Source organism: Anastrepha ludens, chromosome 3 (assembly GCF_028408465.1).
Source record: "Anastrepha ludens isolate Willacy chromosome 3, idAnaLude1.1, whole genome shotgun sequence".
NCBI lineage: Eukaryota > Metazoa > Arthropoda > Insecta > Diptera > Tephritidae > Anastrepha > Anastrepha ludens.
Genome location: NC_071499.1, coordinates 62,943,227 through 63,231,584, shown reverse-complemented (window position 1 = coordinate 63,231,584; position 288,358 = coordinate 62,943,227). Strand labels below are relative to the sequence as shown.

At 35.0% G+C, this 288,358-nt stretch overlaps 1 protein-coding gene across 6 annotated transcripts; it reads left to right on the top strand.

The window, feature by feature from the left end:
- The first annotated feature begins 49,316 nt into the window (after positions 1-49,316).
- Positions 49,317-273,999, top strand: LOC128858087 (neurobeachin-like). Of its 6 annotated transcripts, none has more exons than XM_054094042.1 (29): positions 49,317-49,416; positions 92,821-92,947; positions 112,594-112,790; positions 129,792-129,913; positions 130,481-130,607; positions 134,545-134,664; positions 134,767-134,913; positions 136,919-137,393; positions 137,577-137,671; positions 146,439-146,579; positions 149,420-149,559; positions 157,440-157,653; positions 176,576-176,798; positions 177,708-177,850; positions 177,946-178,136; positions 179,065-179,255; positions 182,311-184,854; positions 190,541-190,911; positions 193,740-194,054; positions 194,743-194,850; positions 198,133-198,280; positions 201,120-202,370; positions 227,019-227,128; positions 257,574-260,484; positions 260,570-260,740; positions 260,847-261,110; positions 261,296-261,492; positions 263,561-263,712; positions 269,218-273,999. In XM_054094042.1, exons 1-29 carry the CDS (start codon positions 49,333-49,335, stop codon positions 269,306-269,308), a joined length of 11,370 nt encoding a protein of 3,789 aa, XP_053950017.1. In that variant the 5' UTR covers positions 49,317-49,332; the 3' UTR covers positions 269,309-273,999. The 6 variants fall into 6 exon arrangements, with proteins under 6 accessions (XP_053950017.1, XP_053950016.1, XP_053950015.1 ...); XM_054094041.1 differs by having other exon boundaries at positions 176,546-176,798; positions 201,129-202,370; XM_054094040.1 differs by having other exon boundaries at positions 176,546-176,798.
- Positions 274,000-288,358: the final 14,359 nt, after the last annotated feature.

Below are 288,358 nucleotides of genomic sequence, written 5' to 3'. Positions count from 1 at the left end.
TAGCAGTATATTCCGTTCACGCTGAGTTGGAGTGTATTAAAAGCTGGCACATTAAGTGTTTGCAAGTGGCAGCTGTGACATTAATCAACGCTTTACGTCTTTTGTTGAGTCATCTCATCCGCAACTGTAGAAATGTGCCGCAGTAATTTGTCTTCGCCACTGTTGTGGCAGGAAAATTGGCACGAATTCTAATAGGCTGACTATTTGGGTGTATGAATAAGTATTGATTGAAATATGCGAAAGCTTAATCAATACTGAAAACCATCCGTCTTAATCAAAACGGGAGTGAATCTCTGTGATTTCATATTTAATTTGAACACGAAGGGAACCTACAAAGTTCGCTGAGAGGTAGAGAGACACCTTTTATTTAAATCGGTAAATGATCTTTTAAGATATCGCTGAATATGAGAAAGAAAATAGCAGCTATGGTAAAAATTTAGTTTAGTGATGTAATTAAATTCCTCGCAAACCGAGAATTCCAAGATCACTTTGGAATAGTTGTGTTTTATTTGTGGGTACTATTTCACAGAAAAAAACAGTGACCTAGAAGTGACATGGCCAACTCAACCCAGGTACAAAGTCGATTAAAAATGATAAGGTGACGTCTTAAGATATTGAAAGAGTCGAAAAACTTGGTCTTGAAACGAAGATGCTTAATATGGTAGAGGAAGACTTTTAAAAGGCTGCCTTCGAGAGCCTTGATGATCAAAATTCATGCATGAAATTGTATCACTCCATAATAGGTTAGTTATTATTTTAACGGAAAAGTTCCAGACTTTTATTTGAGCAAAATACAAAAAGAAAATCGAAGAACTCAAAATTTGAAAAAAAAATGAAAATAAAAATTTAAAAAACTTTCTGAATTTTGTTTTTATTTTTTATCGTAAAGTATGGAAAATATAATGCAGAAGGAATTTAGTTTCCACAAAACTATTTGTTTTTTAATAACGTGAGTTTTGGTGTCCACAGAAAGTTTGCTACTATATCAAAGGAAAATTATCAGACTTTTCTTTGAGCAAAATTCAAAAAAAATTAAAGAATATGAAATTTGAAATAAATTAAAATACAAATTTAAAAAAATTTTTTTTTGCGTAAAAAGAAAAATTGGGATTTTATTTTTATTTTGAATCAAACAGGGCGAGAAAAATACTATAGACGAAATTTTGTCTCTACAAAAGCAATTTTTTTATTAACGGAATTCCCTACATTTTAGACATGAAATTTTATCTTTCCATAGAAAGTTAGCTACTATTTCAAAAGAAAAGCTTAAGGCTTTTGTGTGAGCAATATTAATAAAAATTTCAAAAAAGTCGAAATCTGAACAAAATTTTAAAATAGGAGGGGAAAAAATATTTACCCAACATTTTTTTTTTTATTTTTTTGCTTTATTTCTTTCTGCGGAAGTAAGAAGAGAAAAATGCTGTACCTGGAATTTTGTGTCTCCATAAAGAGATAATAACTATTTTAAAGGAATAAAACCAGGTATTTATTTGAATAAAATTAAGAAAAACATTAACATTTCGAAATTAAGAAATCACATAATAATAATAATATTGTAATTACTTAAAATTTTAAAATTTTGTTGCTTTAATTTTTATCGGAAAAAATTACAAAAATTCTATAGATGAAGTTTCATCGATCCGTAAAAAGTTTGCTATAATTTTAAGGGGGCGGGTACCTGTAAACGACCATATTTTCCTTGATTTGCATTAAAATTATTTAAAATGAAGAAGTCAATATATTTTTTTTTAAATTGGCATACCTACAGTTTATTTATACATTAAAATAATATAATTTTTTTTTTATTTTAATCATTTAAAATGGCGGATGTACACTCAATTCTTCCAGGAGAGTCGCAGCGGGGCTTCCCAATCGGCGGGCATTTTAGCATTGGCGTCATTGGAAAAAAAAACGCGGAATAAAATGCTTAAAAAAAGATATTTGGGGCGAATTTTCCTACTATTTTTACTTCGAAAAAATTATTTTTTCGAAAAAATTTCGAAAACTTGTAACTTCATAAAAAAGATGTGTGCAAAATTTCAGGGAGATTGGTCAATAACTTTTCGAGTTATCGTTTACGCCACTTCGAAAACTATAGTTTTGAGAAAAACGCGTCTAAATTTTGAATACAACGTAACTATACCTCTCCCAGCGTTCGAACGCAAAGAATAGAGTCGTCACGGTTACCGATCTATAATATAAGAAATACTTAAATTTACGTTCTAAAATTTTTTGACACATTCATAAAGGATTTTATTATCATTTTATAAAAAACAAATATTTTCTTTTTGCAAAATTTTACAGGTATCTGTCCCCTTAAAGAAAAAGTTGCAGCCTTTTATTTGAGCAAAATTAAAAGAAAATTTAAAAAAAATTATAACAAGAATTGGAAAAAAAAGTTTGAGCGCTGTTTTTAACGTAACTTTTAAGTATAAAAGAAATCGTATGCATAAAAAATTATATAGGTACAATTTTACAGAAAAAACTCAGTTTTTAATAAAAACAAAGAAAAATCAATATTGCCGAAGGTTGAAAAAAATTTAAAAAGATTAACAAATCTAAACTTTTATTGAAAACGAGTAAAATCAATATTGTCGAAAAGTGAAAAAAAAAATTGTTTGGACATTTTTTTAATCGGGAAGAATGGAAAAACCATATACATGCATAGAATTTTGTCCCCATAAAAAGTTGCGCACATTTCAAAGGAAAAATTCCAAGCTTTCATTTTAGCATACTTAACAAAAAACAAAAAAACAAATGACGAAATGTTAAAAGAATTTGTAAATAAAATTAAAAAAAAAAATTCGTCTATCAAAAACTTGTTTTGAATTTGTATCAGCGAAAATCATATAAAAAACATTTATTAATGTACACATATACTAATATTATATTTTTTTCTTACGTTTGGAACATCAACAACGTACACTCGAACGTACAGAACGACAGCACATCAGCATTTTGCCTAGTTTGTTTTTATTTTTATTTTATTTTTCTTCTTTTTTGTTTTTTTTTTATTATTTTTCTATTAAAGTACAGCTCATTATCTAACAAAAACCATACAACTAAATTTTCAAATTTTGTAGAAAAATTCCATCAAATTTTTATCTCAATTCCACGGTGTTTAAATAGAGTTTCTGAAACTATTTTTAGTATGCAGTTTCACAGCATATTAAATTTTAGCATCAGAAAGTTTCGTTTTAAGTTTTATCTTAAATCGACGTTTATTTAACCTAAAGTTTAAAGAGAAAAATTTTTGCACAAAAGACCTAAACATTTTAAACTATTCTATCCTGGCAATCACTCAATATTTACTCCTACCCCCTTTTATGTGGTGGCTTATCTTTTCCAAATTTTATCAAAATCGAATTATTGGAGTTTTCCGGCGTGTACACTTCAAGTCTTTTGCCACATATATAAGAATACATATCTGTACTTATAAAATGTAACAAAAGGTTCAGGATTGGCCTGTACAATAAGGCAAATTAGTGTACCTTCGCTTTTGAGCTGCATCTCTAGGCCAGTGACCTGAATCAGCTAACAAATATTTCGGATATATCGAAAGGCGCAGAGTTCTTACTCCAGCATATTTCAAGTAGAGAGGTGTATGTTATTAGGCATTGCGCCGAAAAATACTCTAATTAAGTGTCATTCAAGTGTCAACCAAAGCTCTACATCTTTTCATGTAAAATCCTCGCTGCTGCTGCTGGAGTGCATAGATGGGCTATACTTCCTTCTAATTATATTGACTTGCCCTGTATATGAAGCCATAAATTTAACAGAACTGCATAGCTTTAATGTCACATATCGTTTGATAAAAAAAATAATTAATATTTCAACTTATTGCTGTGTCTAAAAGGATCGCAAAACAAAACATTTGATAATTCTTATTTAAAAGTTAGCCACAAGTAAAAGCTGTGTTATTTGTGTTTTCCCTTTCCTGCTAGATTAAATATACATGTGTATGTATGTACATATGCAGTTTCTTTCGTTGATATAAAAATATATTTTTCCTTTATTCTCCTTGCCAAAGAACCGAAATGCTAGCAGCTGCGCTTGGCCATACCAAATGCAAAGCTAATCCTTGCATATTGCTTTCAACTAAATACCTTGCACTTTGAACATTTGTACGCATGTGTGTGTGTGTATGCATGTAACGATTTTTTCCTTTTGCGAGTATTTTTAAATTTTATATAACCATTTGAGCCATGTGTTGATGTAGTTGCTTGTATTTATTTGAATTGCGCTTTTGCATTCGAAATGTGCAATAATTGATGCCACTACTGCAACTCACTTTCCTTCCGTTCTTGCTGGTGAGTTTGCTTGCATACGTGCATGTATATATGTATGCATATTTGAGCTCTTGTCTCGCATATCCTGGAAATATATATTTGTACGTGTTTATATATATAGTTGATAGATACGTATGTGTATGTACATGTAAGTCGCAGTGCTCCATATGGGCAGCTGCCCTCCCCTATGCTTTTTTCTGCTGTTGTATGGTGGGGGAATACTTCCCAGCAGAGAAATTCATTGCAACTTTTTCAACAGGCTATGTATTTCAAAATAATTACAATAATTGTGCTTTAGAAAAAGTCAAATCCATTTCAGCGAAAGTAAATTTCTGTTTTGTTCAAAAAAAAAAAAAAAAAGGTTATAAACACCCTCTAGAATTTATTTTTAAATATATTTGACTGTCTTTTGAGAATATTTAGAATTTTCTGAATTACTTGTAACTAATTTGGAAAGCAATTTACTAAATATTCAGGTGTATATTTTACGTTTTCCGGAAGAAAAATATTTATTTCTAAAATTTCATTCTAAAATCCCTTTACCAGTCTGGAAAATATTTGAAATACACTTTTCTACTGTGAAGTACATAAATGTTCTGTGACTTTAGTCGCAGGCTATAGCCCCAGTACAATAGACAGGTGACTCAGAAAGTCCTAGGAACTCCACGCCATGCAGTTTACAAACTCTTTGTATTTACTGGTCATTGCTCTATCGGCCCACATGCGAAAAATCTAGGTTTACCATTTAATCCCCATTGCAGAAGCTGTGGGCACCTTTCAGTTGACCATCCATCCACCTTCTCCATTACATCATCAGATCTGGCTGGCGGAAGATATCTGCCTGTTGTACTTTGTAGTACTTTAAGCATTTCACCTACTTACCTACCTAGTCAAGTTAATGTTGTCCTCTCTAAAGTACATAAATGGTTTCTAAGGTATTATTTGAAAAAATGTACTGCCAGCTGGTCCGCTTCCAGTGAATTTAGAACTATTTCGAATTGAAGTTCCTTCTCTTTTCCTTATTTTCGAGGATCTTGGAAATGTCAGTTGCGCCTCATTGCCTAATTAAAAGAACAAATAATAATGATAATTGTCGAAATTGCACAAACATTTAAAAGAATTAAAAAAAAATGCTTCGAAATTCGGTGCTTTAATGTTTCATCCGAAATAATGAAAAAAAAAAAAATCCTTGTACGTATTGAATTGTGGGTGCATAAAATGTTTCCTATTATTGCTATAAAATGAAATATACTTTAAAGGAAAGATTTCAAGCCGTAATTTGAGCATAATTATAGAAAAAAAAAAATCATCAAAAATGCCGAAATGATAAAAAAAAATTTAGAAAATGTATTAACAAAAAAAATTTATACAAGTGTTCTTTTTATATTTTTATTGGAAAATACGGTCCGCTACCAATGAATTTAGGACCACGGTGAATTGGAGTTGCTTCTCTTTTCCTTATAAGAAACTATTGAACTTTACACGACATTGTTCTAGGAAGTTTCTGTTGTGCTTTTAATAAAAGATTCGAAATTCGAACCAAATTCGATAGCTGAGACTCATTATGTTCTACAATCATTTTCTCTAGATTCGAACCAATTTTAAGCTTTATTTTATATGCTATATTATAGCGTAGGGAGGAAGATGTGTTTCGCTCAGGTAAGATTAGGTTATTCTGGCTGGCAGAATCCGCGCAGAGACCAGTTTGGTTCATAGCGACACCAGATCAGTGTCCTATTTTAGTGAAAATATGCATGACTTAAGCTGCGGGTACTATTCTTAAATTTAAGGAACCGCTCAAGCTCCAGTTCAGAGATACATTCAAGTCTTTCAAAACTGAGAGTAGCAAGTTAGCATAGTCTAGAGTCTATAGAGAGTCGGACAGTAGCATAGAAAATGCTCCACGGTTTGTCTTGTATCCGGCTCATTACATTTTCTGCCGTTCAGGGGATCTAGAATCCTTGGCACAGGAAAAAACATTTTCTTTAGTTGAATGGTTTTTTTTATAAGATGAAGAAGGTTGAGAAAGTGTTCTCAAGATTAGATTAATTTGTTTTAGCATCAATACTTTTGTTGGCGTCTTTAGCTTTTGGAAATAATTTCCGTTACATTATATGTTCGAGCTTTAATCATTTGTATTTATTTTTATAAGACGGTAATTTATTAAATTCAAATAGCTAGTAAATATAAATTAATTTTTTTTTTTATTAAATTTCCGTAAAAGCCGCAAGTTGTACCTCTTCCAAGGTAGATTTCGTTACTCTCGCCAGGAATAATGAAAAGGTTGTCAGTTGCCGAATTCTTTCTACTTTTGAACCCGAATTTTACTCGCCAGCCTATTAGTTCTTTCTGCAGGGTTTATTTTGAGTGCACATGCATTTGTTCTCGTATGCATATGTGCACATTAGGGTGGGCCAATTTGTATGGAATAATTTTTTTCGACAACTTTCCTTGCAGGAGCGGATTCTTCATAAAACTCTAAGAAAAAAAGTCTATTGGGGCATAGCTTTGTAGTCCATTTCTGGCTCCCCAAATTTTGGAAAAGGCTATTTCTAATTAATAAGAAAATAGAGAGCGAGTTATGGCAATCAAAATAGAAAGTGGAAAAAAATACAGCCCCAGTTGCACGTAAAAGCGTTCTAAAGCCAAATAAATGTAAATACGTAGTTAACTGTGAACAAAATTAATTATTAGAAAAAATGTCTTGAAAATAAATTTTTGAAATATTGTAAAATTTAATTGTTTTTAATTTGCAACTTGGTTTTAATATAATATTTAAAAAAAAAAATTACATACATCCACTTTTCCTATTGCAATAATTTGCTTTATAGCGCCATCGTGGGGCTCTCTAAATTAAAAATAGAAATAAGAATTAATTCTTCGTGCCGAAATATCCAATAAAAACTTTGTATAAAAAGCAAAAGTATTCACTTTATTGGGAGTTTTTTAGTTACAGATCTAGCGATAGATCTATATCGATAACTATTGTTAATCCATTTAGAATGTCATCATAAAAAGTTTAGCGACAGAACAACACTTCCAGATTTTAGAATTTTACTAAAGAAAAATTAATCCATTCGCGAAGTTCATTGAGTGAAGTGTAGAAGAAGGCGCCGAAATAGCAATTCCTCGTCGTTCTCAATATGTGAGACTTTGTTCTTCATCTACGGGGAAAATTTTACATAAGAAACTTGGCTTGCCTACATATAAAATACAGCTCGTACAAGAAACGAAGCCAAATGACCATCGCTCGCATTGCATGTTTACTGATAAGGCTCATTCGGATTTATTATTCAAATTTATTTAGAAAAGTAGTTAAAAATTCGACTAATCGAATGGACCATGTAACCCACAGCCGCGGCGGACATGTGCCGGGTATCATTAAAAAAATACAATACATGGCTGAAATGCTATGTAATTATCTACCAGATTGAAATAAGAATTTCATTCCAACAATATTTCGGTTTTGTATGCTCAATTTGAGTTCTCAAACTCTTAAAAGAATACCCGATATTTATGTTAGTATTAACCCTCACTTTAACTTCGTATCAACTAAAGATCGCTTCTTTTAAAATTTGGGGACTTTTTTCTTAGAATTGTATGCAGTAGCCGAATCTGTTAAAAGCTATATAATAAAATAATAAAAAATTTATCCACCCTAGTACATATATATGTAAGCATGCAGGCAGTTGGTCCTTGATTGCTCTGAGTCTATTTGCAGCTTGTATGCTCATTTGTTTGCTTATTCGTTTGTGTACGTTTGTGCAGTGATTTATTTATTCGTTGAGTTTTTCGGTATTTTTTCTTTTAAACTAGGCGTATGTGTGCATGTGTGTGTGTTTTTTAACTTGCTTTTGTTCTCGACTGACCAATTCTATTTTATTTTCTTTTATTTTTTTTATTTGACTTATCCGTTCAGTAATTTATTTACCAATCGCCCTGGAGTAGTTGTTTATCGACTGACGGGAAATGCTTACTTTTTCAAAGTATTAAAATACAGAAAGGATTTGAGAAAAAAAGTAATAATAAAATATTCAAATGCTGTGCAATATCAACAAATTCTTAGCAAAATTCTTCATATTTTCAAAAAATTTAAATAAAGAAAGTAAATACAGGTTTTTTACTTGGATAATTGCTTTGAAAAGTTAGTTATTTGCTTGCCTCAGAAGTGCCTAAATTATTTTAATATGCACCTACTAAAATTTTTAATTAGAATAAATGAATTTTCAATTATCAAAAATAGTCCATTTTCGGTTCTATCATGGCGATCCATCTATCGTATAGAATTCCTTACAACTCGGTTATGAAAAAATGCGTCCCCCTTCTTCAATGAGTAATGTTTGTTTTTTTATATTGAAATCCTTGCTGTGAAACATTGAATACAATTTCATTCACTACAGCCAGCTGGAGAAGGCTGTACGGAAGCTCATTTTATCCACCCAATTTTATAGTATATTTTTGCGACTTTCGGTATTTATCTCTCCGCTAACAACTTCGATTTCATGTTTTAGCTCTTGAGTCGTCTCTGGATAGTTGGCCTAACACTTATTAATTGTTTTTTTATTAATTTATTGCCATACAAAAATAGTGTAATGGAGTCAAATTACTGCTTCCATTTGTTGATATATTAATTTTACATTTTTGATATTCAATACGGATTTTAATATTTACTTACTTTGTTTAAGTCAAAAGCGATCCATTGTACAAATTTCTGAAACATCGTGGGTTTAAGTTTAACTGGTAAAATAAAATAGTTTTTTGGTTTTAATTTGCACATAAGCAAAATATTGCCGGCCGCCCAGATGCATTTTTTAAGGGGGGCCAGCCTTAGTGTTATATTTTAAATGCCTTAAAAAGTTTTGTTTTAGTTAAAACAAAAAACTATTTTTTATTATTTTTAAATGCTATCAAGATTATTTATATTTGTTGAATATATAATAAATAAATAAATAATTGCCTGCCGAGGGGCGACCGCTATTAGAAAAAGGTTTTTATTAATTTTGCTTTCCCCGTGATTCGAACCAACGATCTCTCTGTGAATTCCGAATGGTATTGTTGGTTTGGTGAATATATATTTTTTAAATTTTTCGGAATTTGATACAAGTTTTTTTTAAATCAATAGAAATTTCCCACTTTTGTATGTTATCTATATTTTTACTATAATTTTTCTTAGAGTACCCTGAGAAGTACTCGAAATTTTTCATTCAAACGAACTGTGCTGTTATTTATGGAAATCCTTTTTCTTTGGCTTGGCATTTCTTTGCACTTTCATCAAGGAGTATGTCTGTTACGCGAATGACCTTCTCCGACTACGAGGACTCGATAGCGTCGAAAACACCAACACTGCTATATTGTAATGAGTGCAGTAGGCAGTATTTTCAGGAATTTTTTTTTACAATACAAAAATTAGAAACCATTTTTTAGGCTTTTTCTTTAACTTCTTTTACATACAAAAATGAAAAAAAAAATGTTTTTGTAATTTGATTTGAATAATTTTAAAAATGGCGCTGAAGTTGACCCTCCTGAAAAATTGGACCTGGACGGTGTTCTCCATTTTGGCGCTTCTATTTATCTGAAACACAAAAACCAAACCAATTATTAACCCGTATAATTGTAGCAAAAAAAGAAAAACAATTGACAAAATGGCGCGGTTTTGAATTTAACACTCTAAAAATCGGGTTTGTTTTCAGTTTTTTAATAAAAAAAGTACGAAATAATTGAAATAATAATATGATTCTAGTGCGGGTGATAGCCATTGATGTTGTAAACAACATATTAAAATTTCAGACGATTCGGTTGAATAGTGTGTTTTTTTTTTTTTTTGACAACACCAGGCCGAAAAAAGCCGTTTCGAGATCAATGAGTTTAAAGTTTGAGGTACAGGAGCGCGTGGACCGCTCTCTACCTAGTTAATGGGCTGTACAAGCTTTAATATTGAAAATTTCACACTATGTTCTTAAGATACTACACTTTGGAAATATCAAAAAAACAAAAAATCGATTTTTTGAAATTTCTAGACCACCGGGTCCGCTTAAGAAAGTTGTGCTCGAGCACCGTAGTTTGGAAATTTGGGGAGAATGGAACGGATAGTGGTATTTCCCTCAGATCGATGCAGTGCTTTGTACAGAATGGTTCGGTATGAGGCGAGTTGAAGCGCTCATTCCGCGAAAGTGCTGATTTAAAAAAAAAAACAAAGCATCAAAGTTCTGTTGCTTAAGAACTGCTTTCTGTTGACAAAAATGCCTAATATACGACCTTGTAGTTCAGACTTTGTTGCTCCATATACGAGTACTCTAAAGATATTATATACCTCTTTTGTGCTTTCTTAGATAGACTACGAGGTTTTTTTGGATACCATATTATGCATGTCGTATGAGTTGGCTTGAACATGCCCAGCAAGTTTTTGTTAGTTATACTGTGCATTCCTTTCATTTCACTAATCCAATTCCATCCTATAACCTCATATCTTTATCCTCCATCACTTGATGGTGGAAGGTGTATTGTCTCTCTCACTTCTATTTTCCATTTGATAAGGGACGCGTTACTCGAAAAAATTTATTTCCCTATTCCTCAGCGAAGCTTACGAAATTATGATATTTTCTGGTTAGGGATGGTTACTAGGTGGAGTCCAAAATAAAGAAGACGGAGGTAAAATAGAAACGAAAGGAGCTTTGTTCTGATAACTTCGAGTTTATTTATTCAAAGTAGTCTCCTCTGGCATGGATACACTGTTTTGCGCGTTGTAAAAGCTTTTCGAAAGAGTGATTCAGGTCAATTACCGGAATGCCTTCAGGATGTCAGTATAAGCCTTTTGGATGGCCTTTAGAGACGCCAGAAGTTTATCTTTCATGGCCAAACGCAATTTTCCGAGTAGGTAGAAGTCACAGGGAGTCACATGAAGCGAATACGGCGAGTGATTGATTGCATTATCATAGATGGTGCATTATCATACAATAAGCGCCAGCTTCCTCCTTCGGGGCTAGAAACGCCAAGATAAAAAATCGCATTGACGGTTTGGTCTATTGGCACGAACTCCTTGTGAGCAATGCCCTTGGAATCGTATATATAATTATAATTAAAAATGAAATAAAAAATATGTATCCAAAATTCAACAACAAAAAAAATTAAGAAACAAATATTCATCCAAACTTTAGAGTTGTATGCCCATCATTCCTGAAAAGAGCAACAGAAGCTGACTTGAATTAGTGCGGAATAATTTTTTGAATATTACAAAACAAGGAGATGTCTTGACGTGTGTATTCTACACATCCAAACTCTTATATTCAGTTGCGTTTGCTCTGATTTGTTTCTTCAGTTTTACTGTCATTCGATAAATGGAGACATTTATGCGTATATTTAATATGGTCTTATGGTAATATTTTTCATGCAAAGGCATTGCAATATTTCAATAAAATACAACTAACTAACCGAATGTCTCTCTTTTCCATGAATCGTCCTTGATTTTCCAATGTACGTCCTTGCCTGTGAATGCGCCAATGAATAGTCGAAATGCCAAACCACTTCACCACAGCTCAGCATTTTATTATTTTTTTTTTAGCGGAGTAATTTATTCGTCTCTGAAGAGTAATAAAATACGGACTAAGAGCGATACATTTCAGTTAAATGCTAAAAGCTAAGTGGTAAATATGTTGAAGCAGGCATTTGTTTTTGTTGTTTTTTAATGCTACTTTCGAAGCCATCGCTCACATACTCGTTTCCATAAATATAAAATCAAATGCGTAATTAAAAAAAATATAATTTATCAATTTTTAATTATTTATATAAAAATAACAAGAAGCTTCTACGCACTTCTTTAAGGGGGAAGTCTACTGTGAATTTTTCAAAAAATCGATTTTTTTTTTATTAGCTTAAAAAATACTTTGAACCCTCTTAAATAAGGTACAATATGTGTTACAGCTGGCTAAATTTTTCTTCGTTGAAATTTCGACCTTTTCCCGAAGCGCTCCAAAGCGCGTACCTGCTATACTGAAACTTTAAACGCATTTTTCTCGAAACTAAGTTTTTGTATACGGTGTACACGATATCTCGAGTTCTGATAAATGAATCAGCTTAAAAATTTAATTATATATTCTCTGTAATAGTGTCTCTCGTCTGACATAGGATTTTTTTGATATCGTTTTTTGTTAAATTGTTATAAACAATAGTAACATCAATTTTAGGCAAAAAAAAAGAAAAAAATTTCAAGAATTTTTTTTTCAACGCCAAAATTTTTTATCGACATAATCCTACGTCAGACGACAGTCAATACTATGTATATGATAACAATATTTTGTTTTTTTGTTTTAGATCACCGAAACGTAAGATTTCATGTACACCGTTTAGGCACCTAAGAAAAGCGGACCTGCGCTTGCAGAAGTGCCACAGCGGCCATTTTGAATATTTTGACTTAAAATTTTTTTTTCAAAAACTTAAATATATAATAAAGATAAGAGTTTAAATAGATTTTATGTACGAGCAATATTTTGTTAGAAATAAAATCCGGAAAATAAGCCTGTTTTTTCCCTTGTCACAGTAGACTTCCCCCTTAAATAACCATAGCATCAGATTTTATTGAGAAGTTTTGAAAATTTATTTATTTCTAATTAAATTTTAATAATTTGTTTATGAAACTTCTCATTCTTCTACAATTTATTTGTTTTTGATTTAAGTCTGATATTTTTTTATGAAATTTCTTTTTCTTCCGCAAAATTCGTATTATCCTGTAAAAACCTTAAAAATCCAAATTTCAAACTGTATGCAAATTTAAAAGCAAATCTAAAAAATTTCACCAAAATTTCAAATTTATTAATCAGAATTTTTGAAAAAATGGTTGTATGGACTACAGAAGTTTGACATATCATAATAAAGTGTAAGTTCAAAGTGGCTCCAAAATTGTGTTGATTTTTGATAATTGTTTTGTACTCTGGTCTTGGGCATTTGCTACATATAACTCATGGCTGACCTTTTTCTGATATAAAAGAAAACACGCAAGACCGTTTGCCTAAAAAAAATTGTTTTTCCACAAATGAAGGCTCTTAATTTTTTAGTTTTATGCAGATGTTTGGGTTTTTATGAGAAGATTTTTTATGAGAAGGTTTTTCATAACAGGAATAGACTTTTTAACGCTGTGTATATAGATATGCGTGTATAAGAATATACATTTTATAAAATGAAGTCGCGAAATACGTTTGTAAATGTAATAACTTCGTACAGAATGTTCCGATTTGCGAAGGATTTTTTGCGTTTCAAAGTTTTGCTGTCCAGGAAGGTTATCTGGGAAGGTTAATTTTGACTCAATTTGAAGGGGTCTAAAAAAAAACGTGGCCATATGCAAGAATATACTAAAATATTCTCAATTCTGCTGTTACATCAAAAAAGTGTCAATTGATTTAAATATTTCTTCTAAGTAGTTAAACTTGGAAGAGTTTACTTGGGTTCTGTATCAATAAAATTAGCGAATTATTTTCTAATATAACCAAAAGAGCTGTTTGTGTGTATGCTAAATATATGCCAAAGCCACCGAGCAATTTAAACTATTTTATTCATTATATTTCGTATTCTGCCCCTATTCCTGATACAATTTGTTCCGACCTTTTCTCGAATTTAGTACCTAATAATCACACTGTGCTTTTTCAACAACGTGAAATTCAGCGCAAAAACCTCCTAAAAGTACATGGAATGCTTAATGTATGTATATCGAATCCTATGCCGAGATTGATTTTGTTAAATGAAGCTGCCTCGAAATAAACGTTTGATCTCTTCATATGATAGCATTATGTAATCTAATCATGCGATCCTCTCGTATGCTCTTATCATATGATCACATCGTATTACCTAATCATATGTTCTTATCATGTGATCACATCATATGATCTCATCATATGACATCATCATATGATTTCATCATATGATCATCTCATCCCATGTTCTCATCCTGTAATCTAACCGTATCATCTCATAGTATGTTCCTCTCATATCATCACATCATATGATCGTATCGCATGATCTTATCATATAAGCTGTTAAGAGTAATTCTTACAAAAGGCTCAATTGATTTACATCGATATCAAATCAAATACTGCTAATGATAAAATATTGAGATTATATAATTCGATCTAACGTTTATTTAAGCACAACTTTCCAGCAAAAACCTTTCTTATTTGAAATACAGTTAAGGCCGTACTAGTGTTGTATTTTTTATGAAGAATATTTATTTAAGAGTGAATCTTAATGTATCAAATAAAGAATTAAATAAATAAAATAATAAATAATGATACTTAAATACAGCTGTGTTCAAAATAATAGAAGCACAATGAATTATCAAGTTTGAATTATTCAAAACAACGTCAGTTTTGAAATTCAACGAGGAATCTCTCTTGCCAACAAGCGCTACTTTAGACTAAGTGGCAACTGAATAGTAAAGTTCTCTCTCGACGAACAAAACGAACACACTATAAGACCCTCATGTGGAAGATTTTTGGACCTTTGCACATTGGTCACAGTGAGTGAGCTGTATGAGCTTTACGACGACATATGCAGACAAAGCACTGGCTACGTTGGCTGGGTCATGTCGTCCGAATGGAAACAAACGCTCCGACGCTGAAAGTATTCGATGCGGTAACAGCTGGTGGTAGCAGAGGAAGAGGAAGGCCTTTTCTACGTTGGAAAGATCAGGTGAAAACGGACTGGGCTCACTTGGTGTTTTCAACTGGCGCCGGTTGGCACGAGAAAGAAACGACTGGCACGTTTTGTTAAACTCAGCCAAAATCGCGTAAGCCTCTATCGCGCCAATCAAGAAGAAAAACAAGAATTATTCACAAAAATTTTACAATTTTTAGGCAACTTCAAATTTTAACTTGATTGTATTGAAGTTAAATGCGCTACAAAATTGCATACCCCGAAATTTTCTAAAGATTCTGATAATTAAAATAAAATTTTGTATTTTTTCTTTTTAGTTTTTGTGAGTTTTTATTATACTGGAACTAGTAAATGAGCTACAAAACTACGTACCCTGAAATTTTCTAAAGATGCTGATTAAAAAAATCACAATTTTGTTTTTACTTTTTGTAAATTTTGTGCAAAGTCTATGTTTTGGCGGTTTATTGTAGAATGCAGTTAAAGAAAAAAAAAAAGAAAAATTAAATATAAAAAATAATTATAACTTAATATTTCGTCGCGCTCATATTATTTTATACAGAGGCGTACACATTTGAACCAATCACAGAAAAATGTATTTTACTATTGTGGTTCGCATACTTCAGATATAACGCGGTAGGAATACACGCCGAATGCCGCAAAAAGAGTTGCTTCTCCAATTACTGCGTTACTAGATTCTAAATGGTTTTATTGGCTTTCAGGCTATGCAAACAGCGTTCGATTTCAAGTGTTTGAAGTGAGTTTCGAAATAATATTTCTGAATTGCACGTTTCCTTCAATTAGTAAATTCTAAGTATCGATAACAGTTTATAATTCCATTAAATTTTATTACTTTGCCATTTGTTTCCATATCCGGATGTTCAAATGGGCACATAAAACGACGTTATCTAACTGAGTTGTTATGTGAGTAACTCCACATAACTAACTACGAACACACAAACACACATTTATACACGTGTCTGAATTTGTGACAGCATATCAAAAGTTTCGCTCAAACTCGTTAATAAACTTGATATCAACTCAGTGGAGAGTTTTGTCATAAGCTCATATGTACGTGTAAACCGAAATGTATTGTATGTGGGTGTGTGTGTGTGTATGGGTGGCAACAAAAGCATTTGCTGTGCTAAGCAGACAGACAAATGACAAACAAAATGACGGAGTTTCGACAGCAGCTCAACTTCAAGGACATAAAGCCAAGTACCTAGCAGCGAGGCTGGGAAATGAGGTGACAAGCCATTCGGCAAGCAGTCATTCAGGCAGAAAAACTTTTTCGCTTGTGTACCTGTGTACGTACCGGTGCAAGTTTGCATGTATGAGTATGTGTTCGTATGTATATACGAAACTACATACACATGTATGTGTCCATTAAGCGGCTTTGCGTAGTTATATCTGCTGTAAAGTTTCTGCAGTGTATTTTTTTGCTATCAAAATACGCAAGAACAACAAAAATAACAGCAATAAAGTCAGCTTTAGCTTCTTTTTATAAGTTCGAGAGGGAATATAATATCATTGTAATAAGTTTCGTACTTATGCTCTTTACTTGAAGCACTTTTGCACAACTATTCTTTGCTTGGCTTAGTTGCCTTTTGCCATTATATGTATGTATGTACTGACAGCCTCACCATATCATGCCATGCCACTTGTCGCCGACAAGGGAAGACTTACCTATACTTCTTCGAAACAATAATAATTTTTTGTACTAATTTTTTTCTCATTGAATATCCTGAAACTTGCGTAATTTTTTTCAGCTACCTACCTTGCACTTGTTAAAAAGTTTGTTATGCAGCAGCGCCTTTCTGCGTCGGTTGGTTGATTGCTTGGTTACCTGTCAGCTCAGCGACTAACTTTATTGCAAGAAAGTTTCGCTGCTCCTAAATGCATTTAATGATGGCATCTTAACGCCTTTGCACACGCAGCTACTGAACGTTGCGTTAAATATGTTTAGTATTTCGAAAGAGGTAAAGCGTCTATTGAAGCGAATGTATTACAAAAGTTAAGACCGAGAGTGGGAAAGAGTGGGATTACTTAAAATATAATTTAATGAGTATTTAACTTTTGAGATAATGAAAAATAATTTAGTTTGCAAATGAGTAGAAAAGTATCAAATTTTGGGTCGAATCGAAATTTAGCTTTAGGTGCTTATTTTTAATTAAATATCATAGTAGGGGTGCAGGCTTAATTACTTGAATTATGATCACATATTAACAGACCAATTGTGGTTGGATAAGGCTTGAAGCGAGAAAGATATTAGCATTTGCGAAATTCAATTAAATTTTATAAAATTACTGCAATCAAGTACAAGGCTAGGTTGTAGGTGTTATCCAGTGGCAGATTTGAGAAGTCCAAGCGCCCTACCGGCATATCGGCAAGCTCGTATTTTGCTCTAAATGTGGGAACTCGCCCTCTGCTATAATAAGGGGCATAACCAATCGATTGTATGAAGTTGAAATTTGAGTTGGTCGAGCCAAGGAGCACCAAGAGATTTGGTGGCTCCTAAAACACTCAGGCTAAAGAGCCTATTGTATTTAGAGCTCTGAAAAGAGGGTAGATAGTCAAGGAGGAAATGAGAAAAGTATCAGAGAAAGAGATAGGAAAGAATAGAGACAGAGACAGTGATAGTTAGTCCTGTGAGAATTTTGCAGGTTCTTTGGTAAATCTGTAAATATGCTCCAGTTATAGAGAACGAATTTAACTCCTTCTCACGACATCGGAACCCAGTCTTGCTTTAGCAAAGGCAGGACACTCACAGAGAAAGTGCTCAATGATATCCGCCTTCTCCAAGCAAGACAGGCACACTCCACTGCCTCTGCTAAGTAATCCCAGGAATTGATGCTTCATACCTCGCATTACATTTTTTAATTTTCAATTTAATTGTGTGAAATAATTTAAAGTGCCAAGGGATTCGATTTTCCAAAAATGGTTTTAAATGCACATATTTCCTCTATCATACTAACATGGGGATCAAAAGGAAGAGGATGTATCCAGTTGAAATTTTTCCTGTATTAAAAAAAAGTTGCTTTTTGCCATACGGTGTAATTGATACTATGTACCACTGCCGAACTGACGCTGTTTTGATTCATAATTTTTTTCTCGTTGTTTGGCTTTGCCCACCATGGCTCCCACGCGTTTACCGTATTGAGGCGAATAGAAAATTAATGTTGCGCATCCTTCAAAGGGACCTGCAAACTCACCTTTCTTGTTTTCCCAAAATATGTTTACGTCAACCAGCTAAATTTTTTTTTTTTTAATAAATGAATCAGAATTTGTTAACCACAGCGCCTATGTAGTTTGTATATATGACTTAAATATATTTATCAACAAGGGACTCGAGAGTTTTATGTCATAATTCATACAACACTTCAAAAACTTGGGTCGTTTCTGTTATTGACGTCTGCCATTATAGGTTTCTTCTTTTGCTTGCCACTTTAGTAATAATATATGATGCTATTAATATCTTAGCTAACATCTAATCATATCGTCAATCATTTTATCCAACGCCTACCGCACAAAAATTGTTGGTTTTGTTAAGCCTCATCTCCATCTACAAATGCCCATCACAGCTCAAATGCATTTCAGGCTGTGTGTGTAATTACAAGGATGCATATGTGGTGGTTAAGTTTTTTCAAGTCTATTTCTATGTAAGTCAACATACTTACATAAATACATAGGCATCTATAACGAGGGCAGTTAGCCGCATAGATACTTACATATTTGAGCTGGTGCTACATGTCGTATGAGCGATATTTGCTTTTGCGCCGCATATGAGTTTTTTGAGCCTGCTTGTTTGTTGCCCTCAAGTTTAATGACACTCACTTTTGCATACCCACATTTTGTGCTTGTTTTTGCATGTTTCATATTTCATGATAAATGAGTGATGAGTTCATATTCCTTTCAGTGTATAAGCTGCTCAATTTTTGTGCTTAATGAGCCTTTTATGTACTCAAGTGTTGTTTGTGGGCAGAAGAGTGCTTGTTTATACACACATCTTGGTCAAGTGGACTATGTGTGGTGTGAATTAACAAATTTGTTGATATTTGAGTAAGGTAATAAGCAATTGGATGGATGGGTAAGCCATGTGGTTAGAGTGAAGAGTGCGCTTATTGCGCTGCTCTTACAGCAAAAAACAAAAAAATTAGAAAAAAAAAATTTTTTTTTTAAATAAACGAAACAAAAAAATAAAACTAATTAGTTATAAGGCAAGAAAAATTAAATTATAAGTTAGTTTTTCTTATATACTAGTAAATAGCAATCAAAAGCTATTTTGTTATTTACTTTGCAGTTCAAAATGTTTTCCTTGTCATACCCCAGCTTGAACAACTCGTGATCAAACAATAGCACATACAAATTTTCACCCGTTTTGACTATTTTTCATTTCTATTTTGAACGTTCATTATTTTTGTACAAAATCTTAGCTCATTGTCTTGCAATAAGTCGTATAAATCTAACTCTCAAATTAGAAAAAAAATTAGAAAAGTATCACAAACTTTTCATAAAAAATTGCATAGTTTTTAATTCGAATTTCTGGAAAAATGTTTGCTATACCGCTTTATAGTGTATTGATTTGTTTTCATTTCTATTTCGAACGTTCATTATTTTTGTATATAAGCTTAGCTCATTGTCTTGCAATAAGCCATATAAATCTAACTCTCAAATTAAAAAAAAAATTGGAAAAATTCCACAAACTTTTCATAAAAAATTTCACAGTTTTTAATTCGAATTTCTGGAAAAATGTTTGCTATACCGCTTTATAGTGTATTGATTTGTTTTCATTTCTATTTCCAACGTTCATTATTTTTGTATATAAGCTTAGCGCATTGTCTAGCAATAAACCATATAAATCCTATTTTCAAATTTTATAAAAAATTTAAATAATTCCACAAGCTTTTCATACCAACACCGTGGTTTTTAATTATAATTTTTGGAAAGATTTTCGGTATGCAACTTTATAGCCTATTAAATTTTAATAAAATGTAGCAAAACTTTGTATCTGCTGAAAAATCCGGTTGATTTTTTTTAACTTTTCACCATATGAAATAAAAAAATAATCGAAATTGATCAAAATGTTGCTATATCATCGCTTGTAGCGGACTGTATATATTCCCCTTGTCACGCCCTGCTGCTCTGATTTGCTCCACCATCTTCTTTTCATTTCGCACTATTGCGTTTGGAAAATTGAATAGTAAAGCGATTAACAGCTAAATCAATCAATTGTTTGTTGATTCCGTGATTACGTGTGCTCTTAAATTAAGCTTGCATGCCAACGCAGCCCATTCGAAGCGCTACAACAAATTTATTAACAGAATTACAGCAGATTATTATCTCAGCCTTCGTTAATTTATTTGTTTGTAGGCCAGCAAAATGCTATATGGATTGTTAATGCAAGCAACGCAGCTGTAAGAGCAGCAAAATGACTTATATGCATTAGCAGTAACGGTAGGCATGCAATAGGCATACACACACACACACACACACATACATCAAATCGAATAAAGTGCAGTGAACACAAATCATAAAATTTTCGGTAAATTTATGTTATGACCACATAGTCAGCAGGCAGTCATACAGGCGACCAGCCAAGCAGTGAAATAAAGCAGCGGGTGAACCGAATTGCCGTGGCAAGTTTAGCTTGGTTAGCTCGGCCAAGCACAGCTGAGCACAAAGCATCAGGGAGTGATATTAAATAGATAGCAAAAAAAACATTAGATAGGAAAAAGAAGACAGACCTGTAATATTCTGCATGCATGCCAGTAGATGCAGGGACACAGAGATATCTTTAAATTGCTATCAGAGAAGTATCCTCTGTTTCTGGCACCTAAAGACGACCTGATACCCACAGTTTCATTTGGAAGGAAATTTCACGTCACGAGATGCTTTGATTCAGAATTTTTTACTCGTTGTTTGGCTTTGCCCACCATGACTCCCATGCGTTTACCGTATTGAGGCGAATAGAAAATTAATGTTGGGCATCCTTCAAAGGGATCTGCAAACTCACCTTTCTTGTTTGGCCAAAATATATTTACGTCAACCAGCTAAAATTTGTTTTTTTATAAATTAATGAATCAGAATTTGTTAAGAAAAACGTCTATGTAGTTTGTATATATGACTTAAATATATTTATCAACACGGGACTCGAGAGTTTTATGTCATAGTTCATACAAGGAAATTTGATGCCAGATTTCCATTGCGTGAGTAATAGAGCTTTCCAGAATGAATGCAGGGAGGTTTGACGGATATTTTCCTTTACCGATGGATCCAAGAATGAAATAGGGTCTGAAGCTGGATGGTACTTAAACGATAGTAATAAGTATCACTATGCCATGGGGGAAATGGCAACTGTTTTCCAAACAGAAGTTGTTGCCATCCTGAAAGTAGCCAAATGGATAATCGAGAGGAGTTGGAGCGAGAAACAGATTGGAGTTTTTAGTGACAGTGAGGCTGCACTGAAAGCCCTGGAGAACGAAGCAAAGCAAACCTGTTACTCAAAACTATAAACGCGTTTTTCTCGGAACCGTGTTTTCAAAGTCGGTTGTCAAATGTTCTCGAAAACTGCTGAACCGGTCTTGATGAAATTTTACACAGGTGTTGGAGATCCAATTTACTCGTGCTTGAACGAAGGTTTTTTTTTTCATTTACAACTATTTAAAAAAAAAAAGAAATTTCAAGCAAATTTGAACGAAATTTTAATTTTTTTGGAAAAGTGTCTGCCGAAATACCAATTTTTGCTTTTTTTCTTTCATTCGTTCAAGCACGAGTTTATGGTCTTAACTAAAGCACTTATTTTTGTTTTTTCATTTTTGATGATCCTGTCAGGAGTTATGTTGACAACGCGGACGCACCTTTTTTTTTGAGGGGTCACCGGAAATGACGTCACTAGTGAAAATTTCAAAAATTATTCTTTAAATATGTAGCTATAAGACAGAAAAAAGTTTGAATTAAGGGGGGAGCCTGGTTTATAAGGTTAAAACATCGATTTTTTTTCGTTTTAAGCGATTCCTAATATATTTCAGAATATTCACACAAAGTTACAGAGCCTAATTCTCAATATTTCCGTAGATACGAAGCCAAAGGTAGGCGAGCGTTAGGTAGTTACGCTGTGACCGGACAGCTATAGTACAAACTTCATCTTCTTTTCTCGACTTTTTATTTTTATGATTTCTTTGAATTGTGCGTGCATGAATGAAAACAACTAATGAACCTTTTGAAATGAGTCATAGCTTGTTCCCTTCAGTATTAAATTCTCTTCTATTTGAACTAACAAAATAGATAAAAAAAATGTTCAAGATTTTTATACCAAGTTGAAGTGAATTTTTTTTTTATAGAAAGGCATTTTTTGCTTTAAAATTTCCAAAAAGTTGAAATTTTGGAATTTCTCTCAGTTTTCTTAGTTCATCTAGAATAAAAAATCATGATAATTAGAAATCCATTTGAATTTTTTGCTTTATATAATAATTACGAGCTGTATCTTGTACGCCAGTTGGAAACTCCAGTTTATGTTAAACATTTTTTTCAACTTATTTTAACCAGTACACAAATTTTTTATACTTTTTAAATGTTCTTTAAAATATAGAAAAAACTTTGCAATGCTAAATTAATTTTTTCCTTAAAAATAAATCGCAAAGAGATGCAATATTTATACCTCATAAACCAGGCTCCCCCTTAAATCAATAATTTTTTACATAGAAAAAAATATATTGAAAATAGGCCTTTTTTTAGCCGACGAAATCCATGTAAGTCACCCGTTAAAGGATTATATTAACATTTTATAAAAAGAAACATTTTTCGAAATTTTACAGGTATCTGCCCCCTTAAACTAAATGCAACCCTTTGAAAACAGGCTCGTTCTTACAAATTTAAGCAGTGGCAAGCAAAACTTTAAATCTTTAATATTATACGAATGCTCGTAAAAGCTATTAGAAGCGTCTACTTCGCTCATATTTTGCCGCCGTTGTTTGCTTTTGTTGATAAATGAGAGTTGCACTCACTCGTGTTCACCTTTGGCACTCAACAGTTCATACCTATATTTTTGCAATATTTTCGCTTGCACCAATACCTTTTTAAGTCTCCATTGTAGTCTGCTTTTAAGCGCCTTTCCATACATCGCCCCTCTTGCACATACATTTAGACTCTGTTAGGCCGGTATGTATGCACACTTTGTCTGATACACTGCAGCATTCATGCAAAATTCATTGAATTTCAGAGCGACTCTGTTCTTTTTTGAAGCATGCACGACCACAGTTAATCATATTTCAAAATATACAGCTGCCTATTTAATGCGCTCAGCGCTCACTGTTCACTGCTCAAATATTAATGGCGCTATGCAAATATGTTGTAGCTGATACGTACGAGCATACATCTGCATCTAGTGCTCTTCTGTTTCATGTTAGCCATATAAATTATTTCGAGCCGCCTGTCTGGCTCGTCTAATACTTTGCCTGTTTACTTTTGCATTTATATTAACAGTTTTTTTTTTTTTTTTTTTTTTTTTGTTTTTTGCTTTTTGTATTTGTTGTGGACACGTCTACACGTTCTATATATGTCGCTCGCAATTGATTTACGTCCACTCAATTTGTACACATCGACCTCTCGGCTGTCTGTTTGGCCGCATGCTGGGCGATGAGTCTGTCGGTATGGGGATTGTGTGCATGTAAATGGGAAATTTGCTATTTACACATACTTCAACACATAATCTACTCACATGTAGGTATGTATTGAATACTACTCGCAACACTGTGTGTGAATAGCCAAGTATGTGTGTGCGTGAGTGTGTGCATGTATAATATATTATACACTTATTTCAGTATTTGCTTATTTTTCTCTACTTTTCCATTCAAGCAAAATATGTACATGTAAATGGGCTTTATGGATGTTTGTATATATGTATAGGTGAATGTAAAATACAACACTCTCTTTCTTACATCTCTGCCACTAGTGTAGAATTGCAAATGTATTACTTCATTATTTTGCGTCCATGTTAGCTCTTAATGTCCTTTGCATGTATTTACTTTGACAGGAGTATTTGCTTCTTGCCGAAGTTTTTCTCTGTATTGATTTTATCAGATAATAAATGCATACATACAAACGTACGTGCATAGGACTTGTAATTGAGCACTTCAAAAGAACATCGTCAAATGTGGATATGTCTTTTTCACGTACGTATTAGATGTTGTTGTTGAAATGTTGCTGAACTGACAGCCTCCACTGGAGTGATTGAAGTTTTTGGTTGCTGCGCAATTGCTGATAATATTTTTATGCAACTGTATGTCTCTTAAAACTGAACCAAAAATTGGAAAAAAATTCAATTTTTATGAAATCAAATATTGACAACCTGAAATGGAAATATACATATTTATACATTATGGTGGCGAGGTGTAAAATATTGTGTATGCGGATGATTTGAAAATATATTCTATTATTTCAAACTTGGCGGATTTACATAAACTGCCAGCTGATGTTTATATTGGGTTGCGGGGAAAAAAATGTCGTATTTGTGATCGAAATTTGACGCTTTATTTAACGTACTTAGAATTATCCGATTCAAGTCAAATATGCCCCGTTTTGTTCGCAAACTTGTTGCCATTTAGAAGGCAACTTCATTATCCCCCCTTCCTTAGCCTCTTTTGAGGCCAACTTGGTATCACTAAGGGCGTTTTGCATGGACCGGAAGAGATGATAGTGACTTGGTGCTAGGCCCGGACTATATGGTGGGTGCGATAGGACATCCCATCCGAGCTCCCGTAGCTTCTGGCAGGTCACCAAAGATGTGTGAGGTCGAGCGTTGTACTGGTGGAACACAACACCATTCCTATTGACCAATTCTGGCCCCTTCTGGTCAATCGCCTGCTTCAAACGGTCAAGTTCCTCACAGTAGAGGACCGAGTTAAGGGTCTGGCCATAGTTGAGCAGCTCATAGTGGATAATTCCCTTCCAATCCCACCAAACACACAGCAAAACCTTCCTGGCGGTCAATCCGGGCTTGGCGATGGTTTGGGCCGACTCGCTGCTTCTCGACCACGATATTTTTCGCTTGGCGTTGTCGTACGTGATCCACTTTTCATCGCCAGTCACCGTCCGCTTCAAAATCGCAAGCGTTGATTCGGTCCAATAGATTTTTTTGCGTCAACACGTGTGGCACCCAAACGTCCAGCTTTTTTTAGAATCCAATCTTCTGCAAATGGTTCCAAACGGTTTTGTGGTCTACACCTAGTTCCTGGCTAATCGAGCGAATGCTCACATGCCGGTCTCTTTGGATAATTTCAACGATTTTATCAGTCTCTACGACGATTGGCCTACCAGTACGGGGTGCATCTTCGACATCTACTACACCAGAATGAAATTGATAGAACCAACGCTGTGTTGTGCGAATCGTTACAATATCAGGTCCATAAACTTCACAAATTTTTGCCGCCGCCTTCGTTGCATTTTTACCTCTAAGGTAATAAAAACGTAAAATATGACGAATTTCTTGCTTGGTGGACTCCATCTTCGGACGCTCTGTAACTCAAAACTGAAACGTGTCTGAACACTGTCAAAGAGACACTTATAGTACAGATTGTCGTTTTCAAATCGCCGTTTAGTGTGACCCGATGCAATAAGTACAACGCAAGATATGTTTAAATGCAGCGCTCAATTGACAAAATACGACATTACTTTTTCCCCAACCCAATATTAGAAGCGCAACTAAGTTCTCACTGTTTTTTTTTTTTTTTTGATGAAAATACAACTTTATTCTCAAAAAATGGTTACCAGTGAATCATTGAAAGTATTGCCCATCGTTGGCTACTATTTTTTCCCATCTTTCTGGTAGATCTCGTACACCGTCGCGGTAAAACTGTTCATCTTTTGAGGCTATTCGCGGATCAAGCCATTTTTTGATGTTCTCATATGAATACAACTGCTGGTCAGCTAGACCATGTGCCATCGATCGGAACAGGTGATAATCGGACGGCGCAATATCTGGAGAATATGGCGGGTGGGGTAGGATTTCCCATTTCAGTGTTTCCAGTTAGGTTTTAACGGGTTTGGCAACGTGAAGCTGAGCGTTGTAATGCTGTAGAATCACTTTTTCATGCCACTGCGCGTATTGCGGTCGCTTCTCGCGCAGTGCTCGGCTCAACCGCATCAATTGAAGTGGATACCGATCCCCAGTGATGGTTTCGCTTGGTTTTAACAGTTCATAATAAATAACATCAACTTGGTCCCACCAAATACATAGCATAACCGTCGCAGCGTGAATATTCGGCCGAGGCGACGACGTAGAAGCATGACCGGGCTGTCCCCATGACTTTCCTTTCCTTGGATTGCTGTAATGAATCCATTTTTCATAACCCGTCACGATGCGTTGAAGAAAACCCTTCCTTTTTTGCCGCTAGAGCAGATGTTCACAGACGAAAAAACGACGTTCAACATCCCTTGGTTTGAACTCATAAGGAACCCAAGTCCACAGTTTCTGAATCATTCCCAAAGCGTGCAATCGCTTGGAAATGGATTGGTGGGTAACTCCTAATACTGAAGCAAGCTCTTCTTGCGTTTGACACGGATCCTCATTGAGCAATGCCTCCAATTCAGCGTCTTCGAAGGTTTTTGGCCTTCCTTCACGCGGACGGTCGTCAACATTCAAATCACCATCTTTGAAGCGACGAACCAATCACCAATGCCGGCACGTTGTTTCACTTAAGTCAGCATCTCCATAAACTTTTTATAGCTCTCGATACGCTTCTGCCGTAATTTGTTTTCAAATAAAAGAGGAAAATCAACACTTCCCGCAAATGACGATTATTCGGCACAAAATCAGATATTTTATCAAAACCAAAAGGATATAATACCAAAACGAGATCACTAATGTGTCGAAGCAGTTTGTTTACATGTCTAAGCTTGGTTTGAGACATTTAGATTATGTTAGAATCGACTAGCTCAGACTGCTGGCGGCATCTATTGACAAACAGCGAGAACTTAGTTACATACGTAATTCTATAATAAAAAACGTTTTTTGTAAATAAAATTTTTAAAATATTTTAAAAGTATTTTTTTTCAAAAGCTCACCTCAAATAGTTGAAAAGTTTAACCTTGAAAAACCTGCATAAAAATGTTAAAAAAGTGTACAAACACAATGAAAGTAGTGAAATTTTTGGAGATATCTCCAATGCAGTTCAGCTGAGATAAAAATCAATATTTTACTGACATTTTTTGGTTTGTGGCTTAGAATACAAAAATGTTTTTAGTTTCGATGGAAAAATGGTACCAAATTTTTTCTTCTATAGAAAGTGATGTTTATTAATTTGCGTTCAAGATCAATATTTAAGACAATATCGCTCATCATGAATTTCTTTTTAGTGCCTGTGAAATTTCATCGTCTTTGTTACGACTTTTGACGGCTGAATCAATCCATGTGCTGGTTGTCGAAGTTCTCTTTTAAGTTCTTCATAGTAGTGGTGGTGGAAGTGTTGGGTGAGTGACACAGTCCAGACCTAACTAGTACAAAAGATGCCATTTTGATACTCCACTTATAGAACCACTACGAATTTGCCTATGTAGTCAATTTTATTTCTGCAATTTCTTTCAAGGTGACCATCGAGAATTCCCCCAGCATTTTATGTCGTAGACCAGCCAGACTTGGGCTCATAGACCACTAAAACTTAAAAATTCTTTAATATTTTTTTTTTTAATTTACGATCTGTAAATTTTAAGTAATAAGACTGACGCTGGGAAACATTTCTTTTGGATTTCATTTACATTTACTTATTATCATCTTAAGTGCCCACCCCTCCTCTCCTTTACCTTTAACTCTTCATGCGAATATTGTTGGAATACTTTTCTATTAGCTTCTTCGGCTGAGGTGTTGTCTCTTTCTCTTTCACAGCTTCAATGGACCCAAACTTGTTCTTTTTAATTTAGATATCCCAACAAGAAGCCTCACAAAGCAAGATCTGGGAATAAGTTTGGTCTAACACTTGCTGAACTAACACAGTGTGACCTGATACTGGAATGCTGTATTTCACAAGAAACCTCCTGACAGGCAATGAGAAATGAGTTGGTGCAGTATCTTGGCAGATATCCCTTGATTAGTCTTTCCCCTATACAGCTCCTTTTTTGCTTATTTTTCATGAAGCTGTATGCCGTCTTTAATGAGTTGGATAGGCTCAGTTGACATTGGTTGATGAGAGATGAGTATAAGTTCTCCATACATCATAAAAATGGGATATGAGCCTTACTTAACTTTATTTGCAATGCAGCTATTCTGCTGATTAATGTTGACTAATTCGATAATGTGATGATAGACCTGGCGCATCGAAAAACAATGCAGCGGCTTCGTTGGCTGGGTCATGTCGTCCGAATAGACAAAAACGCTCCAACTCTGAACGTAATCAATGCAGCAGAGAAATAGGCAGGTCTCTTCTACGTTGAAAATATCAGGTGGAGTAGGACTTGGCTTCACTTGGTGCGTTCAACTGGCGCCGGTTAACACGAGAAAGAAGATAATTTGCTTAGTTTGCACACGAGTAGTGCTTCAAGTCAGCACTGAGATTGGCTAACAATTATTTAACACTTCACAAATTAGCGAGCGACCCACTCAATTGAAATTTCAAAGCCACCTAACCCGAATAATGTAAGCATTAAAAATACAGAGTAGGAATTAAAAAATTTAAAAAAATTTATATGTAAGTGTATACTTATATACATAAGTGTATACGTGTATATAAGTAGCACTAATGAAATACCATTCTTGGTCAATCTTAGAAGGCAATGCAAGTTCGAAGGAAGTAAATATCCCATTGTTTTATGCAAAGCGAGGGCGACTAATAGTCTCAAGGGAAACTTTTTTAACACAATCACAATTGGAGTCGACTTTTAAGAGGGTTGCGCTAAATACCCAATGAAGGCTTCCCTTTTGACTTAAGTGCTTATTCTTATAAACTTTGATGTTTTGCCTTTTTTAATACACGAAAAACTCAACCAATGTTTGTCAACCATTTAAAAGTCTGCACAAAAAGTGTGAAAATTCCCTAATGACGAGGGTAAATAATTACAAAAAATAAATAAGATGGATAAAAGTTAGCAAAGTGAACTCGTTTAATAAAAAAATAAAATAAAAATAAAAGCAATTCACTAATTTGCACAGGCGTAACATTTTTTTTTGCAGAATTTTACAAATAAAGAGAAAAAAGAATCGTTATTGAAATGAATGCAGCGAACTTGAAAAAGTATGCTGCTAAATTACCCAGAAGGCAAACTTTTTTGATTCCACTGCATTTTCAAATTTTCACACTAAAAGGGAATAGCGCAAATAAAACAAAATGTATAGCACAAATAAACACAGTTATGGCTGGTTGGTTGCACCATTTTTACAGGGAAAGAAAGTGAGCGCCAAGATGCCTAAATCATAGACAGTTGAGAAGTAGATGCTGTAATGATACCACCGCATCATCCTTCATACAGCTGCGAGTACTGAGGCCCCTTTTAAAGTAACCCTTTATACAGTTGCGAGTACTTTAGAAGGGATCTGAAGTTATGTTGAGTCCCGCAGCATGGTTTTCTATGGGAAGAGGTTCAGTTAGGACTTTCAGCACTAAAAAGAGTTGCGACTGTTTTAGCAGCACAAGGTCCCTAGACTGGTTCCGATCTGCTCCCAGACACATGTGTCTTAAAAATCAAGCTGACTGTTCGTTCAGTATTACTTTTGAGCGGAGAAAAACTATGAGATAAGCTACATCTATAGTGCAAAGTGATTCGGTAAGATGGCAGAGAAAACATAGCAAAATGAATTTTTATTTTACTGCAGCCAGCTTTTTGGTCTATGAAACTTATGTATGAATCGTATAAAATCGTAATAAAAATAGAGTAAAATAAGGTAGTTTTTAAAAACGTTAATCTCCGTAACGGATTAACCGAAAATGAAGGGGTAGTGAAGACAACTATGGACCGGAAGTGAATACAGATAAGACGGACTTAGTATTATTCACAATAAAGTACAAAATTCCCAACTGTTCACCACCGATACTTGGATGAGTTTAATTAACTCTTAAAAGATCGACTAAATACTTAGGGGTTATTGTAGCAGTAAACTGTCATTGAGATTTAATGTAGACCAATATTTCGAGCTTGCTAAGACTATCACCCACTTGCCTGGGATGAGTACGCGGAACATACTCGTATATTCTTTACTCTAAGTTTTGTAGAGGTAAGTAGACGTGGAACTAACTCTGGAAGCATAGTCTATATGGGAAGCCTCGACCGCCCTCAGGATACGAACTTGCAACACGAAGACAACCATGTTTTCTTACCACTCCCAAGGAAGGAATGTAAAATATTAGTTGAAGTACTGACGCGACATTGCATCACTCCATATGATGCAGCTAAAATGGGATTGGTCCAGAACGATGCGTGTACCTTTTGCGAAGAAGAAAGGGGTACGTTAGAACACCTCCTTTGCCACTGTCCTGCTCTAAGCAGAACTCGTTACAACTGCTTGGAATCGGTATACTTTTCATCTCTGAAGTGTATGGCTGCTAAACGTTTAAACTGTTTATTAAAACGCGCCAAGACATGTATCACGAACTATGTGTAACACGACTAGAACAATACTGGTAACCCAGTGGAGCGTTGTGGTCTATGTGAGATCTATTCAGGTCAGCCAGATATATAATATGTTACTTCACCTAACTCAAGACTACCTTTCGTACTCTCCACGTGGTGTTGCCCAAGAACTATAGGGTGGGCCATGTAAAATTTGCTTTTTGAATCGGCCATAAAAAAAACTAATCAATATTTTTTGAAACTTTTTTTTTTATTTTGAAGATTGAACATTGCCATTTATGAATGAAAAATAATATCGTTCAAATGACTGTCACGACTGGCTTTACAGTACGCCATTCGATCAACCCAATTTTTAAGCACATTTTCGATTGTTTGGGCTCCAATTTCATGAATGGCAACTTCGACTTCGTGTTTTAAAGCATCAATCATCTCTGGATGGTTCGCATAGCATTTGTCCTTAACGGCTCCCCACAAAAAATAGTCCAACGGGCTTAAATCACAGCTCCGAGGTGGCCAATTGATATCGGAATTTCGGCTGATTATTGGGTTTTCAAAACCGGTAGCCAGAAGTTCGAGTGTAACTTTGGCAGTGTGACAAGTTGTACCTTCCTGTCGAGACCACATATCGTCCATGTCATCCCCTTCAATTTTTGGAAAAAACTCGTTGAGCATGTCACGGTAACGCTCGCCATTTACTGTAACCGCAGCTCCTCGCTCATTTTCCAAAAAAAATGGCCCGATGATGTCGCCAGACCAAAAACCGCACCAAACAGTGACTCGTTGTGGATGCATTTGCTTCTCTACAGTAACGTGTGGATTTTCTGAGCCCCAAATTTAACAATTTTGCTTATTGACGTAGCCACCGATGTGAAAATCAGAAAAGAAGAGGAAGACTCTCCACTTTGGAAATGGGTTTTCAATATTTCCCAATTTTGTTCAAGCGTATAGCGTCCCATTTCGTAAATGTCAAACCTTTAAGTAAATTATGAACACATTTGACATGTCATTTGTGTTACCATTCTCAAAAAATAGGTGGTTCAAAAAGCAAACGCTATATGGCCCACCCTGTATTTGTAAAAATCCCATTTATGATCTGATTCGGCTGATTTTCAAACCAAGTATTGGCTCTGTGAAAGCAAATACTTTTCTAAAAGAATATAACTCAATATTTTAGGAAAAATTGTGTTTTTAGCGCACTTGGGTTTATAGCCAGAATAGTTTTAATTAATATGAAACAAAAAATCTCTGCCAAACACTGAATAAATAAAATCACCTATCAACATTATTTACATATGCACGCCACTTTAATTGTTTCAGTTCCCAAATAGTGTCAAAAAGATGACGAGTTTCTCTTCTTTTCATAACTTATATTTTTTTCTGAACAGTTTCAGTTTCCACTTTTATTTAATTAAATACCATTTTTACTTTGTCTAACTTTGTCCAATGCTTTTCCACAGGATGGGTGGATTCATCATCTTGATAACTGCTCGTCCAATCATTTTACGTATGTTTTTTAGTTATGAACGAATGTAAAAGCAAAAGCAATAAATGAAATGTTAAACTTTATTTGGGTGGGGCAAAATTTACATGTATACCTTACCAAACTGCGAAGATTGACAAATAATTAACATTTTTTAAAGCAACTTTCCTCGCAAATATTATATTATTTTCTTAGAATTGCATAACGTCTAATTCAACTGTCACGTGAAAACGGCGTGGAATATTAAATTAATTTAGAATCGATATAAGTTAGAAATGAGATTTTCACTGCTGAAAGTTTCAGAACTTTTTTTGACGGGCGTCATTTAGGAGTATGAATCACGGGATACCGGAAATCAGAAATGCTGGAATCTCGGTCTTTTTTTCATAAAATTGATTTGTGTATTTAAGTATATGATTGCAGGAACCTTACAGAGTTGGTACAAATATTTGCTTATGTTTATTTCGCGCCCTGAAGTACAAAATATGCTTGCAGACTACACAGCAAATATTAATCTAGGGTTTGGATAGGTTAGGTCTACATTAATATATTATATATTATTATAAATAGAATTAATTAGAACATATATAAAATACATGAGCTTAGGTAAATAAGTAGTGATGTGAGGCGGAGAAAAATATTCGCAAATATGTTATAAAAGAAGAATTGATTCCGTGAAATCAAAATTTAAACCATGAAGACTAAGCTTAGTTGAGCAAAAGTTCTAGACATGGGAATGGCGTTGACACCATAACTAGTTCTAAAAAAGCACATCAAAAGAATTCCGAATGGCGCAGAATTCTAGAGGGAATATTAACAGCGATCTTTTCTGAAAGAGAAGGGCCGTCAATAGATAGGATCTCAATAACAAATGGCTAATCTAAAATGGATCTTCTGGCCTCAAGTGTAGGAAGGTTAATTAGTTGGCCACGAGAGTAGTAAGAAGAAAATTTACTGAGAAGATAATAAATAGAAGAGAATTTAGTGAGTGGAGAGCAAACTTTAGAAAAATATTTTGAACTCGCTCAACGCGGTTTGATAGAATTTTTGTGTAACTCCACCAAATAAACGCCGCGTACTCCAGTCTTGACCCAACCAATCCGTAAAACAGCGACTTAAGTGTGTAGGGGTTGGTAAACGCTTGTCAGTTTCGGTGGATACAAGCCAACATCGAATGCGAGCGGAAAATAATAATCGACATGGCTATTATTTTTTATGTCAACTTGGAGTCAAATACAATGCCAAGGTCCTCCTCCATTTGGTTCACAAATTGTAAGGCAGATCACTTTTTAAGTACCGAAAATCCCGAAATGTTTTTCCAAAAAATCCCAAAATTTTCAAGATTTGTAATTTTTAATTTTTTTGCATAATTATATGACATGGAGAAAACAAACTCCAAGTTTATTAGCAAAAAAGTTACAACTCTTTAGTGGTTGAAATCATCTGGGTTTGTTGCATTCAATGTTGAACTCTTCAAATGACAGAAATATTAATATTTGTACGGACCGTACAAAATCAGTTATCACCGAAATCATCGAAATGGTTCGTAAATTTATCAAAAATGAACCAAAATCATCGTTAAAATTCATATACTCGGAGTTGAGTATCTCCAAGACATCGATTTATGGCATTTTAACTGATCATTTAGGCTTACGAATGGTCTGTGCAGGTTTCATTCCGCACAAGTTAATTGAGGACCAAAAATTGCTCAGAATTCAACACACGAAAAACCTCATTTTCCAACATGAACCTGAAACTAAGCGTCAAAGTGCCGAATGGAAGGCCCTAGACGAGATACCACCCAAAAAATCGCGTATATATATATAAATATACTTGGCGCGTACACCCTTTTTGGGTGTTTGGCCGAGCTTCTCTTCCTATTTGTGGTGTGCGTCTTGATGTTGTTCCACAAATGGAGGGACCTACAGTTTTAAGCCGACTCCGAACGGCAGATATTTTTATGAGGAGCTTTTTCGTGGCAAAAATATCGCGTTTGGAGAAGTCAAAAATCAAGTCGATGCTCATTTATTTTTACGATCCCAAGGAAATTATCCAAAAGGAGTTTGTGCCAATAGGCCAAACCGTCAATGCAATTTTCTATCTTGGCATTTTGAAGCATTTGTTGCATCGCATTTGTCGAATTCGCCCTGAATACCGCGAAGGAGGAAGCTGGCGCTTATTGCATGATAATGCACCATCTCATTGATCCACTCTTGTGACTGACTTTTTTTACTAGAAATCAGTTTTTAACCATCAATCACTCACCGTATTCTCCTGATATGGCTCCCTGTGACTTTTACCTATTCGAAAAATTGCATTTCGCCATGAAAGGCAAACATTTTGCGTCCATTGAGGCCATCCAAAAGGCTTGTACCGACATTCTGAAGGACATTCCGGTCAATGACCTGAAACTTTCTTTCAAAAAGCTGTTAGATCGCGCAAAACAGTGTATCCATGCCAGAGCGAACTACTTTAAATAAATAATCTCAAAGTTATCAAAGCAAAGCTATTTTAGCTCAGTCTTCTTCATTTTGGACTTCACCTTGTATTATAAAATACGTTTAAATTTGACATTTGTTTTTGCTATTAGTAAAATAATTTTCTGTTTAAATAAAAAAGGTTATTTAAAGCATTTTAATTTGTTATTCTTTATATTGTAAGAGAGCTTCTCAAAAAACATTGATGCTATTTTTTCGAATTAATTTTTTGCAAAATAATGGATATATAAATCTCGTAAACTCGGGATTGTCACTATGAGATACCGAAAAGTCTGGGGCCGAAAAACTCGGAAAAAATTAGCATCCCTAGTGTCTGCTCTCTGCGTGAACATAATAAGCTTAATTAGATAAAATTATTGAAATATTTTCCTGGCTAATGAAAATAATTCAGATGGAACTGCAATGATGTTTAGTAGGCTTATTTTTAATTACCTTTTTCATATTTAAAAAATAGAAAAGGTATGGCTTAGGTCAAAGCCGCTTCCAAAAGTATTGAATTTTGCTGCTCGGAGCAAGAGTGTTGATTTTAAGAGGGAAGAGATATGTCATTATCTCCATGGTTGCCGTACGCAAGCAGTGTGCGCTCTAAGTACTCTGTTTGATAAGCCACTTGAAAGGTGCGGTCGTTTGTATTAACGGAAGGAAAATAATAAGAAAATTCTTGCTCAGAAGTGCGTACTTCCAGGCGAGTGAATTAGAGGGTAAAACTTAGTTTTATTATATATATAAATAAGAAAAAAATTCTATATGAACTATCATTTATGTGATTAAAAAACTGCATAAAATAACTGCCCTATTTCTCTACAGTCCTTTTGCACCAGAACGGCATACATACCAAAGCCTCATAAGTCCCAGCAATGCTAATCGCATTGCCTTGAATCCACCAGATACCAGCCATTCGCATAAATCTGTCGACTGCGATTATTGAACTGTGGAAAATTGTCTAACAAACGGAAAGAAACAGAATAAAATTGTAAGCGTGTGCATAAGTAAAAGAAACGTAATAACAAAATGAAACAAAAACAAGGTAAAATAATAGAGAACTGATTGCAAAACGCAAATATAAAATAAATTCTGATAACACATTAAAAAAAGGCAAATGAAAAAATAGAAAATGAGAATTATACTAAACGAGCAACCAGACGGCCAGACACCGAGCAAAGATAAGCGGACTGGCTGACTTTTATCTGATTTGACAAATTGCGCAAACGTGCGACGAAGCTTTGCAAGAATGTTGGCCGGAGCGAAAAGTTTATTAGACAAACGAAGCTAATAATGTGGCATGTTTACATAGGCAAGCATAAATATTTTTTATAATAAAAGAATGTCTCTGAAATAATATCACGCAACAAATGCAACAACAAAGCTGGAGCAGAAGCGTTTGAAATGAAAGTAAACTCGCTCGATTGTGTGAGTAGAGTTGAGAGGCGTGTGTTGTGGAGAGATATCGCATGGAAATTTACTCAAATATCAAATAATTTAGAGTTTTAACTTGCGAAAATTTTTTGCAACATACCGTTTATTTTTGTTTTTTAAATTGTTGTGATACGCAAGAGCCCTCTCGGTTTGCCTTTGAACTCAAATTTACTTTTTTGTGTGAATAGAATTTTCTTGGGGGTGAAAGTAGGTTTATAACTAGGTTGTTTTATTAATTGTTATGGAAAATTTGGACCAGAAGGAATGTTTGTAGTTCAAGGAAACGTTAAGTATTTTTTTATATACATTCATTTAATTAAATAGCAGGCCTCTTCATTTTCTTATAAGCAAGTGGTGAATAGATGAAGCAACTGGTATAAACATATCTTGGCAGCGCTGGAATAGAGCTGCCTAAAATTACAGTTGTTTATAAAATAGTGAGTTATACCGGTTTTATATGGTATCAACAGTCTGCTCAAATTTTTTCACTAAAATATATGTCATATTATGCCAGGTACAAGCATTTTGCCAAGGCGCCTCGAGTGTGCATGTGTCGTGCGGCGGGAAAGGTGCAGGTCGCAATTTTCATCTGAAGCCAAAAATTCAAAAAGTTTTTTTAAACCAAGAAAATTAAACAAACAGTGAGAAATTCAAAAATTTTTCGCTAATTAAAAAAAAAAAAATCATTTGTTTGGAACCACAAATTCACTTTAGATTGTTTAAAAAGTGGGTTAATCATAACTTTCTTAAGGTTTTTTAGGTTCAACTAGAAGATAATTTAATTCCGAATACAATCAATGTTATCTCGTTTCGATAGGACGTTTAACTTTTTCCCTATCTTTCCCGCGAATTACAATAGAAAAAATCGTATAAATAAAAAACCGAGAAAGTGCACTTCGAGCGATCCGGCCGCTCGTATACCTGCTCGTCGCTTGCTCACAATCTCTTCTGTAACTCCGAAACTGTTTTGAATTTGCTTCTAAAATTTTGAGGACACATTCTTGGATATTTTGGGAAGACATTTATGCAAAAAAAAAATCGATTTTTTGAAGTCTCTAAAGCAGGCTCCCCCCTTAACTAAAGAAATAAGGTCCAATGTTTGGCATGACATTTTAAATTGTTTGTAGTATTTGTACAACACAAAGGGTATACAGACTTTTTGTATAATTAAAAATAAAAAAAAAAAAAATTTCGGGACAAATCCCGAAATTTTGGAATTACGCAAAAATTTTTCAGAAATGTCTAAAACAACACTTTGTGGTATCTCTTAATTTACATATATGCTGAATATGAACTCAGATCAGCCTTAAGGATATGCGGTTGGAATATTTCTGCCCCCATCTAGCGTCATCTAGCGGGTTAAATAAAAAAAAAAAAAATCTGTTATTTGAAACGAAACGAAATTGGGCTAGCGATATGATTCTTTTGGGACATACCGACCCCAGTACTAAGAGGGTTTGACTAGATTTAGAACTACGTTATTTAATTAATCTAGCGTCATCTAGCGGGTTAAATATAAAAAAAAAAAATCTGTTATTTGAAACGAAACGAAATTGGGCTAGCGATAGGATTCTTTTGGGACATACCGACCCCAGTACTAAGAGGGTTTGACTAGGTTTAGAACTACGTTATTTTATTAATTTTTAGATATATTTTGACAATAAATTATGTCCAAGTTTAACTTTCAACACAATATTTTTAATATCGTACGATGTCAAAGTGTTTCTAGTATTTATAAGAAAAGTGTTTCTGGTATTTATAAAAAAGGGTTTCTAGTATTTATAAAAAAAAATTCGGGACGAGTCCCGACATCTCGGGCCTACATTCAAAATATCCCGAAACCTTTCTATCAACAATTAACGCAAATATTGGCACCTTTTAATGGACATAGTTTCTGAATGTAAGCTCTATTCGGTGTTAAATATGATTTTTAGGAACATTTAGATCTCAGCGCCATCTATGAGTAATAGGTTTATTTTCCAAAACCAAAAACAAAACAAAATTGTAATTGTGTTGATATCTTCCGCATATAAATCAAATTGTTCCATAAGTATGATTTTTCGGCATATCTTGACTTCAGCGCCACCTAACGGACCCATTTATAACTTGAAGCATACCTCTCAGATATTTCGTTAAGAAGCATTCCGCTTCTATATCAAATCGGACCATAGATATAATTTTTTCTAAATCTTTAGACTCGAGCACCAACCACTTCTGAACAAACTCATGTCATATATTTTTATTTTTTTTTGTAAAAATGCAGACAGCAAACCTCAAATATGTCGTCTTACAGAAGTTATAACTGCAGTTGCTGGCCATAGAATTTAAACCTATTTTCCCGCTTATAGTTGGAAAATTACTTGACTTGCCCTTGCCTATAACACTCACCTTTGCTATACCTAAAGCTTCGACTAAAATTTTCAACGCAGCAGCATCATCAAATTTCCACGCATCATCTTACAATGAATGATATGAGCAAGTATATCCCTATGGTATGGGTATTTACCCACATATGAATGTGACTTTTATGCCTCTCTTCACACACACACACCCATATCCACGCATATCATAAACTCAAAACAGCTTAAATATCCTATTACGAGTATTGAGAGTCTAGCAGTCATCCACCCGTACCAACTTGATTCAACGGATATTTTCGCATTAGTTTGCTTGAACAAATTTTAATTTAATTCGGTTAAGGGCAAAGCCAAGCGACCCTTTTTCCTGGCATCCTAGCAGACGGAAAAAAACATGGCTATGCAATGCTTGAGGCAGCCGCTGTACATACATAGGCATACGTAGAATAGACAAGGCTTTTGATAACAAAAAAAAATAAATGTGACAGCTGAGGATTTTGCAAAAAATCCTACATTGCCCTGCCATTCTCTGCATCTATCGTAGATGGCCATTATTGGAGGCATATCTCTGTACAATGTGGAAAGGATAGGAATCGCTTGCAATACCTTAAAATGATAGCATAAGACAAAACACAGACACAAGCATGAGGATTGCAAAAAACAAGCAGCATAAAATTGTAAACAGAATGAAGAGTGAGATGAGCATTGGCTTCTGCTGAAGCGAATGATGAAGTACTGGAAATAAATCACAAAAAGCGGAAATAAGTGGGAAATATCTTCGCTTAGAGCTAAATTATTCGCTAGCTTAGTGTTGGTCACATGGAAATGATGAGCTGATGAGAGGGACCACTCCAGGCGACTCCATTTAAATTGCAAGCGAAGAGGCGAGTAGAGAGCTGTCGGTAGTAGAAGTGAGTCAATATACATTTTTTAAATGTGAAATGACACTGCTGATGAAAAAATGGCCGACTGTCAATAATCATATAATAAAAATAATAATTGGTGCTTAGAAGCTTTGTTTTGGGTATTTAGCCGAGCTGCAGAGGCCTACAATTTTATCTTGCTTCCGAACTACTGGCAATTTTTTATGAGAGGCGTTTTTCATGGCAGAAATACACTCAAGGGGTTTATCATTGCCTGCCGGAGGGCGACCGCTATTAGAAAAAACTTTTTCTGTAATTTTGTGTTTCATGCACTGAACTGCATGTTTTGAACTGCCGAACCCATTCGCCTAAGGCGGCCGCCGCATCATATGCTGCTTGCCTTGTAGCCTTGTAGCGATGGTGCATCAAATGTAGTTTGTGAAGGGTAATAAAGGGTTTTCAATAGGGCCCGGAAATCGCTTCGAGAGCGGCTGTAAAATTGAGTTGTAATCTGCTTTCAGAAGTAAATAAAAGTCGGTTAATAATCGTAATTATTTTCAATATCCACTCATTAAAAGTATTGCTATGCTCAATATTCTTCATATAAAATGAGCAAATAATCATCGACCAACAACTTCAGAGCAAATTATTCACGCACGTAAAATAAGAAAATAAAATAAAATCTGAAGAAGAACAAGAGTTGCATGGCACATGAAAAAGTAGTAGCAGATGAACGAGTTGTTGTAAAAGCACAGAAAGGAAGGATACACACTTGAAAACACCGCCGCCGCCAGTCAGGCGGACGCCACCAAATTGACATGCAGACGAAGAATAAACAAAAAGGCAGCCACTCGATTACACAGCAAAAAAAAAAGAAACTCAAAGTTTCACAATATAACTACAAATAGAAACTCACCAAATAATACCTAGCAAAGGCTGATCTAACTGACAATCCAACTGGCAGCGAGCGCACCCCTTTGGCGACCTTCCACATAATCACTTCAATCACCAGTTCGCTAGCTAAGCAGCAGGCGGCCACCATTTGGCGTCTGGATGGCCACGTTGCGCCAAGAACACAGCAACAAAAACAAGCATGGCATGAAAAATGCGAAGGCACACCCTCATTTCGTGGAGCCGCCAGCAGCAAAGTTGTGATGCCTTTAACCTTTCCGTTAAATTTAATTCGTCTTTCCTTGTTTTTTTTTTTTTGTGCTACTTAATATGTTTTCGTTTAATTTTTCTATATTTGCTTTCTATATTTTGCTTTTGTGCTACATTGTTTGGCTTTTGACAAATTTTTTGCCGGCGCTGAATTCTGATGTCATTTTGATTAACGCGCAAACAGTTTTTTGCAATACTTTCGTTGGTCAGCTGATGAAGGAGTTGTTAGCTTTTTGTGCGGACTTTCAAATTAAAAAATTCTTTGTGAAAATTGAGCGATAAATATGTGAAAAATGTGATTTAAAGTAATAGGGAGAAAAAAGTAGAAATTTTAATATTTTTTTTGTTTGCGTTTGCTTTTTGCGAAGCAGAGTGATGTCGAAGGCTACGTGCTGGTTATTTTCGTTGCTGCATATTGAGCCCGTAATGAAGGTTACGTATACGCAGTGTCATTTCTTTTTTAATGTTATATATAAATTTTTTTTTTTTCATACATATTATGAGTGATACTTGTGCTGACAAGCTGCTGGATTAATTTGTGTGCTTGTGCGTGTTGTTTTTTTTTCTATAATTATTGCTTATTGAGCGCATAATGGGACTTTATTTAAATAATGCAAGAGCTGTGAGAGAAAGAGCGGCTGCCGTAGCCGAATGGGTTGGTGCGTGACTATCATTCGGAGTTCAGAGAGAACGTAGATTCGAATCTCGGTGAAACAACAAAATGAAGAAATTAAGTATTTTTCTAATACCGGTCGCCCCTCGGCAGGCAATGGCAAACCTCCGATTGTATTTATTATATTTTAAGGCTTTCGCCGATATGTTTCAGAAAGATATTTACAGGAATTATACTGAATTGAAAGTACCCACAAAAATCGAGTTTTTTACAAATAAAATTAGTTTATAAAAGCAGTTATTCCAAAACAAAAAAACACCTCAGAGGATAGAAGATGTTAAGCTTAAAAGACCTGCACGAAAGTTATTACAAACTTGTTTAACGGAATCGCCTTAATATTATATGCGACAAAAATATTTTCGTCGTAAATGCGTTAGTTTTGCAACAAATGAAAATATTGAGAAAATACCTTTCCAATGATTCCAATGAGAAGTCTTAACCAACTCTCAATTTGACCTAAGATATTCAAAAAAGTTGATCTCCAAGAGGATAAGACGCAGATACCTATGCCTATAGCCACTTGTAAACTACTTATAGATAGGGAAACCATCAACAAAGTAAATAAAAGTTGGCAAAACCTCACAACATGCGAACTACTGTCTACTTAGTTCACATGGCCGATTTGGAACAGGGGTCGATCAAAAATCTTGTTAAGATTTAACAGGGAAACTATTAGAATCCTAATAGAGGTACTAACTGGTCATTGATTAATAGGCAATCACGCCGTAAAGGTAGGACTTCGTACTTCGATATCTGCAGAAGCTGTCTTAACTCAGAAGAAGAGGAAACAGTCAGACACCTTTTATGTGAGTGTGAAAGTTTCAAAAACGTACAAGTAGTAGCAACAAAAAAAGACATTATTTGGATACTCTTGATACAATTTTTTAACATTTTTATGCATTCTTCTTAAACTGGAATAGTTTCAGTTTATCGTCTGAGGTGGTTTTGTAGAACAAATATTTTCAAAAACTAATTTTATTCACAAAAACTTCGATTGTTGGAAATGGTTGCAAATCAGCTCAGCTCACTTAAATCTTAACACTTTTCTGAAAAATTTTTGCGTAATCCTAAGAATATAATAAATTTTATAATACCATTGGAAAAACGAAAACTTCTTTTAGTGAGGCACCCTAATGCTTGTGCGCATGTAATTTATGTACGCAAACTATTTTTAATGAGCACTGAAATATTAAATGCTTAAATGCATTTACTTTTGTTGAGAATGCTGAATAATGGAATGTAAATATAATTATTTTAAATACTCCAATAAGTACAATACTGATGAAATGTCATAGTTGTAATCAGTTTCAGTTACATACCTACATACGAGCTCAGATTCCATTGTGTTGAATAATCGCGAATATAAAAATAAAAGAAATATTAATTAAAGCGCAATTATTTCTGGTATTTGTGTTATTCAGGCGTTAATGAATTTCAATCATCTTTCAGTCTTATCAATTTTCCCTGCCTCGATCATTGGTGTGGTTTGAGTAAAATATACAAAAGTGTATCACGAAGCTCGAATAACTACGAACATAAATTTAAAATCGTGTCGTTGCTGTTCTTTTTGTTGTAATACATTAAACACTCCCCATACATTTTTGCGAGATTGCTGCTGAAGTGACACTCCTCGGTCGAATATAAATCCTGGTTGTGCCAGTTACCTGGAATTGAATGTCGGGCGATCCGGGGAGTGGAATTGTTGATAATGTTATATGGTGGACTTCCATAGAAACCTTATGCTCGTTTAAACGAGACATCACGTTTTGAAAAATACAACAGTTCTTTTGTCATATCCGTACACATTTAAGATGTCCTTGTCATCTAGGTTAAAACTTCCTAAACTTATTGTAATATATTTGAGGGTCAGTTTCTATTCAAATTTGCTTATGAGTCAGAATTCCTCTTCTTTTTTATGGTGTGTGTCTTGATGTTTTCCCCAAATGAGGAGGCCTACAGTTTTATGCCGCCTCCGAATGGCAGGTGATATTTTATGAAGAGTTTTTCTTCGTCAGAAATGCACTCGGAGGTTTGCCTTTGCCTGCCGAAAGGCAGCTGTTCTTAGAGAAAACGTTTTCTATAATTTCATGCTTCATGGACGGCGATTCGAATTGCATTTTTATAGCCTATTTAATTTTTTCTATAATAAAATCAAGCTTGAAATACCTCAAGTTCTCGTTGGTTTGCGATAATTTTTCTCCTAACTGTGTTCCGCATTTTTTCCATATATCTTCTTCTTTATTTGCCAATTCGATTCCGAATATAGGCGATCATACAATATATACAGTATATGTTACAATTAAATATCGAATTATACAAGATGCTTTCCATTTCAATTGAACCGGGCTATTCGGGTCATGTTCTTCGATTTCGATGTAACTCAGATATGTTGCTCTCTGGCCAAAATAATGAGACACGTATTTTTTTGTTCGCCCGAAAATTGTTTTTTTCAAGATTTATCGGCAATTTTGTTCTTCGGCTCAAAATCGATTTTTTTTTTTTATTATATAAGAATTTTTTTTTTAATAGTCAAAAATGAACCGAACCTGATGATTCTGAGTTCAAAATGCTCGTCATTACTTACACAAACGACTTCATGTAGAAACTATTGCAAAAAAGTAGTTGAAAATTTTTTATTTTCCAAAAAACAAGAAGTGCGAAACAGGTTTTTTACTCAAATAATCATTACTCAAAAGCAACTCATTTTTGCTACTGGGCATTCAGCTCAATTGAAGGTTGAGGTGTCCTCTTGATTTGGAAAAAGTTATAAAAAAAAATACACTTTTTGAAATATTGAATTTCGAAAAACTTTCAATTTTTTTCTTTTTTGCTAAATAAAATATGTTCAACTACTTTTTTGCAATTGTTTCTACATGAAGTCGTTCGTGTAAGTAATGACGATCATTTTGAATCCAGAATCATTAAAATCGGTTAATCGTTGACTAAGTTATGAGCATTTAAAAAAAAAAAATTCTTATATAATTAAAAAAAATCGATTTTGAGCTGAAAGTTCCTAAAAAGTTCCTACATTGCCGATTCCAGTCCATGCCTCGTTTGCCTTCTATTTTTCCTTGCAGGATTAGTTGAAGTACATGATATTTGTCGTTTCTCATAATATGACCCAAATACGCAGCTTTTCTTCTTTTTAAAGTGGTTAGTAATGGTCGATCGTGCTGAATTCTACGCAATACTTCAGCATTTGTTACTCTATCTGTCCAGGGTATTTTTAGAATTTTAGTTTTATTAATATTGATTTTTAAACCGAAGTTTTTACTGCAACGCGTAACAACATTGACTAGCTCCTGTAGTCCACTTAGACGCTCTGATAGGAGAGTTGTGTCGTCAGCGTATCTGATGCTGTTTATGTTTGTCCCATTTCCTTTAATGCCAGTTTCGAATCCGTGGAGTGCTTCTTAAAAGATTCTGAATCTTCGAATTTTTAAATTCTGATTAAAAAGTTTGAAATTTGTATAAAAATGGTCGAATTTTCTAGAAAAGTCTTGATAATTTTTGCTACCATCAGAACTTTTATTTATATGCTCTTTCTTGTATATTTTTATGAAAAAGTCATAAAAATTAAAATTCAAAAGAAAACTAGTCAAAACTGGTCACGCTGTGTGTAGTTACTTTTGGCAAAATATGGTAGCACTTACTTCATTGTTCAAGAACTGAATACTACCCAGGAAATGGGGTTTAGCTAGGTATGGTAATCCTCATGAAAAATCACTTTTTTAACCCCAATTATAGTATTAGAAAAATTTCATTGGGTGAAATGCTTTTGAATAGTCGGATTGAGAAAAGAGGCATCTCACTGTATTTGTTGGGCTCATTTTATGCTTCGATAACCACAAAAATGTATACGAAACTGGAACATTGATAAAAAGTTTCAGACATAAGCTTTCAAATTCACATATTTTGAATTTTTTCCACTCAGTTCCTTCTTCTTCTTCTTAATTGGCGCGATAACCGCTTAAGGGGCTCAACCAGTGTGACTGACAAAAAAACAGGTGGTTTTTGAAAATTTATTTTTAAAAAAGTTTTACATTGATTGTTTTAAAACTTTGTAAGTATATTAATATATAATTAAACTTCAAGCACACATTTTTTCAAAGGAAAATCTGGACTTTTCTTCTAATAATAGGGCATCTCTCGAAGGTCCAAAAAAAAAGGTTTCCCCACTGCTGCCTTTGTTACGGTCTTCAGAGTGCCTGAAATAAAAAAAAAAAAAAAGTCATTAAAGATGATGGTATCACGCGTTGATTAACGCAGGATTGTGGTGAAAAAACGAAATCCAAAAAAATCCCGCAGTTTTGAAAAAAGTATAAAAATTTAGCTTGAAAATGTGATAGTATTTCACATCGCAAATTTACAATTTTTATTAGATTGAAATATCGGAGGGTCATTCAATGTAAAAATGAATACTTAAAATGAGGAAACAAGATTCAAGTCGATCGTAAAATTAGTTTTTAAGTTACAGTGGCAGCAAATTAAGAAAACTCTATTTTGAGAAAAACGTTTTTAAAGAAAAAAATACTGATCTCACATTTATAAAACGATAAATATCATACCTAATCCTAATCTGCTATTCCAGGCCCATATAATTCACCTTCTTCTTCTTCAAAAAGTTGCTGCTTGCTTGCTGAAAAATATGAAAAAATTTTTTTTGAATTTTTCAAAGTTTCACACTGGTTGAGCCCCTTAAGCGATTTTGGCCGAGTTTAACAAAGCGCGCCAGTCATTTTTTTCTCGTGCTAACCGGCGCCAATTGGACACACCAAGTGAAGCCAAGTCCTTCTCCACCTGATCTTTCCAACGCAGAGGAGGCCTTCCTCTTCCTCTGCTACCACCAGCTGGTACCGCATCCAATACTTTCAGAGCCGAAACATTTGTATCCATTCGGACGACATGACCTAGCCAACGAAGCCGCTGGATCTTTATTCGCTGCGCTATGTCTACGTCGTCGTAAAGCTCATACAGCTCATCGTTCCATCGTCTACGATATTCGCCATTGCCAACGTGCAAAGGTCCAAAAATCTTACGCAGAATCTTTCTCTCGAACACTCCAAGCGTCGCTTCATCGGATGTTGTCATCGTCCAAGCTTCTGCGCCATACGTTAGGACGGGCATGATGAGAGTCTTGTAGAGTGTTAGTTTTGTTCGTCGAGAGAGGACTTTACTGCTCAATTGCCTACTTAGCCCAAAGTAGCACTTGTTGGCAAGAGAGATTCTACGTTGGATTTCAAGGCTGACATTGTTATCGGTGTTAATGCTGGTTCCTAAATACAGGAAGCCTTTTACAACCTCGAAATTATAACTGTCAACAGTGACGTGGGTGTCGATACGCGAGTGCGCCGACTGTTTGTTTGATGACAGGAGGTAACTCGTTTTGTTAAGAGTACAATTCTCCTATGTTAGCTTCTAAGGTCTTAAGGCTTATTAGAGGCAAGCGAGAGTTATAAAAAGACATAGGCTCAGAAAAATTCAAAGGTCGGAAGGCAAATTTAAGAAACACATTCTTAATACGCTCGATGCGATTAATAGAATTGCTGTTATATGAACTCGAAACGGGCTAGCATATTTTAAATTAGAACGTACGAAAGGCGTGTAAGACAGTTTAACTGTATATGGATCAGAGAACTGTACACAGTTCCGCCTAACAAAGCCTAGTGTTGAATAAGATATTTTAACTTAGAGCTCAAATTGACTGTTTAATGTGAAATTCGTTGAAAAAATCATCAGCTGTTTCCAACAAAGTGTTAGATATACTGTACCGAGTCAACAAAACATTATGAATTTTGGTTAAAGTGATTTTGAAGCAATTCCTTATACAATATTTAAACGAGTCTCCTTTAGTATACCAGAGATGCAAATTACTTATATCAGATTGAAATTTATAATGGCATGCATCTTTTATAAGAGAATAAATTTTTACATCAGCTGCATAGAGCAAAGAATAAGCGTTCGAAAAGCAACTACTTACATCGTTAATATACAAGACAAAGAGTAAAGGCAATAAGATATTTTCCTGAGGAACGTCAGAAAAATGCAAGAAAGGTGTGCTGTTTATGGTGACAAAACATCACCCTCTCTAATAGGTGAGATTTAACCCAAGGAAAGCCGATCAGTGGTGATCCAGTGACCAGTTGAGGCTGTTAGAGAGATTAGGTAGGCAAGTCATATGGCTGAAGTACCAGTCTGCCACTCCCAAAGTAGCACTTAAACACCGTTTTGATACCATTATGAGACCTCTGAACCGGTAGCTGTTGACGTAATGGAGATGTTAGATGTGATTTAGGTTGGCGCACTAGCCTAGGCTCCCGAAGAAAAAAGCGCCCAGTGACCTTAATCGTCTAGCTCCCAAACCTGAACACTTACAGAGAAAGTCCTCAACAGTCTGCTTCTCTAAAAGGTCCCCACAACTTCTGCAATGGAGATTAAATGGTAAACCCAGCTGTACCGGCCAAAGGCCGGTAAACACTGCTACGAGTTTGCAAATTGAATGACGAGTTTTCTGCTTCGTACATCTATTGTACTGGGGCCAAAGGGATGACACTTTTATGAAAACTCATTTGTGAAATTCTTCTGCAACAACGGTCAGGGGATGCCCATGATCGGGTAAGAGATCTTCGAGACCGATTCAGTCCTCTTCCTGGCAAGCTCATCGGCAATTTCATTTCTCTAGTTTTAATTTAATTTAATTAATTTATTTATTAAATTCATTGCGCGAAGCTTTTTATTATTACAGCAAAAGCAATATCAATTATTATCAAAAAGGAGTTTGCTTTTATTTAAATAAACATACTTTAGAGGTAATTCAGTGTAGTTATTAGTTGACAACTTCTTAAATTTATGGACTTGGCTTTTTGATTCTGCACTAGTCAGAGTCGGTTATGTTTTTTATGTGGTTTTTCGAGCTTAATGGCCCATTTTACACACGTCTTTACCTAGAAACTGATTAACCTGGCTCTTGGGTGAAACGACATTTATTATTTGTATTCCTCTTTGGTTACAAAACTGTTTCTTTTTTCTAAATTTATTAATAATATTAAAATTTCATATTTCCTCTACAATTTTGTATAAATTCTTAAAGAAAGTAATATTTTATCTCAAATTACAATTTTAAATGCACATATCTTGCAAAATTAAAAAAACAAAAGTATTTTGCAAAAATTTTTAGCACTTTTTAAAAAAGTCTGTTTACCACCATTTCATTTTCCTGTGGGACTGCCCATCAGTAAATTTGTTACATAAAAGCATTTTTTTTTTCTGAAAAAGAAACTTTGTTAAATAACAGCGAATAACATTACCGTTATTAAATTTATATGCGCTTACAATACCGCCAGGAGCCAAAATCGCCCGTGCTTACATATACATATGTACATAGATATTACTTGTATAACTTGGGCGCTGTTCGACCAACAGGGCGTATACGCAACCAACCACTACTTGTAAATTCAACATTGCGCCAGCTCCTGTTTTCCATGTTTTTCAATAGTACGCAAACACACGCGGACACACACACACACACAAATACACGTGTGGCTGTGACCACATGTGGTTTTCTATCATGCATACATAATGAATGTGTATAAAATGTTTTGGGAATTTTATTTTTTTCTTTGAGTTTTACTTGCGTTACCCTAGCAAACGCCATGGTTATCTCTTACCAGTGCTGCTGCTACTTCCTTATTATATTTTTTTACGGTTTGCCTGTAATTTGCTCATATTCTATTAGTTGCTATGCATGAAAAGCAGTGGAGGGGCGAAAAGAAACTGGGAAATAAATCAGGAAATAAAAAATATGAAATCCAATGAGCGGCAAGCAAATTTTAATCCAACTCAATTTGTGGTTATTCATAAAATCCCCATAATACACATGAGTGCATATATTTAATCCAGAATATGCGCACACATACACTCACACGCACCCAAATGCATGCGTTGCTAACAGATTTTGCAGGGATTTGTGTGTGTTTGGCTGTGTTTTTCTGTGCGCTTCATTAAGTCTACAAAGTTTTTTGGTATGTTTTACCGCTCACAGCGCTCGTTGTTTGCTATGCCGTGCAAATTATCGAAGTGAGACCTCCATTTTGTTGCCAACCTTTCACCCGCCCATTCGCCCATCATTTGTTGGACATTACACCCACTCGGCTTGCAACATTTAACTGTATTTGCTGCTGGATAAGTGTCACTAGTGTGTGTGTGTGTTAATATACTTCTATATGTACGCAAGCGTGTGTTTTTTTCATTAATCTCCAACGTTGAATAAATTGACAACTACTTAAGTGGACCAAATTAAATTGTCGCATGCTTTAAGGCACAAAACTTGCTTTTTTCGTATTTCGTAACTTTATTTTTAATAATTTTAATTTTTCTCTCATTTACAGCTCGTGGGAGGCGAATTTGATATGGAATTAAATTTTGTGATACAAGATGCACAAAACATTAAACACATGCTGGAACTGCTGGATCATTGCCCGCCAAATCTACAGGTAAGCGAATTCGTAAATGTTTTTTGAGATTTTTAAGTCTCTCTGGAAAGAATGGCTTTACCAGCCAAGTCAAGTTTTTTTGGGTGCGTAGACTCTGTGCGAAAAATCGAAGGCCAAACTATGCGAGGAGTAAAATTCCCTGGCAGAAAGATGACCTCGAATGATTATAGCAAATGGAGCTCGAAATTTGTTTTGGCTTGCAAATTAAGTTTTCTTGTGTATGACCACGTATATGGTGTGGGAAAAAAATAAATAACGTTTAAATTATCAACCGGAGCTTAACCAAATTTTCGCAAAAGTAAATTAAATTTCAAGATAAATTTTTTTTTCTGAAAAATATTCTAGCCCTCTATTGTGTCTTATAGTGTACCCTTTCAACCTTTTTTATGGCAAGTACCTAAAACGCCCTTTAGTTATAGGGTTAATAAAAAAAAAATAATAATTGGCGCGTACACTTCTGTTAGGTGTTTCGCCGAGCTCCTCCTCCTATTTGTGGTGTGCGTCTTGATGTTGTTCCACAAATGGAGGGACCTACAGTTTCAAGCCGACTCCGAACGGCAGATATTTTTTTATGAGGAGCTTTTTCATGGCAGAAATACACTCGGAGGTTTGCCATTGCCTGCCGAGGGGCGACCGCTATTAGAAAAATGTTTTTATTAATTTTGCTTTCACCGAGATTCGAACCAACGACCTCTCTGTGAATTCCGAATGGTAATCACGCACCAACTCATTCGGCTACGGCGGCCTAGGGTTAATAGGCTCTACAAATATATTCCTTGGAAAAATTCAGTATGGGTCTTTTCTCAGAAGAAAACACATTTTTTTTGTTTAGATCTCCATTTATTTCATACAATCTGTCACAACAATAACAATAAGTACTATTTTTACCTACAATTTAAAGAAGAATAACTTAGAGTAAGAACTCCCAGTGGAATTCGTTACTTAATAATGAACATCATATCATAGATTTCTAGTGTAAGTGCTGTATTGTAGCCGATTAACCAGTGTAGTGATCGCAATTTCAGTCCAAGTGGCTTTCGCTTTAAAAAAATATATGCGATCGCCAAGTAAGACGCTGGTGTAATAGACCTAAATATTTGGCATTATCTGTTTGAGGTATTGAAACGCTGTTAAAAAATACGGCAGGACATGAGCCATTTCGGAGTGTGAATATTATCTGCGCCGATTTGCTTTCGTTCGCTTTTATGCGCCATTTTTTCATCCAGTCGCTAACACTGTTAAGGGTTTCTTGTAGGTTATCAGAAGCAATTGAGGGAAGGATACTTCTGGCCATGACGACAGTATCATCTGCATACGTGACTGTATATATGTTCTTTGTGGCAGGTCTGCCGTGAACAAAGTGTACAAGACGGGGCCTAGAGCACTTCCTTGTGGTACACGTGCTCTAATTGCGTAAAGGTGGTTTCGTTGTTTATTTAAGCAAGAAAACGTCTATTTTGCAAGTATGATTTTATGAGCATCTAACAGTTGTGCGGTAAACCCTGCTTCAGCTTGTATAGCAGGCCTTCATCGAAGGCTTGCGTTATATCTAAAAATGCCGCTGTACAGCATTGCCTCCTCTCGTGCTTATCTAGCCAAATCATACACACAATTAATTTGCTCTATGATGGAATGATACTTACGAAAACAAAATGGGTGGGCTGGGAGTTGGAAAATACTCTTGTCTGATCATCGCATTAAATATAATGGTGAGGAATTTGTATCCACATATGGACAATTCTTTTAAAACCTTACTAGTTATTAGATCGTAAAGTAATTGTTTAGGCCCACAAAGTCCGGCACAGATAGCCAACATCACTGCATCATGAATGCAATTTCAACTGCGCTCTGTTTTTTTTTTTTTTTTTTTGAATGGGCTAATGATATGCTAGAGGGCCGATTTGTGAAATATTGGGATGGTGGTTAAGTATTTAGAAGTCACCTTGCTTAGGTAGGGTAGGCATCGCACCAAGATTCTTATAAACTGGTGCGTTGTCATGAGAAAGGGGCATAACTAGAGCCCCTTGTGACTCTTATTTTTTTAAATACATTTTTTTTTTTAAATATACATCATTAGATTCCCTCAGTAACCCAACAGGCAATAGCCCACATCGTTTTAGTTCATTGTGATATTCCTTGAAAATCTTAGGCAGTGCTATACTAATTCTGTGACACTGCAAAAACTGCTAGTAGGAGTCAGATTTACAGAGAGGAACCGAAGTATCATTTTCATTAACAAACTGGTTCATATATTGTATTAATTCCTTATCTCCCTACAGATCAAAAACTCGCGTAAGCATTCGACGCTTTCAGTCTGACCTTTTTTCCCCCCCCTTTCGCACTCCTCTCGGGAGCATAGGGCCTCGACAAGACTTGACTTGCGTTGTTTTCGATAATCTATTTGGTTTCGGACAGGGTAGGTGATTAGCCTCCCGCTACCTGCACGCTGACCTTAGTCATACCAAAATAATCGGAAAGGTGGCACAAATGGTCCTCAGTAATAATGCAATTTTTGGAATTATTTTTCAAACTTGAATCTTATAGAACAAGTTTTACCACTTTTTCAACTATATTTGAAGACGTGACCTCATTCTGCCCGTCAGAACGTTGAACATCTTCGATTGTGTCTAAACTTTATTTGCTGCTTATAAATTAGTTACAATAAACAACTGTGCCCCGAAATGAAATGAAATTATTTGAATTAACTGTATGCCTCTTTAATTAAGTATATATTTTTACGTTCCATTTTTATGCATGCCAAGCCTGCTGAAACTTTGCAATTTTATTTCCAGTAGCCCGATTCGGTACAAAGCGCAAAGGTATATCAGCACACCTTCGACATAATCGGCCAATCTATTGATTACGCAAACCGAAAGAGTTTCTCAACAACGCTCACTTATTACAGCTAGCAAAGAGTTATGTAAGTGTAGCTGTGTGTGTGTATGCTCGCGCTTTGAAATTTATAGGCATATAAATCCTTTGCCTGCCTCAATTTTTGCTACGCTTTAAATTTCAGTTCTCACACCAAAAGCTACCTCATTCCTTCACTTTCACCACCACCTTAGCACTTCGATGTAGGTAAACTTCAAGTTCAGACATCATAGCTTCCTCCGCATTCGCCACTCACCCCATATCCGAGCACAAAATTTAAAAGGTAGCAAGTTTTTGAAGCAGAAATGGGACAAGGACAAGAGTAAAAAGGTTGCATATTACGACTTTTACTGTTGTTGGCAGGTGAGCGAGTGTAAAGCATACCAAAGAAAGCATAAAAGTGAGGCAAAAAAAAAACAAAAAAAAAAAAAATGCGGAAAATGAAATGAAAAGCAAGAATGTGAGGAAGTTCGTCGGAGGCGCTGTAGTGCCACTGTAGGTACAAAGTGACTTTATGTTTTGTTCAAGGCGACAGGCGACATGCAACATGCGTCCAGCTACCGGTAGACCAAAATGTAGCATTGGCAATGGTTGTTGAACAGCAACAATAAAAAGAATAAAAACATGAGCAACAACAATAGTTAACGGTCGGAAACGGTTGTACGAAAACGAATGCTGAATAGCCAAAGCAAATCGAGAGCTCGCAGATTCAGCAATAAAGGTGTTGGCAATAAATTTTTTCAACTAACGAATTTACGAGAAAGTAGTAAATTATATTTTGTCATGTCTTCATGCATCAGCTCAGTTCGCCCTTAACTGCACTCCAACACTTCGACACGCTTTCGAACGCCACTCACGTTTACGTCAATGTGGTCAATGTGACGTGTTTGGCATAACAAATTAGAGTCGCAGGTAAAATAAAAAAAATTAATGTTGATAAAAAGTAAAGAAAGTCGATGTGTGTATTAGGATGGCATAGAAAATTTGTTTATTATAATTTTTTATGCTAAACTTTACATTTGCTCTATGACCAAAAAAGAAGCCATACATAATTTTATTTTACTTTTTTAATTGAATATAAAATAAATAAAATATGAAAAAATATTTTAAAAAAGTTTTACCAATATTATTTTTTTAACTTAAATTTTGCAAAATCAATGATAGGTAGTTTTATTTATTCAAAAAAAAAAAATTAAATTTTAACTATTGTATTTTCTAGCAAAATGAAAAAAGACATTATAAAAAAAATATTATACAATAAAAAAAATTAAAAAAAAAAAATTTCATTGATAGGTAGATTTATTTACTTTAAAATGAAATTTTATCTATTTTCTAGCAAAATGAAAAACGACATTACAAAAAAAGTATTATACAAAAAATTAAAAAAAAAAACAATTTATCGCTAATTTTTTTTTTAATTTGTTTTTAAATTATTAAAATTTTTTTAAATATTTTTTTTATAATGTCTTTTTTAAGTTTGTTAGAAAATAGATAAAATTTCATTTATAAGTAAATAAATCTATTTAACATTAACATTTTTTTTTATTTATTTTTAAATATTACATTTTTTTTATAATTAATAATTTTTTTTTTAGTTTTTTTTTTTTAAATTATTAAAACTTAAAACAAAAAATTAAAAAAAAAATTTTCATTGATAGGTAGATTTATTTACTTTAAAACGAAATTGTATCTATTTTCTAGCAAAATGAAAAAAGACATTACAAAAAAAAATATTATAAAAAAATTAAAAAAAAAACAAACACAATTTATCGTTATTTTTTTTAAATTATAAAATTTTTTTTAAATTATTAAAATTTTTGTTAATATTTTTTTTGTAATGTCTTCTTTCATTTTGCTAGAAAATAGATAAAATTTCGTTTTAAAGTAAATAAATCTACCTATCATTAGCATTTTTTTAAATTTATTTATGAATATTAAATTTTTTTTGTAATTAATAATTTTTTTTTTAGATTTTTTTTTTTTAATTATTAACACTCTTTTTATATTTCTTTTATAATGTCTTTTTCAATTTTGTTAAAAAATAATTTGGTTAAATAAATAAAACTACCTATCATTGATTTTGCTGACGAAAAACCTGGTAAAATTTCCAACATAATCTTCCATGTCTTTCCTCTACTTCTTGAATAAGAGAGAAGAAGCTACACACAAAATGGCTCTCCATCTATAAATGGGGTGACCGCACCTTTCCTAGCTAATTTATCTGCCGCTTCGATCCCAGTAATTCTAATGAGCCCTGATACCCATACGATGCATACCGATGGGGGCAGCCTTTTGCCCTTCTAAGCCCTTTACCGGATATGTGCCCATATATGGTATGGCAGTTTTGATTGAAATTAATTTCCAAATCAAGTATTATAAAAAAATTGAAAGTATTTTAATCCATCAAATATAAATTTAGCAATAATAAACCAAAAAAAATTGTCTGTTATTTTATGACATTTCGAAATAACCTAATTTTTCTGCAAGTTGGGGAAAAAGCAGAATTGAATTGCGAGTGATTCATTTTGAAAAAAAAAAACAATAACAGAGTAAAACGTTAATATTTTTTGGCAAAAAAAAAATATTTTGTTGGAATCGATGTACTCATCTTTCTTGACCGATAATAATTTTTCCGCTTTTCAGCTGTTTTCTCTGCTTTACAGCTAGTTTTTATATATGTTTATGGTAAATATTAAATACAAAAAAGACAGAGGAGCCTAATCCTTTTTGGTCATAGAACAAATTTTGGGCCGTAACAAGCAACGAAAAAACGAAAAAATTGTTTGGACCTCCCTAATGTATATACATACATACTTCTATATAACTGTGATTTAAGTTTATCGTAGCAAAGCTGTGACAAGTTCAAAAGCGCAAAGGATGCATATTAATGAGGCAATAAAGTTATGCTGCGAGTTTGCCTCATCTGTTTGCCAAAATATTTCGTTTATTTTAGCTGCGAATTAAGATTTTATCTTTTTACAACATTTTTGGTGAACTCACTGATTTCTGGGAAAATTTATTTTTGTATTTTATGCGATGCTCCTGACGTTGTTACGAACATGTCCCCTTTACATTTAGATTGAAAGAGAGACTTGTTTTGCATTGTGTTATCTGCAAAGCCTAATTCAATTCTTCTGCTATCATCAATAGATCGGTTTTTATGCTACCACAATTTTGCTTCAAAAAGCCCTGCTAGGTTTTAATTCTTAAAATTAACTGTTGTGGAGTAATAAGACCCTAACTTAAGGCGATGGTTTCATCCTGAAAGATAGGAGTACTTTAGATGAAATACTCAAACTAAGGTTCTAAAACAGTTTGCCGATTTCCCAACCTCCGCACTTTCCCAACCACAAAATTTCAAATACGAAATCTAGGAATGCAAATATCTTTGTAGCAGTAAAAATAGCACCATACTATATATAAACTATGAGATAATAGTCAACTCTAAAATCCTTACACTAACATGAGCTAGCATCGAGGCTTGCGTATGACTACAAAACTCATGCGAATTATTTGGTTAACTCAAATTAATTTAGGTTAGATGAGCTGCTATTGTATCAAGAATTTACTCGAGAATCACAGAGGATCATTGCGCTGCTGCTGAGAAGATTTTCCCACAACCTGTGCTTTCAGGCCACTAAACCATTCCGGTCTTTCGGCACATCAAGTCAGCCAGCCTCGCAAATTAAACTCGGCCTAAGCCACCACACACGTCCTCGAAGAAGTGGACTGCCACTGAAAGGCATTTTTTAAGTGCGTTACCTTTTTTAGAGTAGAGAAAAATCAACTAGAAATATAAATAAAAGTTTTTTTGTCCCCCACAAATACCTTTTTATATCAGAACCCACTTCTTCTAAATTTACGAGCGCAATAAACTTTGAAACTTGATTTCCCATCATTTTCGTTTTTACACGCTCATGTTTATATCATATTAGAAGGGGACGATATATTGCTGGCGGACAACATAAAACTTACGTCGACCATTGAAAATTATTCATATAGAATTAATTCACCATTAACCCCAGATAAATAAATATTTTATATACCAAATCATTATTATCCCCATAACGACTCAGCGTGCAATAGTAGACTCTAACAACGACATGAAATGCGGCAAGTAGTAAAACATCACTTATGCATCACACACATACATACATACATATATAAATTTAAGCATACGCAAGCACATAGTTTACTGAAGAGCTATAAATCGCTGCAGTCATTTCTCACAATTTCCCTTGATAAATAGCGCTAATGCGCGCATTGCATTTATTGCTCTTCCGAAGCTATGATTTTGAAGAATTATTATTCACCATTGAAATGTTACTTTCCACGCAACACTTTGCTGCCCCTGCATTATCCGCTTGGAATTCTCATTAGTATGCGCTATGTTGTTTGTTTTTCTTTCGTATTTTTTTGTTTTATGCCGCGCTGGTATCTGCTGAAGCTCCAGTTATTCATTGGTATACGAGTGCATATACAAAAAATTATTATTTTCTTTAGTTTTCTAATTTTCTCGATTCTTCTCATTTTCGTCGCCGCTACACTACAGAGATATTTGTATGCCATGCTGTTGCATTTTAAATTGCAGCATGTTGCTGCCTTTCAACGTTGTTATACCTTTATTTCTTTTTTTTATGGCCGTTGCAGGCTCTGGCGCCTATGCATGCTTTGCTCCGTGGCGGTGAAGGTCATAACATTAGCAATGTAATAACAATTTTTTCTTTTACACTTTGTCCAGCTGTTTTATTTATGCCATTTTGTTGCTTCTTCTTCATTTAATATCACAGTCTCAGTTCGCTTTTTATTTTATTTCTTACTTTTGTACACTTTGCGCAAATAAATTTAATGCCGACAGCTGCTTGAGCTGACCGCTGTGGCGTATGATTAACTTTTATGTAAAGAATTTCCTGCTGTTAAGCAGGCCATGTTTTTATGATCAGATTAAAGGAATAGTCGATTTTTGTTAAAGTTAGCAAATCACGGGTCAAGACAATTTTAGTATATGTGTATATTTTAAATTTAAATGTTTTCAAAGTTTATGTTTAAGGTATATTTTAAGGGGACCCGATGGTCTAGAAATTTCAAAAAAATCGTTTTTTTGTTTTTTCGATTTTTCGAAAATTTAGTATCTTAAAAATATACTGCGACATTTTCGTGCGGAAATTCCACATACTATTTCTTCTACAGCCCATTAACTAAGTAGAGAGCGGTCCGCGCGCTCCTGCACCTCAAACTTTAAACTCATTTATCTCGAAACGATTTGTTTGATACAAAAAAAAAAAATTAACCGAATCATCTGAAATTTTAATATGTTCTTCACAACATCTATGGCTATAGCTCTTACTAGAATGATATAGTTATTTCAATTATTTCGTATTTTTTTTATTAAAAACCTGCAAAAAATCCGATTTTTAAAGTGCCAAGTTCAAAACCGCGTCATTTTGTTAATTTTTTTTTTATTCTAGTTCCAGAACATAGCTCATACTGATTAATAGTTTGTTGGTGTTTGTGTTTCAAATAAATAGAAGAGGCAAAATGGACAACACCGTCCAAGTCCAATTTTTCAGGAAGGCCAATTTCAGCGCCAATTTTTAAATTATTAAAATTAAAAAAAAAAAAATTTCTTCATTTTTGTATGTAAAAGAAGTTTTAATAAAAAGCCTAAACAATGTAAATTACGTTTTTAATTTTTTTATTCTAAAAAAATTTTTTGAAAATACCCTCAATATTCGAGCTCTAGACCACCGGACCCCTTAATGGGGAGTCAAAATTTTCCCCCTTTTTTACAATTTTTTTGTAAATCAATATAGGAAACTATGGGATTCTTCCATTTTATACATATCGATGGTTTTCGAGAAAAGTGACATAATTCAAAAATACCAAATACTGAGTTGGGTCAGTTTTCTAGATAAGTGACGCGCCAATTCGATCACCTGACAAAACGACACTAACGCCATCTCTCAGAATTGCTTCAAGATTCGCTTATGACACTTTTCCAGATAAAAATATATAACCTCTGTAGTTGATTTGTGCTTTTAACGGCAAACTCCGAATTTTGAGTTAATTTTGAGTTGTGTCGCTTTTCTCAAAAACCATCGATATGATATGTTCCTCAATTCTGTATAAAAATTGACAGCGAAAATTTTTGTGGTACTTTTTAACCCTCTAACTCCTCAATAACTGGGTATATTTTGTTTCTCTTGCGAGAAAGTGTCAAAAATACGCATAACGGAGGGATGTAACGGGCTAAAATATATCAGAAAAATTTTGTTATAAATTTCTACTATAAGTCTCTGTATACATCAAAGATCAAAAATATATATGAATGCTAGAACTAAGTCAGAATGGGTAACCTCTATTAAAATTTTACCAAAAGGTATTTTTCAACACACTTTAACGACATTAATGCGATAAAGGTTTTTTGTCCTTTCTCGACAATGGATTTCTTCCTCCTTGTTATTTTTTTTTTTTTCGTTTATCATCTGTTATGTATTTTCCAGTCCTTAAGCCTAATTTTCGTTTTGAGTTCAATAGTCCGGATTTACCGCGACGGTATTACCGAGAAATGGTCATATTAAATTTAGTGTTGAATGCGGCATTTTAGTGAATAATTATCCTTAAATTAAACAGTGAACAGTGCCGCTAAAGTAAAAATTGCTTACAAGCGCAAATTACGTACTAGCAAACATGAAGCCGACACAACCAGTAGTTCCTGAAGATTACTTCTATTTGAAGTGGAAAAATCGACAAATAAAGAAAATAAGTAAATAAAATGTATAATTTAATTTGTTGTTTTATTGTTAATCCCGTCTTGAGCTCACCAAATAAATATACAAAAATGGACCTACATATTTAAACTTTCTCAGCTACTCTAGCAGAGGCGTCAAAAAAAGACCTTAACATTTTGTTTACCAGGAGTGTGAATGAAATTTTTATGTATGTGTGTGTGTGTGCACAGTCCCAACACTTTGAGTAGGTTATTTTGTGTTTGAACGTGTAAGCATACATTAGCATTTGCATATGTAAATGTGAGTACATAATAAGACACTTAACAAAACAAACGCGCTCTTGAAGTTTTATTTTCCATATTTGGTAACTTGCATGTAGTTGTTATTATCATACAATACAAGCAGCTGCAAATACTTGCGAACGGGAAAACAAACTCCTTTGAAAATACGCTTGTTTTATAGTATCCCTGCAAGGAGATCAACCAGTTGTGAACAGACTTACAACCAGTTCGCTTTGCAACGGAAGTAGGTCGTTTTCTAAAGTGGGTGAAATAGTGGTGAGGCCACCACATAATGATAAGTTTTGACTGTTTTTTTAATGAATTTATATTATTATTTAGAAAAATATATTTTATTCTAATAAAAAAGTGAATGGTGCAGCAAGCGTAGATTTTTGTTTATAAGAATAAAACTGTGCAATTTATATTTTATATCAACTTTATTTAATGTAACTATGCGCGCGGAATGTAAACCAAATGATAATTTATGAAGCAAAGAGTGTGCATTTACAGATGTCTTTGAACGACTGACTGTGTTTTTCTTAAGCTGCTCCCATTGCAACTATGCAAGCAGCGACGTTGACTGAAACGAAACTTGTGATGTTGGTGGTGCTCAGCTTTTCTTGTGTGAGCGTAGAATGCAATTCGTAGAGGCCTTTCTTTTTGTTTTGATAGTGAATTGACTAGCTTCGAAGACAACGGCTAATGGGAGAGATGTTGTTGAGGGATGAGTAGGTCGACAGTTGCTTTTCGAAAATAAGAATATGAGCAGGTCCAGAAACAGGAGTGCGGGTTAACTTAATCAATTTTTCAAAGTTTGTGCAAAACTTTTAAACATTCATTAAGTTTCTTTCAAAATTTAACACTTTTTGTTCAAAAAATCTTGCGACGATTTTTAAATACGCAATTGTAAAGCCCATCTATGGTAATTTTAGTACAATGAAGTTTAAGTAAAGCAAAATCCGCGTTGATTTTTGATAATTTTTTGTTTTTTGACGGGGCAGCGCATTTTCTCCATATGCACTAAATTTTTTTCTTTTATGTGCGAAAAGTTCACGAAATTGTCAGGGGAGAATATTAAAAATGATAATTATCAAATAATATACTAAAATTTAATGAGTTATACATTTACAAACCCTGTTTGTTTTTGTGTTGTTTTTGTTTGTTTTTTGAATTCTGATACATATACAACATAGTTTGGAGTTTTTGTGAAAGGTTGTCGAATTTTCATAAGTCTCCTTTCGAGTTTGAAACTTGGTGTAATGTGGCTTTTGTTATAAAATAAATAATTTTTGCATTGAAAAATAATTGAAATTTAAAAATAAATAAATAAATTGTCAAAACTTGTCAATATGTGGCGCTTTTACAATATAATTTTTCCTTCTATCTCCTCCACTTTTTTCATTACTAGCAGCTGGTAATTTTAGCATGACGCTATTTTCGGAGATATCAATTGCGAGCTGTTGCAACAGCGACATCCCAGCAGGTGAAGTAGTTAGGCTCAGCATCAGTTTTATGCCATTTAACGCACTTAGAAACGTCTGCAGCACTGCTGTGCCAGTCAATGATAGACAAAAACATAGCTGATTAACTCAACAAACACTTGTATATGCCTCGAATTCTCATTTTAATTATTTTTAGCGTTTCAGACATTTCTTTTTATGGTAAGAAAATTAATAATTTTTTTCTCACTTTTCTAATTGGTCACTTTGTAACTAGTACAATACTAGCTACTTTCGGACTAGTATGATATATTCCATAAAACACCAGTTAATGAACCAGAACGTTTGCTAAGTAGTTTGTCTTTTCACTGCAGGCCTGATAACCGGCTTGTAGTGGTGCTCAACCAAAATCAGATATGTGCACATACACACAGGCGCGTATACCTATACATGAACATATTGCTGTCTGTTGCTTGTTGCCTTGGCTGTATTTCTATAATTAAGCTCTCGCAGAAAACTTTTACCGCATAACTGTGAATAATAGAAACCTAAATTCAGCTGGGAAGAAAACTCACAAACACCCAGATTGTCTGGAGGCAGCGACTCCCTGTTGTTGTATTTGAAGGCTCATCGAAAAGGAAGAAATGAATTAGGAAATGGAGAGTGGGATGTGTTTACACACAGTTCGTTAGCAAAATTACTTGTATCGGGAAATACTCACACACACACACCTTCACACGTGGATATATATTTATCAAGGCATAAGCAGCTTTGTCGAAGTGATGGTATTGTTGATTTTAAGCGCTGCTTGCACCGCAAAGCGACTGTGACACTGTTCGACTACTTGTTTTGCAGCTAAAATGCACAAAGTATAAGATCAACTTGGGTATGTGTCAATATTTGCACAATTTAGCGACTTTCAAGTAGCCTTCTGTGTATGTATTAGTTGCCAAGTTTACACAAGAGCGCAGTGCATTTTAAAAAGGAAGTTTACATTACGCAGTTTTGATAGTTTGCATTTACACAGGCAAATGCTTTGAGGGAGATGATGAGTGTAGTGTAGTGTAGCTCTTGAATTTGCTGAAGTTGTAGTAGATATTTGAACAAAATTGCAATAATCTTGAAGTGCTTCTTTATAGTGTAAATAGAAAACTTAATAAAAGCAAAAGTTTCGCAACGATCATGCACAAATGCATTTGAGCTTGCATACCTAAGACGAAAATGTATGTAAAATAGGAGATTACGGCAAAAAATATATATTTTAAATTAAGGTGGAAGGTTGCGTCAGCGTAGCTTTTCCAGTCATCCTAACTAATGCGGAGGTAATTAATTTTATCAACCATTCCAATATCAACCTCGTCCACATAGCTTCAATGTGCCGCTCGAAAAAGAGTTGCGAAACAAGTTAAGGCGACGATTTTTTACGATTTTTCAAAATGCCGGTAATGGTGCTATTTACCAGGAAATATAAACCTCCACACTTAAGACTTCGTAGATTAAATAACCACGTTCTCTTGACTCCAAACTCATTTGAAAGCTACACATTCATTGAAAATTGGGTACAGAGGGTCAGCAAATTTGTCTACTCCTGCAAATCTATATTCGGCAAATAAAGGGAACTCAACCCTCAGGTCGTGCTTGGGATGTACACCAAAGTGGTTCTGCAAATTTTGATTTACGAACATCTGACTTGGTGGAAAGCTCTTCGAAAGGGCTAATAATATCATTAAGCTAGGGAGGGTGCAAAACAATGCATGTATTAGAATTTGTAGAATTGCCCCAGTGCCACCCTCAATGTCGTTTTGCACTTACTTCCCATCGACTTTTACGTTATTTCCATCGCTACTCAAAGTGCAATCAGGTTAAAGGAAGTTGGCCTCTGGAGGTTGGCCACCTTTGGAGAAGCTGCGGGTCCCTTTCAGAGAAGGAGACTGTTGAGAATTTTATCTGTAAATATCCGGCTTTGGCAGCTAAACAATAGGTCACTGAAAGCTCCTTTCTTAGACAGCCTGGGGCAGTGCGCTAACCTAAATTGCATTAATCTGCTCCATTACTTCAATAGCTCTGGCTGGCTGTAAAGATCTGCCTGTTGGAGGTCTCATAATGGAATCAACATGACGCTTAAGTGCTACTTTTGGAGTGTCAGAGTAGTACTTCAATCTAACTAGTAAAACCCACAATAAAGACAAACCACTCAGGTTTTTATAGTGAAATCGAATGGAGACTTCCATCCACTCCTTGAATTTCAGATGGCACATTAAGAAGCTTAACAACCAATCAATCAATCAAACAACCACCCAACCACCCTACAAATCAAACAACGAACTAGCAAACAAACCAACCAACCAACTGACCAACAATCCAACTAACCAGCCAACTAACCAACCAACCAACCAATCAACCGACCAACCAACCAACCAACTAAACAGCCAACCGCCCTAATCAGTAATCCAACGAACGAACAAACTACCAAACAAATAAACCAACCAAGGCACGAACAAACCAACCAACCAACCAGCCAACCAACCAACCAACCAGCCTTTAAACCAACTAATCAAAACACGAACAAACCAACCACCCAGCCGACAAACCAATCAATCAACCGACCAACCAACCAACGCACGAACAAACCAACCAACCAACTAACTAGCCAACCAACCGATCACCCTAATCAACAATCCAACGAACGAACAAACCAACAAACCAATTAACCGACTCACCAACCAACCAACCAACCATCCAACCAACCAACCACCAGCCAGCCAACCAACCAGCCATCAAACCAACTAATCAATGCACGAACAAACCAACCAACCAGCCAACAAACCAACCAATCCACCAACCAATGAACCAACCCACTATATAATCAAATCTATTATCATACAAAGACTTCTAAGGCTATCGGTCCAGAATATAAATTAATACTAAAAAGTTAATTAGGCAAAACTAAAAGCAGTAGCTAAAAAAGTAGCAGCTGGTTTGAAATTTAACTCTGGTTTTAGTACACCTCTTAGGAAATACCAAAACTCTAGCAAGCTGCAGTGATTTTACCATCTATGCAACTTTTTATGGAAGTAGCTTTGTTTTCTCACGATTTTCCTCATATCCATAGGAAACATATTAGCACTTGACACAGCTGTACGCCCCTCCTCTACATCTCCATACATCCTGATTTTTATGCCTCTATGAATTTCTAAACTCATGAAAGTTTTGCTATAACCATCAACATTACTGTCGACACGTTCATATTGTATATATTTTACAATAACAGCAAGCGATATTTTGATTATTAAAAATGTGGGCTTTAGGATAACAAAAAAAACAACAATAAGTGAAAATTACAAGTTGTATAAAATAATCTACATGGAGCTGCTAAAATCACATGCGAGCACATAACGCCAAAAAAAAAAAAGAAAACAAAAAAAAAAATTCAAAAATGTAAGGCAGAAGAATATCTGAAACAGCTGCTTCGATGGTGTGCATCTATGCGTGCTTATTTGCTGGAAATGAGAAACTTTATTCATATTGAATTTTTTGAATTGCGTGCCACAATTTTATAATAAGTTGCTTATGTGAGATCTGGTAACTGGTAATCGCTTACGTCAAAGCACAACAATAACAAAACCACTTGGAATATTTTCCTATATCACCAACTGAGGTTAAGGTTGAGGCGGGTGCATGAATGAAACGAAGGGGCAGCAAAGCAATCAGGATGTAACCCGTCAGCAGCACTAACCGAATGGCTTTCTTGCCAGTCAGCCGTGATGACATTTTGAAGCAAACGCTGGCTTATTTGCTTATTTTACCAATTTTTTCTTCTTCTGCCTTTTCTCTACTCTTTGTTACTTCCGCACCACTATCCGGTTTGATATTGTAGCCTGCGGTGTATGCTAGTGTATGTTTGATGTATTTGCGTGTGATAAGTTTTTTTTTGTTTTGTTGCAAGTATTCGCGATCTGTTTCAGAAGAGTGACAGCACATGTCACGCATTTCAATAGCCGCATAGTTTAGTAGGAATAAAAAAATAACAGCAACGTAGCAAAGTGAAAAAAGTGAGAAAAGCAAGCAAACCCCTTAAAGGAAGGTGGTATGAAAGTGTTAGCTAAGGGTTGCGCCAACCCATTTCTGGATGTTTGGCAAAGTGGCCGGATGTATCCTTCAACTCTATGCAAATTAGTTGAAGTAGGCAAAGTAGTTGAACCTTTTGCGCTTAAACAGCATATTGCCTTTCGTAGTGCATTGCATATGGATTGTCGCTATTGACTGAGTGAAATATTGGAAAAAAATTGGTAAAAGCGTGTGCGTGTTTGCGCTTCTCATACTGCTGTCTTTTGCTTCTGGCTTAGGGCGCTAATCTAGTAGAGTGAAAATTTAAAGTTGGCTCTTAAATTCAATTCAACGTTGCGCATGCAGCAGCATCACATGGCAGTGTAGCAGCAAAACCGCCACGGGCTGCCTACACGGACCCGTGCGCAATAGAAAATCATATGCGTAAATAGTTTTCGAAGCAGTTCACAGTGCGTATGAGGAATATTTTTTTTATTTATTTTGCAATTTGCGTAAAATTATTATTTGATGGGTTATAGTTTTCATTGCAGATTTACCGCACTGTGCGGCATTAAAAGTAACTTCGTATTGAAAGGATTTCATAAGAGAATATAAAATAAGAGAAAATCCTTTTTTTCTTTTGGGGATTTCCACATTGATTTATTCTCTTAGTGTCAAAGAAGAAAAAAGACAACATTTTCTAAATTTTTTTCTGATGTGATAAATGAAATACCTTATTCAAGCTCTTCTTCATGGCAAAAATAAACTTTTGGTATATATATTGTGAATCTTTGATTCTAAAATTTGGAGTGATGCGATTGGTGTTGCATTTTTTGTGATCTCTCAGAATAAAGTTTCCTTGGTTTTGTTAGCATAATTTATGATAAATTCGCCTGAAATTAAAAAAAAAATTGTTTTTTTTTCTCTTGGTAAATATATCTAAATAGCTCGTGGTTGGATACTGGACCTTGGACATTGTTAGATCTGTGGTTTCGTCCCTAAATCCAGTCTAGGGGTAGTCAGAGGCCCGAAAAAACGATGACTTTCAATTATTTTTTTGCTAGTCAATTACTTTCTTTTACAAAAATAAAAGCATAGCATTAATACATCACGTTTTGTCTTGAATTTAGCAAAATTTAAAAAACAAAATTCATAATTGTAAAAGTTATCGCTGTTTGTGTGGAGCCCAAATCTCCAGAAGTCCCTTGCGCTGATCATCACAAGACCCTGGAGATTCATCTAAAATAAATCAGATAAGAGGAATTAATTATTAATAGATATTCTTGTGCTTGATCGAAGCTTTTTTTCAAAATTAACAATATGGCGACCTCAGAAAATATTTTTCAGATTTTCTACAAAAAAAAATCGACAAAAAAACGCTCCCGAGTGCCCGAGCGTAATTATTACGAGTTATTGAATAACTCGAAAAGTATTTGTCGGATTCACTTAAAATTTTCAGACAATATTTTTTTGACCGAGCTCGTTTTCGTATTTATGGTTTGCGTCTTGATGTTGTTCCACAAATGGAGGGACCTACTGTTTCAAGCCGACTCCGAGCGGCAGATATTTTTATGAGGAGCTTTTTCATGGCAGAAATACACTCGGAGGCTTGCCATTGCCTGCCGAGGGCCGACCGCTATTAGAAAAATGTTTTTCTTAATTTTGGTGTTTCACCGAGATTCCAACCAACGTTCTCTCTGTGAATTCCGAATGGTAGTCACGCACCAAGCCATTCGCCTACGGCGGCCAACCTACACTCAACATTTCTTACTCGGCGGATAATTTTGACTATTATTTTCAATAATCTGAAAAATATTAAGTTTGTAGGGTCTGTAGAGGATTAAAATGTTCCACAAAAATGTTTCCGGGAAATTTTCAGCAGTAGTCTTCCCAGATCAAAATAGTGTACGGTAACGGACAAAAGCACACCATGAATTTGTTTCTAATACTAGTAAACTTAACGTACTCAGAATATATCGGGTGTTATTTTTAGCGGCATGAGAACCATCGATATCGCTAACTATGGTTTGACAGCTGAGAATGGCAAGGTGTGTTGGTATTTCTGTTCGTTAATGATTGGCAAGTCTTAATTAATCGTTTAGCGTTAGAACTACGCTTTCAAGTTTTGGAAATTTACTTTAAATTCATTTAAATTATGTGCGCGAAGTTTATAAAGTATGGTAGAAGACGCCGAAATGTCGGAATATTCGTTCCAGTTCTCAACTTCTTCGCATTTGTCCTTCAACTGAGTGGAAAATTTTATGTAAGCATGGCTACGTGCCTTTAAAATACAGTTCGTGCAAGAGTTAAAGCCAAACCATCGTTAGCGTCACATTTTTTCTAATAGAGCTCATTTAGATTTACTGCTCAGATTTATTAGAAAGAAAAAAAATTGGACTCATGGAATTTGCCCTGTAATTCGTAGCCATGGCGGTTATACGATATCCGGTCATTTTCAAAAAATAAATGTCATGAAATTCTGTACCGGATTAAAATAAAAAAAAAATCAGTGCAACAATATTCTGTTTTGTGTGATCATTTCGAGTCCCCAAGCTCTTAAAAAACATCCAATAGTATGTAATCTCAATGTCTTCAAATATGCAGTTACTTATGTAGACGTCACATGTGCAAATAATGTTTCTAGGATGAACTTTGCTGAAAATAGTACTATCCCAGAAAAAATGGCCTACAATAAATACGAACTAAAACAAGGAAATCTGCATTTATAGTCATAAGTTGGCCTGAAAAATTACTTCAAACTCATTGCACTTCGACCTTCGTCTTGCTCTAAATCTAGAAATTGTGTATATAAAAAAGTGTTTAAATGTCAGCCTGGACAAAGCTTTTTTGTGCACTCGCCTTAGCCTCTCCTAGTTTTTTATCTTCAGCGGCTCTCAGTAAATTTGTCTGCTTACATGGAACTTTTTAATTCTCATGCTTAACACAACTTTCATTAAACCCGTTTTAAGAAAAAGACACAAATTCTCGCTCAAGTAGCAGATGGTGGGTTAAAAGATGTCACTAAGAAATTCTTCACTTAATTGTACTATAAAAGTCTGAGTACAGAAACTTTATTTAAATAAATTATTCTTACTTTCGGCTAAAGTTTTATGCCTCCGTAAAAATACTCAGATCCTCTAGACTAGTACTGTATTCGGTATGGCTCATTTTGAAGATATTCTCTTTTATTATTATTACCTTTTGCTCATTTGAGTACCTTTTTTTGTACAATTGTTAAACTATGTTATCGATAACACAGGCCTGCGAAATTTAACTTTTTTTAGTTTCTAGAATGGCTGTACTTGTTTCTTGTAGTTTTTTATGCGCTGAAAACGAATCTGACCTTCAAAATGCTCCATCACGTCAGGATTTTTGGTAAATGAAGCCTAAAAGGTCAAAAAATGGCCATTTTAGCCATTTTTGATAATTTTTTTTGGGATAGAAAATTTTTTTTTTCAATTTTCGACGAAAAGGTTGCATAGTACAACTCTTTAGCTTTAAAACCCATTTTTTTTAATTATTGTACGATTTTTTAAAAAAAATTTATGACATTTTGAAATTAACAGTTTCAGTTACGCCAATAGACGTTATACCCAACGTATACGTAACTGAAACTGTTAATTTCAAAATGTCATAACTTTTTTTAAAAAAATCGTACAATAATTTTAAAAAATAATTATCAAAATCCCAAAAAAAATTATCAAAAATGGCTAAAATGGCCATTTTTTGACCTTTTAGGCTTCATTTACCAAAAATCCTGACGTGATGGAGCATTTTGAAGGTCAGATTCGTTTTCAGCGCATAAAAAACTACAAGAAACAAGTACAGCCATTCTAGAAACTCACCCTCGCAGGACTGTGTAATAAGCGTCATGTTACTAGAAAATGACCGAACATCAATTTTCGAGGTTGTAGCGAACTGCGGCCAACTTCAGCTGAAGTTCAACCGAAACTGAACTAAACATTTCAGAAGGTTTCAGTTAAACAAACAAAATTTTTTTATATCCGGTATTTTGATTGATAAAAAAGCCAAAGAAGAGACATAAGGCTCAACCGCAAATTTGATAAAATTTTTTTTAAAAATAATTTAAAGACATGTTTGGCCAAAGTTCGCCTCTTTTTTGGTCGAAGCCGAAACGAACCCCTACTGCAGCCGAGGTTGGCTGTAGACTCAGTAAACTCTAGCGCCGTTCTCCGCAGACTAACTAGATAATTTTATCCCAATCCAATATTATTTTTTAATATTATTAGTATTTTTGGAACTAATTGATTTCACGCTGGTGCGGCGAAATACTTCATCGTACTTAGCTGAAAGCCTGGTTTTCCAATTTTTTGAAGTGAAACTTCTTATGCGTCGATGGACGAGCGAGATCGTAGAGTAAAATTTCAAGGCCATGCAACGTTTCGTTCCGCGAGAGAGAAAAAAGATATAACGTAGAGGAATAGGAGAGATAGAGCTATACCTTATATATATCTTATATACACTTTAGGCTATTTTTCCTTGTGTTCGCTAATTTGTTATGAGAAATAACACTGCCTACTTTTTGGCGCTTGTTTGTTGTTGCAAACTTGTAGGAAATATATTTTTAGTGCCTTCTTTTTGGCGTTATATTTCCTTGGTGCTTACTGTTTGGGGCGTTTTTTGGTCCCAATTTTTTAGGCGTTTTTTTTTTGGTGCTTACTTTTTGCGCTTATTTGCGTTTCCTAGCTAGTGCTTATAGTACATAAAGTGCTATCCACTCCGGCGTCGGATTTATTGGTATTTCCTTGCGGTAATTTGTGCCGTTGCTGCGGTCCTGGCGTTTGTGCGGGTGGTAAACGCTCGGAGCAGTGCGCGTTACAGCCGGCGTTTACCTACACCGGTCGACCCTTCTCCGTTTTTTGTAAATTTTGTCTATTTTTATTCTCTGCAAATGTTGTGAATTTATTTAGATATATATTCTTTCTCTCTCTCTTTCTCTCTCTCTTTCTCTCTCTAATTCTCTCTCGGGTCTCTCCCTCTTTCTTTGACTGCCTTGAAAGTTTCACTTCTGTTATGTGTACTACGTTACGCGCTCTTTTTTATTTCCTTCCTCCACTCGGGACCATAGAGCCTCGACAATATTCTGCCATCGTGCGCGGTTCTGGGCTGTTTTTTTTGCGCCATCCCATGTGTGATCTCGGTATCTGCTAGTTCGCGCAACGTCGACCTTCCCCAAGTGATCTTCGGGTGGCCGCGACCTCTGCTCCCTTGCGATCTAGTGTCATTCCTTCCATTCCAGTGCCAGTCTCGTGTATCTATCTGGTCGTTTTCTAAGCGTGTGACCTATCCATCGCCACTTTCTCCTTTTGATTTGCCATATCAGAAAGATGACAATACCTACCACTTTTCTCTCTAAGTAGGATATTGGCTATATTCTCTGCGTTATGTAAATATAGCACCGCAACTTATTCACAATTTATTTGCCTCTTATTTAATTAAAATTATTTTTGTATGAAAATATAGCTGATTATCCTTCAAAAGCCGTATAAATCAAAGTTTAAAATTTTGTGAAAATTCAAAAAACAAAATATTCAGTTTGGATATAATTAAGTGGAAGTGCCTGATTTTAATTTTTGAAAAAAAAAAAAAAAAATTTGGTGACGGTGATCCGACAAAATTCACAATACTTCAAGAAAAAAAATTGTTAAAAATCAAAGCGAATTTTTGTGCCACGTGAAACTTGCACTTTGTTAGACTAAAATTTAATGGGTTATAAAACTGCATATTTTTCTGACGGATCTCATTAAAAATTTTGAAAATTTGATAAAATTGCAAAATTTTTGAAACCTGGATTTATATGTTTTTTGAGGGAGAGTAAAATATGTTTTCATAAAAAAAACAGAATTATTAAGATTAAACGATAGACAAATTAATTGACAAAACATGTCGATAAGCCTTAGCGCTATAATTAACTACCGCAATGTATGTATGTCACAGAAAGTGGTTCCACAAAGGAACTGTATTTGAGATGCCAATTCTCCTTGTTAGCTTCAAAAAACTGTTTACGATTTATTGAAATTGTGGATGTCGCGTATTTATATACTAGATATTTTTTGTTTAACTTTTTAATATTTAGCTTTTATTTATTTTTTTATTATATTGTATATTATTTATTTTTTTCATTTTTGCAAGTGACGTATGCATGCCAGTTTAAAGCTGCTGTGATGTTCCAGATAATTTATTAGCACACTTTCACAACCGCCACTGCCTGCCTCTTCTACCAGCCTGCTTTGGCTTCATTGTGCAAGTGTGCAGCTGCCGTTCCTAATGGCTAAGGTTTTATGTGGCACTCACTCGTTGCGCTCATTTTCAACAAATTAGGGTTAAACGCCCGACACTCCAGCAAATTGTGCGCGCAAACAAATTATGGCACAAAAGAAAGTGACAACAAAATACCAACTAAGTACAGCTAGACAACTAACAAATGTGACAAATTGTACAGCCACTGTACTCGTATAAGAACTACATAGAAGCTCCAGCTTAGCATTCTCTGCCACAAAAATGCATGCGAAATTATTTTCATGGCTACTTGGAGGTGTCAGTGGGATGCGGGGTTTGCAATTTTACTGTTATAAATGATGAAATTGGAGTAGGAGTTGGAGATTTTAATTGACTTTTTTCTTTGTTCTCAACTTTGGTGTAGCAACGCGTTTGCAGGGCAATTTGTGATGTCCGCTAAATCAATTATAACGGTAAAGATAAATTTTGTATTCAGAATAATTCCGAAACTTTCATATTTTTCATTTGTAAACTACCAGCAATTGGAACTGTGCACTAAAGTTTTATGCAAAAATAAAAAATATATATGAATAGATTTGTGGAAAATCGTTTTAAATGTTAATTTTTGCTCCAACTTGCTTTTGTGTCCTTTTGGTGGTGTGTTTGGTGTTTTTTTTAACCATTTTCAATGTGACTTTCTTGCCGATGACTTTATATGTTCATGGGACCACTTTTTGCACCGAAATTACAAGCAGTAGTTTATGTGCGCTTTCCTAAAATTTGCATACAAATTGAATATGAAACGGTTGGTGCTGTAGTTCCTTAAACAAAAAACATGGTCGCATACGTGTCACTAATCGATGAAGAATTGAGTTGCCCCTGACTCAATGTAAAATATTCAGAAAGGTTACTATCAAACAAATTAAATGTCTGTATTTCAATGTGAGACGGGTAGTTGTGTCTCTGAAATGGGTTGGGTTATTTGATGGTTATTTTACCTTAATTTACGAGCGCTAGAATGAAGCGTTTCTTACATTTTTTAAAGGTGCCACAAATATTTACAATATTATTTTTGGAATTATGGCTCAAAAAATTACAAAGTACCGAAAATGAGTTTTATAAAAAAATTATTTAATGGCAGAGTAATGCTAGATCATCATGGGCGTTTATGATATGACACTGACTAACAGTCAAGAGCTTTAGCAAGAAAAAACTGGTGGTGGCAAAGTAACAAATACCAAGTAACAATACAGTGACATCAATGGGATAGGGTACACTAGACAGGCCATATGCTGCTTGTGAAGAAGCATAACAAACTGCTCAGCAAGCAGTTTCTGCTAGAGTGTTAGCGCAGGCCTCACCCATGCAGAGACCTGCTTGAGCCTGAGCCGCCTCCCAGGCACATCAGGAGGCATTTCCTCAACTGCGCGGACGAGATCTCAGACAAAACAGACAGACAGCTACTGGATCGCGCATTGTACAGACAGACCATAAGCGACATTCATCGGGAGACCCTTACCACCTTATTAAGCTCCCGACCCCCGAATGCCGTTATCGGAGTCCAACCACCACCCATCGCAGACGAAGAGCTCCAACTTCGCCGAGAGTCCCGCGTAACCTTGGCACAACTACGTTCTGGATACTGTAGCAGGTTAAACTCCTACTTGTCCAGAATTGACCCCGACATACTAAACATATGTCCGGCATGTGAAGACAACCCGCGCGACACTAACCACCTTTTCACATGCCCCATTAAACCCACTCATCTAACACGCCTCTCCCTCTGGACCCAACCCGTCGAAACAGCTAGTTTCCTGGGCCTACACTACACTGACAGGGCAAAGTTACTGCTATAACAACAACAACACAATGACATCAATTGACCTTGGCTATTTTTAGAAGTAATTGTCTTCCATAAATTTGAACACGACTTTAATAAAACCCACCATATACTTTCACATCCACACGTGAATTGTAACGCGATTTCCAGTATGAAATTCACAAACTTTTTATTATTCTGCACTTGCGCCAACTACAAATCGAATTAAACACAATCATTCAGCTCAGTCATTTGTCAAAAACAGTGAAATTGAAAATATTAAAAAAGAAGAAATGCCGAAAGAACTTTGTCTGACATGAATGGGCAGGCAGTGGAGGTCACCACAGCTATTACACGCTTACGTTTATTCTTGACTTCACCTGCTCATCCCGCCTGTGCCGATGGTGGGAATTCAAACTCACTCACAATCGTTGAATATTCAAATTAGTTTCTGTTGAATTTTCACAAAAGTTATAATTCTTTTATTATGCAAAAGCAGGTAGTATGAAGTTCTCCGTTCTCTATCTCGCATTGGCTCAACTTACAGCAGTTGAGAAATATGTAGGCTTCTCGCAAATACATGCGAGTACGTACACCAACACAGTGAAGCACACTGAGTGCACGAGACAATGGAGTGATTATTAAGAAGCAATTAATTTCAACAATAGAAAGCTGTGACGATTTTGAAGTTGATAACGAAGTGTAGAAGGAATTATAATTATCACACGCATTTTTATGGAAATGTTGTAATGTTTTAATATGCCATTAATGCGTGCTCTTGTAATTTTTTCTTGTATCACTTTTTGTGGATTTCAATTGAAATACTTGAAAGAAAGCATTTTTCGCTTTGAAGATTTGCCTTAACATTTTTTTTTTATTTTTTAGATCAGGTTTTCTTTTTCGCCTCCAGTCGGCATATCCTTTACTGCCTTTGGTAATGATGAACAACATTTGTACGCCCAGAGGGTGTCACATTTACATACAAATTATACAGGGTTTGATTGAAAAGTAATGAGCCTTATTTTTTTTAAGCAGTTTTATTAAACTTTTTGGCTTATACAACTAATATTCTTCAAAATATGACCCTTGAGCGTCAATATACCGCTGGTAGCGGTCCTTCTACAGCAGGAAACATTTTTTAAACTCATCCGCCGGAATCGCGTTCAATTCGGCTGTCCCAGTTTTTTGGATGTCCTCCATCGAGTCGAAACGCCTCCCCTTCAGCAGTCTTTTCAGGCGCGGGAACAAGAAGAAGTCCGAGGGGGACAGGTCTGGGCTGTAGGGAGGGTGGGGAAGCACCGGAACCTCCATCTTGGCCAATGCAGAGGTGCAGAGGAAGGCGGTGTACGCCGGCCTTCCAGATCGCTGTTCGTCTTCGACGTCCTCTCGGCCTTCCTTGAACGACTTGTGCCACCGTTTTACCTGGGCACTGGACAGAGATTGGTCCCCGTAAGCCTCCTTGAGTAGCCCAAGGGTTTCGGTACTCGTTTGGTTTAGCTTTACGCAAAATTTGCAAAATCCTTACACACTTTTAAAACAGCTTTCACGCGCGGAGCGATGTTGATTGCACCGCTGTTGCCAGCGAACTGGGACCGGTTTCTAGTAGAAGGGGATTCGATTGATCGCTTGGTCCAATTCATGACTCCTGTAGAACTCATCCGGTTATTGGCTCCAATCCCTGTGGGGTAATCGCTGATTCGCAGTTGCCCACAACAGCTTCATTTTCTTAGTTATTATTATTTTTTTCTTTGTTTTTGTTTTTCTTTTTTTTTGTATTGGCAACCCCCTGAAATGTCTCAATAGTAGAAACTTGTCCATCTTTTATTTTTAGATTATTTAAATTTTTATGCAAGGAAAACCCTGTTTAAAATTTTTACTATTTTAAAGTGTTTTTTAAAATCAGTTACCTTCCATATTTATTTTAAATTTTTAGATAGGGCAACCCTGCATGAAAATATAATGCTTTCTTGATCTTTTCATTTAATACCAATAGTTCATATCACAAAACATATTACTATCTCTTTCTATCTTACCGGTGAGTGCACCTTTCAGGTCTTCATAACTTCCAATTTTAAAAACAATTTTTGTTTAATTTAAAATTTAAAGTGAGCAACTATTTTTTTTTAATTTAATGCATATCCATATAATGTAAATAAAATATATCCTAAAGCTTTTAGTAAAATACATACCTAAATTTTTATTATATTAAAAATAGCAACAACAAAAATGCCTTGATTTAGCTGAACGGCAACTCAACTTTTTTATATTCAAATTGGGTTTCGCTTAATAATCAAAATAAAATAAAATATTTTGCATAATGAAGGCAATCCTTATTCTGCTTTCAATGCATTTTCAACTTTCATAATTATAGCCAAATAACTTTTTTTCGCATAAATCAGCTACAATTTTCTGCAAAATTTGTCAAACTTGTCTGAAAAGTTTAACACATTCACAAAATCGATGTATTGTTATGCATGAATGCGTGCCGGTATTTCGTGCGTATTAGAAAATTTGCATTCATTCAACTTTAATGCAGCTGTCATGTGAAGGTTGAAGCAAAAACTGCGCCAAAAATTCCGAGCAAGTTTTTAGAAAATTCAAAAATTCATGAATTTCAATTACAATGAGCTAAAACTAAAATTTAAGCTAGATATTGGGCAGTGAGCGAATATTTTAAGCAGAAAAACAATTTTAATTATTAACGTTGCATTTCCAAAAAACATTTAAAAAAGCCAAGTTTAAATAACGTTTTTTATGTAGTCTCCACTTATACCAGCATTAACCTCGAGCACGAGCCCCCTTTTTGCAAGTAATATAGTTTTTTTCATTTGAAAAGCAAAGCATCCATCAACTGTTGCTATAATCAATAGATTAGTTATATACATTGCAAAAACAGTTATGCTTTTCTGGATGCCTGACTAATGCGGGAATGAACTTGGAAAGAGAAGTGATAATGGCTTGATACCTTTATAGGAACACGCCCACTCTGTGGTTTTAGTTTTCAGATTTTCAATTACTGTGTGGTTTTTAGAGGAAAAATTAAGCCTTAGATAGATGATCGCAGGCACGCGAAACCTCAGTTGATCAAACATAAAATTGTAAGGTACTATTGACATCAGGTTATCCAATTGATCTGGTTAGATCTATCTACGGAGACGTTTTATTATCTTCGCCTTCCTTAAGAAGCCTTCCGATGTGATACCTGAACATATTTTATGTGAATGTCTAGGCCAGAAGATACAGAGATTGCAACATCTCACTTCATGTATGATTGAAGAACTTCTTAGCGTTAGCGTTTTCACTCTGAAGGTGAATGCACAGTCTATTTAAACCAGGATTGGGAACGAATTTTTGGCATGTTAAATTCCATTGAGGCTGTCATTCCCTTTGATCTGTTATTTATCAATCTATCTATCTGCCAAAATATGATCAATTGGACAATTAACTACCGGTGTATCATCCACATTTTAACTACCGGTGTATCATCCACATACTCCAATGGCAACTTTGGGAAAAGATCTTCCAACCGTTTGTGATTTTCAACAAACTGTCTCTTTGGTGCAGTAACCGAGGGCTAAAAATAAATCCAGAAAGAAAATAGATCTGATACTCCTTAGCAGAAGACACAAGACACCTGTTCTTAAACAAATATGCATAGTGCGGAACATTTTCAAAGTAATGGAAAGAGCCTTGAGCTAGATATGGAGCTAAATTGGGGATTCAGAATTGCAGGTAGAGTACGCCAAGCAACTACAGCAGTGCACACCAGCAGCAGCTTTGGCGATAAATGGGGACTAGAATCCAGAACAGCGATAGTTAGATCGATTGCCTACTATGGTATTGTAGTGTGATGGAATTCATTTAAAAAGGATGTGAAAATTAAGAGAGTTGACAAATTTCAAAGGCTCGCATCTGCTCTTATAACCGATGCAATGTCAACCTTGGCACGTTATAGGTGACACTGAACTTCTTTTCAAGAGATCTGCAGGAGAAACACGCCGCTAACAGCGCGATAATAAGACGCAATGCCTTAAAGAAGACCGTACAATAGTTACAGTCGCGAAAAATCCTGATTGATATATCGGAGCTCCCACAGCGGTAGACTAATCGCTACCGCCTACAACTGGCAACGCGGCATTCACGGAACTCTTCCGCGCAAGGGAAGAAAATGAACGGACGGATGACTCTATCCATCCATATATACAGAGATAGTTCAAAGCTCGAGATTAAGGTGAGCGGAAACATATATTCCAAACATCTAGTTTCGACTCCCCGACTATTGCAGTGTTTTTCAGGCTGAACTGATGGGAATAATTAAGGACGGGATACTGGTACAGTGTGATGCCGGATGATGGAAAATTATATATTATCTCCATTTTTACTGATACTTAGACATCGGCAACTTACCTCACAAAGCAGTCGGCAACCTCGTAGGTTGTCATGAAATACCGGAAATCTCTTAATGATTGGCTGAATTATTTCGCTTAAATGTAACATGGATTCTTAGCCAATGCGACATCGAGAAAAATTTTAGGGCTGATGGATTAGCGAGACTTGCCGCCAAGTTGACTGATGAGTACACAGACAATGGCATAGGCATACCTTTACAGACTTGTAAGCTACTTGTGTTTGAGAAATTTTTAAGAAAAACGATGGTAAGATGGCGTAACAACCCCACCTGCAGAACCGCGTGGCCTAAATATGTACGATCTTATCACTCTGATTTATGTTAAAACAGGGAACTGTCTGATATGCAGACACGTACCGAGGCTAGACGTGCAGGCACATGACTTCTGCAGAAGCTGTCTAAGCGAAACAGAGGAGGAGGCGATATCGCACCCTCAGTAGTACCATACTGCTCTATCCAGACAAATACTCAACATTTTAGGTACACCATTTTTTAAAGAGTTGGAAAATCTGAGCATTGTGGAAATCATGCATCTTCTGAAAATTTTCCAAATATCACAATGGGTTTAGGGAGTGTAGGTGAAGGACAACGACAAGTATAGAACACCATGCGGTATAATAATGGGCTATGAGCCTGAGTGTGTTCTATAGTGGATAGCCGTTACAATCTAACTTATCATCTGTCTATTTAAAGAACTATTTGACAGTCTGTCTATCCATCCATGTAATTTTTCATCTATCTCTCTGTATAGACGGTGCTTCCTATATGAATGTTTATTTTAATGAAATGTTCTACTCTCTCTCTCTCTCTCTCTCTCTCTTATTACAAAAATTTAAGGAATTGCTCTACCGAAACAAATTACAAAAATGTAGCCAACGTTTGTTATTCGAAATAGAAAAAACCGCAAAAGCTTCTACAGGAAATATGAACTTCCATTTGCCTTTATTAGAAGCATTTTTTCTATCAATAGCTCACGCGCTTATTGCTCCATCATGAAGAGTATGGTGGTATGTTTTTTTTTTAATTTTTTCCTGTATCAAATAATTCTCTGCTTACATAGAAAACACTTATAAACTCTAATAATACTTATCTACATAGTAATTGTCGCCGTATCCAGCTGTCCTCCATAAATTTACAGCCTGCCAACTTTTACTTGTATCTACTCGTATTTGCTTCTTCATCCAAACACTTTTTTTTGATATTTTCTATACCTTCGAGTATTTTCCTAAATTAAATTCTGTGTTTCGACTAAGCTTATTAATGTCAGCAATGGCACTTAGTATTTTGTAAGCCGGATGTATAGTCTTGCGCCTGGTAATATGCAACGTGAGCAGGTATTTGCTGTCCAGATTACCACACCTGGGAAGAATGTCGACATAAATGTATATGTGTGTTTGTATGTATCTACATTATGATGATAGGTATTAGAGTAGCCACGTGCAGGATTATTTTTAAGACAAATTTTAGTGAAAAGTGACAGAGTGACAAAGAAAAAAAATATCATAATTTAATTTTGTTGGTGAAATTGTTTGTGAGTTTGTGTGTTACACGTAAAATTATGTTTAAGCAAATAAATACGCTAAGGGCAAATTTTTGTTGCAATTTAGGACTGGAAGAAGGAAGAAGAGGTGGTATTTGGTATTCTTCAGTTGCTTCAGATTACATCAAGCACCGGCAATCACGTATTATTTTTCATTTCGGCTCTGAAGGAAAAAATATTTTATATTTATTTGATATTTATAAATAGGAGATACAAACTTAGAATACCTAAATATTGTTTTATTCGAATTCCCTAGGTACCTAAGTCTGTGCGATTTACAAAAATAATAATATGTCTGCGATTTCTAACTTTCAGCTGGCCTAAGTAATACTATTTTAACACTAGATTTACGGAATTAAACTTTGCAATGAAATATCTCGAAAATCACTTGATCCATTTCAACCGTGTTGCTTCGTACATTAATCATTTCTTTCGACACACTGCTTTTTCCCTAAGCCTTCTATTTTTTGAGATTCATATAATATATGGTTAACCCATCCCTACGGGATCCGTCAAATAAATGGGTACGCTTTTCTCAAAAATAATCCTTATAAATGGGGGTTAAGTTTCAAGGGCCGATGTTGATTTTGAATAAAATACAATTTTTTTAGGAAATTATTGTCATTTCTCTTTATTATGATAATATTGGTATGACTCAATTACGTATGAAACAAAATATCGGCCAAATGGACGCCGCGGCCTCGGCGGCACACCTCCAAATACCAATGCAAATAGTTCCTTATTTATTTATTACAGTAGGAAATACAGCACTAGAAGCAATGCCTTTATGTTTTCCGTTATCACTTCGTTTCCCCAAAACAACTCAAGAACAAGAAATGGTATTCAGTATGAATGTTGCATTCACAGAGTATATACGAACGCTTCAGAAAGAAAAGTGTCAAAAAGAGTCGGTTCTTATAGAGAGTTGCCACAATAGGGTAATGGAATTAAAGCACAGTATTTTTTATGATGACCGATCACTTTTGGTTTTTTTTATTGACCCGTCAATATGTCAGAACGCGACATTGCTGTCTTAACTCTTACCTCCTTGGATGTCTGCGAAATTACTACTTGGAATCTGAAACCATCTACAATATTTCACTACATATCCGGGAGTCAAAGTGATTTCACAACATCGGGTAATTAGAGGAACAGCCTTATGTCCAAGTATGTGGTACCACAATAGACCTCCCGGCCTACATTCTCATGGAATGTGGGAACTACCGTAACCTGATCTAACCTAAATTTACCCTTTCTAAGTGCTGACCTTTATTATTATTTTCAACTAATTCTAGCAGACTAGACCATCATTCAGAGTAATTCGCAGTTTTTTTTTTGTACTGGATGAGGTAGTGTTCAAAATGCCTTTGCACTTTCGGTGTCCTTTATTTACTGCGTTCAGAGGTGTGGTTACTAAAGCAATCCATCATTCTCTTTTTCTCTTCCCGGAACTACCTTCAGCATTACTTCTGGAGGGCCCAGAATTGCGTCCATAAAGAACCAGTTGTAGTCACCCACGTCTTGGCCCACCATATTTCTAGCCAGCTTCATGCTATAGACTCGTCTTCTGATGTCTCTGTTTGTGAGGCTTCGCTTTGTTGTACTGCGTCGCGGTCTATTCCTTTTTCCGCAATACGTATTCAATGTATCTTTAAACCAGATTCCAGCTGTACTCGCTTTCAAGCATTTTGCCAATTCTGTTGGTCGGCGCGATGTCGCTAATCTGCTCCCTCAGAGCATCTCTTTCCACGAGCCATCTGTCGCAACTAGAGAACGTGTGTTCGGCGTCATTGCTCGGTGCTTCGTTGTGTATGCAGCTCGGGTTGCTTGCGGTATAAGTATTTCCGGAAAAACTGAGTCATGAAATAATTCACTTCACCGAAGTTCCTTTGTGTCCATTTGCCAATTTTTCGTCCATCTGGCACTCGTCGAAGTATTCGCTGTTAGCTCTGGTATCTTGTGCTTAATATTGTTTTGTAATTTTTATTACAAATACAATAAAAATAATAGCAACAATAGATTGCTACACTACTTCAAATTAATATAATTTTTTTTACCTAATGCCGCCACCCTGATTCCATCTCGAAGAGGTCTTCTTCTATTATTTCGAGGAGGAAAATTGCATGTCGCAAATTAAGCAGTACCAAGAGATAATAAAATAATTTGAAAGGCCTATGCATTTCAAGCGATGAGGTGAAGTAGACAGGTGCCAAGTGCAAGCATTCGGTAAATTCAAAAATTTTTTTTCGAAAAAGAAAAATTTTAATGAAAAAACGAAATTTAAAAAACTTTTTTAAAACGTAGTGCACCAGCAAAAATTTAAATATGCTCAATTTTGCAATAATGGTTGTGAAAGGGTTAATATTTTTGTTTGGTCGTTAATGGGTTAATTTTACTTTTTTCATAAATGTATTCTTCTTCATCCAATTCTTAAAGATTTTGGTTCAAATAGCTCGGCTTTGTATCTGGCATTAAATTTTGCACAACAAAAGTGTCAATTTAGCCTACTGTGCACTGTCCTAACTACCAGTACATTATATGTGTGTGTGCATTTTCGACTTGGTACATTCCTCCTCTTCGACATACTTCGGTCTGTTTGTGCATTTAAATGTTTATTTAAGCCAAGGAGCCGAGGAGCACTCAAACAAAATATGAACAATTTCTTTATGTGCAGCAAAGAAGAACGCTTTATTTAAAACATTTCCAACCAACCGCAGCAGCACACATAAAAGCCCCCATTTCGCATGCGCCCCTCACGCCACACATGCACCGCTCCAGAAAATATTCAACCCACCACCTAAGTACCTGTAGCAAAGGTCCATTTCACTGGGGAACCACAATTCAGCCCGCATATGCAACTCCAATGTGGAACAGGAAGCCATTGCAGCAAAAGAAAATGGTCGCCGGAAGTGCCCTGCATCGCCGCTAAGTATACACTCGACTATGCCCGAAAGCATATAGAGCAGACATAATGGCTGCCTCCTCCTGCGCGCCATCGCTACCCACCTGGTTGCTGGTGTCACCTGTCTTATTTAGTATGGGTTTTGAAGCGTAAGCTTTCGTGCGAGTGTGTTTGTGTACGTAATGTAGGTAGAAACTAAGCATTTTATTTAATGCCCGCATTTGAGTATTTAAACACTCGCACTTGTCTGAAGAGATGCAAGCAAGACGCAAACCCTCTGCCTCCCGAGCAAGCAGAAAATTACCTCAGCGCTTTAACAAAGAATTTTATTTTAAACTATTGCTTTTTTTTGACTATTAATACCCAGAATCCGCTTTAGATTTACTAAAAGACGACGAAACTTCAATTTCAATTTTCTTTGTCGCTTCTCACACTGAAAACAAATAAATACTTTGCGGATTTTGCAAATTTTAGCATCAATGCAGTCCATCTTATCGCAGTTGTTTTATGCTGTCTTGCCTTGGCGGTGGGATTTGTGCGCCAAAGTGTATTCCACGTTTGCGATTTTATGTCTATTCTCCTATTGATTTTATTCTTTATCGACTGTCAGTGCACAAGCCATGATTTCAGATAGTAAATTTCCGGTTCAATCAAAGCAAATTTCCTTTGCTACAATTGTATACCTAGCCACATAGTTTTTTCCCATTTTGTGAGTAGTTAAACTGTGCACTACCTGCTCGCTGTGCCTGAAATGTTAGCAACGAAGCATAAAAACCCCGAAATGGAAGTCGAAATAACACAACCGGAAGAAAGTGGAGTAAGTGACATTTGAATTGAATGTCCGTGAGAATAGAGGCGAATGTCAGTAGCAGCAGTTAAAAGCTTAAAGAAAATAAAAAAAGAAACGTAGATCGACTCTGCCCCCTATACTTCGGGCCACTACAACAGAACATTACAATTTTTGACCTCTACCCTTTTAACCTGTTGTCTATGGGAGAAACTAGAATTGCAGCCTTAATACGAAAAACCATGAAAGAGCTCAATGTGCATATCGAAAAACGAAAAATGTAAAATTACTAGAAGCAAAGCATGTGCTATAAAAAATGCAAATCCGATTGCGGAAATCACAGGCGCATACCTGTACTGTAAGAGAAAATATTGCAATTCGATAAATACCTGAATGGATACAGCATAAAAAGCGGCAGAGTGCGGAGTGAAGGCAAGCTAGCGCACTGGCTAAAGGCAAAGGAAGTAAAATGTTTCAACAACTTTGATTACATCATTGCTTCTCAGTTTGCTGCCAATTCTTCACATCCACAGCTACATTGCTGCCTGCTGCAAGGATTTGCTGCAATAAAGCACGGAAAAGCAATTGCGGAGTTGAAGAATGCACGCGTTTGCGAATGAGAAAAGCTGATTGAAGAAGCAGTGCGGAAGGCTGTCGTTGAAATATGTTGGCAAATATTGATTGTGATAGTGACGTTGATTTGGAGTGGATTTGGAAAGCAAAATTATCTAAAGAAATTTGTCAGAAGACAGCGCATTGGGATGAGCATAATTGTGCAATTACTATATTTGAAGATTTATCATTAGCGCATTTTCTCACTTTATTCTGGATTCTGCGACAAATGCTTTCAAGCAGGGCATTGAGATGTGAGTGAGTGGCACGTTAGAAACATTGGAAACATTTTTATGTACAAATAGGAAATAAAAAATATACTTTGAACATATGAAAACTCTTAAGGAAGTTATTTTCAAAACAAAACAAAAAAACAAAAAAAAATATATACATATAAATATATCGTCCGTATGGAAAACTCCCCCGTGACAATTTACATTGCAGTTAGTTTTTATTCCTTTTTCTAATTTTTTTATCTTCATCTCTATCCCTCTCTCTATCTCCATCTTTGTTTCTTACCTTTATCTTTTTTGAATTATGTTTATTTCCATTTTTTGTATTTTTTTACATTTACCTTTATTAACCTAGAGCCAATAATCGGAATCAGTTCCGCAGGAATCATGAATTGGATCAGCGATTATGTAGGCAATCTACATAAAGAGCGATGGTCCGATCTAGAATGCTGCAAAGCCGCAAAGTGTTTTGTGACAAGTCCGAAACTGAAAATTGTCAAACTTTCTACTAATTTCTTTCTGATGTCGTGGGAATGAGTAATATTCGTTCTCTAAAACTGGAGGATATTTACAGATTTGTCAGAGAATCTGGAAAATTCTCACAGGACTAACTATCTCTATCTCTGTCTCTATTTTTTCCCAACCTCTTTCTTTGATACTTTTCTCGTTCCCTCCTTGACTATCTACCCCCTTTCCAGATTTTTAATACAATGGGCTTTTTAGCCTGAGTGTTTTAGGAACCACCAAATCTCCTGGTGCTCCTTGGCTCGACCTTTTCAAATTTCAATTTCAATACCTTTATCGTTTTCCTTATCTTTATCTTTATCCCTCTGTCTATCTTTTTTTCTTACCGTTATCTTTTTTGAATTATGTTTATATCCTTTTTTGTATTTTTTTACATTTTTTGTATTTTTTATCTTTATCTTTATCTTTATATTTATCTTTATCTTTATCTTTATCTTTATATTTATCTTTATCTTTATCATTGTCTTTATCTTTATCTTTATCTTTATCTTTATCTTTATCTTTATCTTTATCTTTATCTTTATCTTTATCTTTATCTTTATCTTTATCTTTATCTTTATCTTTATCTTTATCTTTATCTTTATCTTTATCTTTATCTTTATCTTTATCTTTATCTTTATCTTTATCTTTATCTTTATCTTTATCTTTATCTTTATCTTTATCTTTATCTTTATCTTTATCTTTATCTTTATCTTTATCTTTATCTTTATCTTTATCTTTAACTTTAACTTTAACTTTATCTTTATATTTATCTTTATCTTTATCTTTATCTTTATCTTTATCTTTCTCTTTATCTCTATCTTTATCTTTATCTCTATCTTTATCTTCTCATAAATCTTTAAAAAACCTCGAAGCATAAAATGTGAACTTGACAATCCTATCGAACAAGAGTTTTTATGAAAACGATTTAATTGAAAATTGTGAAACTCTGTCTAAATACGAGCTCAATTTAGTAATCGATGGAAGCTGGAAGATAGCCGAAACATTTCAGGGTAGCTCATTCAGCAATTTGATACCCTAAAAGTTATAGTAAGCAGGCGCCCAGCTTTGATGAACTTTATACAAACGAGCTGTAAGTCACACAACAGCCTCTACTGCTTTGCAAAGCTCGATGTAACTCGATGTAACTAAGTATATATAACTAAGAGAGTCTGGAGAGCTTACTGTCGTCTGGTTATTCCAAAAGATAATCGCACTAGTCACCTATCGAACTGAGGCTGGGAGTATCCTACAAGTCAGTCAACAAAAAGGAGTAAATCTTACTTGAGTTTGAGTTGAGTTCGTTGATCTCTCGATTTGAGTGTCTGCTTAATAGCCTGCTGTGCCCAGATAGTTCCCCGTCGTCGTCTGTGAAGATGGATGCTCTGAACAGCATTTGAGCGTGTCATTTAAAGCCTTAAAATTTAATTTCGTGTTTAAAAAAAAAAAAGCAAAAAATAAAAAAACGTTACACTGCCTAAAATAAACTTGAAAATGAACTTAATTTACATTTTCTTTTCCTGTTGCCTACATTTACCTGACAGGCAGCTACTTTGATGCCATTTAATTAAATTAATTTAAACACAACTTTACATGAATTTCTATTTTTTTGCAAAATAAAGCAGCGCAGATGATTCTGACACACCCACATACACTCCCACTTGCAGTGTTAACAAAATTTCTCACATTTCCTATACTATTTTAGAACCTGCGTTATTTACAGTACCTATTTTTGTTTTTGTTTTTCTTTCTATCATATTTCCACTTTGTTTGCCCTTGAGTAGGTGCACACACTCTCGACTGCTGCCACTCAAAGCTGTCGCTGTATTGCACACAACCGTTGTGAGGCTCATTAAAAAATAATGCCATGAAAACAAAAAGCAAACGACCAAAAGTGAAGTTAATTTTTTACATAAAAATTTAACGTCCAAAAAAAAACTTAAAAAAAGCAAACTACTGCAAAAGCTTCTTCACGCGCACCCGAGAAGCAGGACTTTGCTAGAAGCAGTACAATGCCCCCAGCCAAAAGATTTCATTAAACAAGTAAAGTGGAAACAACTTTTTTTTTCGTTTGACTTTTTTTGGCAGGGGCAAATGTAACGCCCGTTCGCTGAAGGCAAGAAATAGCTTACGGCAACTGGAAAGGGAACAAAGTTTTTTTTAGCATTTTTTGTTTAATTTTTTTTTTTTTCCCCTTGTTTTTCCTTGTTTTTTTTTGCTTGTTGCTATTTCGTTCGTTTGCTTTGAATTTGGTTTTTTAGCTGAGAAATGACTATTGCTGTGCATCATCCTCTTGGTGGAAAATAAAGTTTACAATCGTTGCGTAAATTGCTGACAGCAGGGGGAGTGCTGTGCTCAGTTCCCGCTCCCCTAAAATGGTGGCAGTGTATCTCGCAGTTATGAGCTGACAAATTAAATTATGTGCATTGCATTACTACTTAAAAGTGTTTCCACGTCTACCTGCAAACGGCACTTTGCTGCGGGCATTGCGTTGAGGGCTCGAACGCTTTGATTGCCGCACACTTTAAGGAATTGCGAGTTCTTTGTTAATATTATATTTCATCGCGTATTTGGGACAAACAGTTTTCATTTATTTTTTGGTAAATTTACTCGCTTTTATTTGGATACCAACTTGACTTTGCTAATTTAATATTTTCAGGCACACATCTGAACGATTTTGATTATTTTCTTTGGATATAGATGTTGTGGCAAGTATTTGAAGTAGTATTCGCTGTGGATTTATAATTTTTTTTTTATTCTGTTTTATTTACATGAAATATAATTACAAGTGTTTATATTGCACAATAAAATAAAAAAGTATCTTTAAACCACGATTATTATAAATATCTTGATCTAAGTGTTATCTTGAGAATCTTCTTTTTTTTCTAGTATTTTTTGGAGTTTTTGTTTTTTGGAAAATTATTTCTTTTCGCATAGCCAATAAGTGTTTTGCAAATATTAACTGGATTTTTAGACAGATTTTGAGGGCATTAGCGCCTGCAGCATAATATTTTGAGGTTGAAAGGTAGCCTATAACCTGCTCAGAAGATTCCTCTATCTACAAATTAAAATTTCGTCAAATTCGGTTTATCTGTTGCAGAGATTACTGCTTACAAATAGGCAAACATGCATATAAATTAAGATTTAAAAATAGTTTGTTCTTCTTTAAATTTGCGGTAGTTATTCAAATGATATATTTTTAGAAATATTTCGACAACAGCGTCACCTGAAGTGTAATATTTTCAGTAAAACTTTTGTTATAAGTAAGAGCAATTGTTTATTGGTGTCAAAAATAAATAAATACATAAATTTGGGCGTGGGTGCCCAACTGGTCGGAAATAATTTCCGGTGAAAGAGCAGTGTAAAACCTGCCCACAAAATTCCTTTGCCTGCGCTGAGAGCTTCATGTGTTGAGGACTCTCCGAAGGAGTGGCGTCGCGGGCACAGGATGCCAATACATGCAGTCCTTTGCACTCTCCCCAGTTTAGGGATTTTATAACATAGCCCTTCCGAAGAACTTCTCACCAAACCAGGCATCCATACATTAAAATTGGAATTTTTTGCCGAAGATAGATTTGCAGGAGTAGAAAGCTTACTGGCCTTTTTCACCAGATTTTCAAAGTGTAGCTTCTAATGGAAATTGAAATTAAGTATCACTTCAATATATCTCACTTCCTATGAGAGCGGTAGAACATTTAGTTGTTTAATTTGGGAAGTCTAACGTGTGAAGGTTTACATTTTATGGTAAATAGCACAGTTGTGTCAGAGTTGACTCTGAGGCGGCAACTAGCAGCACAGCAACTGAGTACCTACAGTCAGTGATCTTTCCAAAATCTCAGCCATGCCTGAAGGAAATGGAGTCGAGATGATTCTAAAGAATTATATTTGCAGCAAGACTCGATTTACATTGAGAATTCCATATAAAAGTTTATTAGTTATATAAAATAATTTTCTTTCGTTCAATTATGGCCTGGCACCGTCGGGGCATACTTTTCACTAGTTTTTCTGCATATTCTACCGGAAAAGGCCTTAAAATTTTCCGAATTTGTCGAGAAAGTTGATCTAAATTATATGGCTTGCGTCTGCGAAGCTGCATTTTCATCAGAGCCCACACATTTTCTATGAGATTTGAATCCGGTGACTGAGATGGGCAATCTAAAGTGACAACTCCGTTTTGCGCCTTCCACTCGCTACACGCTCGACTCCGATGTTTCGGATCGTTGTCCTCTTGAAGGATCCAACTTTCATTTTTCTTGATATACCTTTGCTTAGCAGATGGTAACAAAGCCTTTTGATATATTTTATTCATTTCTTCGGCATTTAAATTTTCGGTAAATAAGAACAAAGTACCGAAACCTTTGTTTGAGAAGCACCCCTAAACATGTACAGTGGTTAACAGTCCGTTGAAGCATCCTACTGGCGGAGGTTGTCCGGGCGTGTTTGATGCTGGGAAATGCCCAGAAGAAGGATTCATCAGAAAAAATTGCGTTCCTCCAATCGGGGTCCAAGTTTTCTTCGCCCATTCCACTCGTTTTTCAACGTGTTTTGCACTCTAAATTGGTTTTTCCAAAATACTGTGATATTTCAGTTTATTGGCAAGCAAGTGCCTGCGAATCGTTCCGTAAGATATGTCAACACCTTTTGCTTTCAATTTCACAGCAGCTCCACGTAAAGTCAAAGTTGGATCTTTCGAGAACAATGCGAGAATCTTTTTTCGTCTTTTTTTGAGACTTTGCTTGCACTTCCGCGATCAGGAAAATTATCAACGTTACCGGCCTTTTTATAGCGATTTATCCAAGCTCTTATGTAACAGACTGTAAATATCCTTAGTTAAGAAAAAAAAATAATAAATATTCTTAGTTAAAATAATAAATATCCTTGTTAAAAAAAACAAAAAATTAATAAAAAAGTAAAAAAATTGTTTTCAAGCAAGTTTTTAGCAGTTTTGAAAATTTATCTGCATATACCAAACTTTTTCTTGCCACAAATATTGCCGGTAGCGCTTTGAAGTACAGCAAAGCTCATTGAAAAATTATAAAATAATATTATGAAATAAAAAATAAAATAATATATTCAAATATTTATTAACAGTTTTCTTTAAAATTGTAATTATTTTATTGTTTGAAGCATTCGTAGGGAGCCACTTTTACATAGTTTTTATTTTTATTTTTATTTCATCATTACTTACTACTTATTATAGCTAGGTAGATCTCGCCCCTGTACTGAATTTCCGCTAGCAATCAGTAAATATTTGCTGGCTAAAGTGGCTGGCGAGCGTTGATGTGTTTACTCTTTACATTTACGAGAACTGCAGTGTAAAGAGCACGTGAATCTGTTGAATCGCATTGTCTCTGCGTAAGGCACGTGTATTAGTTGTGAGCGTATTGTTCGTTACACCGTTAATGCCGCCACTAATGACCGAAGATATTATATGCAAATGCACAGATAAGCTTACACGTGAAAGCTTTTTAAAATCCAGATTCCCTTACCTACATACCTGACTATCATTGATATGTATTGATGTGAACATAAGTTTCAAAAGCTTCAATGAAAACGGACGGCTCTATTTTGTGCGGAAAAATAAGTAAGTGGGCAACCACAAATTTTAGTAGCATATTTATACGGAGAAATCAGCGTATATTTTCTCAAGTTTATATACTGCCATCCCTCTTGAAAAATTTATATTTTTGTAGGTGAATATGTTTGCACTTATCAGTGCAACAAGCCTCTTTGGTTTAGCGAGGTGTCATGTTTACTATGTAAATGAAGCATTTGTTTTCCGTTTTCTGTTTTTTTTTGTTTTTCAAATTTATTTTACCAAAATAGGCAGTTTCTTTCTCAGCCTTCTCTACCCTCTACCATTGCAACTATAGATGACACATTTCAGATAAAATTAAAAACAGAAAATTTTGCTGTTCTTATTTAATTTCTAAAAATAACCTAGTATTAAATGTATTACAAAGTTAACCTTTTCAAAACAATCTTCGCCCTGAAACGCACTCTCGAGCAATATTTTATGCCTTGCGTATACAAATTTAAGAGTTTTTCTCACACATGGCGGTCGGCCAACGCGAATACAGGAAATGGACCCACGCCTGTTAATTACAGTGCGCAGCCGTCAACGAAAGACAAACAGGAAGAAACAGAGCTCCTGAATATTGGAGCACTTGTCGTTCCGGTTCCAAAGGTCAGCATTTTTCCATAGTGTACTTGAAGCTTTCCCTAATTGATCGCAAGTTGACTTCATTATATGAAAAAAAACAAATTGTATAAAACTACACTTAGCATTGTCTTTATGAGTCTAGAATAAAATTTAAAATTTGTGGAACATTTTTACCCACTATTTCACACCCGCGTGGGTCATTTTGACCCTTATTTGTTAAAACCTCAAAAATATTCACTTTATACGATCGATGGAAGGTTGGGATATTCTATTCTATTCCAGACAATTTTTCACTTAAGAGAAGAGAGCAAAGATATATTACTCTCCAAACGCTGCGGAGTATCTATCTGATTGGTACAAAGAGAGCTGTAGAGTTTGTGCGAATGTCTACATGTCTGATAGGCGTTGCGCCAGCATAGCGTGACCTTTTTTTTTTTCTTTGGGGTAAATAGAGGAAATTTTTTTAAACTCCTATTCAAAAAAGTAACTAATGAAACAAATTTAATTTCATAACAAAACTTTTAAAACGAAAAATAAATATTTCACTTCAAAAAAGTTAGTCTCATAAAATTTTCTGAAAATTGCATCGAGTTTTCTTCTCATGATATATCAGCTGTAATGCAATTTTCGTCAACAAATCGTGTTTTTCTTGCAAATAGTCGTAGAATTTTAATCAGTTTTGTTTCAAATTCTGTTTAATGAACAAAATAGACTTCAAAGTTTTGACTCGCAAGGGAATTTTTGCGGTCCTCGAGATAATTTTAATTGCTGAAAGTACTCACTGTTGTTGTAGCAGCAAAAACATTTCCCACACATGTACCGGGAGTGCCGCTAGAATGACACTCCTTGAGCGGATATAGTACCATAGATCTGGTAACGTAGAACCGACTGTCGGGGAAACGTACTCGGCTGTCGCGAAAGTCAGTGATAGAGCAAAAGCATATTAAATGAGAACCCCGAATTTTGTGAAAAGTGAGTCATTTTTCAAAAGACATATGAAATACTTACGCCAGCCATATGGCTTATCGTTTCTGCTGCTTTCCAAAACTTGGTTTTCTTCGGTGGTCCAAAGAGATTACGGCGGTTCGGATTTGCTCAAGTGGGGAGTTTCCACCGCGTTGGTACGCAAATGACCACGCTATCCTAGCACCAAATCCTTTTCATTAGCCATCTCGAAAGTCTGAGATGGTGATTATTGCGAATCTGAAAGTAATCTAAAGCAAGTTGTTTAAGCGCCTCCTAACATTCAAGTTGAACCAAAAGCAAAATATACATATGTACTAAATACTATGCTGTCATAATAAAATATCAACCGGTGGGTTCATATATTGTCTAAGAAAAGTAGTATAGTTTTACAGAAATTAAGTCCGTTTCAGTTTCAATTTGCACTTCCAGTTTGCATTTCATCGACTTTTACATTATTTCCATCACGACCCAAAGTGCAATCAGGTTAAAGGAAGTTGGCATTTGGAGGCAATCTCTCAAGGGACAGGGGAGCATTTTTAGGCAGTTTACACCGCATTTCTCTGAACCTCGTACTGATGTCTCTATCAACAAACTGGAGTTTGAGGGTCGTGGCAGGGCAACCCTTCTAAGTAGGCAGGATTCAAACGAGGGGAAAATCTTTGCCGATGCTCACACCTGAGTTTTCACTGACTGCTGCAAGATGGTATCGAGATTCGAAGCAGTCATTTTATTTATCTATGTTAGTGATACTCGTACTACCGAATACTGCTAGTGTCATCCAGGCAGAAGTCTTTGCGATTCTGCAGTAGTGGAAAATATTGAGGGAACGTGGGAGGGAGGGAGATAATAACATTTTCGCCGATAGTAAAGCTATGATCAAGGTTCTAGCGAAGCCATGAGATCAAATCTCTTGAGTGTGTAGGTAACATTTCTCTGATCTGGGTTCCGGTATATAAGAGCAAGAGAAATTGCTAATGTGCTCGACAGGAAGGAGTCGATTGAATTGGTCTCAGATATCTTTTACCAGGTCATCAGCATTCCCCTGACTGTTACTAAAGGGAAATTGAATAACTTGTTGCTGAAGAAAGCGCAGAACAGATGGAGCTCAATTTCTTCGTATGCTATTTAAAAAATCTTTTGGCCCCAGTGCAATAGTTGCAGAGCTCAGAAAGTCTTGGCGACTAAATTTTTGAACTCGTTCGTAGCTGTGTTTACCGGTCATTGTACGATTGGTACACATGCAGAGAAGCTAAGCTTACCATTTAAACCCCACTGCCGAAGCTGTGGTAACCTTTCAGAGAAGGGGACTATTGGAAATTTTTTCAGTAAATGTCCAGGTTTGGCAGCTAAGCGATTGAAGTCGTTGGGCGCTCCTTTCTTCGGCCGTCTGGGGCAGTGCTAAATCTCATCAACCTTCTCCACTACATCATGAGCTCTGGTTGACTGTAGATATCTGCCAGTTCAGAGGTCTCTAAATGGTATGCAACCGGCACTTTAGTGCTACTTGGGGGGTGCCAGAATGGTACTTCAACTTGTAATATGATTTTCGAAACAATTATTTATTTTTTAATATAGGAAAAATCAGCCAAAATGTTAGGTAAGTGGAGATATAAATGTAACACAAACAAAATTTTATTCATTAAACGGCCACTTTTTATGGTCAAAAGATCGATTAACATTGGGCACTTGAAAATATCGTCTCAGCCGGATTGACACAAACTATCCCACATACACACGAGTCTTAAAAAAATTTAAGTATGCAATCTATACCATAGATTTAAGGATTCCTCTTTTTCTACTTGCATTTCCAAACTTTGATTATTGCTTTATTTACAATTCCCTTCTCTTCGTTTTCTTGCAGGCTGAAATCTGGAGTGTGTTCATTGCTATTCTACGCAAGAGCGTGCGCAATTTGCAGGCATGCACGGACGTCGGCCTAATCGAACACGTACTGGTGCGACTGCAGCGCTCCGAAACGGTTGTGGCAGGTATGTACTACAAAAACAATAAAAACGATAAATGCATCGACAAGTCTATCTGTCTCTTAGAAGAGGGAAGGGGGAAAATATGTGCACACATGTGTAATAAATATATGTAACGATATACACCCGAGGACAAGAAATAGTTTCTCTTGCAGTTTGTGACTATTGTCAAGTTAGTTGAATGTAAAGACCTCAATGTAGGCAGTTTGTAAATTTTTATTTTGTCAGACCAATGCAAAGGGATAAGGGAATGTATAATTTGAGGGTCACAGGTGGTGTTAATACTTTGCAGAAAAAAGCGATATGCAGGCCAATATAACTAAATTTTGAATAACGAAAATACAATAAATTAATGTAAATAATATTGTATAAAAATAAATAATTAGCGTAGCTTGAGAATGCTCATTATAGAAACTCTAAAAATAGTTATATATTCCAAATAATATCATTTGCCCAACGTATCATAACAGAAGCTAAAGAATGCATTTAAATGAACAGATTTTCTTCAATTTGTTGTATCAAATCGCCTTAATTATCTTTCAGTACTGAGCTAACTCAACTTTTGCTGATCAACAGCTAATGTTACATTAACAGAGTGAGAGCAGTACACGAAATGTAAGCATATTTTACAAGCTACTTTCAAGCACAGCTAGGAGACCTATTTCTTAAGTTTCATGTAATAGAGTTTTTGTTAAGAAAATAAGTTTTTCGTATATTCATAGCATTAACACATAATTTTTTTGAACACTCTCATTCTTTCGAAATAAAACTTGTTAAAAACCTTACAAAACCATGAGGCTGGAAGACAGCTCTGTTAGTTACCTGCACTCAGCAAACCATCAATGTAAAGCTCTTTGCGGTAGTTCTTTTGCGCTCGTAACTTTTAACATTTCTGTAAATTAACAGGGGAAGCTGGAGACTGTCGATGTTGGTTTGATTAACATTTAATGTTATGGCTAGTGGTAAGAGGCTGTAAAACATTACGAGGGACATTGCGTGGGTCGTATAATTAAAATATGTTACTCAGGGAGCAGTTTTGTTGGAATAAAGCATGGGATATCATGTTTTGAACATTTATAAGGGGAAATTTAGAGAGGAGACTAAGTAATATCGAGTTCTATTACCAAGTGTATACGAAATTTACTGTATTTTATACCAAATTTTCGGAAAAGTACATTTTTTTTAGAGGAGTTCAGTGTTGGTTTACAAAGCAATACCGACAAGGGTAAATATTAAATAAATAAAGCAATAAATAGCTGTTTCATTATTTCGGCAGTAGTACAAATTTGGACGATAGTGTCAAGAAAAACATTTTTGTTTGTCTTTGGTCATCTTAATTTCATAATGTATACACTTCTGCAAAAATTATCAGGTGATAATTTTAATTGTATTAAATTTTACTCATCGCCATAGTTTTATTAAAGGAAATTAAGTGATTAATTTTAATGAATTACACTAGTTTCCAAATTTGCGGTTCATCCAACAAACGAGATTTTTAGTAAAAAAAGAGATTTTTAGTACAATTTGGGTCTTAGTGAAAATAGTGCTCGTTTTTTGTTATTTTAAAAAAAATTTTGGAGTTATTTTTTTACGCTTGAAAAGTGATCATGAATTGTTTAATGCCGGAGCAACACTTCCAGATTGTGGAGGTTTACTTTCAAAAAAATAAGTGAATAAAATGAATCTGTTCGCGATATACAGCCGTGGGCATATAAATAGTACATTTAGACTTTGAAAGCAAAGAGTTCAATATGTTTTTAAATGAATATTTTTCATTGGGGAAAAAAGCAACATAAAAAATAAAAAACTTCTTTACTTCCACTTTAAAACAAAAAAATGGTCGAAAAGAATTTCAGTTCTGATTTAATTTACGAGAACGTTGATAACTCACGAAACCTCCTGGACACATAAATATTACATTCCGAGAAATTCCAAGTAAAAGCAAAAATAGTAAACAAATCAGATAGTTAAGTAACAATATTGTTTTACCAGATTAGTATTTTGATTTTTTTGATTACTTCTTCAAGCCATCGCTCCATGCTTTCTATTTATAAGCTTGTGGCATCTTTCCTTTGGAATCGAGTACCAAGCCTCTCCAACTGCGGCCCACAAACATATAAATTTTTTAAATTTTTGTTAGCGATTTTGACCTTAACGTCATTCCACAAATTTTCTATTAGATTGAGATCAGGGCTATGCGTCGGCCATTCTAGTACATTAATTTTTTCTCTTCTGGGCCATTGCTTCACTGTCTTCGCAATATGCTTTGGATCAAACGCAAATAGCTCCATTTTAGTCTGGAGTAAGTCCAGATACTGAAATCTATCCATTTCACCAACCACGCGACCAATCGGCCCAACACCATGCCAGGAAAAAGCTCTCCAAACCATGATGCTTCCGCCGCCGTGTTTAATCGTATTTTTTGCGAATCTAGAATTTAGCGCTTGATTTTTTGGAAGACGTACAATAGTTTTCCCATCTGGTCCCATCCCATTTATTTTGGTTTCGTCGGTCCAAAGCACGTTTTTCCAAAACTAAATAGTTTTGTCGTTGTGGACTTTTGCAAAGGCAAGTCGGTGTTTGATCTATCTTTTTAAGAGGAGTGGTTTTTTTCTGTTTATGCGGCCAAACAGCTGAGCTTCGTTAAATCGCCAAGTCATCGTCACATGCTTTCTGGACACCTGTAGACCAGATTCTTGGTTTTTTCCGTTTTTTTGCTTAGATAGGATAAATCTTTCTTAACTAAATTAAGAGCATTATAAACCATTTTCCGATAGCACATCATGATTTCAGCTATTTCTGCATAGCTTATTCCGTTTTGACTCATACGGTATATAAGAGCTCTTTTCTCCGGTGTGCAATGTATTCCACTTCCCATTTTTAGTAATTACTTTAAAATTTTAATTAAGAAACAAAAAATTATACTAAAAATCGTTGAAACCTTATTAAAGTTTTACTCTCCGCTGCACAAGTTAAAATGTGCTATTTTTGTGTCGACTTCAAAACAGCAATAAGCATAAATAAAATAGAACGCAAAAAATTCCATCGAAAAATAAAGCTGCAAATTCCTGGTATAAATGTAAGCTTAATACTGGTAACAAATGTGAGCAAACAAATTTGTTTGATCAAAGTAGAGTTCGTACTAAAAACTTAACATATAAGATTCACATCTGTGCTATTTATCTGTCCATGGCTGTATGTGAGACGAACTGATCTCGTAAACTTTTTCTAACGGGAAGAATTAAAAAAGGAGCGTTTTCATCTATTTTCCAAAATAACACATTTTTAGTTATTTTTTTTTTTAAGTTGAGCATTTGTTTTACCTATATATTAGAAATTTGTGGTTAAAGATATGTTAATTACACCAAAGATCATGAAAATTGGGTTTATAATTTAAAAACAGTTATTAAACATTCAGCTAAACTAGTAAATTTTCAACTTTCCACAAACTCTTTGACATACATAGGTACATACAAAAAAAAACAAAAAAAAAAATAAAAAATAAACTAAAAATATATAAATACATACAGTGCGTTTAATAACTATAGCTCAGAGGCTTATTGACAATTTTTGACAATTTTTATTTTTTGCTTTGTTTTTTTATATCCTTGTTCACTTCGCTCGGGAGCATAGGTCCTCGTCAAGAATCTTCCATTGTACACAGTTTTGGGTTGTTGTTTTTGTGCCGTGCCGTGTGATGTCCGCATCTTTACTGTTTTCAGCTACTTTGGGCAACTTCGACCTAATCTTTAGCCAACCGCGACCTCTGCTCACTTGTGACACCTCTGCCGATCACCTGACAATTTATTTATTTTTCTTATATTTAAACAGATTTAAAATTTTTGCAGAATCTTTAGAAAAACTTCAAGTATGCAGTTTTATAGCTCACTTCATTCTGGTACAATTTTGGAGTGGCTCAAAATTCGCCATGATTTTTGAGATTTTTTTTTTCTTACAGTTTTAGCTCTTTTCTTCTACACTTCTATTATAGAAATAACGCACAAACCCGCCAGCAAAAACTACTCCCATTAATTGTTTCAAGTCTTTTCCACCACTTATGTGAATGCCCAGGGCTAGCTAGGGCACGACTCCGCTCCTTTGGTGAGCCTTTCTTGCAGCAGATGAATGAGATCTCAGACATCGAGATAAAGAATTTGCTGCTATACTTTGACCTCACTAAATGGATTTGACTTAGAACAAAAAAAAAAAAACGCAGCATACGAGGACGGTGGTAATAAACCGATGCTGGTCACTAATTAGGACTATTTCAGTGGAAATACTTAACCACTTCAACAACAACAACAACAATTATTTCAAGAATTTTCAGTCCAAAGAAACTGTTTTCAAAATTCTTCATTTGTATTTCCAAAAAAAAAAAAACTTTGAAAATCTTAATTTGGAAAAAATTGCTCTTTTTTCGTATTTGCGACCCAAAAGTTTTTTGAGTTTTATTTTTCATGTACACTCATTTTTCACTCGTTCAAAAATTTTGTGTTCTTGCTTGTGAACTATTGAAAAAATTGGCAATGGCAGGAACTGACAGGTCAGTGCAGACCAGTGCCGCATTTTTCAGATTCCACGCAGACCAGTAGCATACCACTCCTGCAATACTCCTCTGCTAATCTTGAGATGGTATTACTTTCTGTCGGGTATATATGTATGTACATTTGCCTGTGAGTGTACGTTTTTGGCCTCCAAAAGACACAACTTACAACGAAACAGAGAATAATCAACACTTCTTTGCTTTCAATCAATTCAATTCAATTCGTTTCGATTCAATTCAATTCACGTCTTTGCTTTTCATTTACGTTTACCTCCCCTCGTATTTTTGGGTATTTCGTTTCCTTTTTTTTTTGTTTTCTTGTCATGCTTGAATTGCTTGCTTGGCGCTTGTGGCAAGTACTCGTTTTTAGTCTTGTCGCGTCGAAGCTGCAACGTCTACTCTGTTGTTGCCATATCTTTCTTTCGCATGCATCAGTCGTTCAGTTCTGTTTGCTCTTTGGACTTTCGTACGTGTGCCTCGACTAGGCGTACTAACTTTGTATTTGTTTTGGCCTTACATGAGTTAACACACAGGCAAGGTCGTATATATGTGCATATGTGTACGTATGTGTGGATATATTTTAAGTTAAATACAATCACGCACATGCTTTTGTGTAGTGAATGCGTGCGTGTGTGCTGGTGTGTGTGTGTGAACCTCTATCCTTCGCCCAGCATTTGTTTGTTTGCTCAGTGATTGAAATACGAGTAGTAACTCATTGAATTAAAAGCTAACGTTTTTTGAAGAATGTGGGTAAAAAATAGGCGCAAATAAATGAGCACAAATAAGACGCTGTAATAACAAATACAAGCTGCGAATATATAAATTAAATTAAAAGAAGTACAGCGCATAGAAATAAATTACTAAGGCAGTGCCTTCAATTAATACTTGAATTTTTATGCTCGCTTTTGTTGTTGCTAGGCAGCTCCTCCTTGTATAAATATGCTTGCTTTTCATTTATATGTAACTATGAGTCCATGCACATCCGCTTACAGCCCCTGCTTGACAAGAAGTTGCTATGGTTTATTCCCCCAAATCCACAAAATCGATTTATGCGTGATTTACGTGATTGCGCTATACTACTCGTATGTATGGCTCACTGCTTGCATACACAATTTTTTATATATTTCGCATTTGTTTTTTGTGAATGCCTCATCTTAGAAACAAATTATTTGTAGTCACAGAATCAATTTTTCTGTATTTTCGGTGGGAGAGTAGTGCTAAACTGCGAATAAGCCCGAACATCCTAGTCCGTTGAAGCAGCTGTAAGTGACAATGCTTTACATTTAACCAGGCGAGCCGACTCCAACATTTAGTTGTGGCGCTTTGGTCGATGAAATGGCGTATTCACATCGCGAAACACCACTTCATGCTAACCCTGTGCAGACCTTTTCGAGCTGTTCCCCAGCATGGGTCTGACTTATGAATTTCTTACTAGTTTACACTACGATTAAGGTAAAAAGTATGGCAATTGCGCAAAAGGTGCGTGATGGAACTCATTTGAAAGTAGAAGACCTCTGCCGCCTAGAAATTGTCTGTTAATAATTTTCACACTTGCAATGTTTTTTTTTTAGCATCTCAAACCCTCAAATGAAAAATTGTGCATATTATTTTTTGAAAAAAAAGATAGAAGATATTGAAAAAAAAAATTGCAATTTTCGCATACAAAAAATTGGTACCAAATTTTTATAACTAAAAAAAGAGGTAAAGTCGGTGTACTGACGATAGTTTAACGTGACAACGTCATAAGAAAATACTGAGTGAATGGCTGCATTTTTCAAAAGAAAATTTTAATTTTATTTGTTTGATAGATATTGAGAGAAGCTGAAACTCTATAAGACAAAAATTTGGCCTTGCGTTACTTATTTTGCTGAAACCTGTGAGATAAAAGGCGGATGAAGAAAGCTTAACATATTTAACTGAAAAATTCTACGCTACATTCTTTGACCGGTGTGAACAGATCACGTCAATTATCACCTTCGTTTCAAAGATGAATACCTAGCTGAGTAAAACTACTTTCAAATTGCCAACTACATCAAGCTTCAGCGTCTTAATGGGGCTGGACATATTCTGAGGACTGATCAGGATCGCTTAAGGAACATCTCGTTTGATACAGTTAGAGACGATGCCAAGACTTTGGTACTGAAAAACTGGAGGATATCTGCAAAGGATCTAGCTTCTTGGTGGAAGTTGTTTGGGAAAGCTAAGGTTCGAACCCTCACGCCAACAATGATGATGATGAGCGTATGCCGCCTCCAAACGGTGGCTGCTTTTTATGGTTTTCGTGGCAGAAATACACCCGCCGAGGGACGACCGCTGTTTGGTGTTTCATGACCGTAGTTTCAAACTCGAGTAATACCGAATGTTAGTAACGTCCGAGTGCACTCGGTTACGGCGGCCGCTTACATTTTGAAAACATTAACAAAGTCCGGGCGTCGTTCGGTTGTTGCACTGTGAAATTTAGGCGCTATCCAGCACCTAAGAACCATGCAGGCAATTGACCGTGTACCTGGGTTAGGTTAGGTTGGTATGGTTGCCCAAGGAATGAGCACACTTGGACGAAGAAAAATGGATTCGTTCTTTGTGATACCATTATGGAGGTGAGGTGAAAGAGGAAGACCGATGGGATACAGGGAGAGGGCGGGGAGAGGTGGTGCTGGGATGGTTAGTAGCGTGTGGATTACGAACGATGACTATGCTGCGTTTGTGTCAACGGCTTTGTGCTGCTGATTAAATTCATCAGATTTTTAATGTCAGCGCCAGCTATATCAGCAGGCGTAGCAAAGAAATAAGAGCCAAGATGACTGGATCTTAGCCCCGCCAGAGCAGGACAGCTAAGGAGAAGGTGCTGAGATGATTCAACCTCATCCTCCATACATCCATCGCAAAAAGGACTCGAGGGGATTCCAAGTCTCACAGCATGCATTGCTCGCGCATAGTGACCTCGAGACTCGAGAGCTGATATTTTGTCACCCTCAGAAGCTCGCCCGAGCGCCCCCGGTCCACACGTGGGCAAAAGGATTACGCGACCTTGCAAGTTTGAGTACTAGCCCAACGCTCGCTGAGTTGGCGCGATGCCCATCTTTCCAGGAGCAGACCGCAGATACTCAGGGGGATCCCAATTCTCTGCCTTCGCGGGGAAATCACCTCATATGTCCCTTGTCTGGCCAGCTCATCCGCCTCACAGTTCCCGTAATGTCGCTGTGACTAGGAACCCAGATGAGGCTTATGTCAAAGAATTTGGACGCAGACGAAAGTGAGGTCAAGCACTCCTTGACCAATTCCGAATGCACCGTCACTGACCCGAGGACTCTTATTACCGCTTGGCTGTCGAAGTAAATATTTACTTTCTTGACTGTTAGTACGCATGTGAGCAACCAATCAGCTGCATCCTTGATTGCGGTTACCTCTGCCCGGAACACACTGCAGTGGTCCGGTAACCTGAATTTGTGTCTGATGGGGAGCTGCTCGCAAAATACTCCTCCGCCAACCTTTCCTTCCAACTTCGATCCATCCGTGAACAAGTTCACCACCCCTGTTCCCAAGTGTAGCCCCCCGTCCACTCTTCTCTTGACGGGATGTGAGTTAAGAAAGTTCCGGTTGGACTAAACGAGGGTATACAGTGATCCGTTGGCAGGGGACCGTATGGGAATATTATAAAAACTCGTAGAACGAGCGTCAGGGGTAGAGGCTCGTGATAGAACGCAATGTAGTAACGCGTCTGAATAAAAAGTTGGAAAAAAATATTAGAGCTTTTTTTTTATTATAAAATCCTTGCAAAAAGGGCCTTCCTAACTTATACAGAAGCTAAAGTTCGTTTGCTAGCAAACAGTTAAATTAGATTGCCTTCGATGTTTTGTTATGTCGCTAAAAGTGTCTGTTCATAACAAACAAAAAATAATCCAAAATTTAGCAATATCAGATTGAGTTGCTTGCGTTTGCGCAAATCATTTCTTCTTCCCTAGGTATTTAATTCTTAAAATGTGGCAGCAATTAAAAGTGTCTAATAAAGTTTTTGCTTAACTACCAAGCTTCCAATGCCATCAGAGAAAACCAACGATTACAAAGGCAATTCCAGCAATGCCATTAAATATAAATAAGCCACTTGATTTTATTCGCTTAAACGTAAGAATAAAAGCAAAATAAAAGTCATACAGGCATATGTGAGTAAGAACAAACACACTCAAGTAAATTTACATATATACATATACATACTAGGCCGGGTCGATTTGTGGGGAGGCAAAAAAATCGCCTATTGCTCTGTGAAAATCGTATTTTAGGGATCAAAATAAGAAACTTTGCCGAAGGAACCATATCTATAAAACGAATTCTGATGTCCCCCAATTTGGGTCGAACTTTTTAGTTTCTTTTCTCATGTAAAGGCCAAAAATGGTGATATTTTGAAATGATTGTATGGGAAACCCCCCAGGGGAGCTCCAGGGGGTGTGCCACTGGGATGGGTGGATCGTCCGTCCAAAGATAGTGGGGGTCGGTCATACATTTGGACTCGATTGGAGCACTCTAAATGGGTCAAAGTGGGATTTTTCGTTCGACCCAAATTGGGGGACATCAGAATTCGTTTTATAGATATGGTTCCTTCGGCGAAGTTTCTTATTTTGATCCCTAGAATATGATTTTCACAGAGCAATGGGCGATTTTTAAATCGACCCGCCCTAATACATACATATGTCTCTACAAGTATATGAGAATATACACATACCTGCACACGCACTCCTACCATCACCCATGCTAACGAAGACATTTTAGTGCGCTCATTTGCATAGCGCACACGTTAGCAATTAATTCAATACTTAAATCTGAGGCAGGATGTGTGGATGTGTAAATGTTTGATGAGTGAGTGGGTGCAGAAGAGGGCAGAAGTGGTGAGTAATCAGCAGGTAGCACAGAAATACAGAATCCAGTGAAGAAGATTCAGTAGAAGGGAACGACATTGGCCTGACGTCAGGCCAACGCATACACACGCACACATAAATAAATAAATTCGCATCTACCCGCACTTGTGTCTATTAATGGGTGAGTGCGTGCCACTAAAACTGTCGCAGCCCATTAAGGCGCATATGTTAGATAGCTACTGAAAGCACAAGTTCGTTGTGAATGGCGCACACCCACACGCAGATATTTCTGGTATGCAAACGTCTCCATTATCTTATATGGAACCAAAAACTCTTAGCACATTTTGTAATTCATTAAAGTCAAGTTGAAGTGTGGTAAGTAGTGAGCTGGCATTGCTGAGAAATCTCGGAGTTCGCACTAATGCCAAATATGTGGCTAATGAACTCCGAAAAATATGCTTCGCACTTGTGTGAGAACTCGAAGTGGCCCATTAGCAAGCATGACAATGCGTGTATGTGTGTGTGCGGTTGTGTGTATGAGTGCGTACGCGTTGTCTTGTTTGAAGTAATAATTAATCCAATATTTTCTTATTGCATACTTTGGGGCGTTAAAAGCCTAATTTCTACTTTTATTGAGCGCAACGATTTCTGAGAAAAGTAATGAACTTTTATACGTTAATGACTTATTAGGCACATAAATGTTTTTCCAATTATTGCAAAGTCATCCATTTAGCTTTATTGCAGTTGATATTTGTTTGGAAAGAAATATTTCTGGTCATGACATAACTTTGTAGGTAAAGTTTAGCAACACATTTTGTTACAAATCATGAAGAAAAGTTCTGAAAATGTTGAAGTCATGGTGATAATAAAATCATTGCTGAAGTCATTTGTAAGTGAGATGAAATGCGACCACGTTAGTAAAATATGGTTGAATGTGACCAGTCATTAGGCTGGTCGCTGGGTTAAGTTAGGCTACGGTGGTAGTCGGTCTGCACGACCAACTCACTTAGACCTAACAGGTCCGTTGTGATACCACTGTGCTGCACGGGAACCCTATTTAACTTCCTTCATGGAACCAGTTTGTGACTCTTATGAAACGTAGAATTGATCCCAACCCCACACCGGATAGTTCTGTACCTGGGCTGATTTTAGCTAGGGCTGGACAATTGCAAAGGAAGTGCTCAACTGTTTCTTCATTTTATTTGTTAACAGTAATAGTAGCCTCGCTAGTGTCGGGCATATCACCGGTCGTCTTCGTCTAGCTCATCTAGGAGTAGGCCCAGGAAACATGCTCTTTCGACGGGTTGGGTCCAGAGGGAGAGGGGAGTTAGATGAGTAGGTTTTAAAGGACATGTAAAAAGGTGGTTAGTGTCGTGCGGGGAGCCTTCACATGCCGGACATATGTTTGGTATGTCTGGGTCGATTCTGGATAGGTAGGAGTTTAACCTGCTATAATATTCACAACGTAATTGTGCCAGTGTTACACGTGTCTCACGAGGAAGTTAGAGCTCTTCATCTGCTGTAGGTGGTGGTTGGACTCCGATTACGGCATTCACAGGACGGGAGCTTAAGAAGGTGGTGGGGGGAAGTCGTTAATTGACTGTGTAAACACTGTCAGGTCCAGTAGGTTGCGGTCAGCTTTGTCCTGGATTTCGTCAGCGTAGTCTAAGAGATGTCTCCTGACGTGCCTGGGAGGCGGCTCAGGCTCAAGCAGGTGTCTGCAGGGGTGCAACCTGCGGTAACATCCCAGTTTGTTTCTGTTTCTTCCTCTTCCTCATCTCTGCAACTTCTGCAATATTCATGGAAGAAAACTCCTAGTCTCGAGGAATGCCTGCCAAATAGCCAGTGACGGGTTAAACAAGCAACGACCTTCGAGATATCTTCGCTTGAGAGGCTAAGCAATTCCTTTGTTCTTTTCTTGGTTATTTGCGGCCATAGTAGCCTAGCTGTTACACATGTTTCTTCATCTCTCCATGACCTACTGGCCTCTTGGATAATTTTTTTTCATTATTAGTTTACTCGTGGCCATAGGTATGCCAATGATACTTTTGTCACTGACCAGTTTTCTTAGCTAGCTCATTAGCTCTACACTTTCCCTCAATATAAGGCTGACCTTGAATACGACACTAATATCATTAAGGGCTGCCCGGCATTCCTGTGCAACCTTCGATCTGAGTATAGCGGCATTCATTGATTTAAAGGCCGCCTCGCCATCCGAGAATATATTTATAGTCGTTTTTGTTACGGCATGCGTATTTACCATATGTGGGGCTCTCAAAGCAATGTCAATATCGGTTCTATATGTAGATATGTAGCCCCTTCTTTTATAACTAGAACCTCTGCCTGATAGACGCTGCAGTAGTCTGGTAGTCGAACGGATAGTTCCAGTCCTAAGTGCATGGAAACGACTCCATAGCCAGCAGAAACGATAAGTTGTCTAGCTTGGAATCATCTGTATAAAAGTTGAATTCCCCCCTTCTCCATGGCCTTGGTGTATGTCACTCCCTTCTTGATGGTATACTCGTCTTGAAGAGCCTTTCGAAGGTGAGTCTAGGAATAGACTAGTCTATTTCTTGTTTGTGACTGTTCAACGTGTGCAAAATAGAAGTGTTGCACAAACCACCGATATTTCCATAGCGCCATACTTTTGGGTCTGAGCGCCGAGGCGCCGCCACGTGTTTCCCTACCAGATTGAGTGCAGGTGAATTGATTAGCACTTCTAGCTCTTTGTTTGGGTTAGTCCATAAAGCGCCAAAGATGCATAAAAAAGCTATTCTTTGGACCTTGCTCATGATTTTAACGTAACTCGCCTTTTGAGCAGATGCCCACCATACGAGTATTATATGCATTAGGATTGGCCTAACTACCGAAGTATAGGGCCAATGCGTAACACGAGGAGTAGTCCCCATTTAATACCGACCGCTGTTTTGCAATAATATAACGCAACGTTGGCCTTCTTTACTCTTTCCTCAATATTAGGTTTCCACGTGAGTTTCCTGTATAATATGGTCGATAACGCGATGCTCACTTCGAATATGGAATATCAAATGATAGTAATTGAACAAAATTAAACAATAAATTAAATTATTAAATTAAAAAAACTTTTTGTATATTAAATATTTTTTACCCACATAAGGAAATTTTTTTATCGGAAAGTGTGAAAAAAATTCTGAACAATAAATTTTATCTCTTCATCAAAAGGAAAGAAAAAATGTTTCATTTAGATTAAAAGTTCCTGGCTTTTATTTGAGCAAAGCTAAAAAAAAAACAAGAATCTCGAAAGTTTAAAAGAATTTAAAAATAATTAAATAACTAAACTTATACTCAAAACATTGTTCGGTTTTCATTGAGCAAATTCAAAAAATTGTATTCGAAGTTTGAAAATTGAAAAAAAATTGTACAAAGTTTGAAAAAAATCTACCTAAACATTATTTTGAATCTTTTCTATTAATTTCTTATCAAAAAATATTGAAAAAAATGTATGCATAAACGCTTTTCACTTCATAAGAAGTTAGCTAGCATTTTAAGCGGAAAGTTTGCAAGTTTTCCAATGCAGTGCATTTCAACAAAATGAAAAAAAAAAAAACCAAATACTATATGTCAGAATTTAAAAATAATAATAAATTATATTTTTGAAATAATTGAAATGATCGTTTGGATCAGTTTTTTGGTTTTTAATTTTTAGTTTTACAATAGTAAAATGTAAGAAAAAAATTATAGGCATGTAATTTTATTTTACCATTAAAAGTTTAGTACCATTTTAAAACAAAAATTCCAGGCACTTATTTGAGCGAAATTAACAAAAAAAAAAAATTATGTCGGAATTTTAAAAATATTTAGAAAGAATTTCGAAACGAGGATTGACAAAGAAAGTATACGATAGTTTTTGTTTTTTTTTGTGCTTTGTTTATTTTTTTTTTTTAATGTTTATTACAAACTATGAAAAGCACCCTAAACATGAAATTTTGTATACCCGCAATAAAATTAGGTATCATTTTAAAGAAAAGAAGGCTTTTATTGGAGCGTTATTTTAAATCTCAAACATGCCGTAAGTTAAAAAAAAGTTTCAAAAGAATATAACAAAGAGTTTTCTACTTCAAAACATGTTCGAATTTCGTTTGAACAAAATTAAAAAAAAAAATTCGAAATTAAAAAGAAAAATTATATAAAAGAATTTTTTTAATTTTATTTTTAATAATAATTCTTAAACCCTATATAAAAATGTACGTGACTACAAAAATTTTGCTATTATTGTAAATGACAAATTCTAGGTTTTTATATGAGCATTATTTGAAAAAATATACAATAGTATATCGAAGTTAAAACACATTAAAAGTTATTTGTAAGAAAAAATTTTACCCCAAAAATGTTTCGATTTTTATTTTTATTTTTACCAGAAAGTGCGAAACAAATCTTGTAGAAAACATGTATTTTAATTTCTTTTACACTGAAATGCAATTCAATGAAAAAATACTTGCACAAAAAAATCTGAATTTTTAACCACTCAGAAACCCCTCTATATTTCTTCTCCAACCTTTGCGCAATTTATGTTCCTATATTTCGTAGTAAAACATGTTCATAAAATTCCACCCGAATCGAAACCAGGAAGTTTTTACGCTGCTACATCCGACGTGTTTGCCGCCATATGGATTATTCACAAACAACAACAGCGCAGGCTGAACTTTTCAATATATTAAAAAAAAACGCCCCCACATGTTCGTATATTCAACAATAGACACTCATGCACAGTAATTAGTTGATGAGAGCCACCCTTTTTCCCCGTCCTTGCATTTGACTCCACTGCCAAAGTCACCGACCTGCCACTTGCTGTTGCTTCAAGCCGCATAGATTGTCAAAGTATATCAAATTAGCGTAAATTTGTACTACAGCACACGCCTCTGGCAACAAGCATAGCCATGTACATATAAGAGCTCTGCATACATGCACATACATATACTCAAATGCAACCCATGTGGGCTTACTCGAAAATGAGATATTTCTACCGCCCCACTAGTTGAGCGCGCCATGTTGCTGGGTGTCTAAGTTTCCGCATATCACTGTTTGTTTTTTCATTTGCTTTGATTTCTCGCATTTGTCACACTTACACGCTTCTTTTGTGACTTCCTAAGAGTTCATAAGCAAATTATATTTTTTTTGTTTTCCCCTTGACGCTTGGAAAGGCAAGAGACACCTCGGCCGTTAATTACACTTTTGTTCTTTGACGCTGATTTTGCGACAAACAATGCTACGACATGCCACTCGACCGTCGATGTCAAAGTTCAACTGTTCGAGTGGCAGCGCCACATAATTCTGGCATGAGTTCCGAGTGTTTGGGCGGCTTCATTATGCGGCGAATCGTGGAGTTGACTTAATCTCTGCAGCTGTTGCCGCTGCTGCTCCATTCCTCCCCCTGCCTCTCTCACTTTTCTTCTCGATTTCTCTCTAAGCAGTGCATGGAGTTTTTTTTTTTTTTTGCACTTATTCAACCTTTAGTTGCGCCAAATTGGCTGATTCCACACGTTTGATGTGCGACAAACTTGCCTTTAGTGCATGTCACGTATACGCCCCGGTGGCTTCGTTTGAACGGCATACACACAATGCGATCGGACGCAGTCGTACGTGTGCCACGTATTTGTCTGTATTGCTTTACTTTTCAAAATGCTGACTGCAGTAGTTGCAATGCTGTGAATTGTCTTGGGTCAGACTTGACATTGTCTTCTTTTCAATGGGTTGCTGCTGCCAACAACAGTTACACCCTTCTTGTTAAATTTAGTTGTTGGTATGCTGTCACGCACAAACGCTTTGGCTTTATTAATGCTTACAAGTCATTGACTTGACAATAACCTCAACTCTAACGGCAGCGGGCGTTGGCGCATTCTTGTTTGTGTGTGTGTGTGTGTGTTGGCGAGGGAAGGTGACACTTAAAGTGAAACCTAATATTGCAGCAGGCAAATACATACAAATATATATACATATGTATTTCTATACATTTAAACAGCTTGCTGCTGTGAAACAAACCATAAAAAAATCCACGCGAATTGTGAGTGCGGATTTTCATTTGCCTGTCGTGAAAGTGTGTTGGCTGATGATAGACTCCACTTTCTAGGCTAATAAATAAAATGTTCTACAGCGAATATTAAAGAGGAAATATATATATAATACCTTTTCCTTTAACTCCAATGGAGCAAAAGGCGTCAATATATAAAAGCACAATCGTTATCCCTTAGTGCTTTTACGTAGCAACAGACAATTCTTGTTCTGTTGCGATAGCCAAAAGTTGGCAACGAGGATTTTCGTTTATTTATGTGAGACTTTGACGATTCCGTTACCGAATTTGGCGGATCATCAGCAAATTACATTCGAATAAGTAGGTCCACCTAAAACCACCTACACCTCCAAGTAGGTATTGTCCATTTTAGTCCGCGAGTGGTGTTTTATTTCCCAAGTACCCTCCATATCAGCTGAGCGTTCCCAGGCAATTCCAGGTGGCAAAAAAAATGTTATGTAATATTTATTGTATATTGGCAAAGCAGGTGTGCCAGATTTTGGTATGAGAGGTGTTTTGAGAAAAAAATAAATTAGTGAGAAATAAAACAAACAAAGGTTAAAGGTTCGAACCCCATGTAAAACATGGTCCTAGCACTTTTCCAAACTTACGTATTTTCCTAGTTTCACGAAAAACAAAAATAAAATAACAATAATTCATTACTCAACCCCAACAACCTTATTCTTCCAATCTTTACTCCCGCACAATAATTCAGCGCATTACTTGCATTGGGGCTGCTAAAACAAGCAAAAAAAACAGAAAGAAAAACACATAGTTATACAAGGCATCAGTGGCGCCAGTAAGAGGAAGCGGGTAATAGCGCAGATACACCAAATTCAGCGAAGTCCTCAACCATCTGTGCAATCCTTCTGCCAGAAAAATGTGAGACACAGATGTCGCTCCAAGCAGTAAGAAGGCGTTGTTCCTAAGCAACGACAAGTGGGCATTCCCACTGCTTAGGACTGGTAGCGGCAGGCTAATCATCTACCCTGCCAGAAAGCAAAATAAATTAACGAAACCAACGCAAGACTGAGTCGACTTGTCGAGGCCCTCTGCTCCCGAGTGGAGTGAGCAAGGGAAAAAAAAGCAAAAACAAACAAAACAAATGTCAATATATTCGCTTTTTTCATTTGAAAATATGACTAAATATAAAGAATTTCGGATGTGTCTTATGAACATCACTAGACTAACAACTGGATGTTCTGTTGAGAATATTACTGCTGTAGCGCAAATATTTGCAGAAGAACTTTCAACATCGATATCTTGACATTCTTAACAATTAGATGTTCATTTTTTTCGTGAATTATTTTGCTTTTCTATTTTCATTTTATATTTTTTATTTTTACTTTTACGCTCAATTTCAGTTTTATTTATATATTATTATATTTTAATTTTATTTATTTAGTTTTGTATGTTTATCGAAACCTACTGCATTTTCTTTTTAATTGTTTCTTAATTTTTGTAATTTAATTTATACTTTTACTTTCATTAATATTTTGATTTTTAGTTATTTATTTTTTATTTATTTATTTCATTTTTTGAATCTTCTTTGGTTTTTTAAGGCTGTCATAGCCTCCATTTATTATTATATTCTTTAGTTTTCTTTAGTTTTTTATGGCTATACCAGCCTTCCGCATTTGAATTTAAGTTAGGGTTTTTTATTTTTATGTTTTACTTTTACTTTCATTAAAATTTTTTATTAATATAACTCTGTGTTACAGGAAGGTCAAGTGATCAAAGGGTTTTTGACATTGTCGTAAATTTTTCTGCAAATTAATTACTTTGTAGACTTGAGTGTTATAAGAAAAATACTGATAAAAAAAATTCTTTTTATTTTTAAGATAATATACAGTTAATAAAAAATTTATGTTTTTAAGAAGTTAAATTTAATTGTTTTGTTAGAAGTTGTATTTCATTGAATTTTAAACGGACGATACGAGTTGAATTTTCCACTGATTTTTCACTGGTTCCTTGGACATACTTTAATATTAAAAATGAAAATCCCTGAAACTGCAAGGGATTACTGAGCAAGTCTCAACTAATAGTGAGAAAAATAAGAAAAAATTAAAAATGAGAAACATAATTTTTTCTTCAAAAATGTTTAACTAAAAATGTAATTTTTTTCACAAAAGATGTACTGCTAAGAAAAAGAAAAATAGTTCTTTTTATTTACTTCTTATTATGTTCAAGTCTATAAATATCCTGCATTAAAAAAAAAAATAAAAATGAACGACATTGTTCAAACTATTTGGTTCATCGCACATTGACTTACTTATTAGGTACATGGGAAGAAATATGTAAGAAATAACTAGACTTCAAAGGTGGCGCTGGGGTCAAAGTTCTTTTAAAAATTGATTTTACATAAGATAGAATTAGATTTGTAGTAGTCGCAGTGCTTTTTCCGGTTTTACCACTCGCGGAATGAAAACTTTTGCTTTCGGTATTGATGCAGCTGTGGTCAACAATTTCAAGTGATGCCCCCTCCCACAGGCCCTTGTGAGCATGGGGTCATTCTCCAATTTTATAATTTTGACGCCGCTGAACCATCCTGCTCCGTCAAATTCTGGTATGGGTGCGTTCGGCTCTGCGTCCATTTTCATAAATATGGTTTCCAGTAGCTTCATTTCCACTACCTTCCACCGCTCCTGCGACATTCACCCCAGCTTGTCACTACGGTCAGTGAGTGCCACTATAAGGTGTTTCTTCGTAATTTCACTGGCCACTGCCGGCGCTTTCGATGTCATAGGTCTTTCCTTGTCTCCGTTTTTCGGTTTAGCCATCTCGTGCTTGTGCTTTTTCGATGGCACTGCCTCTTGATGGCTAGTTCTTCTTCGATTTTGTTCTCATACTTCGGGTTGGAGGCTGTGAACTTTGGTTTTGCTGCGTAGAAGGCCCGGCCATTTTTTATTTCTTCTCTGGCCCAAGCCAACCTTACCTCCTCTTGCTTCGTCAGGTTGGACGTGCTGCCAAGTCGGTCACAAACTTTGACCGCGACCTTGTACCAAGCTTTGGCCTTTAGCTTCACCTTATCGGGCTTGATCCTTGGCCTGTTCTTGCTATCCCACACAGCATCAGTGGGCCCAGCCGGAGAACGCAGAAGAGCCTCCCCCTCAGCTGTATTTGTGCTCCCGACGCTTTTGGGGTCCGAGTCTTCGTGGGCAGTGGCACCTCCGCATTACGACGACTGAAACCTGCTCCCGCTACAGTGGAAGTTTTGTGGCTTAAGTTATAGTTTGTATTCATCTTTTTCGTATGACCAGCTGCTCTGCGAGGCGAGCGCAGTGGTCTATGTATATAAAGAGGAATTCAAACGGTCCAGCACGGCAGCGCGCCATGCCGTGACAAGGCCACAGTTACTTCCTAAGGCGGCCCGGTGTTAGGAAGGCGCCGCTGAAATACAGCGGGTCTGGTAAACCCCCAGGCTGCAAACCATCCAATGGGCACGGTGTCGCATAACAGACTGGATTAGGAGGGGAGCAAGAAGTGGAAATAATGGGATGAGAGGGGTTTGGAAATAACGAAAGAATCTTCGTTGGTACGGTGATCTTCGCATGGTGGTTGGATGGCCACCAAATACGCCGTAAAGCAGATGGATGACTAGCCAATCCCCATAAGGAGCTTCCCTCTTAGTTCATGTTGGGTTGGTCCCATGATGTGGGGGTCAGACCACCACTTAAGCCTCATCCTCGCGGCAAAGAGACCAGCATGATGAGGTTTGTGGTATTAAAATTATATAAAAAGAAGATCTATTCAGGATATAAAAAAATATTCCAAACCCCTAGAGATATCCGGGCATACCCATATCTTCCATAAGATAATGAAAATAGTGGTGTTTTGTCTACAACAACTCTCACATCCATTTAAGTTCAGTTCTTATCGATCTAGCATTGTCTGTAACAGTAAATTAACATCAAGGCAAGCTCGCATTAAAGGTCTGTGAAGTAAATTAGGAGAAACCAATTCTTTCAGAGCCAGTAGGCATTCAGTTTGGTTATACTTTTCTTTAACTTAAGATGGTAAACCATAGTGCAACCCAAGCATTAGGATAAATTATCCACTTAAAACACAAAACAACATTTCATCAGCAGCACATCAAATTGTGCAATAATTTCCTAGTGGCTTTATAGACCCAGCAATGTGACAATATTCATTAACCTATCAGCCTTTCTGTATATTTAATTCATTTACCTTTTTTTGCATTTTTTTCTTACAGATTTGCTCATCGAAATGTTGGGCGTACTCGCCAGCTACAGCATCACAGTGAAAGAGCTCAAACTACTCTTTGGCACCATGAAAGCAGTTAATGGCAAATGGCCACGTCACTCTGCCAAACTGCTGAATGTGTTACGTCAAATGCCGCATCGCAATGGACCGGATGTATTTTTCAGTTTTCCGGGACGCAAAGGATCGGTAAGTTAGCAAATAGCAAAGGAGATCAAAAGCTTTGAATACATACAGATATATACATGCATACAAACTCACAGTATCTGCAAAAACATGTCTATCTTAGAAACTTCACTCAACTCTGAATACTGTAAATCCTCCTAATCGGTGAGTAATTCGTTAACTATACGTAAAAGGATAAAAAGAAGGTCAGTCATGAGCTGCAGTAAATAAAATGGCATCATCAATTATTTCCCTTTTTTATTGCTGCTCAATGTTCGCGCCACCTCTCGCTGAGCTGACCCTTGCTGAACTTCGCTTCATCACATAGCTGCAGTCTAATGTTTTATTTACTTGAGAATAATTTACAAGAATGTTTACATTACAGTTTTACACTACTTCGACTTCGACTACAATTCTGTATGTCTGCACAAATTCAAGGCTTCACTTTGCGATGGTGCTGTGGCGTAATTTAAAGTCATGCCACGTAATGTAATGTTGCATTATTAATGCTAATGCCTGTTTGTATAAAAGTGTGCGGAAGTGCTGTTTGGTTGGATTTTGGTTGGATGTACGTATGTACATACACCAGTGTTCAAAAAAAAGGAGGGCGACGAAGTACGAAAGTGTGTTTTTTTTTTGTTTTGTATTAGTTTTGCTGTTATTTTTTTTTTTTTGGTTGTTTTATAAAAATGTGATGCATTTTACAACTAAAACCGTATAACTCAAAGCTCCAAACTTTGTACAAAATTCACAAAAGTTTAACAAATTTCAAAAAAGTATATCAAAATTTAAAATTTTGTATGCAGAACTTTTAGAAAAAGCTTTCAGGCTCCTGTGCAACAAATTTACTTAAATTTAACAAATTAAAAAAAGTTCGTAAAAACTTTCAACTTTTTGTGAAGAAAAAAAATTCCTATTAGAAAGATTCTACTACATTTTAAAAGAAAAACTCTATAACGCCAAAGTTTGTAGAAAGCACAAGAATTTAACAAATTAAAAAACAATACTTCGAAATTTTAAATTTTGTACGCAAAATTTGTAAAAAAATGTTAGTACATTTTACAACAAAAACTCTATAACTCGAATTTCCAAACTTTGATAAATTTTCAAAACTTTAACAAATTAAAAAAAAAATACATGAAAAATTTTAGTTTTTTATGCGTAATTTAAAAAAAAACCGGTAAATTTTACATCAAAAATTCTATAAGTCAAATTTTTAAACCTTAAACGAAATCCACAAAAATTTAACAAATTTCAAGAAAATAAAGGGGGTTAAGTTTCAAGGGCCGGTACTGATTTTGAATAAAATACAATTTTTTTAGGAAATTATTGTAATTTCTCTTTATTATGATAATATTGGTATGGCTCAATTATGTATGGAACAAAATATCGGCCAAATGGCTGCCGCGGCCTCGGCGGCACACCTCCATCCGATGGTCCAAATTTTCGACAACGCTGAGGCATAATTGAGATTCTATGCCGTTAATGTGCCGAATTATCTCATCCTTTAGCTCTTGAATCATTTCTGGCTTATCGACGTACACCTTTTCTTTCAAATAACCCCAAAGAAAGAAGTCCAACGGTGTCGTTGACGGTGTGGTTCACATTCGCCGCTGTTGAATTGAAATTTAACCACCCGGTAGTGTGAGTGGTAGTGCCTCCAAATGAAAGTGGCTTCAATTTGACAAAAGCAGGGCGAAGGAGTTTAACAAAAACTAGCACTGAATACACTTCCGTGATTATCTTTATACTTATATATGTTAAATAATTTAAGTCCAGAATTTAGCATCGAAGAAGGCAGCCTGATCCTCCAATGAGCTTTACCGAATTCAATTTAAAGTTAGTGATTCTATAAATGTTCCGAAACGCATTGAGCTTTTTAGAAAAAGTGATACAGCATTTATGTGTATGTATTTAACTGCAACTTATTCCTCACTAGCCATAAGTTAATCTTTCTCGAAACTCGTTTGAAGTGCCAGAACGTCATCAGCCGACTTGATTGGTAAATAAATTTTGAAATCAACTGCTTATGAAGCAAAATTAGCAGTCGAGACACATGGGGAGATATCATTAATAAAAACATCTTTAATAAAAACACAAATAGTAATTGTTCCAAAGATTGCCATAAGAGTCACAGATTCAAATTATTCAAGTAAGACTTCTTGCAGTTTTAGAAGGTTGGATGGAAACCCACATTGGCTGAATTTCTCAATTTGCTGGGTGGCAAATTTTTGTTGTAACCTTTAGAATTCGTCTTCACTTATTTGTCTTTCTTTCGTAGAAATATTTCTTGCAAACATTAGCTTCCAAGGGAATTATTGAGGTTCAAATGGTCCATAAAAAGAAAAATTTTGCGCTTAACAATTATACGATTTTTGGTGGTTGTAGCTTTATTTTGGTCATTAATGAGTTAAACAGTCACTAAGAAACACTTTTTCCTGAATAGAATAACACAATTTTTGTTAATTGTAGCTTTCTCTTGGGCGTTGGTGGGTTAAACAGTTACTAAGACAAATTTTGAGCTTTTTTTTGGTCATTAATGGGTTAAACAGTCATTTGTGCTTAACAGAATAACAGAATTTTAGTAGATTGTAGCTTTATTGAGGATGTTAATGGGTTAAACTGTCATTAACAAACATTTTTTGATTAACGAAAACATGATTTGAACGTAGCTTCGATTTGGTCATCAATGGGTACCAGTTACATCAAAAATTTTTGTGCTTAACGGAAAAAGAAATTATTTTTTTATTGTAACTTTGGTTTGGTCGTTAATGGGTTCAACAGGCATTCAAATAAAATGTGTGCTTAGCAGAATATCAAACACTTTTTTGATTGTAGCTCTATTTTGGGTGTTAGTGAGTTAAACTGTTACTAAGAAAAATATTATGCTTAGCAATTACAAGATTTTATGTGATTGTTTCTTCGTTTTGAGCATTAATGGCTTAAACATCCATTAAAAAAAAATTGTGATTAACAGTAACAAAAATATGTGTGAATGTAGCCTTCGCTTGGTCATGAATGGGTTAAACAGTCCTAAGAAGAATTGTGGGATAATCAATAATAAGATGTTTGGTGATTTTAGCTTTGTTTTGGGCATCAATGGGTTAAACTGTCACTAAGAAAAATGTATGGATTAACAATAAAAAATTGTATGTGAATGTAGCTTTGATTTGGGCATTAATAGGTTAAACAGTCACTATCAACAATGTTGTGTCTAAGAAAATAAAATGATTTTTGATGCTTGGCTACAACAAGAAATTCGCTTTTTCAACGTTAAACATTGCACAGAAATATAACAAAAATCCCATTTTAACGCTGACTCTGACAGAGTTGTATTTCTTGACTACCTCCCTCCACCAACAATTGATTTGAACGTTCGGTCCTGCAGTGTTTGTATGGCTCTCTCAGCGCCCATTTACCCTCGTATGTGCTGTATAGTCAGTTCCCTTCATGCATCGAAACGAGCCAACTCCATAACTCCGTTGTAGCCTTCCTTATGTATTTCTATTTGCAATAGCAGCAACAACGCTTTGTATTTTATTCTTGTCCATTTGATGCATCGTTTTCATTTTTTTTTGTTACATCATCATGTGGCGAAATGTTTGCTTTTATTTTCATTTTATTTTTATTTGCCATTTTATGGGCAAAGATTCGCGCGCAAATCGAATACCAAATGTGCCCCGAGTTGTATGCTTGCATTTTTTTACGGATTAGAGGGCTGATCGTTTTATGTGTGTATGTGTATGTGCATATTTGATGCGTAGAGTCAATAAACGGTATACATAGAACGTGTGCAACGAGCCGTGAAGGCGTTATAGCTTTGTTTTTGTTTAATTGCTTGCATAACAATAGGCACAGAGACGGAATAATCGAAGAGAAAGACAATTTGAGTATTTCTAGGTAATATAATAAAGTGCAACTGTTTGCGAAGAGAAAACTGTTAGCATAAATGAAAAAAAATCTTCTAAAAAAATTATTTATTTAAATATCAATCGATACATATAATTTGTGCAAAGAAAAATTTAGGTTCAAACAATTCTAGCTTGTAGTTTATTATTATTTTATACGAAAAGAAAAAAATTTCCTTATTTCATGCGCATACAATTTTTTAAAAGAGATGCATAGAGAAATTTTCAGATTGTAATCTAGGCTGGTACTGAGATTCTGATATTTAAAAAGAATTTGATGCCTTGACTGGTCTAGAATTCTTGAATTCTTAGAACAGCATTCCCAAAAATCTTTACTGCTTAGAACGCCATCTGTGTTTCACATTTTTCTGCCAGAAGGATCACACAGATGGTTGAGGACTTCGCTAAATTTGATGTGTGTGCGATTACCCGCTTCCTCTTGCTGGTGCCGCTGATGAAATATGTAACTGTGCTTTTTGCTTATTTTTTTGCTTGTTTTAGCAGCCACAATGCAAGTAATGCGCTGACTGTTCGTGCGGGAGTAAGGGTTGAAAGGATAAGGTTTTTGGGGTTGAGGAATGAACTTTTTTTTCTTTAGTTTTTTTAGTTTGGAAAAGTGCGAGGACCGTGCTTTATGTGGGATTCGAACCCACAACCTCTGGGATGGCAGACTAATGCATTTACGTTAGACTACCGAGGCCGTGGTATATACGATATGAATACGATGCTCTAATAAAAAGTTGAAAATATTGATAATAATTTTTTTCTAATTTTTAGGAATTTTGTAAAAACTTCAAAACGTTGATTTATGTGATATTTATTGTAGAACGTACTATATTTTTATAAAAACTAACTGAATTTACACAAAAAACAGAAAATAGTCAGAACTGTGCAAAATATCGCGATTCTCTTATTTTGTCCATAAGTGTATATAACTATATACGAGGTGTGTTAAAAAAAGATGAATTTTCATTTTTCTCAAATAATGTTATTTATTCATCAATTTCTGTTTTTATCTGCTTCGCAGTAAAGTAGTCCCTCAGATAGAATACACTTGTGCCCACGTATTTTCCAATCCGAAGCAGTTCTGTTATGCACTTGTATGTCCTTGAGGTCTCTCGGCGATTCGGTTTTTATCTCCTCAATCGTCACAAAACGCCGTCCTTTCATGGGTCTCTTGAATCTTGGGAACAGAAAAAAGCGCCCTGCCAAACCTGGTGAATACGGTGGCTGAGGCATGATAACGGTGCTTTTTTTTTTGGCCAAACAATCCCTCACAAGCAAAGATGAGTGAGCAGGTGCATTATCATGGTGCAAAATCCATGCATTTTTTTCCACAATTCCGGGCGCTTTTTTCATGTTGCTTCACGCAAACGGCGCAGAACTTCAAGGTAATACTCCTTATTTACCACACGACCTTTTGGCAAGAACTTTTGATGCAATACGCTATGGTAATCGCAGAAAACAGTGAGCAAAATCTTGACATTTAATCGAACTTGGCGTTTTTGTTTTGCTTTTTGTCTTGGCTCTCGTGGACTCTTCCATTGGGACGGTTGAGCTTTGGTTTCGATGTCCTAGCCATATACCCATGATTGTTACCAGTTTTGATCCATTTAAGCAAATCTGGATCATCGTTGACGGCATTCAACAATTCCTGAGCGATGTTGACGATGTGACGTTGTGTTTGGTCAAAATTCCGCTAGTTTGGAACGAACTTTGCTGCCACACGCTTCATGCCCAAAAATTTCTGAAAATATTGCATGGGATGAGCGAACTGATATGCCAACATTCCTCTAATTGTGATTCGACGATTCTCCATAAAAATTTTCTTCACTATCTCAACCTTTTCAGCGGTTGTTGATGTGCTGTGGCGTCCAGAGCGAGCATCCTCATTCACATCTTCTCGACCTCCTGTGACAAGATTGTACCGGTTTTAAATGTTTTTTTTTTACTCAGAGTACTCTCACCTAATGCCACTGTCAACATTCCAAGTGCTTTTAGGCACTTAATTCCATTTTTTATTCAAAATTTGATGCAACTCTTTTGATCCAGAAGATCCAGCAGAAAATCGCCGAACACACAAAACACTTGTCCTATTTATGCCTCTCACAAACAAACTAAACCTGCTATATTACTAAAACCGCTAACATATCTTTGAGCCGAGTGTACCAACATAAAAAAAATTATAATAGAAAGTCGAATGTATGCAGCCCGCGAAATTTGAAAATTCACCATATTTTTTTAATGTATGGGCATATAAGTTATGTATGAGCGTGCATGCCTTGGTTTCCATCCCTCATATTTCGTGTGCGCGCCTTGATCTTGTTTTACAAGTGGGATACTTGCTCGTTTATACTGAAGGTTTCCTATGAGAAGTTTTTTTGTAGCAAAAATGCACTCAGAGGATTTGCTATTGACGATCCAAGGGCAACTTCTCAAGACAAAAAAAACTTTCTTTAACATTTGATGTTGCATACCCACAGTAAGTATAAGTATAAGCTCGAGGACAAACGAGTGGTGGTCACGTACAAACCCCTTGGCTACGCTTTATAGACCTACACACATCCGGAATGAGGCAATGGGCAAAGTTAATTTTCAATTTCGCCGCTACTATGAAAAAATAAAAATAAATTATATTCAAATAACTTTTGAACTTTTGATGCAGCAAAAGACTGACAAAACTTTATAATATTTTATGTTCACTTTTTTATTCATTCCTTAAGGTTTTTTTCTTTTTTGTTGTTGTTCTACCTTTTTTTGATTTCGTCGCAACCCTTACCAGCTGCTCTTTCAGTCGCTTTTTCGGATTTTTTTGGCTACTCGCTTGGGCAGCATCACTGCGCATCAGAGAGAGAGAGAGAGGGATAGGGATAGAGAGAGGGAGAGGAAGAGAGAGGGAGAGAATTACTGCATTGTCACTTTCAAATTTTCATTGCTTTATATTTCAATTTGGCTGGCGCATGCAGGAATGTCGCAACTTTTTCATGTTGTATGATGATCTTTTATTTATATTTTCTATTCCATTTTTGGCAATTTAACATCTTTTGTACTACATGCATGTATGTGTGTGTGCGCAATATTTCAGCGCAGATTTCACCACATCCTTTTTTGCATAACTTTCGCATTGAAATATCCAAAATATTGGCAAAGTTTTGTTACAAAGCACCGGCATTCATGTAACTCCCCTGCGGCTAAAGGGAATGAATGACAAAATTGCGAATGGCTGGTAACAATGATGACAGCAGCGAGCAAAAGAGGAGGGCAAAATATGCAAAAAAAAAACAAAACGCACCAACACAAAAGCAATAGCCGCAAAAAGGCATGAGTTGGGTAGCTCTGCGAAATTTCAGTAACGCATTTCACTAATAAATTGGTCAAAATTATTCCCAACTCTATTATGGACGACGGCAAAAGCAGCAGCAGCAGCAGCCAGTAGCAGCGTGTTGCCCTAGCATCGGCGGGTAATAAGAACAATGAAAGCAATAACAACAATTTTGTAGAAACATTGTTTGTAGCCAAAGTAAAAAGGGCGCCAACCAAGCAACCAAGAACTCAACCTACCTTTCAACTCACCATCCCCACCCACCATTACATCACTTTGTTCTTCGCAATTTTTTATTCGCTGTGACAGTTTCACAATTTATTTTTTTTTTTGTATAATTTGTTTTGGGTTTTACCATTTTCTGCTGATGGAATGCACGTGCCAGTTGCTTGGGCCTTAGAGGCGTACTTAGCATCATCAGCGTGGCAGAAAATAGTTTGGGATACGAGAATTGATTGTTGGACATTGAGAGATGGAAATGAATGTTGGCATTTGATTGTTGCTGGAAAATGTGAAATGTCGAATAATAAATTCTGTTTGTTAGATATTCTAGTTTAAATTTCTTGTTTCTAGGTATTCATCATCATCAGAAATTCCTAGATTTCTAGTGTGAAATATAGAACGGCAACTAATTCCTTTCATTCTAGCTAAGGTGCATGTCGTGGGTGCCATTAGATAGATCAGAAGATTTGGTTTGATGCTTGCACTTCGACTTCATGACCTTTCGTGCCCTCTACTCATCACAGTACCTGCTCGTGAACTTTTTCAGGTCTCAAGGCAACTTCCAAGGTTAACAAAGACGGAGTGCTCGAATCTGTTGGGTATCCTTACCGGACATTGTCCGTTAGGTGTCCATGCGGTAAGACTTGGGATTGCTTCAACTCCTTTCTATCTGGAGGAGCTGTCCCAACATATCCTTCTCAGCTGCCCTGTTATCGTCGGGCAAAGGTTTAACAGTCATTTATCCTAGCCTAACCAAACCTAACCTTTCTCAGTTTATCCTTAAGGAGGATTATGAGTTTTCTAAACTTTTTTGATTGCACCGTCCCCTAGTAACAATATCGCATTGCGTAGCCTCATAACTTGGTGCCAGCTAACCTCCCTTAGACAAGACAATAGTTTGTGACTATCGGACTATTGCATTTTCTCCGATGTTTAATTTCCCCCACAACCGCTTTCGAAGCCAGTGGGAGGAGTGAATACTTTCGATGGCGTAAAATCTCCATACGCCCACAGGAGCGGAACCTGGACGCAGGAACCTGTTGTGTCAGTAGACATAAACGCGGCTCCACCTTGAAGAAATGCTAACGCGGTTCCAGGGAGGAAATCAGCCGAGGAGGAGGAATGTTATAGTGTTAGTGGCAGCATGCTCCACATACCATTGGTGTGACGGCACCTTTGATGATGTTTCAGACATTTTGCTTTACACCTCCTGATTAAAAAACAAACCTCCCTTAGTCTCAGCTCTTAACTCCTTAGCTTTTACTTGATGCTGTGGTATCCCATAGCAAAGAAGGACTAGGGTCGTATTGATAACGAAACCGCAGACTCTCTAGCCAATGCGTCCGCTAATTCGTTCCCAGTTATACTCCAGTCTCCTGGGCGCCAAATGAATCGGATGCGATTGTGCTTTCCTAACAAATTCAGCTTTTCGATAACCTCAAGGGCCAGTGAAAACTTAATCTCAGATGATGATAGGCCGCACGACTGTCGCTCAGAATGGCAATTCGCTCATACCGGAGATTCCTGTCTAAATTGATCTCTGCACATAGACAGATGGCACACACCTCCGCTTTGAAGATGCTTGGAAAACTACCCATCGGCACAGAATGCTTTGAAGCTACAGAACCTACTGTATATTTATTTATAAGTATATTTCATTATCAGCCATGAAAAAGTTCATCATAAAAATATCTGCCGTTTGGAGTCGGCTTGAAACTGTAGGCCCCTCCATTTGTGGAACAACATCAAGACGCACACCACAAATAGGAGGAGGAGCTCGGCCAAACACCCAAAAAGGGTGTACGCGCCAATTATATATACATATATATATATTAGGCCGGGTCGATTTGTGGGGAGGCAAAAAATTCGCCCATTGCTCTGTGAAAATCATATTCTAGGGATCAAAATAAGAAACTTTGCCGAAGGAACTTTACCTCTAAAACAAATTCTGATGTCCCCCAATTTGGGTCGAACTTTTTAGTTTCTTTTCTCATGTAAAGGCCAAAAATGGTGATATTTTGAAATGATTGTATGGGAAACCCCTAAGGGGAGTTCCAGGGGGTGTGCCACTGGCATGGGTGGATCGGCCGTCCAAAGTTAGTGGGGGTCGGTCATACATTTGGACTCGATTGGAGCACTCTAAATGGGTCAAAGTGGGATTTTTCGTTCGACCCAAATTGGGGGACATCAGAATTCGTTTTAGAGGTATGGTTCCTTCGGGAAAGTTTCTTATTTTGATCCCTAGAATACGGTTTTCACAGAGCAATGAGCGATTTTTAAATCGACCCGCCCTAATGTATATGCCTTTTCGTGCCCTCCAGCCATTTGTATACAGTACAGGGTAGACTCATAGAGTTTCCTTTCAAGTTCAGGTATACCCCAGTTTACTTTATTCAATTCTGAATTTTTTCTCTTCTTGGGAAATCGGAGCATTTTGCAAATATTATATATCTCCCTATATATATATATATTTATATATACAGGGTTGCCGATATTCGACGGACCCGTCTGGCAACCCTGTATCTTTTGACAGAGACGTCAGATCGCTTAATGACATACCGCGTTGGAAGCGTCAGTCTATGCAGATTTTTACCATGGAACAGTACACGCCACGCGAGCGCTCCCAAATAGTTGAAATTTACATTCAACAAAAGAAGTCAATTGTGAAAACTTGTGCGTATAAAAAACTAAATAATGTGAAAAGTGCGCCTTCTAAGAACACCATTAAACGTTTGTACGAAAGGTTTTCGACTGGTGATGCTCTTTCTAATCCAAAGAGGCCAAACCAAAACCGACCAAGGCATCACCAAGGACATCCCAAAATCGCCGTTCTCAGTAGTTGGGCATTGCTCGGACCACTTTACAACGAATTATCTGCATTGATTTGCATTTTTTCCCGAATAAGATTCAATTGACGCAAAGATTGTTGCCTGCGGACAAGCCTCGTCGATTGGAATGGGCCCAAAGAGTCATCGAAATCCGTCGGGTCCGTCGAATATGGGCAACCCTGTACAGCCTTTTCGAGTGTTTGCCAAATCTTCTCCTCCTTTCTGTGGCATGCGTCTTGATGTTGTTCCCCAAACGGAGTGACCTATAGTTTTGAGCCGACTCCGAACGGTAATTATTGTGTATGGGGAGATTATCAAGAAAAAAAAAATATTTCTATAATTTTTGTGTATCATGCACGGAGATCCAAACCTGCCCACTTCCGAATGATAGTCGCTCACCAACCCATTCCGTGACAGCGTCCGCCAATATTTGGATAGGGTGATTAATTTTGCGCCAAACTTTTTAACTATCTAATGAATATCTTTATTATGCTAACTTTCACGCTTTTCTCTCAACTCTCCACTCTTTTCATATACATAAAGCGTTCATTCAATGCTGTGCTCAGTGACAGCAAAATCCAATTACACTCTCCACATTTTCATCGCTATTCAAATTGGCTATAAATACCATTGCGGCAAGCCTTTTCTAACTAAATCATCCCCTGAGTCCTCTAACAATGCAGACCGAGTGCAATTGCGGTCACGTTTCCTTCTGACATCCAACTACGTACAAAAATGCGTAACTTGAAACAAAGTACAAAGTAACAAAAGTGGCCAAGTGTTGCATAGCAAGTTTGGCCGCAATGAACTGAGGCTCAAATAGCACACAGATTGTGCCATAAATCATAAACTCTTATTTCCTCTATATTTTTGTGTGGCGAGTAAGAAGTGTGGAGGATATTGATTTATGATCTTCGAGGTGCCAAACAAATAGGAAAGTACGCAGATATAATCATATACATATATACATGCATACACACATACATACATGTATATGTAAAAGCAATAGCACAGCACGTGTGTTTGTATGTGCGAGGATCTGCCTCTACGCTGTACATGGAAATATCATTCATGCTTTTGACTTTCCGCATTTAGTCGCACTGCTACATATACATGTATACACACATATATACAACTAAGTATATATAGGTGCTCTTCTTCGTATTCGCATTCCAATTTAGTTCGTTCTGAGAAATGTGAAGATTGTAAAGCCATATGCTGCGCACTTTCGCATGAAGAGTTTGCAAATAAGGAAACCAGTGGTAGATAGCAGCATACTTACAGGCGTCGAAATGCAAAAAGTGCTGCTGTCTCTGCGTTATATGGCAATGAATTGCGCATTCTCATGCATTTGATTCTTGGAAATTCATATAATGCTGAAGCAGTTAACTATTTCATTTGCTCTTTCTGCAGCTGTTGCTTGTTGTCAGCTTTTAGGCGGCATACCACAAAGGAAATGACATTTCATTTTTGAGATGCTATTTACCGGAAAATGTGCGAAAAACCTTTTAGTGTATTAAAGGGCGTGCCATTTATCAAATTAGAGTTCAAGGGTATGAATATATCGTTTTTATATTGGGAATATTATTTGAGGTTCCATTAAAATTAAGCAATGATTTTTGCAAAAGCAGACTTTCTTAGGGATAATAAAGGGTTTTCCAATGAGAGGTGTTATCTTGAATAGCCCGCTATTTCGGTAGATGTCACTTTTGAAGCTGCCATTTTTTGATATTTGACAAGTAGAAATTACGCCATTAATGAAAATGGAACGATACGCGCTTAACTCTTATGTCAATAACCGGGTACCCGGGTACTCCTTTCCATTTTAGAGATAGTACAATTCAAACACTGCTTGGTAAAAAATTTTTTCCTCGTTATTTGGTCAATTCTACATCGATCTACGCTTTGGACTTTTTTTTAAATGAAAATTGCATTTGATTCCTGGAGGTCAAACTAATTAACGCGCTTGTTCAATAACCCGGGTACCCACTTGATTCCAGTATATTGTTCGTGTTGTAATTGTAATAAAATCAATATTGAAAGTGTAAAATTGGAGAAAGGGTAGTTAGAATTACATACAAACCATTATTATTGATAATAACGGAAAACACTCTTAATCCTCACTTACTCACGTGGAACTCTCAGGGCCTCACTTATCTCCCAGTAACGCGGTCAAATACGGTAACCTCTCTACAGCAGCCAACCTAATAATGAAATACATAACAGATAATTTTTTTTACTTACATCAAGGTCGTAAATTTATACCGAACTACTAATTGTATATAAGTTTCCTTTGCGAATTCTTGCTCAGATAGTTCTTCCATTTTCTTCTCAATTAGGTTTTTTTTGAATCACACTGAAATCGTCTACACTTCGCGGTCACATTACAACCCAGTTACCTTATGATGTCAGTTCTTGGCGTCATAGGGCTCGGGTAGTCCCACATCTGCCTACCATTTGTAGGGGATCGTGCGACTACCTGAAAAGCCGGTACGTTATAAGAATAGACCTGGGAAAATGCAAAGAAAAAATATCTGAAAAATAGTGTACTTGTTCAAACAGCTACAGATCTTTCAATTATACATATATTACCTATAAAAAACCGTGGGTATTACTAAATACGCATATACGCATTTTATATAAGGTGGGTACCCGGGTACCTCGGCTATAGAACAATGTCGAAAAAGTTGGTTATAGCCAGTGGGGTTAAACAACGCATTAGTGAAAATTTGGCAGAGACGGTTCCATCCATCGAGAAATCATCTTGAGTGATGAGGCCCATTTCCACCTCGGTGGCTTCGTCAACAAGCAAAATTGTCGGATCTGGGGCTCAGAATTAAAAAGCCTCTCTATCCTCAACGTGTGACTGTTTGGTGCGGTTTATGATCCGGCAGGGTCATTGAACCTTACTTTTATGAAACTAAAGCTGGAACAATAGTTATGGTGAATGGATTGCCATATCGAGAGATGATTAACGATTTTTTATGGCCGGGATGGATGGTATTGAACTGGACCACTTTTATTTTCAACAAGACGGCGCTACGTGCCACACAAGTAACGAAGCCGTTGATCTTTAGCGAGAATAACACCTCTTATTGGAAAACCCTTTATTACTATGAGTATGGACCGCCACCTTAACCATCTAGTAAAACTACCACTCAGAATTTTCACACATTGCCAACCGTTCGATTAGTTTCCGCATTGGATCGCCCCTTGACAGCTTTTAGAGGACTTAGTGGCACAACGCATTGTTTTCCATTCGGGTATGTTTAGCATCAATCCTTTAACTACATTCCAGCTAAGGCGCATGACACGGGGTTCCGACTCCACGGTCGTTTTCCGTTCCAGGCCCTTTTCCTCTTTCGTGATTTTAGTTGAACTAGCTTCTTCTGCTTTCTGGCCCGTAAGTTAGTATTGGAGATGGTATTTAGCCAGAATATTTTAAGAATTTTTCATAGGCATCTGTTTGTAAAGACTTGTAGTAGTAAGCTTGTGTTGTCTATCGTCGCATTCCACATTTCGCACCCGTAAAGTTAAAGTTTTGTGTGCCGTGATATGTATGTTAACTGCCTACGGTGAGCTGAATACAGCCGTTGCTTTTTGATATCCTGACTCAAACCGCCAGTCACCCATATAAGGCTGCCCAAGTAGCAGAAATATAATATTTTACCTCTTCCAGTTCAATACCATCAATTGAGATTTTTTGCGTATTTTGTATTTTTAGACTCAATGTTGCCAATATTACAAAAAAAAATTCTCTAAAAAATATATTTAACCCTCTGCTTCAAGGGGTTCCCTAGTGCGGTGGCCGATTTTATTCAGCTTTAATTAAAGTTTTTTGCTTTTCTTGATGAATATTAAAGTACGAGTAAATGAATTAGAATTTTTGTATTGTATATTTATTTTTAAATATTTAGTAACATCTCAGTAGTAAGTCAAAAGTATTTTCAGACTAAAATCTTGAAGAAGTTGTGTGCTGCACCTCCTTCAAAAGCCACCACTTTGAAAATAGTTCGTTTGCCACAATGATTCCAGCTGATTGGCTTATCTGAAATCAGAACAGGAATTCCTGTGAATCTGTGGCTTCTGAATAAACTAAAAGCATTTAAAATTATAAATAATCCAATAAATCTCATGTTTTTGAGATTCAACAGTGTGACGAGATTCGCACTTGTTGTATAGTAGGAAGAGTAGAGAGACCCCTTGGACATAATTGCAGCAGTCAACGGTTAACGGGTTGACAATTTTTGACGAAGGGTTGACTGGTACCCGCTGTCAAAATTAGAACTCATTTAATAGCATAAAATTGCAAAGAATTGGGGTGGAGACGGATTTCTCGCCGTCGGTTACTTTTACGGCGGGAAAATAATTAGATTGATTTCAGATTTGCTTTTCTGATCACTTGATGACAAATCGTTTGTTTACAAGCATCAGCAGGCAAATAAAAAGCAAATAATAACTGATTTACACCAGCAAAATATCAATAATTTATAAAGAAGTGGTTTTTTTTTTGTAAAAATGAGCTTGAATGAGTTGCTTCTCAAAAATATAGCAAACGAAAATATTTCACCACAAAATTAATTTTATTGTAACCACAAAATGTCAACTGAAAAACGTCACGTCGTAGTAGTGTTTAACCGGCCGAATTTTCCGACTGAAGTGGATCAGCTGATCACTACTCGTCAACGCATTACCCGCTGTTCCGCTGTGATTCAGTTTCGGGCCAGAAGCTGCATACTAAAAATTTTAATTGACCTTTAAAATCAATTTAAAGTCCAATTTTTCGTAGAATGAAGCATATCCTACAGGTAACTTTTTTTGTACCGAATAAAGAGGTAAAACAAAAAGTTTGAAATGTCACTCAAAAAAGCATTTAGCTGCATAAAATGGTATATAAAACATAAATCTACTTAAAAAATGCCCGAACAAGGGGTAGAACTTAAGATAGATTTAAAATTTGTATATATCATATTTTCACGGCATAATAATAAAATTGGTTCTTGGGCCTTAGGTACAGGTTATGGATGGGGGACCCTTTAAAATTCTGAGTATGCAGTTTTTTCTGTGTACTTGACTACATCCGATAATTTGGTGTATGTCTCTCGGAAAATGAGAATGTTTTCACTGCTAAAAAGTGAGTTTTATAGTCGTATTCTCTTATTTTTTTATTTTTATTTGAGAAAGGCGAGGCAAGAAGCACAGAGAGATTAGTAACTCCTAAAACACTAATGCTAAAAAGCCCACTGTAATCAAAGCTCTGGAAAGTGAGAGGGTAGATAGTCAAAGAGGAAAGGCGAGAAGTGGTAGAGAGAATGAAATAGGATAGCATAGAAACAGAGACAGAAGCAGAGATATCTAATCCTGTGAGAATTTGCAGATTCTTTGGCAAATCGGAAAATATCCTCCAGTTTGAGAGAACGAATATTACTCGTAAGTAGACTTGCTCTAAAAAGGCAGGACAATGGTAGAGAAAGTGCTCAGTACGATCTGCCTGCTCTAAGGAAGACAAGCAAATCGTGTCCCCAATGATTCCAATGGTAGTCATATGCAGATCCCATTAATAGTGTGCTGTAATAATACCGACCATCAACCGAATGTCTTTTCCTCCAAGTTTTAGAAAAAAAGGTCGACAGCTTTCTGTTCGAGCTTATCACAAAATACTTTGCAGTTCTGCAGCGTTCTAGACCGGACCATCGCTCCTTATGGAAATTGCATGCATATACGCTGATCAAATTCATGATAACTGAGTCCGATTATCTGGCCCTTGTGGGGGAACCGCTGATCCGCAGTTGGCGAATTCATCGGCAATTTCATTTCCTTGAACACTGCGGTGTCCTGAAACCCATATTGATACAGGCTTATTTCGTCTTGAAACAGAATTAAGATTCTTCTTACATTCTAGAACAATCTTCGAGGTTTTCTTCGCGTTCTCTAGGACCTTCAGTGCAGTCTCACTGTCACTACAGACTCCAATCTGTTTCCTGCTCCATATCCTCTCAATTATCCATTCTGCTACTTTCAGAATGGCAAAATTTTTCGTTTGGAACACAGTTGCCATTCCTCCCATATCGTAATGATACTTTTTGTTATCGTTTAAGTACCATCCGGCTCCAGAACCTATTTCATTCTTGTACCCATCGGAAAAGAACATATCCGTTAAATTTTCTTTGAATGCACTCTGGTTTACTCCATTGCGTGAGCATCAAATTTCCTTCCAAGTGAAACAATGGGCATAAGATCATTCTCAGATGCCAAGAAATCTTATTTTACTTCCAAAAAAATTACCTGAATTTTTCCATTATTTTAGTTGGATAATAATGGCACTTGTACCCAATCTGCCAATACAATTATTAAATCTCTCACACCATTTTTGAGATACTCTTGGAATCAGTTTATGTAAATCGCAAAAGCAAAACAAATGTCCAACACATCGTAGGGGGGTCAAAACCCCCTTAAGTAGGTTTTAATACTTCTTAAACTTTAGCCTTTCAGATTCTCCTTCATTTCAGCTGAGCGGGTGTTTGAATTCCCTTGCATTACATCATTACTTTCCAAAATAATTACAGCAATACGCCAGTGGCCCATTAAAACCAATTTCAAGTTTTTTTTTTGGTTTTCTGATACATTTAGCTATAAAAAATTGTAAATGAAGCTAATTACAGTAGTCATAAATTTCACACTCAATCCAAATCTCGTCCATTTATTGATTTCTTTCTTTATTCTTCTTTCATTTCGCTCTTTACAGGCCATGGTACTGCCGCCGTTGGCGAAATGGCCATACGAAAATGGCTTCACATTTACAACGTGGTTTCGTTTGGATCCTATTAATTCGGTGAATATAGAGCGCGAGAAGCCCTACCTCTATTGGTGAGTATGCAAACCTATACATTGTGACCACAGCAAAAGCGGCAGCCAGTTTTACTTAATTTTTTGTTTTAAGCTTTTTTGGTTTTTTTTTTTTTGTTACTTGGTCAACTTCCACCACTAACTACTTACTTTTCCCAAGTCACCATTATTTCTCGCATTCTATTTTCTTCTATTCTTACTTTAGCTACCATTTCTACTTTCTGTTACAATTCGTTTTACTACAATTTTATTTGCTTCACGCTTTTTTGTTCTTACCGTTATTTCACCTTAATAGTATACCATTTGATTTAATTAATTTGAAATATTGCTGCAATTTGCAATTCATTAATTCGCCTTCGTTCAGTTGCCGTACAGCACTCATTCCATTTTGTCCAGCCACTCTTTGCACTACTTCAGCGTATCCTGCGAACTAATTTGCTCGATTTTCTTCTTCACTTCATCTACTTCATTCATTTGCCTTAAATTTCAGACTTGGCTTCTTCACAATTATCGTTTTCATTTCCTATTTTCTGCCACTTTCATATTTTATAACAATTTTTCGCTTTCTTTCTTCTTTTTTTCTTTCAGTTTTAAAACATCGAAAGGCGTTGGCTATACAGCTCATTTTGTTGGCAATTGTCTGGTGCTTACATCGATGAAAGTCAAAGGCAAAGGTTTCCAACATTGTGTGAAATATGAATTTCAACCGAGAAAGGTGAGTTGGTGCACTGGTCGATGAGGTGTACGTTGACGATTGAACATTTTTCCATTTCTAAATGTTTACAATATTTCATATTTATGAGTGGTGCCGATGAGCTATGCCAAGTATGGGGTGGGCTTTAGGTTGATGGTTCAAATGAAAGTACTCTCATTTCGTTTAATTAGCGCAATTACAACGGGCACTTAGATACTCAGGCTATTCATGGCACGCAATTGAGGATTTGATGGTGGTTGGCTTGGAATATTTTTGCTACCCAAATTTAATAGGTTTTCCTTGAAAATGAGCCTCATTTTTATACGTTTTAATTCAGGGATAATGGCTAGCCAAAAGAAAAGTAAAGTAGAGTGTAGAATTTAGAGTATAGAGTATACAGTATAGAGTATTTTTTTTTTTTTTTTTTTTTTTTTGTTTAGTCAGGAGGTGTAAATCAAAATGTCTGAAACATCATCAAATGTGCCGTCACACCAAGGGTATGTAGGGCATGCTCCCACTAACACTATAACATTCCTCCTCCTCGGCTGATTTACACCCTGGAACCGCGTTAGCATTTCTTCAAGGTGGAGCCGCGTTTATGTCTACTGACACAACAGGTTCCTGCGTCCAGGTTCCGCTCCTGTGGGCGTATGAAGATTTTACGCCATCGATAGTCTTCACTCCTCCCACTGACTTCGAGAGCGGTTGTGGGGGGAATGAAACATCAGAGAAAATTCAATAGTCCTATACTCGCAAACTATAGTCTTGTCTTCAGTTCGGTACTGTTGTGAGTATTTAGCTCAAGCGTCTGCGTCTGCCGTCGGTTTGTCTAAAACAGTTCATCTCCACTGTCCACCTGCTAGCTGGTCTTGCTACCTAATTAATTGAATATCTTAATAGTACTGAATACTTAGTCCATCTCTCTGCTTCTACTGCTGCTGCCGCCGTTGTTGCTGCAGTAGCAACTGCTGCTGTCGTCCCTGGGCTTTTCTTTCCCAGTCAATGCGGTTGAGCCTCGTCACGACTGTAACCGCAAACGTTTTCGCGGCGTCCCATTTAGTGATGGTCGAGCACATATCCTGGACAAATCTTGCGTGGGATGGCGGGTGTTCGAATGTGTTCGCCAGCATTGCTCGTTCTTCACTGAAACGTCTGCAGTGAAAGGCCACATGTTCTGCGCTCTCGACTGCATTCGAGCAACTCGGGCAAAAAGGGCTGTCGGCCAGGTGGAAACGGTGTAGATATTCAAGGAAGCGGCGGTGTCCGGTGAGTATCTGAGTTAGGTAGTAGTCAATATCGCCATGCTTCCTATTCATCTACCCTTCAAAGTTCGGTATGAGTTTGTAAGTCCACCGGCCTTTGGTTGACTCATCCCATCTTCTTTGCCATTCGACCATCGATCGCGTTCTTTCTACCGCCTTTTCTGCTATCGTCGGTTTCACTCCTTTTAATCCGTTCTATAAGCGCATGCAGTACTTAGTGCGCTGCGTCTGTGGGTGCGAACTAACTCGCGCATATAGCTATGTTTAGCCTCAGCCCATATCGGTGCCGCGTTTAATACGATAGAGTCCGTCACAGTCGATATGAGTCGTCTCATTTCTCCTTGCGGGCCACCTATGCTAGGCAGAATTCTCGCTAGTGCGCCATTGACAGCCGCTGCTTTACAATTAACTGCTGCCAGATGATGCTCGAAGTTTAGCCGCGTGTCGAGCATGACTCCGAGGTACTTAATCGCCTCCTGTGAGAATATTTCGTGTCCGCCAACCGTGATTCTCATAATTATTTTTTGCTTCAGCGCGCTTATAAGCACGGCCTCTGATTTATGGGCTGCCAGCTCTAATCCTGCATTACCGAGCCATCGCTGTACTCTCGCTGCTGCATCGTCACATTTTGCTTCCAGCTGATCTAACTGCTTGTCTACAGCTACCAGCGCAATATCATCAGCATATCCTACGATCTGCTCTTTATCGGGAAGTTTCAGTTTCAAGACCCCGTCGTACATAACGTTCCAGAGTGTTGGCCCCAAGACCGATCCCCGACCCCACCAGTAACTTCGTGCTTTTTTGGCCCATTATCAGTATCGTACTGTAGAATACGGTTGCTGAAATAGCTTCTGATGATGCGCAAGGGATAACATGGCACTTTCAAAAGTTTTAGGGCTAGCAGTACAGGTATGTTAGACCATTTTGCCGAATTGAAAGCATTCTTTACATCCAATGTGATGACTGTATAGAGTATAGAATATAGACTATAGAGGGCTCCTATAGATTAGAGGACTTAGTATAGTGTAGAGGGCTTAGAGTATAGCAGCTACATAAAAAATTTGTTGTAGCCGAACAAAGTATTACGGGCCTGAAGGTAATTTCAGCTTCCCTAATTAATGATAAAATATCCTTGGCATATGGACTCTCACCGCTTAGGAGTTGGACTACAGAACGAATCCAAGTCAAATGATGCAACTATTTAAGTCATTGTCGTCAACTTTTTGGAAATTGGTACCTATATTTGTAGGCTTGAGTATAATTAGAAGTAAACTGAAAAAATTTTGGAAGATTTAAAAAAATTTTGAGATTTATTCAATGCTGGAAATTATGATATAAATTTATTTGAAGTAACATACAAATTTTAGCATAAAATATACTTAAAAAAAACAATTTCCCAAAAAATTTTGAGAAAAAATGATTTAAAAAAATAAATTTTTATTAAAATTATTTGGAAAAAATTTTTATTTTTTGGAAAAAAATTTAATTTTTTTTATTTTGAAATCAAGGCAGATCCCGCTTCAAATTTGAGTTTTATTTTTTATTTTTGTTAAAGCAATATTGTGCATTGCAATAATTAAAAAAAAAACTAAAAACAAAACAAAATTAAATAAAAAATGACCGAAAAAACATAGTATTTCTCTTAATAATTTGTTAAAAAAGTTTATTTCATGCTAAACAACAGTAGGCCAAACTTTTTAAATGTTAAAAAGCGCCGAATATATTTGCCTCGAATAATTTAAATCTCCAAATCATTAATTTTTCTTTGAAGTTATTGCTCTGAGGATGGTTTTGATCTAAAGTTCTAAAGTTGAAAATGTCAGAAACTCATTCAGAGACTTGACAATGTCTGGAGAGGGATGATCAATATTAGAAAAAATTGCATCTAGCATTCCAGGTTTCATGCTCACAGTGGGTTTCAAACCCGGGGTAGCAGTGTTGCAGTTGCAAATAAACCCTGCCATATAAGTTTTCACCAAAAAAAAAGGTCAACCTTTCGTTGAAACAGAACTGAATCTGAACCGAACTTTTATGGTCGAACATGGCTGAAGCTGAGGCCGAAATTCGGGCAGACTCCAAAGAGGATAGATTACCGTGTTTAGCCCTCAGCTATGACGAAAAATGAAATCGAGCGAACACACTTCACTTGTTACGCCACCGGGTACTCAGTAGCCGAATTCTGCCTGCTCATTTCACACTTCTTCACACACTCGTTTAATCAATCGTATGGCAACGTAGCAACATGAGCGAAGATTGTGTTAGTTTCTTTCGTATATCACCAACATAATCTCAGTTTCTTCGTAAATAAGTCGCTTTGTTACCCCAGTTACGTCAGCCAATTAGCGAGTTCTTTCAAGTTCGGTTCGGTTAACGGCCCGATATTGGCCACAACTTCTGAATTTTTTTCGCCATGTCATGCCATACTCTACTTGAAATTAAACTTTCAGATCAAAGCTACTAGGGGCGTCTAGTAATATGGTTTTAAAATGAAACTGGAAAATATGAGAAAAGGTAATTTGTTTTAAAAAGAATTTGGGAAGAAGTAGAGGCACAGACATTTTGCGTATCCAAATTGAGCTTCTCAAGTATTGTCGTTTCCCACCTCATCTCGGAACTGTACACGAAATCTAGCCAAATGAACCTCAATCTCTTTTTAAAACTAAGAAAATATAATCTCCTTTTTGTACTTCTTGCAGTGGTACATGATTGCCATAGTGTACATATATAATCGTTGGACAAAAAGCGAAATAAAGTGCCTCGTTAATGGACAATTGGCGTCCAGTACCGAAATGGCGTGGTTCGTTTCTACAAACGACGTAAGTGCTTTTGCTTTCTTTGCACTCTTAAAACCTCTGTACTCTTCAATAATTCACAATCCTCACTGCTATTAAAAACCTTCACTTCTTGTCGCTTTGCAGCCATTCGATAAGTGTTACATTGGCGCAACGCCCGAACTGGATGAGGAGCGCGTCTTTTGCGGGCAAATGTCAGCGATTTACCTATTCAGCGAAGCGTTGACAACGCAGCAGATTTGTGCGATGCATCGCCTGGGGCCGGGCTATAAGGTGAGTTGATGAAGAGTAAAATCTTAAAAATTAAAAAAAAAAAAAAAAAAAAATTAAGAAAATTAAAAAAATAAAAAAATTAAGAAAATTAAAAAAAATTTAAAAAAACTTAAAAAAATGAAGAAAATTTAAAAAATTAAGAAATTTAAAAAATAAAAAAAAATTTAAGTTTTTTAAAAAAACTAAGAGAATTAAAAAAAAATTAAGAAAATTAAAAAAAACTAATAAACTTATGAAAATAAAAAAATATAAAAATAAAAAATTACAAAAATTCAAAAATAAAAGCGCCACATGAAGCTAGTTATGAAGTTTAAGTACTGTTATTGAAAAAGTAATATTTTTATTTAGTTTATCATTGCACAGGCTTTTTACGTTTAACATTTTCGTAAAATTTGCAGTGATATGTTTTAGCTTTGACTTTATTGTAAAGTTGTAGACAACAAAAAAAAAAAAAAAAAAAAATAAAAAAAAAAAAAAATTAAAAGGAAAAAAAACAATACACAATTTTAATTCACACTCTTAGTTTTGTTCTTTTTCCTGTTCTCTTTTTCTGTCTTTTTCCAAACACGCTTTTTTGGGCACATTGCAAATGCTACCCACTAAATTCTATAATGAAATGCTGTCTTTGTGAAACGTTCAAAAACTCAATTTTCTCGTCATAATTTTAATTTTTTTTAATTAGGTTTTGTGTTCATCAAAACTATTACTTGAGTATATTTTTCGAATATTACCATCCTTCGTGTTTAAATTTGCAAAAAAAAAAAACAAATTATTCATGCCTTAAAATTTTTTATGCGATAATATTTTTCTAAATTATTGTTGTCGCATTTTTTCATTTGTTTTGAACTCAAAATGTTTTTCGTACTGTACATTAAAACTCATGACATTATATAATTTTCCTAAAAATAAAATAAAAATGATTGATATTGCGATAATATTTTTCTATTATTTTCTTATTATTTTCGATTTTGTTTTTTTTTGTGTTTTTTGTAAATATTAAATGTTTTCCTTAAATTTGTGACATTATATAATTTTCTTAAAAATTCATTAAAATTGAAATCAAAACGCATTAAATTATTATAAACATTTCTATTTTAATGAACTGTTATTTTCGATGATTTGGAATTTTTTCGAATATTAAATATTTTTCATAATGTATATTAAAATTCTTAAAAAAACATATAATATAATTTTCTTGAAAAATATTTAAAATTGAAAAAAAAACTTTGTGAAATTATTCAAATTCGTTCGCGCTAATTTTTTTCTAAATTACTATTTTCGATAATTTTTTTCGAATACCAAATATCTTTCATATTGTATTAAAATTCATGACTTTATATAATTTTTCTAAACATTATTTAAAATTGAAAAAAAAAAAACTGTATTGAAATTATTAAATTTCTCATGCGACAACATTTTTCTGAATTATTATTTTCAATTATTTCGAATATTTATTTTTTCGAATACTAAATATTTGTCATATTATATACTAAAATTCATGACATTATATCCAAACATTATTTTTTATTATTTCTAAACATTATTTCAAATTGACACAAAAAAAATGTACTCAAATCATTGAAATTCTTATGCGACAATATTTTTCTGAATTATTATTTTCAATTATTTCGAATTTTTTTTTTTCAAATATTAAATATTTTTCATATTGTATATTATATAAAAACTTAACTTTATGACATATAATTTACTTAACAATTATTTAAAATTAAAAAAAAAACTTTTGGAATTATTCCAATTATGCGGTGACATTTTTCCAAATTACTATTTTCGATAACTTTTTTCATATATTTAATATTCATAATGTATATAAATATTTTCGGGATCATATAAACTTCCAAAAAATTATTTAAAATTGAAGAAAAAAAAAACGTATTACAATTATTCAAACTCTCTCTATTTCATAATTCAAAATTAACGCACCGTTTCAAATTCGAAATCGTTTTCAACCGCCTCCTGCGTTCCGTCGTTTCTCAAAAATACACAGTCACAATTCCGCTTTGACAACGAGTGCTATTTGAACCTGCCGGACAATCATAAACGGGTGAGTCAGAACAACAACAACAACAACACCAATATCAACAATAAATCCACGACGGTGCTGCTAGCCGAACAAGAAGCTCAGGCCATCGACTGGGCCGATGAGAAGCTCGATTTGAATGCGGCTTTTTCGAAAATTCGTGCAGTGCTCTCAGCGCGAAATGCTTCTGCCAATGCGGTGCTCAATGCCTTGGGAGGTGTTGTGGTCGATCAGACGGCGTCTAGCGGCGCCACTACGTCGGGTACCTCCACAACATCAACATCGACAGCGGCGAATGCCAACAGCGCTAGCGGAAGCCATGCGGCTGGCGCAAACAACAACAATCAGTATGGTAGCGTTGCGGGTGTAGCCGGCGCCAACGATAACAACAAAATCATCTCAGATCCTTTGTGTCATTTGCCAACGGGGAACACGTCCTTTGGTATTTATTTGTTTTAAATTTATTGTTTTATTTTTTTCGCATTTTATACTTCTTGTTTCTCATTTGTTGTTTGTGTAAAGAGATTTGCACTTCAATTGAAATTTATTTATTTTTATTTGTTGTTTGTTTCTTTCTTTCTCTTTTTTTGTGTTTTTCTTATACTTTGTATTGCTTTTCCTTTAGAACAATTGCGTCGTATTTCGTCTACTTCCGCTGCTGGTTTGGAGCTTTTGAGGGGCTACTCCACTCAGACCGAAGAAATTAATCAGCTTAAAGCTGTAAGCATTTTTAAGTATTTTATATTTTTTTTATATTCTTTCTTTGCTCATTCGTTATGTTCTGTATGTGTGTGATATTTTCTTTTTTCATCTAAGAGTTGATTTTTTGTCACTTTTTCGGCGGACACACTCTCTTAATTCTAAATGTGCAGCACAGCCACTGTGTGCGTGTGTGTGTGTGTTTATGTGGAGTCTGGAGACTGGAAATTAAAGAAATTAGTGCTCTAATTAAAATTGTTAAATTGTAGAAGATAAAGTGAGCTTTGATTATGTTTATTTGTATAAATTCAAAAACGCTTTATTGGTTGGGCTTAATTTTCTCTATTTTTTAATCGCAAAAAAAAGTAATCCCATAGTGTATTGCACTTTACTTAAAAAAATATTTTTCTATAGCTAGGAAATAAGCTTGTATCTGCGATTTCAAACTTCTTTTTGGGCTTTAAAATTATTTTCTATAATTTGATAAAACAACAAAATCACAAAAATAATCCATACCTACATGGCACTATGTTTTTTGTTTTTTTTTTTTGTATTTGTAAATATCTTGGTTTCCGAAATGAAATCATTCAAAGATTTATCAACATATTAAACATTGTTTTTTTTTGTTTTTAAACAAAGTGTTTTTCAATGGCAGTTTTTTTCAAAAAAAAATTTTTTTTTTTTTTAATTTTCCAAAAAAAAAAATTTCAATGGCAGTTTTTTGAAAAAAAAATTTTTTTTGCCACCAAAAATCCTTAAAATTCGGAATAAACCAAATGTGAACATTTTACCTTTAATATGTAAATGTGCAAGTAAAATTTAACAGGTTTATTCAGCGTGACTTATGTAATCACCCTATCGGCGCAAAATTAATCACCTTATCGGAAGATGAAACGCGTAAAGGTCGAAATAAAGATTTCCATCACTCAAAATCATTTAGTTTATAAATTTAATGAAAAAGTTATTACAAAAAAAATTGGATGCTTACTTTTGCGCCAGCCTATGTGCATGCATATTTGGTGGCTACCTCCTAAAAACTCAAGATGAAAATATTTAATATTTTTCATGCATTTCAACAGTTCGGAGATCGAACAAAAACATTGTGACAGTTCGGGTTGCAATATAATCTTCATTTTGTTGTCTAGTGTAGTCATTAATTTTTATGTGGCTATTACGAAATTATTATTCCACTGCGACCGCTGCTGTTAAAAACGTCATTGACCATCGCTTTCGGGAAATTTAAAGCAGTCGGATTTTGTTCCCAGAAACTTTTCGGCCTTTACACAGCGAAACAGGCATTTTTTATGGTGCATACCTGTGCGTTTCTTTAAAGTTGGAATTGGGGAAATAGTTCATACTCGAAAATTGAGAATTTGGAATAATTTTTAGCGGCGAACTCCTAGCCCTACTTCAGATCTCCCATTAAGTGCAATTTTTTCTAATCAGATTTTTTTCTTACCTCGATTCCTGAATTTCATAGGGTAGCTGAACTCAAATCTGAAATTGAAACTGAAATGGTTCAAAAGAGTGAATGCAATATGAAAGACGGAATTTATAGAAATAGAGCCAATCTCAACGTAGATTGGTTGCATGCGATTTCAGGTATCAGAATTTTAGAAAAATTTCTTGAGAACAGACTGCACGTTGAAATGAAATATGGTTTATGAGGTCTAAAAATTGCATCTCTTTCCGATTTTTTTTTTAAGGAAAAATTAATTTAGCACTGCAAAGTTTTTTCTATCTTTTAATGAACATTTAAAAAGTATAAAAAAATTTTGTACTGGTTAAAATAAGTTGAAAAAAATGTTTAACATAGAAATTAGTAGAGCGCTGCAACGCTGGAGTTTCCAACTGGCGTACAAGATACAGCTCGTAATTATTATCTAAAGCAAAAAATTGAAGTGGATTTCTAATTATCATGATTTTTTATTCTAGATGAACTAAGAAAACTGAGAGAAATTCCAAAATTTCAACTTTTTTGGAGGTTTTAAAGAAAAAAATGGCTTTCTATAAAAAAAAATTCATTTCAACTTGGTATAAAAATGTTTTTTATCTATTTTGTTAGTTCAATTAGAAGAGAATTTAATACTGAAGGGAACAAGCTATGATTCATTTCAAAAGGTCCATTAGTTTTTTTTCATGCATGTACGCCAATTCAAAGAAATCATAAAAATGAAAAGTCGAGAAAAGAAGATAAAGTTTGTACTATAGCTGTCCGGTCACAGCGTAACTACCTAACGCTCGCCTACCTTTGGCTTTGTATCTACGGAAATGTTGAGAATTAGGCTCTGTAACTTTGTGTGAATATTCTGAAATATATTAGGGATCGCTTAAAACGAAAAAAAAAATGATTTTTTTGATCTTATAAACCAGGCTCCCCCTTAAGCGACTAATGTCTAATTTTCATGATTTTTTTGTTATGTTTTATCTTAATATTAATTTTTTTAGAACATTGAACGAATTTCATAAGCAACAATTAAGTCATGTGAAAAGTACACTTTATGCTTTCATCCTTAATAGCCATCAGCAAGGCCTAATTGTAAAAGTATAAGTTTGAATACAAATTTTATAAAACACAAATCGCGAAAAGTTATTCAATTCAAAGCTTTCCAGGTTTCTCAATTTCAAGTACTTCCCCACGCTAACCATAATTGGCCAATCGCTCTCACGCTGCGAGTTGAACTAAAAAACTTTGCATAAACATTTTTGTGCCTCAAGAGGTGAAGCAATTAAAACTTTAGTTTAGCAAAACCCCAGGAGTAAATTGAGCGGCGAGAGAGGGGGAAGGGAAACAAGGTTTGAATTTTGTTAAACAAACAAATCAACACCAAACGAAGCGAGCGCTTATTGCAACAGATGACTTACAATGCAGAAAGCAAAGCTTTGCTTCCACTCACGTGTGTGCATATTTACATGTGTAGTTGTATTTATATATAAACACATTTAAGTACAAGGATACGATGTTTTATTAAATGTATGTATATCCTTTTATTCAATCATTGAAATTATTAGAGCATGAAATTTACGCTTGCAATTAATTGAGTTGCAAGGCGGCGCGGCGTGGCAGTGTGCTGCCTGTTTTCCACATCATCATGTCTTTCAATCGCATTCTCATATACCCATACATGTGCATGTGCATGCATTTGTGTGTACTGCACTAATACAAGCCCACTGCCTCGACTCTCAAGCCTTCCAAGGGTGTGCTGAGACTTCGGTTGAATGAGAATCGAGCCGCCGCAGGGCTTAGCATTCAATGCGATTCCGTTTCATTGCATGCCAAAGTTGCGTCCTTCAGTCAGTTGGCCTTTGAGGCCTCCACCTCAACAGCATCTTGTAGGCAAACCAATGCGTCTAGGCGCTTGTAAAGGAGTGTTCGCATTGCAGCGCAAATTGTTGGCATACTTAAGGAGATAGAGCAGGTGGTCGTGTGCAAAGTGAGATGAGAATGTTAGTGTTAAAGTGTAGGCAGTAAAAACAAAAAAAAAAAAAAAATTGGAATTTTAACAACTTTCGCTAGCTGGTTAAAAAGAATAAGTTTTTACGTCATTTAAATAAAGAAATTGAAGAAAAATGTTGCATCATTACTTATATTTCATAACATCGTATAACAACTCTTAACTTTTTGATTGGCGCACATTAGGTTAGATTAGGTTACGGTGGTTGTTACTCTCCATTTCATAAGGGTATAGAGTGGGCCCACTTAGGCCTGAAGGTCAATTGTGAAGCCAATAGTTTGAACTCAAGCTCTCTCTCTCTAATTCCCAATGTTGTGAAACCACTTCGATATTTTGATGAGCAATAAAAATCCTGTGGAAGGCTGCCAATTTCAAGTTCGCTAGATATACAAATATATCGATAGACATCAAGTTTGACAAGAGCGGGACAGTGGCAAAGGAAGTGTTCAACGCGACAGGGGTCATTCGAGGGACGTTTCATACGTTTCCTATGTGGAGTGCACGCTGATGATACCAACCACTCTACCAATCCAGATCGATAAAGACCCTAGTTCTGTGCTCATTTCTTCTAGACCAGATCAGTCTGCTGATCTCACAAGTGGGCTCTATGACGCATCTAATGTCGGCTTGTGCAACGTAAACCAAACTGATCAAGAGCCTGCTTGAGGATAATGGGATATCCACGAATTGAGCAGAATTGCCTGATTTAAGATCAGTTTCTTGCTGAGCGAGCTCATCTGCGATGCAATTTTGAGGAATATCTCAGTGTCTATACAACGTTGGTGGGACACCAGCTTAGGCAGCTCATTACGAATAGCTCCACATTCATATGCTACTTTGGAAGAAGTGCTATTGCATTGTACAAATTTTATGGCAGCTTTCTGTCCGAGTAAATAGTAAACTCTTGTGCTGCCACAGACGAGTTCCTGACCTGCAACGCAGCGTCCTTTATAGACATTAACTCAGGTTGAAAAACGCTACAGTTTTCAGTTTGCCGTAGACTTAAGTTCAGCTGCAGGACTTCTAAGTGGATGCTACTCTCGGTCTTGCGCCTTCATTGAAGTTAGCCAGTCATTCTGGCTCAAAGTATTCAACGTTCATCTTTCTGGAAGTCGTGCGGGAAAATTATTTTTAAAACAAAATTCTGGGGCAGTGTAATCTAGCTCCCTATTTGTTCCCAGAAGAGTTCCGAGAATTTTCGATAGGAGTCAAACAGCAAGCATTTATTCCTGGAAATGCCTGATGGGTAGAATATTTTTGTAGAACCAAGTCTTAGTCCAGCACATCCCAATATTTTTTTTACAGTGGCTTACACCCGACCAGGCATAGCCAAATGATTTTCGGGACTCACAGCTATGGATAAAATATCGACAAATTAATAAAAACAATAATTTTATTTGTTGTTTTTTTTTTAACTGGTTATGAGCAGACAAAATGAAAATACAAAGCCTAGAGTGGCCAATAACTTCCAAATTTCAGTCATAGAAATCTTTTTATTACGTGAAAAAGTATTCCATGTCGTTTCCTGACAAACCTATTTTTTTATTGTTCTGTAGTAGAATTTGCCCCGTAAATTTTTGTGAATCAAATTAATAATCAAGCACATCTCATTATATAGGGTTTGTCAGTAAGAGCGCTTCAACTTTTTTGAATAAAACACAAACGGTTTGACTTTTTTAACTAATTTTTTTTTATTATCGAGTTTGAACATATACATTTAAGTATGAAATTCGATTTCTTTTGCATGACCAGCGCGTGCACGTTTTACGAAGTCCATTCGTTGAACCCAATTTTCGACCACTCTTTTGCATAAATCGGCCGAAATTCCAGCAATTTCGCGTTCAATATTGGCTCTGAGCTCACAAATCGTCGCCGGCTTGTTACTGTAGACCAACTTCGGGACGGCTTGTTAAATGGACCGTAAAATGGCCGTAATGCTCTTAAAGTCGCAGCAACAGAACGATTATTTTCATAAAAAATTTGCACGATTTGCAATCATTGCTCAAGTGTGTAGCGTTCCATGATAAAATGTATACTAATGAAGTTTACAAATGACAAGCGAAAAATGAAAAATATTGCGTCGTTCCCCTCCCTATCGGAAAAAAGTTGAAGCGCACCTATTGAATAACCCTACAATATATTTTATTTTTTCTGAAAATTACGTGGAAAAATGTTCTGAGTCGTTTTCTGGCAAACATATTTTTGTCAATTTTCTATAGTAGAATTTCAGACAGATCGTTTTTATAAATCAAACTTATAGTCCAAAACGTCTGAAAAAAAATTTTAAATTTTTTTTAATAATATATAATTTGCAAATTTTGCCTTTATTACTACTTAAAAAGTGTTGTAACTCGTTTTCTGACAAACCTATTTCTTCATAGTTCTATAGTAGAATTCCACGAGGATCACTTTTGTAGAACATTTTAACCCACTCGCTGCCCTTTTATGATGCAATTTGACCCATTTTTCAAGCAATCTCCAAAAAGTACTTCTGCATGGGGCATTTGTGGACTAAAATCTTACCGAAAACACAAAAGCCGACAATATAAGCATTGAAATACTCGCCTAACCTAAAACCTCGCAATATTTATAAATATACTAACAGCCACCAACTACCAACTAAGTAGATGAGCAGCAGCAAGCATTTATGTGCACACCGCCACATACACGCTTAAGTATTTCAAATACAAGCATACATACATTATTTCCTGTAAACATTTGTGCATAAATCTAGGCAAAATTAGTATGCTCATGCATCGATTATGCACTTGAAAGCAATTAACCACTTGAGCGCTTGCACTTTTTCTTATTTTTACACACTTTTGTTTCAATCACTCTTTCCCTACATTGTAGAGTACAGTGTACAGCGATTTCCAAAACGATTTGTTGTTTTTTTGTGCATAATACTGGCAATTCATACAAACATACATACACGCATACAGGCATATTTTAAATCCAAACAATCATGGGGGCTTATTTGAAGCACTGTACCTAGTCCAGCGTGAAATGATGCTGAGGTGGAAGAGGTTGCGAAATTTGAGAGAAGCGGCTTATCGTCGGTCCAAGTTTGTATTGTGCAGAACCCATTACAGCTACACGTGCACAAGTATCCGAGTAGCTATGCGCAGGAAAAGAGGCTTAGAAATGTGTATAGATTGCTTCGAAAGCAAAATAAAAGCAATAAAATGCAGCTGGTTTCGTGCTGGTGAAGTGCTTTTGTTTAATGAAAAAATTAAGTCTAGAGATATCGATACACGCTGCCGAAATTATTATGTAGGAGCACCACCTATGCCAAGTTTTGGCTATCTAATTATTTGTTTTTGAATTTGAATTTTTTTTTTTCATTTTTTAATATAATTCAAAGCTCATAATAGTCCACTAGTTTTACGCTTTGTACAGGAGTTATAAAAAATCGACAAATTTTCATTAAAACTTTGAAATTTTAAATCAGAATTTTTTATAAAAATTTGGGTGTCTAACCCATTAAATTTTAGTATAACAAAGTACAAATTTGAAGTCATTCAACATTTTCGTTGACTTTCAGACGATTCGGTTGGATTGGGGTTTTTTTTGACAACATCAAGCCGAAAAAAGTCATTTCGAGATAAATAAGTTTAAAGTTTGATGTACAGAGCACACGGATCGCTCTCTACCTAATTAATGGGCTGTAGAAGCTAAAATATTCTTAAGGTTCTACATTTTCGAAATATCGAAAAAACAAAAAATCGATTTTTTGAAAATTCTACACCACCGGGTTCCTTGAAGTCTTCCTCGTTTGTAGCTAATAAGAATTCGTTTTATAAGCCTTTAGAAACCTTTGTGGGTCAGGATAAATATTTGTTGCTTCTGTATACATTTCAAAGGTGTTTAAAACCATAATTTTTTTTAGTTTTTAATTAGTAGTAAGTAATTTTATTGCACAAACAGCAATAAAATCAATACAATTTGTAAAAGTTTTAAAGCTTTAAAAACCCATATAATAATTATTAGCAGCATAAAATGTGTATTATATAAAAGGTGGTTAAATTTCAAGGGCCGCTGTTGAAGGTGATCCACACCTAAACGTCAACGACACCGTTGGACTTCTTTCTTTGGGGTTACTTGAAAGAAAAGATGTGCGTCGATAAGCCAGCAACAATTTAAGAGCTAAAGAATGAGATAATTCTGTACATTAACGACATAGAACCTCAATTATGCCTCAGCGTCATCGAAAATTTGGACCATCGGATGGAGATGTGCCGCGGTGGCCATTTGGCCGATATTTTGTTCCATACGTAATTGAGCCATACCAATATTATCATAATAAAAAGAAATTACAATAATTTCCTATAAAAATTGTATTTTATTCAAAATCAACACCGGCCCTTGAAACTTAACCACCCTTTATCTTTTTTTTTGGAAGCTTTAAATGAACAATGAACCCAATACGTATATATATTAAAAGTATTTAGTTCTACTTCTGCAAACAAATCACTCAGTAATTTTTCTTATATCAGTATTTCCAGTGACATCAGATACTCTACCGGCACTAATTTCAGCATTTTTTCATTATAATTCGCTCAAGCTTAGCCCATTTTATCAACAAAAATTTATTAAAAAAAAATATTCGGCTTACTATTTTACAATTACCTTTAAAAATGAAAACACTGCGTCATATTTGTGCATTAGGGGGTTAAACCAGCTACTTTCATGCCTTCACGCTATAAAATAAAATTCCGCTTATTGTTTTTGTATGTTTTGTTTTCTGTTTTTCGCGTATTCTAAGTGTGCCTTTTAGCAACGCCAGCAGCCTTCATTTAATATGTATGTACTGTTATACCGTTATTTTTTACAATTTTTCCATTCTTCTTTTTTATCAAACAAATCTAAATATTTTACCCCTGCAAAATAAATGTAAAGTGGCTACACACATACAACAAATTCCTATGTATAGCAGTGCCAAAATGAGCAACAAAAACAAAACAAAAAAATAACATAATTAAAATCAGCAAAAATTTACAAAAAATTGAGCAGCAAATCGAGCTGAAGAGCACAAATTCGCAAGCGCACCGTCATTTTATCGCCTAAGCGTCCTACGAAAAATGTCCTTCAACTACACAAAACGCATCTTTACTTACATACATACATACGTACTAACCTTAATGTATATATGTATATATACAAATACACATACATACATACTTACAAAATATATTTTATTTGTATTTACTAACTGAAATAAATTTGTTTCTATTATTCTTACAACGCCGTGACAACCGAACAAAATCTGATGTGGACAACAAAAACAAAAACGAAAATTCGTCCTTGTTATTACACTGTTCTTACTGACACAGGTACTCTACGATGGTAAATTGTCAAATGCCATCGTCTTCATGTACAATCCAGTGGCAACCGATGGTCAGCTGTGTTTACAATCCGCACCCAAAGGAAATGTTTCATATTTTGTACATACACCGCATGCACTTATGTTACAGGTGAGTGGCAAAGTAGCAGCAGCTGCAGGATATTTAAGTAAAAAGGGTAGTAGTGAGGAAACAGAAAAATACACCAGGTCTCCGCCACTTGAGTAGTGAGTGAAAATAATAAAAAAATGTAACATATAAATATTTTAAACTAATACTCGTAAAACCATAGTCACCTTATCTGAAGCATGCACTCAAAGCATGTCCGACATTTTTTTTTTTTTTTTTGCTAAACAAATACGGAGTAAGCTCAAAAAGTGGCTTTGTACAAATAAATAAATATGATAATAAAAGTCAATGAGCATGCAAGAGAAAATGTTGGCATTGAGTTTGTGTTTATAACGAGTAAGAAAATTGTGGAAATATACTTGCGTATGTAAAGAAATATAAACAGTCAACGTCAAATGTATGTGAACTTTTTACTAAAAGGCAAAAATTCAAAAACAAATATCAATACAAAACAAGAAAATTCATGCCAAATACGCCATTAAATACATGAAGCAAAAACTTACTGGATCACAAATCAGTGCAAAGAAAGAAATCTGCACAAAAAACTGAAAGATGCTTGTGCAGCTTATAAAAAATCTGCGAAATGTACTTTAATATTTGAACGAAAACGGTGAATTAGTCTCTGAAATAAATGAAAAGCATAAAATTTGAGAAAAAATAAATATGTAATTAGTTTACCGCCACCAGTCCTGGAACCGATCATATAGATTATTTGCAATCAATGCACGAGCCAACCCGTAACTGTAGAAGATATAAGAAAAGCTATTCAGTCGCATGAAAAAACAGCAAGGCGACACTGACGAGCTGCCAGCTGAGTTACTTAAAAGGATTGGTAACAACAACTTCAAGTTACTCCTAAAATTTTTAACTGTAATTTATATACAACTCTGGTAAATATCCACAAGATTCGCTAGCATCGATTTTTATACCAATACCGAAAAAACAAAATACACAAAAATTCTAGAAATGAAGGCTAACAACGGGCAAAAACTTTTTTTAAAAATTATGCACAATCGATTATATAAACAAAGTGAAGCTGCTGGTGGTAAATTTCAGTTTGGTTTTAAAAACGGTGTGGGAGCGATGCCTTATTCGGAAGCCGTACAGGTTTTATTACAAAATTTCAAAGATGTACAAAAGGATGTTTTTTTGTGCTTCTTGGTTTAGAAAAAAACCTTCGACACAGAAAATATTTACAGATTTTTCGAACGCTGGATACAGATGAAAAAGAAATACGTTGCATAAAAAATTGTTGCTGGAATCAGACAGCAGCAGTAAATCAGCTGATCAGCGAAGTGCGCATTTTTAAGGGACTCAGACAAAGTTATATATGGTCAGCCCTACTTTTTAACACTTACGCAGAACAAATTTTTAAAGAGGATTTAAGGGGGTATTCTGGTCTAGACGTCTTAATTTTAGGTATTTTTAAAACTAAGATAAAAAAAATGAAAAACATTTTTACTATGCATTTTTTTATGGTCCTTACTAATACTGGGAAAGTATAAAAAAAATTAATACAAAACAAAAACAAATCGTCGAATTACAGGCCGACGGAGTGGGGCTTATAAAAAACGGTGCTCCATGGTTGACATGATTCCAACCCTTGTAGTGATCTAAAACAAACAAATTAAAAAAATTCTTCATTAGTTAGGATATCGCTATCGGATTACGCTAAATCAAAGAAAAAAAATTCAAAAAATGGCGTCAACTTCAAAATTTTTATTTTTTTTTACCCTCTTTTTTACCTTTTCAAATATTTTAAAAATACTTAAAACTTAAATTTTTCAAAATCCGAGGCAGGCGCGATAGACAGATGCATAAAGATAATAATAAAAACTTCTTAACAAACTTTAAAGCGTTTGGTCAAGTAGAACTTGAGATATCATGACGACCATCTCAAAGAAAGCAGTTTTCAGAAAATCGCGTTTGAAGTATACGCAACAGTTCCAATAGAATAACTTAGATCATAATATTTGACTACTCACTCTGGATTAATCGGCGATATATTTCCAGGTATATATTATTGAAGTTTAAAGTGTATATATATATAGGTATGTATAGAATAAATAAAGGTTGTGCGGGATACAAAAAATTTTCTGGAAAGAACGAGTCCTCAAGTCGTTCATTGTGCGATTCTCTCCACTCGGGCGGCTTAGACGCCACGTCACAAAATCCGCTGTATCTCTGAAAATAATTCGAATTTTGAAAAATCCGTTGAAGGGCATATTTTTGAAGGTCTAAACTTTGAAAATATGCAAACCAAAAAAATCGATTTTTACAAATTTCTAGACCATAAAGAAGATTTAAAAAAAATTGCAACTTATTTTAGAAGGAAAAAGAGAAGGTAAACTTGGCATTGGGAGAAAATAAATGCCTTGGATGCCAATTATAAGTCACTGGTGTAGCATGGAAAGATTTGGAGAATTGTGCAATGCTGCAAAACAGAGAGATGTAAATAAAATCATTGTAAATAATATAAAATAGGTTAAGTTTTGCAAGCTGAAATTTGTATTTATATACAAATGTGCGCCATAAAATATTTCAAAAGTAAAAGGCGCACATTTAATACTCCAGTGTGTTCTCTAATAAATTATTAAGCTCTCAAAATTTTACTCTCGCAAGGTAGTGGAGCAAGTCATATGAAGAAAGAAGATGATATATTTTAAAGTATAAATATTAAGGGAAGAAAAATATAAAATTTTTATTACAGAAGAATCTAAAATTTGTAAATTTCGAATTAAGCAATGAATATTACTAAATATTGTTACATATAACATTACTAATAATATTACTTAACCAATTTTTTTTTTTAATTTTTTTTCTTGTTTAAAACGCATTTACAGGACGTTAAGGCTGTAGTTACACACTCAATACATTGCACACTAAATTCCATTGGTGGCATTCAGGTGCTGTTTCCATTATTCTCGCAACTGGATATGGCGCATGAGGGTATTAGCGATATAAAACGCGATCCAACGCTATGGTGAGTATAAAAAAAATATATACAGTTACGAATATGAAAATAATAGTTTCAAAAAAATATTAGATTTAAAAAAAATGTTTAGTCTACGATGTGACTAAAAATGTTTTATTATTATTTTGAAATATCCTATTCTTTAACTGAACACACATTTAAATCAAATTGCGTTATAGAAGCCCATCAAAATATTTTATAACAAAAACTAGAAGTTCCGGCTTAACACTGCTACGGTCATATAAATAACGAAATCTGACCAAATTTATACAAAATTTAAGAAAAGCTGCATTGACAAAGTTCGCTGATGCAAAGTTGTAACAAATACATTCTGTCAAAAAAGTACCGGGATTTGTTCAATAAAATAAAATAGTTGTTTTATCACCGAAATTGATTTTGTCGCCTTCAAACTAGGCTCCATTCGAAGCAATACACATATGACAACGATTAGTCCAGTCATCAAAGCACTTCTTAAATGCGTTTAAAGATATCTTCTCAGCCCTTTCAGCGAATTCTCCTTAATGGCCTCTATTGACACAACTCGGCGCCCACGGAGTGGCAATTTAAGTTTAGCGAAAAGGAAAAGTCGTGTTTGTTCGATGATATTTTTCGAGTCATTGATCAAAAAAGTGTTCACAATATGAGCCTTGTAAGACGGTGCGTTATTATGGTGCAAGACCCGTGAGTTTTCTTTCCACAAATTGAGCCGTTTCCTACGCACATTCTCTCATTCTCTCTCAAACGTCGCATAACTTCCAAATAATATTCTTTATTTACCGTAGAACCATTTAAAACGAATTCCGAGTGCACAACACCCTGATAATCAAAGAAAACGAGTAGCATGACTTTCACTCTTAACCGACTTTGATGTGGTTTTTTGGGTTCCGGCTAATGTGGAAAGCGCCATTCAGCCGCCTGTTGACTGTTGACTGGTTTGCTTGTCAAACTCATATACCCACCTGTTATAATGCGCTGAATAAACGTTGGGTCTGAATTCACTTGCTCAAGCAGGTCTTCAGCCACCTTCTACCGACGATTTTTTTTTAAGAAATTCAACTCTCTTGGAGCGAGTCGAGCAGCGTCTCAAGCACAATTGATGGTGTAAATTGTTACGAATTGATTTAAAAGACCCGCAAAGGTCACGAGCTACCTCCCTCAAACTTAAATGATGGTTTTCCAGCACCATTTCCTTGACTTTGTCGACGTATTCCTTCGTTTAAGACATTGATGGGCGATGAGATAGGTTCAAATCTTCCACGACTTCTCGGCCCTCTTCAAAAGACTTATACCACTCATAGACCCGTGTATTTGATAAAGCACACTCGCCATAGGCTTTCTGCAACTCTTTCAGTGACTCGACACACGAAATCCCGTTCAAAACACAAAATTTAAGGGGGAAGTCTACTGTGACAAGGGAAAAAACAGGCTTATTTTCCGGATTTTATTTCTAACAAAATATTGCTCGTACATAAAATCTATTTAAACTCTTATCTTTATTATATATTTAAGTTTTTGAAAAAAAAAATTTTAAGTCAAAATATTCAAAATGGCCGCTGTGGCACTTCTGCAAGCGCAGGCCCGCTTTTCTTAGGTGCCTAAACGGTGTACATGAAATCTTACGTTTCGGTGATCTAAAACAAAAAAACAAAATATTGTTATCATATACATAGTATTGACTCTCGTCTGACGTAGGATTATGTCGATAAAAAATTTTGGCGTTGAAAAAAAAACTTCTTGACATTTTTTTCTTTTTTTTTGCCTAAAATTGATGTTACTATTGTTTATAACAATTTAACAAATAACGATATCAAAAAAATCCTATGTCAGACGAGAGACACTATTACAGAGAATATATAATTAAATTTTTAAGCTGATTCATTTATCAGAACTCGAGATATCGTGTACACCGTATACAAAAACTTAGTTTCGAGAAAAATGCGTTTAAAGTTTCAGTTTTCAGCGTTTAAAGCTTTGGAGCGCTTCGGGAAAAGATCGAAATTTCAACGAAGAAAAATTTAGCCAGCTGTAACACATATTGTACCTTATTTAAGAGGGTTCAAAGTATTTTTTAAGCTATATTAATAAAAAAAAAATCGATTTTTTGAAAAATTCACAGTAGACTTCCCCCTTAAGACAAATTCTTTGTTCGATATTTTTATACGTAGTGAAAATCACAGAGCATACCTGCGGTTGACTGATATAATTAAATGCCAAAAACAACGCTCACAATCTGCGACACTATAGGGGACAGTTGTACCAACAATCCAGCAAAAAATTTGGACCTAACTCGCGCTTTTAAATGAACACTTCCCGATATTTTTTTGACGCGTAGACTTTTTGGTTGTTGGCACAAGGTAACTTTCTTGCCCTCTTTTACCGTAAGACCCACTCGATGGGACTTTTTTCAAGACTTGAGAAAGTTGTATTGACTACCCGCTGACTAATGACTAAATGCCTTAACTACGTTGTGTAATGGTTTCACTCAATTTTATTATCCGAGCTTGTTCTACAAAATGTAGAACATAACCTTGGTGGCATGAACATTTGGTTCCGAGCTCTAGCTCCTATTTGTGGTGTGCGTCTTGATTATTCATTCCACAAATGGATGGTCCCATATGGTGGTTTTTTGGGTTTATGCTGCCACCAAACAGCAGATGGGTTTTTATGAGGCGCTTCTTAAGGCAGAAATATACTCAAAATATTGCAATTGACTGCCAAGGGGCAGCCGCTATTATAAACAACGTTTTCTATGATTTGATGTTTCTCCAATTATGCGGCCTTACTCTAAGCATTTAATTCCTATCTTCAAATGTGTCATCGCCAATCGAAATAGCCTGCATACATTTTTAGCTCCTCGTTCACTAAAAGTTCCTTTGTCAAATACTCCGCATACTTTTTGTACAGCGCCGTCACATTTTGAATCCAATTTCTGTATTAATGTCTGTTATTTCTGTTAGTCAGTGCATGAGCTTCCAGAAAATAGTCTTCGCAAATACTCCTCATGGAACATTACTACAAAATGAAAAGTATGGCCAATTTTAAAAATCTCTAGAATTGATGTTGTTCCACAAATAGAGGAACCTACAGTTTTAAGCCGATAGCGAATGGCAAATGGTTGTTTATGAGGAGCTTTTTCATGGCAGAGCTACACGCGGAGGTTTGCCAATGCCTGCCGGGGGGCGACTGCTATTAGAAAGCTCTTTTTTAAATAATTTTGATATGTCATGCATGGAGATTCGAATCTACGTATTTACAAGTGGTATTCACGCGCCAACCCATTCGGCTACGGTGGCCTCCAACGTACAATACAATTATGTCATTCTGAAAAAGACTCCTTCTTTCTTCCTTCTCTATACTGCAAAGTTGTCAACTTCCAAGAAATTTATTGTTCCGTAAATAGTAGATATGAAAATGAAGTTTGAAGAGAAAAGTTATAAGTAAGCACCATAGAATTCCTTAGAATTCTATTCTGCAAAATATTTTATTTCTTTTTTAGTTCATTTCAGCATCTTTACTATTTTTCACATACACATTTTCCTTTATATGCATATCTATGTAATATTTGCATATATGAAAATTTAGAAATATAGTCAGTGCAGGTATTTCTAAGGCTTTTGGAATTTACGCACGTCTAGAATGCATGCCACACACAATCAAAGAAGGCGTTGTGAATGCACAAAAAGTTTTTACTGTAGAGAATTTAGTGATGCTGCTTATTTCATCTACATACCGATTTAATGCACGTAAGTTCACCAAAGAAAGTCGCAATAGGGAAAGGAAATATGCGGGCATTATAAACAGTTTTCCTATTATGAATGCATTTTCTAATTTCATTATAGTTGATGAGAGCGTTACAAGAATATATTTTAATATATTACATAATAATGCTACTACAAAGTATTACTTAAAAGGTATTTTATATTTTTCCGGTATTTGCGAATTATTGCATAGTTCGACTTCTAAGACAACCACAGATACGACTTAGTTTTCAGTTGGCATATGTACAATAAGTATCCTATAAAAGCACCACATAATCACCATTCTCAACTACCTATTTATTTGTCAATTAATTTTAATTATTTTTTAGAAATATGCTTCATTCTATAACAAAAGCCACATTAAACCAAGTTTCAACATTTCTACAATATTTTTAAAATTTCGAAAAATTTTCATCATTTTCTATTTAAATAGAATTTCTAAGTTAAATTTGAGTACACACTTTTATACCCTATTAAATTTAGTATCACAAAATGCAAGTCTCAAAATTTTCGTTTATTTTTAATAATTTTTTCTCTCACGGTGCTGCGAATTTTCTCCATAAAAAAGTGCGCTTGTTATATGGAGCAGATGCGTAGCATCGCCAAAGAAATAAAATTTAGCAATTAGTTATTATAGTTATTTTAGTTAGTAGTTAAATAAATAAATCCTGAGTCTGCGTACCCAAAAATTTTCGAAAAATTATAAACAAAATATATGAAATTTTGATTGAAATTGAATTAAATGTTTACAAATTTTGCATAAAGTTTGGAACTTGGATTTATGTGATTTTTGTAATAGATGAAATATAGCGGATATTTTTAAAGGCTTAAAAACTTTAAATGATAATACAAAACAGCAATATTGTTGGAATACATTTTTTTATTATCGTCTAGTAGATATTTTCATGGCATTTAGTTTTTCATTATGCTACCCGGCATATGGCCGCTGAAGCTAGGAGTCGACATGGTCCATTCGATCAGTACAATTCTTGACTACTTTTTTGAGTAAATCGGAATAATAAATCTAAATGAGCCTAATCAGTAAAAATGCGAGGCAAACGATAGTCATTTGGCTTCAAATCTTGTACTGGTTTTGTAGGTACGAAAATCTAAATCCTTACATAAAATTTTCCATTTAGTCGAAGGATAAATGCCAACAAGTTGAGAACATTGGCGAATCGACATTTCGGCGTCTTCTTCAACACTTCGCTGCATAAACTTCGCGAACTAATTTATTGTTTTTAAAGTAAATTTCCACAATTTGAAAGCGTTGTTTCAGCGTTAAACATTTATTCATGATGACTTGCCGAACCTTACCAAACAGAAATGTGAACACAGTTTGCCATTCTCGGATGCCAAACCATAGCTATCGATATCGGTATTTCTCATGCAGCTTAAAAAACATCCTTTATTAAAAAAAAAGAATTATGTAATTTGTTTGAAAAAAAAAAACAATTTTTTTTAAATTTGTTTCAAAAATCCGAAAACTTTGCAGAATATAAAGGTTAAACGTAAAAGGTCTGCATAGAACTGCTTAAAAAATTTTCAATTTTATCAAACTTTAGGACAAATAATAATAAATGAGAAAATATTAATGGGGAGGATACCTTAGACGTCTATATCGGTCGAGATTTGGCCGAGTTATTCAAGGTTTCTGGAAACCTACCTTCCCAAAAAAAAACCAAAAATAGCATCCGAAATCGAATTCCGTTGATAAAATTATTAAATACTTTTGTCCAGATCATTTACCAGATGATTTCTTGGCGGCCGCCATGGCCGAATAGGTTCAGCCGTAACTATCATTGGGCTCGAATCTGCGACCATAAAACATCAAATGATAGAGAAAGTTTTTCTAAAGGGTGGTTAAATTTCAAGGGCCGATGTTGAATGTGAACCCCACCTAAACGTCAACGACACCGTTGGACTTCTTTCTTTGGGATGATTTCAAAGAAAAGGTGTACGTCGATAAGCCAGCAACAATTCAAGAGCTAAAGGATGAAATAATTCGGCACATTAACGGCATAGAACCTCAATTATGCCTCAGCGTCATCGAAAATTTGGACCATCGGATGGAGGTGTGCCACCGAGGCCCCGGCGGCCATTTGGGCGATATTTTGTTTTATACGTAATTGAGCTATACCAATATTATCATAATAAAGAGAAATGACAATAATTTCGTAAAAAACTTCTATTTTATTAAAAATCAACACCGGCCCTTGAAACTTAGCCACCCTTTAATAGCGGTCGCCCCTCTGCAGACAATTGCAAACCTTCGAGTGTATTTCTCCTCATCAAAAACCATCTGCCATTTGGAGTCGGCATAAAACTGTAGATGCCTCAATTTGTGGAACAAAATCAAGATGCGCACAACAAATAGGAGGCGAAGCTCGGCCGAGCACCTAACAGAAGTTTATGCGCCAATTATTTATTTTATTTTTCATTTTAAAAAATTATTTATATTTACAAATCGATTTTTGTTTTCCGTGTTTCTGTATCAGCGTATTTTCTCGAATATTTCGACTTTAAGCTGGCACTGTCGCTCAAGCAACCGGCAATCGAAACCGGCGAAAAGCTTTGTCAAACCCTAAAAACATGCGAAGGTCGCTTCGCTGCGAAGAGAATTGACTCTATGCATGCGGAATCCTGTTCATCGATCTGGGAAGTAAAAATGAAAATAAATGAATTTCCAAGTTCCGAGTTTTGTAGCCAAGGCATGACATTGCATTTATTCCAAATAAAAAATACGAAAAATTTGTATACGAAAATTTGGCAGAAATAGGTCAAAAAGTGCCAAAATTTGGCGTGGAGTTTAGGAAAAATCATAATTTAAAAAAAGACTGCGACTTTTTTCATTCAAAAATCTATACTATAAAGGTGAATGTCCGTACGTTGTCCGCGCATCACTACGAAACGACAACACCAAATGACGTAAAAATTTGTGTACATTCATATTTTCACCCAATGAAGGTTATAGGCATGTTTTTATGATGGAACTCCCTTCCCACAACCCTCAGGCCGCGCCACCACTCTCATTCGTCACTAATAATCGAATATTTGCTTAAATTTAATCTAAAAAATTTTAGTTTTTCCTATTTCCCACTATTTATAGCACTCTCTAGACTTCATATTCCGCATAAGCTGTTCAATTATAACCCAAATGCAAAGTTCAAAAACGGTTTGATATAGAAAATTAATAAAAATAGTTTTGCTTGATATTTTTCTGATTGGTTGTTTTGATTTTATTCAACGAGGCATAGCAACGGATGCCGGGTATTGTAATATTATGGTTATTAATAAAAAAATATTTTCTATGAAATTATTGTTTGTAATTCTTTTATATACATATCCTAAACCCCTTAAAATTACACCTACGCGAGCGGGGCCGCGGGTTAAGGTTAGTAAACGATAAATCGTCCGCGTAACAATGAATTTACTGCGTCGTCATTGCAGTGAGCAAATAATCTCTCGTCTCGGAGCAGTGTACTTTTATTTGTGGGGTATATAAAGTCTAAATACTTTGTGGATCAATCAGCTTCGATTGAGACATTGGTGGCTTCCAGTTACTAAAGTTATTCGCGAGCTACCTACCGAGGTCCTACAGAGCAAGTTATTCAAAATTGGTGTTTATGGATGGCCGAATTACGGCGCAGTTGCGCTCAACATTTGATAGGGGCTATTTTAAAAAAATAAGTGCCATGAATGGTTCTACTCAAAAGTAATAAAAATTGCCCAATCAAATTCAATTCTCGTTGTTTTATTTGAATTTAAATTCTGATACCTCTAAGCTGATCACCCTTTACTTTGAAAAAATGACTTGATCCTGAAAAACGGTTCACAAATCCGTAATCGATTAAATTAAGTTCTCGTGTCTCGTCATTTTTATGTTTTATTTCAGCGTCCCTACAGTGTGATTTTTTTCATGTTTCGCGTGTAGCTCTTTATCGTCAAAGGTCTAACCATCTATGCTCATACTGCATTCAGTTGTAAACGGATTTTTTTTTCACCTTCATACAAGTGAAAAATTTGGTTATTTTACTTTTCCATCTTTTTCTCTGTATTCGTTTTTTTATTCTTTACAATCACTTTCAACTTTTTCATATTTTCACTTATCTCTCTTTTCTCTCCTTGCAGTTCGAAACTTTTGGGTTTCATTTGTGAATTGGTTGAGACGTCACAAACCGTACAACAACATATGATACAGAATCGTGGATTCCTAGTCATTTCGTTTATGTTGCAACGCTCGTCACGCGAACATTTAACTCTAGAAGTTTTGGGTTCATTCTTGAATTTAACCAAATATTTGGTGACATGTCTGTCGGCGAATAGTGATTTATTGCTGAAGCAGGTGAGTTTTGCGAATTCTCCAATTAAATGCAAGTGAAGAAATCTTAAGTTATACTTATCCTATATATATATATTGTATGTATGTATATACGAAATTGTGTATGTATGTATGCATGCATAAATATGTACATTTGTATACGCTGCTGTAAGATGTGCGTGGGTGTGGCTATAATTTTTTTATATTCGAGTGAAACGTAAAATCTTACTTATGCGCATACACATGTACACTTATAAGTAAATATGCATATGCAAGTATGTATGTGTTTAGATATTTAAGTACATATAACGTTACGTATTTGCTATGCGCCTTAACTTGCGTGCGCATAGCACGCATGGATGTCTGTACGTACGTATTTATGTATAAATTGCCTTGTTCAAGTGTCTATAAATTTTTGACGTGCAAATAAATCGTAATTGGCTGTAACTTTTGCTGTAATTTTAGGTATGCAAAGATAACATAACTGTACTTAACAACTGTATTTTATAGCTTTAAGTAGGTCTTAAAAAGCAAATGAGAATAATCAAAGTGCATGAAGTGTTTATTTTATCTACTTTAAAATTATTAATTAATTTTCGTTTTGCTGTGGAGCAAATTCTATACATAACAGATATTTTTACTTAATTTTTTTTCTTTCTATTTTTGTTTTTCTTTTACTTAAATTGTCTTTATAAATGTCTACAGTTAAGCGTGGCCTTGCGATTTCCGTATAAAAAAGTAAACATAATTTGGCTTAATTATAGTATTTATTTATTTATTAACCGCATTTATATATGTATGTATTTACTATGCTAGTGAGTGGTTCTCTTATGTGCATAACCGACTGCTTGCGCCCCACAAAATAGTTAGTTACATATATGTATGTATGAATGTATGTATGAATGTATGTACCCTACAAGACAGTGCTGAGCACTTCTGACAAAAATTCCAACACATTTACAAGCATTTTATTAGTCTCTAATACATGCGCATTATCAGAATGGCATATACAACATTTTTTAATGGGGAAATCAAATATTTCATTTGATATTCTTTTCCCCTGTTCGGTGTGAATTCTATCTCTCTTTTACCAATAACTATTTCATATGAGCGAAAAATACATCTACTGTACTTTAAATGTCAAGGCAGCTCATTTATATGCTTATAATGTGGCTGTTCTGAAAAAAGTTCTAGTGCGAAATCTGGCTGTTGTTGCTGTAGGGCCGCCATAGCCGAATGTGTAGATGCTTGGCTAAGACTTGAAAATTCGTTAGTTCGGATCTCCATAAAATATAAATTTTATAATTTCTAAATAAAACATTTTAACGAAACTCCTCATTCTGATTACTTTTTAACGAAAATGAGGGGTTATTGTCATCAGTGTTGAATAATTTTAACGAAATAAAGTAAGTAAGTGAGAAAAGTACTAGTGTGAAATTTAGCTATCTTTATTTTATAGTCGCCATAGCCGAATGAGTAAATGCTTGGCCAAGACTTGAAAATTCGTGAGTTCGCATCTCCGTAGATGAAACACCGAATTGGTGAAAAAACAAATATAAACTTTATAATTTCTAAATAAAACAATTTAACGAAACTCCTCAGTCTGATTACCTTTTGATGACGAAAATGAGTAGTTTAGAGCATAGTATATATATTTTTCAGTTATAAGAAATTGCTATTGGTAAAAGAGAGATAGAATATCACACCGACAAGGGGAAACTATCAGAACTTTCCCATGGCTAGAACAATGTGTAGTTGGATGAGGATAGTGATATTGATAGTATATGAGTGCTTATATAATAGTCAGCTGTCTTGTAGGGTATTGACATATGTATATATGTATATGCATATGGATGCATGTATATGCATATCTATGCAGTATATGCATATGTATGTATGTATATGCATATGTATACCTATATGTAGGTACATAAGTATCTAAATTTGTATGTTATCCCCCGATTTCCGTTTTTCCCAGCGCCACTGCTGAGTTTGTTTGTACTTTCTTATGTATTTGTGCCTTAGCTGTGTATTGGCTTGAATATTTTTTATGACCCAACCCATTCCGGCGTTCGCCTCTCCTCTTTTTAACTCTACCCATTCAACCCTGACCCTGAAAGTGCCCCAAAGTATCTTTTTTCGTTATTTGTGTTAGTGTTGCCTTGTAACTTCCCTTTAATGGAAATGCGCTGTCTTATACTACGTTATTCCTTAGTTAGTTGTTATGCCTATGCCTTATTTTTGGCTATGGAAATTTTGCAAATTTTCTTTACCCTGTTTTGCATGGGATTCCTTGATGTTTATTGGCCTACCAGTTTTTCGTTTGTTTTTGCCAGAGAAAATTTATGTATGTATACCGAAACTTGTTTCCAAAATTTGTATATGCAAATCCTAAATAAATCCCCTTTATATTATATCTACCTTTTGAACTTTTCTTCTACATAGCGCTGCTCAAATCGATAACTAATCGAACTCTTTCTTTTTTACGATATCTCTTTCTTTTTCGCATTTCAAATATTTTTTGTTTTGTTTCTTCTGAATGCCAAACAAAACTCGATTTCTCAAAATTTGCCGCACTCACTATCGCTTTCATCTTTCATGTGCATCGTAACATTTTATATAATAAACATCTGGCTGCTTTCGATACAATCAAAACAAAAAATTGAATAAAATTATTAAAATTTATTTACAATCAAAAATACGTCTATATCGTGACCCTTCATACTCGTATTATACATTAATTATAATTGTGGCCAAAATAATCCGAAAAACACGCGACCTGCGTTTTGCGATACAAAAACAACAAACTTTATCCGTACAACACCGCTAACTATCCAACTCTCAGTTCTATCAGGTGAAGAAATAAATCAAAATATTCTTCCGAGTTATTTGTTGCAAAATTTTGTATGTAAGAGCGAGCTTTCATACTTAAGTGTTCAAAAGCTTTCATACTTAAGCGTGTAAAAGCTTTCATATCTGCAGTTAAGAGCTTTCATACTTAAAGATATTGAATAAAATAAATAAGCTTTAAAATAATCGACTAACGGTTGTTTTGTCAATCTAAGCTTAGACTTTGTTAGTTTTCTTATTTATTTGAGCAATAAAAATTTATTTATATTATTTTCACCAAATTTTCGGTTTGATATTGAGCTGATCGTAACTTGAAAGCAACTTTGGCTTTCATTGCAAAAATTATAGCTTTTCAGATTTCTATTTCCTTATAAAATGTTTTTTCCATCCAAAAAAAAAAAAAATCTAAAGTCCTTTTTTACATAATATTTTTTTTTTTAATTCTTGTTTTCACCCACTTCGATGGTTATTTATCAAATGTAGCTCAAATATTGTATATAAAATAATAATATCTGAGGGGCTCTGAGCTTCTTCTCAGGTAATATTTATTTCTATAGAGAAATTTACGAAAATTATCACCTAACTCCCAAATTGTTGACGATATCAACTTCAAACTTGAGCTTAAAAAAGCCCAAATATTGTGTGCCTTAAAAATATTACAATATTTGCTAAACATTTTTCAATTTATTTAAAAAAAAAATTTTTAAATTTTTGAAATTTTGTCCTTCGGTATTTTGAATTCGGTAAAAAATTTTAAACATTTTTTATTAAAATGATTCAATATTTTTGGAATTTTATTTAAAAAATTGTTTTTTGTTATTATTATTTATTAAAAGTTTAACATTGTATAGAAAAATGGAAATTAATATTTTTGAAGGAATTTTATATTATTTTCTTCTAAGTTGTAAAAAAATTGTAAAATTGTCAGAAAACAAATTTATTAAAAATTTTGAAATTTAATAAAAAAAGGCTTACTAAATTTTTGGAAATTTTAATTATAAAAAGTGTTTAAAGTTGAAATTTTTAAAGTTTTTTTTAAACATGATTTATTAGAAGTTTTAAAATATTAAAGAAAAATGGAAATTACTATTTTCAAAGAAATTTTATTATTTATATTATTATTTTCTTTTAAGTTGAAAAAAAAGGATATTAACGAAAACTCACATAGCTTCCAAACAGTGAGCAATAATCACTTAAAATTTGCGCCACATAAGCTTACAAATTATATGCGCCGCAATTTTTACAAATTTAATATAACTAAAAGTTTAAAAATTTTCCAATTGTTGACAATTGATTCAGTTAACAAAAATGTTGAATACAATTTTTCAAATTAAAAAAAAAAAATTAATAAAAAAATTGTATATATTATTTTAAAAATTTCTCATTTCTTTAAACAAAAATATCATTAAAATTTTCTTAAATAAAAATTATTAAAATTGAAAAAATTATAAAAAAGAATTTTTAATATATTTCACTAATTAATTATTTTAGAGGAATTTCGTTATTTTTTACAAGTTAAAGAAAAAAGTGTTAGCGAAACACCCAAAGCTTCCAAACTGTTATCAGTAGCCAGTTCAAACTCGCGCCGTACAATTTTTGTATGTACGCGCTTCAAAATTATATACACGAAAAATTTGACAAGTTTAATAGACCTAGAATTTTCAAATTTTTATTGTTTGTTTTATTTAACAAAAATTTGGAATAAAATATTTCAAATTTAATAAAAAAGTATCCAAAAATTTTATATTTTATTAACAAAAATTTTATATTTTGGAATAAAATTTGGAATAAAATATTTCAAATTTAATAAAAAAGTATCCAAAAATTTTATATTTTATTAACAAAAATTTTATATTTTAATAAACAAAAATTTTATATATTATTAAACAAAAATTGAATATTTTCTTAAATATTTGAATTTCATTAAAATTTTCGTAAGTAAAAATTATTTAATTAAAAAATATTAAAAGCAAGAAAATTTCTCGAAGTATTTCCTGGGCTTTTCTTGCAACATACTTTACAGCATATATAACATAGAAATCATAACAAAAATTGTTGTTAAATTTTCGTTGACACTCATTTTTCAAATTTTATAATATAACAAATTCATTTTTGAGGTGTTTGAAACTTGATTTAAAGAATGCACTAAAATTTGGAAATTTTTATAATTTTTTGTTTTTCAATTGTACAATTTTTATAAATTAGTTTAATTCATTTAGGAGTTTTTTTTATTTTTTACAAGTTAAAGGAAAAAATATATTTTGCAAGATTGACAGCGAGAACTAACATGGCCTCCAAACTGTTAGCAGTAACCAGTCAAAACTAGCGCCGTATTATATCATACAAAAATACCAGTTAAAAAAGAATTAATCTTGTTGAAATTTGGTTTGGTTAGCAAATAGTAGTATTAAAATTTTATGGAAAAAAATTAGAAAGAAACCAAATTTTTTTTAATCTTAAAATTGTGTTAAAAAGTTTTGATTATAATGCTCGAAATTTCATTTGAAAATAATTTTTTTTAATTTTAGTATAATTCTTGAATTTTTTATTTCCTTACTTGAATTGTTGTTTGAAATTTCATTAAAAAGGATTTTTTTTTAATGTTTTAAAATTTTAGTATAACTGTTGAACTTTTCATTTGCTTAATTTATATTTTTTTTTATTTTAAAATTCTTTCGAAAAATTTGAGTAAAATTGTTTTTAACCTTAAAATTTTGTTAAAAGGTTTTGATTAAAATGTTTGAAATTTCATTAAAAAAGGATTTTTTTTAATTTTTTAGTACAATATAATTTTTGAATTTTTCATTTCCTTACTTAAATTTTTTTTTTATTTTAAAGTTCTTTCAAAAATATCATTTTTTTTTTTAATGTTGAGTAAAAAGCTTACAATTTTATTTGAAAAAGATTTTGTTAAAATTGTTTAGGAAACTTCTCGATATATATTTTTTTTATATTTCTTCAAAAACAAACAGCCAACTTTGAAAATATCGCAAACCAACTGCTGTACGATTTTCAGTGACACTCACTGTATTTTCGTAATTATTTTTTGCGTACATATTTTTATGTTTTTACTTAATTAAATTTATTTAAAAATGAAGCAATTTTCCGAAACGAAAAAAGAAGACTTAGAAACTAAGATTATTTTACTGATTCATTTAAGAGAATATTTTTGGGTTCTTGACATTTAAGCTAAAAATTTGAAGTGAGTTTTTTTTGTAATGTTTGGGAATCAACATCAAATAAAATACAAATGTAGTACTTAAATCTAAAAACTTATGGAAAGCTCTTGAAAATCTCTTCGCTGAGTTCCAAATAAGTTATTACGTCGAGAGGAAACACAAAAATTCACTCGAACCATTTTTCTAAAAGCAGTTATAATATAAAGCCTAACATATTTTATTAAATCCCCGCTTACATATGTAGTTTGAAAGCTCGCTCTCCAAGTAAGAAAATAATATATTAATATTAAATATCCTTAATGTGTTCTTCAAAATTATTTGTTTTATACGTAAAATTAGTAAATCGTAAAATATTCGTAGTTACGTGTAAAATTTGGTTTCAAAAAAGTATTTAGTAGTTTTGAAAATTTGCGTATATATTAAAGTTTTCTTGCCGCAAATCTCGTTAGTAGCGCTTTGAAGTTCAGCATAGCTCATTGGAAAATTGTAAAACTGTAAATAAATTTATTGAAAATGTTTCGTAAGATTCGAATTATTATAGTGTTCGAAGCTTTCGTTCACCACTCCATTCTCGTTGAACGTATCATATCTCATAAATATTTTATTTTTCGTATTTTATCATTACTTAATACTTATTATATGTATGTAGGCAGATCTCGCCCCTGCATTCAATTTCCGCTGGCAATCCGTAAATATTTGCTGGCTAAAGTGGCTGGCGAGCGTTGATGTGTTTACTCTTTACACTTACGAGTACTCACACACCCTCAAAGGTACATATTTGTAATGCAGCACGTGAACCCGCTGAATCGCATTGGCTCGGCGTAAGGCACGTGTATTTGTTGATTGTCCTTTTCTGCGTTGAGCACCCATAATGCCGCCACTAATGGTGGAAGATATTATAAATGCAAAGATAAGCTTACACGTGAAAGCTTTTTAAAATCACAATTCCTTTACTTACATACCTGGCTATCATTGAAATGGATTATTGGGAAAATGAGTGTTTAAAGCTTAAAGAAATAAGCTCAGCATCATGTTAAAAAAGAAAAGAAAAAAATTATAAAATTGTGTAATTTAAATAAAATATTTATTGTCAGAAATTGGCGCTTAATTTCTCCCTCCGAAACACGGTGACTTCTCTAGAAGCTATACACTTTTTAAGGAAGTTCTTTATAAATTTAGCCTGGTTGACTGGAAAAATAAATATAAATCGTTAAGTTTTTCAGTATTGACTGCATCACAGATGACCTTTGCGTTCAAGAATAGACAAAAACACAAGTTGAAACCTGAAAGTAGTCTTGGTACGTACTGTAGGGCTTATCATAAGTCATAAGTGGCGTTTGACTATTATAATTCAGCTGGTCCAAGCTGAAGTGAGTGAATCTGTGTGTGGCTATCACTTCATTGATCGCAGATTCGATCCGCATGGCGAACTTGAATGATAAATCAAAATTTTTCAATTATTTTCTAAAATATTTTTTCTTAATTTTTTGTAATTTCAATGGCCCATTTCCAGAAAAAGTCTGCTAAAATCCAACTCTTGAAAAAACCAACTGATATTCGGAGTATGTGAAGGTCAAACATTTGCAGTCTTCTCATGGAAATCTTTCAGAGACAGCTTATTTCTGATTTTAACACCTGTGGAAAGTATCAAGACCCATACCTACAAATTCTTTGGGAAACTCGTTCAACTACTTAACAAAGAAATGAAACTATCGATAATGCACATTCGAATGTGTTTTTTTGTTTTTTTAATGTGCTTTCTTCATCTTCTTCAATTTGCATTCCTCTTTTATAGCAGCGGGAAGCATCAACGGAAGACCTGCAAAACTTTAATTCACTAATTCTCAAGTCACTACTGCGCTAACCAGCGATTTAAAAACACAACTTATTCAATAATGTAATAAAGACAATTCAGTTGGTTCAGTAAGCTTTGAAGGATTGATGCCGAAGATAGTTTATAGTATGTGACAGAATATAGTCATAATTATATTATTATATTGCGTCTCACAGTCAGCCTCCTCCAACAGAGAATTGACACAAATAAGCCATGCGTTGTTGGGTGATTTGAGACATTGCCGTTAATTCTTTTAAGAATTTGTATATTTGTAAGCTGAAGTTTACGTGACATTAAACGTAAACTGAAAACATTTTGAAGATTTTTTTAAATTATGAGGTTTATTATATGTAGAAAGTTTGTATAGAAAGTTTCTGAAGTGAAATATATTCAGCTCTTTTAAATCTTTTTATATATTTTTTATTTTTTTTATATTTTTTTTTTTATTTTTTTGTTTTTAGTTTTTGTGGATGAAATATGCTTTTTAAAAACAAATTTTTAGGAAAATATATTATTATGAAAACAAATTGTTTTTATAGTTTTGAATTGTTTTTTTATAATCTTCAATATTTTTTTTTTTTGAAATAATGATTGAAAAAAATGTTTATATATATATTTTTTTTAATTTGTTGGGATAAAATATACTTTTCCACATTTTTTATACAACATTTTTATTTTAATTTTTTTAGGATAGAATATATCTTGAAAATAATATAAAATTTTTAACAAAATATATTTTTTGGTTTCAATTTTGTGAGAACACTTTTTTTTAATTTTTTAAAAATCACAACCTTCTGATTTTATTCTAATTTTTTTTTTAATAGCTGACTATGCTCAGTAATCCTTTCAAGTTTCATGAAGGGCCCCCATTACCTTTTTGAGTTATATTCAAATACGTTCAACAAATCAGTGCAAAGTACTGCTGTGGCGAAGCGCGGGAATGCATACTCGATTGTTATGCCCATTTGCTAATCCATCAAAGTATCGCGACGCATTTTAGTAAGCAAACGAGCCTTCGCTAGGGCAGTATTTTGCACTGATTTTCTGTACGTATACCTATGATCAGAAAGTACCGGGAAGGTTATGTTGACTGTTTTCTGCGATTGCCAAGGCGTAGCGCACCATGAGTACCTTCCATCGGGTCAGAGAGTTAATAAAGAATATTATTTATCAATTTTGAAACGTTTGAGAGAGTTTGCTGTACGTCACAAACGGCCAGAAATGTGGGGAAACCATTCTTGGATTTCGCACGATGATAACGCGCCATCGCACCGAGCCTCTGCTGGATTATTTGTCTAAATACCAAGTAAATACCATCGAGCAAGCACCGTATTCACCTGATATGGCCCCGTGCGACTTCTTTTTGTTTCCCAAGTTGAAGTTACCACTTTGTGGAAGGAGATTTCAGTCGACAGAGGAGATCAAGGAGAATGCGACGAAGGAGCTGAGCGGCCTACCAGGGGTGCATGGACATCTGGGTTAAACGTTGTCACATGTGTGTTGCTTCAGACGGGTCACATTTTGAAGGAGATAAAATAAATTTGCCTGAAATTTAAATTTCTCTAAAGATTCCCAGTACGTTCTGATCATAGCGTGAATGTAAAATGAAAAGTTATGATAATTCCATGTGAAACTTATAGGAATTACTGAACATAGGCTCAGCTATTATTAAAAAAAAAAATGGAGAGGGTAGTGGTTTTTCATAGATAGAAAGAAATGTTTTTTTCCAAAAAAATTTGAACAAACAATTTTTTAAGTATATTTATAAGTATACTTAAGTATATTTTACCTCAAAAAGTTAAAAAAAAGTTATGAAAATTTTTAAAATAACCGAAGATATATCATTTTTAAAAAGTCTGTATCAAAATTTTCATGGAATAAATCTCAAAACTATTACATTTTTTTTTTAATTTTTTTTTATTTTATCTTTTTTATAGTTCAGCTATTAGTGAAAATATAAGAAAACATTGGAGGTATAAAAAAACATTAGGTAGTGGGATTTTGAAAAATGGAAGGAAATATTTTTTCCAAAAAATCGTCAACGAAAAAACATAATCATTTTCGAAGAATTGTTTAAGTATATTTTATCTCAAAAAGTTAAACAAAAATTATAAAAATAACCGAAGGTATTTCATTTTTAAAAAGTCAGTCTCAAAATTATTAAACTTTTTTCAAAATTGTTTCGTTTTATCTTTTTTACAGTATAAATATAAATTTTTTTTAAGTATATTTTACCTTAAAAAGTTAAAAAAAGCATACAAGTTTTTAAAATAACCGAAAATATATCACTTTCAAAAACTCTATATCAAAATTTTCAACATTGAATAAGTGTCACAAATATTAAAATTGTCAAAATTTTTTTCAGTTTGCTTCTTATTACAATCAAGCCTACAAATAAACCAATTTTTATAAAAATTGACGACAATGTCCAAAAAATTTGAATAAATTGAGATGGAAGCGCGTAACTGTATTTTCCAACAATCGATTCAAGATAAGATGATCAGCTTGGACAAGTTAAAGAGTGATGTGTGGTAAAAACCTGTTGAAATCTAGGAAAGTAATCCCGTTTGATAGAAGTTGAGTTCGCATTGTTTTGTTCATGTCCTCTATAGGAAAACTTGCTAATATTCGCTTTAAGTCTTTAGGTACATCGTCTTTTAGAAGAGATTTCCTAACGCTGGTGTCTTATTAAAAGTTTTCGCTCATTTTTTCTAAAACTTCTACAATCGTTAGGGGCTTCATAGCCCGATGTTAGCGAGTAGCTTCATTCATTTAGATATTCATGAGTCCCATACTAGCAAAAACTATCAAATTTAACTGACTGTTTTGAGTTTTTGACTACCCAGAGAACTTTAAACTTTCACTCTCAGACCTGAGGCGTGCACGCTGCGTTTATTAGTTGGCTATCTCTGAGCAGGAGAAAAAAATTTATTTATATTAATTTTAAGGCACTAGTGAATTCAATACTTCGTAAGGAAAACCTCGATTATTTTTGGGTTATGACACTCTTTCTTTTCGTTTGTAAAATTATTTTTCTTCTTCTTTATTTGCCTGTTCAACATTATATTATATACATACATATACAGGGTGAACGGAATGAAGTGTTGCCTACTCAAAACACCATAACTTTTTTGTGTGAAATTAGTTTTTATTGATTTCAAAGACCAAATTGTTCAAAAATGATTACAATTTTAACGAATGTGATCTTGAGGTATTTTGGCCCATTCTCGTATAATCGCTTTGTTCTTAGTCCTCACCTTACTCTCCAAAATGGATCAGATGGATCTGATTTGCGTCTGGCGAATTCGAAAGCCATTGTGTGGACGAAAGGAGTTGCCGAGTCCTGTTTGGAACGTCCAGGGTCTACGACCGAAATGTTTGCGTGCCACGGCTCTAAAGCAGCTTCTAAACATTTTCCCGATAATAAGTCGCATTCACTTTGACACCAGGCTCGATAAAAACGATTGGAGAGCGTCCATCAGCGATTATTGCGGCCCAAACCATTACTTGCGATGGGAAATTAATTTGAGTGACCATACGTAGGCTCAAATTCTCGTATGAGCGTTCGGTCAAGTAAACACCATCGTTTTGAGTGTTTATGAACTGCTCAATTGGGAAATTATTTTCATCAGAAAACACAATGTTAGGAAATTCGCCACGTTCGTGCAAGCGCAACAGCTCCTTTGCTCTTTCGCACCGAACTGTTTTTTGCTAGGGTCAAAGATCGTGTGCTTTTTGGAACTTGTAAACCTTGACCTTGAGCTCATTTTTCAATATGCGTCGAATGCTGTCTTCCGATATTTTCAGTTCTTTGACCAATTTTCTTCCACTTCGACGTGGATTTCGTTGAAGTCGAGCCTTCACTTTCCGAACGATTTCTGGGGTTGTTGCGGTTTTTTATGGTCCACCTTCATAGCGTTTTGCAATGCTACCAGTATCATTGTAAAGTTTTATAGTGCGATGCACAAACATTTTATTCAATCTGAGCTCACGAACAATGGCTGGTTGTGATTTTCCGGACAAATATAACGCAATCACACATTACGTTTGAATTCCATCACAGAAAAAAAAATTCAACTAAACTGAGACGCAAATGTCATTAGAACAATTTTGACGTTGATGTCATGAGCTGTTTACAGATACAAGGAGTGTGAAGTTGGTAACACTTCATATCGTTCACCCTGTATTATGTAAATTTTAAAAATTTGATGTGCATATCGCCTAATTTACTTTAATCTGTTTTTGTTACAACATCACGATAATCTTCACGGTTTCGTGCTGCTTGTGTGAGTTGCCCGATCATTTGGAGTCCAGTCCATTCTCTGATGTTCCTTAAGAGAGACTTTTGCCTCCTTCCTATACCACATTTACCCTCAATTTTACCATGCACAATGAAGTGCAAGAATTCGTATTTGGGTCCATGCATAATATGCCCGATATATGTAAAATTATGCTCTTATACAAATCCATCTTCTTCAATATTTATTGAAATATATGCAGATATGTGCAAATGTCGTCCATACTTTCCATGTAACTGATAGATATGGAAACCAAAAATTATGCAAGTCAATAATTAATTTTCGTTAAATTTATACTCACTTCACTTTATCTCTGCGTTCACGAACCAAACTTCAATTGTGACTGCCAATGTCGTTGGAGTTGTTCTGATTATTATTTTCTTTTTCTTTTCACTGCAATAATTTATATTCATTTCGCTACTCCCTTCCACCAGTTCTCTGACTCTTTCACTATTTCACCCTCTTTATCTTCCTCTCTCTCCCTCGCTCTCCCTTCTTTTTTCACTCTTTGCTCATTGTTCGAATCATACCGACTGTCAGTCGCCTAATGAGTTATATGCCGACTTTGACGTTAATATCGACAATGTTGCTGGGACATTGTCATGCCATGTCATTGTCGCAGCCTTTGCCGTAGCTCCTGGTAACTACCGCACGGTTGTTGGTGCAGCTACTTGCGCTCTGCTATTGTATGAAATCCTTTTTCTCTTTTTCGCTCGCTTTCTCCACTTTTTTCTTCACTTCTCTATATTTTATTTAATATTACGGGGGTAGTAATTATTGGAAAACACTGTACTATTGACTATACATACGTAACTCATTTCGCTTATTCGGTTCGTTGCCTTGGATAGTGCAAGGATGGCTATGCATTGCATACCTATATATCTCTCACCTCACCCGGACTACAGCGTAGCTGTTTGCTCGCTTGTGTATTGTGTGCCTTTTGCTGGATGGTAAAATTTTACAAAATTTTATTTATGTATATTATGTCAGCGCAGCTCGCTGCACCGAACCGCTGCTGCTTCTGCGACGTCTGCTGTTGCTCCGGTGAAGGGAAGGAAAGTCATGAAAAGTGCTGAATTATCGCAACAGTGGTAGCAATTTGCTTTGTTGCTGGTGTTCGCTTGCGGATTCACTCATATTTTCTTTTCCATTTTTTTTTTTATCATTTAATTGTGTTTGTGTGTGTGTATTAGTTGCGCAACGCTTAACGCGTTTTTAATTGCAAAACTTTTGCCACCTCGTACTTCGTGTTTGTGGTGCAATCCATTGACCGCTGCAACTCATTCGAATTTTATCTGCAGCTGCCATTATATTTACCCATGCAGGCATACACACATACAAACGTGCTCTTACTGGTCCATATTTGCATGCTTATGCTCTTATATCCACAAATATCGGGGTTTACATGGATGTGTGCACATGAAGTTGGTGCGAATATTCTGAATTTATGTATTTTCTGCATTGAATTTATGCTTGACGTTTTTACAAAAAAAAAAAAAAACATAAACAAAAAAAAAAACGTTAAGCAAAAAGTACGCAAAACTGTGTAATGACTGTCGACAGCAATCACTGCAAGTAGACACAATTAAGAATACCATAACAGCAGTGCTTGCAACAGCAATCACTGCGTTCCGTAACACTTTTCTAGCAGCCTGCTCTCCCGTATTACTTACATTTCGGTATTTTATGAAGGACAGCCGCTTACCCCACTACACCCCAGACTGGAGCATTGTAGTGGCAGCGAATGCAGGTTGAAGTTTGAACAACTTTTTGGTGCTTAAACTCATCGATGGTATGTGTGCGAATTTCTTTCAGTTCATATAATCGATTTAGCTGCTGATTCGAAGCAAAATTCTATAAAATGCTTTAACCTTTTCACTACCAAACAAAAGAGTGAACAATTTAGAGGTATCAAATTTTAAATTGAAATTAGACAACGAAAATTCGAATTGATTAGGCAATCTTTATTAGTTTTGTGTCAAACCATTCATGACATTTATTTTTTTACGATAATCCCTTTCAAATGTTAGCCGCAACTGCGCCGTAATTCGGTCATCCGTAAACACTAATTTTAAATGACTCGCTGGAGGACTTCAGTCGGAATCTCGAGAATAACTTTAGTAATGTTGGCTTCCACTAGTACTTGAGTGTATCGAGAAACTTAACCTACTAGGAATGCGTAACTGCAACCGGCTAATTTGGATTCCAGGATACACTGGTATAACTGGAAACAAAGTAGCGGACGCATTAGCGAGAGAGGCTGCGGCCTCACCTCTAATAGGACCCTAACCCTTCCTTGCCATGGGACAAAACACCATCATCATGAAGAAGCCCAAGACTGAAGAGCTAGGGTTAAGGGAGGTTTGCTGGCACCAAACTATGAGGCTACAACAGGCGAAATCCTTACTGGGAGAGTACAACCAAAAGAGGTTTAAACAACTCATATCCCTCCCGAGGGATAATCTGAGAATGCTCACGGGCATCCCTACAGGCTACTGCGGACTGTGAAGGCATCTGCACTTGATCGGGATTTGGTCTGCAAACTCTTACCGTTTCTGCGACCAATCCCAGGAGACTCCAATGCACTTCAAAGACCATTAGGTCAAAGTGCAAACCTCATTCATCCATTCCAATAAGTGCCTCAATCGTAGCTGGTTTATCCACAGAGCATTTAAAATTTACAAACCCCACAAACAAAAGTCCAAATGTGTGCTATTACACGATCTTGGTGACCGATTGACTACTGGTCCAAGACGAGAAATAAATTGCTCACCGCAAACTGAAGCGACGGTGCAATAAACCTATTGGTTCACGGGATGTATGGCAATTAGCGCCTTCTCATTGAAATCAAATGTTGTGGGTATCACTGACTTCAATTTCCGGCACCAAAAAGTCGTTTATCATGGCGTGTTAGCTTTCGCCATTCACTGTTACATTTGCGTGGGCCTCGACTTTGAAGGAATATATTGTAGGATGATTCCTCCAGCACATAGGCCTCACCATATGGTTGTTTTCAAAGGATTTAATCACTATTTTTTAATTTCTTCGGGTTGCTCTTCAGCCCAAGTATGCCAATTTTGCTTATTAACGTAGCCATTAAGCCAAAAATAGACCTAATCGCTAAACAACATATTATATAAGTTGGCCTGAGCGCGCGATGAACTCTTTTCACGGAGCGTAGATTTTCGCAATACAATTGTACGATTTGCAAACGTTGTTGAGTCGTCAGTCTTTCCCTGATGAAATTTCAATGAATTCTTATTCATTATGTATTTAGTTTGACAGTAGTCAGGCGTGCTCTGCCAAAAACCCCTATTGGAAAAAGTATATACTTCCAATCTGATCACTCTTTATATACAGCTTAACAACATACCTATATATCTCTGATATGTATTTTAACTATTTTTTTCATTTATTCTAAAATCACAAAAGCGTTATAAAATTTATTATCGGTCACACTAAAAATTCGGGATCCCTACAAAATCCTGTATATCAAAATTCTTTTCGTACGAAATACTGTAAATTAACGTAACAAAATTCTGCAGTGACAAAATTCTGTATTTACAGAATTCTGTATTTACAAAATTCTGTAAAAACAAAATTCTGTACTGTCTTAAAAAAATTCTGTATTGACAAAATTGTGTATTGACGAAATTCTGTACTGACGAAATTCTGTACTGACGAAATTCTGTATTAACAAAATTCTGTATTGAAAAAATTTTGTGTTGACAAAAGTCAACGAAAAAAGGAGTTCTACGCAAAAATACGTTGGATTGCGTAGCCGGAGACGGACTGATGAGGGTTATTTTTTTGAAGCGCGGCCGAAGGCCGCCCACGCGAAAAGGAGTTCTACGCAAAAATACGATGGATTGCGTAGCCGGAGTTGGACTGATGAGGGTTATTTTTTTGAAGCGCGGCCGAAGGCCGCCCACGCGAAAAGGAGTTCTACGCAAAAATACGGTGGATTCTATCGAAACTGAAGAAAAAAAGTGCGCACTTTTTTATAAAATTTGTTGAATTTCTTGTCATTTACTTACAGCATTTCGTCAATACAGAATTTTGTCAATACAGCATTTCGGCAATACAGAATATTTTTTACAGAATTTTGAAATACAGAATTTCGTATACAGAATTTTATAATACAGAATTCTGAAATACAGAATTTTGTATACAGCATTTTGTAAACAGAATATTGTATCATACAGCATTACGTACCCAACCCTAAAAATTCTCGTGTGTCGAATTTCGCGAAAATTCAATCAATTCAATCGCCATATTGCAGCTGCCGTTTTGAATTTGAAAAAACTGGATTCTGACTCAATAAAAAGGCCTTTAAAAATTGCTTAGTAATGAGTTTCAATCCATAAAAAAACACAGGCTTGAGTTTGGTATCTTTAATAGCTGTTTTCTCGAAATCCTGCTTTGGTACAATAGGCTCCTTTTAACTGTCCGATGCACATAAGTTTCTAAGGTTTACGTATTAAAATTATATTCATAAGGTCTTAGAGTAGTAAGTAGTGCATACACAAATTATTACTTAGATTGGCATTATTAGTATCTTATATTCATACCGTTATTTTACAAAACCTTAAGGTAAATAAATATAACACAAAACGCTCATTTTTGTGGCGGCTACTATAAAAGTAGGCTCATTTCTTAAAGAAAGTATTAAAAAATTAAATCAAATAAGAAAACTCATTTATTTGGGCTTCAAAAACAGTATAAGGTGATTATTTAACATTTTTAATTTACAAAATTTGAAAATTTTGATTGCCTTTCAGAACGAAGAACCACACTATACTTTTCTAAAGATTTTGGTTGTGCTAAATTCGTCCTCGGAAAAGCTCCAATATATCGTGTTTTATGAGATATTTCGGCTTAAAAGGGCAAAAAAATCAATATTCGCTTTTATTTGAGGTTATGCAAAATTTGCGATTTTGTTTTTTGAAGATCGTGGTAGTAAGTCCTTCCCTTCTTAATCTATGTATTTTGCTTAATCTTATTTTCCTGAGTTATCATCTGTTGAACATACCGTTTTTGTTGTATCCATCGATATGCGAAAGCTGCTTAGAATCAGACAAAACTTCGTAAATCAAAGAAGAGAAAATTAAAACTACCAACCCATAAATTTCAAGTATTCTTTTAGATCTTCGGCGTCGTTAACAGCTTTATCAGTTCGGAGAATCAAAATAAATTCGAAAAAGTGGATCCATCATGGCGCATAACTTTATTCTCTTTTAGTCTTTAACCGATTCTGCGCCGTTTCACTGAAAACTTCAGCATATCAGAAATCCACGGAAAAGTCTAGTCTACGCTTCAATAAACTGAAAACGGCTCTGTTTTTTGTCAGAATACATTTTGTTGTCAAAAATATTGTTTGAAAGATAGTAATGAATAAAATGTCAAGTTTGATACTTTAAAAAGTCAAGTTGGAGACTTTTAAAAGTTATATTTTTATTTATTTGAAATTGATCACAAAATAAAATGTTTTCGGTGAAGTAAAAAGTTCAGATCGTTTAGTTTTTGGCATTTTTTCGTTGATGATATTGACAATCCTAACAATCGAATATAAATCTGGCTAGTTTTAATTAAAATATTTCTCTGGTAATTTTAAATTCGTGGGCAATGGAATAGGTGCTCACATTCAGGTCCGACTCTATGATTTGCATGATTTTATTGACATTGTCGACGTTTGACCTATCAGATAGTGCATTATTATCGGCATCCATACAACCAGATTAGAATCATTAGAACAAACATTTTTCTATTAAGTTCAATACTGTATTGGGCTCATAGATAGCAAAAGAAATTTTGAGCCACTTGATCTTGCTCTCCATTTTGGTCGTAGTAGTATTGACGAATTTATAGATTTTTTTTTCTTTTTTTGACTTTATTTTAAAACGCTGTAGCATACAACTGGCTTCATCAAAGATAAAACTGCTAAACATTTTTATGCATAAATTCACCTTTTAGTCATCGTACAGCGTAGTTCGATGCTATGCATAGATCGTGCGAAATGGCTCACTAAAGACTTCTACCGCAAAACGCTTGGAACTTTTTACTTCACTCAATAAATAGAAACCCCACATTCACATACATTTTTACCTAAGATCCCGTAAATTATTTAATATATTAACTTAAGTATATTTCATTCTACATATATTACATAAGTAAACTTAACAAACATAGTTATATATAATAATAATTTCCATACATAAAAACTTAATGTATTTTATTATTTTTTCCTTTTTCATGTTTTAATCGAATTTTCATTTGTGATTGCTGTTCGCTGCATGCGTTGAAATCAAATTTTAAAACTTGAAATTATCGAATGCCATTTACGTTACGTTGCGTTACGTTGCGTTGCGTTGCATTGCCTGCCTTGCCTTACAATTTATGGTTTCCAATCCCATATGTATACAAAAAACAAAACCAAAAATAAATATCCAAACTATAACTACCTACTCGTATTGTCGTTACGTTCGTTCGTTGTTTTGTGCATCAAAATATATAATCAACAATCAATATAAAAACTCCCCATTACATGTATGTATAAACAAATTTTTTTACTCAATTTTTATCTTAAAAATTATATTCAAATTTATTTACTGTACTCGTATTTCTTTGGAGCGCGAAAATTGCGTATACTTTTTTATGTGTTCATTTAAAATATTGAAAAGTGAATGGAATGTTTTTTTGGAATTATGAAAAAAATTAATATTTTTACTTTTCCATATATTCTCGATGTGTTCCAGCTGTTCTGTTTCTCGTTTCTGACGTGGCAGCTGCTCGATCATGTGCTCTTCAATCCGGCGCTGTGGATTTATACGCCGGCCAATGTGCAGGCACGCCTGTACTCGTACTTGGCCACGGAATTCCTCAGCGATACGCAAATCTACAGCAATGTGCGACGTGTTAGTACTGTTCTGCAAACGGTGCACACACTGAAATACTACTATTGGGTTGTGAATCCGCGTGCAAAGAGTGGCATCATACCAAAGGGTTTGGGTAAGTGAAATATATGAATATGAATATGAGTATGAATATTAATATGAACCTGAGTATCAGTGAAGAGTATGAATATGAATATGAAAATAAATATGAGTGTGAATATGAGTATGAGTATGAATATGAGTATGAATATGAGTATGAATATGAGTATGATTATGAGGATGAGTATGAATATGCGTATGAGTATGAATATAAGTATGAGCATGAGTATGAATATGCGTATAAGTATGAATATGAGTATGAGTATGAATAAGAGGAATAGTACGAACATGAGTATGAGTATGAGTATGAGTATGAATACGAAAATTAGTACGATTATGATTAGAGGATGGGTATAAATATGAGTATGAGTATAAATGGCAATATGAATATAAATGAGTATGAGTATGAAAGAAAATATGAATATGAGTATGAGTATAAGTATAAATGAGAATATTGATATGAATATGTGTGCAAGAAAAAGTGTGAGTATGAGTATTAATATGAATATGAATGTGTTTATGAATATGAATATGAATATGAATATGAATATGAATATGAATATGAATATGAATATGAATATGAATGTGAATATGAATATGAATATGAATATGAATATGAATATGAATATGAATATGAATATGAATATGAATATGAATATGAATATGAAAATTAGTATGAGTTAAAATTTGAGTCTGAGTATGAATATCAATAAGAATATGAGTTTGAGTATTTTAAAACTACACGTAGAGGAGTTCCTACTTGGCAAATTCTTTGCCACTTGGTGACTTTTTAAACGTTTTCCTATAATTTAAAAAAAAGCAAAAAGTTTGCTTACGCTTTGTTTTCTTAATTCTTACTCCTCCATATATATTTGTATATAAAAATCTCCAACCTATATAATAAATTTATAAAAACTACTTTCAGATGGTCCACGTCCAGCACAAAAGGATATCCTAGCGATACGCGCTTATATTTTATTGTTTTTGAAACAGTTAATTATGATCGGTAATGGCGTCAAAGAGGATGAGTTGCAAAGCATTTTAAATTACTTGACGACCATGCATGAGGTAAGCAAGTCATACTCCTAGAAATATAAAATTGAATTTCTTTGCTTATTTGATATCCATTTCATTGCTATGTTTTGATTGATTTGCCCTTGCAGGATGAAAATCTTCATGACGTTTTACAAATGTTAATTTCGCTTATGTCTGAGCATCCCAGCTCCATGGTACCTGCTTTCGATGTGAAACATGGCGTTCGTAGCATTTTCAAATTATTGGCTGCCGAAAGTCAATTGATACGCTTACAGGCATTGAAATTGCTTGGATTCTTTTTATCACGCAGCACACACAAGTGAGTGGCATGTTGTGACTGCATGTGTGCATTGCATTAGGGGTGTTCTTATTTAGATTACGAATACTTTTTGTTTGTTTGTGGTATTTCAAATTGAACGAAAAGACTTCCGAGCGTGAGCTTTGTGTGAATTCTCCATGATATTATACTATACTTATATTCTACATGGTGTTGCAAAAAAAATTGTCAAAAATCAACGCGTTCTTTACGATACTTCATACTACACTTTATTGCACCAGAATTGAATGGGCTATGAGACTGCACACCTATACAAATAGTGCAAGTATCAAGCTGTTCAAAGTTTTCCTAGAATTTTAACAATTTTTTTTCGCTCAGGTGTGGAGCATTTTCTTCCACATAAACGTATGAGCCGCTAGTATGTGCTTTGTATGGAAGAAAATTGTCAACATCGCATGCAAACAAAATTGGAAAAAATCAACGCGATTTTTCAGCGATTTGAATCTACACTTTAATATATTTAAATTAATTATTGCATGCCCAGAATTTTTTAAAGGATTCTAATTAAAAAAATATTCTAACAAAAATTTTACAGGAAAAATATTGTTAATAAAATATTGTGTGTAAAAAGGCAAAGTGTAATAATTATGTGAACACAAGTTTGCATGAAGAAATGTATAAAGATACACAATTTGAGAACAATTTGAAAATAAGGGCACCCCCAAACTGCTGGCTGTCAAGATAAATCGCGTTGGTGAGCCAGCCTTGTGGCTGATGCATAGAAATAAATTATTGCTTTGCAATGCAATTTAATAAGTGAACCATTATTTACCTCTCTTATGTATATATATATACACTTTTTCATCTGTATTTTCTTTTTCTAATTTCCAATGCCTTCGCCAACATTCGCCAAATTTTTGCTGCTGCGGTTTTGCTACTCCTGCTTGTCTGCAACTGACTTTCATAATAGACGAAAATATGACGTTATGTCGCCGCACAACTTATACACACTATTAGCGGAACGTTTATTACTCTACGAGGAATCGCTATCCCTGCCAACGTATAATGTTCTCTACGAAATTATGACAGAGCATATATCACAGCAAATTCTCTATACCAGACATCCAGAGCCCGAGAGTCATTATCGTTTGGAAAATCCAAGTAAGTAAAGAGAACTAAAATCGCATGTAATATATTGAGGAATATAAAAAGTATATAAAGCATATACGGGAAATTGTAGTGAAATTAAAGAAGTATATTCCATAGTATTTTAGTACCCATGAACCACTAAATTATCAATATTTGGAATTCCCAGTTCAAAGCAAAAATCGGTTACTCAAATTATTCGGGCTCATATTAATTTACTTATTTATGAATTTTTTTATAAAGATCCATATTTCAGTTCTGAATACTATATTACATTCTTGTTATTTTTTTAACACAAAGAACTCTTGTCCTGCCAGTACTGGCAGGGTTTTACATTTACTCGTAGCAGACACAAACAGCACACACTCATAACAATACTTGTACATCCTTGTAAGTATTAAATAGCGCGCTAAATCCTCTACTTGGGATAAGCGAAATGAATGCGTTGTGCTGCTGCAATAGCAGCTACTATGCAGTGGGTACAAGTCTATCTCATATATGAAGATTAAGAGAGATGCTATTACGCTTAAGCTGCGATAAATTGGGAAACATTTTAGTCATACTTATTTCTTGTTCAAAAATGCGAAATTAATTCGGAATGGAGTTTGTGCTTGTATAAGGACACTGCAAAGCAAAATGTCCACAATCGCCTAAGGAGTTAGTTGTATGCCAGGCATTCTATGACTGGTGCCCAACTAATGAAAAACGGTTGTAAAGTGGCACAGTTGGTACTCAGTTCAGTGGTAGCTTTCTTTATTTCTCATATTAAGGCCGACATCGAATAATTTGCTAAAAATAGGGGCGTCTGAAGCAACACACATGAGCAACATTTAACCCAGATGGCCATGCACCCCTGGTAGGCCGACGAAGGGATGGCCTTCAGCTCCTTCGTCGCATTCCCTTTGATCCCCTCTATCGACTTAAAACTCCTTTTACGAAGTGGTAATTTCAACTTGGGGAAACAAAAAGAAGTCGCGCGGGGCCATATCAGGTAAATACGGCGCTTGCGCGATGGTATTTACTTGGTGTTTGGTCAAATAATCCAGCACAATTTGAGCTCGGTGCGATGGCGCGTTATCATCATGCAAAATCCAAGAATGGTTTGTCCACATTTCCGGACGGATAAATAATATTTCAAAACGGATAAATAATATTCTTTATTGACTGTCTGGCCCAATGGAATATACTCATGGTGCACTACGCCTTGGCAATCGAAGAAAAGAGTCAACATCACCTTCACTTTACTTTTTGTTCATAGGGTATTCGTGTTAGGAAGTCAAATATTAGTCAAGTAGGTTGTTAGCCTGCCTGCCTTAACTTGTTAGGAAAATTATATGAACACCTCCAAGCAAATGTTTTGTTTATTTGGTCCACGAGTAGTATTTTAGTAGTCCCACCTACCTTGCATATCTGTCGAGCATTCCTCTACCTGTCACCTGGGGACGCATCCGATGGGAGACAAGCAACTCTATACAAAAAGGGAGACGAATTTTCTAAGCCTTTTCTGTTTTTCCTGAAAATAATATTCAAGTGCCGCTGGCGAATTTATGTCCGATTCGGCTCATATTCAAGTCTTCTATCAGGTCGTTGAAAACAAATAGTTTTCCAAAACAAATTCGAGCTGGGAGGCGCACGGGTTAAGAAATTACAAAAAACAAAAAATGTTTAATTAAAAAACACTCTACAACACATGGCGACCAGTCGAAACTTGATCAGATTTGTGAAAGAACACGAAAAAAAGGACTCTAATTGTAGAAAATAGGGTTATCGGTTCTCCGCCAAACAATGCGCCGACTGTCTGCTGAAAGTAATTTAGTCAAGTGCTCGACCATTCGCTGAGTCTTAAATTACGCTACTTCAATTTTCAAAGCGAAAATCTATAATATAAGAAAAGGAACAAAAATTGAAACTTTTGAAGTTGGCAAAGTGAAAGAGACCAGGCTTCTAAAGGAGTTGGTGTAAGATGGCTCGACGGTTTCTAAAGACATGCCGATGTTCATGCACTTGACGCGTTGTACGGGTAGAGAAGGAGTGTTTATTGAAGTAACTATGGTTTAAAATCAAGAAAATTCAAATCTTGCAATCCCGGTTTGGTATGTAAAGGCTAGGTCTTGTTGAAGTTGTCTTGTACTAAGATTTTTATCTTCCAATTTAAGTAGCCAGATATCCCTGCTCCCAAAATACTAGGAGCGCAAGGAATTCCAGAGTTGTATCTATTTTTTATTTTTATAAAAGTGCATTCTACGGCAAAAACTATATTAATCAAAGTCCCAAGCTTTGTACAAAATTCAAAAAAGTTGTACTAATTTAAAGAAATTATCATCAACATTTTTTGTAAGCAGGATTTTTAGAAAAATTCAAGGTATCTGGTTTTATTTTTATTTTATTTATAATTGGCGCGTACACCATTTCTGGGTGTATGGACAAGCTCGTCCGCCTATTTGTGGTGTGCGTCTTGGTGTTGTTCCACAAATGGAGGGACCTACAGTTTCAAGCCGACTCGAATGGTAGTCACGCACCAACCCATTCGGCTACGGCGGCCATTTAAATCTAGAGTAGGGAAGTTTAAGTTCGAATTCGGCAAAAAAAGTATTGATTTTTGATTCTTTTTTTTTCGCCAGCGATGTTGACAATTTTCTTCCATACAGAGCGCATGTTATGGAAGGAAATGCTCAACATTTCAAAACAAAAAAATTGAAAAATGAAAAAAATTTCGAGGTACTTGATATTTATACTAATATTGAATGGGCTATAAAACTGCAGACCTAGAATTTTTTTTTTTTTAATTAAAAAAAAGTTGAAATTTTGATGTAGTTTTTGGAAATTTCTAATGACCTATTATATTTCATATAAACATGACACCAAAATTAAATAAAATGAAATAATATAAACTTGGTAATTATCTGCTCTTGTATTGTTTTGAACACAGTTGTACATTCGAGTTTGTAACGAAAGTAGTAGAAATTGTTCTAAGGACATATTTTCATAAAATAATTGTAAAATGTATCGATTTTGAATAAACACTTTAATATATTTTTAATAATTTGTTTACGATTTCCTTTTTTTTCAGTGATCCTTAAGGTCGTCGCCACGCTCATACGCCAATCCAAACAAACCGAATCACTAATCGAGGTGAAAAAACTCTTCCTCTCCGACATGACGCTTCTGTGCAATAGCAATCGCGAGAACCGACGCACCGTACTGCAAATGTCCGTGTGGCAGGAATGGCTCATAGCCATGGCCTACATACATCCGAAGAATACGGAAGAGCAGAAAATCTCCGATATGGTGTACTCACTTTTCCGCATGCTGTTGCATCATGCGATTAAACATGAGTATGGCGGATGGCGTGTATGGGTCGATACCCTAGCCATCGTGCACTCGAAAGTCTCTTATGAAGAATTCAAGCTGCAATTCGCGCAAATGTACGAACACTACGAGCGCCAACGTACGGACAACATTACCGATCCAGCGCTACGACAAGCGCGTCCCATCAGCACGATTAGCGGTTGGGAGCGCGAAGAGCAACAGCAGCAGCAACATCATCAACACCATCAACAACACCAGCAGCAGCAGCAGTTGGAGCATACGCATGCGCATCATCAGCAGCACCATCGGCAAGCGGCACTACCAGCGCCAGCAGTGCAAGAGGTGCAAGTGAAGGCTGCCGAGTCGGTGGGCTCACTCGAAGATGTGCCGCCTGTGGAGGAGGAAATCGAGTGCGAAGAAATTGAGTCCACAACGCAAGAAGTAGCAGCGTCAACCGGTGTAAGTGAACCAACGAATTGTGTCTGCGCGTCGGACGACAAAGCAACTGAACCAAAGTTGGTAAAGGAAACATCTGCTGACGAGACGAACGTAAACGAAGACTTAACAAAGCCGAAAATATCCAACATATCCGATGTGTACAACGAACACATTAAATCGGAAGTGATAGTCACCAGTATAGTTGAATCGCCGGCAGTCGCTGTGGCATGCAACGGTAGCGCTTCATGCTCATCGACAGCCGCAAGTGCGAACAGTACACCCTCGAAGTCGCCGGCGCCTAGCGGCGGTCACGAAGCATTGTCACAAACGCTTAATCTCAAGGCTGAGGATCTGGAAGAAATCGAATTGGCCAACGCAAAGATCGCTGCTGGTACAACCGACGATGCCGAACATGTGCAACAAGTGCTGCAAAGCTCTGAAAAGGCGTTGCAAGACTGCAAAATGGTGGCCGATGAGATGCAGGAAGCTTCCTCTGTGCTAAAGGATGAGGAAATTGAATTGGCGGTGAATGAAGTAGTGCAAGGTGTGCTCAAGAATGAAAAGAAGCAAGCGACGAAAGAACCAGCCACAGATGAGACACTTGCAACAAACACTGAATCTGCTGAGAAGACCGAAGAGGACAACGTATCTTTACTGAATACAAAGAACTTGTTAAATAACAATGCTGACAATGAGGTTGAGACGACAGAAAGCAACAACAGCAACAGCAGCAACAACAATAACACAACAGAAGTCAAAGAAGTGAATGCGAACAATGATGCCAATGAAAATGAAAACTTACAAACCAACACAACAAACAATGCCACGGCGGATTTACACGCCAAGGCGCCTGTTATTGAGACGCAACAAAAGACTGAAGACAAAAAAAATGAAGTAACTAACTTAATTAATAACAACGCCAATACTGCCGAGCCTCACGAGCCTGTAGAGCACATAACCACAAAATTAGCAATCGTTGTTGCCAAGGAACACGACCACGAGCTAATGGATGTAAGCTCTTCACTTTCGACAACGGTTGAGACTACCGAGGAGATCTCCTCACTCAGTCCCGAAACAACAGTATCAAGTGCATCCATTACCGAAGAGAATCTACTCGGGTTATCTGAGCCAACACCAGCAGACAGCGAAAACAACAAAGTCGAGACAATGGTGAAAGACATTGTCGATAAACTGATAGACAAAGTGATAGATGCGAGTAGCGCGGAAGATGTTGCCGCTAAAGAGACAAACAACAATGAAATTGTAGATAAAGCGAAGGATGATAAAAGTGAAGAGGAAGCCGTCTCTGAAACGGCCAAGGAAATTGTGGAAGATGTGCTTACGTCCGCGCTGAACAAAGCCGCCACAGAGGATACACCGGTTAAGGAAAACACACAGCTGGAAGAAGACACAGCAAAAGTGGAAAATACTACAGAGGAAAATGTTACGGGCATTGTGCAGACAGTCGTTGATGATTTGCTGGCACAAACAGTGGACACCGTAGAAAAAACAAATGAGACAGCGGCGTCACAAGCAGCGCCAACCGTTGAGACAAAAGCGGAAACCGAAACGCCAGAAGCATCTTTATCAGCGCCATTAGAAGCAGCAAAGGAAAACTCTTTAGTAACCACAACGCTTCCGCCGGTAAAAGAGGTGGACTCAACCACACAAACAACGCCAAAGAATCAGCCCAATGATGGCGCCGTTGAACTTTTGGATATGGAAGTAGTGGAAGAGCTGGTCGAGCAGACGGAAGAGGAGACACAAACGACACATGAAGAGCTGCAAGGAGGTGGCATGGTTGAGGCGGAAGAAAGGCTAGCCAAGCACACGACTGCCAGCACACAAGTCGAGAATAATCATTTCGGTAAGTACCAACCCCTAAATGTGTATATGCATGTGAAAGCAGTGAGTGTGCTGGTGTGTGGGTATAGAGAAGCTGATGTTAAGTGTTCTCAGTGCAGACAAGAGTACAAACAAAAAAAACCCAAATCATTTAATGTTAAGCAATAATTAAATGATGCTATGTCAAAGCTGAGACAAATATATTGCAATAATGAAATGCTTCTTCTTCTTCGTCTGATTCCTCTTCTGGCCTCTAAAGCTTTTGCAACTTGCTTGGAAATTAAATAAATCCCAGCTGTCAATTGAGCACTCACTCAAATTGCAATGTAATAAAATCTGAGTCACTAACACACACTTCACTCATGCTTTGCGCGCACGAACGGACAGTCAACGCGGTAAATGATTTCCACAAAATTAAATGGCACGCACATAAACTTAGCTGGGATTTAACGGCACTCATGCGTTAGGGGTTTGAAGATTGCAGCAGTTGCCAACAAATGTTTATTGCCTCCCCTCTTTCTTTTTATATGCATGTATGTATGTATGTACTCGTATTACTCGGTCTGTGCCATTCTTGATTACGGCTGTCACTGAGTTTAGCAAGTGGGCGAATGAATAAAATACGGAGATTAGACGAAAGTTTAGTTTGCTAAATTACAAAAAAACTAGGTAAATAAAAGAAGCCAACGTTTTTATAGTAGTTTGAAGTAAGAGTTTATAAGAACACTGATTATGGGAAAATAAAAATTAAAACAAAATAGAAATTCTGAAAAGGAAATAGTGCTTTTTTTAATTTTTTACGGCACTGAGAATATAAGCATCGCAATTCGGTACAGAAGCACATACCAATTTTCCGACCTGCCACTTTTGAGGTGTTAGGGTATTTCTTAAGCAAAAAATAAATTCAAAGTAGTGAAAATTTACCTATCAAAAATGGTGAAAATTTACCGTAATAAAATGATGAAATTTATTTAAATGCACTAGAATATCTTATTATATACAAATAAAAGTGAATTGGGCGAAGGTTTCCGTTTAAAAAGGATCCTCGAACAGGACGAACAAATGCCAGACCCGGCTGCCCAACCGAAGGTTTTGAAAAAGGTGTCCAATTGAGTGTTTAAAGAACGTCAGGAACGTTTTGTATTTTTTTACGTTTTTTTTCTCCAAATTCTCAATTCCCCTTTGGGAACGAAGCCGCTCGACGGGGAAGCGTCGCTGAGGACGAGAGGTGTTTGAGGCGCAGTAAAGAAAATAAATACGTTGAACGTAATAAAAACTAAGGCTTTATTAAACACAATACAATTTTTTCATAAAATCAAAAAATAATTATACACAAACTGCTATCACTGCTAAAAGGAGAGGATCGGGATCCTCTTGACAACCTGCGCTCTACTCCCGGAAGGATAGGCTTTGCACCAACTCAGCGAGCGATGGGCAAGTACACGAACGTGTAAGGTCGTGAAATCCTGACCACGTTTGCCACTTGACCACTGTCCGCGGGGTATACATAACGTAAGACTCAGCACTTGCTCCTCAGCTGCCCAGCTCTCGTGGGACTAAGATTCAAGCATCTTGTTTCTCACTTCTTTTCTGCGCTTGCTGATATAGCAGGTATTGAAAACAAAAATCTGATGAACTTCATCAGCAGCATAAAGAGGTTAACACAACCGCAGAATAGTCACCGTTCGTAGCCTACAAACACTCAACCCTCCTCATTCCTTTCCTTTTCGTCCTTTTTTCCTTCACCTCTTTTTCCCCTCTTGCAATGGTATCACAAAGGATGAACCAAAGTTCTTTCGTCCAAGTGGGCCCACTCTCTGGGCAACCATCACTACCTAACCTAACCTAACCTATCACTGCTAATGTTGAAATGCCTAAGTGGATTCCTTATTGCACGGATTTCACTACCACTTGACGAAGTAATGCCGTCATCTTCCGTTGCACTAGATTCAAAGTAATATTCATCAGAACTCTCACTATCTAACGTATCATCTCTAGATCGCTTAGCCATCCTGCGTAGGATAAAATATGAAATATATAAAAAGCCTGCTGTTTCCTTTGGCAGTGACACTGAGTGACTGAATCGAAGTACTGAAATTCGTTCTGACTCTACCGTCGTCTCACATCATAAGTTTACATTATAAGGTAGATAAGACTTCATCGCCAATGGCCCCTAATGTCTTTGAATGAAACCGCGACTCTTTTACTAATCCTATGCGTATCTTATCGTTCAAAACGACAGTCGCCACAAGCCTTGCAGTTGCGCGGCTATATGCCGACACTCGTCCCCGAAGGATTAATTATAAAAGTAATTTTGAGTATTCTACCCACTCTTTACCTTCAAGCGGATGCCGTGGAATTATAAAATTCATATTATTTTAAGCCTAAACAGGTTCCTAAACATACTTGCATGTCCTATAAAAATTATAATTCTTATCACGCTTGAAAGCAACTTTTTCATCAAAAACGATTTGGCAATGCCTTTGGGGTCTTATTATTTTTTAACGTATTCTCTATAAGGAATTTATGCAACTTTTTGCAACTTTTTACATTCAAAAATTTAATTTTTAAGTGAGACCACGAGAAGGTTGCAGGACTATTTTTAAAGGCTGTGCAATTTTTTTTATTTAAATTTTTAATTCGTATATATTAAATTTTTTTACTTATTAGTTTTTTTATTATATTTTTTTTTAGTTTTTATAATTTTGAAATTTTTTTGTTTAAATTGTTGTTAATTGTTTTTTGTTGTTGTTTTGTTTTTTTAATTTATTTTTATTTTTTTATAAGTTATTTTTTCAATATATACAGGATGAGCAATACGAAGTGTTACCTATTCAAAACCCCATAACTTTTTTGTGTGAAATTAGTTTTTATTGATTTCAAAGACAAAATTGTTCAAAACTTATTACAATTTTAACTTAAAGGGTGTTTTTTTCAGAGGTTAGGTTTTCAAGATGAAATAAAACGTATATAATTTAATGTTATGGCCAAGAATTTAGCTTTATTATAAAGATAAGGGTTTGCCATTATGTTTTAAAAATGATTTCGGGCAAGTGGCCGCCGCGGCTGGCTCGAATAAATTCCAGCCGAGAGGCCCAATTTTCGACCACTTTTTGCAGCAATTGGGGCCGTATGTCAGCAATAACGCGCCGAATATTCTCTTCCAAGATGTCAATCGTCTCGGGCTTATCTGCGTAGACAAGCGACTTCACATAGCCCCACAAGAAATAGTCCAGTGGTGTTATATCGTACGATCTTGAAGGCCACGCCACAGGTCCACGGCGCGAGATAATGCGCTCACCAAAAGTTTCCTTCAATAAATCGATTGTTGCGTTGGCTGTATGGCATGTAGCGCCGTCTTGTTGGAACCAAAGGTCGTCCACATCAACATCGCCCAAGTCAGGCACGAAAAAGTCATTAATCATGGCTCTATAGCGCTCTCCATTGACTGTAACATTATGGCCGGCTTCATTTTTAAAGAAATATGGACCAAAGATTCCCTCTGCCCATAGAGCACACCAAACAGTGACTTTTTGAGGATGTAACGGCGTCTCAGCAATGGCTTGTGGATTATGTTCACTCCAAATGCGACAATTTTGCTTATTGACATACCCATTCAACCAAAAGTGAGCTTCATCGCTGAACAAAATTTTCTTGTGAAAATCGGGATCGGTGGTCATCTCGTTTTGGGCCCAAATTTGCACGATTTGCAAACGTTGTTCAGGTGTAAGTCTATTCATTATGAAATGGCAAACCAAACTGAGCATAAATCAAGTGACAGCTGTCAAAAAGACCATCTACGAAAAAAGTAGTGCCAACTTGAAAACCTAACCTCTAAAAAAACACTCTTTATATTCACTTCAGCTCGATATGATTACCTTTTGCCTTGACTATAGCCTTCAAATGGTCAAAAAATGAGTTGCATGCTGCACGAATGTGATCTTGAGGTATTTTGGCACATTCTCGTATAATCGCTTTTTTGAGCGCATCCATACTGGCATATTTTTTAGCCACACCTTGCTCTCCAAAATGGACCAGATGGAATAGTCTATCGGATTTGCGTCTGGCGAATTCGAAAGCCATTGTGTGGACGAAATGAAGTGTGGAACATGATTTTTTAACCATTCTTGGTTCACTCGAGCTTTATGATACGGTGCCGAGTCCTGTTGGATCGTCCGTGGTCTACGACCGAAATGTTTGCGTGCCCACGGCTCTAAAGCAGCTTCTAAACATTTTCCTGATAATAAGTCGTATTCACTTTGACACCAGGCTCGATAAAAACGATTGGAGAGCGTCCATCAGCGATTACTGCGGCCCAAACCATTACTTGCGATGGGAAATTAATTTGAGTGGCCATACGTAGGCTCAAATTCTCGTATGAGCGTTCGGTCAAGTAAACACCATCGTTTTGAGTGTTTATGAACTGCTCAATTGGGAAATTTTTTTCATCAGAAACACACAATGTTAGGAAATTTGCCACGTTCGTGCAAGCGCAACAGCTCCTTTGCTCTTTCGCACCGAACTTTTTTTGCTGTGGTGAAAGATCATGTGCTTTTTGGAACTTGTAAGCCTTGACCTTGAGCTCATTTTTCAATATGCGTAGAATGCTGTCTTGCGATATTTTCAGTTCTTTGGCCATTTGTCTTCCACTTCGACGTGGATTTCGTTGAAGTCGAGCCTTCACTTTCCGAACCTTTTCTGGCGTTGTTGCGGTTTTTTGGTCCACCTACATAGCGTTTTGCAATGCTACCAGTATCATTGTAACGTTTTATAGTGCGATACACAAACATTTTATTCACTTCGAGGTGACTGAGCTCAAGAACAATGGGTGGTTGTGATTTTCCAGCAAAACATAACGCAATCCCTCTATTACGTTTAAATTCCATCACAGAAAAAATTTAACAAAACTGAGACGCAAATGCTTTCGATGGCTTATTAACAATATATTGAGCTGTCATTAGAACAATTTTGACGTTGATGTCACAAGCTTTTTTACAGATAAAAGCAGTGTGAAGTTGGTAACACTTCATATCGTTCACCCTGTAGCAAGAGATTATATGTATTTGAATTCTACAATGAAAACAGTTTGTGAAGGCCTAAACGTATCACACATCTTGAAACAAACAAAAAAAACTCCCGTCTTCCATTCGCAAACTTGCTGGTACAAATAAAATTTGCTCGTAATGCGTTTTTTTTTTTTTTTTTTTGACTTTACTGTAGCTCTTGAATTAGTTGATCTGATTTCAGGAACAAAACGATAGCGTTACCTTGTCTACTATTAGCAGCTAACCCAAGCTTCTAACGCTAGGTACACACTTTAAATGCTGCAACACTTGAATTGTGCCACATTAGCAAAGTCGAAGTGTATGTAAATGTATCTGTAATCACAAGCAATAATTGCATAAGGCGACTTGAATAATTATTCAGTTGTGTAGGCTGCCATTATTTACCAATAAAACAATTTAGGTACGAGACGTATTTTAATATACTTTTTTAATGAGACTAACCAGAAAAAAAGAACATATGGCCTCTGCAAAATATATATAAGTAGATGTAAATCACATATACATACAACTACGTACATACGCACTACATCAGCTCACTTTTGCAACTTGGCCGCTACCCAATAGTCTCCACCTCCGCTAAGCACTCAACTCTTAGTAATTTCAACACATTTGTATTTACACTACTCTCACTTTGCTTTCCAGATAACAAGCATCCACATCAGCAACAACAACAGCAGCAACAACAGCAGCAACAGCAGCCACAGCAACGTTCGAAACCAGGCTCAACGCGCCCAATGTTTAGTCCTGGTCCAACACGTCCACCCTTTCGCATACCGGAATTCAAATGGTCTTACATACATCAGCGGTTGCTATCCGACGTGCTCTTCTCCCTGGAGACGGACATACAAGTTTGGCGCAGCCACTCGACAAAAAGTGTTTTGGATTTTGTGAATTCGAGCGAGAATGCCATTTTTGTGGTAAATACGGTGCATCTGATATCGCAGTTGGCGGATAATTTGATCATCGCTTGCGGCGGTTTGCTGCCACTCTTGGCAAGTGCCACATCGCCTAATGTGAGTGTGAATGATGAGGAAAAAAGTGAAAGAAAACATAAACAAAAAAAAAAAAAAACATGCAAAATAGACACAAAAATTATTGGAGCAAAACAAAATTGTTGAGAAATTTTTAAAGTTTTTGGTAGAATTTAAGAAGCTGTGGAAAGTTTTGGGTAAAATTTTACATTTAAATACAAAAAACTATTTAAATGAATAAAAAGAAAACAAAATTTTTCAGAGTAAAAAATTTTAATGATAAAGTTCAGAAATTGCTGATAAAATTAAAAACAAGAAGTTTGGAAAATTGTGTCATAAAATGCTGATAAAAATTTAAAAGTACAAGTAATTAAATGAGACTAAAAAACTGGAAAACCTAAAACAAAGTTTGATAAAGCTTAGAAGTCTGCGAAAATTGTTTGTACAATTTTGAATATTCTGAGTAAAATTTCCAAGTACAAGTAGTTAAATGAAATTTGAAAAAAATATTAAGAAACCTATAACAATTTTTTTGGAAAAAAAAAAATTTAGAAGTCTTCGAAAAATGTTGGAAAATGGGTTTATAAAATTTTAAAAGTTTTGGTAAAGTGGAAAGGTACAAATGACCTTAAAAAGTGCTTGCTGTATATTAGAAGTCTTCAAAAAATTGTTTGTTAAAATGTGGAAAATTCCGCGTAAGGTGTAAAAGTATTAACTACTTCAAAGTTAACTTAATGAAATTAAGAAAAAACTAAAACTTTAAACATTTTTATATAAAAATTTCTTATAGTATTTCGAAGTTCCCAAAAAATTTGGTAAAATTATTTAATAAAAGTTTGAAAATTAAAATAAATTGCAATTCGATAAAAGTACAAGTAGTTAAACGAAATTAAAAAAGCATTGAAACACCTTTTAAAATTTCTTTGAATAATTTTTTATTAAATTAAGAAGTATTTTAAAATGTTTCGGAAAGTTATTGGAAACAATTTTTAAAATTCTGAGTGAAATTTAAAAGTTCAAATAGTTGAATATGAATGATGAAATAAATCTTAAAAAAGTTTTTTGAAAAAATGCTTCAAAATTTTTTATAAAATTTAAAATTCTTTGAAAAAAATTTAGAAAACAGTTTGACAAAATTTTCAAAATTCTGAGTAAGTAAATTTAAAAGTTTAAGTAATTAAAAGAAATTGAGGTAAAAAGCTAAAAACCTTAAAAGCGGGCTTTTGGGAAAATGTTCCAAAATTTTTGATAAAAGTCTTAAAAAAACTCTGGAAAATAATTTGATAAGATGTTGAAAATTCTGAGTGAAATTCAAAATTTCAAGTCATTAAATATAATTAATAAAAACCTAAAAAAATCTTTAAAAAAATTTTGGAAAAACTTGCAAAATTTTCGATACAATTTTGAAGGTTTTAAAAACTTTGGAAAAGGGTTTGATAAAATTTTGAAAATTCTGCGTAAAATTTAAAATTTTAAGTCATTAAATAAAATTAAAAAAAAAATAAGAAACCGTTAAAAAAATTTTGGAGAAAACGTGCAAAATTTTGATAAAATTTTGAAGGTTTTAAAAACTTTAAAAAACGGTTTGATAAAATTTTGAAAATTCTGAGTGAAATTTATAATTTCAAGCCATTTAATAAAATAAAAAATTAAAAAAAAAATTAAAAAAAAACTAAAAAAATTTTAGAAATAACTTGCAAAATTTTGATAAAATTTTGAAGGCTTTAAAAACTTTGGAAAAGGGTTTGATAAAATTTTGAAAATTCTGCGTAAAATTCAAAAGTTCAAGTAGTTAAATAAAATAAAGGAAAAACCCAAAAAACCTTTAAAAAATTTAGAAGTTTCCAAAAGAATTCTGGAAAAAACTTTGATAAAATTTTGAAAATTCTGGGTAAAATTTAGAAGTTGAATTTTAGCGTTACAAAACTTTTGATAAAGTTTAGAGGTCTATGAAAAAATTTTGGAAACTTTTTATACAATTTTGGAAAATTTAAAAAATTTAAGGACACATAAAACTTAAAAGACAAGTTGATGAGTTTCATAAAAAAAACTATCAGAGTAGAAAAAATATTGATAAAATTTAGAAATTTGTAAGAAAATTAAAAAATTTTGTTGAAAAGTCGTCAATATAATTTTTGATAAAATTTGAACATTTTAAATAAATTTTAGAAACTTTCTAGGTAAAATTTAGAGACTCTAGCAAAAAATTTGGAAAGTCCTTGATAAAATTCAAAAGTACCAGTAAACTAGTTTAAGAAAAAGCACTACCGTAGTAACAAAAACTGTTGATAAAATTTCGAAATTGTTGATGAGATTTAGAAATTTTTAATAAAATTGAAAGATCTTAAAAAAAAATAGTTGATAAAATTTTGAAAAATTTTGATAGAATTGAAGGATCTTAAAAAAATAGTTGATAAAATTTTGTAAATTTTTGATAAAATTTTGGAGGTTTTTGATAAAACTTGAATAGTTTTGATAAAGTTGAAAAACTTGGTAAAATTTAAGGGCACAAATAAATGAACATAAAAATAAACATAAAAATTATTATTAGAAGCCATTACGCATTGCGACCAGAGCTGATCTATTGTGAAATAAAACATAAAAATTAATTTGGTTTAAATTTCGAAATTTTTAACGAAACTTAAAAATTTTGTATAAAAGTAAGAAACCTACAGTAAATGCAGTAATTTAAAACAAAAATCTTTCACATTAAAGTCTTTGTGTTCATTTACGTCCATATACCTACATCCATACTATTTAGTACTTGCGCACATTCAGAGTACTTAAAGCTAAATTTTCCATTTCTTTCTGCTTGTTTTTATTAAATTTTGTTTTTAAGCATCTTTCAAATGCCTGCTTTTCTTTTGCAGTCTGAATTGGATGTGCTTGAGCCCACTCAGGGCATGCCACTAGAGGTGGCCGTCTCCTTTCTGCAACGTCTTGTCAATATGGCGGACGTGCTAATCTTTGCCACTTCGTTGAATTTTGGCGAACTCGAGGCGGAGAAGAACATGTCCAGCGGCGGTATACTGCGTCAATGTTTGCGTTTGGTGTGCACGTGTGCGGTGCGCAATTGTTTGGAGTGTAAGGAGCGTACACGCTACAATGTGGGCGCAATGGCGCGCGATGTACCCGGAGCGGCACATCTGCAGGCGCTCATACGTGGCGCACAAGCGTCGCCCAAGGTGAGTGAGTAGTGGAATATAAAAAAAAATAAGTAGAAAAAAACAAAGAAGACTGCAAGAATGCCATAATCGTAAAAATAAAATATGCTATACAACGTATATTAAAAAAACAAAAACAGCATAAAAAAGAAACTGCACTTTTGAAAAGAGCACTTTTACATACACCAACTTGCATACGTAAACTTGCACAGACGCGACGTCTTGCTTTGCCTATCGTTGCGCAGCTTCAACAACAGCAGTTGGTTTCACAGCCGCAATCCTTGTCTTGGCTTATAGCCTTCAAGTGCCGCACTCACAGTGCACTTTGCTGTGGTTTACTCACTTTCATATACAAATTTACACACAGTCACACAGGCATGCATGCATACATATTTAGTGGATGCTAGTATGGGCGTGTGTACAAATTTGGTGCACACATACAATGTGTACTTAACGAATGTGTATAGGTGTGCCTGCGTGTACTTGTCCATATATAAACAAACACATACACATATGCATATATGTGGCGCAAGCCAGGGGTTGCATGGTGCAAGTGCTCTGAAATGCCTCTGTCAATGACTGCTGTCAAATGCTATTGCAACTGCTGCAGTTAAATACTTCACATATCCTTTCTTAATGACTTGCCTTTTGGCATTTTGCCTTGCCCCTTCATTATACCCACCATCTCATGCTATGCTTTTATTTTCAGAATATTGTTGAGTCAATAACAGGTCAATTATCCCCAGTCAAGGATCCTGAGAAGCTTTTGCAGGATATGGATGTCAATCGCTTGCGTGCAGTTATCTATCGAGATGTGGTGAGTAAGACAAATAATAGCTAATGACTCTGCACACGCATTCATTGTCTCTCTTTAGTTTTTAAGCGATTTTTATGAATTTTTTAAAATAAAACACCTTTACTTTGCAGCCTTAGTGTGTCAGAAAATCAATTTTTTTTTAATAACGGCTTTATTTTCAATGAAAACTTTTACCAATTTAGCGTGAGAATATTTCGAGTTATTTGTAGTCTCAAATTCGAGTACATTAGGGTGGTCCAAAGCAACGTCTAGTGCCAAATATTTATTACCACAACACCAGAATTGTTGTATATTGAGAAAAAAATTATACCTTTTTTTAATTTGTAAGTCAACTGAAATTTTACGGTGCCACAAAGTCGAGTGAAATTTGCTGTTTTTATGAAAAAAATTTTTTTTTTTCAAAATGTTATAAATCCGCTAAAAATCAAATTTTTCAATGATTAAACGTTATCTACCTTAAGAAATAATCAAACTCGATAGGTTAGGTTAGGTTCGCCTGGTTGGCTTTAAGCCACGCATAGACCTTTTGGTCCCTAGCGATATCAGATGGAGTCCGACCTCTATGAATACCTAAAGTAGACATCCCACATGTCAGCGCTTTGGGCGAATCTAAGTAGGGCAGGGAGCTCCGTCTTCCAGACCCTCAAGCAGTGGGGCTCCCAGGCATCTTAGTCGCGTTTTTAATAATGCCGGACAAACGCACAGAAGGTGTTCTAAAGTTTCCTCAACATCTTCTCTGCATTTCCTGCATTTGTCCGTGTTAGCAATCCCTATCTTGAGCGCATGTGCAGCCAATAGATTATGACCTGTCAACCTACCCATGATAGTTCTACAGTATTTTCGCGAGGCCGTAAGTACACACTGAGTCAGTCTTTTGTCGTTAGTTCTACACATAACTTTTGCTGTTTTGCATGTGGTCAGATTAGTCCACCTAGCTTTCACTAGCCTTTTCATGTAGTCGTCCATTTCATTGTATATTGTATTTAGCGGTTTTTCTATGTCGCTTTCTTGTTAAAAAAGGTAGTCTAACAGCAATGTTTGCTATCTCATCTATTATTTCGTTCCCCATAATGCTTTTGTGACCAGGTACCCAGTAGATATACAGCCTACTGTTTGCGGTAGCCTTTCTATGGCCTCTCTACTCCGTCGAACATTTTTGGACTTAATACAATATGAACTTATTGCTTTCAAACTCGATATCTCAATATCATAGTATACCGCCTTGATCAAAGGGTTCTCGGAATATATTCAGAAAATTCGAAATAAAAGTTTATTTCTTATCACCTGCAAAGTGCTCCCCATCAACTGCTACTCACCTATGACAGCGTTTAATCCAGCTCTCGAAACATTTCTGGATTTGGTATAACCATCAGAGCTGTTATCGATTTTTCCATTTCTTTCTTTCGGCTGTTAAAACGCGTTCCTCGTTGTGGTTCTTAGACATGAACAAAGAAAAACATCGCAGGGAGTCATACCAGGTGAATTCAATGGCTGTTGGATGGTACTCATTTGGTTGTTGGTCAAAAATACACGGATAATGATGGCACTGGCGAATTATTTCACGTACGCAAATGTCTCATAACGCCCAAATAATATTATAGTCCTTATTAAATGTCTGACCTTCTGGCAAAAAAAAAAAATTCGATGTACAACATCGTTGTATTCTACAAAAAATGTGCGCATTGCTATCTTTTTTGACTGAGAACGGCGTAGTTTGTTTTGTTTTTTGTTTTTTGTTTTTTTTTTTTGGCATTGATTCATACGGAGCTCACAGCCCTTTACTCAATCGCCTGATGTATGGATCGCGCGTTATACTCATAAACCCATGTCACGCCTCCAGTAGTGAAGCGTTTGATGAATGTTGGGTCGGCTTCAGCCTTGGAAATCATTTTTTGGCGATATCAACGGTCCCTTTTTTTGCATGAAATTCAGGTCCTTTGTGACAAACTATGCAGCAAGACTTTACGGTACCCATTTCACAGAATTGACATGATGGTCTTATTTTATCAATTTTATTTGAGTGATATCTCAGGTTTTAATGACCTGTAAAGTAATCAGTAAAAAGTCTTCAGTCTACCCTGCTGAGCGAAAGTAGCTTATCAGTAACTCCTTTGTCTGGCATTAAGAATTGTTGCACTTGTCGGTGACCTACAGAATCCCACAGTGTTTAATGAATTTTTTCTCACGCTCAGTACCAATTAGACGCATGTTTGCCCTTTGTTTGGCTAGATGGTCAGCCATTTAATTTCTCTCATATCCTTCATATGCAATCGATTTTTTGAATTCACGCCAGATATCACAGGCCTTCAATGTGGTACTGCTTACTGCTAGAAAGTTATATAATTGGGGGTTACACTATTTTTGGGTATTTGGCCGAACTCCTCCTTTTATTTTTGGCTTGCGTCCTGATATTTTTTCCACAAATGGGGGGCCTACTATTTTATGCAGCCTCCGAACGGCAGATGGAGTTTTTTTATAAGGATTTTTTATGGCAGAAACACACTTGGAGGTTTCCCATTGCCTGCCGAGGGGCGAGTGTTATTAGCAATTACATAATACGTGTCATGTAACGATAATTTTTCCCTTAAAAAGTTTATTTGAAAACTCTTCTCACCTTAAAAACTCCTACTAGGTACATTTATTTCTATTTTGTTTACATTAAATCTAGTTATATACACTGAGAATAGTTTATAGCATGGTGAGAACAGTTTCAGGAACTGTTTTCAGCTTATAAAAACTGTTCCCAGCTTATAGCAAACTGTCCCTAGCTTATAAAAATGGTTCCCTGCTTATACAAACTGGTCCCATCTTAAAAACTGTTACCTGCTTATAAAAACAGGAACAATTATAAAAACTGTTCCCACCTTATAAAATTGTTCCCAGATTATAAAAACTGTTCCCAGATTATAAAAACTGTTCCCATCCTACAAAAACTGTTCCCAGCGTATTAAAACTGTTTTTGTATATATTTGTAACTTACTTGTGAAAAGCGAAATAATTTTATTACAATAAATTTATCCTATGTCACGATGTTATAGCTTTTCCAAACTGCTGAAAAAGGTCAACATTTCCTATATTAAAACCGAATGGTGATCATATGCCAATCAGTATCCCGCCTTTTCTGTCTAAGGTGCTGGATCATTGTTTCAAAACTATGCATCGTCAGATTAACTATTTTTTTAAGAAAAATTTACTAAATTGTCACTAACTGCAATCATGTCTATATCTAACGTCTGTGATATCCTTACCACGCCATCAATATAACAACGATTCTTCTTTTAGGAGGAAACCAAACAGGCACAGTTCCTTTCACTCGCCATCGTCTACTTCATTTCCGTGCTCATGGTGTCCAAATATCGCGACATATTGGAACCGCCAGCGGAACCGCAAATCCAGCGCCAATCACCCGTAATGCAACGTTCTGCAGCCGGTAAGTGTTGCCAACAAATTTTTAAACTGCTTAGTTCTGCTACAAAATATTTTTGGTATACTTTTTTATACTCTTTGTTTTCATTTTCTTTCTCTTTGCGGTTAGTTTGATTAGTTTGACTTTGGTTTTTACGAATGCACCAAAATTTTAATCACATTAATTTTATTTATATACTCAATCGAGTTTTTTTTTCAATGTGCTGAAATCAAATTTTCGTAACTCAGTTGTTCCAACTAACAAAAACAAAAAACATAAAAAAAAAATCAAAAAAGTACAAATTGTTGGTAGTTATTTATTTTACTAATCCAAGCAACAAAAACTCACACAGTTTTGAAACTTTATTTAAGATTTTATTTCGAGGGGGTAGCTATTGATCGTATTTTAATTTTAAGTAAGTTTATTTCACTACTGTACATAAATTAGCGAACATTGCAGTCACAATCAAGCATAAATAGAATTTACTTAGTTTAGTTATTTTATTGTATTTTTTTTTTTAATCTAAGTTTCTATTCTAATTTTTATTGTACGTATTTTTTTATATAGTTTCTTTTTTTATTTGTGTAAAACTTGTTACCCTCTTAAATGTATTGGACGTCAATTTTATTTATATTTACACTGACCAAATGAATACAAATTTCTAACCATTCAGAACGATTGTTGTATCCTGAATGAAAAATCCGTTTCAAAAAGTCAGTTATACTTTTATACTTAAATTTAAATTATGATTTTTTTAAAATTTTTTGTCCAACCATTTCATGTTTATTTCAATATTTGACAGCGAGTATTGCTAATCGTTATTTCCCAAATATTTTCTCTCTTTCTCTTTTTCTTTGAACTTTATTTCACGCTGCTTTGTTCGGATTTTTGTAATTAAAAAAAAAAAAACAAAACATGAAACATTTACTGAATGCCAAAAACAACCATTTGGCACAATTATTTTCGGAATTCATTTGAATGATATCATCAAATCCAAAATATTACATACAACAACAACAAAAAATGTGATGACTATTTGATTAATTGCGAATGTTAATTCGCAAAATCCCCTATTATCCTTTATTCAATTTTTATGAAAAATCATGTATATAACCCTAAAAATGTGTATCGTGCTGTGATCGTGTGTGTTTTTATTGTGAATCACCTTTTCTCCATCACTTCGGTATTTCACGAATTTTGTAATTTCTGACGATTTTATAACTGTGGTCTGGTAAATTCATGTGAAACACGCTTGTTTTTTTATTATTTTCATACCGCATCTCTCGATTTCTCATCGAAATTAAACAAATTGTACGATTGCGACGATCTGAAATGGCGAAAAAAAAAAAAATGTTGTGAACTCTCCGCTATGTCAATACGAAAAATCCAATATCATTATTACCAATGCTATCATTACAATACCCTTTCCTATTACTACTTACTCATGCAATCAATGTGGTTACCCTTACCATTACCATTACCCTTACTACTTACACCTGCGACTAAATGTCATTACCATTACCATTATCATTACAATTTCCTTTCCCTTACCATTATCGTTACGGCTACCTCTGCTTCAACGTTTTCATTACCTTTTTCATTATCATTACCATTACTGCTGTACTTTTATAATTTTTATTAACCTTACCATCCTCTTCTCCATTACTACCTCTACTAAATATTTTTTTATTATCATTCCCATTAACATTTCCATCGCATTTATAAATACCATTTCCAATACCGTTACCATAATAACAAAACCGTTACCATTACCACTATCACTAATCACATTACCATCAATACTATCTATTACTATTACCATTTCCAATACTATTACCTTTACCATTCCGATTACTACTTACTCATGCAACTAATGTGATTACAATTACCGTTACTACTATTTTTGCTATAATTTCTTAATTACCTTTGCCATTATCATTAACATTACCGCTTCCACTACTCTTTTAATCTTCCATAACCATTACCATCACTATACCCAACGCAATTACTAATACCCATACCATTACTATTACCATTACCATCACCACTGCTCTGCTACACGTTATTACAATTATTTTTAATGTTACAATAATCAATATAAAAATCATTACCACTGCATTAACCTTAACCTTACCGTTACCGATACTGTTAACTCTACAATTACCATTACCTTTACAACTATTATTACCATTACCAATATTATTACCTTTAAAACTACCATCACCATTACCATCACCAATACCATTACAATTACCATTACCTTCACAACTACTATTACCATTAACAATACTATTACCTTTAAATTACCATTACCAATACCATTACCAATACCATTACAATTACCATTACCTTTACAACTACTATTACCATTAATAATACTATTACCTTTAAAATTACCATTCCCATTACCAATACTATTACCAATACCATTACAATTACCATTTCCATTACCATTACTAACTATATTTAACATTACTACCATAATTAATATTCATCTACCTTTGCATCCCCTACTAAAATAATAATTTACGCTCCATTACTAATATCATTGCCATGATAATTACAACCATCATCAATACCGTTGCCACTCGCATTTATCATTAACATTACTTCAAATTTTACCATTTCCATTAACACTCCATTACTATTCTTATTCCCATTGCAATTATCATTATAACCACCTTTTTAACCATTACCATTGCCATTACTTTTTGTTGCAATATCCATTTTTATATACTTCCTTTACTCCCCTCCACTTTTCTCTTCGCTTCTCAAAATTACCCGTTTCCACTGCAACTACGGTTGCTAATAAACTGGACTATTTGATCTCTGCCCCACCTTACCCCCTGCGACATGGTATTAGAACCCTCAGGTCGCCCGCTCTTCCCCCAGTGGTCGCACCATGTGTACCCACAATTCTTGCCCAACAATTCTCATCAAAATCACATGCCTTCGGCGACAACAACGACAACATCGAATGTACAACAGCAACAGCAATCGCAAACATTGCATCAACATTACTACCAGCAACAACAGCAGCAGCAGCAGCAACAACAAATGGCTTCATCGCCACACCAGCAGCAGCTGGCACAACAGCACAGCTACAATCATCACTATGCCTCCTTGCAACAACAACATCAGCAGCAGCAACAACAACAACAACAGCACCAACATCCAACATACTACGGTGAGCAACAACAGCTGCACAATCATACAATGAGCGGCGGCAGCAGCAACGGCAGCAGTAATTACGCTGGAAATATATCACCGCCATTGGCCACACAGTCAACAAGTTCCTCGGCCTCGTCATCGGCCACCTCACAGCCGGCATCCTCGTCGTCATTGTCGAGTTTGGCCTCGCAGCCAACAACACGTCATCACCAGCAACAGCAACAGCATCAGCACGCACATCAACATGTTGCCGCACACCAGCACCAGCGGCATGCACAGAAACATCACTACCACCATCAACAGCAACAACAACAGCCACCGCCACAACAATTCCAACAGCATTATGGTATGATGAATGGCATTGGCAATCAAATGGTTAACGGTGGTGGTGGTGGAGTAATCGGTGGCAACAAGAGCATGCCACAAAATGCAACAATGACAGCCAATAGCCATCAGCAACACTTTGTTGGCAATGCTGGCGATATGAACGGCAGTGTATACCACCAATATATGCGGCCAAGCGGCGTCATGATGAATGGTGGCAGTATCGCTGGTAATGGCGGCAGTGGCGTTGCACATCAGAACGGCATCGCCGTCGATTATCACACACATGCGCATGCACATGCCACCGGTGTTGGTGGGGCAGTGAATGGTGCGTCTAACAACAATAGCCTCGTTCTAAGCAACAGTAACTGTAACAGTAATGGCATGCGTGGCATTGCGCTGCGTGATGCCAGCACGGGTAGCAGCGGTCATATGTTGGGTGGCGTTGGCGTCGGTGTTGGTGTTGGTGTTGGTATTGGTGTTAGTGTTGGCGTTGGTGGTGTGGGCGTAACAACTGGGGCCGGTAGTGGTGTCGTCAGTGGAGCTGCAACCCTGCCATATAAGAATAATGGCTTGAATAACAATTACCGTTACAATGGACGCACCAATATCGGAACAGGTACTACCTATCAACAACAAAAGTTGCTTTTAGCCAAGAGCAAAGGCCACATGCGTGATTTATTTATCATTTTCACAAAGACTTTCTGGAACCTTATTTTTTTTTTTGTTTTACTTCAATCTAGTGAATTTTTCCAAATGCTCAGTGTCGGTATATAAAATCATGGCATCGTAATGGAAAAAATACTAATATATTTCCACAAATGGCTCTTTAGCCATGGATTTGACGCTTATGAAGAAACAAACTGGAATATTTGTGCAGAGTGGCTAGATTGACCGTCTGCTGATACCCATTTGAACAGATAAATTCCTTGTCTCGAAACGCCTGCAAGGGATTTCGATGGTAAAAGCCTTCGAACAACTTTCTTCACCAGCATCCTTCTGGTCATTATGAATCGAGGGCGTGAAGACAAAACTGTGCTGAAACTTCCTTCAGACGTAAATGACAGATAGTAATTTGTAAATTAAAAATATATAGAATTGATTCTTCTTCTTCTTGATTGGCACGACAACCGCTTAAGTAATTTTAGCCGAGTTTCACAAAGCGTGTCGTTAGATTTCGGGTTAACCGGCGCCAGTTGGACAACCCAACGTAAAATAGGCCTTCCTCTTAGGTTGCTACCACCAGTCGGTACCAGAACGTTTGTACGCATGCGGACGTCATGATCCAGCCAACGAAGCCGCTCGATCTTTATTAATGGAAGTAATTCCTTGCCTCGTAAAAAAATTCATCAGCAGACAAATTCCGCTTAGTAGATCAAATGGGAATAAAAAAAAAATTATTTAACCCTTTAATTGTGCTGGGTCATATACACATATCCCACCCTCAAAAATAATCATTGCTAGATCTAATCAGGGTGTATTACTTCCTATCTTGACTTACACTTTTGGAGATGGTTCTATAAAAACGAACTAATTCTTTAAATGTACATATGTAAGTCATTTATTATAATTTTCAAAAAGCTGCAAACATGAAAAAGTTATGAGCTTTTTACAAGTCTCAATTCAATTTGAGATAAACATTGAATTTGTCTGCGACTTTTTTAATTTTTATTTGCGCTAGTTTTTTTACCAGGCGGGTTCCAAGCCCAGCCCTGCACCTATTGCTGGAATAGTTCGACAATTTTATATTTATATAGCGCTCTAAGTGGTGGACATAAGCTATAAATTCTGGCACGCTCTTTAACGGAGTACGTCGTAGTGGCTCCATCAGCACTTGCTTTCTCACATTAGCTCGCTTCCTAGCAAGTTTTTGTGCGCTCCCAAGAAAATACTTCACTGAGTTTAGAAGCTGTAAGCTGCTTAAGCCGTGTGTAAAATAATCATTTCAGGCTACCTCCAGAGAGTGGCAATCAAAATATGTCTCCGAAAACAAGAACGTTCATGAACTTAGTTGCGAGACCTGTCTGCGACTGAGTTAGAATAACTTGCAGATAAAAGAAAATAATAAATAAGAGCCCATCGGCGCAGTTTTTTTGATCTCGATACAAATCGTGAAACAGTTGTAGAACCAAATAAGAAAAAGAAAATTATTTTGAATCCCTTAATCTTATGCCGAATACGCTGTCAGCTTTCTAAATTAAACAAGGCATACGAAAAGTGTTGAATATGTTTGCAAAATCAATTGAAACTCTGGAAAAATATTTCCCGCCATTTGGATGTGCCTGTCCACTTTCGGTTAGAAGTAATGATTTTTTAATGCTGGCTTCTAAATAAATAGGAAGTTATAAAAGCTTATGAATTATGCGTCGTATTGCTTTTGAAAATAATAAAATAGGTCCAGTAGTTATCGAAATATTTCAATTCGAACTAAAAGCTATACAAAAGGTTAGTTTTTTGAAACAGTTACATTTTTTTTTAGTGAGTATACGAAAAATTATGGTTTATAAAACGTTCATTAAAAAAGCGGCTGCCAGTGTGTTTTTTTTCTATGCGATTTTACGAATTCTGCACCTATTGGATACGCCATTTTAAATTTGTCAACTATGATTCAACACAGATTTGAATTCAATACATCAATAAATCTTAATATCTGTTTGCTGAAAAAATCCGTTATTTTTGCGTACAAAGCTGAGTGTCTCCGCAACATTCACGCCAGAGAAAACGAGGCGCAAATTAGTTCTCCAGCTAATTATGCCTCTCATCACCTACTCTGAGGTGGTATACAGCAAACTCGACTCCACATCTTGCCATAAACTTAATGTGGCGTTTAATAACGCCACGCGGTATGTATATGGGATTGGCAGATATGACCATATCTCTGCCTTCAGATCAAGGCTACTAGGCTGTTGCCTTAATAGCTATTTATCTGCTAGGAATTGCATATTTTTGTGCAAACTTATATTATTCAGGTCTCCTCCCTATCTGACAGAGAAGTTGATACCAGTAAGGTCTCGCAGACACAACAAATTCATCGTTCCAAAATTTAATTACCTACCATCATCTAGATTATTTTTCATTAACGCTATTAAAGTGTGGAACTCATTACCCGACACTGTGAAGGCTGGACTTAACAGATCTAACTTCAGGGCACAAGTCTATAATTATTTTAAAAGTGTTTGATTGCATTAAAGTAGCGCATTACATTTCTCTTTACATTCTCTAATTACTTGTACTATTTTTGTTTTTTTTTCTTTTTCTTTTCTAAATCCTTCTTTTCTTTTCATACTGCTATTTTTATTAATTTTTTTTTTTTTTTTCTCTTCTTATTATTATAGTTAAGTTAAATATATTGGATTGATTTGTAAATGAACTGGTGTAAAATTTAGATTAAGAAACTTGTATGTTAAAAACATTCCAGTTTTTTTTTTTATAATATTGTTGAAGTACTATCAAAAGACCTTAGTCTTACTATGTACTATTTGTATAAATAAATAAATAAATTTCAAAATTTTGCGCAAATGGTTCAAAACTGTTTTATGGTCGATCTTGAGTTCCTGGGCGATGCTATGACCACTAAAATGCCGGTCTGCTTCGATTATTTCTGTGATTTTGTCGACATTTTCGGCATTTCTTTACATCAAAATGCCTGGAGGGAATCGGCGAAACCAAAATTGCACTTAATTAACTGTTACAGTATCGGCATCATTCGCAATTTCCGTGGCCTGGCCCACATTTTCGCATTATCGCCTTTATTAAAGAAAAACTGTTAAATGTAACGAATTTTCTCTTTGCTGACTTTCATTTTTAACAGCCTATAACTCGCAATTGAATGGAGCACACAAACAAGAGCAAACAAATTTTTTAATGATGATTCGTTTACAAGGAACATAAACTTTAAATTGTTTGATCGATACTTTACGAGATATCGATCACTGGAGCCATCTAACGAGAAAATAGTGAAGTTCCTTTCCTCCAAACTAATATGATAAATATTTTTCTACCAATTTTTTTTTTAATTCCTTGAGATCCGTGATGATTAAGTGAGCATCTGTAATTGTAGTCATTGAAAACTATTACCACCTATTAGAAAAAAATAATTCTACACTCTTGCTATTAAAAAGTTTCAGCTATGAAAAAAATATTACTTACAAAGTGTGTTTCTTCGCCTGCGCCAATGATTTAACTCCGACGCTGAGTATTTTATCTAAATTCATACAAATATTTCCGTGGACATGTGTACTTATGTAGCTCCGAATATGATCTAACTTATTGAGTAGATGTACTCGTATGTAACTAGAAAAATAGATAACAGCTCTTCATAAATAGTTAGCAGTCTTTACTTAATCGTCTAATTTTTCGACGCTAAAATTCTAAACTTTATAGACGCATATGTACGCATGTACGTGTGTACATTTATTCGATTTCGTACGTTGGTCAAGTTCTTGTTATACTTTATTTGTATGCGTTGAATGGAATACCGTTTGTGGAATATGCTTAGCTTTGTTTTTTTTTTTTTTAATTTTTTTTTTGTAATTTTTTTTTTGTATTTTTTTTGTAATTTTTTAAATTTAATTTAATTTTTTTCACTTGGTTTTTTGTTTCTCTGTGTTTAAGTGATATTCTTCTCTAGAGTTTATGTGCGTGCCACACAGCCAACTGTTGTTTCGTGTTGTCCATTGTGGTGTGTGTATGTAGAGTGGTTAGCATTTTAATCCACTTTGACTTGGGCGCCAACTTTAAATGGCCGAAGTTTGAAAATTAATTTCTTTTTCACTTGCCAATTCTTCTTTCTCTGCTAAGTCTTTACTATTGAGTTATTTATCAAGTAGAAATTTTCCGTTTAAATTTGCGGTTTCCTTCACTAATTTTTTCTGACTAAACTATACTCACCTCTTCATTTCATTTTCACTTCTTTCTTGTTTCGTCTTTTGGTTCGTTTATCGTTGTTCATTACTTCTTTATGTTTACTTTTTTGTATTTTATTTTGTCTTTTTTTTATTTTTTATTTACTGTTTTTGTGCGCCTTTCAACTTTCAAGAAAGCTACCTTCTTGCTTCCATTGTCATCGGCACCGTCACGTCACAGCCAATTGCATTTTTTCTATTCTAATTCTACTTCCGCACAATCCACGAGCAACGAGCACAACAACGCTGCATTTTGGACAAACTACTAGTACTTGTAGAAAAAAAAACAAAAAAAAAAACAAAAAACTAATTGCATTGCATGCCAGTTCGCTTTTTCTCTTGCATGAAATTCATAAAATTTTAATTTGAAATTTAATTATATTTGAATTCTTATTATTTGCAATATTGACTGGATAATTAATTTACAGCAAAATAATAGGGACTCTTAAAATATTTAACTAGTTGGATCGGGTGTTTCTTGAGTTGCATGATAACTACCGATACCGATAACTATGGTTTGATAGCTGAGAATGACAAACTGTTTGGACATTTCTGTTCATCACGAATCGTTTAACTCCAGAACAACACTACACATTGCGGAAATTTACTTTAAAAAAAAATATGAAAATATGTTCGCAGTGTTCATAGAGCACATCGTACATTTAACGTGCGGTTTACACGCTAGCTGCATCATAGGCCCCTATGTCTTTCGAAATGAGGAAGAAGCAGCCGTTACGCCAAATGGCAAGCGCTATCGAGGCATGCTGACTGAATTTTGGTTTCCAAAAATTAATCAACTAAGCATTGACGGCATCATGACGGTTCCAACGAGACGGCGCAACTTGCCTTTCATATTGCTTAACAGTCGATTTATTGCAATATTCGACCAAATTTTCGATGACGCTGAGGCATAATTGAGGTTCTATGCCGTTAATGTGCCGAATTATATCATTCTTTAGCTCTTGAATTGTTGCTGGCTTATCGACGTACACCTTTTCTTTCAAATAACCCCAAAGAAAGAAGTCCAACGGTGTCAAATCACATGATCTTGGCGGCCAATTGACATCCCCGCGGCGTAAGACTATTCGGCCATCAAATTTTTCGCGCAAAGGAGCCATTGTTTCGTTAGCTGTGTGACAAGTGGCACCGTCCTGTTGAAACCACATATCGTCCACATCCATATCTTCCAATTCGGGCCATAAAAAGTTCGTTATCATCTCACGATAGCGAACACTATTCACAGTAACTGCCGGCCCATAACCCGCACCAAACAGTCACTCTTTGTGGGTGCATTGGTTTTTCGGCAATCACTCTTGGATTATCATTCGCCCAAATGCGGCAATTCTGCTTATTGACGAATCCACTGAAGTGAAAATGTGCCTCATCACTGAAGATGATTTTCTTCGAAAATTGGTCATTCACTGTTTGCCCGTTTTCATAATCAGCCTGCATAACTTTAACGCGTTGCTCGATTGTGTGTCTTTCCATGGTTAAAATTGAGTTAGTCTAAAATTGAAAAATGTTAAATGAAATGCAGAAAAAACTTGAGATTTAGGTGTGGTTCACATTCAACATCGGCCCTTGAAACTTAACCACCCTTTACTTATATAGTGTGCTAACCCCTTAACTAGTCCTCATACATAACATAATAGCGCCACATTCAGTGATTAATTTTCAACTAATTTGGCTGAGTAAATTTCATAAATTGAATATCCAAACTAATTAATAATCAACACATTTGCCGCTCATTAATAAATCAACAAGAATAGGCGTTTCATTTTGGCAAAGGTTGTAAATTTATCAAATTGTGGCAGTGTAAACACTTCATAATGAAATATTAGCACTTGATTAATTGCATTACCAAAATTTGTTTCTCGGCAGAAGCTGTCATGTGGCCAATAGTCTAATATTAAAGTTTCTTATGGTAACATCCGAAAAGTGCAACATGCGCTCGCTCGATGGTAAACTGAAAGTTTTAATCCGCCCAAATAAGATTTTATATTATTCATAAATAAACACATCTACGAGTGTCTAAGTATGTAGGCTAAATGTGTGCTCACATTGAAGTGTCAAATGCAACACTGCGTGCAATTTGCTGAGTGGTAAAATTTACTTGAGTGCATAAATGCATTTGCTGCTTGCAAATGATGATGACAGCACTCCGCAAGAGCTTGAAATAGTACAAATATGTAAGATGTATTATGCAACAACAACAGATACAACAACAACAACGACAATAATAATTTTAAGATGCAAATTCTAATTTACTACCGAAAAGCTCAACACTGCGCTAATGGAGGGAACTTGTGCTTTGATGGCTGAATGAAGGGGAGGCAAGTGGTAGACCTCATAAACTAGAAAAACCATTTTACTCGTATATTTGAGAGTGTGTGTGTATGTGTGCGATTTGCTGGAAGCATGTGCAACTGACAGGCACAGCTTTGGACTTATGCATGTGCACATACGGGTATTCTCGCATACTTCATACTTAAGGTGCAGGCGCAGGTACAAATAAAATAATATCTCACAGGAAAGTCTGCAAAGCGAAATTTGCTATCAGAAAATAGAATTCTAGCTGTGCAAGAAATAATTGAGTTGAACGGTATTAAAACGAAATTTCAGTACTAGAATAATATTTTGCCAAATACGTCAGGAAAATAAGTCACTTTAGAGAAGAACTCTACTAGTCTAAACACTGGTTCTGTAGTAAGACCTAATTTACCTAATTGAGAACTAGTTCAAAACCAGTGAAATTTGGTGTCAAAAATGTAAGTCGCTGTAGTAAAAAACTGAACTTGTCTAAAAATTGTTGGTTGAGTACTAGAACAATTTCACTAAATTTGAAACTAGTTGCGTACTAGTTCAAAACATGTGAAATTTGGTATAAAAAGAAGTTTCTATACTGAGAAATTGTTTGTTCAAAAACATATGGTTCGGTACTAAGATCATTTCACCAAATGGGAACTAGTTACTCACTAGTTCAAAACCAGTGAAATTCTATAACAGAAATGTTAGTCCTTGTAGAGAAAAATTGAACTTGTCTAAAAATTGGGGGTTCAGTACAATGACTATTTCACCAAATGGGAACTAGTTACTCACTAGTTCAAAACCAGTGAAGTTCGACATCAAACAAGTAAGTCGCTGTAGTAAAAAACTGAAACAAAACCAAAATGTCTGGTTCAGTGCTAGGATATTTTTACCCAATTGGGAACTAATATAGTTACTCACTAGTTCTAGAATTTCCTGATAAAAATGTAAGTCGCTGCAGTGAAAAACTGAGCCTGTTTAAAAACTCATGCTTCAGTACTAGCAACATTTCACCAAATAGGAACTAGTTACTCACTAGTTCAAAACCAGTGAAATCAGACTTCAGAAAAAAAGTTCCTATAGTGAAAAACTGAACTTGTTCAAAAAATGTATGGTTCAGTACTATGAACATTTCAGCAAATGGGAGCTAGTTACTCACTAGTTCGAAACTAGTCGAAATGTAAGTAGTACTTGGTAGTAGTTACAAAAGATCAAATTGTCAAACGGTATTAATCGAAAGCTTTCTACTTGTAGATACTTAAATGCTGAAACTCTGTAGACGTTCAGAAATCCCACAACTGTAGTGTCGAAAAGTTTACTCAATTCAAATATTTACCAGTTTTGACTTCAAAATTGTATATGCTAGTAGATAAGTTAAAATAATTTAGAAATCAAAGGAGCATAGGCGCACTTTTCGCTCTTTTATATCCCAATAATACATCCCTATCCACAAATATTGGGTTTTCCAAACAGAGGTGTTATTTTAATATTCAAAGAAAAATGTTATTTTTTAATATAAATGATCGGATGTTTATTTCATTATAAAGACGAAGGTATGCCGTTAATAGGGGAAAATAACTTCAGGCAAATGACCACCACGACCCTGCTTGCAAGACAATATCCTTTTCATGAAATTTTTCATAACCGAATTGCAAAGTGGCTGCCCTATGCACTCGATAGCCTCACGAATTCCATCTTTGAGGTCTTGAATCGACTCTGGGCTGTTGGCGTAGACCTTCTCTTTCACGTGGCCCCAAAGAAAAAAGCTCACTAGTTCTAGAATTTCCTGATAAAAATGTAAGTCGCTGCAGTGAAAAACTGAGCCTGTTTAAAAACTCATGCTTCAGTACTAGCAACATTTCACCAAAGAGGAACTAGTTACTCACTAGTTCAAAACCAGTGAAATCAGATTTTAGAAAAAAGTTCCTATAGTGAAAAACTGAACTTCTTCAAAAGATGTATGGTTCAGTACTATGAACATTTCAGCGAATAGAAACTAGTTACTCACTAGTTCGAAACTAGTCGAAATGTAAGTAGTACTTCTTACTGCAGTAGTTACAGAAGACCAAATTTTCAAACGGTATTAATCGAAAGCTTTCTACTGGTAGATACTTAAATGCTGAAACTCTGTAGACGTTCAGAAATCCCACAACTGTAGTGTCGAAAAGTTTACTCAATTCAAATATTTACCAGTTTTGACTTCAAAATTGTATATGCTAGTAGATAAGTTAAAATAATTTAGAAATCAAAGGAGCATATGCGCACTTTTCGCTCTTTTATATCCCAATAATGCATCCAAAACCACAAATATAGGGTTTTCCAAACAGAAGTGTTATTTTGATATTCACAGAAAACTGGGATTTTTCAATGTAAATGATCGGATGTTTCTTTCATTATAAGGAGCAAGGTATGCCGTTAATAGTGGAAAACAATATCAGTCAAATGACCACCACGACCCTGCTTACAGGACAACATCCTTTTCATGAAATTTTCCATAACCGAATTGCAAAGTGGCTGCCCTATGTCCTCGATAGCCTCACGAATTCCATCTTTAAAGTCGTGAATCGACCCTGTGCTGTTGGCGTAGACCTTCTCTTTCACGTGGTCCCAAAGAAAAAAGTCACAGGATGTTAAATCACAAAATCTCGGTAGCCAATTGTGATCCCCTTTTCGAGCGATAACACGGTTAGGAAACTTTTCGTGTAAAGATCAATGGTTTCGTTGCGTGCACGTGGCACGTAGCGCCGTCTTGTTGAAAATAAAAAATCGTTAAGCATCTCTCGATAGCGCAATCCATTCACCTGTAGCACCTGTTATTGGAAAACCCATATTTTGATTGGAATCCATTTCGTGTACATTTTGTGCGGTGCCCCTTTGGCAGCATAAATATGTTTATTTAGAGAGCAGACAGATACTCGTATACCTAACCGAAATTTCTCCAAGTTTGCATTTGAAAAAGAAAATTTCAACATTCGATCTCAAAATGTTATTGTAACCTATAGAAAAGCAGCAACTACGTACTAAGTAAATTTGTTTGAAAGTTTTTTTTTTGTAATTTTGTAATTTTGATTTAGTGGTTTAGTAGTCTGGTGTACAATCGAAAGGGAAAGCCACAATTGTCGGCGAAAGTTTTTTGGCGCCAAGCTAAGTCCATGATTTTAACTTTCTTTGCCTCTACGGTGGTTTCTTGTGATTTTGTGTTCGCCTTTTTTATTTGCTTTTGGCACCAAACTTAAAACAAGAATAATAAAACAGTAAATATTTACAGTCGGTTACATACACCGCAGAAACCTAGCGCCACATTCTTGACTGCCCGAACTCTAAGCTTTCAGAATGGAAATGTTATACTAACACAACTGTAATAAATTCAATAATGCATAATTTTAATAAATCACAAAAATATCAAAAAAAAAAAAAAAAGAAAAGAAAAGCGATAAAGTTTGTATTCGTTGGGCAAGTAAAATAAATTTAGCAGACAAATTTTGTGCCGGCATAATTTATTTCGTAGAACTGTAACGATTATCGTGGCTATGTACTGAGACTATGAATTACCGTTAGCGAAAGTTCTTTCAAAGTAATATTTTTTATGCTTTTCCTCTGCAAGGCGTAGTGGTCATTAGCGAACCACATTAACAAATATTAACTGCTTGTATACACGTATTCAACTATGTTTGTATGTGTATGAGTGCACTCTGTTCCATTGTGCTAAAAATTGAGAAAAAAGATTTATATTTTATTATGAAAAATGCTAATTTCGAGAAAACAAATAGTTTTACAAAACCTCAAGTAAATAGCTTTTCATTGAGAGAAATCGCTGCATGAGCAGGGAGAGAGGGTATAAGCGAACAGAAATGTTTTTTAGTGCCATGGATTAGCTGGCACAAAACGAACTTTACTACGGAGAAGCAATAAGCAGTGGCAGTGTTGAGGCAGCTTCACATTCAGATATGAGGTTGGACGTTATTGGAAGGAAATGATAATCGAGTACTCTGGAGAAAAAATTTTGGATTGGAAAGGCTCGGAGCTTCAGGAGCAATGACAAAAAAAATCTATTTTTTCAGAAAATTTCTAAATACTATACATATACTAAATTCCCAAATTCAGGTTATTAGAGAAGTAGAAACTCAACTCTAGACCCTAGATATACAGTCGTGGTCTTATAAATAGCACATTTAGACTTTGAAAGCAAAGAGTTGAATATGTTTTTAAATGAATATTTTTTATTGGGGAAAAAAGCAACATAAAAAATAAAAAACTTCTTTACTTCCACTTAAAAAAAAAAAATGGTCAAAGAGAATTTCAGTTCTGATTTAATTTACGAGAACATTGATAACTCACGAAACCTCCTGGACACATAAATATTACATTCCGAGAAATTCCAAATAAAAGCAAAAATAGTAAACAAATCAGATAGTTAAGTAACAATATTGTTTTACCAGACCAGCCGTCGCTCCATGCTTTCTATAAGCTTGTGGCATCTTTGCTTTGGAATCGAATACCAAGCCTCCTCAACTGCGGCCCACAAACCATCAAAATTTTTAAAATTTTTGTTAGCGATTTTGACCTTAACGATATTCCACAAATTTTCTGCATAAATGTCCAATCAAATGGCTCCATTTTATTCTGGAGTAAGTCCAGATACTGAAATCTATCCATTTTACCAACCACTCGACCAATCGGCCCAACACCATGCCAAGAAAAAGCTCCCCAAGCCATGATGCTTCCGCCGCCGTGTTTAATCGTATTTTTTGCGAATCTAGAATTTAGCGCTTGATTTTTTGGACGACGTACAATAGTTTTCCCATCTGGTCCCATCCCATTTATTTTGGTTTCGTCGGTCCAAAGTACGTTTTTCCAAAACTCAATAGATTTGTCTTTGTGGGCTTTTGCAAAGGCAAGTCGGTGCTTGATCTGTCTTTTTAAGAGGAGTGGTTTTTTTCTGCTTATGCGGCCAAATAGTTGGGTTTCATTAAGTCGCCTTCCGACAAGCTTTTTGGATACCCGTAGACCAGATTCTTGGTTTATTTTGAAGCATTATTTGCCGTGCCGACTTAAAAGGATCTGTTTTGCTCTTGGTTTTTTTCCGTTTTTTTGCTTAGATAGGATGAATCTTTCTTAACTAAATTAAGAGCAGTATAAACCATTTTCCGAGAGCACAGCATCATTTCAGCTATTTCTGCATAGCTTATTCCGTTTTGACTCATACGGTATATAAGAGCTCTTTTCTCCGGCGTGCAATGTATTCCACTTCCCATTTTTAGTAATTACTTTAAAATTTTAATTAAGAAACAAAAAATTATACTAAAAATCGTTGAAACATTATTGAAGTTTTACTCTCCGCTGCATAAGTTAAAATGTGCTATTTTTGCGTCCACTTCAAAACAGCAATAAGCATAAATAAAATAGAACGCGAAAGATTTTATCGAAAAGAAACGGTAAATTCCTCGCATAAATGTAAGCTTAATGACGGTAATAAATATAAACCAACAAATTTATTTGATCAAAGCAGAGTTCGTACTAAAAATTTAACTTAACAAATAAGATTCACATTTGTGCTATTTATCTGTCCATGGCTGTATAAGTATGTTTGCATTGGTGCCATGATGAACTGCAAATGGAAACTATGTATATACGAATGAACACTACTTGCTTTTTTAAAGCGACGCTCCGTTTGATTGAGCACTGGGTCAAGCCTATCTGGAGCTCCTGCTTGATAAAAGGGGTGGCACTTTGCCAAGATACATGTGAGCAAGCAAGTGAACAAGCGCCCAAGTGCCTGCAACTGCTAGTCACTTCTAATCAATAAAAAAATCGAGGATATGTGAGGATCTCTAAATCCTTTTGGTGAAAAGTACAAAGCGTTTCGTTGCCAACTGTCACGTAAAATTAATTAATTGGTCCACTGAATGAGGTAATGTTTTCCTTCCTTTAGGTTTAATTACAGCCAAAAATGATTTCCATTCTCTGTGCTTGGCAAACATGTAAATTAATCGAGATTTTTTATTTTATTTGCGTTTATGTCAGTTGGAGTAAGCAAGAATGTATTTATATACAGGGTGCATTAGGGTACTTCCCAAACAAAGTTACAGTTTACCCACCGAAATTATAAAGTTTATAATATTTTAAGACATGCGCCAAAAGAAAAATTCCGAAAAATACTAAGATTTACAGAAGCGGGACCGAGTTGAGCGTGAAATATCGAGTTCTTTTATTAATACAAATAAATTAGTTTTTAGAGTTACATTTTTCGATCACTTAAAATGGTAGAAAAACTTAAAAAAACAACTAAAAACTTATCAATGGAATCAGAAATATGAAATTTTGTATAACATTTTTGATTTTTCGGGAAGATAAGTTTAAGAAAAATTTAGCTAAATCTCTTCCGATTTAGACTTCTAGGGTACCACTGGTAAATTTTTTTCCCCGTCCTTTTTATTTCTTTTGACATTTTTCAACTCACGTTCCAGATTTTTTTTCTTATATCAATATTTTGTTTATGTTAAAAAAATTTAAATTTAAAATTTGATGCAGACCATTTAAATAAAAGTCTTCTATCAGCTTAGGGTGACTTTTTCGAAAAATCGTTTTTAGAAACTATTTTAATTTATGTATAAAAACTTCGACTTTCTAAATGTATTTCGAAATCTACTTACAGTTGGGTTCAAAATAATGGAGGCACTCTGAATTACCAAGCTTTAGCTATTTTTTCGGGAAAAATGTTTTTAGAAAGTAGTTTTATTTATAAAAACTTCGATTTTCTGAATATTTGTATTCCGAAACCTATTTACAGTTGTGTTCAAAATAATAGCAACGCGACGAAGTACCAAGTTTGAATTTTTTTTAACAAATATTTGTAATAACAAATTCTATTTATGAAAACCTCAATTTTTTAAATATATTCCGAAACATACTTACACCTGCGTTCAAAATAATAGAAACGCGGCGAATTACCGAGCTTCAGCTATGATTTGTTTTGGAAAAAATATTTTTAAAAACTAATTTTATTTATAAAAACTTCGATTTTCTGAATATTTGTATTCCGAAACCTAATTACAGTTGTGTTCAAAATAATAGCAACGCGACGAATTACCAAGCTTTAGCTATTTTTTTGGGAAAACTTTTTTTAAAAACCAAACCAAATCCAAAACTTACTTACAGTTGTGGTCAAAATAATGGAGTCACGCTGAATTACCAAGCTTTAGCCATTTTTTCGGATAAAATATTTTTAAAAACTAATTTTATTTATAAAACCTTCGATTTTCTAAATATTTATATTCCGAAACCTACTCACAGTTGTGTTCAAAATAATTTGGGCACGAAAAATGCCAAGCTTTAGCTATTTTTTCGAGAAAAATATTTTTAAAAACTAATTTTATTTTTAAAAACTTCGATTTTTTAAATAATTATTATTCGAAACCTACTTACAGTTGTGTTCAAAATAATAGAGACGCGACTTGGTAATTCGTTTAAATATTTTTTTCGAACAGATATTTGTAATAACTAATTCTATCTATGAAAACCTCAATTTTCTAAATATATTCCGAAACATACTTACACCTGCGTTCAAAATAATAGAAACGCGGTGAATTACCGAGCTTCAGCTATGATTTGTTTTGGAAAAATATTTTTAAAAACTTATGTTATTCATAAAAACTTCGACTTTCTAAATGTATTTCGAAACCTACTTACAGTTATGTTCAAAATAATAGAAATTTTACCAAGTTTCAATTTTTTTTATTTTGGAAAAAATATTTTTAAAAACCAATTTTATTTATAAAAACCTATATTTTAGGAATATATTCCGGAATCTGCATATACCTGTGTCCGAAATATTAGGAACGCGACGAATTACCTAGTTTAAGTAATTTTGTTTTTGACAATAATATTTTTAAAAACTTATTTTATTTATAAAAAAAAACGCATTTTTTGTGTGTCCTTTCAAAGCGAACCAGCCAACGTAAATCTTTACATTTTTCCGAAAATAGTTTTATTTAGCTGAAGCCTTAAAATTTAATAGATTTTTCAATTCCAATGGAAAAAGAGTAAAATTTGCTTGTTCTATAGAGAATGTTGCACCCTAATGAGAGTGTCCATGTTGAATTGTACACAACTCACGCAAATTTGTTTATTCAGCACTCAAACTCGCTGATGATATGAGTTATAACCCTCATAAATGTATAATACAAACAATAAAGCAACCATAACATCATGCAAATACGCACCCGTCCACACACACACACACAAACATACTCGTCCACTTGCTGCAACTACATATGCAAGCACAATAAGCATATTTTACATTTATGCATATGCATGGGCCTGAAATTGACACGAAAGTGTCAACTGCAATTTCATTACTGCTGTTGTTATAGCCATTGCCGTTGTCGTTTCGTTGTCGTTGGTGTTGTAGGTGCTGTGTGGTCGCCACTAGTAGCTCAAGTATTAGCGCACTCCTCCACTCGTGTTCGACCGCCTGCACAAGCCATTGCCTCCTGCGTTTACCATAATTCGCTCACTCATTCGCAATCATCACCGGCAACAAGCCTCGCTAACAGAAGTTTTGCTGCGCCAAATTGTAAACATTTATACATTTGCATATGTTCGTATGTATGTAGCTTTTTTGTATGTATGTATGTGTGTATGTGCCATTATTTAAGTGTCAGCAGCAAGCACACTCCTTTGTGTCCGCGTCCGTCACTTTGACTGTTGCTTTTGTCGTCCTTGTCGACGTCGTCGTCGTTGTCGGCCTCGTCATAGCTGTCAACTTGCTGGCACCGCTTTACATTGTTGATACTACGGTTCGTCGCTTCGCTTGTGATGTTAAATTTTAAAACATAAATTGTTTGTGTATGCATTTATTATAAATACATACGTGCATATGTACGTGTGCATGCAAATGCGCTGTTGCTGCCAGAATGTGACAATTGCCATGACAATTGTCGCCAAAGGAAACAAGAAATAAGCAAATGCGGTGATATTCCTTTAGTGACGGTGGTTGCCTTTTAATCGTCTTTTCCAAAAAAAAAAAAAAAAAAATTATTTCCAATACCAGTAGGTGGAATTTGTACTTTTCAAGCGATTATATGCACATAAGCCTGCCTTTTCTAGTCCACTTTCAAATTCTAAATATGTGTATTTCGAAGCCTACTGCACCTGAGTTCAAAATAATAGGAACGTGACGAATTGACGGTCAAGAGAGACGTGGCGTGGCGACCAAGTTTAACTACTTTTTTTGGTTTAATTTTTTTATATTTTCATGAAAGTATAATGTAATGCCTTCTATATACAAGAAAACTCATTATACTCAAAGTCCCAAACTGTATACAAAATTCACAAAAATTTAACAATTTTCCCAAAAAAAAAAAAAAAAGATCAAAACAATGCGAATTTCTAACTTTTACCAATTTAACAATTTTATGCTGACTCCGAACGGCAGATATTTTTTATGAAGAGCTTTTTCATGGCAGTGCCCAAAGGTTTGCCATTGGCTGCCATATTAGAAAAATATCAGCTCAGTCCATAAGTTCGTGCGTTTTTTAAAGGTGGTTTTAAAATTAATAAAAACGATGTTTAAAGTATTCATTAATCAATAATAAATTTTCCTTCATTATTTACAATGTCTTCCCAACGTTTAGGCAAATTTTTAATTCCCTGCTCAAAAACTTGTTTGTCCTTTGAGGAGTAGTTCTTGTTACTCATATGGCATTGAAGTCCACGGAAAAGGTGATAATCACAAAGTGCAATATACGCAAAGTATGGTGGAAGCGGCATTAGCTCCCATCCGAGCTCGTTCAGCTTGCCTAATGTTTACCTTGCGGTATGAGGTCTTGCGTTGTCGTGGTGAAACAAAACTTTGCGTCTATTCACTAAAGACGGTCGATTTTTGTTAAGTGCCTCATTCAGGTTTGATAGCTGAGGGGAATAATAATCAGCAGTTATCATCTGGTTTTGTTCCAGAAGTTCATAATTGGCGACGGAAAGTCTACACGGAACCCATTTTCCCAGCTTTGAAACCTTTCCCGACTGAACCAGGTGCCTGTGAACTGTTCAATGCAATGAATTTAACCTCTAAGCTATCATATCGACTGTCGGAGTTAAAGACTTCAGGACGACTAGCGCGCGGGGCATCCTCCACGTCGCAGTTACCACTTCGGAATTTTGGAAACCACTTTAGCGCAGTCCTTACATTCACGGTACCTCTCCGTGAACAGTGTTTATTTCTGCAGCAGCAGTTTTTGCATTTTTACCACTTTTATAAAAAAAATACAAAATATGCCTCTTATACGCGTTCGAAGATTCCATTTTATTTTTTAAACAACACGTGTGTCTATCCGCGATTAAAATCACTTGTTGAATGCACAATATATCAAAGAAAATATAAATAGTTCCATTATATTCCGCGAATAATTTTTTGTATGCAAAAAACGTACAAAAGTGAAATTATAGGTAAAATATGCACGAACCTATGGACTGACCTGATACTTTTTCCATCATTTTGCTGCTTCATGCACGGAGATTCGAGCCCACGCACTCCAGAATAGTAATCACGCACCATCCCATTCGGCTACGGCGGCCACACAGTTACGCAGTTTCTGTGTCCCATCCAAAATTAGTTTAACAAAGTGGAAAAGTGCTCGCTGATTTTTGACAATTCCGTTTTTTTACTCAAGGATCCAGCATTCACTTTTCCCTTTAAAAGACTCCCGAATATGTGCTTTTATTTTTTATTGAATGAGCAGCGGATTTTTATAGTTAAACGGCATAGAAAACTATGCGTTCTTACATTTTAGATTTGGGAAATCTTCAATAGTTCTACATAAAAAATCATAGGCAACATTTTTGTAGAACATTTTAACTCTCTAACTCTTCAATAGATGGGCCATTTTATTTTCTTTATATTTGAAACACCAAAACACACTCATAATAAAGGGGTCGAATTCATTGAAATTTACCAGAAAAATAATTCTTATAAAATTCTACTTAAATAATGTGCAAAAGATTGAAACTTTAACAACCACTAAAGAAAAATTCCGAGGTAAATTTTCAACTCTCCGATACAAGTAAATTTTCTTTAAGTGCTCTCTACCAGCGTCCATTCTCGGAACCTTTATATTTTGGCAAAAAAAAAAAACTTGAAGATAAAGCACCCAATGACACCAAAATACACCAATGGCACTACCGAGTAACAGGAGAGAAATTAAGAGGCTTTTCAACACTAGTTGAAACGTGGTTTTCCGTGCCAAGTGTGAACATTTTTTTTACGTACCCATTCAAATAGAAATGTAATTGTGTGGGAAAATAATTTTTCCAGCAAATCCATTTTTATTAGATTTTTATAAATTTTTCGCTTTTCTTGAAAGAAATCGAACATATTTTAGTATTTTGTAAACTTTCTAATATACTAGACTTATGTTATGTCACCCAAAGAGGATCCATGTGTACCACCATGTATCACCCTGTACTCAGGTGGTTACGATTGAAAGTGTCTGGGAGGCAGTATGTAGCTGACTGAGGCTAAAACTCCATCTCGAGGGGATACAAGCTCAGATTTGCCAACTGAATAAAGCGCAAAAAGCGCCTGAAATGTTTCTTATGGAGTTCTAACTTAAGGCCTGATGCCCACTAACCATAAAATGTAAAAAATTATAATTAATTAAAAAAAAAAAAGATCGGTTTTGAGCTTCAAGTTCAGATCAAGTTTCTTGCGATATTTCCGGTATGCATTTGAATATTTTGTTTAACGACTGAGCAAATATTTCTAAACCATATATTTATACCTATTTCATCTATATATTAAAATACTACGGAACGATATTCTGTTGATGTCGAGTGTTCTAACAACTTTTCATATAAAAACTGAAGTTACGATAAAACAAGCAAACAAATAAAAAATATTTTAGAGATATGTATAAAAAGTTGTTGCTAGAAACAGTATTTGTAGTTTTAGATAGCATCGTTAATTATGATTTGCTGAACGCTTCAGTGCACATATTCTGTATAATTTATATTATTTTTTATATTTGTATTCATTTTATTTTTTTCTTATATGAAAATATATGATTTGCCAGCATTTTGTGAATGAAAAACCTCATTTATATGATTTTATGTGATAGCTAAATATACGGGGTGGCACAAAAATGGTCATCCAATTTGGTTGTTGAATAACTTTTTTATTAAATAGAGTGATAAAAATCTGTTTTTACCTTTACGCGCTCCATTGCTTGTTTGTTTGTACACCGCAGCTGTCTGCTGACGTACGGCGCCATTTACAAAATTTATATATCTTCCGTTTGGGTGATTAATTTTAAGCCACCCTGTATGTAATAGTATATTTAAGTACTATAATTTTGAGTTACTCAACGAACTTGTTGAATTTATATTATTTTTAATGAATCGAATATAATAAAATGCAAACCCACATAGGAAAATAAAAGCTTTTGACAAAATTGCTTGTTTTGGCTTACCAATTTCTAGCAGTAAAGCACTAAAATGCTCAGTTGCAATGGAATATTTGAATTTTTAAATGCTCATAGCTGCAGCTGATAATTTAAGCTGGAAACAATTAAAATATAAAAATGTTTCATATAAAATGTTGCCATAAAATATTATTGGTATACCTTTTTTTTATGAAAACTTGGTATACAAATCTAAAACAACCTTCATCAATTTTTATAAAAAATTAGTATACATTTTTTTGTAATAAATTATGTATAAAATTATTTGTAAAAATTATTATAACATTTTCTTATACAAAATTGATACTTATTTTCTATAAAAATTGGTATACATCTTTTTTTTATCACAAATTTACAGTTTTTTCATAAAAAATTAGTTTCAAATTTTAAATTGTAAAATTTTTTACACAAAGTTATTTTAGAAGTCTTTTATAAAAAATATAAAATTAATACCACGAAATTAGTAGGTATAAAATATGTTGATAAAAACTTAGTATACAAATTTAATAAAAAAAATTTTAAACTTTACATAAATTTTTAATAAAAAAATTGTATAACACTTTTTACAAAGAATTTTATAATTTTTTGCAATAAAATTGAGCACTAATTTTTTATAAAAATGGATATAGTTTTTTTATGAAAATGTGTAGACCAATTTTTTGTCAAAATATTTTATAAACATTTTTTTTAAATGTATACAAATTTCATAAAAATTTTTTTTTAATAAATTAAAAACAGAATTTAAAAAAATATTGTGATAAAAACTTGGTCTACAAATTTCTTATAAACAAACTCCATCAATTTTTACAAAAAATTAGTTTACAATTTTTTATAAAAAATTATAAAAATCTTTGTAAAAAGTATTTTAAAATTTTTTTTTATTAAAACTTGATATACAGCTGCGGTCAATATATAATAGTAGCACCACACACAAATTTATACTGACTCCATTTACACTGTTTAACTGTTGGGCCGATTCAACTCAAAACAAAATAATAAATTCTTTGATGTTAATGGTTTATTATCATAAAAACATTATTTGGTTTTTTTCAACAGTTTATAATGCGCTAATTAATTTAAACAAACAATTTTTAAACTACACAGTCAAAATAATAGCATTTCAGCACTCAAAAAATTTCACTCAGATATCTTGTAGATAAATTATTTGTATGGTTTCAATACTTTGCCCTTTGCGCTTCCCCTTTGTTTGCTATTACCGCGGCACAACGCCTTCCCATGGACTCCTCTAAATGTTGGCATCTTTCAACATTGATGGAAGTCCAAATTTTCTGCACAGCCTCCCAGAGCCCTTCAACGCTTGTTGGTTTATTGTGGATACACTCTTCTTTATGCCCGTCCACAGATTTTCGATAGGGTTCAAATCTGGGGACTGTGCAGGCCACTCCATTACATTGATAGAGTTATCATTGAACCATTTTTTTGCCCTTTTGCTGGTGCGTTTGGGGTCATTGTTTTGCTGGAAGACCCACATCAGCGGCATTTCGTAGGAAGCATACGGCAGCATAATTTCATCAAGGATTTTTACATAAACCGATGTATACACAACGGTTTTGATCAAAAATATAGGGTCCACACCTTGAAATGAGAAGCAACCCCATACCATAATACTATGACCTTCGCTGTTAGGTGGCCTACGGACAAAACATCTGGAACCCTTTCCACCAAAAAGTACAATTTTGGATTCGTCAATCCATAGCACATTTCTCCACTTTTCCTTTGGCCAATTTAGATGTGCTTCCGTTTAGCAACATGCCTAGAGGAAAGGAGCGGCACTTCTCGAAGACTACAGGCATTGAGGCTGTTGTCTCGAAGTCTGCGGCGAATAGTTTCCACGCTTGCCGGTACATCCAATATGTTTTTGAGCTCTGTAGCTGTCATAAAGGGATTTGCTTTAGTCGTCCGTACTAAACGTTTTACTATTAAGGGTCACAAAACTCACTTCCACGCTACCACGGGATTCAACTTTTTGCTCATATCTTAGGGCATTTATTATCATTTTATTGGAACAGCCCAGCAATTCCCTTATTTGGGAATACGATTTACCCTCGGACACACATTTTTTTAATAGTCCACGTTTTTCAGGGGAACAATACTTTCCGCGACCCATAACTATACAATTTTATAATGTTATTACACGATTTTATAGAAAGTATTTAAAAAAAAATTTATTACCTTCACTTTCTTTCCAAAAAAACTGGTGCTATTTTATTAACTGCACAAAATGATAAGAGCTGACAAAAGATCTTTTATAACTGATTAACAGTTACGAAATTTGACAACAAATGCACACACTCCGAGATAGCAAAAAAAATATAACTGTTTTTTACACTCCAAAAAATAATATAGTAAATAGGTGAAATTTTTACATCTTTCGAATCAGAATATTGCAACTGGTGCTATTATATTGACCGGCACTGTATATTGAACTGGATTATACTTGAATTGGTATAACATTTTTTTTATAAAAAATTAGTACACAAAATTTTTATAAAAAAACTATAAAATTCTTTAAAAAATTATTTTGAAACTAAAAAATAGTAATAAATTCATCAAAAATTAATATAAAATATTTAGATAGAAATTGGTATACATATTTTTGTGAAAAATTAGTATAAAATGTTTTTATAAAAAATTAGTATAAAAAGTTGTGATAAAAATTGGTATACACATTTTTATGAAAAATTAGTATCTATAAAATTTTTAAAAGAAATTAGTATAAAATGTTTTTAAAAAAAATTAATAATACTGCTCAAAAAGCTGAGGTCAAATTTTGTTCTTTTGTCGAAAGCAACCATAAATGATACGCGTACGAGTATCTACTAAAAATCATTAAAATATAAAAATAACTAAAAAACGCATAATTTTTTACACTAAGCAACATGAATTTTTCTTGGCTCTCGCTATTTGTTTCTTATGTAGCTCGATCCATAAACCAAGAATAGCAATAAAAAAAATTTTTAAATATCTAATTTTATTGCGTTTTTTCAAGGAGGTAGCAAATATATAAGTACATACATGTGCCCATTTTTTACTAATTATTTTCTTATTTTTTCGATACGCACCTCCAGCCTCAAACGAAAGTGTACGCAACAATACTGAAATTTTTTTTTCTTAATTTTTTTTTAAAGAGTATAGTCCATACTGCAAAACTCATATTTTATACAAAGTTTCAAACTTTGTACATAATTTAATTTTTATCAAATAGCTCCATTCATAGCCGATTCAATTTTAATATAATGGGTTTTTCAGTAAGAGCGCTTCAACTTTTGAACTTTTTTGAATAAAACACAAACGGTTTGACTTTTTAACTAGCTTTTTTTTTATTATCGAGTTTGAACATATACATTTAAGTATGAAATTCGATTTCTTTTGCATGACCACCGCGTGCACGTTTTACGAAGTCCAATCGTTGAACCCAATTTTCGACCACTCTTTTGCATAAATCGGCCGAAATTCCAGCAATTTCGCGTTCAATATTGGCTCTGAGCTCACAAATCGTCGCCGGCTTGTTACTGTAGACCAATGACTTCACAAAACTCCAAAACGGGACGGCTTGTTAAATGGACCGTAAAATGGCCGTAATGCTCTTAAAGTAGCAGCAACAGAACGATTATTTTCATAAAAAATTTGCACGATTTGCAATCGTTGCTCAAGTGTGTAGCGTTCCATGATGAAATGTATACTAATGAAGTTTACAAATGACAAGCGAAAAAGAAAAAATATTGGGTCGTTCGCCCTCCCTATCGGAAAAAAGTTGAAGCGCACCTATTGAATAACCCTATAGTAAAGGGCAAGTTCTAAGTGACTTCAAATTGGCTTTGATTTTTGACAATTTTTTCGCTGATGCGTTGTGGATTTTCTCCATATAACAAATGCACGAAATCTTTAATATGAAAATAAATAGTCAAAACGTGTCAATACTAGGTTGTTCAACAAATTTTGCGGTTTGATTAGAAAAACATTATTTTTTTATTCAGCATAGTCTCACTAAACATCAACACATTTGTTTCAATGAGATTCCATTTTATGAATTCCATTCCTGAAGTGAGAATCTGCAAAAATGAGTGCTGCAAAGTACGCTTCCACAGCTGTTAAGACCTCATCATTTTATGAAAAACGCTTCTCACGCATGCAGGTTTTTAGGATCTCCCAACAGATGGAAGTCCCTAGGGGCAAAATCTGGTGAATACGCTAGATGAATCAACAATTTGAACTTTAGTTCATGGATTTTAGCCATTGTGAAAATGCTTTTGTGACACATTGCGGAGTCCTCATGACAAATAATTTTTTTCTTTTGCAAACTGGCTCCTTTTTCATGCATTTTTTCCCTCAGCTGGAAAAAGAGAAAAATTAGTTCAGATTGAAAAAGTTAGTAGCAAAGTTTACGCTTTCCAAAAAACGAAAAGGAAAAATTAATTGGAGAAATTAATGCGTGTTTTATTTATAGTCGACTTTAATAAAAAAAAAATAAAAAATGGAGGTAGACTACAATATTAAAAAAAAATGGTGGAAAAAAATGTAGCTATGATACTAATGTTTTTTCGGTTTTTGTTCATTAGGAGACCGAACTACATAAGTTACAAATAGTCACTGTTTGAAATGGATTTAATTTTTATTTTTTTGGTTTTGTTGCTTAGTGTAATTGAATGCCTCGCTACACTTATAAAATAAAAAGGTATAATTAAAAAAATTAAAGTAGTAATTAAACGTATAATTAGCGTTTATTCATAAAAAAGTAGATACAAAATTTGTGAAATGATTTTCCATATGCATTCATAGTTTTTTTGCTATACTTTACCCTTAACAAATAATGACTAAATACTAAATGTGCAAGAAAAAATTAACTTTGAAGGCAAAAAGTAAAAGTACCTATGCTTAGACGTAAAGTATTATCAAAACCTTGTATTACCACTTAACTAATGTCTACTTGACTTCTCTTTCTAACTCACCAAGCTCTCGTTGTTACTAGAAAAAAAAAAAAAAGATATAGTTTTATAAAAAAAATATACTTCTTCTAGTAAAGGATAAAAACTTCATTCAGTGTGCTATAACAACTAATTATGAAAGAAATGTTCTGCTTAGCTACTTACTTTAGACTTATACCTACATAAGAGTATAGAAAAAATTGTTTCACTCTATACTAATTAAAATTTTCACTAACGAAGGAAAACAAAGTATCTACTAACTTTAAGCTGCTTTACATGCAAGTTATCTATATTTCCTTAATCTATCTGAGTACTAAGCTCTACCTCTACCTCTTTCTGTTCTATTTTATTGTTAAAATTTCACCTTGTCGTTGTTGTTACTTGAATAACTTAAATTAAAGAAATACATAACTTTTAGTCAACTTTTATATGTATATGTAATTTCTTCCTCTTCTTCTTCTTCTATTGCGTGCTTTACGCATATCTGCTGCAACTATCTATCATTCGATTTGGGAATTCAACTACACTATTCAATATGCATTGATAACGGCAATGGCAATAACAACGAAAATCACAATGGAATTTTCCAACTATACAACGAATGTGACTTAACAACTTCATCTGTCATCTGCCAATGACATCGTCACCACTACAGGCGCACGTACAATACAAGATGGGGACTATGAAATTATTGTTGTGGACGAGAGTAATCCATCGGTGTTGGCGGATAATGATTCCCACTCAAGTGGACCGCCCTCAATTAAGGTGAGTGCTTCATGCTTACATACACGTATATATTTTTATAAATATATAAATAGATAGACACATACTCTGGCACTCATGCTCATATGCACATAACTACATTTGATAACAGAAAAGTTCTGTGTCCTCTACAAAAAAAAAACTCATCTACCTCACTACCACAATGAAATTATATAGAAAAAGTAGCATCTTTTTCCAGTAGCATAATTTCTCATTCCTACATATAAAAACAGAAAATCCGCATACATGCATTCATACACACATATATGTATAAATATATATATATGTATGTATAATAGAGAGCCATAACTCATATTGCTCTGTTATAGAAACTTTTATTCTCCGTATTCCACACATCTAACTATTAATAGAAAAGTACACATACACAAACAGTTATATCCCTGTAGAAATCATCTAATCAACTACATATTTGCAAAATCGCCAGAAGCCGGGTTGACTGGCTCACACTTCTTTTTGTTTTTCGTACGTTTTTAAATTTTTGGATTTTGAACGACTACAGGGGAACCCATTTTTAAGAATTGAAAATTTCACTTAACTCGGCCGGCTACAGGGTTTGATTGAAAAAAGTAATGAGCCTTATTTTTTTAAGCAGTTTTATTAAATCTTTAGCTCATACAACTAATATTCTTGAAAATAGGGCCCTTGAGCTTCAATACACCGCTGGTAGCGGTCCTTCCACTGCAGGAAACATTTTTTAAACTCATCCGCCGGAATCGCGTTCAATTCGGCTGTCACAGTTTTTTGGAGCGCCTCGATGGATTCGAAACGCCTCCCCTTCAGCTTTCTTTTCAGGCGCGGGAACAGGAAGAAGTCCGGAGGGGACAGATCTGGGCTGTAGGAGGGGTGGGGAAGCTCTGGAACCCCCATCTTGGCCAATGCGGAAGTGCAGAGGAAGGCGGTGTGCGCCGGCTCATTGTCGTGATGAAGGGTCCAATTGTTGACGAGGTCGGGCCGAACCCGGGCGACGCGGTTTTTCAGCCGAAGGAGCACTTCTTTGTAAAATGCCGCGTTTACAATGCTTCCTGGAGGTACAAACTGTTTAGCTTTACGCAAAATTTGTTCGAGTAACGTTGCTCCAACGATCGCTGTATTTTCGCCACTGCAAAATCCTAACACACTTTTAAAACAGCTTTAACACGCGGGCCGATGTTGACTGCACCGCTGTTGCCAGCGAACTGGGGCCGGTTTCTAGTGGAAGGGGAAGGTCCAACGATCATTTTCCCCCACCAGCCGATTCGGTTGATCGCTTGGCAGACGCTCCGCGCGGGAAGGCTCATTACTTTTCAATCAAACCCTGTATATAAAAAATTCAAGGGAGTATTTTTCAATGTATTTTTAATTTTTTTTTTTCAGGATAGTTTAAATTTTGCGCTGACATATGGGACATAATTCCAACATCTGCCAAATGTCTTCTTCAGTTGGCTTTACAGTGACCCATTTTGTTAACTTCGTCATATAAATCATTTAAATTTTCAAGATACTCGACACTTCCCTTAGCAATGGTAAATTCCATTTCATGTTTTTACTTTTGAAATTTCTCTGTTTGGTTGAAGTAATATTTATTAAGTCTTAATTAAGTACTAATAGTTCAATCGCTTGTTCAAAATGCCTGGTATGCATCACCGTTCGGCTGATTATGCGTTTTCCTGTATTCCAAATTCCGTTTTAATACATTCCAACTTTCTTGAAATGAAAAGCGAGCTCTTTTATAAATATCTAAGTATAAATTAATTTTTCGACACATAACGAATGTTATTATAACTGTCACGGTCAAAAAATATATATTTCAAGTTAAAAGTGATAGATGTTTCTCACGCTTTATGTTGGTTAGTTGAAGTAGTGACTCTCCAAGAATCCAATTAGCGCCACAGCAACATTTTGTTGCCACATTCTCGCTATCAACAAATTATACGGGCTATTCCTTCACGATTATATCTAATCTGTGCGATTAAGAAGCCTTATAAGGTTGTGTACATCTATACCAGCCAGCTCTTCGAGGTTTTCAAAAAGCGGTTTGCCAAGGGTTAACATCCTCGCCTTCCAGAAAGCAGGGTATTCAGAGAACAAGTGGAAGATAGTTTTCTTTTTCTCTGGTAGTTTACAGCTGTGACAGTATGTGTTGTGAGGGACGCCAATTTTGGCTGCTTGCTCTCCTATGGACCAGAAGCCAGTTATCACTGCCGTAAGTCTGCAGGCATCTCTTCGTTTCATATTTGTCAATATTAACGTTTATTTGAGGCTGGAGGTGGCCCAAAATATTCTGCTAACCTTGCATGTCCTCTGGTCTCTCCATCTAAAATCAGCGATTCGGAGGTATTATTTGAAGAAAATTACATTCTTGATTGCACTCAGTGGTGTGAATACCGATTCTGCACGAATGTTATTCATGACAGATCCTCCTCTCGGCAATTCATCTGGTTTTTGTTTCCTTCATTGCTTCGATATCGTCGGACTCATACTAAGGTAACTTTATGGTTTACACTCAAGGTTGTAGGGCTATTTCTGCTTTTTCCACAAATTTAGAAGTTGTTGTTACCGAATGCAGTATCTGGATTGCAGCTCAGCTAAAAAGAACCACGATATTGCCCTTAAAAGATAAGTCTGCGATTAGTAGTCTACAAGATTCCTCTATTGGCCTGAAAGACACTGCAAGTTCGAGGAAGACGCACAGATTTTTCAATTCCAAGTGGATGAGAATATATACCGGCTCTCAGACCGCAAACCATTTTTTAACCATTTGTGCAGACTGTAGTGTTGAAGTTGTTTAGTGGAAGTCTCTTTATGTACCCTTTGTGTACTCGGAAGTGTTCCCAATACCTATTCTCATACTTTTCCAAAACTATTTTTTTCTATAAGTGCAGACATTATTTTAAGAAATTAATTTTTAATCTTTAGATAATTTTTTGAATAGTTTCAGAGTAGTTTCATTTTAGTACTGCCGGTCTACTTTCAATTCAATTGGTCGAAAACTTCATTTTAGGTACTAAAGGCCCAAAATCTTATTGTGTTACTAATGCAGTCTGTCTTTAGTTATATCTTAGCCACGAAAATCTCCGAACCAATGGACAAATGGATTAACGACCTTCAGGCTGAAATTCAGGCAATTTCAATCTCTGCAAGAATAAATCACTGAGAGCCAACATATCCCTAAACACGGACAGTCAAGCTACATTAAAAACAGTAGATTCACCTTCTGGGGAATTAGACCTGGTATACGAATGCTTTAGCAATCTTAACTAAATTAGTGCAACAAATAAAATTGTACTTTGCTGTAAAAAGTTGGGAGAATTCTCAAAGAATTACTCATTGGGAAGTCACACAAGAACTCCGCCAAGCCAAAAGCTTTTAAGACGTTTTACCTACTATAGAGAACTGGATAACATTCGTAAAGCAGACATTAGAGAAATAGCAGGTTTTCTGACAGGTCAGTGTTACATAAATTACCACATCTCAAAAATTTCCATTAGTAATGAGACAGAATTTAGACTCTGTATGGAGGATGATGAAACTATAGAGCATATCTTGTGCAACTGTATTGACTTGACAGACACAAGGCTCTTTCATCAAGATCAAACGGATCCGAATGAAATTAAGAATGATCCTGCTGCAGTTATTCTGAAATTTGTCCGCAAGGCACAGAAATGGCTTTCAGCCAATTCCGAACCTGAGGCAGGAAACATCTAGGTTAAATAGAACCTGATCTAAAACATTTAATTGCTATTTAATGGCACACTGCAGATACTAAAATTATTACTATTATTATAAAGGGTGGTTCAATTTCAAGGGCCGATGTTGAATGTGAACCACACCTAAACGTCAACGACACGGACTTCTTTCTTTGGGGTTATTTGAAAGAAAAGCTGTACGTCAATAAGCCAGCAACAATTCAAGAGCTAAAGGATGATATAATTCGGCACATTAACGGCATAGAACCTCAATTATGCCTCAGCGTCATCGAAAATTTGGACCATCGGATGGAGGTATGCCGCCGAGGCCGCGGCGGCCATTTGGCTAATATTTTGTTTCATACGTAATTGAGCCATACCAGTATTATCATAATAAAGAGAAATGATAATAATTTCCTAAAAAAAATGTATTTGATTCAAAATCAACACCGGCCCTTGAAACTTAACCACCCTTTATCTTACCCATCCATACCTCAGCCATTCATGCCATTTGTTTGTATGGACCTAAAATATAATTAGCATCGTAATAAAGTCTACCAAATATCCTCCATAATTTTCGAGGCCAAGTAACATTGCCACATTTTATAAAAACACACTTAGCCTTAAAATTAAAATGTTCGGTTATGTATTGCAGTATCTCAATTCTACGGCAATACTTATTTAAATTAAAAAAAAAATTCAATTTACTTCCGTACCTCAAGCAACTGTATGACAAAAATGTTTGACCTCTGGTTTCTTTAATGATTGAATTAACGTACATTGCAAATAAAGAGAATGAGGCTACAATCGACTAAGAAGGATCAAACTTACAAACGATACAAGCGGACGATACAAGGTGGCGTAAAATTTTTTTTATAAAAAAAATTGGGTTTTCGACCCTAAATCCAGATTTGGCGGTTAAGTTCAAACTTCTGAGTATGCAATTTTTTCTGCTTAACTGTATCTCCAGTTTGAGCTATGTCACGAAAAAGCAAATAAGTTTCACTGAAGCACAGTGTTATTATTGTTAGGGATACAGCGCCACAACCTTCATATCTATTGTACCTCCTTCAATGCTATATATGTAGAATCCCATTTATGTCTGCTTTGAAATCCGTGGTTAGAAGTAGTGCGAAGAGGTAATGGGAAATTAAAAGAAGAGAAAATTTTCGTCTGTAGCCACTCTTGCATGGTGATCTCCCGTGGAATGTCTAGTATAGTTCTCTCCCTACTGAAATTGGGATAGTGGCTTCTATTCTCAGTGAAGAGTTTCCCTCTCAGTCCATGGTAATTAAACTGAACTTCTTTTCACTAACTCGGATCTTCCCTACTGGGTTCTATCATTTTCTCATATGCCAGTGCAACTAAGTATTTATGTAATCAATTACAGTTCTGACAATACTTTTTTGTAAGGAATACTTTTCAAGCTTCCGAGCGTTTATGTAAAGGTTCCTAGGAATGTATACACCTACACCTTCATACGCTTGCATGTGTTTGTGTTTTATTTGTAAAATGCAATTTTCAGGTAACCTCTTGTGAGTGCATTCCTCATACAATAGCATTGAATCTAGGGAATGCAGGAATTATTTTTATACTAAAGATGAAAATTTGCGAAATTTTATGAAAGGAATTTTAATACAATATGTAGGTACGTACAGAAATGCAAATAAATGAAAAATGACTATGCCTTCTTTGAAAAATACACAACAGGTAGTGGTAATTTTTTTTTTTTTTTTAATTTTTAAAAAATAGTTTACAACGAAAATATTTGTATATTTTATTTTATGATATATGAAGTATTAAGAATGTATGTAATTAAGGTGTAACTGGTCGAGAACAGTCAGACTCAACCTCCCCTTCAACCCCATCTGACGAAGCTGTCAAGCGGAAGGGGCGAAGGAAAGTCTTTTCCACTATTTATGTGATTGTTCGGGGCTAGCTAGAGTACGACTCCGCTCCTTCGGTAAGCCTATTCTACAGCAAATTAAGGAGATCTCGGACATCGAGTTAAAGGATTTGCTGTTATACTTGGACCTCACTAAATGGATCTGACTTAGAAGAAAAAGACATCATCACACGAGACAGTGGTAGTAAAACGGTGCTGGTCACTAATTAGGATTATTTCAGTGGAAATATTCAACCACTTTAACAACAACAACAACAACAACAAGGTGTAACTGAAAAACGTACGTAATCCGCTATATAGCGCAGCTTTGTGGGGATACCTCTAAAGACTGTTGAGAGTTTTTTGCTACTTTACGAATGCAGCTCTTAACTCCTCTGTTGGTCATGTTGACTTTCACGAAAAAAAAGAACATCCAATGAGACAGCATTAGGAAAAATTTGCAGAGTTTTGCTTTATCGGCATATTCAATTCACTTTTTATATACTTAAGAGACCTTTAGGGGCCCTTTGGACTGTGATTTTTTGTGTTGTCGTTAATTGTCACTGTGATATTTATGGCATAATTAATTGTCTATTTAATAAACCTTGTCATACAAAATGTTGCCTGTGGAATAATTCCTTTTGAGTAATATTTTTGAGGTGAAACTTCTTAGGCGTCGATGGACGAGCGAGTATGGAGCGTAAAATTTCAAGGGCATGTAACGTTTTGGTCATTTTCGTTCCGAGAGAGAGAAAAAAGATATAACGTAGAGGAAAGGAAGAGAGATAGCTCTACCTTATATACATATATCTTAGATACACTTTAGGCTATTCTTCCTGAGTTTTTCCTTGTGGTTGCTAATTTCTAGTAAGAAATAACACTGCCTACTGTTGGGCGCTTGTTTGCTGGTGCAAACTTGTAGGAAATATATTTTTGGTGTCTCTTTTTGGCGTTATATTTCCTTGGTGCCTACTCTTTGGGGCGTTTTTTGGTGCCAATTTTATTGGCTTTTTTTGTGCCTTTTTTGCGCTTATTTCCGTTTCCTGGTTAGTACTTGTGCGTTCTATAAAGTGATATCCAATCCGGCGTCGCATTTATTGATATTGCCTTGCGGAAATATATGCCGTTGCTGCGGTCCTGAAATCGCTGCGGGCGATAGTAGTAGTGCGCGTTGTTGCCACAGTTTGTATCCGGCGTTTGCCTACACCGGTCGAACCTTCTCCGTTTTTTGTAAATTTTGTCTATTTGTATTCTCTGCAAATTTTGAGAATTTATTTAGATATATATTCCTTCTCTCCCTCTCTCAGAAAGTTTCACTTCTGTTATGTGTATTACGCTACGCGCACTTATGTGGCCAGTATACTTTCTAGCTTACTGCCAGACCACTTGGCTGGAACCAAAGTTGCGAAGCTTTTTTTTCGGAATAGCCCAAATATATGCTTGAACTGCAGTCTTACATTCGAAACTCATTTCAAAACGCCATTTGTATAAAACCTCATAATTTCTGGGTTGTTAAGATTTGTTCAATAAGTGAATCTAATTTTTGTTGTAATATCGAATCATCCATTGGTATTGAGACTTAATTGCGGTCATTTGCTACACCGTATAATCTGATGATCTAATTTTGTTTATGTTTAACTGATACTTATAACTTTGATGGCACTTTATCGCCATAACGGATTCTGCCTTCTTTAATTTTGAATTCATCCTTAAAGCGAAATAAAACATTTTGAGTCATAATTGAGCTGCATTAATTCCACTACCATTTTTTCTGTTCCCTTGCATGGTCTTAAAAACTCTATATGAAGTAGATTTTCAAACCCCTTCACTTTTAAAATGATTCACTTTCAATTTTTAGATTCTTTTTTATAATTAACAATGGAAAATTTGTCATTGGCGGTTGAATACGGTGTTGTTGCTTTTCAAAATGTTATCCATGATGATCAACACACTTTTGCATTCGTTTCAATCAATTTTCGAAGCACTTTGTCCAGTTGCGTATCCAGCGTGTTTTTAAATTGTGTGGGATCTAACGCGAGCTAGTTCAGCTCAATGTGAGCCAAATCAGTCAATTCATTCTGATCACAGTTATTAGGAATCTCTTAGCCGAAATTGTTAGGAAGGGAACTGATCTTACATCAGTCAACTCTGGTCAGTATGTGGACATTCCTTTATTCTCACGAAAGCTCTGAATCATGTCGGCTTACATCGCGCAGGCCAACAATTGCTGGGCCTCGGAACTAAAACGAACTGTCCTACAATGGATGAAAACAAAACTATATCCCTCATCAACCTCAACCCACCTTTCTTTAGTACAGTAGGACAATGCCTAATGGAAACACTTCTGTCGTAACTGCATGAGCGAGGATGTGGCGAGTGGTGTACGCTTAAACTCTTACTTCTTTGTATGGCTGACAGATTTAGAATCCGCAGCCATCTACCCTATTTCAATGTTCATTAGAGATTCACTATATTGGAAATTTCATGGGAAAACTGGCGCTTCAACAGGTGGTAGCGCAAGGTACGACGTCCACACCAAAGTTTGGTGATCGTTTGAGGCACCTAAACTTCTTCGATTGTGCTCTGCAAAAGTTACATTGTTATGACCATATTAAAAGGCGTCAAGTAAAAGTTTCATTAGACCCAATTCAGACATGGAAATTTTAATTGTTTTGTCTCGGCTAAACACGGCAACACCGCTTGCTATTGGTTTTTTAGCTGCAAAACATTTACCTTTTGTTTTCATTCTACATCGAGAACAACGAGAATACAAAGGGTGTCGCCCGAATAGGGGTGAATTGCTGCCCGACTCCTTCCCCAGTCGCTTTGTGGCACAAAAAATGTAACCTGTCTGGGTGTAATCTTAACAAAATAAGCTATCTAGTTGCGCCCGAAGGTAAAAAAAGATTAACATTTCTAATGCGAGTATGTACTGTTCTTAACATTTCTGGTAACATCACTGTTAACTTAACATTTTTTCTTAGAGCAGCAAAGTCAGAATTAAGGTTTAGTGGAAATGGGCTATTAGAGTGATTTCACGCCAAGTGATAAAAGTTTTTTGGACATTGTCGTAAATTTTTCTGAAAATTGGTATATTGCGGGCTTGAGTATATCATTTTGAAGAAAAAATTATAATTCTGAGATTTATTCAATGTTGAAATTTGGTTTTAGTTTCTTTAAAGTGAAAATCTTTGGTTATTTTTAACATTTTTAATTTTTTTTTCAATGTAAAATTTAAAAACTTTTTCTAGAAGAATAAATATATTATTTTTTTTTATTTAAATTTAATTTAAAAAAATTTTTGACAAAAATAAAAAAAAAATTTTTTCTTTTTCTAGAAGAATAAATAATTTTTTTTAATTTAACTTTAATTAAATTTTTTTTAACAAAAATAAAATTAAAATTTTTTTTAACAAAAATAATAAAATTTTTTTGCTAGAAGTTTTTGGGAAAAACATTGTTTTTTGTCAGTACCGAAAAACATTTCCCTTCATATTTTTCATTATTAACTGAGACTATGCTCACTAATCGCTGAAAGTTTCATAGTGGGATTCCCATAACTAATATTATAATCAAATATGAATAGCGCACCAGTGAAAAATCAGTGCACAACGTACTCGCAAATGTACTGCGTTCGTTTGCTAATCGATCGAAGCATCGGTGCGTACATTATTAAGGAGATGCACGTTATTTTTCACTGGTTCACCGTACGTAATGGTGGTGGTTGAGGTATTGTCTGAGTGACACATCCCAGACCCAATTAGCACAAAAGATGACATTTATCAACCACTTGTAGATCCTCTGCTCTTTATTAGTCGAACCATCGTGATTTGACTATGAATCTGCCTATGTCCTCTATTTTCTTTTCTGCAATTTCTTTCAAGTTAACCATCGAGAATTTCGCCAGAATTCTATGCTGTAGAGTACCCAGACTTGGGCACTTAATCAGATTCTTCTTGATTGCAGTTTTTACATTTGTCGTTTCCATTTTCCTGACATAGTCCCTCATAGACCAGTGGCCGGTTATTGTTGTCGTAATTTTGAATATGTCTGCTCGTGGCTTTCTTAAGAACTCATCAGCTCTGGATTTGTTGAAATTGTACGACCTTTGTTTAGTTCTTTTGCAGGCTGTACGTACTCAAACACAACTCGAAAATTTAATAGAATCCCATCAGTAAGAAACTTTCAGAGTTACTGGACACATCCTCGAAAATACCAAAACAAAAAAAAAATCTGAAAGCGAGTATTTTTTAAAATAGGCAAAACGATTTTTGTTTCTCAAAAAATGTGTAACCAATAAATTTTTTTTTTCTAAAAATAAATTGTTTAATGTTTATTTCATCCTAAAAAATTAAAAAAAAAAATCAGATAGAAACTTTCAGAATTACTCAAAATACCTCAAACGCCTCAAAAATACCAAATAAAAAAAGATCTGAAAGCGGGTGTTTTTAAAAATTGGCAAAATTATTTTTTCTCAAAAAAATTTGTAACCAAAAAATATATTTTTTCTATTATAAATAAAATTTTTTAATGTATATTTCATTTAAACAAAAAAATAAAAAAAAATGTCAGATAGAAAGAAAAAGAAGAAACCAAGATCAAACGCTATAATTATAAACTTATATTTTTAATAAAAAAATTGTATTTAAAAAAAATTTATATTTATAACTTTCTATTTTAAATATTTTAAACAATTTTTTAGAATGAAATAAACACCCAAAAATTTTTTAGAAACAAATATATTTTTTGGTTACAATTTTTTTTAAAATAAATTTTTTTTATAATAAAATTTTTTTTATAATAAAAGTTTATAATTTTTTTTTTTCTAATAAATTTTTTTTTTACCGTCGAAAAATATGCTAAAATTTTCAAAATTGTATGAATCTCAAAATTATAATTTTTTTTAATTTTTTCAGCTTTTGTTTTTTACACTCAAAATGTAAAAAATAATTTTTTTTTAATTTTTTCAGTTTTTGTTTTTTACACTCAAAATATAAAAAATAATTTTTTTTTATATTGAAAAATATGCCAAAATGATTAATATTGAAAAAATTTCAAAATTTTTTTACACTCATGCTTATAAATAAGCCAATTTTTAGAAAAATTCCTTGCATCTGCATGCCAAGTGAGAGCCATAAGGTAGTAGTCCGGTGTAACGACCGAAATTTCCACGTTTCTTCATGAATCTTTTTTAAAAAGAAAATAAAATGCGATCGTTTTAAAGTTTTTACATGTTTTTATTGGTGCTTTGAAGTAATTATATAAAAAAAAATTTTTAAGTTAATTTTATATTAATTTGTTTAAAATTTTTGATGTCAAAGTGGAGTCTTTAAAAAAAAGATGAGTTGGTTCGGGGAAACACACAGCCTTCCAAAGTCATCTGAAATAAAAAATTCAAGGAGTTTATTATTCTGTAGACTTTATTTTAGGTCCCGAACCTAAAATATACATAAAAATAAAAATAAAAAAACAAAATGGCGGACTTGTGAAAAAAGTTCTCAAAATCTAATTTTTTTCTTCATAAATTGTTTAAATTAAATAGTTTATTATTAAAAAATTAAATGTTTTAAAGGTCCGGGATCTAGATATGTGTGTCTAGAATAACGGGTTAAATTTTTAGTCAAATCTGTTGAATAGTTTTGAGTCAGTGATTCCCCGAATTTCGAAAACATGATTTTGAGAAAAACGCGTTTAAAGTTTCGACAACAGAAAGAGGGGACGGTCAAAGCAGCTGCTGCTGCTACGGCGCGCTCTCTTATTTTAGCTATAACTTTAAAAGTAATTAAAATTTCTGTATAGTATATTTTTAAGATGTTTTTCTTCCGAAAAATGTAAAAACAATTCGATTTTTTGAACCCGGGCTACTATTACAAGTCTTACAAACTCAAAGTGATTTCTACATATTTAAGCTCACATTTATTTGTTTAAGAATATTAAGGTGTTTAGTCATGATAATGTAATATTTGGTTTTAAAGATATTAGAGATTAAAGTCACAAGTTAGAATTTTCATAGTTACTCATCGTTCACGAATGATTGTGCACGGAAATTCTGCATTCTGTTAGGATATGAATGCAAGTGACTTGCTTATGCATATGTATGTGTGCTATTGATTTTATTTTACATATTATTCATAAATATGTATATGTATACATGTATATGTATTAAACAAATATGTTTCAGCTACCCTCACACGTTCTTACTCTCCTCCCAAATAAATATTCGAGTTGAAATTTACATACCTAAGGTAGTTTTGATTTTATATATTTACTATATGCGTTCATACATTCATACACACATACATTCGTATATTAGATATGTACCATTTAACATCCATATATGTATGCGTATACATAGATACATACATATAATTTATTGATTACTAATTTGCATGATTAGAGTTATAAGGCTACCACTACCAATACTACTACAAATACAACTCCTACTACTTCTACCACTAATCAAATGGAACAGAGGACCAATTCGAAAACTATTTCTACCTTCACGACAAATCTAACAACGACAACAACCTCATCAACTGCAACAACAATAAGCAACCATAAAATGTTGAAACATACAAGTAAATTGCAACAACAACCATTATCACCACCGAAGCCAGTGTTGCCTAAAAAATTGCCGAAGGTAACAAATTCAGAATTTCGTGCAAAAAATTGCTTCAAGTAAAATGCTAAAGTACTCGTACAAAAGTCATAGAAAGTAGTCACGCAAAACGAATTGTTGTTGTCCACACGTCCTGCAAACATTTTTATGTTTTCACAAAAAATAAAAAATAAAATAAAATCACTTTGTAAGATAAATAAGAATTAGAAAAAGTAGTAATTCTACTCAATATAAATGTACTCACTCTTTCATACTCGTGATAGTATAAGTATATGTAAATGTGCCTAAGTATTTGTTATGTCACAAGAAACGTAATTTCACTTATTTGATGAGACACACACTTGCACAAATTTCTCTACACATTCCTGTGCGTGGAATAAGATTTCGGAGCACATTCATTACAACTCTTTTGGACAGCAGATATTGATTTGTAAATATTTGTATAAGGTGGCGCAAAATTAAACATCCATTTTTTATCCACTTTTTACTAAATGAATGAAAATGATTCTGAGCACTGGAAATTTGACAAAGTAATGGAGTGGGCTTGTCTATTTATATACTGCAGCTGTACAAAGCCACTTGCAAAAATTAAATTATAAATTTTGCAATAAGTTGATTAATTTTGCGCCACCCCCTATGTTGTGCCGCATATATGATGCCGATATGTTGGAAAATTATTTTATAAATGAATTGCTAAATATTCTTGTTGCTTATTCTGAGTTATTCTAAGTTAGTTTTGCTTATTTGCTTTTTTATGTGGTAATTTTTTTTTATTTTCTTTTCGACACTTATTACAACCATATTTTACTATTTATGTACTTGAAAAGTTTACTTTAGGGGCCCTTATGACAGATTTTCAATTGTAAGTATTGATCAGATTTAACATCTGGCTTTGCATAAAAGGGGCAAAAACCGCTCTCATGATTATAATCTATACTATAAAGATGAATGTCTGTACGTTGTCCGCGCATCACTACGTACGTAAATATTTTTATACATTCATATTTTGACCCAATGAAGGTTATAGGCATGTTTTTATGATGGAACTCCCTTCCCACAGCCCCCAGGCTGCGACACCACTCTCATTCGTCACTAATAATCGAATATTTTCTTAAATTTAATCTAAAAAATTTTAGTTTTTCCTATTTCCCAGTATTTCCCACACTCTAGACTTCATAATCCGCATAAGCTGTTCAACTATGACCCAAATGCAAAGTTCAAAAACGGTTTGAGATAGAAAATTAATAAAAATAGTTTTGCTTGATATTTTTCTGATTGGTTCTTTTGATTTTATTCAACGAAGCATAGCAATGGATGCCGGGTATTGTAATATTATGGTTATTAATATAAAATTATTTTCTATGAAATTATTGTTTGTAATTCTTTTATATACATATCCTAAATCCTTCAAAACTACTCCTACGCGAGCGGGGCGGCGGGTTAAAGCTAGTAGAATATATACGAAGTATGACCTACGAGATTGAAGCTGCCAGAGAAAAGTATATATTAGGGGCACTAGATCTTATTAGAAAAACAAAAACAAAAAAAAGGAATTACTTAATTGGAGTTGCGTAAAAATTTCCTTCTGATATTCTCTTCTAGTTATCTATGCTACATAGGTCGCACCTTTCTTATCGTAGACGCACTCCACTGTTTTTTCGCCTATTAGATTGGCACATAATCCAAGGATGAAATATTACCAGGTTTGGCCAAATGAAGCAAATTTGTAGGAATAATTTCTGCCTGCAATCACTTACGTGATGTGGCGGACGAAATTCACGAAATTTATGATGTAAGTGATTTGGCAGCAGAATTTTGCCCGCTCATTTCACACAAACGTTCAATAAATCGTTGTTCAGATGGCAACCAAGTAATGTGGGCAGGGGTTGCGTTGTTTTTTGCATATACCACCAACATAATCTCGGTTATTTCATAAACAAACTGCCGTCAAAACTCTCATGACACAACTGAAACAGCTAAAAGCCGGTTAACAGTTTGACTCTGGTCACACCTCTGCATTCCGTAAATCGTGCAGTAATCGCCTAAGTCATTTTGACCGAGTTCAACAAATCATGGTAGTAGATTTTTGCTCTCAACCATCGGCTCCAGTTAGAAACATCAAGTACGGTCAAGTCCATCTCTACTTGGTCTTTCTAACGATACGAGGCCATTATCTTTGCTTGCCACTAACGGCAGGTACCATTTTGAATGCTTTCAGAGCTTGGGCTTTTGCCTACATTCATACGATCTGACTTATGTGAGAAGAACTGCTGAAATTTTGTTCACTGTATTATGCAGAGGAAACTGTAAAACTCATACAGCTCCAAATACCGTCGTCGGTCTTCACCGAAATAAGCGAAGTGCTCTACTATTTCTTCAATAAGAGTTCTTTTAAAACAGTGACAACGTTTTCGCCATTATTTTCCCGCTTATATCGTTTGTGTAGCGCACGAACTCCGCTCCAGAAGATCGTTTTGTATTTTGAGAGGATCCTTAAAGTGATCAATTTCTGGACTTCTTCATAAGCATGCATCTCCTATCGATAAAAGCACTCTATAGAACGAAGGAGCAACGGCTGGCGAGAACGGCCCGGCTCAAATATAATCATTGCATTTCGCTTGTAATTGGTGTCACTTAGTTTGCATACTTCCTAACGTGCCACCAAATACAACTCGAAAATTTTAACGGGAGTAAATTTATGAAGAAGCGAAAATTCTCTGATACAGTTTTATGGCTATGGAATGAACAGCGTGCGCGTTTCCACTTGTCTTTACCAAAAAGTTTTGGAATTAAGACGTCAAATTAAATTTAGATTTTTATTGATAGCTCAATCCTGCTGGGTCCACGCAAGTACTTAGTGTACTGTTGCTATACATAATTCTTTATGCCCTAATATACATATTTACCAGGGTTTCGGTCCCATGCAGTTATCACGATGCAAGAGTGATAAGAGAAGAGCATGTCATGAAGAGAATATCATGGATTGACGTAAACAATTTTATCAGAAGATTTTTTGAATTGGAGACGTTGTTCTGAGCGTTGTCCAAAAGGTTATCCACGGTGCTAAAGTGAGCTGCGAAGAGCTTCACCGAGTGGCGCCGCCTCTTATCATGACAGGAAGAGCGCAGCCAGTGCAGCTACTTAGTGGAGGCCTTGCGACCTTAGCGACTGGCGCATACCATTGCAATCAGCCTGGATCATCCTTGTTTGAAAATACTTTGCCACACTCTGGTCACTTTCAGGCTTGTTGTCGTTGTTTTAACAACATACTAAACCCAGTCCCTGTCCCTGTGCAATGTACTTAAGGGTCGTCTTCGTTTAGCTCATCTAACGGTAGGCCCAGGAAACTTGCTGTTTCTACAGGTTGGATCCAGAGGGAAAGCGGTGTTAAGTGAGTGGGTTTGATGGAGCATAAGAAAAGTGGTTAGTATCGTGCGGAGTGGCTCCACATGCTGGACATATGTTTGGTATGTCGGGGTCAATTCTGGATAGATAGGATTCTAGTCTGTTACAGTATTTAAAACGTAATTGTGCCAAAGGTACGCAGGTGTCTCTGGTTAGCTGAAGATCTTCATTTGTTGTGGGTGGTGGTTGGACTTCGATTACGGCATTCAGGGGTCGGAAGTTTAAGAAGATGGTAAGTGTCTCCCGATAAATTTCATTTAGTGTATGTCTAAACACTGTCCGGTCCAGTAGTTGTCGGTTAGTTTTGTCTTGGCTCTTCACGGAATAGTTGAACAGATGCCTCCTGCTGACGTGCCTGGGCTCAGTTTTTAGCAAGTGTCTACTGGGGTGTAACCTGCGGTAGTACCCGAGTTGAAACTGTTTGCTGAGCAGTTTGTTGTGCTCCTTGACTGGGAGCATCTGTGTCTCAATGTCGCTTTCAGACTACTTCCCTTTGCTTCTTTATCCAGTTTTTAAAAGCGGGAGATAACATGCCATTGGGTTTGTGCTTTCTCTAAACGTAAACCTTACTTATTATCTTTTCACGTTTAAAAAATATCTGCAGCGTCATTAGGTAGGTGCATATTTGTTGAAGTAGCGTTTATGCAATGGATTTATTTTTATATATTAAAAATTAATTAAATTTAGCAATAAACTCAATTTTAATTTATTTTCATTACAATACCTAACACTTTTTAAATTTTTGCAAAGTTATTTTCCACAAAACTGCAGTATTTTATCCACTGCCTCACTTTTACTCAATTACAAATTCGGCACAGCATAAATATTGACACTTAATGATACTGCTTATGCCAGTTATGGAGTGTCGTCTCCAGCAAATATTTATTAGCACTGGATTTTAGTGCCATAAGTATTTGCCAAAATTAATTATTTATGGGGCATTCGTGCGGTGCGCAATTGTCCTCTCCGTAGCCAATTGCCAGTATAATTATTTGTTTGGTTGGCTGCGCAAATATTTATTATAAATTATGCATTCATTTGGCTTTCTAAATAATCATCAATAAGAACTATCTTGTGTTTGTGTATACGAGGGTTACTATTTATATTGAAGTCTAACAATAAGAAAGCAGAAATTTTTCATTGAAAATAAATGAAAAGATAATGGGAAGTGTTTCAGCTGCAAGTTGAGTCCAATGACCCGTTAAATTTATATTTTTAGTACACAAAAGACGACTTTTTTGTTTGTACGAGGAGGAAGCATCGGAAGCCTTTACCCTGTCAGTGTTGGACTTTTAGCCGAATTAAACCGGTACCGAACTAATACCTGTACTGCCGTTAAGTAACTCGTCGGGAGGCTTTTGCGCACTAGATTTTGTTGCAAATTTTCCTAAAACTGGGCTTATTTGTAGGCTTGAGTACGATAAGAATTAAACTAAGAAAAAAAATTTAAAACAAAAATTTTATAATTTTTAGATTTTTTCCAAGGCAAAACTCTTAGTACAGAACTTTTTTAAAGTAAAATAGCTGCGGCTTTTTTTTTAATATTTATATGGGTTTTTTTAATTTTTCTTATTTTCTTTCATTCATTTTTTTAAATTTCTTTTTTGTTTTAATTTTTATGATGAATAATTTTTTTGTAATTTTTGAAAAACGCTTTCCTCTACTTTCAATAGCTCGGACTTTACTCAACAATACCACACAGTTTCATAGTGGGACTCTCATAACTTTTCGAGTTATTCTCAAATATGTACAGTACAGAATTGCAATGCAAGAAACTGCACTACCGAAGCGCTCGATCGAAGCGGCGTTACGTGCATTCAATATTTTTAGGGCACAATAATTGATTTCCGAAGGCCTTCACTAAATTCGTTGTGGTGGGATGAGCATCCGAAAATATAATTGTGGAGGGAAAGCGGCGCAAAATTAATCATCCAATTTTGTTTCTGCATAACCATTTCACTATATATTTTGTGTTTTAGCGCAAAATTCCTGGTATTTTCCTTGCCGGAATTTAAATTGTCGTACGAAAATTATTGCGCTGTAAGCAGATAGTTCCATTTTTCGTCAGGAAGCAACAACGCATGAACTTTAAATCACATAAATCGCACTAAATGGACAAAATGCTCAGGCTTTACTAAAAAGTGTAAACCTCTTAATTAGAAATTTCAATTACCCACTAACAAATCAAAGAGGCAAAAGGGCTTATTAAATAAATAGTCACCCTCGTATGAACATATATCGTTAAATAAAATGAAATTTGCATACCAATGCATTTGATTTGTATGGCTCCTATTTGGCTGGCAAATGTTGGTGACTAAGCAAAAGTCAATAAACAATTGGGTAACTAAACATATAATATAGTCGCAAACATACATATGCCTATTATTTGTGTATAGTAGATATGTATTATATATTTTATTAGTTCATGGAAGCAGAAATAGTGCGTTGGGCATTTGGTTTTTCAGAGCTTAGTTAATTTTTGTAAGGAATTTTATTAGCATATAGAAGAATTAATGTGGTATTTATGTATGTATATATAATATGTTTGCCTTTATGAGCCCTTTATGAGCATAACAGCAGCTATCGTGCTCGTTTTTAAAACACAGCGAGTTTTTAATATATTTGAACTTATGTGAGAGACTGTTCCAAAGGCGAATAGTGAGATCAAAAATTGCCGTACCGATATTGATGACTTAAAGTTAGCGTGTAAGATCTGAGGTGATCTGATTGACTTGGAGTGATGTAGTCTATGCCTCAGATAAAACTTGTACAAATGGGAACAGCTTTCCTAAAATGGGAACAGTTTCCATAAACTGGGAACAGTTTTCATAGCTGTGAACAGTTTCCATAAACTGGGAACAGTTTCCATAAACTGGGGAACAGTTTTCATAAACTGTGAACAGTTACCATAAACTGGGACCAGTTTCCATAAACTGGGAACAGTTTCCATAAACTGGGGAACAGTTTTCATAAACTGTGAACAGTTACCATAAACTGTGAACAGTTACCATAAACTGGGACCAGTTTCCATAAACTGGGACCAGTTTCCATAAACTGGGGAACAGTTTCCATAAACTTGGGAGCAGTTCTTTTAAACTGGTCTCACCATGCTTTAAGCTATTCTCAGCTTTAATGTAACAAGTTGGTTCGTTTGATTTCAATATTTAGTGCAACATACCAGTAAGCCTGCCGTAGCTGAATGGATTGGTATGTAACTACCATCTGAAAGTGCGTAGGTTCGAATCTCCTTGTACGAAACTCCAAAACGAAAGAGGTAGGCTTTCCTAAAAGATGTCGGGCAAGCAATGGCAAATCTTCGAGTATATTTTTATTATGAAAAACTTCTCATAAAAAACCTTTTGCCGTTCGGATTCGGCTTAAAACTGTAGGCTCCTCTATTTGTGGGAATAGGAGGAGGAACTTGGCCAAACACCCAAAAAGGATGTAAGCGCCAATTATATATTTATATATGTGCATACGAGTGTTTATAGGTATATTTTTAGTATATATGTAGTAAAGCATATCAGCTTTACTACATTTTCAAGAGGTACAGGATAACGTCGACGTCACGACAATTGTGCTCAGAGCGTGCGTGACATAGTATAAAATTGCTGAAAAAAAATATTTCACTTTTTACAAACGGGAACCGTTTTTATAAATTGAGAAGAGTTTTCAAATCTGTTCCCAGTTTATAAAAACTGTTCTCGCCATAGTAGAAACTATTCGTACTGTATATAAGTATATAGTTTTAATCTAAAAAACTAGAAACAAATGTGCCTAATAGGAGTTTTTGAACTGAGAAGAGCTTTCGTAACCCAGGAAAAACTAGGGTTACATTGTATGAATGACTAGTGTGATACGCTTATTACTTTGAGCGATAAACTATTTAGAAATCAATTCTGCTTTTCATGCCATATTTATGTTCGCAAATAAATTTTAGTATAGGTGTTTGCCGGAAGAAAAATATAATATCTTTTGCTTTCTCAAAAACAACTGAATTTTCCAAGTATTTTTAAATTCTTCTTTAATTCCGTTTTGCTGCTGATGCAATACCTTCTTCTTTCGTTTGCAGAGTTAATAATTTTTATTATTTTTGTTTAATTTGTTCAATTTCAAAATTTGCATTCAAGTGATTTTTGTAAATTTGAAGTCAGAAAGAAAATTTTTATATTTAACCATTTTTTATCTTTTGTGTATTATTGAATTTTTTTATTACGTAAAGTAAATTTTTTTTAAATTAAAAATGTTCGTTATTCTAAATATATTTTTAAATTTTGTGGAGGGTTGATGCTTTTCTTTATACAAATTATTTGTTTTTCTTTTTTTTTTGTAATTAATAATTTTCATTATTTGAATTTCTTAATTTTTGTGAACTGTTGAATTTTTTTATGACGTAAAGTAAAATTTTTTGTGAAGTATTGAATTCTTTTCATTATATATTTAAATACCTTTGTTTTTAATAAATAAGTTTCATTGCTTAGTTTTTTTTATCTTTTGTGAAGTGTTGATTTTTTAAATTTAAAATTTTTGTTTTTCATTAAAAATTATAATTGCTCTATTTTTTCATCTCTTCTGAACTATTAATTTTTTTCTAAGTATAAAAATTGTATTTTTTTAATTAACTAATGGTTTTCATTACTCGAACTTTTTAATTTTTGTGAACTGTTGAATTTTTTTTTATTAAATAAATTAAATTTTTTTATTTAATTATTTTCATTACTCTATTTTTCATCTTTTCTGAACTATTGATTTTTTTCTAAACATACAAATTTCTAATTGTTTCAAATTAATAGTTTTCATTGTCCTATTTTTTTAACTTTTGTGATCTGTTGAATTATTTTTTTTTTTTCTATTTAGATCTAACATTTTTTTAAATTTATAATTTTTATTGGTCTATTTTTAATCTTTCTCAACGGTTGATTTGTTTCAAAATGTAAAAATTCATTTTTTTTTAATTCATACAATAGTTTTAATTTTTTTAAACTGTTAATTTTTTTTATATATATGTTTGAATTTTTTTTTTAATTTATAATTTTTATTACTCTATATTTCATTTTCATGGAACCGCTAATGTTTTTATATACCTAACAGAAATAACTATATGTGCAAAGTTTTTTATGCCGATATCTTTCTTGATAGTAACGGTACATTTTTGTTTGTTATGCGAAAGTCTGTATGCCCAATCCGACTTCACTATTCGCTTGCACAATTCTTCTTTAGTCATTATTCTTAGTACCGTTATTACAAATTTGTGTTGCGAGATTTGGTTTTCATATGAAATGAGAATTTGTGCAATCAGAGATCAGTATTGATTTGGCAAGCATTGAGAGAAAGTTATCAAAAAATGTTGTGTTTTTTGCATTGGTATCATAAAGAAAAATGTAAGTAAAATAGATTACTTCTTTTGAACAAAGAATAAGTGAATTATTGATGGGTTACTCTGTAGAATGCCACGTGGAAGACATTTATCCAATGAAGAGCGTAGTTTGATTAAAGGGAAAGCGAAAGTAGCAAAAGTATTCATGAAATTGCTGCTAGAGTAAATCGGCATAGGAATACCATCAGTAACTTTCTTAAAAATCCAGAAACATTTGGTCAACTCAAACGAAGCGGCAGGCCAACTAACGTCGAGAGCAGATGCAAACGAGAAATTCTTCGTCTGGCTGCTCAAAAAGAAATGTCTTGCAAGGAAATCAAATACCGTTTAAATCTTAAGGTCACCGATAGACGAATACAATAAATTTTGGTCGAGGACGGAACAACACTTAAACATTGTTTGTGGACGGAACACTTAAACATTGTTCAAGACTATTAGCACGCCATATTAAGGCTCGTTTAGCATTTGCCAGAAAATATAAATTTTGGAGACGACTGGGTTTTCCAGCAAGACAACGCCCCAATCCATATGGCTCCTTTAGCTTTTGCCTTCCTATCGTCAAGAAAAATTTCCGTTCTGGCTTGTCCAGCACTAAGTCCCGATTTAAACCCAATTGAGGAATATTGTCGGCCCGTATTTATAAAAGTGGTCGGCAGTTTGAGACAATCAAAGACCTGAAAGGTGTTTTAGTGGAAGAGTGGGATAAAATAGGTGATTCCACTCTTCAAAACATAGCAGACTCTATGCCTAAACATATAAAAGAAGAGGCCAATGCACATATACTTATTTCATATGAAGTTATTTTAATTTCTTTTTTAATTTAATAAGTTTGGTCAAGTTGAATTTTTGTTGCATAATTTTTTGTTCCTATTTTCCTTAAATATATGTACAATATATTAAAATTATTGGTTGAACCTTTCTCCTGCTTCTTTATAGTTTTTTATTTGAGGTATAAACATTGTATTTGATTTTATTAAACATTTTCATTATTCTATTTTTTATTCCTTTTGGAAACTGTTACTTTTTTTAGGTATACAAATTAAAATTTTATTTTTAATAACTAGTTTTCATTATTCTACCTCCTTTATGTTTTGTGAACTTTTAAATTTTTTTAATTACCCAAATTTAAAATTTTTGTTTGTAATTAATATAAGAATTTTTATATTTATTTTCATTATTTTTTTATATTTTCTAAACTGTCGATTTTTACTAAAAATTAAAGTTGTAGTTTTTTTAATCAGTTATTCGAAGTTTTAAAATTATAGTAATTTTTCAACTCACCCAACCCTTTCTCAAAGTCGCAAAAAAAAATTACAACGCGTTAAAAAAAAGTTGGAAATAAGTTACAGTTTCATTATAAGTGCATACTTTTCATTTACTAAAACTGCCCATGCACACAAAATATTTTGTACTATGTAATACATACAAACATATACTACGTAGGTATTCCTGTAACAAAAAACATAGAAATAATTAAAGGTTATGGTAACTGTAATTCCTGTATACCCAACGGAAAACGTACTTTTCAGAGAGTTAACTTGTTCGTACATAATTTTTCACATACATACCCATGTATATTACGAGTGAGGCGTCAGCTGCCCTCCATACCCGTAGTTATTCACGTCAAATGGCCTAACCGCAGTAAACTAAAAATATTCGGCCACTCCAAAATTTTACTTTGCTACTAACATTCTTGAAAGCATTCTGAAAATCACTGTTGGCATTCTGGCTAATCTCGGTTTGTGAAACTTGTTTGTGAATGAGTGCGTGGTAGTGTGGAATGTGCGTGATTCGCGTTGTTTTGATCGCAGACCACATACATAAGTACGTACGTACGCACTGCAGAACATTTTATACAAGGTGGCACAAAATTAAGCATGCAATTTTGTTGCTGAATAACTTTTTCACTGAATAAAAACATAAAAGATGATGAGCGATGGAAAGCTTTATTTTGACCTTTACGCGCTCCATTCTCTGTTTGTATACTGCAGCTGCCTAGTTCACAAGTGTCAGATGTGATTGACGTACGACGTATTTTTCCAGAATTTTAAATCTACGATGGGATGATTGCCTTTGCGCCACCTTGTTCAGATTTGTTGGTTGTATATTTCTGCATATAGCCATATAAATATGTACATATTAGGATTGATTCTTATAACACATAAGTTGCTCGCTGTACATATGGTACAAAGTTGAGTATACATTTACATTGGCGGTTGCCACATGCTTTGTGTTATAAGTACGTAAATGCGAGCAAATGTAGACATAAAAAGTAAGTATGTTAATGCAAATATTCAACTACACACACATTTGTTAAGAAAGTATTAATTTTGCTTTAACCTCACAAGCACACAATCACTATACTTCACTCACATCCCACGCTCTCAACCACATACTCTCTCACGCACCTTACTGTATTCACCTCAACTCACCTTATGTGTACGTACTGTCCCACTCCCACTTGCTTTTGCCTACTATTGCTACACTATACCCAGTTATACAAATGAATTTATATGTGTGTATGTTTATATGTATTAGCTCTTATTTATATGTATATGTGTACCCATTTACTCACGTGCGTGTTGCTATGTCTACCATATCTGCTACCGAGTTGGATATTTCATTAGTACAAATATGTTTGTACTCGTATGTGTTTGTACATTTCATAGCTCAGAGTTTAGCAGGCTGACGTGCGTATGACAGTTGACATTTGTCAAATGCGTGTTTGCTGCCATCTGTTAAATGCAGCGCATGACACGTCTTTATATATTTGCACACATCTCTGCATACATACACAGATATAGTGTGCTATACACACACGCGTATACCTACATATATCTACACATATTCCACATAGAGCATCACCTAATCTGTTCTATGCATGCGTGTGCAATTGTATATGTCAACAAAGGTTTGCATAAGTGTATTTGACAATTGCGTGCTGATGAATGATGCATCTCAGCTGCGGTTAGTAATGCGCCGCTCTTAAGCGTTGGCTTTGCTAAAGTCAATAGCAACAACACCCACAAAACTCCAGCTACAAGTATGCTGTCATTGATTTCTGGGTAGATAAATAATTAATTACTGTTGTACCTCTGATTGCCTTAGGAATAGAGATGCGTAACTGATTTACAATAAAAAAGAAAATATTTTAATATAAAAGAAGCCTTTACCTGCAGTAACATAAAATACGAAATACAATGGAATCTCTTTTAAGCGGACTGAAAAATTTGTTGTATGGGAGATGCCCGCTAAAGAGAAGTGCTCGTTAGGAGATAGTACACTCTAATTGATCGCTTACAAAATTATTAATAATTCGAGGCTAGTCTCGGAAAGGAAAATCAGTAGTAAGAGCGGGTCATCGGCTGAATTCTTTCTAAAAACACTATAAACAACTACGCACAATATTTGAGCATAATTTTTGATCTGCACCAAAAAGATTTCTTCGGAGTACATACTCGAGTGCCTTCACTATGTTTATGAGCTGAAAATAGTTAGGCTCCATTCGAAGGGGTGATTTAACAAATAGCCTGAAAAGTTCCGAGCCTAACAAAGAAAACAATTTTTTTTGTCAAGCTTTATTCAACAACGTAATTTCGCACCAGCGCTGCTCTAACATTTCAATACCACTTTTGTAAAACGATTTATCTTTTGCCTCAAAATATGCCACAGGTTTAGTGATAACCAGTTCATTCTAGCGAAATTTCTTACCGGCGGGCTTTTTTTTTTGGGTCTATGAATAGCCAGTTGTCGCTGGGAGCCAATTCTGGTGAATGCAGTAAATGTGGGAGCAATTCGCAGTTCAATTCGTGTATGATAGGTTTGCCATTGACTTGTGACTTTCTTGTTTTTGGTCAACTGTGAGCAAATCCGGCACCCACTTTGAACAGAGCTTTTCCATAGTCAAATGTTCATGCAATATAAAGCCAACATCTTTACGATGTCAGCTAACCTACGCAACTTCAGTCTTCGATCATTCAAAACGATTTTGAGTTTTTTTTTATGTTTGATGTTTTCTGGTGTTACCGTCGCATTTGGACGTTCACAGCGTTGTGCATCATCGATGCCCCCACGACCACGTTTGAAGTCAACAAACCATCATTTTGTTGTTATTTCTAAGGGAGCCTGTCCCCTTAACACTTATCAAGCCATTGCTTCGCTTGAACGATATTTTTTCCCAACAATAAGCAGTGTAAAATTATTCTTTTTGATCCATTGTTTTGAAAATAACAAAAATAGCGTCACTCTTAGCACTATAAATCACGAACTATTGAATCGTATATCATGAATCAGCGGTCTGGGGTGAATGCAATATAAACTAGTGCCATGAGAGTATACCTATGAAATGAGACTTTTAGCTATTAGTTCATAGATGTCGCTAGGAGTATTTTTAAACCTTCCCAAATGTCTTGTTTTTTCGTCTGTCATCTGTCAACACTATTAAGTTCATTGTTTGTTACGTTTTATACAACAATGCAGTTTTGTCGCTCTTAAAAAAGTCGAATTTCGTGCCTTCAAGCTACGATTTGCGGACATCGTGAAATGCTGCTCTCCCGGTTCAAAAGGAAGGCTTTTTTGCATCGAATTGTTACGGATGATGAAAAATGCGTGTATTTCTCCAATCCCCAGCGTAAACGATTGTATGGTCCGCCCGGCCACAAGCCAAAAACAAGGGCCAAACCAAATCGCTTCGGCCCCAAGGCAATGCTGTGTGTTTTTCTTGATGGCAATGCAGCGCCACATCGAACAAGAGCGACCCGGGAATTGCTGGAGACGTTCGGTTGGGAACCGCTGGTGCATGCGGCAGGCTTGCTCACCAGGCTTGGCGCCTTCCGATTATCATTTGCTTGCATCGATGGGCCACGCACTTTCCGAGCAGCGCTTCAATTCTCGCGAAGAAGCCAAAAATGGCGCGATGATTGGTTTGCGGCCAAACACGGCTAGTTTTTTTGGCGCGGCATCCACAAATTACCTGAGAGATGGGGAAAATGTGTCGCTAGCGATGGCTATTATTTTGAAGATGAAATTTGTAATCATTTTTTGTTAATGAACGTTTGAAATTGAGAAAATAGTCTCATTTCATAGGTATATACCATGGTATGTGTTGGGCCCTGCACTTTTCAGCCTATTTGTTATTCTACAAAATCACTACTTTTCTAGCCGTTCCAGGATCCACTATGAACAGCGAGAGTGGGCCGGATGCCATTGTTTTTTCTAACTTAATTGAGTCTTATAAGTGAACAAGTTGAGATTTTTATCCAAACTTCTGCTAAAGCTAGTGCAGGTAATGTTGTATTGATGACATCTACGTTGAGTTTCAAAAAAACAAGTGAAGTGTTCGACGTATAAAGAAAGTACACAAGACCGCGGGCAGAAAAAAATGTTGAAAAATCAAAGCGATTTTTAAGTCACTTCAAACTTGCACAATATTACTCATAAGGACCTATAAAACTGCATACCCAGAGTTTTTTTTTTAAATTCTGAATAAATAGTTTGATGACAATTTGTGGAATTTTTTCGAACCTATTATAAAGTCTGAAACTTTGGGTTATATAACTTTTTTTGTAACTTGTTTGTTATGAACTCTAAATAGTGTTTCAAAATACTCGCCTTAATAATATGTTTTTAAATAAAACATGCAAAAATGTAGATTCCTTCAGGTTTCACTATTTTTATTCAAAATACGGCTCTTAATAATTGTATGTGAAAACTTACATCATCTAAATGCCCACAATGAGCACATTTACAGGCTGCCATAGGAGAATTAAAATTTTCATGGACTCACTCACACATTAGCGCATTGAGCTCAGCAATCTCGAATCGAATGTTGTGTTTCAGCTCTGGAATCTTTGTTCGCTTATTCACATAGCCTTTGCTTTTCAAAAAACCCCACAAAAAGTGGTCTAGTGGTGTTGGATCGCATAACCCAGGTGGCCAGTTTATGTTACCATTACACAAAATTAATTGATCGCCAAACTTAAATCGCAATAAGGCAATGGTTTCCCGTTTTGTGTGACTTTTGGCACCAAACTGCTGTCTATAGCGATATTCATTAATAGTAACAGCTCTTTCATTTTCATCTTCCACGAAAAATGAGCCCATTATTCCACCAGCCCAAAAACCACACCGAGCAGTACTTTTTGATGGGAGTAATGATTTGTCTGAAATTACCTGAGGGTTTTCTTCCCCACAGGTGTGGCATTTTTGCTTGTTGGCAAATCCATTCTTGAATTCGTATGCTGGTTGAATTTTGTAAGGACGTAAGTTAAAATCCTTATGTAGTATTCGCCAAACAGTCGATTCATGAATCATCATCATCAAGTAGCGATTACAGCTCAGGGTGAGCTTTAGCTTCATCCACAATCCTCTTCCAATCTGCACGGTTCATAGCAACAGAACTCCAGCTCCTAACTCGTAGCTTTTTCAGGTCGGCTATGGCTTGGTCAAGCCAGATTCACCTTGGACGTCCTCGGCCTCGGGTCATTAGACAATTCGTTGATATAAAAGATTTTTGGGGGCGGCTGTCTTCCATGCGCACAGTGTGCCCTAACCATCGAAGCCTTTGGGATTTAATGTATTTCACGACGACTTCTCCCTGGCATAAGTTTAGCAACTCATCGTTGTAGCGTAGTCGGTACGTTCCATCGTTGCAGCGTATGGGGCCAAACACCCTTCGGAGTACTTTTCGTTCGAAAGCTCTTAAGCTACTTTCGTCTTTGCTTGCCAATGTCCAGCACTCGCAGCCGTAGGACAGCACCGGTAGTATTATTGACTGGTAGAGGCGGAGTTTATATTCACGTGTGAGCAGTTTGGACTTCAGCAATTTTGTGTGGGCGTAATATGCTTTGTTTGCTGCCATTATTCTGTCTTGTCGTAACTGCTGTTGTCATTTTTTATTAACACTCCCAAATATTTGAAGTGTTGAACACCTTCAAAGGTTAATGCCCCGATTTGGATGTTTTCAGGACCTCGTCTTTCTTCGCTGCGTGAGAGCGTCAGATATTTAGTTTTGCCTTCATTTATTCTAAGGCCTACTGATTTTGCACGTAATTCAATATTACAGAAGGTTTCAATGAGGTATCTTTTGTTCCTTGCCGTTATTGCGATATCATCCGCGTACGATGAATGAGTGCTAATGGCTAATTGTTGAGAACGTCGGGATATCGACGTTGAAGGTTGTTCAGCAACACTTTACGCTATACCAGCAATATTCTGAACAGAACGTCCAGCTTTTTGTCGGCCAGTCCTTTTTCTATCCTGGACAGAACCAGTTTCTTGAAAACGGACGGTTATTTCTTCCAAAAAATCCCTAATTCTGTGAAATTTTGTTTTTGAATATCGGCCTTTTTCATAATAAAATAATTTTCAATATCTTTCGCGCATTGTTCTATCGTATAAAAGTGTACATCTGTCTACTTGAAAAGAGTAAAAAATTACATAAAAAGGTACCAAGGAATTATTCACTACTAGCACTTTTGAAAGGCCCTTTATCAAAAAAAAATAAAATAAATAAAGTCTGCCTTGGCAATGTATATATGTGCATAAAACAAACTGCATCGCCTGATACGTGTTGGTATTACAGGGGCTATGAAAACATGTCCCACCGATGCATTGGGTGTGCTCCTGAACATACCACCACTTCCAATCTTGATTGAAAGGGAAGCTCGCTCGAGTGCCTTAAGATTAAAAGGTATGTCTGAACTTAAAAGTGGGGATATGAACGGACATTTAAAGATCTTAGAAGACTTCCTACATAGTCCCATTCTTCATAGGGATGATATACTATCACCCATACCCCATACCAATACTCTTCAAGAACTTCCAAGTTATAATCAATGAACGAACAGACTGGAGAACTAACTCTATCACTTTCAAACCTGGCTCCCAGTTATGGTTTACTGATGGGTCCAAATTGGAAAATGGTAGAACAGGGGCAGGAATCAATGGGTCTAAATTCAAAAAATCGATTCCGATGGGGCTCTACCCAACAATATTCCAGGCAGAAATACATGCCATTGAAATACGTGTGAGAGAATGCCTTAGAAGGAAAATGAGAGGTACTCACATCTACATACTTTCAGATAGTCAAGCGGCTCTAAAAGCCCTTCTATCAACAACTATCACCTCTAAATTGGTAAATGATTGCCTAAACATTCTCAACACGTTAGGAAACCTCAACATAGTAACACTACGCTGGATTCCGGGACATGAAGGACATGAGGGAAATGAAATGGCTGATGACCTTGCAAAACAAGGAGCAAATATGCAACTTACTGGTCCTGAGTCTTTCTGTGGACTCACAAAAAGCCACATTAATGAATTCCTTAGGAAATGGGAAGAAAGAAAATTTGCTGCACCCTGGCTAAACTGTGCCGGCCAGCGTCAAGCTAAACTATTTTTAAGTCGCAACAAAGGAATATCTGACAAGCTACTCTCACTAAGCAGATAAGATCTACGTCTTTTAACAGGATGTCTTACAGATCACTGCAGCCTCAGTTGTCATCTAAATAATATTGGTCTATCTGAGACCAATTTATGCCGCTTTTGCGAAATGGACATAGAAAGCTCAGAACATGTGCTTTGTGAATGTCCTGCGTTGGGCAGACTGAGACTTCATCACCTTGGTGGTCTCGTAGTATCTCCATGCAATCTTTGGAACAACAAACCTAAAATTATGCTAAAATTTTTAAAAAGCCTTAAACTCGAGGGTTACAAAAACCAGGCCTTTCACAATAGATCAGCTCTGGTCGCAGTGCGTAATGGGCTTCTAATAATAATGATAATATGTGCATAAGTATGCACAATAAAATTGCGGGCTGCGCCTGGGCTACTGGCAATTGATTCTGGATTTAACACTTTCCGCGTTCTGCTGATCGCCTATTTCATCCTGATGTATCGCCTTTATTTAAGGCACCCGATTTTTTTTAATTTCTCGTGACTCAAAAGCGTGTAATATTTATTCCAATTTTCTTAAATGCTTTTTCCATTTCACCACGCGGATTAGTAATCTAGCATTTCCATTAATTCGGTAAGTAGTTGGACACCCTCATTTATTTCTCACTTCCGTATCGCGTTGTTCACAGCGCAATTGTCAATCGTCAATCTCGTCAGTTTAGTAGAATTTCTACCGCAAGCAGCCAATCATAACCACGTACATACAGAAACAAAAAAAAACAAAAAAAAAATACTCCCGGATAAAGTAAAATCGTAAAATTAATTTCTATTTTCTTTTCATTTTTTATTCAATCCTCCCAATACTGCCTCTCCACGCCCGCTCTCCATAATTTATTTGCCACCGACATGCACGGAAATAACAAATTTCGTGTAAAACCAATAAAATTCAACAACGCTTCCATTGCTGACTACGGATGGCCAACATCGCAACATTTTCATTTCGTCATTCACAACCAACAACCGCACAACAACAACAACAACAACCAACCAAATCATTAAAATGCACATCCGGCAACATACAGAGCGTCGACTCGGATGTCGGTTCGTTGAACATGAATTCCACGGAGAACGAAGTTCCTGAAGTGGAATCGTCGAGTGAAATTCTGGCTGATGACAACAAGCCAACAAACTCGAATGACGAAAGCTGGACAGATGTCAATTTGAATGAGGATGCGGGTGTGCAGGCCACCGCAGGTGGTTTATTATCGGGTGGTGGCATGTCAGTGGTGGATGTGAAAATGCGTGACATCGACGCCCTGCAGCATCAAACACATCAACAACAACAATCACAACAACAGCAACAGCAACAACAACAGGCGCCGACAGGACATGGCCAACCGCAGGGTGCTCAGCTAATGCAAGCACATCATGGCCATCAGTTGGTGGGTGCGGGTGGTGAACGTGGCGACAAACCCGATTCGGAAATATCGGTTGTACGCGTACCGGACAGTTATGCAGCAACATCCGGCGCATCAGGTGCGGGCGTTGCCACGGCTGCCGGCAATGTGGGTCAGCGTGGCACACGCTCTGATGAGCTACAAATGAAACCACCACTCGTTGGCCAGCTGCCGATGACAACGCCCTCGCGTGAGGCGAGTCTTACGCAAAAGCTTGAGGTGGCTTTGGGTCCGGTGTGCCCGTTGCTACGTGAAATTATGGTCGATTTTGCGCCGTTCCTCTCAAAAACACTCGTTGGCTCACATGGTCAAGAGCTGCTGATGGAGGGTAAGGGCTTAACGACATTCAAAAACTCGCACTCCGTTGTTGAATTGGTGATGTTGTTGTGTTCGCAAGAATGGCAGAATAGCCTGCAGAAGCATGCCGGTCTCGCCTTTATCGAATTGATTAATGAGGGTCGATTGTTGTCGCACGCCATGAAGGATCACATTGTGCGTGTCGCCAATGAAGCTGAATTCATATTGAATCGTATGCGTGCTGATGATGTGCTCAAGCATGCCGATTTCGAGTCGCAATGCGCTCAAACTCTACTGGAGCGACGCGAGGAGGAGCGCATGTGCGACCATCTAATCACTGCGGCACGCAGACGTGACAATGTAATTGCTAGTCGTTTATTGGAGAAGGTACGCAATATTATGTGCAATAGACATGGTGCCTGGGGCGATGCCAGCGGTACTGTGCAGAAACAAACTTTCTGGAAATTGGACGCGTGGGAAGATGATGCGCGTCGCCGCAAGCGCATGGTGCAAAATCCTCGTGGCTCATCACACCCTCAGGCTACATTGAAGGCGGCCATCGAAAATGGTGCCCCCGAAGATGCCATTTTGCAGACACGTGACGAATTCCACACACAGATTGCTGTCTCGCGTGCACATCAGTCCACACAGCATACAGCTGATCTCTTGGATGACGCCGAGCTCTTGATCGAAGATCGTGAATTAGATCTTGACTTGACTGGGCCGGTGAACATTAGCACTAAGGCAAAACTCATTGCACCCGGTGTAGTCGCTCCGGGTACTGTGTCCATCACTAGCACTGAGATGTTCTTTGAAGTTGACGAGGATCATCTCGAGTTCCAAAAGATCGACCCGGAGGTGTTGAAGTATTGCGATCACCTGCATGGCAAGTGGTATTTCTCAGAAGTGCGCGCCATCTTTTCGCGCCGCTACTTGCTGCAAAATGTTGCATTGGAAATTTTCTTAGCCAGTCGCACCTCTATACTCTTCGCTTTCCCCGACCAACATACGGTGAAGAAAGTAATCAAGGCTTTGCCACGCGTTGGTGTGGGCATCAAATATGGTATACCGCAAACTCGACGCGCTTCGATGATGTCACCACGTCAACTGATGCGTAACTCCAACATGACACAGAAGTGGCAACGGCGCGAAATCTCGAATTTCGAGTACCTAATGTTCCTCAACACAATAGCGGGACGCACCTACAATGACCTCAATCAGTACCCGGTCTTCCCATGGGTACTCACCAACTATGACACCAAGGAACTGGACCTGAGTTTGCCTTCGAACTATCGCGATCTGTCTAAACCGATTGGTGCGCTGAATCCCTCTCGACGCGCCTACTTCGAAGAACGCTACGAAAGCTGGGAGAGTGACACAATACCACCATTCCACTATGGCACACACTATTCGACTTCAAGTTTCACGCTCAATTGGCTGGTACGCGTTGAACCGTTCACCACCATGTTCTTGGCTCTGCAAGGCGGTAAATTCGATTATCCCGATCGTCTATTCTCCTCCATTTCACTTTCGTGGAAAAATTGCCAACGCGATACATCCGACGTTAAAGAACTCATACCTGAGTGGTACTTCCTGCCAGAAATGTTCTATAACTCATCCAGTTATCGGCTAGGGCATCGCGAAGATGGCACACTCGTCAACGATGTCGAGCTGCCGCCCTGGTCTAAGAGTCCCGAAGAATTTGTGCGCATCAATCGCATGGCTTTGGAATCTGAATTCGTTTCGTGCCAATTGCATCAATGGATCGATCTGATTTTCGGCTACAAGCAACGTGGGCCCGAAGCTATACGCGCAACCAATGTATTCTACTACTTAACCTATGAAGGTAGTGTGGATTTGGATGCAATTAACGATCCCGTTATGCGTGAGGCAGTTGAGAATCAAATACGTAACTTCGGTCAAACACCCAGCCAACTCTTGATGGAACCACATCCACCACGCAGTTCGGCGATGCATCTATCGCCCATGATGTTCAGTGCAATGCCTGATGATCTTTGCATGTCGCTGAAATTCTACCAGAACTCACCCATAATACACATCTCTGCCAACACCTACCCGCAATTGTCATTGCCGTCGGTAGTGACCGTAACTGCGGGCCATCAGTTTGCTGTAAATCGCTGGAATTGCAATTACACCGCATCCGTCCAGAGTCCCAGCTATGCAGAATCACCGCAATCGCCTGGCTCTAATCTGCCGTTGACCATCGACCCAGTGTTGTGTAAGTTTCGCATTCGAAAAAAATGTTTTCGGATGGAATTGGAAACTAATTTTTTTCTGACTTTCTTCTTCTTTCCTCCCCTCAGCTGCACAAAATACAGGTCACAACAACCCAATGAATCGTCGTCATTTGGGTGATAATTTCAGTCAAATGCTGAAGATCCGCTCCAATTGTTTTGTAACAACTGTAGACAGTCGTTTTCTGATTGCTTGCGGCTTCTGGGATAACAGCTTCCGCGTATTTGCCACCGAAACTGGTAAGCCATCATTACAATAATAACAGCCCAAGAGTTTTCTTAGTCTCCCGAAAAGTCTGGTGATGCTTATCTAGAATTCTGTTTCCTATATTCTATCTTCTTCTAGCTAAAATCGTGCAAATAGTATTCGGTCATTTCGGTGTTGTCACCTGTTTGGCCCGCTCCGAATGCAACATTACATCGGATTGTTATATCGCTTCGGGTTCGGCAGACTGCACAGTGCTGCTGTGGCACTGGAATGCTCGCACTCAGAGTATTGTCGGTGAGGGTGATGTGCCAACGCCGCGTGCAACTTTGACAGGACATGAACAAGCTGTGACTTCGGTTGTGATTAGCGCTGAGCTGGGCTTAGTCGTCTCGGGATCGACAAGTGAGTATAGACTATTTATATTTATGTACATACATAGAACTCCAGCTAAAAGTTTATTAATGCACCAAAAATGGTCTGAATAAATCTCCGATTTTATTTGTCTACTAAAAATTTAATGAATGCAAACCAGTAAGAGAAATTAATTTGAGCTTTTATTTTTTTCTTCCTTCTTTCTTTCTTTACAGACGGTCCGGTACTGATACATACCACATTTGGTGACCTCCTGCGTTCGCTTGATCCGCCTATGGATTTCTATTCACCTGAGTTGATTGCCATGTCTCGTGAGGGCTTCATTGTTGTCAATTATGATAAGGGAAATGTGGCTGCGTACACCATCAACGGCAAAAAGTTACGCCATGAGACGCACAATGATAACCTGCAGGTGAGGAAAATATATACATGAAAATTTGGATAATGAACATAGTTTTGATCAAATGTATTCAAAAATAGTTCCATATTAAGGGTAAATGTATTTTTTATAATTTTTAAAGGCCTACATAGACTACCTAAATTTTGTTGACTTTCAGAGCTGAGTGCAAGAGTGCACTTTTCCGAAGGTTCTTGACGGGCCAAATCATTATTTGAACACAGAATAGCCATAGAACATAACATTTACGAGATATTTTAGCTTAAAAAATATTTAAAGAAATGTTAGGCTATATTTAAGGTTATGTAACGTCATGTTTTTAAGGTTCTAACAGGAGACTCCTTTTCCTTTTAAATCTAGTTTCATACCTAGGAACTCCATGTTGTTTCTTTACTACTCAGGCACAAGAATGGATTTTGATCTAAATAGAAAAAAATGATAAAAAGAGGCTAAAAAAATTTTATAATATCTTATTTGATTATTATCTAATATTAGTTAGGGCAAAAAGAAATCCATTATTTTCTCGGTAGATGGCTCTAGTGATCGATATCCCGTAAAGTGTCGATCAAATAAAGCTTAAACTTTGCTCATTGCCAAGGTGATATTACACTAAAAAAATTAAGGGGTTAAAGACCGACCATGAAACAGTTTTAAACCATTTGCGTAAAATAAAAAAAAATCATGACTTTCTGTTGGGAAGACCCGAATAGGATAGGTGTAATTTTGGTGTACTAATTTATTAAAAAAATTTCACAACCTTCCAGATTAGACAAAACATGCCTTGCTTTCGTTTCGATAGCATCCGATGGATCCCTGAGTTAGTTAGTTCCCAAATGCAAAACTAGAACCGGATTGCTCTTTACTACTTGTGATCTGATCTTCAAATAATAAGTTACATTTTAAATCAGCGAGAGCTGGATAAGAATTTCAACTTGTAGGTAAGGTTGCGAAAACGTTCTGGTCACGTTCGGAAATAGTCTATTAGACACCCATTTGGTTAGACTTCGAATTACTTCGAGTGCCTTTTGCGGCTGTAGATAATATTTCTTAAAACATTTTTTTAATAAAAATATTTGTTTAAAAAACTTTTTTGAAAAATAAAAAAAAATGCTCAAAATATTTTTTGGATAATTTTTTTGAAAAATTAAAAAAAAAAAATTAAATTCGTACGTACTCAAATTCTATATGGTCCCTTCATTTTAAGAGTCCTACTCCTTACGACGTAACCCAAATGTTTGGTGTGGGAGTACAATTCGGAAGTGCTCCTCATAAAAAGCTATCTGTCATTCGGAGAGGGCTTAAAATTGTAGGTCCGTCCATTTGTGGAACAACGTCAAGACGCACGTCACACAGAGGAGTAGGAGCTCAGCCAAATACCTAAACAAAGTTTATATACAAAGCCAATTAAATAAAAACACTCCTTTCTATGCATCCCGTTTGAAGATGATAAATTTACAATTTTTGGATAGCCGTAGATCTTGACCTATCTTATAGTTAAGCTTTACCTTTAATTTTCTTTAGCAGGATAAGTATCAATATTCCCAAGCGCAGTCTTCAGTTCCTTACCCATTTTGTGTAGCAAAAGGCAAAACTTAATTTTCCGAAAATGCCCTCACAGCGATATCTGTACGAGTATCTAATATTTTATCCGAAAGTTGGTTGCTTTATGACAAAGCAAGCTGTTTTAAATCTTCTTCATACTATTTTTCAGTGACATTACATAATGAAACAACATAAATAAGTAAATAAATAAAGGTACAAAGATAATAAGTCTGCCTTAATTTCATAGAGCTGTAGAATTTTGGGAAATGTTGTTGTCTATGTTGTCCGTCAACTTGTGGCCAGCACTGTTTTTAATTTTCGTCAATCCTGAGCATAGAAAGTTTCTGAACCAAAGACTTGCCACATCATTAATGACATTAAAATTTTATAAATCTTTCTCGCAGCTATTTGATTATCCCGTCTTCTCCCCAGTGAATAGTATTTTTCTTTGTAAAACATAAATTTTTATTTTATTTTTACTTACTTCTAATTTCTAATACTCACCCTTTGCAATTTCTAATTTCTCTCTTTTTTCTTCTAGTGCATGCTGCTTTCGCGTGATGGTGAATATCTGATGACCGCTGGCGATCGCGGCATAGTGGAAGTTTGGCGGACTTTTAATCTGGCGCCTTTATATGCCTTCCCTGCTTGTAATGCGGCGATTCGCTCACTGGCGTTGACACACGATCAAAAGTAAGTTCAACAAATGTATACCCTTTACTTTCAATAAAATTTAATATTTAGCTGTGACGGAAAGATATGCTTTTAATTTTTTCCGTTAAGTCACATATTTTGACCGAAAACATGATTTATGTACATAGAATGGAGGGATTTTGTTTTAAATTTTTTCTCTGTTTTGGCGTTTTTTTGGTTTGTGTTCAAGCAAGGCGGTGGTGTGGGTAAATCAGCTGAGTTGAAACAAGGCGAATTTATTATTTGTTTTCTAGTTTCTCAATACTTTGCTTTGACAATCAAACGTACATAAGAGTGTTGTTGGTCTAGTGCCACCAACTTTAATGAATACGCCTTGTGTTCAAGTGAAGAAATGGGGCTTTTAACGTGACAAAAAAAGCGTAAAATGAAATATATTAAAAAAAACAACAGAAATAAATTAAGGCGGTCAGATCGTCCAGAGAACGAATTTTACCATCATTTTTTGCGAAAAAACTGAGAGTATTTATTATCTTAAAATAAATTAAGTATTAATATTTATGCTTAAATGAATATACAAAATTATTTGTTAAATAAAAAAAATAGCTGCACTACAGCTGCTCAAACGTGGCTCTTCTAATGTGCGCCGTGGAATGTACAGCCTCTTGTAGTCAACTGAAATCAAACAGAAATTTTTGTCTCATTAACTTAAGTTATTTCCCTTGCACTTACCCATTTTTAACGAAAAAAAAAAGAAAAATGAAAATTTCTTAAATTTTCTTAAGTACCCGGCTACAAGTAATGAATATTTTGGCAAAAATATATTTTTCTGGAATGACTAACAGTGGTTAATGAATTTAATTTAATTTTTTTGTTATAAAGCAAGTGAAATAATTTAATTTTTATGAATTTATGAATAAAGAATGGACACAAAAATTATTAGATGAGCGAAAATCCCTTTAACATAAAATTTGCAGATATCAAACCAATTTTTATTTTATCTTTGTTTTTCTTTATCAAGCGAACTATGTTAAACAAAAAACTCATATCCACTCTTTGTTATAAACAAAATGGCGTAATTTAAATTCGACTTCTCTCATTAGGCGATGGACATCAGTTTTCAGTTTTTGTCGCGGTGTTTGCCGCTCTCAGCTAACTCATTTTAAACTGCTGCTCATTTTTAATTTTTTTTTAATTTTTAGCAATTTTTTTTTAACAGTTCCTCAATATTTTTTACTTGGATCGCAATTGTGGACAGTTTGGTGTGTTGTGGCCCCTTTGGGTAATATTCACTCCGTGATTATCATACCAGTTCATGGCAAGACGGTTAAAATGACACAATGCTAACTCGAGTCGGAACATAACTCAGCTTTTATGTTGTTTTATGAATGGCAGCAAACGTTTTTGCAAATACTCCTTCAAATAAATTTCTTGATTTTTAGTGCCCGTGGTAATGAACGTTTGGCTTTTCATAGTACACTAGCAGATGGCTTCTCAAACCAAATACTTTTTAGGAAACTTATCCAACATTTATAACTTAAAGGCACCTGGGACTCCTGCTGTTTTCGCTGCAGTATGAAACTCAGCGCCCTGAATCTGCTCAAAGTCTGCATTGACGTATGTTTCATAATGTACGTGAGTTTCGTATGGTCTATAGCCACACAGCCATACTTATGGATGTATTGAATGTATAATTTTGACACACGTGCTTTAGCAGTCTTACTTGGTTTTTCGTTTCGATTGCTACAATCTTTTTATATGATCGTAAACCTTCACTTTGCGCACCTTTGCGTAACCTTTCTACATACAAGGTGATGTCCAAAATAAACAAGACTAACGTCATAAAAATGTTTATGACGGCGCCATCCCTTTAATGAGTTACTTCCTTTACAACATTGTAACTGGTGATGAAACGAGGTGTTTCCAATATGAACCTGAAACTAAGCGTCAAAGTGCCGAATGGAAGGCCCCAGACGAGCCACCACCCAAAAAATCGCGTTTGGAGAAGCCAAAAATCAAGTCGATGCTCATTTGTTTTTACGATTGCAAGGGAATTGTCCACAAAGAGTTCGTGCCAACGGGCCAAACCGTCACTGCAATTTTCTATCTTGGCGTTGTGAAGCGTTTGTTGCATAGCATTCGTCGAGTTCGAAGGAGGAAGCTAGCGCTTATTGCATAATAATGAATCATCTCATCAATCCACTCTTGTGACTGATTTTTTACTAGAAACCGCATTTTTACCATCAAACGCTCACCGTATTCACCGGATATGGCTCCCTGTGACTTCTACTTATACGGAAAATTGCATTTGGCCATGAAAGGAAAACGTTTTGTGTCCGTAGAGGTAATCCAAAAGGCTAGTACCGACATCCTGAAGGGCATTCCGGTGAATGACCTAAAACACTCTTTCGAAAAGTGTTTAGATCGCGCAAAACAGTGTATCAAGGCCAGATGGGACTATTTTGAATAAATAAACGTGAAAACTCCTGTCGTTTCTATTTTAGCTCAGTCTTATTTATTTTGAACTTCACCTTGTATACGCGTCATATCATAGGGTGATTAATTTTGCGCCACCTTGTATATTTTAACACTTATTGTTACTTTAATGGGTACTTGGTTATGCAACAGCTGGTGCATTTCGGCATTTGCTCAGACTTGTTTATTTTGTACTTCACCTTGTGTGTATGTACCTCTTTTGCTACATTTCGAAGTGAAAGATCAACTTTTTTCGAAATAATGACACCACTTCTTTGGCTTGTGACTCGACCCAAATCCTTTCTTTTTGCCACTTTCAAGCTTTCGTTCACCCGACAAGGTTTCACTAAACTTTTTTAGCACGTAAGTGACCGTACTTTAACCGACATTTTTAAGTTCTTGCTTCGGCATTGTGTGACAAATTTCCATTGTCTTGCTTTGCGCGCACAAAGTTCTCCACGAGCTCACACTTAAGGGGGTAGTATGGTTAATTCGGTGTAAAACAAGCATATTTTTCGAAATTTTTTTTGTCGACACAGTTGATTTATTCAAAATTTTAAAATTACTTCATTATAAAGTCATATTTAAAGAATATTGTGTGAAATTTTCATTGATTTTTATGAAGAAATGAGTTGGTGGCAGCGAATCTTCGCGGACGTCTCATAAAAAAGTTTTATTGCGGTGTCGCTCAGAACTCATTACTGGATCAACTAAAATCAAAAAACCAAATTGATTTCATCAGCTAATAAAGTTTCGCAGGTAACAACGTCGAATTTTTTTTTTTTTTTTTTTAAATTTTTTAAAGCGCTTTGAAGTCAAAACACCGATTTTTCATAAAAAAAACTTGAAAACTTTGTTGTTTTAAAATATGACAAAATTAAAAAAAAAAAAAACTCGACGTCATTACCTCGTGAATAAAGTAAAGAAACAAAAAAACCAAATTTGAAAAGAATCGGTGCAGTAGATATGAATCTACAGTGGACACCGACCGTAAAAAAGGCAAGTGTGAGAAAAACGCGTTTAAAGATTTGTGAAGACTGTAAAATCCGGTTGGAGAGGTAGATACTTAATCCTTTGTGTCTTTGTCAATTTTACTCTAATGCACTTCAAACTTTCACACAATAATCTTAAGATGTTATAGAATAATTTAAAAAAAAAAAAAAAAAAAAAATGAAAAAAAAAAAAAAATACCATACTACCCCCTTAAGGGGGTATTCTAGTCTAAACGCCCGAACTTCGATCATGTTTTGACGGTAAATAAAAAAAAGCCATTGATATTTTTACTAGCAATTTTTTTATCATTTATTTATAAGAGCACACAAAATGAATTAAAAAAAAAATTGTCATGGAATTATGCGTCGTTGAAGTGAAAGGGGAAAACAAAAGCCAGTGTCCTCGTCGTGACGATTTCTACCCTTGTGGTCATTTGAAAAAAAAAGATGACAAATTTTTAATTAATATGAATGGCATTATCGTGTGACGCAGAAAAAAAGACGAACTTTTTTTTTCATAAAATGGCGGCTACTCAAAAATTCAGGTCGATTTTTCGCTAATCTTTAAGCTTTCTCTAAAAAATTGAAATTTCCAGTTTTTCGTGCGTCATGCGATAGGGATATATTTAAAGAATATTCATGATAAACTTCAAGCAAATCAAATCGGTTGATTAGAATTTGAGATATCGTGCCGACCGTATCGAAAGAAGTAGTTTCGAGAAAAACACGTTTGAAGTTCGCTGTCCGCTCAAACAAGTCTAGCTGTCGCGTCACTAAAATAGTTGTAACTTCGAAAATAATTCGAATTTTGAAAAATCCTTTTAGGGAGATATTTTTGAATACTTAAACTATCGAAGTTTGGAAAAAAAAATTTCTAGGCTAGACTAGACTGGTGTAAAATTTGCTTTTTTAATCGGCTATAAAAACAAAACTAATCAATGTTTTTTCAAGCTTTTTTTTATTTTAAAGATTGAGCATTGTCATTTATGAATGAAAAATAATATCGTTCAAATGACTGCCACGACTGGCTTTACAGTAGGCCATTCGATCAACCCAATTTTTAAGCACATTTTCGATTGTTTGGGCTCCAATTTCATGAATGGCAACTTCGATTTTGGGTTTTAAAGCATCAATCGTCTCTGGATGGTTCGCATAGCAATTGTCCTTAACGGCTCCCCACATAAAATAGTCCAACGGGCTTAAATCACAGCTCCGAGGCGGTCAATTGATATCGGAATTTCGGCTAATTATTCGGTTTTCAAAAACGGTAGCCAAAAGTTCGAGTGTAACTTTGGCACTGTGACAAGTTGCACCGTCCTGTTGAAACCAAATGTCGCCCATGTCATCCTCTTCAATTTTTGGAAACAGAAACTCGTTGAGCATGTCACGGCAACGCTCGCCATTTACTGTAACCGCGCCTCCTCGCTCATTTTCGAAAAAAAAGGCCCAATAATGCCGCCAGACCAAAAACCGCACCAAGCAGTGACTCATTATGGATGCATTTGCTTCTTTACAGTAACGTGTGGATTTTCTGAGCCCCAAAGCCGACAATTTTGCTTATTGACGTAGCCACCGATGTGAAAATGAGCTTCGTCATAAAAGATGATTTTTCGGTAAAAATGTTCATCTTCGGTCAAACGATTTTCCGCCCATTTTTCCAATTTTGTTCAAGCGTATAGCGTCCCATTTCGTAAATGTCAAACCTTTAAGTAAATTATGAACACATTTGACATGTCATTTGTGTTAAAAATAAAATTCTCAAAAAAATAGGTGGTTCAAAAAGCAAACGCTATATGGGCCACTCCTTAACCGAACAAATTTTGAGGAATACGTAGAAGTTACAAAAACTAAATCCGCCAAATTAATAATGCCAACAAACACTGCGAATATCTGCACTAATTTTTCATTTACATTCAGTTCTACGCAAGTGATGAGGAAACACAATCGACTAGTTTTTTTTGTGTCCATTCTTTAGTATTTAAAATCAATATATTTTTATGTTTGCATGCTTTTGATGACTGAAATTGGCTGAAAATCATTATTTTCTTATTTTCTACCTTCTATTTCCACTAAATTTTAGATACCTCCTTGCTGGACTCTCCACCGGTTCCATCATTGTCTTTCATATTGACTTCAACCGCTGGCATCACGAATACCAACAACGTTACTAGATGCTGAGAAGATGACATAAATCGTTCTAATAATCACTGAAATTAACAAAACAAAAAATCAGCAACACGCAAAATTCTTCAATTCCAACCCGGACGTAACAGAAGTGCAGCAAGCCATCGCACGCTGCTGCGCACAACAAACAAAAACATAGATGACGTTAAACCAACAACAATTGTGGATAAAATAAGGCCAAATTGCAAATAAGCAGGACTTAAAATGTTAAAGAAGTTAGTTTAAAAAAATTAAAACAAAATTATAAAAAACAAAAAAACAAAATTAAAAAAGACACAATAAACACGTAAGCCATTTATTTAGATACAAAATGGGAGAGAAATAAATTAAAAACATAGTAGTATTTGCTTTGAGTTTTGAACCGAAATACCGGCACGCAGGTTCTAACGAACCAAAAAATTCTTTCATTATTATTATTACTAGATTTTCTTAGGCTAGGAGCAAATTATTGTTTTTTTGTTGTTGCAAATTTTTTACATAGGATTACACAGCCAAGAAATACATAGAAATAGTGGGCTAGACCAATACATTGCTACGAATAGTTGAACACGATGATGAAAAAAATTAAAAGTAATAAAAAAAATTAATTAATTAAGTAAATAAAAGTTGCGCTGAAATTTCTTAACTTAGTAATTAATAGGGTTAAGAAAGATTTTTTTTAATTAACGCCGATTAAAATTTATGCAAAAAAAAAAATTAGAAATAAAGTTAAATAGTTTTAGTGACTCCAAGAAGAGTTATTACTTCAAAGAAAACAAAAGGCAAAAAAAAAAAGAAACAACAACAAAAACAAAGACGTAACAAAGCGGCCAAAAGAGAAAGTGCAACGTACTTAACTCAGTGTTTGTTTTTTTTTTCTATTTTTCTTTCTCTCTTAAAGCGAAGAAATTTGCTTAAAAGAAATGTACTTAAGGAAAAAACCAAAAACAAATAACAAAAGAAACGAAGATATTTCAATCACTTAACAGTTTGACTAGCAAAGTTGGGCACTCACACAAAAACGCATAGAATTATTAGTAGCGGGTTAAAAAAAAATTTGCGAGTAACATATAAAGATACGCATATTTCAGGCTTTCAAGAACCAAAACTAACATAAAGAATTTTACTTATTACGCCACGGCAATACGGGAAACTTAGAAAGCCACATACATTTGGACATCTGCCAGTAGGTGCGGAATTTTGTAGGCAAGGCGCTGAGGCACAAGACGACGACGAAAGAAATGGGTTTTAAAATTAAAATATGTGTTTGTTAAGGAAAATTACTTTTAGCTCCAGCTAAGCAAAGAGTGAAGTTGAACAAAGAAGTGAAGCGAAAAAGAAGTGAAAGAGTTGCAGGGAATAGTGTGAGGCGGCAAAGGCAAAAAGAAAGTAGGTATTTGAAAGCAAAAAGGGAAACAAGGAAAGGCACAGAAACAATGCAATTGGGCTTAAGGCAGTGCATGTTTCAAGCAATAAGTTCGCATACATACATACGTACACACACACATACATGCATGCAAGCATGCATGGGCAAGTCGTACCATTTATGTAGTTGCGCGACGGCATTCACTGGACTCGGCATACTTGCGTGTATATGCGCATATATGTACATAAATATGTATTAGTATGCGTAAGTGTGCATGTGTATGTGTGTGTGCATATACCTGTACATATATTCCACATGTTTGTGTGCATGTATGCATGCATGTGTGCGTGTGTGTGTGGTATACATGCGTTGTAATGCGTTAATTTCTTTGCAGCAAAGTGAAAACAAGAGCAACAACCACCCTCACAACTAGAAGAAAGAACCTCTTATTATGTACAATAATTATATATTCTGTGTATGTTGTCTGTATAAATTTACATATGTGTATGTGTGAAGTAAACAAAAAACAAAAAAAATTAAACAAAGGTATTTTAATAAAATTTTATTGCGTCCAATTAAACGAAGAACAAAACGAGTGTACGATAAAGTTTGTATTCATGTAAAACACACTCACTCACACTCACGCACTCGCACACACACTCACAAATATCATCACTTAACAATCTTTCGTCCAACAGTTTGCGTAAGCTCCTCATTTTTTGTTGATTGTTGTATATTTGGTCGTGCATGTGTGTGTGTATGTTACTTTACCACTACAAGTCTATACATATGTATGTGTTTTACTAGCATTATTATATATGTGTGTGTGTGTTTTTTAACAAATTAATTCGTCTAGAGTTGTAAAAGCACAACTGAGAGGTCAGTTTGATGACCAGATTTTGTTTCTTTTTTTTTGTTTTTTTTTTGCATTAATTTAAAATCATTAGCATTGGCTGTTTGCTAGGTTTCCTGAGTCCATCCACTTAAGCTAGTTTTAGGGTGTTTATTTAATCCCTTTTTTTTAAGTAAAAAAGGAAAAAACAAAAACAATGGTAGATTGAAAAGTTGTTGGCACACACTGCATATCCGTTTTCGCTAGCCAAATTCGTGTTTACGCAGCTCCAATCCTCTTAGAACTGCTGTTGATGGGGTACTGATGTGCGCTTACGGTACTTACTTGGACTTACACTGACCATCCGAAAGCAGTGAGGTAAAATTATGAATTAAAAAGACGTTAGTGCCGAAAACTGTTACCTTCTTTATAAAAAAAAAAATTTCTGCTTAGAAAATATTTTTTTTCACACAAAACGAAGTAGCAGAAAACTTGCGCAACGCAAAACATTTCATTTCCTTAAGGTAATTTAAAGTGGATTTGGAGAAAAAAACACAAAAAAAATATCATAAAATATATTCGTCCACGCCATTCAAGCAAATCTGTCCATTAGTTAAAATTCTTTAAGCATTTTATGCTCTTTGTTTGATTGAAAGTTTTTATATACATATATGTATGTGTGTGTAAGTATAGTTGTATATGTATCCTCTACCTTGAACGTAAGGCCCAGCTGCAATGTGCAAGCAACCGCATTTTTTATTATTATTTTGTAAATACAACTACGTTGCCGCTACATAAACAAAAAAAATACAGAAAATAAGCAAAGTTTAAAGCCAGCAAATAGCAAACAAAAAATTAATAAAGTGCAGCGTTTTTTAACAACTTCTGCCGTAGCGCAAAAACTAGTATTAAAGAAATATTCATAAATAAGCTTAAATTCATATTTTGCATGTGGTGATGGGTTTGGTTTTAATAACCAAGTACGTACATAAATAAAAATGAATGTCAGCATTAAGTAAAAAGTAAAAAAATAAAAAAAATACAAAAATATTTACTAAGCATTTGGCTGATGGCAGTTTGTAAATAAGGCTTAATATTTTGAAACCAACAATGCATTAAACTTAAATTATTAACTTAGCTACTTGCAAATCGATTAAAAAGCAAAAATAAAACAAAGTGAAATTGAAAACATTTGTTGCAAACCAAATTATATACATATATATACACTGAAGTAGATATATAAATATTTGCATAATAGAGGAGATTAGTGGCTAATGCAAAAAGGATAAGCGGAAAATAAACAAAAAAAAATTAAAAAATTAAATAAAACCAAATAAGAAAAAGAGACAAAAAAAAAGAATTATCTATTAAATTAACAAAAATGCAAAACTAGCTATACCAAGTAACAGAAAACAAAAACAACGTAATTTTTATTAATTTCGTGACATTTTGCCCTCCATTTGCCCCACAAAAAAGCAAGCAAACAAAAATAAAGCTTAAATAGAAGTGAGTAAAAAATTAAAAAATAAGCAAAAAAACGAAAAAATTAAAAATTAGAAATTAAAGGTAAATATAAATTAAAAACAAACCAAAATAAAAACTAAAATTAAACAAATATAAAAACTAAAAATTAAGAAAAGTAAAAACTAAAATTCAAAGATAATCCAAAATAAAATTAAATAACAATTAAACAAACAAATAAAAATTAAATAATTTAAAAATGAAAACTATTAAAAAATTTAAATTAAAAATTAAATAAATAAAACTAAAAATTAACAACAATTGGAATTAAAATTGAAAAACTAAAAATAAAAATTAAAACCAAAATTCAAAAATAATAAAATATTTAAATGCAGAACTAAATAAACAAAACTTGTAATAAATGAAAATTAAATAAATAACTAAAATTTGAAAGCAAACAAAAATAAAAATAAAGAATATTAAAAAGTAAATTAAAATTTCAAGAATAATTAAGAATAAAAATTAAAACAGAAAATAAATGATGCAATTCAAAATAAACTAAAATAAAAAATTGTTAATTTAAAATATACAAAAATTAAACAAATGAATAAAAATAAAAATTTAATTAATAAAAAATGAAAATTAACAACAATTAAAAATAAAAATTAAAAACAAAGGAAAATTAAACAAATAAATAAATTCAGGACTAAATAAAAAAAATTTAAATAAATAAAAATTGAAAGTAATCAAATATAAAAATAAAGAATATTAAAATTAAAATGAAACTTCAAAAGTAATTAAAAATAAAAACCAAAATCAAACGAAAATTAAGGGGGGCCTCTTATCAGTGGCTTCAAAAAAAAGTGTTTTTTCTCAATTTTTTTTGCGGCGAAAAAAGCGACACACAGGAATAATCTTTTGCATTTATTTGCAGGCATGATTGAAGAGTAATAAACAGTTTTTTAATATAAATAAAAAAAAAAGAAATGGCGGACATATGAGGGATCTCGCACAGCTTCTCGTTGCGCGCTAGTAAAACGGCGTGTAAGATTGCGGTCGTAGTTTTCACCTGAAACACAAAAAAAAATATTGTCTTATTCAGAAGGCCTTGCCGCATATAATGGACTACTTTTGTATAAAAATATGAAAAAATGAACAGACAATGAATTACTAAAAAAAGTGCTTTTTTCGTTTTTTTTTCAAAAAAGGTGTTAAATAACATTAAAAAAGGATTTTTTTTTGTATTTTGTTAATTAATTATTCGCGCATTTCAATTATCTTTATATAGATTATCGGTTTGAAGCGATAATTTTCGTCGTTTTTTTTTAATTTTTATACGCCATTTTCAAAAACATGGTGAAAACGTGTTTCAAAATTTTCGGAAGATAGGTAGTATACTCACACGAGAGACGGTACTCAGGCCTGTAACTCCGAAATCACTTTGAATTCCGCTATAAAATTTTGAGGGCATATTCTCCTATAATATATCTATCGATTGCAGTAAAAAAAATCGAGTTTTTGAAGCCGACTGATAAGAGGCCCCCTTAGAAAGCAAAAAACAAAAATTTTAAATTAAAATTGAAATTGAAATTGCAGAACTAAATAAATAAAATTTGTAAAAAATGAAAATTAAATAAATAAATAAAATTTGAAAGTAATCAGAAATAAAAATAAAGAATAATGAAAAGTAAATTAAAATTTCAAAAATAATTATGAATAAAAGTTAAAATAAAATGTTAATGCAATTCAAAATAAACAAAAATAAAAAAATTTAATAAAAAAATTATTAATTTAAAATAAACAAAAATTAAACAAATAAATAAAAATAAAAATTAAATAAATAAAAAATTAAAATTAACAACAATTGAAATTAAAAATTAAAAGCAAAGGAAAATGAAACAAATACATAAAAAATCAAAAATAAATAAGCAAAAATTAAAATTGAAATTCAAAACGATTTAAAAATTTAAATTCAGGACTAAATAAAAAAAATTTTAAATAAACGAAAATTAAAAGTAATCGAATATAAAGAAAAGAATATTAAAAATTAAAATAAAACTTCGAAAATATTTATAAATAAAAACCAAAATCAAGCGAAAATTAAATTAAATAAATACGAGTTAAAAGTGAATAAAAAATACAATAAAAAATATATATGAATTTAAACTAAAAATAAAAATAAAATAGAATTTAAAATAAATGAAAATTAAAGAAATGAATAAAAATTAGAAATAAACAAAATTAAAAATAAAAATGAAATGGAACTTAAAATTCAAAAAATTATAAATTATAAAATAAATAAAAATTTTAATAAAAATTAAAAAATAAATAAAAATTAAAATTGTATAACTAAACAAATAAATAAATAAAAAAATAAAAAAGAAAATTAAAAAATAATTTAAAAAAAATAAAATTCGAAAAAAATTTAAATTCGAAAAAAAATTAAAATTAATAACTTAAATCAAACAAAAATTAAGAAAATAAATACAAATTTAAAAATAAGTAAAAATTAGTATTAAAAATGCAATTGATATGAAAAAAATGGAATTAAAACTAAAAATAAACCAAAATTAAACAAATAAATAAAAACAAAAAATTAAACAAATAAATAAAAAAATTTAAAAATTAACTTGACAAATGAATAAAATTAACATCAAGCAACAATTAAATAAAACCAGTAAAGTAATAACATCATTATCTAAAAAAAAAACAATTCACCTAAAATTGATATAACTATAAAATATGAGCGTACAGGAAATCAAACTGGTAAGTGTTTTACAACAATGCGCTAAATATTATTTAAATTTTTCAAACAACAAGCTAAACTAGCATTCCCAAATTAAACACCCATCAGATGCAGCTAAAATTACCGCAAGTGAACATAAATTGTTGACCTAAGGATAGATAGATTTCTAGGTTTGCACAACCGCTATGGTGAAAGCCGAAATTGTGAGAGTAACTTCGGCTGCCACGTCATTGGAAAGATTGCAGAAATGTGTCCGCTCATTTCACACAAATTCACACACTCGTCCCATCAGTCGTTGTTCAGATGGCAAGGAAGCAGGGAAGATAGATACCAGGATTGCTGCATAGGATTGCTGCTAGGTAGTACACCTCTAAAAATCACCATGGCAACGAAGCAATATGAGCGTAGCCTCTGTCAATTTTTTTCGTATATCAACAACACAAACTATGCGACGTTAGCCAATCAGCTGATTCTTTCAAATTCGTTGAGAGCCGGTCTGATATTTGCCATACCTCTGAAATTTGTTCACTCTGTGTTGATGCAAAAAAAACAACAACATTGGGAAAATCTCATAGCGAACGCAACCACTCTAAAGTGAATAGGAAAAAATATGCCAGTTCTGTAATCTAAAGACAGCAGCGAATCGCGAACTTGCCTGAAGTTATTTCCAGACGCTATCGCTAAAGAGGTCGAATATATTTCATCCTTAAGTCAACTTGACACCTTGACGTGTGCAATAAGTTCAATCGTCAGTTACATTAGTCTGCTGTTTGTCTTGCTGCAATTTATCAATATGGCAGTTGTTCTTGCTGTTGCGTTCGTCTACCATCATTCTACCAAATTCCACTACAATTCTTGTTGCAAAAGCTTTCACCACCCTCCACTTTTCATCCGACTCAAGCATTTGTGAGACTAGGTTATTGGACGTTAGAAACACTCCAGTTTGGTAGTAAGGTCGTCGCGTTTCTTAGCAAACCTTCTGCAATAAAAGGCCACAGGGTTGACAGTCGCCTCTTCGTCCAAGCATTCTGGGCAATAAGAACAACCAGCCAAGACTAGGTGATGCAGATATTTTTGCAAGCATCCGTGTCCGCTTAACAGCTGCGTCAGGAAGAAATCAACGTCTTCTGCTTCAGAACGTCCAGGTAGCCCAACTGAAGTTTTCTCTCCACAATCTTCCAGTTTGATGGAGAGACGAAACCGTCAGGGTGGCTCTTATCCACCAACGCCATGACCAGACTATCTCTGGCAACTTCGCAAAACTTGCGTAATTTGACCTCAGAGGAAGCTTTAGCTGCACTCGGTTTTTCTCTGGACGCCTCATACTTCCGAAGGAACTCCCGGGCCCAATCGAGAGTTGACTTTTGTTGGTAGGACAGCTCCTCCTCAGGGGTTTTGCCGAGCTTTTCCATAAGGAAAGTGGCGCGTCTTCGATATCTGTATCGACGGCGATGAGGAGGGATGGGTTTTCTGGAGACTTCTGTCCGGCTTGTTTTCCCAGTTTCTGGCAAAACAGGTTTGGTGATCAATTGGTTCTCCGCAGCCGAGTCGGTTTTGGAGGAAGTAGAAGCCACAAGGGAATGCGGTGGTGTCTCTTTGACGGTTTTGCTCTTAGCGAGCACTTTCGCCACCGAAGGGGTGATTTTTGACCCCGCCATGAGTTTGGTGGAGCCAAGAGGTCTTCCGCGTCGGGAAGGAATTTGTTGTTTTTGATTTGTTGTTTGTTTCGTGTTTGTTGATTTATACATTTTTTGCGGTGCGGTTACTCAGCTGACGTGTCAGCAGTCGTCACCTGCTAAGTATTTTTATTTTTATTTTGTTATATTTTGTTATAGTATTTAACATTTTCTTAGGTTTTTAGATATTTATTTTATTTAAAATAAAAATTTATTTAGTGGAAATTAATGAAAACGGATTTTTTTTAAAACGAATTTTTTATTGTTAAATTTTTTTTATTAATTTTCCAGAAATTTTTTTATTTTATTTTTATTTTATATTGCTTAGTATTTTTATTTGGTTATAGTATTTATCTTTTAATTAAGTTTTTAGATATTTATTTTATTTAAAATAAAAAATTTGTTCAATTTTTTTTTACGGAAAAACTAGGTACGAAATTTGAAAACGAAATTTTTTGAAAGGAATTTTTTTATTGTAAATTTTTTTCTTATTCATTTTTTTAAAATATTTTTATTTTATTTTTATTTTATATTGCTATAGTATTTTTATTTTTAGTTTTTAAATATTTATTTTATTTAAAATAAAAAATTTGTTTGGTGGAATTTTTTTATTTTTACTTTTTTATTTTTTTAGAATTTTTTTTATTTATTTTATTTTTATTTTTTGTTCTTATGGTATTTATTATTTTTAGAGCTACTGAGCCGGATTCACTTTTTTAGGTTTTTAGATATTTATTTTATTTAATATAAAAAAGTTGTTTAGTGGAAATTTTTAATTTTTTTTTTAACGAAAAAACTAGGTACGAAATTTGAAAACGAAATTTTTTAAAATGAATTTTTTTATTGTACAATTTTTTTTTTATAAATTTTTTAGAAATTGTTCAATTTCAATTCAAATTCCGCAACTCAGACTAACCTTAAATTCATTAGTCCGATTCGTTTACAAGATAATAAAAAGTGTCAAATTAATGCACAGTGTAATGAGTTTGCAACCAGTTTTCAATTACGATTATTCTTCCAAGTTTTAGACAGCGTATCGAAATAAGGTTTTTGCAAAAGGTTGTTGTTGTTGTAGCCCCATACTTACATACGGGGAATAATGCTGGAGTGACAGTCCTTGGCCGGATATAAATCCGAGTCGTTTCGGTAACGTAGAACCGACTGTCGTGGAATCGTGTTTTTGCAAAAGGTCGTTTTGGCTGCTCTATTGGGATGGGTTTGCATAGAAAAAGAGAAAAAGATAAGAAAAATTAAACACAAAAGCGAAACAATAAAATTACTAAATCGAAAGCCATAACTTCAAAATTAACTAATAAATTTAAACCTAAATTACACATAAAGATTTATTACTATAATAAAAAAAAAATTACATGTTAACGTTAAATAAAACAATTTTAGCAAATAAAAACTGCAATTAATTTATATCGAAATGATGAATGTAGAAATTTTTAAACGCATTTAATTGAACGCTTACCGACATGAAATGGAATGAATTCAGTGGATAAAACATTTTAAATAAACAACTAAAAAAATGTAATATGCAAGTAATACCAGTTTATTAATCAAATTAATTATAGTACGTACATACATTATCTCATAAAACCCACACAAACACACCCACACATACACTTATACACAGCCATTCGGCATAGAGCTCCTCAGTAGGGATATACAGGACACAAATGTATTCACAAACAAAACGACACCGAACAGCCTAATTGCAATGCGCTAATTTGCAAATTAATTATTGAAAAGCTATGAAGCATAAAAAATATTCAATAAAAAGCAGAAAAATATACAATACATACCTACATACATAGTAAGCTAACACAAGTCGAGGATAAAAATAATTATTTCCTATAATATGAAAACCTACTGCAAGCCACATTTACAATGCAACAGCAACAAAAATAAAGCAGACAAACGAAAATATATGATATGAAAAGCATGAAAAGAAAATAAAAAATAATTCTATACACTAAATTTAATACATAAAAAATATAATTAAAAAAAAATACATATAAAATTAAATAAATGCATATTTCCGCTAACAGTTATCATTTAAGCAAACACATGAAGTCGGCAATTTTCACAAAAGAATAAAAATTATATTATATATTTACATACTTACATACATAAAAGTAAGCAGAAATATGAATAATAGTAATGTTAAAAAACATAGCGTAAAATACGAGTACGTCAACGTCGGCGTCACTTAGCTTAAACTGACAGCCACATTTTCACCCTCACCACACAGACCCGCGTGCACACACATAGCCAAACACAGGACACACGAATGCGAAAAACAAATAAAAAGCAAAAAAAAAACACAATAAATTAAAGTAAAATTAAATAAAAAGTAAAAATAAAAAAATAGAATTATGAGTAAATGCAAATTAATATAAAATATGCGTCAAATGGAAAGGTGGAAATTATTAATTAACATTAATTAATTATATTATTGAACTTAAATTTAAAATAAAACACATTATTATCACCATTATTGTGACGATGATCATATTATTATTGCTATTATGTTCAATAAAAATAAATAATTTGATTTAAAAAATATTATAATTTTGTTTGATTTAATTGTGGAATTTTAAAGCAATTTATTGCAGACTCATCACGAGAAAATCGGGTAAGAAAGAATGGACACGAAAAATACTATACAGGCTGGGCCAAATAAGATCTACTAATGTTAAACACAAATAACTTTTGCAATAATCATTTATTTTGGTTAATTGTTTTTATACGTAAATGCATTATTTTTGGCTGGAAAATCACAACCAGCGATTGTTCGTGAGCTCGAGCACCTTAAAGTACATAAAGGTTTGGTTTATCGCACCATTACTCGTTACAATGACACTGGTAGCATCGCGAAACGTCATGGAGGTGGTCATCAAAAGACCTCAACGGCACGTGAAATGGTTCAAGAAGTGAAGAAGCGACTTGAGCGAAATTCCCGATGAAGTGCCAATCTACTGTACCGCTAACTGTACCGCAGCATCTGCCCCATACTGAAATATTATCTCAAAGTCAAGCCTTACAAGATGCAAAAGGCGCATGATGTCACACCAAAGCTGCAACAAGTCAGATTTGAGATAGCGAAGGAATTGCTTCGCTTGGTCGAAAGCGGTAATTTTCCGAACATTGTGTTTTCTGACAGAAAATTTCTCAAATTTAGCAATTTGTAAGCTCCCAAATATTTAGTTAGGGCTTATTTGACCGACCGTTCATACGAGAATTTGAGTCATCGATTGGTCACTAAGTGCCCATTTACACACGGAAACATTTGGAAGGGAAACATTTTGTTCGGTGGTGAAGGACGGCCGCGGACGAGAGAAGGGAATTTGTCTCCTGTACTGGCGACACGCCTTGCTCTTCTTATTTCTTATCGCAATTTTTGACAGTTGCTTGATTCGTTTTCTTCTTTTGTGGAAGAAAGTCCTAAGTTATGTGTTGGTTTTTATTCAAACGGAAGATAACAACGATGACAAACATCCGAACGCAGCTTGGGAAATGCACGATTATTTTTGCTAGTAAAGTAGGTATAATTTAAAATAGTTATGGGATATGTTTATGTTGATTTCTAATTTTTCCCTGCATTTCTAGACAGTTAATTTTAATTTAATTATTTACATATGAAGTATTTTTAATTTAATTTTTTTTATTCAAGTACAAGAATTTATAAATATATTTCAATAAAAACAAATGATTTATTATTTAAGCAGTTTGCATTTTTCATTCATATATTTAAGAAACTGTTGTCGAACGCTCTCTGCTTTACATGTAAGCGCGTGCTAGAATACATCCGAACCAGGCGATGCTAAAGTATTAAATGTCAAAATGTTGCCGAAAACAATTTTGCCGGTGTGGCCGCGAATGAGACATGAGAAGAGAATTTCCAGATGTCTCCGTATGTAAATCCGGTGTAAGAGGTAGTACCCGCCACAGGTAATGGCTTGGGCCGCTGTAACCGCAGATGGCCGCTGTCCAATCGTTTTCATCGAACCGGCCGTCAAGGTAAATGCGAAATATTATCGGGAAAGTATTCTGGAGGTTGCTTTGAAGCCGTGGGCAGACAAACATTTCGGGGCAGACCATGGTCGTTTCAACAGTACTCGGCACCTAAAACAGCTTTTAAAACATTTTTCCAATAATAAGTCGCATTTACTCTGACATCAGGCTCGATAAAAACGATTGGAGAGCGTCCATCAGCGGTCACTGCGGCCCAAGCTTTGAGTGGCTATACGTAGGCTCCAATTCTCATGTTCGGTCAAGTAAAGACGATCGTTTTGAGTGTTTATGAACTGCTCAATTGGGAAATTGTTTTAATCAGAAAACACAATGTTAGGAAATTCGCTTGAGCTCATTTTTCAATATACGTCGAATGCAGTCTTGCGATATTTTCAGTTCTTTGGCCGTTTTTCTTCCACTTCGACGTTTGAATTCCATCACAGAAAAAAAATTCAACAAAACTGAGACGCAAATGCTTTCGATGGCTTATAAACAATAATTGAACTGCCATTAGAACAATTTTGACGTTGATGTCATGAGCTGTTTTACAGATACAAGCAGTGTGAAGTTGGTAGCACTTCATATCGTTCATCCAGTATATGATAGCTCCATACCATGTTCGTTGGCGAAGAGGCGTAGTTGCCGCCCTACGCTCTAATAGGAGCTAAAGGAAAAGAGACATTATAATAATTAATTAGATTAATAAGGGGTTTTTGATAAGAGGTGTTATTTTGATATTCAAAGAAAATTACTATTTTTTAATATAAATGATGGGATGTTTATTTCATTATAAAGAGGAAGGTATGCCGTTAATAGTGAAAAATAACATAAGGCAAATGACCACCTCGACCACGCTTACAGGGTAATATCCTTTTCATGAAATTTTCCATAACCGAATTGCAAAGTGGCTGCCCTATGTCTTCGATAGCCTCACGAATTCCATCTTTGAGGTCTTGAATCGACCGTGGGCTGTTGGCGTAGACCTTCTCTTTCACGTGGCGCCAAAACAAAATGTTACAAGTCTTGCTAAATCACAAGATCTCGGTGGCCAATTGTGATCACCTCTTCGAGATATAACACAGTCCGGAAACTTTTCCCGTAAAAGATCAATGGTTTCGTTGCTTATGTGGCAAGTAGCGCCATCTTATTGAAAATAAACGCTGTCCAGATCAATACCATCGAATTTCGGCTATAAAAATCGTTAATTATCTCTCGAAATCGAAATCCATTCCAAAGTAACACCTGTTATTGGAAAACCCTTTATTAAACCAAAATTCAAAGTAACTACATACTGGCGATTTTTCTAAAAATTCCTATAAGAACTTTGAAATTTTGATGAAAATCAATGGGCTATAAAACGTCTGTATGAACATTTGATGAAAAAGTAAATATATAAATCAATAGTCAAAACTTCACAATTTGTCTCGGTGCGATTATTGTGAACACAGCTGTATGTAAATATATCTGTGAATGAAGAAATATGTGCAAATGCAAGAAAGCAATACAAACATTTTAGGAGTGATGAAGGTAAAGCTGCTGACATTGCGTCAGCTCAGGCCGCCTGCGAGTACTGCGCGAGCCTTTGTTGTTTTCTAGCAAAGTGAACAATATTGGCAGCCAGTTGTGGCCTTCCGTTCATCCTTCTGGGTGTTTTTTATTATTGTTGGTATTGTTTTTGTTGTCTCCATTGAACGATGCCCATACAAAGGAGCCTTGATGCGGGCGCATAGTTTCTTTACATTGTTGTAGTTGTAGTTTGGTGGCTTACAATTGTAGTCATCCGCGTACATGCAGAAGAGGCTCACAAGCATGCATACAAACACACACACACACATGTGTATGGAGCACATATTTTCACGCAACAACAATACAACAATGTCCATGCGGAATGTGTTCAAAAGGCGCAGGATTTTTCGACGAAGTTCACTGCCGTGACAACCTTCGCTCGATTACTGTCATTGTTATGCTGATGGTGCGACAACAATACAACAACAACAATGACAATAGAATTATAACAACAACAACAACAAAACAAGATCAGCAACAACAGCGTCAACGGTCTCTATGCATTTTCGCTTGCTTTTGCACAGCCCTGCCATTGCAGCAGCAACTACAAAAAGATGCACATCAAAAATTTGCTAAGAGATTCAATGAAGCCCATTTGATTTGCCACATCTGCGAAATAAAAATTCAAATTGCAATTTTTCTTTTATTTTGCTGTATGTTCTGACTGTTACGACACTTAGCTGAGCTATGATGCGCTAGCATTTCGCAAAGAATTTCAAGGTTGTAATCATGTAAAAGTTTCCTATTTTAGGCGTGAGACGTGCATGTGTGCTTTAAAATTCTTAGTGCACTCATCCAAGGGGATTTCATTTTAGAGGCGGAGAAACTTAAATAAAAATAAAGTACAAAAGAGTGTTTTTAATATCCATGAAATTTACTTTACTTGGCAGACAATTATTTTTGTTTAAAGTTTGTAAAAGATTTTGGCAAGCGGCCGCTGCGACTTTGAGTACTCAATTTTTATACACTTGTTCCGTTTTACATTTTCCTAAAGTTGCATCAAAATTTCTAGGAAATCAAAGAAAAACTTACTTCAAGACTTTAATCGAAAAAATCTTGCCGGCAAACTTTAAACAAATCTGGTTGAATAAAGCACATACTCGGAAGCCTTTTAAATATATGAAAGAAAGTGATCAACATTGTAGGCGAACGATTTTTCAATAATCTGAGCGACTTGTGAGCGACTTTAAACTTAAACTTTATTAAAATTAGAGGAATTTTCTAAAAATTCAGATTAAAAAGCTAAAAATTGGTATTTTTGTTGCTTCAACTTTGGGAATTCTTTTCTGGTGTTCACACATCTTGCAATTCTTAGTTTTTAGTCTACATTCAACAATAACATTAAGGGGTCAGTAAGGCTGGATTCCATTGGAAAACCTGATGGTTCATACACCATTTCCAAATCGGAAATGAACTCTCTCTGAAGTAGAGAGTGGCATGAACAATAACGGTAGCAACGGTGGAACCTCTAGGTACGCCTGGTATATTGCTAGTCGGATAGTGGCAAAAGAATCGATAAGGTTTTCCTTGTCTTCCTTTGAGAACTTTAAGTCCCCTGGACCTGACGGAATATATCCAGCAATGCTTAAAAAAGGAGGAAATAGGCTGATTGAGGCCCTGAAAAGGATCTTCACAGTCAAACTTTCTACTAAAACTTACAAGGAAAGACGTTCGGTTGATGGTCGGTATCATTACAGGACACAACCAATGGGGTCAGCATATGAGCTTCATTGGAATCATTGAGGACCCAATGTGCCTGTCGTGCTTGGAGAAGGCGGATAACACTGAGCACTTTCTCTGTGAGTGTTGTCCTGCATTTGCTAGAGCACGGCTACGAGTTTTGGGTTCTGATGTCATGAGATGAGTAATATTCGTTTTCTAAAACTGGAGGATATTTACAGATTTGCCAAAAAATTTGGAAAATTCTCACAGGACTAACTATCTCTATCTCTGTCTCTTTTCTTTCCCATCTCTTTCTCTGATACTCTTCTCCTTCCCTCATTGACTATCTACTCTCTTTGCAGAGCTCTAAATACAATTGGCTTTTTAGCCTAAGTGCTTTAGGAGCCACCAAATCTCTTGGGGCTTCTTGGCTCGACCTTTTCAAATTTCATTTCAATTTCAAGTGGTCACGGTGATCCAGAATTTTCAAAAAATCGATTTCTTTTATATTTCGAAAGCATAGGCTTTTAAGAATATAATTTCAAATTTTTGGAAGGACATTCCCAGTATTTTCGATTCTACTGCCCATTAACTAGGTAGAGTCAGATTCGCCACGCGGCCACTCCCAAAACTTTAAACTCAATTATCGCAAAAATACTTTTCCGGCCTGGTGTTATCAAAAAAACTGGCTCTCGTTGAGGATAGAGAGGCTTTTGAGCAATAACTCTTAGATTTTCGGATCCGACAATTTTGCTTATTGACGAAGCCACCGAGGTGGAAATGGGCCTCATCACCAAAATGATTTTTCGATGGAATTCCGGATCATTTTCATGCATTTCAACGACCCAATCAGCAAAGGCACGGCGTTTTTGATGATCGGTCAGCTTGAGTTCTTGTGTTAACTGGACTTTATACGCCTTAAGACCCAAATCTTTTTGCAAAATACTGTGTAATGAAGTTTGTGGAATGCCTAATTCCACAGAACGACGAGGAATGGACAAACCTGGGGTTTCTCCAACGCTTTCGCTACAACAGCAATATTTTCGGCTGTTCTTGAGCGGCGTGCACGGGTTTTACTCTTCACATCACTAACTTGTCCCAACAGCTCGAATTTGTTCACCAATTTCTGTATTGCGGTCCGACAAGGTGCTTCACGATGACCCAAAAATGTTCGAGTTTTACGAACCGTCTCTGCCAAATTTTCACCATTTTCATAGTGAGTTTTAATAATTTCAGTCCGTTGTTTAAGCGTGTGTCGTTCCGTTTTTATTAATGGTGTAGTTTCTACTTAAAAAGTGACATCTACCGAAATAGCGGACTATTCAAAATAACACCTGTTATTGGACAGACCTTTATGTAGATCTATTGGGGTTGCCGGTTGCGCAGTTGAAGTCGCTAGGTTGCATTTATCTTTAATTTAAACATTTCAATAAAACTTGGTACATATACAAATTACTCTTTGTCCAAGGTTGTTTGGTACTGGGTAAATCGGAGAAATCGATCAGTCGGTAATTCCTCCTCCCATACAACGGTCAATTTCAAAAGTAAGAAACGTGATCTTCCTTACGAAAGAAGTAAAATGATTAAAATTCGGTAGAAATAATTAACACAAAAAAACAAATACGATAATACGACTTTGCCACGCCTACTTTTGAGTAGATGTGTATTTCTCGTTAATAATAATTGGCGCTTACACTCTCTGTTGGGTGTTTTGCCGAGCTTCTTGCTTATGCTGGAGGGGGAGGGACCTACAGTTTTAATCCGTGAGCGGAGAAGGTTTCTTATGAGCAGCTGTTGCTTGGCACAAAAACACTTGAAAGTTTGCCATTGTTTATCAAGTTTTTTTTTTTTTGTATTCATTTTTATTGCAACTAGTTAACAAAAATAAACTAACGAACAATTTTCTTCGGTTTTTGTATAACACAATTAATATGATGGAGCTTTGCACAAAACTTGCAAAGGAGTTGTTTACTGCATGAGGTGGTGCGGCTTTTTGCGTTTCAGCCTTTCAAACCAAACCAATGTTGTTCGGTGAGGGCTGAGGCTTCGCCGTTAACATGTTGAGATAGCCTATTTATATGAGATAGGGCATTTTTTTTTAATTACGACGGCAACTGGTTCTATGGCGTACATACCAGGGCGCATTAGTAGCGCATCGCAAAATTTTATTCTGGAACCTTTGGATTTGAAGTATGTTGCTGGAGCTTGAGCAACCCCATAGTTGTATCCCATACGTCCAAATTGGTTTTAGCATTTGCTTGTAGAGAAGTACTTGTAAAGCGGATCTTTTACCCATAAGCCAATACATGTTTCTGACTTTAATATCGAGTTCTTCTCTTTTCTTCTTTACGAGAGAACTCCATCTGAGTTTGGTGTCAAGAGTCATACCCAGGTATAGATTTAGCCGTGTTGTGATACGGGACTTGCACTCCATTTATATATAGTGGAAGATATCTTATTTTATTGTACGTGAAATCAATATGAACGGATTTGGTTTCATTTAGTTTTATGCGTCAAGTAAATGTCCACTCATAGATTCTGCTTAAATGTTTTTGAAGATTTGCAATTGACTCAATTTGTGTATTTCGAACTGACAAGATAGCGGTGTCGTCTGCAAACGTTTCTATGACGCAGTTCTGATTGGTAGGCAAATCGGATATGAAAATTAGATAAAGGATGGACCCCAGAACGCTATCCTGTGGGACACCAGTTTTAATTTCTTTCAGGTCAGAATATGTGTCGTCGTATTTAATTCGAAAGAAGCGATCGGATAGATAGGATTTTAAAATGTTATAATATTGAATTGGTAATAGCTCTTTTATTTTTTTTGAGAAGATCATCGTGACAAACCTTGTCGAAAGCCTTGGATACATCTAGGAAGACATCCGAGCACACTTTTTTCTTTTCGAAGGCATTTTCTATAACTTGAGTTAGCCTGTGAACTTGATCGATTGTCGAATGTTTTGGGCGAAAGCCAAATTGATGCGCTGGTATCAGATTTCTCTTCTCAATAATATTGTTAAGGCGTTTGGCAAGTAGTTTTTCCAATAGTTTTGACAAAATGGGTAGGAGGGATATAGATCATCATCTACGTGAGACGTGATGTGCTGGCTTTCCTGGCTTGTTGACCATGATCACCTCGGCAGTTTTCCAGTATATAGGAATGTGTTTCAATCTGAAGATAGCATTCATAATTTTGGTTAATTTAATTAGAGTAATTGGTGGCAGTTGTTTTAGGATTTCCCCGGTGATGAGGTCAAGGCCAGGTGCATTTTTGGATTCTAATTTTTTTATTTCATCACATAATTCAGAATCCATTACTGGAGGAGTTTCGTCGTGTTCGTTGTGATAACATGGCTTGAAGATATTTTCAAGGTATTCAGAGAAGGTATTAGCTTTCTCTAAATTGGTTTTTGCTCATGTGGTATCTGTTTTTCTTATTGGTGTATATTGTGTAGCTGGTTGTGAAAAAAATGTTTTCGCGTATTTCCACAAGTGAGTAAACGGTGCTGTGTTCATTTGTTAGCCCTTTTAGGTGGTCACTATGAGAGCGGATTTTAAAAACTTGTATCTGTTTAGAGAGTTCTTTTGTTATTTTATTTAAAATAATTTTATCAGCTGGGGATCTGGATTGCTGCCATCGTCGACGTGATTTGCGTTTTTCTCTAACCATTTCTCTTATCTATCTATCAAGTGACTGCTATTAAAGAAAAGTTGTCCCTTAATCGA

Excerpts from the sequence above, each read along its gene's own strand:
- LOC128858087 (XM_054094040.1), top strand. The coding sequence starts at position 49,333 with ATGGAATTAAATTTTGTGATACAAGATGCACAAAACATTAAACACATG. Across the intron at positions 134,665-134,766 it reads GGTTCGTTTCTACAAACGAC|CCATTCGATAAGTGTTACAT; the intron begins GTAAGTGCTTTT and ends GTCGCTTTGCAG. Across the intron at positions 137,672-146,438 it reads AAATTAATCAGCTTAAAGCT|GTACTCTACGATGGTAAATT; the intron begins GTAAGCATTTTT and ends TTACTGACACAG.